Raw genomic sequence first — 251,949 nt, forward strand, 5'->3', positions numbered from 1 at the left:
AAAAAGGTAAAAGGAACTGGAGGCAACTGTGGAACAGCAAGGAGAGCTAGAGTGCAAGAGAAGCATCATAAATGACAACTAACCAACCAAACAAACAAACAACAAAAAATGTAGGCTTGCTAGTTTTGTCCCAGTGTAGGTTTGTTCATGTGTGTCTACGATAGGTTCCGCCATGCAGAACAAATCTATATGGAAATATAAAGTAAGTACCTCCTTCAGTACCCACAATGAGTATATTTTGGCCCTAGCTTTTGTGACTAAACAGATGATAAAATTTTAGAATCATAGAATTGCTTAGGTTGGAAAAGACCTTTAAGACCATCAAGGCTAACCACAACCTACCCATTCTACCCTAACTGTAACAAACCCTCCACAAAATTATGTCCCTGAGCACCACAACCAAATGGCTTTTAAACGCATCCAGGGATGGTGACTCAACCACCCCCCTGGGAAGCCCATTCCAGTGCTTTACTACCCTTTTTGTTATGACGTTTTTCCTGATATCCAGCCTAAACTTACCTGGTACAACTTGAAGCCATTTCCCCTCATCTTGTCACCAGTGAGAAGAGAACAGCCCCGCTCTCGCTGTAAGCACCTTTCAGATAATAGAAGGATGACTTCCCTAGTCCTGCTCACCACACCGTTCCTGATACAAGCCAGGATGCCACTGGCCTTCTTGGCCACCTGTGCACACTGCTGGCTCATATTCAGCTGACTGTCCATCAGCACACCAAGGTCCCTTTCCATCAGGCAGCTTTCCAGACACTCCTCCCCAAACCTGTAGGGTTGCCTGGGGTTGTTGTGACCGAAATGCAGGACCCAACACTTGGCCCTAAATGTCTAGTCAAGTATCTTTCATCAGCCAGGAGATATGTCTTCCAGGTCTTTCCCTGGATTGTCTAAAACACAGAAATGCTGAAAATAGGTGCAACGCTTCACTTCCATCTAACTGTGATCTTAATGACTGCTGAATTCTTTATATTCTTGTAAAATTGCTTCTGGTTTATGCAAAACAACTCTTAGAATTTCTTCTGGTATTTCCACAGCTTCAGAGAAAAGCACTGTGTATGTTATATGAGTTGCAAGTTCTGAAAAATTATTAACTGGAGCACTGCTTTTTGCCCCACTATTCTCAAAATGAACAGAAGAACCTGGAAGTGATACAAGAACAGAATAGAAACATACCTTCTCATACTTCCACAGCACTCCCAAGTCATTTCCTCCACAGTTTCAGAAAAACACCAAGGCATCACAACGAAACACTGAGAATTCAATTGTGACAATAAAATTAAAATAAGAACACAATAACAGTGAATACGAATGCACACATGCAAAATCTGATTATTTAATGAGAAACGTGCTTTCTCTCATGACTCATTCACCCATGTCTCCAAACACCATTACAGCTGATGAGCTGGTTTGCTCCCTGCCTTGTGCCACACCCCCAGCAGGACTCAGAACAGCTGCAAAGCTATTGTGATGGTAGGGAGATGAAGCTTGCACTTGCCCTAGCTCACTCCACCTGCAGATCTAGACATCTACTATCAGATGAAGAGGAGGCCAGCATTCTTTTTTTACTGGAAGAACAGACGGTCTTTGAAAATGTTGGAATCTGACTGTCCTGTCTGCCAGAGACTTCACCCCATCACTGGCAGCATTTAATTTCATGTGATGGGTACCAGGGTGACCTCTCAGAAAAGCTCAGCAGCTGACACCTCAGCTGGTGGGTCATGAGAACCATGCATCTTCATACACAAAGCAGGAAATCTCAAGAGTTTGATTTTATTTGTCTGTAATCCGTCACATTCATTGCAGGTCAAGTATGTGGCAGGCATTCCATATTTTATCACATTCAAAGTAGTGCAGCAGGTTATTAAATTTCTCTTCACGACTTCCGATAGTTATTTACTTTTCTTATCTCCTCCTTTTTCTCTGGATTCCCTGAGAGAGTAGTCAGGACTGTCCCAGAATGAAACAAATGACTCTTAATTCTTGTTGTTATGTTTTGCTTTCCTATCTTTTCAAATAAATTAAAATAATGAGATTTCTTTCTACTTGCCAATCCCCTGAAACAAATCCCACAGCTGGTGAACAAATCAGCTGCTGCTTCCTCACTCATAGCCTCTGAGGCTTAGAGATCCGTGCCATCCAGGCAGCCTGCTTTGTCTGTATTAAGTGGATCTAGGCTTCTAAGAAGCAATTCTCTAATCTGTACATGGTCTAGTTCATTCTCTGTCTTTGCATGTAAACTGATCTCTGACTTGAACTGATCTCCTCTGTGTTTCCCTGTAAAGGGAGATGCAAACTAAGTGTTCAACAGTGCTGCTGCTGTTACAGCATCTCCTGTTTATAAACTGTCCGGTGTCAGTTTGAAGTGGCTCAGTGGTTTCATTTAATCCTTTGATTAAATCTTTCTAGGATAACATTTCAAAAGGTAGCAAAGGACATGTCATGAATATGTGTACCGAAAACTAACCATGCTTACTTCAGCCCAAGACAGAAAGTGAGCAAATCCCTGTATGAATAGATGCATGCAAAATGTCTCTTTTCCACAGAAATGATGGGCTGCTCCTCTCCTGCATGTTGATTTTGCTGCTGTCAAAGTCTCAGAAAACATTCTGAAATATTTTAAGTATCCAAGGTTTGTGGTAGATAACCCTGCATGAACCTTCCTTTCTCCTTAAACATTATTTCCTGGGTTCTATCAAAGACTCTTTTTGAAAAGGAATATCAAATTCAAAGCCAAAATTTAAAAAAAGAAAAAAAAAAAAATAAAGAAAGAAAGAAAAAAAAAAGCAGTAACAGTACATTATGTACTTGCCACTCAGGCTGTCTCACATGGATAAGAAAGGCTGCACAGCGGCTCTGCTGACATGCAATCAGGCAGAGGAGGGGGGACAGACAGAACAATAGCATCATTAGTGACTTAGATAAGCCTGGTCCTGCTTGTTATTTGTGCCTGTTCAATTAATTATACAGGGAATAAAGAGAGCAGAGATTGAGAATGACACCTGTGTTCTTGAGAGGAATTTGTGTTGCTGCACTTGATCTCAGACATCTTGATTGTCCTACAAAGATAATCACAGTGATTGCAAGCAGAGCTTTGAAAGAATGCAGGAAAGAAACATCAGAATTCACTGTTCTACATCAGAATTGATACATTTTAAGAGATAATCACAAAAGTCAGAGCACTCTATTTTAATATTTGCATTACTTAAATGGGTGCGATTTTCTCTGTTTAAAAATACAAACACCAAGCTCTCTTCTCCAAAAAATACCTACATGGCATGCACAGGTGGACACACACTGAGAGAACTGGAAGTCAGAGTTGCCATAGACGTTGCATTTTCACTGAATCAGGTGCTTGTCAAAGGCTCATTTTCTTCATTCACTACCTTTAAAATGGGGCAGTGAACTGGATCAAATGTTTCCCTTCTCTTTTTAGAAGCTTCCTTTTGGCCTAAAGGGAGAACACATGAGTTTTCTATAGAAAACTGTCTGGTGGAAACTCACTGCGTCACTGAGTCTTCTCACTGAGCAAAGTCACGATTCTGAATCAAAACTAGCTCTCATTTAATTCCACTTAGTCACTAATTTGTTGCTCCGGTTTATAAGTCTTTTTCTTATGTTCTCAAAAGAACATGTTTTCTTTTCTCCTGTGACAGCCATTTTGTGCCTCTTTGGAGTTTGGTATCTTACAAGTTTCTGGAATTACTCTGACACTGAGAAGGAAAAGCTGGAATATTTGTGTTAGAAGGATTATTTTTTTTAAAGCTGAGTGACCTTGTCAAAGACATCATGTTAAAATCCTCGCTTGTCATCAGCTTTATGTCTGGAGTGGCTTCTGAGGAGTGTTTTTAATAATAACTTCCTATGTTAGAAAAGGCAAGTTAAAGTTCTGTGTTTTCACTGTTCTTACTATATTCTTCATGTATAATTGCAGATATATTTCAGACTTGCTTTCTACCTACTGTGAAGCTTAGGTATAATAACTATTTTTGCCTCATGTAACAAATTGCCCTGTAAATCTTGTGTCACGGTAAAGAAAGCATATGCACTATGGTTGAATAGAGTGGGCAATATTTAACACCGTGTTATGACTCACAGTGTGCCTTTACTGAGACAGCTCTTACTGACATCTTCAAATAACAGTTGCTCAGTTTTTCATCTCTGTGCAAAGTTTCTACAATGTGCGCTGTCCCCTCAAGGCTCTGCACCTGCTGATGACACTCGATATAAAAGATGGCAACAATTAGAGCAGTGTAAGAAAAACAGCTTTCAAGGATTCTCAACAGCCTTTTTCAAGTGATCTCCATCCTTACAAAGTATTCCAAAATGCTCTGTTTTAGGACAGGCAATTAGATATTTCAGAAAATGAAAACAAAACAAAATCTTTGTGAACTATTTGTCTGCAAATGAAGACTGACATCCAATGCAGTGCTCAGGCTGAGGGGACTCTGAAACTGCATGGAGTGTTCTGCTAGTGATTCATGAAGGAATTACTCAGATTAGTTTATGAAAGGTCAAGGAGATGTGGTTGCTTTTGACATCAGGCTTTTTAACACAACTTTAAATTAAGCAAAACTTGTTAAAGACAATGTGTAGAATAAACTACCAATCTATTTGGGGGGGGGGGGGGGGGGGGGGGGGGGGGATCAGATTAATATAAACTAACTGTGATTATGAGGAAAGAGGCTGAAGTAGATGAGCTTACATTCTTTAACAGCATATGGAAACTCTCATGAACCGCTAAACCACATTTATTCAGCAGATAATGACCAGGAACTGAAATTCTCTACTTAAATTACGATAGGTTAAATAAATGCTGCAGTATGATAAAGGTGTTTGTGGATTGGGTTTGTTTGGTCTTTTTTTTTTTTTTTCCAAGAAATAATCTACAGCTCCATCCTCTGGAATCTTAGCAGAGTAACTGAGTAACATAAATTAGAGATGAGCTTATAGAAAGGATTTCACGACTGACAATCTGACTCTAAAAAGTCATGTAGTATCTTTGCAGTTTCCACACACATCAGTGCAATGAGAAAACGGATGTGCTCTAGCAAATTTCTGCACCCTTAGCACCTGAAGAAAAAGCTGATTTATGGGCTGTAACTGCCAGCAACCACACTCTTCCTTTTTATTTTTTTTTCTTTTTTCTATTTTTTTTTTTCTTTTAAGTGTCTTTCCTCTGCTTTAACCCACATCAATGCAATCAGAGTGTCAGGGGACAAATTAATCTGGGCTCCGAGCAGTGCTAAAATGTCAGGCATAATTGCACCTCAGGCATTTATGGTCTCATATCATGTTTCAGCATTATAATAGGCTGAGTTTTGATACAGTTAATATATGCTATACAGACATCTTATATGAAATTACTGCTCCAGTCTCCAGTCATGTCTTCTTTCTCTTCATCCTAAATTGTAGCAATCCAGAATGCAAATAAGAACAGTGTAAAGCACTGGCAGGAAACGGGGCAATGTATTTCATTCATCTATATGAGGAATTAGGAATTACTGCATGTACTTACTGATAATTAATTAAACATCAGCATAATTAGCTGTTGCATGGTTGAGGCTTTTTTTTTTGTTTTTATTTATTTATTTATTTTCCAAGGTCAGATGGCTCATTTTGTAGCAAAAAGTAGTTGTTTGGGGGGAAATGCCTTAGTGCTTCCTTCCCTTGAACAAAAGAATGGGCAGCATTGGAGCTACAAACAGAAATAACCTGCAGACAAGGTAAGATCACATAGCATAGAAAATCTACAGTACACAGGCATTTGTAGATTCACCTTGCCTTCTAAGTGCTGGCATTTTCTCATTTTAGGCAACACATTCAGACAGAGATTTCTGTGTAAAGCCTGAAGAAGTTCTCTACTTTTCCCAACAGCCTTGCCAAAAGGTTCCTCTTTTTCATCTACAGAATGCATGGTTTGCATTTTGACATTTATTGAATTTTGACAGAAACTGACAAGTATCCTTTGGCAATGGCTATGCTACTTCTCTTTAAAAGTCTTCACTGAGAGCCTGTCTTCTTAAAAGAATTAAATGCAAGTATGCAAACAACTTCAAGAGAAAAGTTGTGAACACTGTAGAAACTCTAGAAGCTTGTTAGTTCATAATTCAGTATTTCTGGCAAAAAATATACATGTAGCACTAGTTACAGAAGTTGATAAGAACACTTTATATCCATAACATTAGTATGAGTGCGAACACTATTGTAACTGAATCTTGCCATTTCCTAACAGAGGCTGACTGGCCTTGATACACTGCATCACAACTAAATATGGCAGCTAATGTTCCAGAACATGCTGCCACCACACATACAGATCTGGACACTGACTGATGAGCATTAGGTAACACAAACTGGAAATGAGAGGCAACATTGTCAAAAACAATCCAGAGAACATTAATTCATATACACATACTTATTTCTACCTGCCATTGGCACCGTAGCAGTAAATCAACTGGAAAGAATTGACTTGCACAAACATCTACGTGAGATTAATTTCCTATGAAATAAATCTGGCCTTTAACAAAGGGGTGCACAGTGCCATCATGCTCTGCTCTTTTTACTAAGTGAAGCAATCCTACGAATCAAAATAGAATACATCTAGACAGACAACCTAATGTATGCTATGATTATCCCTAAAGATCCTTTGAAATGCCCTTGATATGTTTCAAGAGACTCTCTTCAGTTGTTGCTGAGAGATGAGAAAAACATTAGACTGTTACTTGGATCCTTGACAAATCCTGTAGGTTTCTGGAAACAGAACTACAGGAGACCGTGTGTGGAGGAATATATTTCTGATTTGGGAGTTGAAGAAAATGCTGATGCTCATTATCAAGCCAGCCATGTGGGGATTAAAGCAGTATTTCCTTAATTAAGCGGAAAAAAAATGAGTGTAGGTTATAAAACGGAAGACAGAGAAGATGGAAAGATGAGCTGGAAAACAGCTTCAGGAAACTAAACTTAGAATGGTTGCTTTAATTTAGTTTGAAAGGTTGGTAGAATTGTATGGGGAATAATATGGCCATCACTCTATGCAGTAATACGTTATTTTTAGGTCACTCAAGCTGTGAATAAAGCAAGAACCCCTAGGGAGACTTTTCTTTTTCTTCATAGACCTTGCCTCCTGCTAAAATATTTTTGTTCAGCTGTGGTGGCGTGGGCTTTATACAAGCCTCTGTACTGGTTCCACTTACTCCCTCTGAAAATAAATAAATAAATAAATAAAATAAATAAGAGAGAGATTTTAATTATGGATATGGTGATAGATGTTGTGCTTACAGCATCTTAGGAAAAGAGAAATTAGCTAAGGCCTGTGCAAAATACTGTCCAATAACTGACTAATTCAGAATAGTCTAGGAGAAAAGAAGAAAAGGAAAGGAAAGGAAAGGAAAGGAAAGGAAAAGGAAAAGGAAAAGGAAAAGGAAAAGGAAAAGGAAAAGGAAAAGGAAAAGGAAAAGGAAAAGGAAAAGGAAAAGGAAAAGGAAAAGGAAAAGGAAAAGGAAAAGGAAAAGGAAAAGGAAAAGGAAAAGGAAAAGGAAAAGGAAAAGGAAAAGGAAAAGGAAAAGGAAAAGGAAAAGGAAGGAAAGGAAAGGAAAGGAAAGGAAAGGAAAGGAAAGGAAAGGAAAGGAAAGGAAAGGAAAGGAAAGGAAAGGAAAGGAAAGGAAAGGAAAGGAAAGGAAAGGAAAGGAAAGGAAAGGAAAGGAAAGGAAAGGAAAGGAAAGGAAAGGAAAGGAAAGGAAAGGAAAGGAAAGGAAAGGAAAGGAAAGGAAAGGAAAGGAAAGGAAAGGAAAGGAAAGGAAAGGAAAGGAAAGAAAAGAAAAGAAAAGAAAAGAAAAGAAAAGAAAAGAAAAGAAAAGAAAAGAAAAGAAAAGAAAAGAAAAGAAAAGAAAAGAAAAGAAAAGAAAAGAAAAGAAAAATGGATTCGTCTCTGACCTTGCAGCAATTTAATTTTCATAAGATATCATACACATTGCATCTGTAACTAGCATAATGTCCAGCTGTGTTCTCCTCAAATCTTTTTCACCATAATATTTGTCGATCTAATTTATTCCAAGTGATGGAATTTTCCATTGACTTTGATTCTGCAAACATGACAAGGTTTTTCTTTTATTATTATTAAAATGGAGGGGGTAAATGTAAAGTTCATTTATCAGCTTCACCAAGAGCTGTAGTTATAAAGGATAAGTGAATCTGTTAGGTCAAGACAGAACAGAATACATGGCTAGAAATTGAAAATGCCAGAATCACCCGTCATGAAACAAGCAAAAATTAAGCCATGACAGCAACAGCAAGCACTGGCCCCAAGTCTAAGATACAGCTGTGAGACTTGAAGTTTATGAAGACTGTAAACACTAGCAATGCTACTAAGAGCTTCGTGAATTCAGGAAAGCTACTTGGCTCTTTATTTCCTTAGTTTTCAACCCCTTTTCCAATTAGAATAATAATAAAAAAAAAATCTCACTTTGGCTACAAAGGAATGAAGCTATAGAACAACCTCTTTAGCATGGTCTTGCCCACATTCAGTGCCGGTTCTCTTCTTCTGTCCCATCTCAGTAGGAAACACTTCTGTCCCAAGGTGCTAAAAGAGATTGTGAAAAGCTAAGAATGGTCAGTAGCACACAACTGCAAGTTGTCTGGGCAAAAATGCTTTGCTGGGAAGAACAGCCACACCAGCTGCTTGACCAAGAGGGAGATTTTTTTGTCAACTACAGGCACGTCAACCTATGTAAAATGATATAACAAAGTGATTGCACATTGACACAGTATTATATACACTATTGCTATACTTTGTTGGACAGCTAACAAGTTTTAGTGTTAACATTCTATGTATATATAGGACTATAATTCTCCCTCTGAGTGTACATTTTCTGTGGTCCATCTGGTTGATGTTCAATTGCAGATCATTAAGAGAAGCCCCAGCCCTGCAATGACTGACACAACTGCCCTTTTTTTTTTTTTTTTTTTAAGGGTTTGCTTTTTTTCTGCAGGTTACATTTATTAACACAAACACTCACAAGATATTTATTTACAATGAGATGGAGAGCTTCAAAATTCTTTTTTCTCTCTAACTTGAGAAATATTCTTTATCCCACAATATCGCCAATACCTCAAAATCATCCCATCCAGTATCTAAAATATGAACTAATCAGCCAGTGCAAAACACTTACACTTGGAGATACAGCACTGAAGGATACTCTTCTAGGACACCTAATGGTAATGGGTTGAGATGTGGGAGAAAAGAGAAGGAACGAAGTAAAAGCAGGAGCAAGTTTCCCCTGTTGCCTTGCTATTCCTTCCAGAAAGTTTGCCATCACCACCCCAGTCATGTGGTGGTATAGGGCCAGATAGGGCCAGACAGGGCCTGCTCCATGGTAGTGCAACTCTGTGCTGCTGCCTGGCCATTAATGGCCTAGCATGGATTGTGTGCAGGAGAGGAGACAAACAAAACAGTACCAGCCTCACAACCTGGAGAGTAAACTCATGACAAGTCTGCCTGCTGGCGCCACATTGCCCATGTCATTCCTATTGGATGAGCACTCCTACCTGTTTCCAACTCCTTTTATCAAAACCTCACTTCTTTTCTGTATTGCTATTCTTCATGTCCTTTACTTCCCCTCCTTTCTTCCCTTTTGAACGATCTGTGCTTTGTTCATAACAGCATGTGGTTAAGCCTGATCCCTGGAAGCAATGTACCAGCATGAGTCTCGCTGACAGTTTCTGAAAGGAAGAAAGATGCCTGACAGCTCAGTGGAGAAATATTTGCAATGCTCCTGAGGGCAGGTTTTCTCATTTTGGCCATGAGCCCTGGTTTGGTTGCCATCGTAGGCTAAGCCCCCCCACAAAAAGGCCTATCTGACTGATGATGCGAGCAACTAATTTGCTCTTCAGCTTCAGTCTGCACGGTGTCATTTCAATGACAAAGTTGAATTTAGTTCTTGGTCACCAAGACTACGAGAGTGTCAGAGATTTTTATGATGCGCAGTCACTTTTCACACACAGTGAGGATGTCAGTGATACAGCAGAAACATAATGACATCAGAAATGCTTGTTAGACAAGACACCTTCCCAGATTATTAAAGTTGTGTTCCCATTTCAAAAATCCTGAACAAATATGAAATTGAAACAATTAAAATTTTACATAACCACAAACCCCATGTAGCAAATGATGTAATTACTGAACTGCTGGCTAATCTGTTAAATGAACCAAAATCCTAAATGAGTAAATCTGCTGGGTATTTATATATTCCAAGGCAAATAACCTTGTGATTATGTCATAAGGTTTGGAAATACATTGCCCTTTAAATCAGTGCTAGTGGACTATTTGTTAAGTTCTGCTACTAATTTCCTAGGCATCAAGAATCACGTCACTATTCCTCTGTCAGTTTTAAACATGTCCTCATGTTCTTTTTTGCCTTGCATCAATGTGAAAGCCATGACATGCACCTTTCCAGTACAAACCAACAACAGGAATGCTCTTTCCAAGCTGCCATACTCTCTTGAGCTGGTAATTGTGTACTAAAAATACAGCCTGTAAGGTACATGTCTGGTAAAAACATCTATGGACATTAGCTTTTGATGTGAGGCACTAAAACTAACCAACTAAAATCTCAGAATTTCCCAAATATTTATTTCACTCTACTCTCTAAAGACAGTATGCATTTCATCATTAAAAAATTACAGAGAATCAATAAGGAAAATAAATATTTCCTGAGGTTGCATTTTCTTTTCATTAGCCTGCAAACACAGTTCATAGCACCAGAAAACAAAGGTTATGATTTTCAAAGGTTCAGAGAGATTCAATGAACTCAGACTACTTGTGACATGAAGTTATCTTATAAATCTTCAACATGCCCCACAGTATCAGCTTATAAATGAAGGATATTGATCTGTATTTAAGTATGACTTTCCGGCAGTACTATATGCATAATTTGCTCCTTAAGTGACGTGTCCTTTTTATTTCCACAGAAACTACAAAACCATAAGGAGGAGAATAACACTATTAGGTAGAACTAATTCTCACCTACAAAAAAGTACTTTTCAAAATAGCCACCACTATTAGCTGTGCATTTTCACCAGCAGTGAACAAGAACCTGGATGTTGTGTTTATAAATGGAACGTCTGGAATGCCATCTGGACTATGGCCTGCATTTAGCATCGCTGTTGCCACTGGGGAAACAAACCACCCGCTTTTCACTGTGCTCACCACCACTGTTCAGACTCCATAAATGTTCAGCAATTCATGAATGTCAGTGGGCACCACTTCTATATGGAGAAATTCAGTGATGCACCTTTGCTTGATATGTACTTCCTTGTCAGACACCATTCTGTCAGACTACCCCTCTGCTGCCATCTGTCACATGGCAACATAATGGAATGGGTTATCGGTGGGAAGGTTCAACCTCTACTGCCGTACCACCCACATTTGTCTCTGAGGTCGTTGGCCCACATCATAAAGTACGAGAAATTACTTTCAGAGCAGCCTCCATATTTCAATAAATATTGGAAATTCCAAGTTCAAATGGATCCTAAAGGAACGAAAATATGCTTCTAGTGGTTGCATAAGAAGGACGCTTCAATTTAATCTCTATGCTGTATCCCAACTACTTATGCTTGGATTAGGAGCGGGCACCCACTGTATCAGGCATCAGTGAAAAACACATAATCCTTGTCCTCTGGATCACTAGTGAGAAAATTCAGATGGCCTGCTTCAAGAAATATGGCATACCATTTTCAATGTCTGTTATCCAAGGTCAAAAATATTCAAAGAGCTGCCTTGCTATCTCATCTGCTTTCTTCTCTGAGTGAAAGAAATGCGAAGTATGTATCCAGTAGTGTATATAATATTCAGACTCTAACAGTGCAGACACAGTCAATTTAAATAATATAAATAGATTTATTTTAATATTGCCTGCTGATATGCTGTCAATCAAAAATGTCAGTAGAAACATAAGTATGCATTGAAATCACAATAGTTTTCAAAAAGGTGTTTTTGTTTTTTTTTCCCCCCATAATAATTTAATTTGAAGTAAGGTGACAATGGTCATTTTGATACTCGGCTATTTGCAAGACCTAGGTTAGAGAAGGTAAACATACACCTCTCTGAAAGAAATGTCTGAGTTCTCCCAATGGAAAAGCACTCAAGTACAATTGCTTTGTATTGAAAATCACTGAAGATCAAGAGTTGTTTTAGCACAGATATTCATCCACAAAGTCCCCACACAGAAGTTGCTTCTTGGCTAACAGATCTGTTTGTGTTGAACACCCATACACAACCTGTTTTGAAGTGAGAAGATCTACAGTCAGGAAGAATGAACATGCAGGCAGCCCTGATCAACACAGACAAATCCTGAGATGCACAATGAAGGTTTCCATTAAGAGAAAGCAGCTGTTCTGCACTCCTTGGGATGTGAATATTTATTCAAGGAATACTTAGTTATTTTGTGTTTGTTTGTTTTTATTTTGGTGGAAGGAAGCCAATATTATAAAATAAATATATATATAGCTTCATCTGTTTAGACCTCTGCCAAGTGGTAGCTCATCAAGTTTGTTGTTTGTGGGTTTTTTGTTGTTGTTTTTTATTTATGCAGCATAGGTCAAACCATGCCATGGTAGACTGTGACATACATCTACTAAGATCTGTGAAGCTACCTGCCAGTTTATGTCTGCTGAAGATCATCTTATGTCAGTGGTTCCCTGTATTAGTTGTAAATTGCCATGAAATTTGGAACATAAAAGCACAATGTTTGAACACTATTTATTTATGAAATTATATTGGCTGTAACCTGCAGAAGTACTTCCATGAAAAAGTATTCATTTTACATATAATGATCATGCCTTGAGACAGTGCAATGGAACAGGTGACTTTCTGGGCTCTCTTTTACTCCATGATTCTATGCAAATGAAGCTCTCACAAACAAGATATTAAATTTTACCTAGGAATTACTGTTTTTGTGAATATTTCTATTTTCTTTACTATTTTATGTAATATAGACTGTACTGACAGATGTCCACAGGATACATATAGTACCAGTACTCTATTCAGTATTTCACTTGCAAGTGCCAAAAATAAGGAGAGAATGTGTATTAAAAATGCATTTGGAACCTGATGGATTTACTTTTTGCTGATTGTCTTCACTCCATGAAATGTGGTATCAGAAGGATGCCTGTAGTAATCTGTCCAGGTAATTCCTGGGAAAATAAATAAATAAATAAACATTATTTAAATTCATTTCAGTGCAGAAGTAAACAAGTATAAATTCATATAGAATTCTGGAACCAAATTACCTAGAATGAGCTGTACCTGAATAGCAAAATCTGAATGAGTTTGGGCATACACATTTTAGACAGGTCTGCCAGTGTCTCTGACTCTGAATCTCCTTATTCCAGTGCACTTCACTGAGTGCAGCTGACTTTGTGGATAGATCACTAATGAAAGTCTTGAGCTTCTTCAAGGCTTTAGGAAGAACTGAATGTTTAACTTGGATATTCATTAGACTATCATAATATTATGTAATTTAATGAGTTTTCACATTAATGAAAAGACTTAAGGAACATGACATATTCCACTTCTCTTTAACAAGATAATGCTAACACTGTTCCAACAAACTTCTGAGACAGCCACACCATTGCAATGAGACACACATCTGACAATTCTGAATTTCATAAAACCAAATATCAACAACAACAAAAACCTGACAAAAATAAATAGACTGATACCTTCAGTAAATTCTAATACATTCTAAGAGGCAAAGACATGGAAGTGACTGGAAGGTCACCAGCAAAATTATGACTTTGTGTTTGCTTTCATAGCTGTTGAAAGCAACCATATTTTCACAAATTCTTTGTATATTTTAAAAGCCATTACCAGATAGAGCTTGTGGGAAGGAATAAGTGAGGATTCTTGTCAAGTCAGTTAAGTGCTTTCAGGGAGTGAGAGCAAGCTTCCTTGAATCTCTGCAATGTGTGGACAAAACTGTATTTCACCTCAAGTAGAATTAATTTTGGTAAAGCAGAAAATTCAGAAACCAGTACATCCAGGGACTACTTGAAAAGCCTTTAAATACATTCTCAGAACATTTTCAAAATGCACTAAAATAATTCAGTTGCTACAGTGTTGTCTTTCTTTGCATTTTTTGTTGCTCACTGCTTTTTGGAGCTGTTGGCAGTGGGGAGTGTTTGTGTTTTATTATTCTTATTTGAGAAACCAGTTAGTAATTTTCTTTAATAGAAACACTGGCTCCTGAAGTGAATATTTGCATTCTTATTCACTGAACTCTGCGCAGTGTATAGCACAGGCAACACCTCTCTTGAAATACTTTTTTATTTCCTACATGAAAGCCATACTATTACACATATTAATTCATACTTATGAATAAAATAACTTTCTGCATCGTATTTCCCACTGCCCTCTCCCCTACAGTTAAAATGAAGAGTTTAATGGTAGCTCGTCTGAATAATACAACCCCAACCCTGCTGTTAGAAGAGTTTAATGGAAATGTAGCCACTTTATTTTTTGAACTACAGTAGAAAGCTTACAAAGAGGCTGATTGTGTAAGTGTTTTGTCACTGTGCCATCTCAAACAACAGGTCTGCTATTAGAAAATGTAGTTTAACAGAGCCAATATTTTCTTTCCTAAAATCGTGTTTATATCTGTGGTATGAAAAAAGTTCAAGTGAGGGAAGGCTGGCTCAAAAGAACTTGTACAAACACAATATTTTATGCTTTTAGGACAAGATTAGGGGTAGCCTGTGGGCCCCATATAAAATGCAGGGAATGAGTCGTGTGACTTAAAAATAAATGTAGTGTAAAGGTAACATGAAAAAAATATATATATTCTGAAAAGGTAACCTGAAATATCTACATGCTAACTAGGAAATCCTCAAAATTTAAACTACAGAAAATAGAAGCAAAGGCTGAAAAAATTGCAGGCATCCTGAACATTTCTCTTATTCACAGTTTATATGTCTGAGTCAGAGTCGATGCAAAGGCAAATGAATTTTATATTAAAGGGTACAGAAACAAATATCCTCTCAAGAGCAGTATGTTTGTTTGTGGAACATGGCAAAACTTCCCATGCAAACTGACATGCTGAGGTCTACTGTATTCAGAGACAAAACCACTTCCCGTAAGACTCCTGGTTGGAGATACTGTTGCAGCTGTACATCACTTGGACACTTCAGCCACACTGTCCTGGGATCAGGAAGGAAACAATGGTGCTACTGAGGTATACTGAACTTCTGCTTAAATACAGTTTCCTGTAGGCTCTGGGCTTCCCGTCACAAGAAGGTGTCACCTTTCCCAAAGAGGGGTGGAGGTCCTTGGGGAAAAGCTGGCAGGACTCAAGCGCAGGGCTTTAAACTGGATTTAAGGGAGAGGAGAGTAATAGCTCATGTTTCAAAGAAAGGCTATATATAAAAGAAAAACAACAACAACAAAGATGTACATTTGCTCCGTTTTCCCTTTTGATATAATGTTTGAAAGTGCAGTTTAGGAGGAAGGTGGAGTAAAATGATAAAGTGTGGAACAGACAGACAAGCTGCTAGTAGGGGCCCTCAACATGCAGCCATGAGATGTGCTGGCAACACTGCAGAATACTTGAAATCTCATGACTATAAGCCAGGGACCACTGAGATAATAGGAGAAGGCAGCAGGGAAACTCAAAGGAAATACTTCAAAGGAATTAAGAAGTTATCCTCCAAGAATGTGGCAAGCCCGGCTGCCTAGCTGAAGTTCCTCCACAACAATGCACACTGCTTGGGAAACAAACAGAAGTAGGAAGCCAATGTGCTACTACAAAACCATGACATGATTACTATCACTGAAACCTGGTGGGATGATTCCCATAACTGGAGCGTGGCTATCGATGACTATTCAGAAGGAGCAGGTGTGAAAATGAGGGGAAGAAGTGTTGCACTCTACATCAAGAAAGGAATAGGGTATGAAGAGCTGTCCCAAAAGAATGGCCACAAGCAAGACAAAAGCTGATGGGTGAGAATTAGAAACCAAAACAACAAAGGAAACCTTGTGGCTAGTATCTACTACAGTCTACGTGATCAAGCAGAGTCTGTTGATGAAGCCTTCTTCCTCCAGCTACAGAAGGCATCATGATCACGGGCTTTCATCCTGATGGGGGATTTCAACCAACCTAACAGCTGCTGGAAAAGTAGCACTGTGAGCTGTAGGTAATCCAGGAGGCTCAATGCACTGAGACTAACTTCTAACTTCTTGACTTCTAACTTCTAACACTAACTTCTTGAGCCAAGTAACAGACAGCCCCACCAGGAAGGATGCAGTACTGGACCTGTTGCCCACCGATGCAAGTGAATTGATTGGTACCATCAGGATTGGAAGCTGCCTGGGCTGTGGTGACCATGCAATAGTGGATTTCATGCTTTTGAGGAATACTGGACTAGCAAAGAGTAAAATCATAAAGTTTAAACTTAGGACAGCCAAATTCCAGCTCTTCAGTGAGTTAAACAGTAAAACCACCTGGGAATCTGTACTGAAGGACAAGGGAGCAGAACAGAGCTCGCAGATCTTTAAGGAAGCTTTCATTAGGGCACAAGGGCTCTTCATCCTCCTGTGTAGAAAGTCAGAAGGTGAGTGACTGGCATGGCTGAACTAGGACCTATTGGTCAAACTAAAGAACAAGAAGAAAATGCATAGGCAGTGGAAGATGAGACAGGTAACCTGGGAGAAGCATAGGAATGCTGCTGGGCTGTGTACGGAATGAGTCAGGAAGGCCAAGACCCAGCAGATCAGTGCAGTCAAAATGTCTGAGAAATGAGATGCCATACAGATAGGCTCAAGCAGTGGGCCCAGGTGAACCTTATGAATCTTTCATGACAGGACAAGGGGAAATTGTTTCAAACTAAAAGAGGGGACATTTAGACTGGATATATGGAAAGACATTTCTTCACATTAAGGGTTTTAAAGCAACAGGAACAGGTGACCCAAAGAGGTAGTTGGATGCCCCATTCCTGGAGATTTTCAGCATTATGCTGCAGGGGCTCTGAGTAACATCGTCTAGCTGTGGATGACCCCGTTCATTGCAGAGGAGCTGGATTAGATGACCTTTAAAGGTCTCTTCCAACTCAATCCTATGGCTCTATGAATGTAAGACAAATAGCATACCAGCAGTTTTCTTTCATGCATGTTTTTCTCCACCCTGCTTGCTTTTATGAGATCCAAAAAAATCTATTAAAGCACACTTAGTTTTTCTCTTGTTCAGTATGTATGTTACTGTAAATTTGCACTTGATGCTCTTGGTCTTGCTCTGTTGCAATGTAAGTAAGGATTAATCTACCTTCTACCTCCATAGTGGTACAGAACCATGGCAGAACTACCACTTGGCAGCACACCTTCCAATACCTCCTCAGAAAAACTATGCAGTCTGCAAAAGAGGACAAACTTGGCTGGCTGTGGTGGAAGCATCTAGGCTTCTCCAAAAGGAGTACAAGATATGGAACAAATTTACTGCGACAGGAATTTCTCTCCTATCCTTGAAAAAAAGAAGACAAAGCTCAAAAAATGCTATTTCAGATCATTGTTCTAGTAGCTAAAGGCAGTCACAGATGGTCATCAACAGTCTAAATCTGTTTTTATAACTGCACTTGAACTTTACATTCATAAAAGCTAAATGACATGATGGAAGCCTTCAAATCTGTGCTGCCTTAGGTTGACTGAAGATGTGGGCTTTGGGGTTTTTTTGTTTGTTTTCTGTGGTTGTTGTTTTTTATTAATGGAAGTAAACACCATTTTGATACAGAAACAGAGGAATTGAGTAAAAGCATTTATACAAACATGTCTTCTGATAGCACACAGTATTTGCATACAAAAGCACTTCCACAGTTGCACTGTTCATTTACTTTAAGGAATTTGCACTAAATGCCAAAGGAAATTCAATAGGGATTGAAGCAATGTGGTATTTCAAATATCTGTTATGTTTGGATTGATATCCTCAGTTTTCGTTGTCTTGTGAATATTCTCATACACTACAGAAGATCTAGGTAATGACTGAATTGGATTTTAGAATTAGGGGTATAATTCCTTAATTTACGAACTATGAAGAAGATAGACTACTAGCAGATCTGGAAGGAAGGGAAGAAGGGAGGGAAGGGAAGGAGAAGAATCAGCATTAGCACTTACAAGAGGACTAGAAAAATCAGGAAAAAAAACACTGAAATCTGCATGATAAAGTCAGGTGTTTCACAAGGGATAAGTATCTTGATCTTATGTCTTTTTAAATAAAGATCTGCTTGTGATTCAAAAACTATTGTGTCCAGGTATTAAAAACACTAACTGCATTTTAGCCAATATTTACTCCAGCATTTCCCCATGGAAGCTTGCAGTTTAAAATTGGATTTAAGTTGAAGCTGGAATTATAATGGACTGTAAAATCAATCTACTCCTTTTAGTTTATATTTAGAGGACTCCAGCTACATTGTATGAATGGATATATGTCCCACAATGTAAGAAATGAAAACAAATGAAAAACAACTTAGTTGGCTCTAGCAATACTATTTGCAATTATTTCAGAAGAGCTATATAGCAAGATAAGAAAATTAGTCCTGTGTTGTTTTCAAGTCTGTTGCAGGATCAAGTGTTAAGATTCAGCTTCTGGAAATGTAGCTTCCCTAGCTTCAGATAAAAGCATGTCATGCAGGCTGGGGAAATCTCAGGTACATATCTTGCCACATATCTTGCCACATATCTTGCTCAGCCTTCTTCCTGTGAGGTAAGGAAATAATTGGTTTTGGTAGCAGGCTGTGGAGTCACATCCCCCACATAATTCCAAATTCACTCAGTTACTTGCTATCATTCTGTGTATGTGATCATGGTTCACTTGAAGGACAGTGTCTTCTGTAAAGAAATATCTAATTATTAACCCAAAGGCTATCTGCTGCAAATCAGCATTTGATCCTGCTGTTCTCTTAATATGGCTAGAGGTGCTTCCAGATTAATCTTCTGGCTAGCAAAGATCAGAGACAAGGGAAGGAAGCAAGAAAGAAACTGAATACTGAATACACTGCAAGAAGGGAAAAGATGAGTCCTTCTTTTTGGGATTAAATGAAATTCTAAGGATTTGTTTAAAGCAGTTGGAGTAAATCTGTCTCAGAAAAATGGCTATTTGTCTTCCTTTCCTTAGAGTCCTCAGACAGTGGCTGGTTCTTTGATCAGATGCCACTCAGAGTGAAAGTGGATATCTGAACTGGTGGCTCTCTTCTCAAGAACAGGTAATTTGGCCATCATACTCAAACACATCACACTGACGGGATCCTGCCTCCTCTCTAGGAAAGAGAGATAGTTCCAGACCTCTGCTTTCTGACATGATTGCTGGTGACTCTTTTGCTCTATATCTGTAGAACTGGGACAAAGAAATTCTGGAAGAAAGAGGAATAAGGAAAAGGAGTTAACTAAGCATTTTTTAATGATAGTTTAACAAAAGAGGAATACGTTTTTTTGGCAGGTTATCTAATTGGTCCAATATCCACAATTGAGTATCTTCATTTTCAGTCTTAAAGAACTAATAGTTGACCAGATTCTGTGGAACATGGAAGAAATGGAGGGAAATGCCTTATCTTCTTTACACTGCTGCTTCAAAGCTCAGTTATTTAGTATTTAAATACTCTATAATAAACCTAAAATACTAAATAAACATTACATTCATTTACTTCACTGTTTCTCTTACCAGTGTCATAACTGAATCCTTTTGCATGAATTTTGAACACAAGATTGATTTCACTGTGTGAAGCAAGGCAAGAGCGGGCAGCCATCCAGTGTCCCACTGCTTGTCATGGCACATACGCACTTGGCCATGATATATATCTATGGTTGAATGATGTCCCACAGTGTTCATCCTGAGGCTAAACCCCTGTTCAGAACATTAACTTCTGTGACATTTTGTATTGCCTATGTGTAATAATTAGCTCGTAGTGAACCTACCATCAGTTTTCCACAGTAAATGCATTTAGATCTATCTGGATTTTAAAATGGTGTGGATACGTGACTCAACCCATAGCAAAGTGTTTTAATTCCAGCCCAATACTGGTAAACTTACTCCCAGATAAATCATGGCTAAACATTGCCACTTTTTTTCAATTTTTTGTCTTTCAGTGTTTATTTCCCACACTTGAAAACACAAATCAGCTCATCCATACACATCTACCACAGTATGATTTGTTCTACCCTCAAGAGCTGCCTCTGTTCAAGTGCACTGGCTGCAGTTACCTTTAAAACGATGTTAGCATAGAACAAACTGCCTTAAACAATTGTTTGTTCAGTGGGCTTTGCTGACAGATTTTGTCTTGTTCTATGCAAAAATAAATAAATAAATAAATAAAAATTATAGATATATTCAATCACAAATGTATAAGCAAAGAACAACTTGGTATCACTACTATTCCTTTACTTTCATCTCCTCTGTCCATAACTATTCATCTTTCAAGGTTTCATAACAAAAAGCACCAGGCCTTCCCAATTACTTGCGTGCCTATGGCTAGCTTTGTGAAACCTGGCACTATTCTTGAACCTTATCTGCAAAATGAGTAATGGGAACCCTTTTTGAATCCTTATAACATAGGATTACGTTACAGGCACAACCTCCCAGCATGCATAAAGGACAACTGTGAGATTTGCTCAAAACACTTTTAAAGCTTGTGTTACTTCTCCTTCTGTAAGCAAGTAGTCTTGCTCTAGGAGGAGCAATTTTAGAATGATGTATCTCACTACAGACTCAGCCATCACATCAACCATCAGGTACGTGCGGCAGGAATTAGAGGTGTTCTGTGATCTATCATCAGTCATTGCTTAGAACAATCAAACAATGAATGTTGAACGACTGTTTTCCTACACCAAATCCTTAGGTGAAGTTTTAAAGTTGAAGTATAAGATCTGGTTCGCATATACTAAACATTTTGGCAAGACTCCCTCCAGTCTTATCATAGACATCTGTTAAGTTTTTTCCCAAGAGAAGGAAGGCCACTCAGAGTTTAAAAAAAATAAATAAATAAAAATCAGTGAGACTTACACAGAGGTCCCAGAGGCAAAGTGACAAGAGTAAGGGTATGTAAGGACAAATGAAGAGCCTCAGGAGATATATGGACAGTTTTCAAGAATGTTTATCTGAGTTGGCAGATTCTGATTAATGACAACTAATTGAATTACTTGCACCAGGGCACCACTAATCAACCATGTCAGATTTCTCATATGCTTCACTCTAAGATCCAGAGACCACTGTATATGTTAGCAATACTCCAAATAGATCCAATAGGTCCAACAATAAACATTTTCTGGTCTAAAACCATGTATTCACCCAAACTGTTCTTAGTTGTATGTAAGATGTGGCATCATTCTACAAAATAGTTATGATTAATTTGTTTTTACAGTATTGTTTGGATGTATTATTTTACCTCTTTGACGTATCATTTTTAAGTATTGGCCTTGCAGAGTTGAAGTTTAAAGCCCTCTGTTCACAGGAAAGGTGTTATTATATAAGCAGCAGCACCTCAAAAAGCTTACTTCATCTGCAAAGTTTTGCTGAAGGTGGTAGCTGCGGTAATTGGATTTGTGATATGCTTCCCTGTTTACTCGGACAAAACAAAACCTCCAGTGGGGAGGTATTTCTTTGAGGTATTTTTACATTATATTCAGTTATGAGAAAAGCATTGTGTAGAGCTGCATTGCATACCTATATAATAAATACCCAGCTCATTGGGGCTGTTTCTTAAATAACTGGAATTTATCTTGGTGTTTTAAAAAAAAGTCTTGGAAATAATGATAAGTAAGACTGCAGCCTGAAGGAGTTTATGGGCTGATTTCTATCCTCAAAAGAGCTCTTCAAAGACTTGCATCCTTTATGCTGCCAGCATGCTGTTCCATCTGCAAAGTAAAATCACCACAGAACTCTCCAGTGTATATGCTGTCTGTACTTTTATATATTCTAGAGAAAAAAGGGAAGGGTGACATTTTGTTTTGCCTACAAGGGAAGGGAAAAAGAAAATAAGCATCTGTGCAAAGGCAGAGGATATGATGCTCAAAGCAAAGAGTGAAAGAGATTACAGTCATTCAATCTACTACGTATTTATGTGTTTATTTATCTAAAATATTTCATTGAGATCTATGCTAGTGGCCTTTACAAATTAATATTTATTATAGCTGCTTGCTGGGGACAACATTACTGTGTTACAGAAGTGCACACAAGAGGACATCATGACTCAAAAGCTTTCAGGACAAAAGTTCAAACAATACTATGTCATATACCTACAACTGGCAGGTGGCAATTGCTTACATGGCTGAGGCACTCACAGTGAAACATTCTGAGATATGAACAAGTATATAATAAAAAGTTTTAGGACACAAAGTTTGGTCCACTCCTACTTAGAAGGAAGCCCAAGTGCATTCACATGAGACTGAAAGAAGAGCAAACAAATCTTGTTGTTTGACATAATTTTCACCTCAAATATTTGGATTTAGTTACTTAAGCATGTATCCACTTTCTGGAAGCTTAAAATACTTGCTAATTGGGCCTGATGCAGAACCTTGTAGAATTTGAGTAAAGATTTGCAAGTGAGAGAAAACCTCACACTGCTGTGTTTCCAACAAAAGCCTTGAAATAAACCATATTCTATGTAATTCATGCTGAGAGCTACAGCATAAGCTGCAAGAAAAAAAAAAAAAAAAGAGAGATTTTTCTATTTTTTCTACACTATGATGTGTCATATTAAAAGAAAAGGGCACTGAAGGTCTTGTCTCAGGCTTCAGAAGATGAGCAAAAGTTAAACACATTTCAGTGTATTCATTTCGTGGGTTTTGTGAATCAATACCAAATCACTTGGCAAAGAGACAAGTAATATAAGCAAAATTGAAGTTAAAAACAAAACAAAACACAAAAAAACACTCAGAGTAATGAAAACAATATAGGCAAATGGAAATAACGACAGTAGAATTATTTAGAGAGCCATTAAACATGAAGTTTAGGGTGGATTGCTTTACTTATGCTGCAATGAAAAATAAGACTTGGCGGCATCTTCTCAAATGAGGGAGTTTTGCAATACAAAAGTGTTCATTAAAAGCCGAGATCTTAATTTCTCTAATTTTGAAGATGAAACTTTATAAAAATCAGAAGCAACATCTTAAAGGAAACCCTGGTAGGAAATCCTCCTAATGTGGCATAGCAGAAGGTGGGGGCAGCCCCTGGGTGCATCAGCTGCCTCTCCAAGACACCACATAGCCCAGAGATCCCACAACAGGCCTCTACAGCTACACTGCCCAGCATCACAAAGACCTGTGCTAGTTGAGAGGCCCAGCACAGCATCAGGGACAGCCAAAGTGACACACGAAGTGTCGGTGTGACTGCAGCCGGGGCTGTGAGTCATCACTTCGTTTCGGAGGGCTCAGTACTTCTTGTTATCAGGGAATGAAAATGCCACTGGGACAAACTGATGAATGAATGACCCCAACGGGCCCACGCTTCCACCTTTTGAAGGATCAGGTGTTATAAACCAGGCTGAAAATCCAGTAACATGCCCTAATTTAGGAAAAGCGAACAGACTACAAGAGTTCTGTTCATCTGTATTTCACATGAACAGGTAAAGCCTTTACCAACGCACTGAACTTGGTCAGCGTGGAAGATTCAAACAGTAGTAGTTCTTATGCACTGAGGTACTATTTTAACTTGGAAGTGGCAGAATGACACCGGGCCAACTAGTTCTGTGTCCTAAACCGAAGAGCACGCTGCTTTGACTGCCAGACAGCTCGTACCGCACAAGTGCCACCGGCTCTGGGCACAGCCCAAGCCTGCTCACACAACGGCACCTGGAGCCGCGTCCGCGGTGCTGCCCTTCGAAGGAGCGGCACAGCCCGGAGCCCCACAGCCACCGCGCGACCTCAGCGCGCAGGTCGACGTGAGCGGCAACGCGTCCCCGCGCAGGGCGGGCAGAGGAGGGGCCAACGCGAGCGGGACGCGCCCCCGGGGCGGGGCGTTGGGGCGGCGGCAGGAAGGGGGTCGCGGCGGCGGCGGCGGCTCTTGTGTGTCGGCGGGGCTGCCGGCAGTACAGAAGCAGCGTGGCTGTCTGTGGTCGGCGGTTCTCGACTTGGTGAGTTCCGTGCTGCGCGCGGACGAGGAGCGGAGCGGGGCGGGGAGGAAAACAGCTTTGTCCCGGAGCTTCGCCCCGGATCCGCTGCGGGGCTGCTCCCGGTCCCGTCTCGCGGCGGGCGGTCCCATCCCTGGGGCGGCGGCCGCCCGGCTGCGCGGCTTGTCGGTCAGGCACGTGTGCCGTGCTGCTGCTCTTGGTCGGGCCGGGCCGAGCCGCCTTATGCGCGGCGCCTGCGGGCCGTCTTTGCTGTCCCACTGCGCTGCGGTGCTGTGGGGGCTGTGCCCGTGCCGCTGGGACCGAGGGCCGGGCCGGGCTGGGCGCTCCCCCCATCGGCGAAGTTTCCTCGAGCGTCCCCCGCACGGAGCGGGGCGGCTCCGGTGAAGCGGCGGCGGCGGGACGGGGCTGGGAGGTGGCGAGCGGGGCGCTGCTCGTGCCGCTGGGGCCCTGCCCGCCGCGGGTGGCACGGAGCGGTGCCCGCGGTGCTCCAGACTTGAGGCTATTTTGAACTGCGATGTTATGGCTCCCATCGCTCCTTGGGAGTGGCTTTCCTTTCTTTTTTTTTTTTTTTTTTTTTGTTTTCCTTTCTTTCTTTCTTGTTTTCTTTCTTTCTTTCTTTCTTTTTTTTTTTTCCCCTCCTGCTTTTTTTTTTTCATTTTTAACTCTTGCGTTATGTCCCGCGCGTCGCTTAGCGCAGTTTATTTGTTCCCCGGCCCAGCCTCGCTTTGCGCGAACACGCCGATAGCTGCGAACCGAGCCGGGGGGGGGGCGGCTGCGGGAGCCGCTCAGCGCTGGGCACTTCCGAGGGCGGATCGGGGAGCAAGTGGGTCCGATGCGAGGGAGGGAACGGGCTGTACGCGGTTGTTCCCGCTACTGCTCCGGGACTCCGTGTCCGGCACAGCGGTGCCACTCCAGCTGGCAGGAGGCAGGCGATGTCGCAGATCCTCCCCGTGAGATGTCAGCGGGGAGGGACAGGCCCTTCTGTTTTCTTTTGGGTTTGAGTGTTTCTTCTTTCACGTGTGTTGTAGTAGTGAAGGGGTTAGCGACGAATGTAGTTTTTGGAAGAGTAAGTCTCAAACCCAAAATCTTAACCGAATGGGGTTTTTTTTATGTTTGTTTGTTTGTTTTAGTTTATTGATATTCTAGAATGCTGTTTTAGCCTGTTCTTCACTGTGGCCCGGTTACCAGGAGTTAAATTTTAATGGAAACTGATGTTTTTCAGCTAGCATTTGTGGCTCAGGATTGGCCCTTAGAGCACCCCTGTTTGGGTGATGCTGCAGGTGGGTTGGCAGTGTGAGGGCTTGAGGGTCTGAGCCAGAACACAGGGTCATCTGCTGTGTTGGTTTACTTCTCAAGTCAGATAACTGCCAGTCTACTGGGAGCTGGATAGAACAGGATGCGAAGGAATCCAGGTTTTTAGATGTTGAATCTCTGCTTGCTGTTTATTTCACAAAATGTTCAGTTTGAAGTGGGCTTCGTTCTTGATTCCTTGCATATGAATCCTGTGGAGTGATGGTGAGAAATTCAAGCATGCTGAATGTGAGCCTGGTTTTGCTACTGTTCTTCTGTTTTATGCATGGACATTTCTCAAAGGGAGCCTGGAGTTGGAACTTCTGCAGCCCTCATGCAGGGCAGGGGATGGAAGACAGGCGTGGTGAAGTGAAGATTGCTTCTCAAAGTTGCCTTGCAGCTTGCCGGTTTTCCTTCTCACAACTTGGTCTGACCATCTCTGGTATTTGAGATGAAAAATGCAGCAAAGCTCCTGGGATGCTTGTGTGTGTGATTGTGTTATCCCAGCATTACAGTCAGTGGTGCAAAAAGAGGTCTGGAGGGTATCACTGGTTGAGCCAGGCAAGTAATTTCTGACAACAGAACGCTGCAGTTTGAAGGAAATGGAAACAATTGAAATACGTGTAGGTTATAACTCTCCTGAATGACAGCCTTTCTTCCCCTCTGCTTGATAGGGCTCTCTTTCTTTTTGCTTCTTATCTGTTTTCTTTAAGGCTATCGGTGAGAATATGTAGCACTGAAATACGTTGGGCTGCTGAAGGACTCTGAGACTTTACACCTTACTCCTTAATAATAGACTTAATAGACTTAATTTCTCTGATTGATGAAGTCTTAACTGTGCTCAGGTGGAAGGAAGCGAAAATGGTTGTTGTTGTTGGTTTTTATGAATAACATTTAATTTCCTTCCTACAGAAGGATACAGAGGTTTTAATATGAAAAGATATTCTGTGTCAGTATTTCTTAACTTTACTGATTATTTTGTAACTTGTGTTAAAGTGTGGTAACAGGCTTGAGGAGAGCTGCTTTGTATGCAAGATGATGACAAATTTCTGGTAGTATGAGATGAACTCACGCAGGATTGAGATGTAGATTGTGACCATGTGAGCAAAGAACAGGCACTGACAAAGGCCTAGGTAACATAGGTATAAACAGAAGTCAAAATTCATGATCAGTACTGGCTTTTGAAGCACTGCTGTTCTTTAGATGTAAATCTCTATTACACTTCTTTGTGTTTGTGTTTTTTTGTTGATTTTGTTGTTGTATTGAGAAACAAATTGCACAGGGGGCCCCTTTCCTATCTCCTTTGAGAATGTGAACAAAATGTAAAAGTAGGCTTCAGGGGATGTGCAGATTATACATGTAGGAATGCTGACAGCTTTTCTGGTGCAGTTAATAGAAGCAAGCTGACTGACCTCTGTCAGGTGGGGAAGCTTCATAGTCATCAGTTGGAAGAGCTCTGTCTTCACGGTACCATGTGTTGTGAGTGCCTAATTACACTGTGAGCACACATTGCGGGTTTTTGCAGTAAGAGGCTTTCTCACTTCCTCCGTTCTCTGAGTTATTTCATTATTTTTATGCCTTTTTTTTTTTTTCTTTTTTTTTTTTTTTTCCCCAGTTAGGGGAATACCTGTGATTTGCAGAAACTGAAAGACAGTAAGTGGTAACCCAGGCTGTTCAGGTTGCAGAACCGAACTTCTTACCTCTCATGCAGTGTACCTCCTTTTCCGGGAGTATAATATTTACCATACAAGTCCCTACAAAGGAAGGGACAGGGCTGCCCACAGAGACTGTGAATTCCCCATCCCTGGAGGTGTTCAAGTCCAGGTTGAATGGGGCCCTGGGCAGCCTGGTCTAGGATTAAATATGGAGGCTGGAAGCCTTGCCTGTGGTGGGTTGGAGCTTGATGTTCCTTGAAGTCCCTTCCAGCCCAAGCCATTCTATGTTTCAAAAGTTTGATTCAAAAGGAGTGCATTATGGATCTGAATGTTTGTTGTATCATCTGTGTGGTGATCCCCAGTGTGATGGGTTTGTCAGGGCTTAAATAATGTGAGAAAATATTTCTTCCAATGCTCCCATTGGAGGCTGAAAGTGACCTACTCACTTTCACAATCATCTGTGCCAGTGTGGTCCCTAGATCTTTCATGCTTAAGAATGCAAATGGATTAGTAAAAGTATTCACGTTGCACTTAAGTTTTGTGGAATCTTTTTATTAAGAATTGTGGTTGTTTTTCTTAAGAGCACAATACTTCATTAGCCCTGAATGACTACTATAAAACTGCATATGTTTACTTTGCTTTTATTCCCCAAGTATACACATGGATTTTTGTCACTAATTTTTGTGTTTGCTTTCTATTGTAGGCCTGTAAATCACATGTTCTAATCTTCATAACAAAACTCTTACTCATATTAGGATATAGAATCATAGAATGGCCTGGGTTGAAACGGGCCATAATGATCATCTCATTTTAAGGCCCCAGCTATGTGCAGGCTTCCCAGCCACCAGACCAGGCTGCCCAGAGCCACATCCAGCCTGGCCTTGGATGCCTCCAGGGCATCCACAGCCTCCTTGGGCAATCTGTTCCAGTGCATCGCCACCCTCTGTGTGAAAAACTTTCTAATACCTAAGCTAAACCTCTCCTGTCTCAGTTTGAGACCATTCCCCCTTGTTTTATCACTACCCACCCTTGTGAACAGCTGTTCCCCCTCCTGTTTACATAATCCCTTCAAGTACTGGAAGGCCACAGTGAGTTCTCCCTGCAGCCTTCTCTTCTCAAGCTAAACAAGCCCAGTTTCCTCAACCTTTCCTCATATGAGAGGTGCTTCAGCCCTCTGATCATTTTTAGTGCCCCCCCCCCTTCCCCAAAACTTGCTCTTAGAGCTCCATATTCTTCCTGGCCTGGATGCATTACTCCAGGTGGGGCCTCACAAGAGCTGAGTAAAGAGGAACAATCACCTCCCTTTGCCTGCTGGTCACCCCTTTTTTAATACAGCCCAGAACACAGTTGGCTTTCTGGGCTACAAGTGCACACTGCTGGCTCATGTCATCTTCTTGTCCACCAGGAACCCCGAGTCGTTTTCCACAGAGCTGCTCTCCAGAAGGAGATCTTCCCCCAGTTTGTATAAATACCTGGGATGATGCTCTGAGACATGCTGTAGATCATTTTTATTTTTTGTCACGTTTAAAAAATGTTTATCAAATTTTTAGACTAAAATATTTTTGTCTTCACGTACTCATTTGTTCTGGTTTAGCATGATGCAGTAGTTTAATTCTTACTTCTTTCCCTGTGATTTGTACAAGCTCTAGCTTTTTTATAAAGGATAATCATATTTTGTCTTAGACTTCCTATTGCCAGGTTGAGCAATCCAGGCTCTCGCTTATGATGTTGGTGGGTAAATTAAGAGCACATTGTGAACCTAGTAGTCCTTTACCCTTCTGGGTGCAGCTTGTACACATCCCTCTTGTGTATTGTGACTGTACGTGGTATTCCAGTTGAAGACAGTGACATTACTATAAGCACATCTGTGATGGAGTGAAATTGGAATAGATAAAATTACTTTTTATTATTATTTGTTGTTATGAATATGGAATGGTAGCTTTTATTATGTGGTTATCTGAAACATCATTTCAGCTGATAAAGTGGTAGATAAGAGTAAGAGAAGTGTGTAGTTGGCATAAGCATAAATTCAAGTGTTTGTTTTGATCCTTAGAATCTCCAGATTTTTTGTGATATTCTGAGCTCACTGAGAATCCTTCAGCCCTGCTTCAGCAGGTTCTATACACATACTTATATATTTACTTCTATATTTCATTCCAGTCTTCTCTATACAGTTATTAAAGATATATATTTTTTTTAATCAGTCCAAGTTGATTAAACTCTGTCACTGCATTATTGTTTGAATGCTGGATTAGTCATTAGAATATGTGGCTCCTTCTTGCTTAACTAGTAATTTTTTAAGTTGTATTGGGGCTGAAAATATATTCTGTTCCCCCTAGACTAGTGCTGCAGCATTTTTTTCATTTTTTATTTTTGGCTGGAGAGAAGTTCTTTTATTTGTTTATGAACAACTGTATCATCTGCCAAATATAACAAATAAATTCCTTACTTATTTCTTCAGGCAATCCACTTTTTTCTTTCTGTCTCTGTGTTTTCTTCACTTAATCTGTTCAATTTCCCCTTTTATTTGATTCTATTTCATTAAAGACACCTTAATCAAAAATGAAATTAACTTGCCTGTAGATATGTAGATGCCAAATAGTAGTATTTCCAAGGTGTATTTCCAAACTACAGGATGGTGGTCAACCAGAAAGAATAAAAGTTGTGTGGTACTTTCCACAGTATGTTTTGGAGGTAGCCTATAACATTGACTGACTTGGGGAATTGGTGGTGATCCCATCCATGCTAGGACTGAGATATTACTAAGACTGGAAGAGAATTTAAGGAGGAGTAGGTGAACCAAGGGGAGGAGGGAAAGCTGATATGAAGTTAAGTCCACTGCAGGAAGCCAGTGTGCAGAAAAATGTGGGGTTACTGGAACAGTGAAGATGAGGTTAATATGAAGTGAGGTTTTAACAACTGTTTAAAAGATACCCAGCTTCCATAATTGCAGATTACATCTATAATTGTTGGGTGTAAGTGGGTGCTTTGCTCTGTGAAATTTGTTAATAAGCCATCACAATCCAACGTTAGTGATCTGCTGTTATACTTCTTAACAGCATTGTTTCAGGAAGCCACAGTTTTCTGTTGAACACAGATTCCTTGTCCCCTCCTCAGCTGGATCAGTTAGTTGGGAAACTATATCTTTACAGACATCAAAATTGGTTGTGACCAAAGGTTAAATCTACAATAGTGCTTATCTTTTTGGAATTGTTTTTGGTTCTGGAAAGCCAGAGGTTATTGTGCTCGAGTAGAATTGTTTCTCCTTAGATCTGGTTTATGGATATTTAAGCTGAATATTTTAAGGAATGAACTGAAAAAGACTGCAGAGCTCATTAGATCACTTCATATGCATTCAGGAATTTGTTTCTAAGGAAAAGGTTGGGGCGGTGGGGGGGAAGAAGGAGAAGGGAAGCTACAGTTCACTTTAAACCACCACTACTCTGTTTCAGATTTCCATTAGGTACTCTTGGTTTTCTATGGATTGAGAGTAGTTGAATTTAGTTGATTTTAATTCTTTTCTATGTATGCTGTACCCCGAACTCAATTTAAGGAACTGGATTGCATGATACTAAGAGCCCTAATCTCACTGTGGGAGAGATTAGAATTTCTGTTGGATATTAGTGTATTTTTTTTTTATCCTGATTCAAAAACATAGGTTTTGCTTTTTAGTTGCTTACTGATGTTTTGGCTGGAACAGCGTTAATGTATTTTGATCATAAAATTACTAATTTTGGGTTGTTATTTTAGAGTAATACTTTCAGAAGACCTTGCAGTGATACTTAATTCTAGGAAATACAGTTAAAATGTGCCATGGCTTTTATTACTTGTGACAGTTGATGAGAATGTTAATTAAAGTGTTATCTCTTTCTTTTCATTTCTTTTTTGACAGCAAAAATATGCTTACTACTGTTTTTCTCTTTTACTTCACCCCTTGGAGGGATAATTTTCTCCCTGTGAAATTTATACAAAATCACAGAATGGAAAATATTGGAAAGAGCCTTTGGAGTTAATATAATGTATACAGCTCCATACCCCATGTAAACAAGGTCAGCTTAATCAGGTTGCCCTGGACTGCATCTGGTTGGATTTTGAATTCGTCCATGAATGTGGACTCTGCATTTTTCTCTGGGCAGTGTGCTCCCATGCTTTGCCAACCTTATAAGAAAGCATCTTGTATTTTGTTTTATGCCTCCAGATGGGCTTTGTGCTGCTAATCACAGCTGTTTGAGCCTGTCAGTTTAGTCATTTCACTAGACTGTTTTTCTGGGCTGTTTTTTATAACATTAACTATGAGGGCATTATAAGAGACTGCAGAATGCATGTAGCTGGATGTTTTAGCCTGAGTGCTTAAAAATAATGGTTCCCCAAAACAGTGTGTTGTCTAGCTGTTCTGGAAATTCACAGAGAAGGATAATGGAGGTTCTGAGTGCATCTTTTGTATCTTCCATAAGTCACAAGCTGCAATGGTAGTGGCATTGTGAAGCTAACCTTAACTCTTTTTTCATATAAACTAAGGGCAATTATGTTGATAATCATGATGAAGAGGAATCATTTTTCTGACTGTAAATGGTCAGTGATGCTTATCCATGTTTGCAAGCATCAAGGCTTGGGAATCTTAGCCACCCTCTTCCCCTGCCACTGTCTCCCCATTTCTTAGGTTCCTATTGCTGGCACCCTCAGCTTTTGATCAGCACAGACATCTACTTAAACATACATATTTTAGTTCCAGCCAGTGTATCCATTTTCCCCTAAAATATGCCGGACAGGTGGGACTTGGTACATCAGTGTGATCTACAGGCTGCCGACAGGTGTCGCTGTGGACTAGTGCAGCGCAGACGCCCCCCTGGGAGGGTACTGTATCCACTTTTTGCAAAACAGATTGAAATAGTATCTTTTTTTATGAAATAAGAAGAGCATATTAAAGAGTATCAGCTGGGCGTTCCAAGATTAGGAGCATTGCCTCTGGCCCTTGCACCAGCTTTTTGGCAGAGATTGGTTTGCTTGATGAAGACTTGTGTAAACAGGATTGTCTGTCCTCTGCCAAAGTAAACTCTTCCTTTTCAGATAGGAACACAGTAGGCATTTCTGTATGGTGTTGGCCTAACAATGGTTGGTAACTGATGGAACTTTGTGCTCCCACCCTGCTATTCAGACTTAGTACTGTTTGCTCCACTGTTGTTAACCCATTCTGTGTGGGGTGTGTAGGTAGAAGAACTCACAATTGTTCTTTTAGTTAAGTATTAATATGATCTACTAAACTAGCTCCATAAAAATAATGTGAGGTACGATAAATCCATGTTACCTGGTTTTCAGCTGTCTACTTCTGGATAGCTTGTCCTGTGAATCATTATCTGATTAAATATAAGATGAGAGTACCTCACCATTGCCTTAATGAGCATAGACCTTGTGATAGTGGCTGTGTGGGCAGCAGGTGCAGTAGGCAGTACAGCCAGGTGGTTGCTACTTACCAGCTGCTGCTTACCAACTGTAAACCCTGACTCTTTGGAAGAGTTCCAGTGTATGCCAGGTATGGCCAGGTGTTTTCCAAGTCTTGACCCCAGAGAGGGGGTTACTTTTTATTACCCAGTTATTTGCTTAACGTTGTTAGCCTACAGTGTAAGGCTATATACTGTCCAAGAGTCAGTATGAAGATTTCTCTAGTTGTCAGTTCTTCCAGTGCCAGAGCCAGAGTCACCAATTTGACATACTGGCTGTTTCTCCCATGCCTTCGTTAGGATCATAAGGCTTGCTGAGCCATTTTAAAGGTTGCTGCTTTCCATTGCTGTTTCTCTTTCACAATATCTTCCTGACTGATCATTGAACCATACATTCTGTGTCTGCTCTTGGGTTAATTGCTCATATGGCATTTATCCTGGGCCGAGGATGGCGACAGATCAGATTATGGATTGTCACTGTCATTACCCAGGCCAATTTGTGCTATTTTGTCTTGTAAGGAACTTAGTCTGTTTTGGCTGGAAGAGGCCATGCAGAAATGCACCACTTCCATTTCATAGTACTGGTCTGCTGTGCCTTTCCTATGGGCTGACTGCAATCAATTGGCAGTACTCACTGTAAAACTGGGAGCCCTGTTATTAGTTACCTTGGCTCTTTGAGTGACTCTTTGTTGCAGCTAGGACTGAATAAGCAGCCCAGATTTTTAGCTTTGCACTGATTGGATCAACCTCCAAGACCAAAAGTCCAGCTGTGTATTTAGCTTGTCCATTTTGTTATCATGGGCTCCAGTGAGCCTTATTTGATGCTACGACTTGAAGCTTGAAAGGCTTATTGGCTGGTTTGTGGCCCAGAGCTGCTTCATGGGAAACAGCTTTTTCTTTTTCTCCTGCCTTTTTTTTTTTTTTTTTCCTTGCTGTATAATAATCTTAGTATCTGGATCAAATGCAGTATATAGTGTTTCCCAAAAGGCTAATGAACTTCTGTATTTCCATTTTGGTCTGCATTTTTGCCGTATGGATTGTGATTTGTGTAGTTGACTCAGACATAATTCTGTGAAAATCCTGCTGAATTATCCCTCCAAATTTTGCTACTTTGTCAAATTTCTAAATGTTCTTGGGATGAATGACCCAGGCATGATTTTTGTGTAGTCTCAGCAGCATCACTCAGTGCTTCTCCCACTTCTTACTCTGTGGGGCCAGTAGTCCTTACGGTAATATGGGTAACATCATACAATGTCTTAGGCTGGAAGATCATCTAGTTCCAACCCTATGCTGTGGGCAGGGTTTCCACCTGCTGGAACAAGCTGCCCAGGGTCCCTTCCAACCTGGTGTTCAATGCCTCCCGGGGTGGGGCATTCACAGCTTCTCTGGGCAGCCTGTTCCAGTGCCTCACCACTCTGAGTGAAGAATTTCCTCTAACGTCTAATCTAAATCTTCCCTTTGAGTTTAAAATGATTTCCCCTTGTCCTGTTGCCATACTGGAACAGGTTGCTCAGGAAGGTTGTGGATGCCCCGTCTCTGGAGGCATTCCAGGCAAGGCTGGATGTGGCTCTGGGGCAGTCTGATCTAGTGTTTGGTGACACAGCACACAGCAGGGGTATTGAATCTAGGTGGTCATTATTTAACCCTGGCCATTCTATGATTCTATTACTGTCAGACTGTATAGAAAGTCAATCCTGATCTTTTTTTTTTTTTTTTTTCCTTCTTTCTTTCTGAAAGACTGCAGTGAGGTCTTCCTGGAGCCGCCTTTTCTCCTAGCTGAACAAGCCCTTACCTTTTCTTCAGTAGAGAGGTGCTCCAGCCTTCTGATTATCTTCGCAGCCCTGCTCTGGATCAGAAGCTCTGCATCCCTCCTGTACTTAGGGCCCTAGATCTGGACATAGCACTGCAGATGGGGTCTCATGAGGGCAGAGCAGAGGGTTGACAATCCTCTCCCTCTTCTTGTTGACCATTCCTCTTGATGCAGCCCAGGACACAGTTGGTAGGTTTGTTCCTACCTTTCTGTCTATGAGAATCCCCAAGTCCTTCTCTCTTTCATGATGTCTTCTCTCAGGCTGTACCTAAGATTACCCTGACTTACGTGCAACACCTTGCACTTGGCATTGTTGAACCTCATTAGGTTCATGTGGGCCCACTTCTGCAAACTTGCTGAAAGTGCACATGATTTTACTGTCCAGGCTGAAGATAAAGAACACCAGTCCCAAGATATACCCCTGTGTGGCATCATTCATCAAAGGCCTCTTCCTGGTGATAGAGCTACTGACCACAGCTCTCTGGCTGCAGCCATCCAGCCAATTTCTTTTCCATGAAATAGTTCACCGTTTAAGTCCCTGAAAGTGTCCTTTGGGACCATGGCAAAGGCCTTGAAGAAGTCAAAGTAAGTGATGTGCATCAGTCATCACTTCTCCATAAAGTTGAACAACTTATAATGCAGAAGTATTACAGTATTCCAAACATAGGCTGTCAGACCATGGCAAACCAGGGGGACGGTGCCTTGTACTGCTGGCCTTGCATGAGAATGCAGATTTCTCTTGCAGTTCCTCAGCAACTCTACTGCTGAGGATGAGCACTGGATTGTATCATGGCTTCAGATTCGACTGTCTTGAAAAGGCTGACAGTCAGGTCCTACAGTGATGAGGCAGCCTGATCTGGTGATCAGTAGCCAGCTGTCCTTGTCTGGTAGTTGTCAGATACTTTTCTTCATCAAGTGGGGCAGCTGAATGAAGAGCAGGATCCCAATATTATTTCTGCCTCAGATGGCTGCTTAGCTGTGTGGGTGATCTCTGTATCCTCTCTGCAGCCTATACCGTTTGGAAGAGAGCCCAAATCATCAGAAACTATACCTGCTTCCCCACAGTAGTGGCGTGAACAAACCACTAACAAAACCTCCTTGTCATGGAGGTTTCTGCCTGCCAGCAAGCCATGCTCTTTGTATATTCACCACAAAAGGCAGGTGAGAGCCAATTCTATTATCACGGATCCAACGAGTGACTTCTTTCATACCCTCTCCAAAAGGCATTAATTTTCATCAATATATTTTAAAGCTATTGGGGTAGGTCTCTGTGAAGTAATGTGCTCTCAGTCCCTCTGTCCTTTAGAGCCACTGCTGTTTGTCTGCTCTAGTGTCCAGTGGAACTCAAGGCTCATTAGCACTCTGTGTCACTCAGCTACCCAAATCCAGTCAATTGGTGTGGATTTTTAATGACTTGCAGTGCACCACAGTGACAAGATTGGGGTAGTAAGCTGGTACTAACATGCTAACCTTTACCCAGAGAAGGGAAAGAGTGAAATCAGTCTTCTCAGTTTTTGGGTTTTTTTGTGGGTTTTTTTTTTTTGTTTGTTTGTTTGTTTGTTTTGTCATCTGTTTTTTCCCCTTTTGCTTTTTTATACTTCTTACATAAAATAAGTTTCCTGTCTGTTTTGTCTTCTGGGACTTCAGATCTGGAGTAAAGCTGAAAACGTGTGCTTTTTGGCTAACACTTTTCAGGTTTATCTATACAGAGTTTATATATAATGATATGTCACCTGCTGACATGCTTGACTGTTATCTCTTTCATTGCATAAACCAGCACCCTGCATAGGCCACTGTGGGACACTTCAGCACAGTCCCATACACCAGCTGCCCATATTTACACATGGACTTCACAGACCTTAAGTTCAAGTTTCAGTAGAACAGCTGTGGCTTCAACAGTTCAAGTTCACCAGGTCCTCAAACAAAATGTCTGCCTTATAGGTACCAGTCCTACCCTGTGATATGGCAATTTTGTAATGATTAGGCTGAAAGTTAAAAAAAAAAAAAAAAGAGATAATGAATGAAAATTTTCAGAGCAGTGTGTGTATTTAATGTAACAGAATTCTTTTCTGACACATAGTCATGCAGCTTCTGAAAGCAGAAGTACCTGTAATGCGTATTTATACATTGATATTATATGGTAGCAAAACGTATGGTTGAGACTGTCTGTACCTGGCTTGAGACACCATCAGAAGTGACCAGATAACATGAAAAAGATTGTGCTGTAGTGAAACTTTGTCACCAATCCTTTGAGAAGATGGAACATGTGGTATCTTGTCTGCCTTTTTTCTTTTGTTCATTTTATGGTGCTGTTTTGATGTGGCAGGGGATTTGTGGGATGCTCGTTGTTTCATTTTTCACTGCTTTTCACTTAATTTCATCTTTGGAAATAATTGAACTGAGTGAACTGGATACCTATCAGTCCTTGCTTCTGTTTTTCTTGTGCAGAAAAACAAAATTAAGACAAACAATGAAAAAAGCCCCAGCCAATAATTTGGAGCTGCTTCTGGAGGCTGACTACTATTTTTATGCAGTGCATTACTTTGAAAGGCAGCCAGTATTGTTAGTCTTCTTAAAGTAGTCTAAATGCTTAGCATTTTTTTTCCCCCTAAGAGTTCATGAGAATAATATAGGTAGCTAATGCAATACTTCCTTATCTATGTTATTGTATCAGTTAATGTGCTATCATTGCAATCATGATGCACTTCAATGGAGATCTGGGGAACATATAGTAAATTAGTGATAAATTCAGTCTCTATGCATGCCTCGGTTAGCTTTGGCTTTTGAATCTATGATAGCTTTGTGAGTTTAGTTTGTATGCTGCAGGAATAATATTTGTTGATGCTGTGTTGCTCTTTGATATCCTTTAGCCTGTGAGAGCTTCCTATTTTTATCTGTAATAGCAAGAAAGTTATGTGTTCATTTAATTACTTGTGGTTATTTCTTGCAAGAGCTGCTGATTCAGCTAACACTAATTGCAAGTATATATTTGATATATGCTATCCCTATAGATAATTGAAATAAATTTATTTTGAAAAATGTTTTAAGGAGGTGTAGCTTTCCTCAAATGTCTCCGATTCTTATTAGACTGTGACTTGATCATGAAAGAGGATCTTTTATGGGTGGAAATGTGTGGAGTTTTGGTTTATCCTGTTCTGTTTGTTTGGGAGTAAATATTGGCTTCCAGCACCAGTTGTCTCACTTTATAAATAAGTACCAGAAGATTTAGGCAAGTACTAGAAACCTTGTTAGTATTCTCAGTGGGTTTATTATGGGAGTCTTTCTTTCTTAACATCATGTTTCTTACAACCTTGAACTTCAGTGAAACGCCTGAAAAAAATGAGCTTTTATTTGTTACTTCTTATAGAAATCTAAACAGAAAACTGTGTTCCAATGTAATGAGTCTTTGGTTTTACTGGAAATATCCTTGTACTTCATAAGTGAGTTTCTTTGCACTGTTTTTTGTATAAAACTTTCATCTATTCAGCAGTCACAGAAATGTGCATCTAATTGTAGTTGAGTTACTGTGTGCTGTAGGTAGAAGATTTAGTGGCTTATCTTGGAGGAAGTATGTATTCCTATGGCATGTTTTGAGAAAGCATGTACTCAAGACTGCATGAACTTTTCCTTAGCTAGGGTGGGATCTAAATGATTAACAAGGCTTTTAAAGAAGTATGTCTCATGAGAACTGTGTCATTTAGTCTGCAAGTTCTGTTTAAAATGTTTTTTAGTGCATAAATTAAACTAAATATTTATGCAGGTATTGGTTTTTTTGTTTGTTTGTTACTTTTTACACATTTCAGGTTAGTTGCTGCAGGTTAGTTATTAGTTAAATTGAGCTGTTCAATTCATTTTTGAAATTACCACCCTAGATCCAGAAAGTGTCATTAGATAAGAAATAAACCTAGTAGTTCTGTCTCACTCCTTGCCCTAGTTGGCTTCTGTGCAAGTGTCACTGTAGGGAAATCATCTTCCATTGCAGATGGCTCTTCATTGTCATCTCTTACATTTGAATTGTGTAAAATTAAAACTGAAAAATAATACAGTTATAAAACTGCTGGGACTGATATTTCAGAGAAAAAGAAAGTTAGAGCTTTAGGAGAGTGCAGAGATATTAGATATTCTCTTGGGTCTGTATTGGTGATGAGACATCTTAAAATATCTGTACCAAGGCTTAAAAAATTGCAGTTACAGGTTCCCAACTTAGAGGAAAAGGTTCAGTTTTAGTGTGAGGGATTGCGGATGAGGTTAGCTGTGCAGTATCTTGTGGCAGAGACTATTAGAGTGAATCAAAAGCACCTTGCCTTGATCAAGCATATTCCATTAATTGTGATAAATTTAGTAGACTTACTGCCTAGGGCTTCATAGCCTAGCACCTTACTTTTTCAGGATCCTATGTGACAGTAAAAGAATAAGGTGGTCTCAAGGAGATTTTAAAATGAATTTGCACTGGAAAACCAACTTCAGCAAAAGAGTGGAAAAATGCTTCACAGACTGCAAACTAAGGACTTCTTTTTTCTTGTGAATACAGAAGCAATGTCAAAATGTTGAATATAACTTGTATAAAATACTGCATGTACAGTACTTTCCTAACGTTAAGCTAAAGAGTTTTCTGAAAATGACTTGCAAATAGAAAGGATTAATGATTTAATTAATCTCAAACTCAATTCTCTTTATTTGCATAAGTGCAGTTTTCTGTCATCTTCAGGCAATTTGCAGATTTTTTTGCAGCTATAAAAAGTATTCTTGTTATTTAGCTGCTTTATTAGGCCACTTTTATTCAGATTGTGTTCTGACTATCCTTTTAGGGGACCTGTTTGTACTAAATATGCCTGCAAAGTAGACTATAAATAATTTTCTTGTTATACTTGAGTGATTCTTGTAGAATTCCTATTTGCTGTAGAATATAATACGAGAGTTTCTCATGGTTCAGTTCTTACAGTGTTGGCAGCTTCAACTGTAAGATGCTGCCTGTAGTTACAGAGGTCTTTTGGCACAAATTTAATAGACAAATGTGCACCAGAAAAGGGCTAACTGTGGCTTAAAACCACCTCTGTTGTTGAAGTTTTTGATGATGCCAAGGTCTTTCTGGAGGAAACTTAATGGAAACTTCTGTCTGTGGGCAGAGCTGCTTGCTTCTCCTGTCTTTTATTTCCTGGCCCTGTGACTAGGGATCTCCATCCTCCCTGCTGTTAGCCAGCCTGTCCGTTTTCTATGTTGCCCTGTCTTGATTTTTTTGTTTTATTTTTCTTCAGCTATTTTTTTTCCCTGAGAGTTGTTGTGCTGATTACTTATTCCCTTACAGTACCCAGACAGTTGTCCCGTTTGTTTTTGAATTGGGACATTTCTGTTATAATGACAAGGGATTTGCAAAACAAAACAAAAACAAACAAAAAAAAACACAAAATAAAAAAACAGTAGAATAGAAAATGAATTTTCTGTCTGTTAGTTGAGATACTGGGATCTGGAGCTAGACCCTGTTTCTTTGCAGTGTTGTTGGGCTGGTTTTCTGCAGTTTTTGTTTCATTTTTCTGTTCTGTTTATAGTTTGATATTTGCGCTGTTTCTTGCACTTGTTTTACTTCTGTCATGCAGTACTTTCATTTAATATGGAGTAGTTTTGTCGCTTTTCTTTAATCATCCAAGTTAGGGAAATCAGCACTGAGGTACTGCTTTATTGAAAGCTAGAAGTCCATTATTGTAGAATATATTCTCTCTTTATTTAGACTGACCTAGGGTCTTGTGTTTGTTTGTATTACATGTGTGCAGGAACAACTATTTTTGTTAAATGGAATATATTTTTGACTATAATGCAAGATTTGTTCTATCAGTCAGTGCTAACAATCTCTGTGTTCACAGTGGTGCCGTGATACCTTATGGTTATTCTGGTTTTTGGCTAGATCAAGTGAATTTTTCCATTTGAGGATGTTCAAATCATGAAGATCTCCATCTGTGTCTTATTTCATCTCTTTCATTCCTACTAAGATGACTTGACCTAGATACAACTGTGTCAGCTTGCTTAGGAAAAAAACTCAATGTATGTGTGTGAGTTTTTTCCATCGCCTGCTGACCTTGTTACACTCTTAAGACTGAGGTTAGACTTTAAGGTCTGTTGGCATACTTGCATCCAGAACTGGTTCTGCTTTGTTTTAGAGTTGCGTAGTATAGTCTGTAAACTGTTTTGCCAATCATTTAGAAATGGCATGGCCTGTTCTTGTTTTCTGTTTTTTGTTTTTAAATCTTGCTGTGCTAAGTGGCTACATGTCCTTGTCAAGCTGTTCTTTCATTCTGCCTACTGAGCAGGAGAGAAGGAATAAGTTGGAAAAGTGTGAGGGTCAAGGTAAAGAGAGTGGATGGCTTGCTAATTGCCATGACAAGCAAAAGGGGCTAGTCTTGGAAAACTTTGCACCCTCCATTCAAGTATCTGTAAGGCTCAAAAAGAACTACCCCTGAGACTTTTCTTCTCTGTGCTGAACAGTCCAAGCTATCCCATAGAACTGATGCTCCAGTCTTTCACCATCTTTTCTTACCTCTGATGGAGATGCTCTGGTACCCATGTCTCTTGTAAAGAAGAACTCAGAACAGGACTCAGTACTCCAGCTCTAGCCTCACCAGCCCTGAGAAGAAGAGAACAATCCCCTGCTATGATAAGCTGGTGATACACCTGCAGCCATAATCTTTTTTACACATCAGTGGTTCATATTCAACTTGCTGTCCATAAGGATGCCCCCATAGGTCCTTTTCTCACAAACTGTTTTCTTACCCATGTGCAAGACTTCCCTTTTCTTTTATCTGAACTTTGTAATGTTCCTGTCAGCCCATTTCCCCGGGTAAGTGATATATTTCCCCTTGTCTAGCATGCTTGACATTTCATTGTGGAGGCCTCTGAAGCTGATAAGTATAATTTCTTGGTGAATCCATGCTAACTCCTCATGATTATGCCCATAAATTGTTTCCAGAATTATCTGCTTCACCATATTCCCAGGGTCTGAATTGGGTACAACCAGCTTGTTGTTCCCTGGGTCTTTCCTCCTCCTGTTTTTGAAGGTGGGGATGCTATATTAGCTTTACCTCAGTGCCTTTCCCAGCCACATAGTGATATCTACCAGCTCCTTCAGTACTCCTGCATTTCATCAGGGCTCACTGGCTACAGTTTACTTAATCATTCCCTGATACAGTCATCTTCTACCATCTTAATTGCTTTTGACTTTCCACATAGGTGTCCATGCCTGGAAGGTAGTTACTTTTAATAGGACATTTCCTCATGTTTTCCTAATGCAGAAGGAGGCCAAGAGTTTGGCTAAAACAAAACATGCTTCTCTGTAGGCATGAAGTATTTTATGCTGTAATTGAGTGGGTTTTATTCTGATGGCGGTGACCTCTACTTTAGCGGTATCATTCCTGCTCTGTGTTAACATTATTCTAGTATGTGAAGGTGAAGATGTGGTCAGCTGTCTGTCTTGGAACACTCTCTTCTGCCTGCCCCTGTTGATTTGACAACAGAATAATATGCTTTTAAAGAGGTGTGATATTTAGGGCAGGGCACACATCCTAGGCAGGTGGTTGGGCAGTTATCTTGAGCCCAGTAGCTCTTGTCAATTGCGTTTTTTTCATAGAAAATGGACTTAAGTCTTGCCAACCCTTCAATTTCAAACTTAAATGTTGTTAATGCATGCTCAAAGAATGCTCCTTGAACCCAATAAAGCAAATATTATTACAGTCTGTATTTTTGTCTTTTATTTAATGTAGCTTTTGGAAAAGGGAGGGTAAGAGATTTTGTAATGTAGCAAATTGTTTCTCATCTTAAAACAATTCTAGCATCTTGCATATGTGAATTCTCTAAGGCTATTTCACTCGATATACATAATCTTTGCTTGTTTTTTCTTTTTCTTGTTCTTCAGATCTACTGCAGATATCTCAAAGCTTAAGTATATGCAGTTCTATTTTCCCATGAATTATACTCTAAGTTGTCTCATTTTTACCAATAAGGAGTAGGGAAAATCATCTTGTCACACGGCACCAAATAGGGTTAAACCTGGTATATCCAACTTCGTGGTTGTCACTTTTGACTCATTTGCAAGCCATAACTTCAGCAGTGGAGGTGTTCACAAATTTTTAAAAATAGCTTGTTTTTTGGTAGTATAATGAATGGTTATATTCATTATATGTTCATATATGCTACAGGTTCATTGCTGTACAGTTACATAAAACACGAAGCAGTTATGTCGCTTTGTTGCTTGGGATCATATGCCTGGGAGCATATGATTTACCTGGAGAGAATATGATTTACCTGGTTAGGTGCATTCTGATCTTTGACACATATCTTTCATTTGTATCAAATTATGTCAGTTTGTATTCAGTAACTCCTTATGAGTCATGTCAATTTTTGCTTTTTTTAGCATCTTTGTTGCTGAAGTTTGTGTGGTATTTCCTGGGATTCATTTTGCAAACTAAGCGTAGCATAGGTAACATACCTGTGTTTTTGGGCCTCCCTTAAGGAGCTATGTGTTGTCATGGCAGCATTAGCTCTGGAAAATAAACACTGAAACTTTCTGAGGATGAGGATTTGGGTGTTGGTGTTCTTATTGTTCAGAGATAAGAGCTGAAATGAGATTGTTCAGCAGTGTCACTACACGGTGCTGCCTGAGACAGCAGTACTCTTCCCTGAAACCAAACCAAAATATGATTTACTAGAATGGATATGCTGGCTGACATTGTGTGTTTAATAGTTAGCTGCTGTAGTAGCTGATTGTTTTATGTTCCAAGCAGTCTGATTCACAACAATTGAAGAGCAGTGGCATCATCCATATTGCTTATAGTTTTGTTAAAACCATTTGCTATTTCTTGGTGAAATTCAACTACAAAATACCCTCCTGTAACAATGAGTTTATTTAAATTGGCATTAGGGACAAGTATTGCATGCATAACTAGCAGAAATGGATTTAGATTCTCAGCTAAGTGAGTGTTGTTAATCTTCAAAGGAGAGCTAAGAAATCAGAGGGATCTTGCAATATCTCCATGTAGGTAGTAAGTCAAAAGGGGTTTGCTTAAAGGTCTGTTAAACTACTTTCCTTAGCATGCTATGTCTTTCCAGTTTAAGAAAATATTTATCCTAATGCTGTTTGTTTTCTGCACACTGCCAAAGTTCCACTTAAATTACTAATCCTCATCAGAAGCAATTTAAATTCTTTTTTTTAATGTTTTCACATGGAATTCTAAATTTGCATTCTTTTTGCCTACGTAGGTATAGTATGTGTGGGGCAACTAAACAAGTCAAAATAACACATGATCTGTTTCCTTATATCAATGTTTTTCTTCTTAATGTGTGAACCCTTCTTGGGGAGAATGTTAGAGCTGTGTATTCTGTTCTTGTGACAGTTTTGCATGGATTGCTGTAATTTAGTGCTTTTATTTTCCTATTTGTCGTACAAATTTTAAATTGACTAGTTCAAGTTTGTCTGTTGTCTTCTGATAATGTTGACTATTTCAAGTCATCTGTAAGGGAAAATAAACCTTTCAACATAATCTGTGTTTGCTCACCTGCAGGGCCTATATGGAAAAGCAAATGACAGTGTAGGGTGATGATTTCACTGTCAAGTCTCCACTGAGCTAATTTAGGGAGTGCCACCTTGCTAACCTTGCTTGCCAAATGTTCCATAAGGCATTCCCTTGTCCTGAGTAAATATTACCTTGGTCAAGACTTACCTTTTATATTTCTGTCTAAAAGTTGGATAGGAGCAAGTGAGCATCACAGATGCTGTGTGCTCCTACTGTAAAGTATCCAGTACTGAGATTTACAAGCTCCAAAGTACTGTGACATGGTAAATCACTTCAACATGAAAACAAAAGAATTCTCATCTACTGAGCTTGTCTCTTCCTCAGACTTTTCTTGGTTACAGGAAAACAATTGCAATTACAATTCTAAGTTTTCTCATGCGTTCCTTTCAGCTGGGATTTGCTTATCTGGAAAATTTAACCCGCTTAGTTCAGAACGTCTCATGTTTGTCAACAGTCTGACTGTTTGAGGCTGGGAATATCCATGGCAAAAAAATAACTCTTGCACTATAAACAGGTCATATGCTTACCCAATTTTCTGTAATAAAAGTTGGAGGCATCTTAAAAATGCTGTGAAAAAAAAACAGAATCATTCTTGTAGAGAAAAAATTCTTACTGAAGAAAAACAAAGTATGCACAAAGCATGAGAACTTTATGAGATTTAGAAACCTCATATACATAAACCTATTATGTCTCTTGGAGTAGAAATGTTAAAATTTTGTGGATAATGGTGGAGTGGATTAAGGAATAGATATTTTGTTCTTTCTAGTATATGGCTGGTTTTCAGTGTGCTTTAATTAGCTCTCACACTAGCAAAGCAGTGAAGAAATAGCATTTAGTGGCAGAAGGATAACCTTATTTTAGGGATAAGCAGCAATATTTTTGCTATGTGTGGATGAAAAGCTTTGCTGTCATTCCCATAGGCAGGACTGCAGAAGCTATCTTATAATTAAATGTGCACACGACGCAAAGGGAGTGGAAGGAGGTTAGTGTGCCTTTCTTTTTCTATATCTGTGAGGAGCAGTTGGACAGAGCAACGTCAGGGTATTCTTAGATGATGGAAAATTGTGATTTGTTTTGAAATTCTTGTCTGAAATGCAGAAAACTAAGAGGAACAGTGGAACTAGTGGTGGTAAATGCCTCATTATTTCGCTCTCAAGGTGTAGTGAACTGCTCCATGCTTAGATATAAAAGTAGATACTTGTGTGTGTTGATGTTCTCACATCTCTGATACATTTCTTCAAGGGGAAGTTTTGTTTTGTGCAGAAATACTGCAAATGTTCATCTTCAGAGGTAAGCTTGAGCTGTAGGAAGAATCTACTGAACCTATTTTGTACTACAGTCTATACTGTAGTACAGCATACTGAGTGCATGCTGTTTGTGTAAGTAGGTTGCAACATGACTATTTTAGAAATGTGTAGTCCTGTGTCTCTCTGATTCATTTTTTTTTTCCCACTTTTTTTAGCTAATCCCTGGCTATTGCTTAAAGCAAACTTGCCCAGGCAGGAGACATTCTGTTCAGAACCCTAATTAAGTGGTTCACAGATGGAGAAAAATAGAACGTGCTTCAGGTGCTTTGAAAACAGTTTTGTTTCCTTTTTTGTCTCTCCCTTTATTTTTTTTCTTTTCTTTTCTTTTGTCTTCATCTCTATGGCATATTGTGAGCCCTGGCTATTATTTTTGCTTATTGTCTAGCTGTCAGTGACTGCCTTGAAGAGATGGGCAGTGGTGGCAAAGGTCATTCTAAAAACTGTGCTTGGTGCTTTCTCCCACCGTTGCAATATCAGCAAAAGATGTGCGTTAGATACTGATAGATTGGTGAAAAAGATGGACGTAAAGAGCTTGGAAGGCCTTTTAAAACGAACAGAACTTAAGAATATGATGTTGTGATTGCAAAAGAATGCAAGCTAATCGGTTGTTTTCTTTTTCCCTACTCTTTCTATTGCTATTGAAATTAGATTTTGGTGATTATGGAGCATTACAAGCTTAAGAGTATGAAGAAATGATTGCATGGATCTGCAAAATTGAAATTAAGATTGCTATTGTATACACCAACTGTAATTTTCCAATACTTGACTTTTTAATCTAAAGAAGGAGTTTGTGTGCTGTTCTCTCATTGTAATTTGCAATCTCATTCTAGCATATGCCAGTGCCTTAACCTTGTGCCTGTCTATTCATGGCTGAAAGTACCATGATTGCTTACTCTTTTTCTTCTTGGAACTCACAGTTAGCTTAAATCAGACTGTAAGAAGTATGCAAAATGATCTGCTGGAATTTTGTTCTCTTTTTCTTGTTTCCTTTTTTTTTCTTTTCCCTTTGGGACCACCCAAAATTCAAACCCTTTGTCTGAGAGTGGTGTCCAAATGCTCCCTGAAATCCAGCAGCCCATGCCCACCACCCTCTGGTGCAGACCCCTTTCCCTGACCCCCAGCTGCCCCTCCCTGACACACCTCCATGCCATTCCTCAGGCCCTGTTACTGTCACTGGAGAGATAACTGAGAGAAGACTTCCATTATGGGTTTTGTAAATAAATATAAAATGTTCCTTTTCTCCAAAGAACAATCTACTGCCTATTCTTATTTTGTTTATAAATCAATGAAGTGAATTAGCTTGAGAACTTCAGGAAAGAGATTTTAGAATTTGCCCAGCAAAATACATCAATAGGAGATTTTAGCTGAAGAAACAAAGATAGTGCCTTTGTTAATAAATCAAGACATGCAGGTGATGGTTTTATTGGAATTATTTACTTTTACGTCCTCTGGGGGTATGGGCTTCATTTGTTAGTCATTGAAAATGCTGTTCTTCCTCTTCTCAAAACTGGATGAAATCTGTAGTAAATGTGTTGTAGGTGAATGTTTCTTTAAAGCCTGTGTGTGACTTGGCAATTGAAGATCATGGAGGTTTTCATTTTCATCCTTTGCAACTAACTACATTTTCAACTTTGCTATCAAGAGATTAACGCTTCAATTGCCGTTCAGTTGCTGTGGCCCTTCTGGTGTTTGAGCGCACTGACAGGCACTAAGTAGCTTGTTAAGTCAGTCTCTAAAGGGGCAGAAAGAGGCTGTGTGGGTTTCTGCTTATGTTTTGAGCTGCTGTTTGTTTCTGCATCTGCTCATCTGCTAAGATGATTGCTGTTCATGCTCTCTGTGGTCCTCATTCCATCCCAGCAGAGAATTAAAAATAACTGGTTGTGGCTCTCTTCATGGTTGCAGTTAGAGTGAATTAATACTTGAGAAATGTATGTAGAACTTTGTGATAATTCTCCAGCTCTTTTTTAATTTCTGTTGTATACATTAATTTACTTTTTTCTTGATGCTTGATGTGTACATAGCATTTCATGCATAAAGCAACAGGGACTGTGGTGGAGAGCAATACATTTCTTCATACCTTAGTTTGGTAGTTTAAAAGCCAGGCATGCATGCAGAAAGCTTGCTATGGCAAGTAGTCTATGTATTGTGAGTAGTCTCTGTGCCGTGTTTGAAAAAAGGGCACTAACACTTAAAAAAACAACAACAACAACAAAAAGCCACACTGAATGACAGCTAACACTTTACATTTTTGGAATATAAGGATTAAGATTCTTAATCTACCACATTGTGATTAGAGTTTTCAACCTTCCTGTGGGAAGCGACACTTCCTCCCAAGGGTTTGATTAATGTTAGAATTGAAACTGTGATGTACATTAAATAACAGCAGCTCTTCTTGACATCTCAAATCAGGGAGAATCCTAACTGATAAAGCATATCTGTGGTCTCTGCATATTGGTGCAAAGCTGACAGCAGCCTCTTGAATTGGAGGCAATTCTGATTTCAGTAAAAAGAAGTAAATGTTTCTGCATAGGCAGACTGCAATCTGGCAGAACCCTGTGCATTTTAACCAGCACCTTGTGCTCATTATTGGATAATAATGGTGTGTGTGGGTGCCAGATTGCCAGCCACAAGGTTCAGTATGGTGTGATGTGTTGTCTTCCCAGGTGTGAACCAGCCATCTCAGCTGTGGTATTAAAGAACTTGTATAATGAGTCATCCTATGAACTCTAGGCTTTAGATAAGAAAAACCTCCTGAAAGTGCAGTAGCGTTACTGTTGCAGAATTTCATTTATGCATTTATACATTGGAGATTACCCTTTTTCATTATCTGATGCTTGTGGGAAAGGGGAGGTGAGGACTAGGATGAAACAGAAGCTATTTAAGATTTCTCAATTGTAGCATTTTTTTTTTTTTTTAAGGAAAAGAATGAATTTGAAGAGTCTACCTTGCTGTTCTGAGCAATAGACAAAAATGACTGATTCTGTCTTTTCTGGGTAACTACCATAATCAGTTTAAAATTCGTAATTGATCATAGTGTTCAAGGAGAAGGTTACCCTGGGAGGAGATGACTAGGAGTGAGAAGCTGAGTTTGTTTGGAAATAAAAACTGAAGTGTCTTCGTAGATCTGTAATTTGTCTGTGTCTAATGAAGCCTGATTCCACAGTAGTACTATGATAGTTAATTCAAATGTATAAACTGTGATTAATTCACACCACCCCACCCCCCTAGCCAATCTGCTACTGTTCCCCGTGCCCTTATGAAACAAAAACCAAAACAAACTAGTTGGAATTAAAACCTAAAACCAATGTGAGTGGGTGGAGTTCTCCCCCATCTAAGGCTTGCATTTTGGCTTCATAATAATTCTGATCAAGTTGTTATTCATGTAGTTACTTTGTAGTTTCTAAAATTGGAATAAGCCCCAGCTGAGCTATTTGCATGCAAAATGAAGAGGAAGTACTGCAGTTTTCTTGAAAGTTTAGCCAAAACTTCACGCTCAGCTCTCTCTTGGCTATATCATCTCACAGCTGCTAATATTTACACGAGCTTTGTCCTTCCTAAGTGGTGCACTCACTGACATAACCATTGAAACTAAGACACTCAGATGAACGTGTGACTGCCTTAAAATTTTAGAGCATGTCAGTTTATATTGTACCTGAGCCTTAGTATTAGGATTCTGGGTTTTGTTTTGATTGATCTGTTGACCCTCAGTTACAGAAGGGCATCTGATACTTAAAACTGTACCATTACTTTGTGAAATAAACATCTCAGTGCAATGATATCAACGTGTGCAAATAGAGAAAACAAAATACAAATGCTTATAAAATTGCTACCTGACAGTATTATTTCTTGACCTGTGACTTCTGGCAGAGCTTGCAGATGTCAGAAAATGTCAGTAATGGATTCAGGCTGTGACACTTGTCACTTAAAAAGTCACATCACAATTAATAGATTCAGGATTCACTGAGCTTTTTCCTACATGGTGTCACACTCGTTGCATCTGTGACAGCCTTCATTTCCTACTTAGCAAATCGAAGCCTGGTAGCAAGAGCCTCAGGAAGTTGTTAAAGCAATTAAAGGCTTCTCTCTCACAGTACATTGCATGGTTACCATAGTATCCTCTGCCTCCAAGTCTTTACTGATGATGTCAGTATGCATACAGGGGCTATTCAGAGCATCTACATGAAGATGATTCAGCCTTTGCTAAAGATCGTAAGCGTCCCTCCATATGTTCTATTGTCTAGTATCATTTTAGAAATTCATGAGGCTGGAAGGTAAGTGGCTTTTTCTTCACATTATTATTTTTTAATATCCTTACACTGTAAGGCATTGCTTTTTTTTGTCCTCTGTTGCATTGTCCACAAAATGAACACTGTATTTTATTTGAACTAATTGCATAGGCTATGTAAATTAAACTTGGCAAAGTCCAGCTAATCTTCATCAATAAGAAGAAATGCAAACTAAAAAAATATTTAATGAAAAACTGCTTTACTGAGTAATTAGAGTGCTTTTTGGTGTTGTGTTTTTTTGTTTTGTTTTTTTTAATAAAATGAAATTACTTTAGCCCTTAATTTTAATGATCAGAAGAGCACACAAAATATGTAATGGTAGCATCATCAAAGAGAAACAAGTTAAACCTTTAATATGAAAAGGAAAACAACAATAAAAAAGGGGGGAGGGTGGATAGAAGAATAAAGAGTGAGAATAGGGCCACATGAGTAAAGGGATAATTATATGGGGTAAGTGTGGTTGAGCATAGCCTACATGCAGTTCTGCTTATGTAAAGTGTTTTTAAGTTCTTACTGAAATACAGTCATCCTTCAGCAAAGAAGAGGTTCTGGCTTTTTATACTGAATAGTGGAAAAGCTTAGTGAAACACTGGAAAAAACTGATGTTGAAAGGCTGAGTGGTCTCTTGCACATTTTGGCCTTGCAAGCTAAGTTTATTGGTAAGCCCACCATGAAAAGCCATTAACTGTTTGGTTTTAGAATTTGATTTTTTTTTTTTTTTCCCCCTTCTTTCAGTTGACTTTTTTTGACCATGATTACATTTGGCTATTATCAATATTAAATGTTTTTCTAACAAAAACCCCCACAGAACTAAATCCAAACAAACAAGCAAAAAATCACCAAAAAAGCCACCACCACCTAAAGCAAAGCACACACCGAAACAAACAAACCAAATCAAACCAAAAACAAAGTAGCAACACCAAACCCAAAAAACAACCCTGCAGGAACTAAGCTGTAGAATTATAACAAGCATTCATTGTGTTTGTTTGTTTTTAATGCTTTAACTTCATCTTGGTTTTATAGTCTTGAGTTCACTACACTGAAAATTCTGTGTTTTAGGTCTGCATGAAAATTATGCTTAATATTTACAATCAAAATAATTCTAGTAGTGGGAGTCAGGGATAAACTATTGGTGCAAAAGAAAATAAATTTGTAAAAAGTTGTTTGTTTTTTTTTGTAGCAGCAAAATATACATTAATGCAAATTAAAACAGTGGATTTTATGCAAGACACCAGTTTACTCCTTTTTTTTTTTCCTCTTGACAGCTTGCAAATATCTTTTTCTTTAGCTTACCTGTTTTATTTTGTGTGCTCTGACCACAGTGTCTGTTGCTTTGATTAGATAGTGAATTGTCTGGGAATGGCATCACTGTTTCTAAAGTGAAGTACTTAGTATGCTGTGCCTATTAAATAAGGCACTTAGGCAGTCTAATGCTATGTCCAAGATGGGGTCAGGAAGCGCTATTAATCATGGTAGAAGAGATGCATTAGAAGAGTTAGACTGTCTGGTGACAATCAAGTTTTATTCTTGGATATTTTTTTTTTCTCAGTCCAATTAGCTTAAGGATTTTTTCCTTTCTAACACAGAAATACTGTTTTTTCCCTCTACTACTGCATCATTACTTGATATTAGTATAAAGAACAACTTTAATTTTCACATTTGAATATTAATTTTGTATGGATTACAGTACATTACATTATTTAATGAATTTAGGTGTTCTGTATATTTTTACTTTAATCTGGAAGGTTAGCCAGCATGTAAGGAGAGAAAAAAATGATTGGGAATGAAATATTGACCTGTTAACTATATTTAACTATTACAGTTATTTTGAAATTGCTTTGCAACTTTCTGGAAAAATTCATAGCTTTTAACATATGATTAAATGTAAAAATATTTACATATTTAGGCACATTAAAGATCCATTCATAGTTTTACCTGGACTGTTAAAATGAGAATATCTAAGATCGTGCCAGTGAGTTCTAAATTGAGTTTATAATTTTATCCTATTTAACCTAGATACTAATTATTACTCTTGTGGTATACTTAACCTCTTGAATGAAATCATTAGTTTCAAATGCGGCTTTCTGTAGTATGGGCTAGCAACAGTTGATATAACCATTTTTATAATCTCTGGAAGTGTTTCTTGTCCCAGAAGATGTCATTTGTATTAATTACCTTTTTTTCATTGTATTTTCTCTTCAATGTATGCATTAGTTTTTAACTACAGTCCCAATTAAAGGCAAAATGCTTTTAAAGGTGTCTTAAAGGAGTTAAAATAGCAGTTAGCCATTGATTGATGCATTTTAGATTTGCTTTTAGACTGCTTTAATTGTTACTAGCTTCTGGATGCAAACAGTGTTACGTGATTGTCACTGAAATGTGGCAATTTAAGAAAAATAAAAGTTCCAGGGCAAAGTTTTGAGAAAAGAATGTATTTTTTCACCCACTCCAAATTGTTTAATGTTGCTTTTGAGAAACTGTTGTAAGAAAATATTTTCTTTGACACAGCTGTCCCAAATGTAATGCAAGGGAGATGTCTTTCTCCAATGCACAGTTTTTTCTCCAGTGTCTATTGTTGTCTCAGGATGTAAGCAGTAGTTCAGGGCTAGGGGCTTCTTTTTTCCTTGCTTTGTGCACTTCACTTTCCTTTTCTTTCATACCAGAGCTCTGGGCTGCAGGTACGGATTTCATTGGCAAATAATTCTTAATCAAAACGAGACTTCTCTTTGTTCTTCCACTGTAATCCTGTTAGGACGTTCACAGGGGTTCATGTTTGAGCGGACTCTGATTGTATTGTGAAATTACTTGGGATCCTCTTTTGGACTGGCGTCATTAATCACTGGCTTGTTTTCCCCCTTCTGAGTAGAAAATAAACAAGATGAAGTGGTGGCTAGGGGAAAGGGTATATACTTGCATGGCAACAGCCTTTCTCAGGTCTTTAAGCTATGTAATCATGAATTCTGTCATAGGTAAGAAGGTAGAAGTCAGAAGGGCGGACATACAGAGTATAGCATCTGAACACCGACCCTTTGTTGTGGTGCAGCTTTGTGGCTTTTGAAATCTTTGTCTTCAAGGCATTTGCTAAGTGGAAGAGCCCTTAGCTGGTAGGTGTGGTCATAGTTAATTGATTTAATTGGTTTAAGTAGAAAGTTCTTGCATATTTTTCCTACAACTTGAGTTATTGTTCAAATGAAAGAGAAATTTTTTGACCTTGTTTGAACAAAACAATTTATTTTAAGATTTGGCAGTAAGAATGTGCTGTTTTTAAATGATGACCAAAAGAAAAAAATAGCGAAAAACTTCTAGGCAAGGGCAGTGTAGAAGACTGCTGCAGCAGCATTAACTTTAATATTAATCTTGTCTGCCTGACAAAAGTCCATTAGGGTTATATGATGAAGCTAGTCTGCAGAGCAGTGAAGGAGCTGAGAGGCAATGGCAGGAGAGATGCAAGCAGCAGCTAGCCCTGCTGTGCCCAGCCTACTGCAGAAGCCATCAGATGCCAGTCTCCGAAATGCCAGATGAGCCCAAGGGCAGGAGGAGGTGGCAGGGTCATCCTGTAGTGAGGGCTGGGAAGGTGGACGTGCCTGGTCTGGTGCCCCCCCTAGAACTGTCAACTCAGTTCACTGACAGTCCACTGACAGTGGGCTATCAGTGCCTTTCAGAATGCAGGGAGACTGCCAGGGAGCAGGGGACACAGGATGCCATGGGAGTGCATGTTGTCGTCGTGTCAGACTGCTTATGAGATTAGTAGGGGCAGAATCAGAAGTTTGAAATGGTGTAGAATGAGGTGATCTAAGGATGAGTATAAGTGGGGGAAAAAATTGAATGATCAAGGGCTGGCTGCATGTAGGTGGCAAGCAAGTCTGTACCCTGATTGGGTACTTCCTGTGTGTTGTATCCTGTCATCTTCTCTCCTTCCCTTCCAGTCTGTTACATACTGAGGTATCTGATCTGTGTGCACAGGCCCAGGGCTGTGCTGACTCAGGGCATGACCACAGTGCCTGTCTGTGATGGGCCAGACCTCAGCAGGTGGATTGAAGAGCTGAAGACACAGAGTTTGTAATGTTTTCCTTAGTTTTGTCTTCAAAGAATGCAGCATCTGCCTTGCCCCTACCCCTATCTCCCTCCTCACCCCCCCCCCCCCCTCCCCACACACACACACATACACACAGAAATTAATCATAATGAAGGAAATGTGTAGTCTTTGAGAATTAATCTGTGATATTTCCTCAACTGCCTTCTGTCTGGTAAGACCTTATTTGTACACATATTAATGGAACATGGAGACAAAAGATTTGCAGCTTGCATATTGACATAAATCAGACAAATTGTGTCCTGTTCTGGCTAAGTCATGTTTGCTGGCAGGATGTGTGTAGTGTTTTAGTGTTATCAAAATAAATTTCGTAGAGATATGATTTAAGAGATGTGATTTAAGAAGTTTGGACCCTGTGGTCAGGAAGACTACAAAAGTAGAAAAATCCATATGCAACTCTTGTATGTCTTTTGTATCATTCCAGAAGTCTCCATGAGAACTTTTCTACTGTGTTCCTCATATGTGTCTTCATGTGTATAACACAGTGGTTATAAAAGAAGTGGAACTGGTAGCTTGAGCTTCTTTGAAATGGATTCCAAAAGTTTGGGGGGTTTTATGTATACTTCTAGTATATACTGACTGATAACCTGTTTTCATCCTACTGGTGTGTTTATCTCCAAAATTGCATACTCATGTTTTGAAACTGTACCTTTTGGTGTTGGCTTTGTTATCATATATTCCAAATATGATTACTTTGCAATGATGAGGAATTAAGGTGATCATTCTTTGAAATATAAAGATGAATATAAAACAAATGTAATAGCATACTGAGAAAACTGCTGTAGCCTTCTGTAGAGCTTGCAGCATCGTGTTTTGTGTCTACACTGTTGTAACTACAGCACCTAATTTTGAAGAACTTCTTAGGAAAGCAAAATAATCATTTGACACTGTTCGGCCTGTTCTACATGAGGGGGAAGTAGGAGTTTGGTGTTCCTTGTAGGGTTTCGTTTTGGATGCCCATGGGATTTGTTTATGGTACGATTTACTGGCCTTCTTCTCTTCCCAAGTTGCCTTATTGATGATTCTGTGATCTGAATGGGAGTTAGTGATGAAGCCATGCAATTATTTTGCTTTATTTTGCTCTAAGTCCTTTGGTTATTACCTCAGAACGTAAGTATTGCTGTACTTCTAACAGAAACATTAATTTATCATTCAGTTAGGTACCTCTGTTTCTGTAGTAGCATCATGTATTACCTCAAAGAGGTTGAAGGTGAGCCGTATGTTCTTAAAAAAAATCACTACCATTTTTTCCAATGCATTAAAATTTATATCAGAGGAAGGTAATTTCCACTGGGGGTGCTGTAAGCACCATACTTGCAAATAAATTATATTCACTTTAGTGAAATTTGCGTAGTTTAAACTGAAAATGAATTTGATATGCACTTCTTAGAATGTAATTCTGTAATTCCAAAAGTAAGCCAAACCTCCTAGATTTCTGTAGAAATGAAGCAGTTGTATACCTCTGCAAGACACCAGAGTTTCTCTTCTTTAATTATTGAGCAAGTACAGTAGTTAGTTTATCAATCTGGTGCTTCTTTTTATATTATAGTATGTAGGGAGTCTTTTACCATAAGTCCTTATGGACAACTGAAAGAAGCTTGAGTGCAGTGTTGAAAGTTAAGTCAATTGTTCTCTTTAAATGCTTCAGCTTCACAGAAATAATGCTATAAAGCTAGTGCAGAAGAGCAATCAGATTTCTATTGTTGTCATTGCTGAATTATTTCCAGTTACTTTTATTTTGGTTACTTTTCTAATTAAAAATTGAACATAACTCAAAGGCTTTGGAGGCTTTTGCTTTATCAGTAAGGCATCCATGAAAAGAGGGCTGTAGTCTGTTTTGTAGCGCTGAACAGAGTAAATTTTCCATAGGGAAGTGACATATAATTTCAGAGGGCAGGAAAGGAGCATGCCACCTTAATCATTAAAGTAGGGTAGACCTTCAGTATGGTGTGCTGACTCAGTGTTTAAATACAGCTTTATACTAAGAGAAAGAATACAACAATACAGAGTTTCCTTGCGGTTTCCCTGGAGTATCCTAACCTAGTTCTTGTGAACCGCTCAGTTCAGTGGTAAGCCATTCCTCCCTTTGCTGCCTGGGAGCAGGTTCCTGCTATAGCTTTCCTGAGAACAGTGGTGACAAAGTGACTCTTGAATCCCCTGGCTGGCAGCTTGCTGTTTTAGTCCTAATGGACATGAGCCCTTTTAACTGGCTCACAAAGGAGGGAGAAGGCTGATGCAGATCCTTCTTCAGTCTGAAGATCATCTACCATTCTCAAACCATTGTTTTAAGAATAGCAAGAGGGAGTCCAAAATGACTAAGTGTGCCCTTGATTTTAAAACAGGGCACGTGGTCAAATGATACACACCATCCCATGATTGCTGGAAATCTCAGGGAGAGTATGTCTGTTTTCACATTTGCTTACATCAATAGAAAAACTTGTATCCTGGGAGGTGAGAGGCATAAGGCCATTACACTTTTGTTGGAAAAAGGCATTAAACCTGCTTCTCTCCTCCTGAGGAGGCAACCACAAGCAATTCTGTACCTTTGTTGGGGAAAGTCTCAAGTTTGATATGTTGCAGAATTTATTTCTTTCATCAGCTTATAAAAAACTGAAATTTTGATGCCGTTCTTGGTCATGAGACTTAAAGAGCTTCCATGAGTCTATGCTCTTTCAAGGTATTAAGAACCCAGTGTGCTTTTTATATTACTTGTTAGGTATAGTAGGCCAACAGTAATAGGAGTTAGCAAATAAAAATCATGAACGATAAATATTGAATTTGTTCTTCAGTAATTAAAGTATGATACTGTAATAGGAAAATACATACCTGTCATTCTTAGCTCTAACATAAGCTTTCAGAAGTGTCCAGTCTAATTACGGTGCATTCTAGCTCTGTTGAATTTTATTGAGGACACTGTGACTTCACAAGAATCAGTTATGATGACGAGTTGTGAGTAGCAGTTTGGTGCATGTGGAACTGATTTTAGTTCTTGGCTTGGTCCCAGGATGTCTTACAAGAGACTCCTGCTTCAGTTCCTATTCTGTATAGTAAATTAGCTACTTGTTCATGTTACAGAAGCTCTTGGAATAGAATTTGGTAATGATTGCAAATTAGTCTCTTTAGGTAGAACTACTGCTGCTGAGATACCTGTCAGTGTACACAAGTACCCACTATTGTTACTGTTTGTATTTCATATTCTTCATCAGTGTTACTTAGGAATGATTTTGTAACTCACCAGTGTACACTTTTTTCTTAGCTTTATTCACTATTTCAGACTCCAAAATGCTCGTGTTTTACATTTCAAGTAGGATTTAATGTTTTTCTTCATTTTAGGATGATTATTGCTCTTTGTGTTAGAAGTAGGTTATTTCCTTTATGTGGTTTGTTTTTTGTTTTTTTTTTTGTCATGTCCGTGTGACATCAGACTATGAAATGTAATCTAAAAGCTTAATGTGGATTTTAGATAACACTTCAGAAATGAAACAGGCAATAAATATGGGGTTATTGTTTCCTAAACATAATATTATTTGCTGTTCTTCTGTGCAACATAGAAACCTGAAACCTGCTTTTGTATTTTGATGAGTTGAAGTGTTTTTAACAGATGCTTTATTATTGTTATTTTTTTTCCAGTAAGCTGTGAAATTTTGTTCATATTTCAATATTTATACTCACTCTCTGGTTACAGTGCATAGTAGCTAGTCCTGGGTAACCTCCTTTAGTTAACAGTTTATCTTTTAAAGTTACCAAATTGTGGAATCACTGCGGTTATGGGGGGGGGATGGTTTTGCTATAGTAATTAAGACACAGATGGAGTTCATTGTTCAAATATATTTGAGAGGCATATATTTAGTCAGTGTTACATGATGCTGAACATAGGCACCATCTGTCTTCAGCCTGCTTTAGAGTGTGGTCTTGGGAGAATATCTTCTGATTAACACGAGATAATTTTATTTTTACTACTTAGGAAGGTGTCTGTCTCCTGCCCAAATAAATTAAAAAGAAGAGAAAAAGGAATGTAAAGCTATACTGCCAAGTAAGGCAGAAAAAGTGACAATCATAGTGACATCATTGGGCAGTGAATTTTTTGAGCATTTGTGTCTGTTGTTGTATCTAATAAATTTATAGTACAAGAAAACCACAGTGAGAATGTTTCCAGTCTTGGGCAGTACTGTGGGCTAAACTTTTAAGAAACTTTGTGTCGTTTCTTAAGTTTATTTATTTAGGAGGTTGTAAAAAAAAAATCGTCTCCTTTAGGTTTTAAAGTAATTAAAATATAGATGTATGAAAAATTGATATAAATATTTACTTTTCCCAATAGGGGATATATTTATCTTTGGACTTACTCCTTGTCAGATTTTTTTTTTCTTCATCTCCCATCTAATCAAAACTCAGATTTTATTTAACTATGAAATATAAAATTCTTCTGTTCCTCATGTGCTTGCCTGGGCATCCTTAAATGTGATTTAAGTGGAAACAATGCAGGCACATCCATTGGAGCTGTCAGCCTGAAACAAAAGATTTAAGACAACTGTGAAGTATTCAAGCTTTTCATTTCAGGAAAATGCTGGAGTAAATCTAAATTACAATGCTTTAAATTTCAGAAGTAACCATTTCATTGCTTATCAAAGCAAACACAGATGCTGAAGGCAAAGGTTCAGATGGTTGAGCTGCAATGCCATTGAGTTCATGGCTTAGAGGCAGGAGTAGACTGTCTGGGCTGGAAAGCATGATCTGTTTTTTGAGGCATTTTGATTTTCTTCAGCTCGAAGTTTGTTTTGTTCATCATTATCACAGGCTTGTCTCTGCTGTGGAAATTAAAGCAGTTTCTGCTACTTGAATAATACAGCTTTCAAAATGAGCTGAATTTAAAATAATAGCATTCAGCTGAGAAAACACCTCCACTCTGTTATAAAAGTTAGATGACTTCTTGAAAATTGAATTGGTTTTTGCACTGTTTTAATTTGAGCTCATTGATTCTGCTCACGGGTATATTTCATTATTTAGATAATAATATCTATGTTTTGTTTCATTCTGTACTATTGTGAAGTTTACCTGTGTTTCTCTGCCAGTCCAGGAGACCTGCAGAAAGCAGGAAGGAACTTCAGTAAGTTTAAAACAAACTTCCTGAAAGCTAAACAAATCTTTTCAGTGAATTCAGCTTACTGTTACACAAAGACTTTTTAAAAATCATTATTATCTTGTAAGCACCATACATAAATCAGTGTTTCATTCATTATGATTATGGAAAAAATAAGTGATTTCTGGTTCTTAGATTTGATTCCAGGTATACCTGTTTAGTTTTGAAAGTAGTGTTGAGGTTGTTTTGAGCAACAATACAACCACAAATTTTTGATTACTTTTTAAAAGTGATCTTATTATTTGCAGAACAAGATTTGTTTTGTGAATAACCGACAGGTATATATTTTATAACTCATTTTCTTACTACAAACAGAAGACAAAAATGCTGTCCAAAAAAGGAATCAACATTCATATCTACTTCTGTATTTTAGTTTGTACAGCTTTAAGATTGACAAAACTGTAATTAGAGATATTGAGCACTGATCTGTATGATGCTGTGACTTTTTGTGACCAGTTGTCTTTGAAACAAACAAAAATTTCACATAACAGCAATCCTAATATACACTCGTGTTTTCAGAGCAGCATCTCAGGAAGGCACTTGTAGCTAATGCTTAACATTCTGGAATTGCATGCTGAGGAGGCACAAAGGTACTGCAGTGTAAACCAGCTGTCTACATCTTGTCAGCATTAGCTGTTGAAGCCCTCCAGAAAGCTGTCAGATTTTCTACTCAACACTGCCAATATCAGGGTAAAACAGAACAATATTGGCTTGTATTCGTTGAATGTTTGGTATAGCCTGAATTAGCACTAACAAGGAAACTTTTTCCAGAAGCACTACAATGATCATAAAATTATATCAAGCCTCTCTGTATAGCCTACTGAATAATATGAAAATATTTCTCTTTGCAACTTAATACTGAGTCTGATGATTCTCTTAAACCAAAGCAGAGCCTGAAACTGGTAAATAATGAGACTCTTGTCTGATGATTTAAGAAAAAAGAAAATTCAAACAAGGAAAGCAAGAAACAATACTGGAAACAATGGTACCTGTTTTTACTGAAGGATGACTGTAGGCCAGGTGTTTTTTGTCTTGCCCTTTAAAAATGTTTAGGTCAGTTTTTTTTTTTTTTTTGTTTTTTTTTTTTTGAGCAGGATTAAAATCTGCTCAAAACAATTTGGAAACAAATGGGAGATTTAGATGCTAGCAGTATGTTTTTGGAAAGTTCTTTCATGTGGCATGTGTGTGGTAAGGAAAAAGAGGGCTTTCCTTCTAGCAGTTGCAGAATCATAGAATTGCCAAGATTGGAAAAGGCTTCTAAGATCATCTAGTTCAACCATCCACCTGTTACCAATATTTCTCCACCAAACCATGTCCCTCAGCACAACATCTAAACATTTCTTCAACACTTTTGGGGTCTCTGACTCCACCACCTTCCTGGGCAGCCCATTCCAGTGTCTTACCACTCTTCTGGAGAATTATTATTTCCTAATGTCCAATTGGAATCTTCCCTGGGGCAACTTGAAGCCATTTCCTTTCATCCTATCATTAGTTACATGGGAGAAGAGGCTGTGGGATGAAAACAGCCATATCACGCCTTGTGTGATTCCATTGGTGTATTTTGTACAGTTACAGCACTGGTAAGTAAAGCTTTAATCTGAGTGTAATCCTATGTAGATCTCCCTCACCTGTGCAGCTCAGATGTTTTGCTGCCTACCACAGTTCACCTGATGATGAGCTTATGTGCATATTATGGTGGAGCTCCAAAGAAGTGGCCATCACCACTTTTTCTCAGGTAGCTTGCTCTGAGGAAGTGGCAACGAATGGATGCAAACCTAGGCTGGCAGTTAAACTTCTAGATAGGCTTTATTGGGTCTACTGAGGGCACAGAACTGTGGAAATGGAGAGTAGTGTAGTTACATTTCAATAGGTAACTTTAATTTCATGCGATATTTCTGGTGAATTCTGTAAGGAATTCTTCAGGTCTGAACTTAAAGGCAAATGTTGTTCTTTTAGGAGTTTTCTTTCGTGTAGCTGCCCTCACTGGAAAAGTAACATCACTTAGTGTTAGAAGTGATTGTTTCTGCTGTGTTGGAAAGGAAGATGGTTTTGGAACTGATAGTTCTCAGTGTACTATGCCCCCAGCTGTGGCAAGAAAGTTGCATGCATTGCCTTACTCTGAGCAAAGCATTGACCCAGCTCATGTTTACGTTCTGTTTTCTTGAAATTACAGAGTGGTTGTCTTGGAAGGTCTGTGTAAGACCTCACAGTTCCAACCTGCAGCCATGGACAGGGATGTCATCCTCCGGATCAGGTTGCCCAGGGCCTGGTCCAACCTGCCTTTGAGTGCCTTTGGGGATGGGGCACCCACAGGTGCTGTGCCAGGGCCTCACCACTGTCTGAGTAAAGAATTTATTTCTAACCTGACTATCCCCTATCCCCTCTTCTAGTTCAAAGCATTTCCACATTGTCCTGTCATTATCAGACCATGCAAAAAGTTGATCTCCATCTTTTTTCTTTTTTATTTTTAAATTATTATTATTATTATTATTAACCTCCCTTCATTTTCCTCAAACATCAAACAGATACAGCTTCAAAGGTATTTTAGTTCAGGTTTGGATACCTAATATTTCTGTGATCTGAGGTTTTTTTTTCCTTGTTGTAGTTTGCTTTTATTTAACATTTTTTAAACAGGCAATTCCAGTACCTAGGCCTTAGTAAAATCTTTTGCCTTTTTGTTTAGTAGTGACATGCAGTGGTTGCAGAATGCAGTATAGGTTTAAAGAGAATACTGTGTGAAAGTACAGTATAGGTTATTCATTAGGCAAGATGAGACATCCAGTTGTTATGTGTTGGAAAACTGAAAAATCTCTGTCAATTGCACCAGGTAACAACTGAACGAAGAATGTAACAAATTTCCTTATTGCCCATCTACACAACCCTCCTGGTTCCACAGTATCTCTCTGCGTTTCCTCATCTCTATGCAGCTCTATTTTTTATATACCCATACATATATGTATATAAATAGCTAATTCTGTTGACTGATAGCCTCCAGGCTTAGAGAAAGACGTGAGGAGGAGAAATTGTAAGGCTGGGGGGAGGTAAAAGGAACTTTACAAGGTCATGGCCATTTCCCTCTCAGTCTTTTAAATGTTTTGATCAACTAGTTTCACCTTGTTGATGTTATCTTAATACTTTCTTTATATGATATTATTGTAAACAACATATATAATGATTGTCTAAACTTCTGCTACACAAGTGCAAAAAATCTGCCATGTGATTTATTTATTTATTTATTTATTTATTTTTGTTAAGAAATGCCAGCCATTTGCTTGGTGTTAGTCACCTCTGCTTTCAAGTATTATGTGAATAAAATACCCTTAGCGTGATTTATGAAGTTCTGATAAAGTGCTGTGATTAATTTTATGTAAGTGGTAGATGTGAAGTCTTTGCTGGTACAAAACACAGATTTCCCTCTTGAAAGCTTTAGTTGGAAATGGCATTCACTTGCTGCACAGAAACAGCACTCTGTGATAATTCTGTATTCCTCGTGAACAATGGGACTCTATATAAACCATTAAACAGCCATAAGAGGATGATTGTAAAAATGTTTTACTAAAGGAAATTGCAAGTACTCAGTGGACTGGCATGAGTAGCTGCCACAGTAATCTAGTTTTGTGTAGAGAAAATTGGCATTGAGTTTTTAAGCCTAATTTTCAGAAAGATGTTTATATCTAAATTCAGCACTCCTTGTTTTTTTCGTTCACAAGCAGTCTACCATGCCCTAATCTCTGGGTACAAAGTGCAATTTAGACCATGAAGTGTCTTCAGGTTTCCTGTGTTCCTATTTCCAATTTCACATTTCTATCCATTTGTGAGGCTCATGGACCGTATGTTCTGTAGTATCTCTGGCACATGTTTCTGCTTTGTAATCCTGCAGCATTTTTCCACAATAACAGAATGTTTTGAGTTGGAAAGGACCTTTTGGGAAAGAATACGTAGAGTTTGTTTTGAACCAGGAAAGAAATGTTGGAGTTCTGCTTTCCTATTTCTAACATTGAAGGTGTCCTGAGGATTTCAGCTGAAGAAGCCCATGCTGATCTTGAAGTCTCAGGCTTGCTGTTTGTTTTCATTATTTTGTCACCTAACTTCCAGACTTGAATTGGAAGCTACTCTGCATCTTGTTGCAATAGATTTTGCAGTGCCTTGATTTCAAGCTTGAAGTGCCGGAAGGCAGTCCAAGTCGGGCAGATGTGGTAAATTTGTAACCTTGGAAATTACAAATCTTGTTTGAAGTGGTGAGTACAGGGAAGCAAGGCACACGGTGTTGGTTTTTCAGTGTTCTGTGCTCTTTTCCAGTCCATATCACTCCATGTGAACATCATAGTCTGGTAAGTGTAATGAATGTATGATGCTAAAATGCGTCTGTTCTGTCCATTGCCACTATTCAGGCTGCCCAGTTTCTGTGGACTGGGTATGATCAGATTTTTAGAAACATTTTTGGGGGTTACTCGCTAACCTTATTTCACACCTATTTACTTACTTATTTATTTTTAGTCAGTGAAATAACCTGCCTGGCAATAAATTAATAACTGTCAATTAATGTAACCCATTGGACAAAAGTGCTTCCTTCCTTAAAATAGTAGTAGCACTGTAATCATTAACAATTCCCAACAAGCCATCTAAGTAGTGACCTTCCTGCTGGTGGAGGATCTGCTTCTGTCACATACTGAGCAAATTTTTTGGTTAAAAAAAGATAGAGGTCGTACTTGATATCAAAGTATGTAACGAAGTATATGTTTTTTGTGTTTTTTTTTTTTATAAGTAGCTAAGAAGTACTTAAAGCAGGACAATGAAATGTTTGTGTAAACAGTTTTTAATGCTGACCTAAAAACTTCCATCTTAGAGAATGGAAAGCAAAACAGAAGTATTTCAATCTGAATGCCTTCAAGTATGATACTTGAGAAGTCTTTTGGGATTCAGTTTTGGGAATTCAGCTTAAATTATTTACTTCTAAATAAAAGTGAAAATAGAAATAATTTTTATACTTAAATCTACATAATGTTTTGCTTAGCACTTCAGAAGTAGTTGTAGGGAATAGTAGCTTAAAAATAGCTCAATATATAGTTCTTTATTATATATGTATGTATTTTTTAATTGTGAATTTTAGAAAACTCCATATAGAATTTAATTTATTTGCTTATTTTTCTTGTATAACTGAAAATTCTCACCACAGGAGAACATCATGCAGGAAAACAAATTTTTTTTAAATTTTTTTTATGTTGTATAGAGTACAAGACATGTTAAAGAAAAATGTTTGCTAGTTAGCTTTTTTATTTCTCACCTCTGTTTAAAAGAAATGTTATTTTTCAGTTTTTTCACAATTTTGAAGAAAAATAAGATCGGTAGAAGTTACTAGACATGTAGGTTTACAACTGGCTACATTGAATCTGATTTTGATTAATGACAGTGATAACTGAACTGGTCAGTAGGAAGAGTGAGCTCATCAGGGGGATGGAAATGAGACAAATGAAGATATGTATCATGTAATGTAGGACATAAGTGGTAGTGTTGTTTAGGCTATTCTTAATTCCTTTTCATAAAATTATGTTTCTCTGTAACTAGAATGAGAGTAGGGAGATAGTCATACTTTTCTTCAAAGTCTGAACTATCGTTAAATTTGAGAGGTTTTGAAAGGCTTGCTTCCTGTGATATTTACCTTTTGCCATTGTTTATCAAGCCATGATGCCAGTAGTTACTCTGATACCTTCTGGGATAGCAAGGTCTTCATGGATCACTTTCTTCTTCCATAGATCTATTAGTTAGCAAGCATCAGAATGGAGTTCTGGGCTAAATCAATTGTGGTGCTTAATAAAAGACGGTGTTTTGACAAGACAAGTCACTGATAAAACCCACCTGTTTTAATTTCTACTCCCTGAGCATCAAAATAGTTACTTGGGAAATAGGACGGAAGAGAGATTGTGTTCTGAAGAAAAAGACAAACTATATGTAATGCATACACAGATTGTCAGGTAGTCTTAATTAAAAGAATGAAGTTAAACTTTGTGTTTACCTACCAAACTGCTCCTTTTGCCAGTGATGTGTTGAGTGGGGGCAGGCAAGGGAAAATTCCTCATGACACTAATATAAGGTCCGCTAAGAATGACAATAAATGACGAGGCAAAGAACTGAATCTTCTCTTTAAAGCTGAAGAACTCTTTGTAGTTTTTTAATTAGAGGGGATCAATTTAATAACTAGAATAGTCTTCTGAGATTAGATGCTTACAGCACACATGCTAAAGCCCAGCCCTGAGGAACTGATGTGCAGTGGAGCTTCTTAGAACTTTGTTTCATTTTTTTTTTATTGGTATTATAAACTTGTATGTATGTGTATATAAATATACATATATATATACACACAAAGAGAGATAACATAAATTACTCTGGAACGTCATTGAGCAGAGTTGTGCAGTAAAGAAATCTTTCTTTCCCAGTCCTATGGAGGTTTAATTTCATCATTTTAATCCAGTTCTCCTACACCTATTTCCTTTTTTATTTATTTATTTGGTAGCCATTCCATTTATTTAGCAATTGAGCCAAAGAACAACATGTTTCAAAAAAACAGTATGCAGTGTAAATTTTTCTGCATCACCTTTCCAAATCCTTCTGTAGCTGAATAGCATTTGCCAGGTGGGAGTGCAGCACTCTGACTCACTCTATTGTGGAAGCGAACAAGCCTGAGTGAGTCTGAAGTTCTTTCCATACATATCCTCAAATCTCTCCTCACAGACCAGTATGAGGGAGGGAGCATGTCCTTGATGATTTATTTCCCCTGCTTAAGCTCTGGTCTGTTTTCTTTTCCTTTGAGGAAGCAAATACAGTAAAACTAGTATCAGTCAAACTTTACCACCATTTGTATTCTCCCTCAAGACAAATAGCAGTTAATTTCCTTTTCCTCCTATGAACATTTCATACAAAGACAACATAAATGTTATTGAGAGAACCTTTTATCAACATTACCCATTAAGTCGTCAAGCTGGCTGTCAGTTGGATTTGTGCCTGAAATTTGCCCAGACTTGGGGGCATGGGCTTCTTTTTTTTTTTTTTTTTTTTTGCATGTGTTTCCTTGCTCTCCCCCAATTGTAACTGCTTCACTGCTTGACATTTGTTTAGTTTTCCGTGCTATCATATGGTATTTGTAAGGGCTTTTCTTTCTTACACTACTGTTCGTGTTTAACTTGCCTGCACTGAAGTCAGGATATTATTTTATGAAATCTCAGTGCATATATATATATATGCCTAGAATTTTGTAGGCTGTTACATTTCTCTAAATTCCAATGTTGAATTCTTCAAAAACAGGCTGTGTTTACTGTTTTTAGTGTTTGAATTATTTTCAGGAGACTTCGTTTTTTAACAAACTAGTGTTTTCCATTGTTACTGTTGAAACATCAAGAGCGGTTTCAGAGATCATTCTTAACAAGGGATAGCCATTACAAAAACTTATTTTTCTGTGGAAGCTTTGACCTTTTCTGTGTATTAATTGGCTCTGTTAAATTTGATTGGGCTTTAACAGGAGATAATTATTTCATCTGACTTGTTCTTTGCTTGAAAAAAATAGATGTTGACTTTTTCCATGCAACAAAGCCTTGCATGCTCTCAGCATTTGTTTCTTACATTGGTTTTCCTTTCTGCATATTTTTCTTAATTCTTCACTTCTCTTTCTGCTTTTCTGCCTTTTCCTGTTATTTTCCCGTATTTAGCGGTGAGCTTTAGAAAAGAAATTTGGACTTCTTGGTTATTCATCTTTGTCCTGTATATTCTGTCTCTATGGACAGTTTACAGAAAGCCTGGTGCTTGTTTTTAACTTTTATTTTTACTTTTTAAAAATTCCTCTGAATGTTCTGCTGAAAAACTAGTCAGCTTCATTGCATTTGATTACATTACTATTAGCATTTTTGTATTTTGTGGTAGCAAAAATTCAACTAGAAAAAGGTTCGTCTTATAGAAATGGAACTGTAATAGTAGAAAATTCGGTTACCTGCTTTTTGTGAACTTAAATGATCCAGTTGTTAACTACTGCTGAATTGAATTAGGTACAATTATTTGCTTTTTCCTCTCTCCCTATTATCATTTATTTAAGGAGTGTCTGTTCCTTTTGGAACAAGGAAACACTGCAAGATTAGTTTTGTATTACACTCACAAACTTTTTATATATTAATGAATGAGAGTTACTTGTGTTACTTTCATGGAGCTAAAATGCTCAGAGTCTCAGTTTATCTACATCTCATGTGCTCCAACAGGTCCAGTCTATCTTAGATGGTGATCTATTAGCTCAGAGTGGAGAGTATCCTACTACAGCAGAAGGCAAAATTGTTTTGTTTTTTGTTTTTGTTTTCTGGGGAATAGTGGAGTGAGGGGGAAGTGGGGATGGGGTGTGGTATATCTACAACCCTATTTCTTATATTTCTCTTAAATATTCTACTAGGAGATGCTAGGCTAAGAACTAAATGGTAGTTACTGCCTCACTTTACTTCTTTAAAGGTGGTTCCCTCCATTGTCTCCATCTAAAGTGTCTCCCTGCTAAAAGATGCTTGTACAGGTGGATTTGCCTGGGTTGTGCATAGGGATGTGCAGTGTCCAGGCTGTGAGGGGGTGTTCCCAGGCACATAGGACACATGTAAATAACCTGGCTGTATGTATGGTGGTGCCAGAATGGGAGGATGTCACTAGCAATAATTGATGCTTTTCTCTCCTAGCGGCACACGCTTTCTTGTTTCCTTCATCTTCTTCCAGTGCTTGTGTTCATCTCTTGGTGTTGTGGGTCAGTTCAACTCAGCAGCCTAACAGGGTTAAGCGAAAGGAGAAGGGCATCCTATGGTGAGGGGCAGGGAGTACCTGCTGGAGATGCTGCCTGGGCCAGCATGGTATGTCACCTGTTGCCTACCGCCACATATCCAATTGCTTGTACTTCCTCTTGCTTTGTGCTTTGCTAGAACCAGCCAGTTCAAAACAGTCTAAATAGCTACATGAACTAACTCCTGCACTTTGTGACTGAAAAATGTTGCTTTTATTCTTGTTTGACTAGATGCACAAGGAAGCAGGATTTGAAGTTCTTTCTGGTGAAGGAATGTGCAATGAATTTAATTCATTGTTCGCACATAATGTGTAGTTTAACTTAAATGTTTTTAATGATCTCTCCTTTGATTTATCCTTGGAGGTTAATCCAAATTCTTGAAAGATTTTCCCCTTAGTAAATTCTTTTTTTCTCCACAAAAAAGGAAGATAAAGGGCACTTCAATGAACCTTTATCATTACTGCTCTGTGCTACTGATAATGATCTTGATACTAAAATGAAAGATGAAGGTTCTCATGTGCTTTCCCTTTTAAGCAAGTAATTAGTGCCATCCAACTTGTTCATTTCTTTTCAGAATATGAAATTAGCATTTAGTTAAGATGTCGTCTTTCAGTGAAAAGCGTTGATCTTCCTTGACAAGAGAATTTTACTTGTATGATGGTTGGACAAAGCAGAAGGATTACAAGGTGATTTATTGTGAATAAAATACATTTCAGATGTATTAAAAATGAAGCGAGGGCATTTAAAATGAGCTCTCTGTGGTCTTCAGGACTGTGAGGAGGTCTGACTTCAACAAGAAGGAAAGGACTTTCTCCATTTCACTCCTTCAGAGGGACTTACAGGTCCTGATGGACAAAAAGATGGATGTGAGCCAGCAATGCGTGCTTGCAACCCAGAAGGCCAACCATATCCTGGGCTGTGTCAGAAGAGGAGTGGTCAGCAGGGGATTGTTTTCCTCTACATTGTGAGGCCCCATCTGGAGTGCTGTGTCCAGGCTTGGGGTCCCTCATGCAGGAGGGATACAGAGCTGTTGGAGCAGGTTCAGAGCAGGTCCATGAAAATTATCAAAGAAGATGAGGGAGTTAGATTCGTTTTTCTTGGAGAAGACAACACTCTAAAAGCCCTCATTGTGAACTTCTGGTTACTTAAAAGGAAATAAACTTTTTTGACTGTAAATAATGATAAGACAAGACTTGAATGGTTTTAAACTAAATGATGGGAGAGAAAGAGTAAAAACCTTGAGAGGGTGGTGAGGTGCTGGAGGAGGCTCAGTTCTGGGCTCTCTTCAGTTCAAGAAAGGTAGGGAACTTCTAGAAAGACTCCAGAGGAGGGCAACTGAGATGATTAGGGACCTGAAACATCTCTCATTTGAGGAAAGGCTGGGACTTGGGACAGGAGAATAGAAGGAAAACTGAGAAGGGGATATTATCATTATAAACAGGTACTTGAGGGATGGGTTTCAAGTGGTTGTTGCCCAGTGCAAAACAGAAAGGAGCAACCAGTGAGAACTGAAATAGAGCAAGTTCCATTTGAATGTGAGGGAAGTCTTTAGTTTGAGGTTCACAGAGCACTGGAATGGGTTAACCGGAGAAGTTGAGAAGTCTCCTTTCTTGGAGACATTCAAAACCCATGTGGACACCTTCCTGTGCAATCTACTGTATGGAACTTAGTTTAGTTGGGGGTTGGACTTTATGATTTCCAGAGGTTCCTTTCAGTCCCTACAGTTCTGTGGAAATAATGCTCCATTCAATGAAGGGCTCATAAGAGATTAACAGATCAGCGAAATCACTCGGGATGAGTTTAAGTATTCAGGTGATCAGTTGTTTGTTTTTGTTTTTTTTTTTGTTCTTTAATACTACTTTGTATGAATTTTCATTTAATACTTATCACCAAATAAGTGAAAAAACATATTGTTCAAATTCCTATAATTTTGAAAACCTGCGAAATATAAATCCGTTTAGATATCATTTAGTTAAACTTCTGTAGTATACAGAAGGTTCAAGTTGTAGTTCTTTATTCAAATGCTGTACTTCTTCCGATGAAATCAACAGTAGTTTCTATTACCATGAGTGTTTATTTTAGAACTATTCACACTATTTAAGTTCAGCCAGTCAAACTGTAAAAAAAAACCACAAAACTGTTCATAAAAACAACAATAAGAGCAATCATATTTCTTTTTTTCCTTTGATGTCCGTATCTGAAAAGGTTTCATAGCAAAACATGAGAATTAGGAAAATGTCAATTAAACCAAGAGTCCAGTTATGTCTGACAACTTATGAAGATAATTCTTTTTAAAAATGAGGGTGATATTACGCACAGTTCAGTTGTTCCAGAAGAGGAGGATTCCTTGTCATCTGCATGTTTGCATCATTTCTTTTGTGACTGATATGTGGCAGCTACAAGCAGGTACACTGACCAGTTGATCTGATGGAGGATGAATATGTTGCTGGGGCTTGGGGGAAGGAGGACATCAGCTTGCTGAACCAGTGCAGTGCACGAAGAGAATGAAAATACAAGGCAGCGTGTTATTACAGTGGATGTGGTATATGGTGATGGAAGTTCATCATGTGTTAAATCAGAAGAATGATCCAATGAGGTATAATCAGAAGCAGCATTTTCTGTAGAAAGTTATGTTTTTTTTGGATGGTTCATAATTATGCTGGGTATGTTTTCCTGGAAAACTACTTGAGTTGCTTCAAGGAAAGTAAAAGGTTCTATGAAATACAACAATTAGTAGGACGCTGTTTTCTGTAATCCTGAGTTAATTATTTTCCAAAGAATTATAATATCTAAAACCAGCTTATCCAGGGAAGACTTTTCCGGTCTTCCTGTCGTTTTCTTACAGATTAATTCCCCTGCATGGACCATGGCATAGTAAAAGTAATGGAGACCTATGTGGAAAGAAAACATTCGCTATTTGTTGCCAAACTCCTTAGAAAAAAATTCTTGGTACCATCTATCCTTGGTGCCTTTTGTCTTCCTGGTGTTGTAAGGAATGCTTGAACTATTACAACTGTTACTGAGAAATCTTGAGCTTTGCTAACTATGAAGTGGAAGACATGCATGCTAGAAGAGGGCTAGCTTGTCTTTTCTGTGAGTGTGAGCATTTCCTCTGAGGATTTTTCTTTTTTTCTGAAGGACTGACTATGTGATGATGTGAGCAAAACATCATGAAAGAGAATAAAGGAATACTTCCCCCAGCCCCCAAAATGTAAGACTGTGCAATAGGTCGAATATGACACTGTATTGCCATATTTGTCTAACTTATTATTTTGCAAACATTAAATTTAATCTCACTTCTAACAGAGGTTGTGAAGGTTACCAGGTATTTTTAACTACGATCTAAACATGGCAAACTTGCCTTGCTTAAGCTTCATGTTTAGTGTGAGATGAAACATGGCCGCCCCTGCATTAGCTGAAAAATTGATTCTTGTGTGCTAGAGCTGGAGACTGAAATCAGGTTGTCCTGGCTCGATTCCATGATTTCAGTGCATGAGAATCATGAAACAAGATTCAGCTTTGAGAACTTACTGCCTTTGAACTTTTAGATCAATAATCTTTAGCTTTGACAGCCTTCTTTTTATTTTTCCTTTGAAGGCAGGGAATGTTGAAGATGAGGCTTCTCCTTGCGGCAAGTTGAATTTGTACTGTGTGTAAAATGACTAAAATGAAATGAAGAAATTATTGCAGTATGCTTTATAAACTTGTGGTTAATACAAGGCTTTCTTTATCAGAAGGTGTTGGGTGGGTGTGTTTTTTTGTTTTTGCTTTTTTATTTTATTATTATTATTATTATTATTATTATTATTATTATTATTATTATTATTATTATTATTATTATTATTATTATTATTATTATTATTTTGGAAATGGATCATATTCCGGAATTAGTATTTTTTGAGATTTGCAGTTTAATTTTCATGGACATAAATGAATAACTTCGAGATTTTGCTACTTAACTTTGCATGCTATTTTGAAATAGGTTTTGTGTTCCAGATTCTTCAGTGCCTGTTCATTTTTTAATTTATTTTCCTTCAGCTTGTTTGTTAAGATTTCTTCCTGCTAATTGCAGTTTTCTGTACTTGCGTGTTTTTTATGCCTTCTACTATGTTTGTGTTGGACATGGTGGATAAAATAACATGCTTATATTGATCAAGCAGATTTCCATCTCTCTTTTGTCTTCTTTCACTATTTTGTTGTTAATTACATCTTTTTTACTTCACTTTTTCTCTTCCCTTGGGAACTTTTACTCCAAATTGAAAGCAGAACTGAGGTATCAGGATGTCCGTGTAATGAACTGAAGAAACCATGTAATCTTACTGAATCTCTCATCCTGACTTTTTTCCCCTCCTTGTCTGTTATTCTTGATTGTGTCATCTCTCCAGGTGGGGTCAGAGTAGTTTCCTCCTCCTTATCCCTCAACCCCCAGTGTTAACCCAACATCACACTGTGAGGACAAGCAGGAGCCATATGCTACATGCCAGATGCATCAAACAAAGCATGAATATTACAGATGAGAGAGGACTGTAAATGCTCGTGTTTCTCCGTGTCTTCCTTTAATTAATCTGCATACTAGGTAGCTGCTTGTAGCAGACTTGTTACAAACAATCTGAGACTTTCCTAAAGCTGGAAAAAATATTCTTTTCATATTCTGAAGTATGAAAAAGCTTTTCATATTCCAGAAAATTAAGTTAGAGTGTTGTTAGCAATATGTACATTAAAATCCAGTGTATTCATTCTGCCTGTTTTCTTTAGAAGTTTTGCTTGTCTAATTAATTGATAGTTTGTATTAAGAATGAAGACATAATTTCTTGGGTAATATGATTTAAAAGAATAAGTCCCAGCACTTCCTACTTTGTTACTGTTTAGCATATTTGTTAAATAGCATTTGAAATCTTATGGTTTTGTTGTTTTTTTTTTTTCCTTCAGCAATTCAACAATCAAACAACAATCTAAATAGCTAATAAGTTGCTTAATGTGTCTGGGGACTCACTCAGTATTTTTCCAACCATTTTATGCTCCCTATTACTATAGACGGAAAGAATATAAAATATATTGATGGAAATCTATACAGAGAGAATTGCCACAAAGGAAAAAATGAATCAAAGCATAATGGTTGTGGTGCATCAATACTTATTTTTAACTTGCTGGGTGGAAAAAAAAATGCAGCCAATTCAGTCAGTATTGTGCAAACAACTCTCATTTTTCTTTTTTGGAGTGATTTGATTTTAGACCTAATTGTTAGGAAGATGAATGCAACACAGTTTTCAGTTCTTATGAGAAGTAATTGATTTTTTAATTTAATTTAATTTTTTTGTTTTTTATGTCTGTCTACAAAAATCTCATCAGTGTATATTTGTTTTTCTGTCTGAGATAACTAGTTTTCCTTTCTTATATGGAAATATGCTTAAGCTATGCTAGAATTTTCAGGTGGCCTACAAAGATGCTACTCTGTTACTATTGCATAAACGTATCTTCATGTGAAAAGTAATGAAGCTATCTGTATTTATAGAGGTCTTTACATTTCGTTCAGCATTTATTAAATAGTACATATATTGAAAGAGAGAGACTTCATTTTCTGTCATAGTGCAGTCCTTGACGTGTTTTACAGTTTCCATAGCTCAGTACTTAAGAAGATGAAGATGGTAGAACAGAAGGCTTAAGAATTTGCATAAAGAAAAATAATTAGTGTTGTATCACTACTTCTCATGAATGATTTTGGGAAAGTTTGGCGTGTTTTTAGCAACTTTAGATCTAAGAGTCTATTTTTAGTTGGTGTGACTGGATCTTTAGTCATCTTTCAAAGAAGAAAATATGCTGGTTTTAGAATGGCTAATTAAATCAGATTCTAAAATTTGTGCTTCTTGCACATTGCTCAGTCCAAATCTAGTGTGGCTGCTACACATGCAATTTATTGGATTTGTGGATTTTAGTTATATTTTGTTTAATGTAATTAGTAAGCAACAGATTTGAAGGGTTGATTTTCTTTATGACTTTGAGATCTTTCTTTTTATGTAGCTGTAAATGCTGAAAAGCAAACCCAAACGTTACCGTGTATTTTTAGTAATGCACACTTCTATTTTCTAACATGCTTCAAAAAACCCTTGTGAACTTGTGAAATTGAAGCATGTAATCAGCCAGTATGGCAAGGTAAGGGCAGTTAAGGTTAAAGTTAAGGAAAAGCAGCTTGAATGGTAATGTCTTAAGTTGAAATTGCATTAATAGAAGAATACAGAAACAGTACACAAATAGCATAAAGCAGTCTTGTTTTAGTATTTCTGAAAACAGTTTGTTAGGGTCAGTTATGCAATGCAGTGCATAAGTAGCAGGTGCATTAATGACAGAGTGGTGTAATATTGTATTTTTGTTTTAGAAAATATAGTATCCCAGTCTGCTACAAATGCAGAAACTTTTAGTGATAGTTCTTAAAATTTGTAGAGCTTGCTTTTTGCTGTACCAGCGTCTGGTTCTTCTAGCTGCTTGTAGAATACATTATACTGTACTGTTGTATATTTGAGTTACATAGTTTTGCCTTTTGCATATTAACATTTTTATTTTATTTATCTATTTATTTATTTATTTATTTTTCCTTTGTGCCATTTAAAATGAATTCCCAAGTGACTTTTGTATGTCAATATTGAGTGCATCAATTTCTGCCTCTGGATGAATGGGAGGGGACTAAAATGATTATTCTTCCCTGGCTTGGGCTGTACCTTTTAAGAATACTTACTAACGTTTCAAAAACTCTGAGCAGGGATTTGCTGATAACTAATGGTGTAACCTGTTAGTCATCCTTTATCCGCTTCTGTTTTTACAGGTTCTAAAAGATGACTGATGCTGGTTTCTGTGATGCCACTGGGTGTCTCTGGCACCATGGACTGATACGGAACACACAGATCTAACTGCGCAACCTGCAGAGGAAGCATCAGTAGAGCTACTTCATTTCAGCTCCTTAAGTGGACAAAGGCACAGTCTCATCTATCTCCAAGGGAAAACTCTTGAACAGATTTTTACAGCTAGTAATAAAGACTACATAGCATCATCTACCTTCCCGATTTACAGTGCATCACCTTCCAAGACAGATGGTCTGTCAGAAGCTGGAGGATGCCTGCAGAGCACGTAATAATGAAGTAATGAATTGATGCTGCTGCTGCCTAATAGTCAGGATCACAGCTGATAGAGCTGCGCTGCCCTTTTTCTGCTCCCTTAATCGGGCCAGGAACTGTAGGGTGGACATGGCTGGCCTCATTAACAACCTGCTAATACTGATTCTTGTTCTTCAAAACATCTGCTTGGGTTTCAGAAGCCCACTTTCTGTCTTCAAAAGGTGGGTTATGCAGAAAAACCTTACATTTTGAGTGCTTGCTTTCTAGGGCTGCCATCACTTTTATATGGAAATACAATAAATACATGAAAAAGCATGTCCTAGATAAAAATGTGCATGTTGTTTGTTTGGTTTTGCTCACTTGTTCTGTGCTCTGCTTGTAAAATTTGGAAGCCTCACTCTCACTATAGTGAGGTCAAACTCTTTTTTTCACAAATAGCTCTGTAAAGTAGAAGTTAATGATGGCTGTCATTTGGATGATAAAAACAATAATGAAACACTGATACAGTGAATTCATTTTTCTATTTATTTATTTATTGTAGTTTGCCCTCAATATAGACCTTGATATTTATGTGAAGTTCTAAAACTTCCTGTTTTGCTTCTCTGCTGGCAGTGGGAATTGCTATAAATGTCATAGTGTTGGAAGTTAAATAAAAAGTCTCTTTTATTGAATTATATGGCAGTTACGTAGTCCTAAACAAAACAACAGTCTGTCTTGCATGATTAATAGTACTTGACATATTCTAGTGAAGTGGTTCTTTATCTGCACATCTGTGTACCTAAGGCAGTTATTTAGATGAGATTAACACATCTGATTTTTGCACAGGAATTGCTTTAGTAATTGCTGATGGTGGAGATGTTTTTGTGACCTAATGAAGGAGTGAAATTTCCAAATTGTTCCTGGAGTCCATTCTGTGTTGTCAGACTTCTTTACTATTTCTAAGGCAGATCTTTTTCAAATGTATTAAAAACATGTTCATATTCCCTCCTTGTTTCTAAGGTATAAAGATGCTACTAGATCTCTTTCCAGTGAATGCTTTGGGAGCGCTAGGCCAGTGATTTCATTTCGACTATCAGATTTCACATTGGACATTCGTATGCCTGGAGTGACACCCAAGCAGGTGAGAGAAGTGTAGTCTTTCATTTTGCCAGTTATCATATTTTCTTTTTCAAGGGGCTAGAGAAACAAAGTCTTGCCTGAAATGTCACTAGTGTCAAATGAATGAAGAAAATGGTAACTATAATAGACATGTACATGTCCAATGAGGAATAGAAATCTGAATAATAGTTTCAAAGGATAGAAAAATATTTTCACCTGACCAATTTTATTTCTAATGTGTTAATTTCTTACAATCAATTGCTAGAGCGTATTGAAACAAGAAGTATGAGTTTACTAAAATGAAACTTCCGCAGTTGTACTCATAAGAGAGAAGATTAAAATTGCAGTTTACACCAAATCGCAAATGGCTTCCCAGTTCAATTTTAGTTGCAGTAAATTGAACATTACTGCAACTTTGGCAAGCTGAGAGACAATGCTAGAAAGCATTTTAACAAGAATAATACTTTTGTTCTAACATTCTAAAATGTTAACAATATTCCAGTAAGTAGCATTGGTGTGCTTTTTGTGGTTTGAAGTAGCTTATCTTCTACTGAACCAAGGCAGCAAAAACGAAAAATTAATTTTTAACATCAGCATTTTTCAGATTCACATTAAAAGCCTAAAATTCTGCTGTGACTTTCAGATGTGGCTTCATGTGGCGAGACAAACAATGTTTAATTTATATTTTCTGTGGTGAGGCAATGCAGGGAATTATATATGTCATTAAAAGATACGTCTCTTTAAAAGGGCTGTCCATGCTTCAAAAGAGCAGGATGTTGTGCTGCAGAGAGGGATGACTCATTGTTGCAGATAGCACTTTTAAAAAATAGTGAAGGGAAAAAGAGGCTTTCAGTTTTTTGGGGAGCAGCCCCCTGGAACATAAAATTCAGAGTAAGTGGCATCACTCCAGTAAGTACAAACAGTGATAAGAGTTTCTGTTGTACTTTATTTATCTGCAACAAAACACTAAGCATCCCTTTTAGAGAGAGGGGTGAACATTTCTAATTGTGTAAGTTCTAGTGATGACACCTGAGGAATTATTAGTTGAAATGTTGGGAATCATGCATGAAGGGGTCAGTCTCTTCCTTGTCCTATTCAAGAAGATAGAAGGCATCACCATCAATGGTGGGATAATTGTTAGATGGGAAATATGCATGAATATGTATATCCAGCAGGGCTTATGGTGGACAAACTTAAATGTTATTCTAGTGTAGATTTGTGAGAGAGATTGGGAAGGCAGACAGCAACAGAAAGCAACTTGCCACACTAATTGTTAAGAAGATAAGCAAAAATAACTCCTAACCTCATATGCTCTCTGTATCACCTCTTTTTTTTCTTTTCCCTTTCTCCTTTCCATCCCTTCCTTCTTCCGCACTGACCCACTCTAACAGCAGGGAACTTGGTTCCTATTTATACAAGTTAAGCACAATGTGTGTAGTGAGAAGAAATGCAGGAAAGGCAGTCTTTCTTTTCTTCAAATTCACAGAAGGAGATGACCAAAAGCATTTTAGTGCCATTAGTTCACTATTGTGGTGTAAGTGGAATGGAGGTGAATTATCCTCTTTAGAGAGGAGATTGTTCTGTAGTGGCCTCTTACTATCTCAGTCTTCTTCATGGATCTCTTAGCCCTCCAGATGTTCATGTGCAGTTTCAAGGCCTATTTGTGAGTCTGTATCTAATCAAGAAAGATGCCAAAGTGAAGCAGTGAGCAAGGAAAAAAGTGCAGTTTTTAAAATGCAGTGGCAAGGGATTTCTGGAGATGTGCTTGCTATATTGGTTATGATTGCATTTATTTCTTGAGTTCCGAATGAAAGCAACTTATGTGGGAAATGATGATGAAATTACTAGAGAAGATGTAGGTTAGTTTAATTGTGGAGACAAAACTAATATATTTAGAGTAACACACGTGTTCTGTGCTGTCTGTTCCTTATCATGCATTTTTCTATGAAAAGAAAACCTTATGCTTCAAATGAATCATTATGCTGTGATGTAGTGCAAGAAACCTTTATTCAGATCAGCAGCTAACTGACCTAAGAAATCGAATGGTATATTCTTTTGTGATGTATTTTTTATGTAATGTTCTTCACAAGTGATGTGAATTTGGTAGTGCTTGTGGAAAGGCTTTGAAGGGAACAGTTGAGCAGCCCCAGTGACGTGCTGCTCAAGTAGCTTCTTTAAAGCATCTCTGTTGGAGCAGCGTTGCTGCTGTTGGCTTGAGAAGATTAAGTTTCTAAATGAAATTCTTATTCCAAGCTAAATACAAAATAAACTATTTCCTTTTCAGTTTCTGAATCGCTTTTGTATGTTCTGTAAACACTTATACCTGGAGTTCACGAAGGCATTCAAATCGTTTATATCAGCTGACCTGTGCTTATTCTTTCCATCTTCACACAAACCACCCATGCAAGTTTCTTATCTCTGGTAATCGCTGCTTCGTGCAATTGCATACTGTTATCACCCTTGTAATTGTCATTCCTTCTCAGCTGCATTTAATTGTTTAAGCCTATTTGCAGTGTTTTGGTGTTGTTTTTTTTCCCATTAACCTAAAGTGTTTTGTAGCAGGAGTTTTGTTTTTATCTGTTTTGCTAAATAATAGTGAAAGAGGACCATCCTATTGGTCTTGGAGTTCATGGTTGTAGTGAAGTACCACCTGTATAAGATCTTTTTTAAACAACCTTAAAGCTTAAAAATAATGTTTAAATTACATAATAGCATAGCTGTCAACCTACAGCCATATCCCTGACCTTATAGTGTAATCTCTATTACATCTAAATAAAACATGGAAAGGAATTAATTCATTACAGCAATGTTGACATCCTACATAATCTTTGGACAAATAATCTCTATAAAGCTACTAGTGTTTTTTTTCTGCATGGTGCTATTGTAGGGAACTGACCTCCACCTGGCAGATGAGATAAAGCTGATTTCATTTTTAGATTTCCATAGTTCATATGCATGTAAGATGAATAATTTTGTGCTGTACCAATGATTCACTGTTTTGCTGATGAGCTATGAAAGAGCTTTTCTTTCCATAGAGTTGCCCGGTTTTGTTTTCAGGGGCATTATTTTATGTTCCAAAGTAGATTTCAAACCTGGGTATTATCTGTGGCCATTGCTCCGAGTATACGGTTTTTGTGTTTTAATTGATTTTTCTGTTTTAATCCAAGAATAATTCCAAAAATGACACGTTGAGTGCTTTAAACTCAAAGTGTTTTAGGTTACTAAGGCATCTGTAACATCTTGCAGAGGTCATTCTTGATAGGTTTTCTGCATGGACTGCCCATTATTCAGTATCTCATCTGTACTGTTCATCCAATTGCTCCAGGAAATTGCTAGTCCTTTACAATGTTTAAGCAAGAAAATTGCAAATTGATTTTATTATTATTTTTTTTAGTTAATTATGTTCTTTGTTTAAAGGGCCATGTGATGTTTGTTGTAATGTCCAGGGAAAAATATTTTTATTGATTATCGTATAATTAGATGCATGAATCACAAATATATTTATTCCTATGATTGCTGTTACAATGGCACTGTATTTTTACCCTTTGGTGTCCAGTTATATGCATCTTCAATTAAGGGGACAGTGGTAGAAAAATCTTTAGCTCTGAGATACTCTTTATTCTTAGAATATAGGAACTTTGTAAGTACTGAAAGAATGCAACTTGTAAATACAAAAGGCTTGTAAATACTGAAAGGATACAGAAGCTTAGTAATTCTTATCATTTTTATGTATCACACATTCATTTATGCAGCATGTTTGGATATCATCGGTACTGTTACACTTCCAATTTTTGCTAGGCAGAGTGTGGTGTTTGTTAGCCATTGGAAATAATTTCAAGGCCAAGACTTACAAGTGTATAATTTATTAATTCTTTTTTCTTTTTTTTTTTGTATTTTAGTTTTCCCCCCATTCATCCTCTGAAAAAGTTTTCCTACTTTGTTTCTTTTCATTGCAAGAATGCCCTATTTTAAGGGAATTTCTGTTCTTTTGTCTTTGAGCAGTCTGATACCTACCTCTGCATGTCAGTACCCCTGCCAGTGGATGATGAAGCCTATGTAGGTGAGTGCTGGTTAAATGGAAAAGCTTAACCAAGACATTTTAAAGATGTTCATGGTTTTGTTTTGTTTTAAATTTGACTTCTGTTGACTTAATCTTTGCCTGTCATAGTTTCTAAAATGCATTTGTCATGGCTAACACAGAAACTAACTAGAGAGAGCTACTTAGAGTCAAGATAACAAACTGTATCTGGAGAGATTCATGAGTAATCGTAGTTAAGGAGCTGCATGCAAATGCCTCTGGCAGTCAATATCAAACAGTACCATTTGTGAAGTATTGGCTTTCTGTCCTCTGGACGGATGCTTAATTCTGCTCCACTGAGCAGGCTGTTTATTTACCTGCTGGTATAGGCTGTAAATCCTTTGCACTTACAGCCAGCTTTGGCTGCAGTAAGATTTTATTTATCTAAGAGGGGGGAAAACAAAGCAAGCAAAAGGTAAAATAATAAAAATAAAGTAAAACCAACCAAAATTCTTCCATCCTTTTTCGCTTCTGTAAAATGTAGCCTTATGAATAAGGTGACAAATTAACACTAGGAAATAGTACCAAAATGTATATGCAAAACATCAGATCTGTAAAGAGAGTCTTCACAGTACTTTTGATGCTGTTTTTCTTGCCTGTGAACCAACAGTTGTTCAGGTAAGGAGAAAAGGGGATGATTTTTCTGACGAAAGTTTCATTAACAGAATGCTCTTTAAACTGAAATCTGTTTTTTCTTCCCTGTTGCCTTTTAAGATATGTTCCATCATATTATCATATGATGGAAATTCTATGGAGCTTTTGTTGTAGGGTATTGTGAAACTATTGTTCCACATTAATTCTTGTGTGGAAATCCTTTGTAAACAGCCTATCATTTCCAGATTTGCTTGTTACTTTATGTTAACTGAAAAGAAAAAAAAAAAAAGATTTTTTCAATGCTTTATCTGTATATTCATTTAGTACAGAAGTTGTCTTCTAACCACAAAATTACACTTTGTCTGTTTGACCCCTGAGGAATAAAATTTAAACAAAACCAACAAAAAAACCACAAGAGTACAAAATGGATTTGATATTCATGTTAATTTTCTAATAAACTATATTTACTATGCAGTATGTGCAGCTGACACTTTTGCTTTCAAGTAATTCATAGAAGGGCATACTGCTAACCTGTTGCTTATGCAATTTAGATTTAGTGCTTCATTGAATTGCAAAATTGCATAGCTCAAATCTTTATTAGATTGCTGCACATTTACATCTGTCATTTGGTGCTAACCTGCATTAAGTCCATAAAAAATACTTACTGTGTTATATGCATCTAGAAGGACTGACTAAAACAATTTTAATAAAAGTCCAGTTTTCTGCAAAATCTTAATGTGATTCATGACAGGCAACTTTTTTTTTTATCTGAAAAGTGAACATCTATTCTTTAGTTATGTTGTTTTTATTAGCTTTTTACCAGCTTTCCAGTGATCCATGCTTTAGTTAAATATAATGCAAAACAGTAAAAAACTGAAAAATAAATGAGAAAATCCTATTCTGAGAGCATAAAGGTTTCCCACAAGAGTGCTGCACAAAACCTTTTATATCTGAATGTCTTGAAAATAATGTAGAATTGCAGAATTGCTTTTTTCTTCTTTAGTCACTTCTACCAAAATAGATCAGAATATGGTCAGTCTTAAGCGTGTGATCAGTTCCGTCTGTCTTCAGTGAAGTCAATGAGAAGTTATTTGAGCTGAATGGATTTCTAATGTTAGAGTCTTCAGAAGCAACAGAAGTCATCTGTTCATCAAAAGAACTAGATTGGAACATATCTAACTGAAGAATGTAGAGTGTGCAAACTGACCTGCCTTAAGAAATACTCTAATAACAAATTACAACTTCTCAGGAAAGATTTTTTTTTTAATTTTTTTTTTTTTATTATGGGCATTATTATTCAAGAAACATGACAACTGGTGGTGCTTTGTATAATGATTTGTTAAAGTTATGAAACTTGGTATTTAATTACTTGCATGGATTTATTTTTTGTTGCATAAATAAGCACAAAATTGACACACATCTGAATACTTATTTTTGAAAGGATCTTGTCTACACTTTTAAATGGTTTAAGCAGAACCTTTATTCATTGGATTGGCAATAGATCGTGTAACTAACATTCATTTCTGTGACAGTATTTGACAACTAACAGATGTACTGTTGCCCTAGTTTGCCATTTAGCAAGGTATAGAAAAGGTAATGTGTGTTCTGTGGAACTTCAAAATACTTATAGGTGTGAATGATAAATAGAATGGAAACAGTAAACTGAGTTTCTGACATAGCTCAGTGGAAAATCTGAGACCAGAACCTATGTTTCTGCCTCCAGTTCCATTTATTTACATAATACTGCCAAGTGACTTTTCTTATTTCTGTTTTTGTTTTTTTCCTTTATTTTCTTGTTTGCCTCAATCTGTTTTCCAGCAGAGCCTGGAAGAACAAGTTTTGACTGTGCAGCAGAACGTGCAGCAAGGCAGTTTTGTTGAAATATGACTTATTTTGTTTTTTAGCATTGCATGTAGGTTGTACTGCATGCATTAGTGAGTAGAAAATATTGTCCATGACTTTCCAGTTGTATTTGAGGACTTTGAATTCTGACTTCAGCTTTGTTTCCTGAAGATTTGAAACTACCAGAGGAGCAAGGGGTATAACTTCATACTGCAAGGGAGGGTGCTGTACCAGAGTGCACCATTTAGTTCAGGGTCCATTCTCAGGCAGTATCAAAAGAAGAAACTGAGCAAACTTAAGGAGTGTTAACAAATTATAAAGACATATAGAGCAAGTTTTGCTCTAGAGGTCTTTTGTAGGGGTATATCTGTATTTCTCCAGGCGCTGTTATCATCCATTGCAAGGGTCCTACTGTCAAGGTGGAGAATCCCTTTTTGAATCAGTCTGTCCCCAAAAGGGCTGAAACTGCTGTTAAACAAGTGTAGGAAGTAATGTTTATTTAGGTTGATGTTAGGAAAACACTTTTTGCTGCTGTTAAATGAAATGGCTATGAGATTAGTATGCAATTGATATTAATAAATAAGATTAGTTTGTAATTCTTAAAGAAGATATGATTCCACTTGCAGTTGTAAAGTGTATCACAGTTCTGTGCTTCTACATCTTGTTTGATTCATGTTTAAAAATAAGACGAAGTAGGTAGTAGATCGAGTCTTTAATGATACAGACACTGATCAGTACTGGCTTTTGACTACTGAGCTGTAGTGAGAGCTAAAGGGGATTCTAATACACTTAAGAAATGAATCTGACAGCAAGTCACTCAAGAAATGTGGTGTCTTCCTTACCTTTACTCATGTGGGTAACCAGTATGTTTCTCTGAGGATTCCATAAGTTCCTATCTGTGAGAAGGTGCTGTAGAAATGAGACAGAGTCTATTACAATCAGCCACACAAACAAAGGGATAATGTCTGTGGTGTGTTGAAGACCTCTAATGTCTACTCTACCAAACTGGGAACGCTGATGTGTTGATACTCCTGTGTATGAATTAAATTATACTGAAAAAAACTATTTTTTTAAGGATAACAACACTTACTGAGTTTTCACTGTTAAAGATGAACACCCGAGAAATTAATTTTTTAAAGATACGCCTTTACTAAGTAAAGTTTTAATTACTGTCCTGTTTGTCCATTTCTGTTCCTTCTAGAGTTCGTCGCTCTAAGTAGTACTTGCAGATTCAAACTGAATTCACCTTTTGTTTATGTAACAGAAGTGTTATTTTGGTAATCATTCTGTAGAGCTTATCAATGCATTAGAAATAATAAATAAATAAATAAATTTAAAAAAAAAAAAACACACAAAAAAAAAAACAAAAGTAAAAGTTCCAGTTCATATAACAGCTACACCTAAAAGAAACTAAATTGGAAGTGGTACTGGGGTTTTCCTTTTAAAACTATACCCTTGTGGGTTTTTTTCAAACTAGGTATTTTGTATTATTTAGAATAATATTAACAGATGAAATACATGTAACCAATTTGTTAAAAACAGCAACAAACCATATTTTTTTTAGAACTTCTTTTATTAAGAAATAATGAGCACCTATTTCGAGTGCTTTTGTAAGAAAAGTCTTGATTTTGAGTGAGTTTGCAACAGTGAGAGAACTCCAGTCACATATTAGAATGTGCACATACCACTTGCGGTATACATACATACTAACTTGTCTGTTAGTTTTCTAATTTGGGATGGTAAATCATTGGGGTTTATTTTTTGTCAATCCGGTGTGTAAAACAGACAAGTCAGGTGCTGGTATTTAATTAGGCTGAAACAGTCGCAGTCATTTAAAGATTGAATTCTGTTATGCTTCTTATGTTAAAATGTGGTGTCTGTCAACTAGGAGAATAACTAGAAGCTTTTGTCTGATATTTTTAAGACTTTGTTAGTAACAGGCACTGTTTGGCTTTAATCTCATGGTGGTTTGCATGACTTTTACAGTTTATCTTTAACTTGCTTTTTGTTTTAACTCTTGTTTTTGAAAGCTGATAGTGTTTGTGATATTGTTTGCTTGTCAGTGTTGCTAAGAGGATACCTACATAGGAAAGGGTAACTGAGTGTACAGAACTTTCTTTAGCTCACAAGCAAACTGTGGTGCCTTTGAGCTCTTTCTTCCAGAAGCAGTGAAGGGATATGAGCTAAACTAGTGTGTGCATGTGGTTCAGAGATGTGATTTTGCTTTGCTAATTATATTCTTTTTTTACTAGCAGTACTTGTTAGGCTATTTGTAGTACATATTGTAACAGGTCTTAAAGGTCCTTGCTGTGCACTGGAATGTCATTGCAGTCACTGTGCAGAAAATAAAAGATGTCTGGACTCACGTTACAGTAATTAAAAGAAGAAAGCGTGGCATGGAATTAAAAAGAAACAAGAAGACTGTATTGGCTGCAAATATTTGCAGATGAGAGGCTCTGTGTTTGAATTTGCCTTTATTGAAGGCTGTCTTTTTAAGTGTTACCTACAGAACATTTTGTACAGATACTGAGTTCTGCAAGAAAAATCATTATAGCGGCTTATGAACTGTTTAGAAATGCCCTCTCACTTACATTGGCAACAGCAGCATAAATGCTTGAAAATTTAGTCTGCTTAACATGACACATTATCCATTCCATGCGTGAGTTAATCATAGTTTCACTTTGTTAATGATGAAAATAACAAAACAAAAAGTCTTTCTGTAATGCAGATCAGTTTTATGGCTGAGGACTGAGTAAAATTTGCTAGTAAAAAGATGGCTGCATGCAATCTTTGAACTCTAATTTTTCAAGCAACTGGAACGATTCTGCACTTACATTCTTAAGAATATGTCAAACTCTGCTTCCTCTCTTCCCAGAGCACATGGAGGCACCCCTTATTTCTCAAACCAGACCCTCAACTCCATTGTGATTGTTTCTTTACAACTGAGCGTGGCTTCACGGCTTGTATTCAAGCTAGCTAGCTTTTCAAGCTAGCTGTGCCTTCTGGCAGTATTACTTCTTTGCTTTTCACTATGAAGCTGAGCTCCAAAAAGTAGGGTTGAAAGCTATCTCTTTGAATTTTTGTTTTTTTTCCCTTGGTAGAACTGGGACAATAATCCATACCAGAAGATCTACATCAGCTGTTGTTAACATACTGATAAACTTGCCAATTTGTGAAGCAGACATGGTTTATGTGATCTACAGCATCGTTGTTTGACCATACTAAGACCCTTGAAAAACTAAAAAGCACTCAGAGGTTCCTAAATGTCAATGTCTGATGTCAAGAGTGACTCATTTTTATTTTTATTTTTGGCAGTTCTGCTGTTGAATAAGGTTGAAAATCCTCCAGCCCTTTTCTCTGTCACATATTGAGCAAAATTCCTTCATATTGCTTGCATCTGGCGCAGCATTTCAGTAATAACAGAGGAAGTTACACAATGTAGCTTGTTTTATTTTTAGAAATGCTGTCATCGTGCATTTATGATCAGTATTACTACTCTGTGATGTTGGTAACATCTTTTCAGTATTGAACAGGATCTTCAATATTTGAGGAATGAAAAGTATGGCTTTCTGGTACTTAACAACAAACAGGCATTTGAATAATGCATGGAGATCATCCAATTTTCTAACAATGGGAAGTATTTGGGCAAAAGGATTTTGTTGTCTTATAGGGAATTTTATTCTTCATACCAGAGGGTTTGTCACGTTAATGTGAATAAATCATAGTTCTTGGAACTAAAGTCCCAAGAAAGATGCAGCAGAAGAGTAAATCAATTGAAATGCTGAGAAAAGATAAGATTTCAAATAATTATGTATCTTGCACGGATAATAGTTGCTCTTAACTGTAAGTTATGTTTTTATTCTGATGAAAAAGATAGAAAGAACTTTTTTAAAAAGTTCAGTTAAATCACAAGTGTGGGTTTTGAAACTAAATTTACATGTGAATGGTTACTACAAAAACTTTCATTTGGGACATATTGATGTGTCTACTGTTTTATTTACCGATTGGGGAAAATAGAGAGGCATTGTGTGGAAACTTGGAATTTTTTATTTCATTGAATAAATGAGAGACAGTTATAGCTTGGTTGAGAGGCTGTTCAATGAACTGAATGGAACGCTTGTAAGTTGAATGCAAAATACAGATAAATGGCTGGAAGAATACATACTTTGTTTCTAGTATTACAGAGAAATATCAATACAAAATGTTCTTCTCTGTGTAAACTGTGGTGAGATGAAGGGTAACTTACTTGTTTTATCATCTATTTTTTCAGTTGACTTTAAACCTCATGCCAGCATGGACACTGTCCATCACATGTTGCTATTTGGATGTAATGAACCCTCTTCTAATGAAAATTACTGGTAAGAATTGGAAGCTGGCTTTCGTTATTGTATCCAGCTGTTCTTGTGTTGCTTGTCTCCGCATTTACTGTTTCTTTTAGAAGTTGGAAAAAATCAGAGGAAGAAAGAAACATATAATGTTACAGGCTTTCTGCACTGATGTTTTTTGGTATTTTTTTTCTTAATTGAATCATTTCTAAAGTGCAAGAAAAAATTTTTGCTGTTTCCAGGAAGAAGGCCAGAGCTACAATGTGCAGGATGCCAATGGATACCAAGACATCTAGGATTCTAATTAGAAGGGTTTAGTCTTTTTTGTGTTTAAAAGAGTAACCTGCTTTTCAAAACAAGGACAGAATCACATTTGGAGCTACAGATAATGAAGTTATCCATGGGAATCATTAAGCAGGCTGTAGCTTCTTATTCAAAAGATTTATGTGTTGCCAGTTTGATTATGAGAATAAAAATGTTAAGCTTTTTTTTTGTTGTTGTTGTTCTTTCTTTGTTCTAAATCTAGTTCCCACTAGTCCATAGCATAGCTATAGCAGCTCTGATTACTATATGTATATGCACATATAGTTACGTGTATTTGAATATATAAACCTTAGAGTATACAATTAATATAATTCATATATATCTTTGCATAGACATAACTTCATATATGTGTATTTGTTCAGAGCTTCTTTTCTGAGAGAAAAGTATAAACGACTTCCAAAAGCAAGGAAAATTCAAGGAAAAGAAATACTGCTACATGCAAAATTAGTATACATAATGCAGTTTTCTGTCAAAATCTTGGCCAGCATTTACTTTCATTTCTGTTCTGACTGACATACCAGTTACAGTATTTAGATGAAGTGCCTGCAAGTCATTAGTAAATCATCTGAATTTAACAGGTACTGTTTTATGGGTTTGGAGAGGATTCTGTCTCTCATTTCTTTCAAGTTTTCTGGCAAGACCACCTAAGATAATAATAATAAAAAAATAACGCTTCTAATAATCTCTTCATGGTTGCTGGAGGTGATTTAATGAAAATTTGAAGAAACAGTAAACTTTCATCAAAAGTTTTATTTACCTTTTTCCTCTCAGCTAATGGTTCTGATATTGATAATAAATGTTACAATCTTTTCTCATAAGAAAAGCAGCTATTTTTAAAGTTAAGGGGGAGGAAAAAAAAACACTATGAAAGCACTGTTCATTTATGTTCCCAGCAAACAGGTTTTCTGTGTTCTTTGTATTGTCTTGTGTTATATATTATAGTTTTAAAGAGTTTGGACTCTTTAAAAGGTTACACTTGTGACCTTTTAAAACCTATTCAAGTCTCGTGTGCTATTCAGAACTATGTAGATTGTGCTTGTAGTGTGATTTAACATATCTGGAAACAATTCTATCAAGATGAAAACATGAGGTGATGCCTGAGTCATGTCTAGCTGATGTTCTGAAGATCTAGCTGAAAATGTTAAACTTCTTCATGGTGTGGGTGACAGAGCACTTGGAGTGGGCTGCCCAGAGAGGCTGTGGGATCTCCTTCTCTGGAGGCATTCAAAACCGACATTCCTGTTTGACTTAATCTAGATGTTCCTGCTCTAAGAGGGGCAGTGGACTAGATGATCTCTTGAGATCTCTTCCAGTTCCTAACATATTGTGATTCTGTCGTGTTTGGTTCCTGATCTTTCAAATGCAGATGAATCAAAAGCTGGAAAAAGCTTTTCAAAGCTGAATTTAGACTCAGATCAGGCATATGATTAGAGTTTAGGTATTGTTTGCACCCTGACTATATCATCACTTTCCTTAGAAGAAAATGATTGCCAGCAGAGAGGTCCCACCAGTGGCATTGTGTGCAGTGTGGCATTCATTTTTGACTGGTATACCTAATACCTGCCTGTCAAATGATGACACGTAATTAGTGTTGTATTTAAAGCCAGTATTTCTGATTATTTTTTTTAATATACCCACATTTTGGTTAAATATTACTATTTTTTCCAGTATGTAGTTTCTGAGGTGTAGTATTTGTTTTACATTCTGAAAATTTCCTCATTCATTATCTCATCTTATGATGCTGCAACAGATTGCACCATTTCATTTTGCATTGCCTGTCAGTCAGATGACTGTAAGGCTAAAAACATCATCACATCTGTTCTACATAAATGTAGAAAACTAGAGCTAGTTTTTTTTGCCTTTTTTTGTATGCAAGTAATGTAGTATGTATGTGTATAGCCATGTATATATAGATCTATAAATGTTATATAATGTTTCCTTACTTGAATATTCAAAAGTAGAGAATCTGTTGCACGTTTTTGTAAGTCACTGTAGAGAGTAGTTGCTACATAAGTGAGCATACTACTAATGTAAATTTGCTGGCTTAATTTGTTTTCCAGCCACAAGAAACAATTTTGTTGAATGAACTATGGTGACTGTGCTTACTGTGCTGTTAGTTTTCCATGGAAAAAAAAGTTCTTAAGTCTTCTGCTCCTTGATAATTGGCACTAAAAGTAGATGAGTTTTATCAGAGCTGTTAATCGAAGTAGTATGCTTGAGCCGATTCACCAAAAGGTGTGATTCTCCATAGGTTGTTATTCAGAATTTCAGAGCTTCTTGGCAGGACAAGGTCTCATTTAGTCTCAAACCCTGTGCTGAAATGAGCTCCCATTTCAGATGATTCATAGACATAAACTTTAATGAGATTAAGCATAGCAACTATATATAGCTGTCCAGTCAAAACAAATGTGTAAATTCAAGCCATAGGTCACCATGCAGTAATTCTTCAATTAGACTAGCTGCTTCTGTTGGCAGTAGACGATGATTCTGGAAGCTTATTACTGGAAGAACTGCGTCTTTAGCTCCAAGATGCAGAATATGTTAAGACTGCATCTGTAAGATAAGTATTTTACTGCTTTTGGGAGAGGGGCAATTGTACAAATGTTTATATATCCAAGTGTAGTTTCATAGTACCATCACTTCTGTGATGTGGATGTTCTGTGCCATACCTCAGCTCAGCAACTAAAAATCATCAGTTTTCTTACTCAGACACCTCAAATATCTTTTATTTTTTGACAAGTCTTGGATAGAATCAAACAAGTAGAACATAATAGAGGGGAAAAAACAAAAAAGAAGTTTTGGTTTTGTTTTTTATAAACAGTGTGAATGTCCTAAGAGGACAGCAAAATACTGGTGTTGATGATGTAGTAAAATGTTTTGCTTTCAGTCCAGGTAGTCAGTCAAAAATGTAATGTCATCAAATACTTACTTCTTATTTTGAATCTACTTTGAATTTGGTTTTATTATCTGAATTTACAAGATCAGCACTGTTGCCTAAATGGAACTTGACAGTTGCTAAAGCATAACAAAAGAACAGGGTATTTCTTCTTTTTTTCTTCCTGATGCCCAAGAGGAGTTTAGAACAGCATATCTTTTCTTTGGTCGGTTGATTTTTGCCTAGCTGATGTGATAGAATATCCTTATGTAATAGACTCTAGCAAGTTCTGTGGTTTAATGAAGGTAAGCTGACCCAGACAGTGGCTGCAGAATTGTGTCTGTGCTTGCTTGTGGTTTCTGTTCTTGTTCCTCCCAGCACTTTAATATATTCTGACCTGTGCAGCGCAATAGCTGATTAGATCCCTGCAGTCTTTTGTTGTATTAACTTGCACCAGTTGAAAGCTGTGCTGATTTTTACCTGCAGCTGTATGGCTTTTTTTTTTTTTTTTTTTTTCTTTTCCACTTAAATAAGTTTCTCTTCTCCAGAAATGAAGTTTCTCTTTGGGATGTTAGGTTAGGATGAGGGGCCATGAAGAATTGGAAGAACTGGGAGATCAAATTAGTTGTTGTGAAGGTCTAGGAATATGCATTGTGAGCAAAACTAGCAAGGGGGAATAAATGACATCTTCCCTTTATTGTAGGTAAGTTAATGATCATAGCAGTGCTTTCTGTCAGAAGAAAACAGTAATGCTTTGCTGAATTAAGGCTTTTGGAAATCATAGGAACTCATAATGTCCAGCTTTTTCTTTGCAGTTAGAACTAGTTATCTCTGGAGGAGAGCCGACCAGGATGAGCACTAACGAATAGTCGCAGGCATCCTCAGCAAAATGGTCACAGAGCCTGCAGCTGCTTAAAAGCCCTTGTCTTTTACATTTTTATTCTTTTTGCACTGTGAAACTGTTTTTCCCAGTTTTCTTTTTACCGGCAGTGTTAAAACAGAGAAAGCTGTATCTTCCACATGCACATGCAAAATAGAGATGACTAGTGGCAGCCAATATGACTAAGAGTGAATTGTGCCTGGTGAATTTGGTGTTTGTAGTGAATTTGGTGATTGTAGTGAATGTTACAGCATCAGTTGTTACGGGAAGAACAGCTAATGTTATCCACCTGGACTTAGCAGAAGATGAATTCTAAATATTTTTTTATGTAAAATGTTCATGTCTATGTTTGCCCAATGTTATCTTAAAACAGAGGGAAGAGTGAAAAGTGTGTGAGGTCTAATTATAGCTGGGAAAATAATCTGCATTAAAAGAAAGGTGTTTAATCAAAATACATCCAAAAACATCTTCCTACATCCTAGGACTGTGAGGCCCTGGCACAGCTGCCCAGAGAAGCTGTGCTGCCCCGTGCCTGGAGGCACTCAAGGGCAGGTTGGATGGGCCAAGGTGTGGTTGGAACTGGGTGGACTTCAAGGTCCCTTCCAACCTAAACCTTCCTGTTTGTTCTATGAGTTTAAAATTTATAATTTTCCATATAGTTTAGCTGTTGATTTCAGATTTCAAAATCTAAAAACATTTCCTTTTGTCTTTCTTCCTCATAATTTTAGGGACTGTGATGAAGGAATCTGCAAAGACAAATCAAATATTTTGTATGCTTGGGCAAGGAATGCTCCACCTACTAGGCTACCGAAAGGTATTGTACCATTTAATGTGAAGTACTTGTGTGCAGGGGCAGAGGGGAGGATGTTAACTAACATTAATCTCACGTTTCCTACTGTATCCTTTTGGAAGTGTACTACTTATATATTTTCTCAGTGACACAGTTAATACAATCTCTCTTAAATATAATTGAAATATTTTTGTGTTTAGAAAAGTATAGACAACTTGAATCTAAATAATTGAACTTTTTTCTGTGTCAGTTATACTGGATCATTTTGTTTGGTTTTATTTTCTTGATATTTTCATGAAGTTGAATGTATGTGCTCTTTTGGATTATGCATTGTATGAGTCCATTTTGCTCATTTAAAATCAAAATTTTCTAGGCTACTTAATAAGACAAGTAGAAGTTGTATCTGTCTATATAAATATAACCTTGACATTGACATTTTTTTTTACTGTATTTTTTTTTTTAATTAACCATGAACAATACATACATACTATCATCAAGTGGTTTATTTGAAATACAGTTTTCATGCTTATGACCATAAATGTTAGTTGATTTGGTTATCAGAATGTCAATTAGAAGAAGCTGCTGCTTAGAGGATTCTGTGAATGACTGGTATTTGCTCTGATGTTAAACCTCAGTTTGTGTTAATTTTTCTGCATTTAAGCTCCCCATAAATACAAGGTATTCTGTTTTTGTTTTCTATCATAATGATATCATACTTCTCAACAGGGAAACTGCAGTTCCCTTTATAAATCAGCTCCTGCCACGAGCAGTTTTAGTCTACTGGGATTCAATGTCTGTAGAAATCGAAATTGCTTTTGGTGACTCTTTCCTGGAGCATTCATTGTATAACCAGTTTAGAGAATTCCCTTTGGTGATGGAGATCTTTTGCAATTTCATTATTACAAATTATTTCAGATTCCTCTATTTTCTTCTCTGCCCATTTTTGTTTCTCTTAGCAAGTAAAATAGCTTCATAACTTTCACAAGACATTTTCAGCACACAATGTTAATTTTTGTCTTAAAGTATTTTACTGCTGATATTTTTAAATTACTATTTCTTATCTTAATTTACAGTGTGTTTTCAGTTATACCGTGTTATTTGGTTTGTATTCTTCACAGGAAGTAAAGAGACCGGGATTTGAGACAAGAGTTACACCAAATTCTACAGGGATTACAAAAATCTGATATTTCTATTTAAATTATTGTTTTTTTAATTAAATTGTGTGTGTAATGTGTAATGTATACCTCAAATCTGTGACTGGAATTTTGTGTTGAGAGAATTCTTTGCTTGAAGGTAGATGTGTGATCATTAATAACTAAATTTTGTTCTTAGATTCTTAGTCTGGGAAAGTGTGCTGAGAGAGTAGTTTTCCTGGGTTTTAGGGTAGCGCTTTGTTCACTGTTATCTCAGTAAAATTATATACCCTTTCTCTCTAAGCAGTTTCAGTGATCTGTATTTGATAGATTTGTATTTGTATTAGATATGTTCAGCCGTGGTGAACTAAATTACATTTTATTGCTTCTGAAGGCCTTGTGTTTTCATACCCTTAGGTGTTGGATTCAGAGTTGGAGGAGAAACAGGGAGCAAATTTTTTGTACTGCAGGTACACTATGGTGACATCAGTGCATTTAGAGGTATGTATTTCAGAACGTTGTTTTGTAAGTTATGTTAGTTATAGAAATTCAGATCTTTAAGAATATTTACATTAACTGCACAAAGGAATTTCTCTGCTAGCACCACTCTTGCACCTAAAGATCTGCAGTAATATTAGTAATAAAGTCCATGTATTGATTTTACTTCTTTTAGAAACGTCTTTTCTCTCTGGTAAACAGATCTATTTTTTTCAAAGGTTACAGAGCAAATGTCTTAAATTAATAAAGTAGATAAATAAATCTACATTTAGGGAGAAAGTTATTTACCCCTATGTAATTTACAATTGTATTTTAGAAGGTTGGAACAAATACACATGACTATGCTTGACTTTAATTGAACAGTTGGTGCAGAAGATGACCTGTATTTGCAGATCAATTGCAATGTCTGTGTTTGGAATTGTAGAGTTGCAAAGAGTGGAAACAGTGTTCTTCATATTTCAATTAAGGTGAAAATAATTTCAAGCATGGTAATGTGCTTATTGTCATGAGTGTTTGGATTGCATTAATGTACACTGAAATATTTATGTAGTCACAGAATGGTTTGGTTTGCGGGGGATTTTAAATATCATCCATTTTCTTACCCTGCTGTGAGCTCTGGGTCCCACCCAACATGGTCCTGAATACTTTCAGGAATGGGACATCCATTACTTCCCTGTGCAACCTGTTCCATTTCTTCATATCTAATCTTAGTTCACCTTCTTGCTGTTTAAAGCTTCTATTCCATGCTCCCGTTCCTCATACCACCCCTGGTGTGAGGAATCCCTCCACATCTTTTCTGTAGTCCACCTAAAATTGTGAAAGGCCACAATGAGGTCTCCTGGAGCTTTCTCCAGTCTGAACAAGCCCAGCTCTTACAATCTTTCTTCATAGAAAAGGTGCTGCAGCCCCCTGATATCATCTTAATGGACTCCTTAGGACATGATCCAGCTGCTCAATATCATTCTTGTGTAAAGGCTCCAGGCCTGGACATGATGGAATAATAGAATTGCTCAAGTTGGAAAAGACATTCATCAAGTCCAACAGGAACCTAACCAGGCTACCCTAACAATCCTCTACTAAATCATGTCCCTGAGCACCACATCCGAACAGTTCTTAAACACATTCAGTGATGGTGACTCAACCACTGCCCTGGCACTCCATCTTGGACCTCACAAGGACAGAGCAGTGGGTGACAGTCCCTTCCCTCTCCCTGATGCCACACCTCTTTTGATGCAGGTCAGGATGCAGTTGGACTTCAAGGTTGCAAGTGCATGCTGCTGGTGCATGCCCAGCTTTTTGTCTACCATAGTCCTGCAGTCCTTCTTATCAGGGCCTCTCTGTCGGTTTTCACTGTTACTGTAGCAAAGACTGCCCTTAGCTTCACATTCCTCAGAAGCCCCTTCTTGACTCTGAGAATGAGATCCAACATTGTTTCTCTCTTCATTGGTTCCTCTATCACTTGAACAAGGAAATCCAGGCATTCCAGGGACCACCTGGACTTCCTACGCCCTGCTGTGTTTGCCCTTCAGTAGATAGTGGGATAGTTAGGTCTCACATAATGATTAGGGCTTATGAAAATAGGGGTGCTCCTATTTGAGCTTCTTGAAATAAGATTATTTAAAATTTGTAGAATTCCATGCTCTGATATGTTCCTTAAGCTTGAACTGGGATATTTTGACATCTTTAGGAAGCATAAATTCTTGCATTTGCTGTGTCAAATCTTTATGTTAAGCCTTCTGTTGTGTTAAGGAACAAAGAAACCTGTGGATCTCCATGCTCTTGAAGAAATTATGTCATACCTTACAGTGTAGAATTTAAACAAGTATGTGGAGCTTGTTATGATCTAAGAGATAAAAATAGTTGGACAATAAAGGGGAAGTTAATAATAACAAAAGATAAGGTAAATTTATGGCGTTTTGAAGATGTGCATAGCAGGAAGTATATTTTTAAAACTCTTTAATAGTTACGGCGTCGTTACCAGTGAGTCTGATTTCCTTGTAATGGTGGGAGAAAGTAGAATTTGTTGCTTTAGAGGAGCCAGAAGCTCTGTTCATAAATTAAAGCTGTAGAGGACATAAAAAAACAGGGAGGAGTATACATTGCACTTTTAGTTCCCGAGCTATGCCTATGGCTATGAATCTTTTGTGATAATGTGGTACATAATCCGCTGATCATACCTACTTTACAATGGAGGAGCAATGATGTAGCTCACAGTTCAGTGCAGCCTCCCATGTATACCTCTTTGCTGCCACGTTTGAGTGGTACTCATCTAGTGTCCTGCTCAGCAGTGTCCTAATGTCTTTATAACTTTTCTGAGGTTGATGGTACAGTTTCTTCTGTGACATGAAGACATAATGTGGCATAATGGCAATACTGCTAATGTGGGAGGACAAGTAGGATGAATGAGCCGAGTATGCTGGAACTGTTTAAGTGGAAGATGCATGTAAATGTGCATGACAGAAATTGAAAGAATTGATTTTCATGGACAAGTACAGTGTGTGATTCCTCGTCTGCTAAAATCATGCATAATTAAAGTTACAAACCTCTAAAGAAAACTTGTTAGTAGAGAGCCCGGTCTTCATTATTGCTTGGGGACAGTGATAGTTCTCAGTGTTCATTTTCTCTTTTAAGTATGATTTATGTGTATATAGATATGGGAAAAAAAAAAAAAAAATGGAGATTAGTAACTCCAATTGCACATTATTTGAGGATGTGTTAAGAATTTTTTTTAGGAAATTGACTTGGTTGTCAAATCTTGTACTAAAAAAAAAATCCCTTTTCTCAAAGAAAGAAGTGAAAGAAATTAGCCTGAAATAAAAACCAGAATCTTAGTATGACATAATTCCTTATTACTTGTGTGTCTGTGCAGGACTCCATATAATCAATGTCACACAAACCTCTAGAAATATAGAATTTTTCAAAGTAGAAACTGACAATGATGTAACTTAGGAGGCAGTCCTAGTATCATGTACTGTTTCAGTAGTTGAGTTTGTCTGGATATGCTCTACTTTCTTTTCAGTTTCAGAGTTTTCACTTTTTTTCTGTAGTAACTTGAATATTTGTTCTTAGGTTTACTGTTATTGTGAGTGGGAAATATTTGATTCAATTCATTAAAGAGTGTAATTTAAATCCCACAGCTTAAGTGTCCCAAACTTTGGTGTTTTTTTGTGTGTGTTCAAAGATACCCAGTGGAGAACCCTCGACTACTTCTAGAGATACTTCCACACTTAAGGACTTACCTAAAGGAAGCTTTTTTAGTGTGGAATGAGATGTCTGTTGATAAATGTAGCTTTTCTAAATGTAAGAATATTACACTTCATATATTCATTGTGTGGTTACTGCAGTTCAGAATAGAGGACAAATGATGAAATATACTCAGTTAATTTATACTTTCAGTAACATATCAAGAATTCAGAAGTGCTGTTCAGAGTTTAATATTTTGACATGTAGGAAATTGCAAGTATAAAATATTTAACTTCAAATAGTAATTATTCAGGAATTAGCACAGAATTCTACTTCCAACAGTTTTTTGGGCAAAGGGAGAATATCATGTCATAGCTAACATTTATCAACTGTTATCCCTCTTACATACAGTTGCAGATGTTTCTTCATTTCTTTATCCAGTAATTAAACTAATTGTGCTTTCCTTCTGTCCTTGGAGATAATCCGTATTTAAATATTTGTGTTTAAGAATGCATTTTATGCTCTGCCATCAAAATAAAACGTTATGTATCTTCTCTGTAATGCACCTTATTAAAAAATAAAGTGGCAACCAAAAATGGATTCAGTGAAAGTAATGGAGAGAGAGGGTGGCAGGATGGGGGTTGTGTAAAAAACCATTAAAAAAAATAGTAATTGCTCATTTTGTTTTTTTTCTGTTTTGTTTTTTTTTCTTTTTCTGAAAACTGTAACTATGTAAGCCATTCTGACTTCTTATTGACAGCAGATAATTAGAAGTGAAAAGTAAGTCAGGTGTTTGTTGCTTTAATTACTTCCTACGTGTTTAGCTTTCAGATTCAAACAAAAGTAAATCTAGCCATCCTGAGATCTGGTACCAAACTTTAGATATCCATTGCGGAGATACGCAGTGCAGCTGTTAAACAGCTTATTATTTATTTTTCTGTGTAAATGACTTCAAATTTAATAAATAAATAAATAATTTTTTTTAGAAAAATTTACATAAAATTTCAAGGTATAGAATTTCTTCTATCCTGTACTTCTTGTACCAAAGTCTAATGTGGTACTTAACCTGTCCTATGATTACCTTTGCATTTCCCAGCACATAAGAATATAGACATATTCTCTAGAATCAAAGTAGAAGTGTCAATAATAATCTGTTTTAACTTGATAGGAAGGAAAGGTAATAATATTCTATCAGTCAGTTTCCCTTTTTGTAACCTGTTGCATTGTTTGAGCCCAGTAGTGACTGTATATTAATTCTTGTCATTTGCTGTAATCTGCTGTTTCCTGGTCTTCTGTTTGGTCCTTTCCCCTTTATTTCTACAGCTTTGTCATTTTCTCTACTTCCTTCTCTGCCTCCAGGCAGATGGCTTGCTGTGTAGTGAATGTGTTTACAGAAAGACTTCTCTGTTTTAAAAAGTAGATTGAAACATTTGAGGACTCTATCTTAAATTGTGTTTATTTTGGAGTGTAGATTGCTTTATCAGTGTATAGTGTTTTTCTTTATAAACTTGCATGTTAGCACAAGAATGATATAGGTGTAAGTATATCTTATTTTGTTGGAAGACTCTTTCTGAGTGTTGGGGATTTTATAAAAACAGCTAAAATATGGGCAATGACTGGCTTGGCTGTGTGTGTGATTGTGGGTGAATGTATGCATTTGTCAGTGCTCTACCAAACCCATGTTGATCCCTTACACAGAACAAAAGTACATGAGTCGTACAGCCTATCTGAGACAATATTATGTGTGGCTTAAGAAAGACACCCGAATTCCACCTGCTTTGAATCAATTCTTTTTCTGCACTACTACTTGAATTTTCAGCAGCTCTCCATCTGTTTCATTGTGATTATTCTCAAAAAGTTCTCATTAGATATTCTTACCAAGCATTCAGTGGAACTACACCCAGGTGTACTCTGGGTGAGAGAGCTTCTATTCAGGTGAAATGGTAGAAAGGTGAAAGCCTTTTGTTGTTGCTGTTAAGTAATGATTCAGATTTTTAGGTATAGAAGTGTTTATTATCGTTTCATAATGAAATGCTGTGACTAATGTTTTGGGTTTTTTTTAAATTACTGATTCATTTTATTCTGCATAGTCCCACTATAATCGTTATCCTTTTTTTCTGTTCAAATGCTTTTTCAGTTCTGAATCTTACCTACTTATTGACAGGAAGAAAATGTGTCTGAAGTTGCTACATTTCAGCAGATACATAGCAACTCTGTTCTCTTTCATTTCTGAACTTACAGGGTAAAAGGATATGTTTCCTTGCTTTAGAGTTATATCCCTCGTCTCACTATAGCAATTTTTTCCAGACATAACGTCACTTTTTTGCAGAACAAAAATTAAAGTCTCAGGACTGCTTTCTTTCCTTAATTTTTGACAAAATAAAGTTTTTCTAATACACAATTTTTCTAGCTATTGCAAAAATAGCGTGGCTTCATCTCATCAAAATGAGTTCTTAAAGATCCGCTATTTCTAGTGACAAGAACTGCAGTTAGCAAAGTTCCAGAGGATGCAGATGTTACAGATTTTGCTATAAATGGAGTTCTGTGATATGAAGGTTTGTTCAGATTTACGTAATATTTCTGCAGGAATGATTTGCTGAAAATAGAATGTTTAGAACTTATTTGTTACTTTTTTATTCCACGGAATAATATGGTTGTTTTCTTCATACTTTTGTACGTACTTTTACATACTTTTATTTGGCAATGATTAAACTGTTTCATTATTTGTACAGATAAACACAAGGACTGCTCTGGTGTAACTTTGCATCTGACTCATCAAAAGTAAGTCTAATTAAAAATACTGAATGTATTACAGTGTTCTTTTTTTATCAAATATAAGACATAGAAAGCACTTAGGTGTGTGAAGTAAGCGCTTTTGAGGTGTGTGAAGTAAAAATATGACTAACTTAAAACATTAAGAATTCTGAAGCATCATCTGCTGGCAAAAGCTTTTATTCAATTTGTGAGATATGGTGATTTGTTTCTGTCAGTTTAGAATTAATCCAGGTTAAGAGGTTCACATTGAGAAATTCAGGATAAGAATAACAATGCGGGCAATCATATTGTGTTATTTCACCTGCTTTGTAGAAGATGCTTTAAAAACTGTATTTCCATATGTAAGATAGGAAGGAAGAGGAGGTGTTGTGCTGCAGGCTCTGTAGCACAGTTTCACAAGTAATTGAACACTTAAAAATTAGTGATGCTAAGCAGTATTGCACATCGTGTCACTCCTTGTCTGGTTTTACAAAAGGCTTGTTTAAAAAAGCTTGGGTTTTGAATTGCAGGCAGCCTTTGATTGCTGGAATGTATCTAATGATGTCTGTGAACACTGTAATACCACCTGGCGAGAAAGGTAAGTTGTAGCTTTGCAAGGGGAAGTGTAATGTCAGTATCTGATTATTATTATTTTTTCTGCTGATCATGGAAGAAGATGTATCAGAGGAATACTGGAGTAAGAATTGATTGTTGTATAGTGAAATGAATCGTCACATTTCCTACATTTGCAAAGGAAATCAGTCAGTGTTGTAGATATGTGTTGTACAAAACAGCGGTGATCTGTGCGGCATTAGAGGTCTTGAGCTTCTTAGAAGTATTTCTTTTATTTGTTGTCCGTCTAAGCAGTATTTTGCTGATACAGTCCAGCCTGTTTTCTCCCTTTTCCCACAAATCCATAAAATTTGGGTACTTCTTCATCTACATTTGTATTTATGTAATATATTTGTGATTTAGATAAAAGGTCAATTTCAATAAAGGAATTTCTGTAACGAGATGCTCTTTTAAACTTTCATTACTGTGTTTCTCATCAGTTAAGAAGTTAAAACATAAAAAATCTATTGTAAAAACAAATTTCTGAACATTTTCTAATCAGTCATATTCAGTAGATTTTATCTGAAACTTAGATTGAAAAATCCCAGTGAGTTAAATTAAAATTGAAAGTACTTCTACACTAAATGAAGTGTAGTAGTATAGCCTTTCTCTGTTCAACAATGAATGATTTTGTTTATTACCATATTTTAACAGAGGTTGATGCAGATATTGCTTGCCATTACAAAAGATTTCCAATGCACCTTTTTGCCTACAGAGTTCATACGCACAGACTAGGTAAGTGTTTTATTGCAATATTAAATATACCAATCATTTAATGGCATGATACTGAACCTGCAGCATCATTTTTAGAAGTAAACAATGTTCATATACATATTTGTGTGTTCCAGGTAAAGTAGTGAGTGGATACAGAGTGAGAAATGGTCAGTGGACATTAATTGGTAGACAGAGTCCACAGGTACCACAGGTTGGTTATTGGATTTTTTTGTTTTATTTACTATAGCTTTCAATTCTAATTGTATTTATTTAAAACTAAAAATTTTAACTGATAATACGTGCCTTAGATTTGCGTCATGTTTCTGCTTGTGCGCATTATTGTGCCACTAGACGTAAATACTGGCAAACATTACTGTGATAACTTAGATGCAAAAACGTTTATGAAATTACTTTTTGGATGTGTAGTACTGTTTCTGTGTGTGTATACTGACGTCAGTGTAATACAGGACGCTTTTACTAATTAGGGTGACTCATTCTCTCTTCCAGGCATTCTATCCAGTGGAACATCCTGTTGATGTTAGCTATGATGATATTCTAGCGGCTAGATGTGTGTTCAGTGGTGAAGGCAGAACTACAGAGACACATATAGGGTAAACTTGTTCTCCTTTACCTTTCTAAACATTTTTTTATCCATAATATTCATTATGTGCTTTTGTGTTATTTTTCTAAGGTATTTTTATCAAACTTAAATTCTCCTGGAGTAATCTGTTTTGCCATCTATTTTGCGAGACTTTTATTTCTATTGCTCAATATTTAGGGCCTTTATTTTGTGAATAATCACATTTCTGAAGTATTCAGAACACTCTTCAGGTGAGGCTATTCTACCAGACTCTTTGCTCAGGTGTCTCGCTTTTCTACTCTTAGACTAATGTTAGAACATCAATTTTAACAAATCTGTTTTGAGTTACTAACCATTTAAAATAAAATATTAAAACTTTGTCATTTCTATTTTGGAAAGAAAATTTCTGTAAGCTTTTAAGATAGTGATAAATATTGAACCATCATAAAATCTAACCTTAAACAGTTGCTTTATTTGTCAAAATGAAAACATAAGATTTTATATAAAAAACAAACTATAAATGAATATTGATAGCGAGTAGGAAAATCTGGACTGTATTTTGTCAGTCTTGCTATTTACCTGAGAAGACAGAGTGCTATAAGAACAAGCTGACAGAAGTGCTGTATTAATATTCTCTTAACTGGCCCTGGATCTTTAAACTAATGTATTAGACATGTAGAAAAAATGTCTGAAAATGCCCTACTAAAGTGTCAGCTTTCTGGAAGTAGGTGTAGGAGTGCCTGAAGGGATGACTCATACTGTGCTCCCCACAACCTAAGATTGCATCACAGTAGAAGGCTGAGTGTTCAACACGAATTTAACACCTTTCCATGATGTTCCATGGTTAACATACAGAACAAGAACAAACTGAGGTTTTTTAATACTAACAAAGATATATCCAAAACCTTTGTTTAATAAAGCTTGTAAGTTTCAAAATTCTCTACTGTGTTTCTGTAACATTCTCTGAAGTTGTTCTTGTAGTTCTCCTAGGACTGTTTCTTAAAACTCTGTTACTGAACAAACATCTTTTCTTTCAATGTGCTATTAAACTTTCTGTGCAGAAGCGGTAAAGTCTTGCATTGCATGATTTCTGCGGTCTGTTTTGAGGAAAAATGCAAGCATTTGAAGGAAGGTCTTAAACTGTTACACAAAAATCAAAATGTTGTGGAAGCTTAAATCATCAGGAAGTGTGGGGAAGAAACTATCATCATAATAAAATGTGAATGAATGAAAAGTGATGTATTCACAATACTGGGCATATGAAAAGATAATATACAGCTAAAATATGATATATGAAAATTGCTTAAATCTCAGAAAATGTTTTTCCTATATTGCAAGTGTCTTAGCTTTCTATTCAGAATGATTCATCCATGCGAGAAATGTTGAATTCCAAATATAAACCCTGAAAAAACAGGAAATGCGAGCACAAAAGGAAAACTGTGAAAAATAATATATATATATATATATTAGATTGTCTATATGTTCGGTTTCACAGTGTCTGTTTTTCTGCTTGTATTTTTTATTTTTCTCAAACTAGATGAAAAAATATCCTAAATGCCATTTGTGATGTATCTTTAATATATCTAGAAATTAGGGTTCAGAGGAACTTGAATTTACTTAGTTCATTCCCCTTTTCAAAGCTGATCAATTAAAGCATAACAGTTTCTAATACAGGCTTCAAGACCGTAGTTAAAACATGATGTTCTCTGTGTTACAGTTTCTTAACTTCACAGTAATTTCTGTGATAGCAGTCAAGGCCATTACATGTTACTAAACTGTTTATTTTGTTTGACATCGTTTATTTACTGCAGGTGTTACTTTTCATATGTTCTAAACCTCTCAATGGAGTTAGCAGCTTTTCACAATATTCTCTGCTTTACTCAATTAAGACTACATTCATTATAGCTTTTGCATAGTACTTTCTCTTACTGCCTTTCTAAATGACTATTTTGCAATGCAGTTACAGTTTTAGTCATTTTTTTACACTAACTTCCAGATGCTCTCTTATTTAAAGTATTGATTGCCTTTTTTTTTTTTATGACATAGTGCTTACTTCAGTTAGTTCATTTCTCTATATTTTTACTGAAGTAAGATGCAAATTGCCATTTTTCATGTCTGTCACTAAATATGTTATTTGAGGAGTAAATATTCTTGTTTTGTTTTTAAACTGCTTATACCTTTGGTTTTTTACACATTACATTTTTATTATTGTTTTCACTTAGATACACTAGTTCATTTTCATTATCTTGCTCTATTATTTTATGACCTCGATGGTTCACATTAACCTTTTTCAGCCTGCTGTTTCTAGTTTGACAAATGAAATTTGACATCTAGACATTCTTCTATATACTTAGGTCAGTCTGAAAGTAACGCCTCTTATTTTTATCCATGGAGATTACAACAGATACAAAGAGCACTGTAATGCTCTTTGGTAAATAAAATTCTCAGCTATGAAATATTATTTTTCTGAATGGTCACCACGTTTAGCTGTGTATTTTCACCAGCAATGAACAAGAGCCAGTATGCAACACTTATAAATATCTGCGTGATTGTCCAGAATGTGCTTGTCTTTCACATCACTGTGGCCACATGGAGGAATTCAGTGACTCATCTCTGCCCTGTACACAGTTCCATGGTAGAAACCATTTTATTAGATCGCCTCTGTCTCTGCCATAATCACACAGCAACAGAATATAACAGAATATTGGTGTGAAGATTCAACCTCATGTACTACCAACATGTGCCTGTGAATTCAAGGGCCAACACAATAAAATAGGCAGCATTACTTTCAGAGCAGCCCTTGTATATAGGATTTGGCAGACAAGGGTTCAGAAATGAAACCACTAAATAAAATACTCCATGCACGCACCAAAGTTTTATAACAGATAAGCTGATGTTTTAGAGCAAACGCAAGTTGATTCAGTGCCAAGCATAATATTGCTACTAGTCTAAGGGACTTGCAAGGTCTGGAGCCCAGTCACTGTAAAGATAGTGTCTTTGTTAAAGAAGGTGCCACTATGCCAAATCATAGATAGAATCATGGAATGGTTTGGGTTGGAAGACACTTTCAAAATCATCCAGTTCCAACTCCCAGCTATAGGCTTGGATACTTCCCTCTACACCAGGTTGCTCTAAGCCCCATCTAGCCTGTCCATGAATGCTTCCAGGGAGGGAGCATCCACAACCTCATTGGGGAACCTGTTCCAATGTCTCACCATTCTCACAGTAAATAATTTCTTCCTAATATCTAGTCTAAATCTACCCTCACTCAGCTTAATGCCATTTCCCCTCATCCTGTTGCTATCTACCTTTATAAGAAGTCCTTTCCAGTACCCATCTTGTACTGGCAGGGTCTCCTTGGGAACTTCTCCAGGATGATTAGCCCCAGCTCTCAGCCTGTCCTCATAGGGGAGGTGCTCCAGCCCTCTGGTCATCCTCTGTTCTGTTACACTTCATTGTGTATGGATCATATACTACAGTCTGTACTTGGAGGTACTTGTGAATGTGGTTTACAAGATTATTTTTGTTTAGAATAACTCATCAGCATTTCTACGCATTAGAGTCATTCACAGAACTGCAGATTTCTCAGTTGTTCAGGTATCTAATGGTAGGATTCTGAACTGTTGTTAACGGTATTTTTCTCTGTTCTATAGTATACTACAGTATTTTTTCTATTCTCAGTAAATATAAAATAATTAACCTGGCAGTATTTAGCTCAGTAATGTGTTTGGTGAACTAGTGTTGATGCAAGTTCTACATCCTCTGTTTTTGCTGGAGGCAATTATGGTGATAGATACTAAAGTCCAGCGGTGAAGTGAATGCTTGCTAAAAGCTTAAGCAGAGCTTGCCAAGTCGGAATCTGATTTTTGTGGTCTCCAAGGGACTGTAAATTTTCAGTGCATGGAAAAATACCAATTCCCCTCCTGAAAAAGGCTCTTCTCCCATGTTCCCTCTGTCCCCCCTCTGGCTGGTGTCATCATTGTTGCTATGGTGAATAAATGAATGCTTCAGGATGCTGCTTGAAAAGTCAGCATTGACGTCTTTTGCAAACAGCTAATAGGCCACCCCCATGTCATTTTATGAGAATAAATCAGTGGTTAATTGTGAGAGCTGATTAAAAAATTTTAACATGAAACCCTTTGTTTATTTGGTGAACTTTCATTTGTAAGAAATGGCTTATTCTATTGTCAGGATTGTAGCAGTGATTAGGAGATATGGCATAAATAAACAGAAACAGATCAGAGTTGCAAAAGAGCTTCTGTGTTGTCTGCCTCATAAAGTAATGTTTTTTCTGAAAAATTATTTTACCAGCTGTTCTTTCTATTGAAAGCAGGATTATGTAGCTGTACAGAAGAGCCTCTTCTGTTTCAAGTACATGCCTGACAAAGAATTGTATTTCGCCTAGTGTGTAATCATTCCTCTTGTACACATTTTGTTCCTACAAAAGCTTGTGATCAATTCATTCAGAAGATGGCAATGCCATCTTAACTTTAGGAGTTATTTATCATGTTTTAGGTTTTACTGTGTTAGAAACACTGTGGAAGATGGCCAGCAAATGGATGTACTTGAACATGGAAGGACTTAAGTGATAGCTCCTGAAATTACACACAGAAATTATTTGCAAATATTTTAGGTTGATTTGCCCCAGGTTGTCAGAATTGTATGGATTATGACAACATTAATGGTACAGTTTTTCCTCTTTTCATCAGAACATATATGTAGTTGATGATATATTGGGGAATGCAAAGACAATACTGGAGAAAAGAGGAGAGGAAAGAGCAGTTTAAATCATGGATGCAGTTTTCTGTAAAATCAAAGCATAATTCTTAGAAATTCCTGAGATATCTGAGGAGCTTGTGCAAGGTGTTATTCTCTGTTATAAGAAGACAGAGAATATATAATGAAAGAAACTTCAAGCAGTGAAGCTGTGAAAAGTTTTAGTGAGTAAAGGACTTATAAGCACTTCATTGCAACTTTTTAAACATTCTGTTAATTTAGCTGGATTGGATAACAGCTGTATTCAGCTCATTTTTCTCTTCTAACTGCTGCATGTTTTCTTTGTTCTGTAGTGGAACAGCCAATGATGAAATGTGCAATTTTTACATTATGTACTATATGGAAGCCAAGCATGCTGTCTCATATATAACATGCACACAGAATGCAAACCCTGAGATGTTCAGAAACATACCACAGGAAGCAAATATTCCTATTCCAGTCAAGCCTGATATGCTGAAGATGGCGCATGGACATCATGAAGGTAAGAAAAAAAACTTGAAATCCATTTTGTGTAAGATTTTATGTTTACTGATGTCTTTGTTTTACTTTAATATGATACATTTTCATGGAAAGGAAATGCAATTTTGAATAAAATACAAATTGTTAATTAGACCTCCTGCTCTTAATTTTGATCAAAATGTCGTTCTTGGTCTTTTGTCTGTTTTTTCCCCTATACTCACTTTCAATTTCCAACCCAGTTTTATAGCTATGTGAAATAAGTAGACAAAAGAACTGACCTTGCTGTTATGGTACATAGATATCAGTACTTTAAATAATTTCTTAATATTTACTTTAGCTTCTGTCTATTTCCTGTAAAGTTAAAGTTTTCTAGAGCCTTGTTACTGGAGGAATCAAATGTTTCAATTAGATGCTGGTATGTGCGTGTGGTACTGTGGTAGCAGTATTCAGTAATAATTTTGTTGATATTGCCTTCATTGTAAAGTATAGTTTTACACAGGGCAGCAGATATAAAGCAGTATATTTCATCAGATGCTTAGAAAACTAATAATTATTTATGGCAAAATGCTGCCTGGACAGAACTAGATTTGTTTCTCATGCTGGAGCTGATTAATATTGGAGTCATTTGTTGCACTGTTGTTGGGCAGTCTTGCGTTATATAAACACTTGAACTCATAAAAGCTGGGGTATATTTGATACCAGCTTTTAATTAATTTTAGGACTAGCTGAAATGATCTGTAATACTTTTTTTCACTGACATCAGTGAGGCTGCCATTTTAACTGGGCTTCAGGTTTATGCTACCCTTTTGTAAAGGTCCATAAGAGAAAATTCTTGGCAGTTACGTATGTTTTACTTCAACTGTGGAATATGTCCATCTGTGTGGATGGGTAGGGAAGTAGGTGATGCAGAGGTCTAAATTTCTGCCTAAACCTCACCCACTGTCCTGTTACAAGTGCAAATAAATTTTTTCATTCCAGTTCTTTTACTGCAGTGTTGTTTGGTACACGTGCTATTGATAGAGGGTTAAAAAAAATACTGACTTCAGAAAGGCTTTTTTATCTAGCACATGATGTTCATTTCCATTCACACACAGAAGTTAACAGCTTATTCTAAATCCCCTCTTTTAGAAACCAAGGATACTGATAAAAGTTCTTTGCAGCTGTCAAAAGGAGAAGAGGAAGAGATTTTGGATCAGAGTATGTATTTGTTTATTTCATCTTCAAATAAGGAATTCATTAATGTTAAATACTGCTAAATAAAATTCTGATTAATAAAGATAAATAACATTTTAAATCTTTTTTCCTTTAGCTGATGCAGTTTATAATGTTGTATTTCAGTTAATACAACTGAAACTTATATACAGCCTTGTAGGTAAAAAAATTTTAGAATAAGGATGAAGAAATTGTGGCAGCCTAAAAAAGCAGGAGAATATATTAATTATTCTTTTATGTGATGATTCATGTAATCTACTACATTGTCTACTCCTGTTCCTAAATTTGTTTTACTGTGCATATATTCTATAAATAGTGTTTTATTACTCTTCACTGTCAGTAGTGAATGCGGTGGGTAGGGTGCTGTTAGTGCGTAACACTAAATTTTCACAACTTGCACAGATCTGCATACGTGCATCACAACCCATGCATGGATTTGTACAGTGCTTATAGGAAAAAGAAATCCGTGACTGTTGTAACATCTAGAAATATGCTGATGTGCTTAGATTTCAGGGAAATTTAATATGTCTGTACTATACAGTGCTTCTGAATGGTGCCATATGTTACTACTAAGTAGACATTTGTTTAGTATCTAGAGTTTTTTTTCACAAGGAGAAAATCTTGTCAACTGGAGCTCCATTTTGTTTTAATTGAATGTTACTGAGGCTATGTAACTTCGTGGTTCAGGTAGTACAAAGTATAAGGTTAGTAGGGTGACTGATATGAAGCTGGATTGCCAAAGTATGAATTCATAACAAATGTGTCAAAGGCAGTATTTTTAAAAGCCATGCTCCTGTGGTACTAGTTAAATAATAGATTTTCTTTCACTTGTAACATCTCCCAAATGTTTGGCCTAACATTTCCAAGAGGATGTAGGCTTTCTTTATACACTTCTGTTTTGAAGTCAACTCAAATAATTAAGTCAGTTACATAACAACTAGCTTATAGAGCCTGAGGGACTCCACATGGTCCTGAAAGTACCACAAACTGCTAAAGACAACCTTTACAATTCTATATTTGAAACTTACCCGACTTAATTTTAAGTCTTGGAAATAGATATAATTCTAAAAATATTTTATTTTTAAGCCCCTTCCAGATCAGAATGAACTAACTGCTTACAAACATAGAGATTTATATTGACAAGCTACTTCAAGTGAGTACATGATCATTAGGTTGAAGATTGTTATCAGTGTATTTTACTGAATTCATTAATGTTTGAAATAAGATCCTGTCTCCAAAATACTTTTAATTTGTCTTTGAAATGTGTTTCACAGGCACATTTCAGCAATCCAGTTTTGTTTCCTTTGACCACTAGTTGGTATACATTCTCATTTAACATGTTTCTATGGAAACAGACTTCATCGTGTTGTCCATTTGAAGTTAGTTGGTTTCCTGATGTGAAATATCAAAATACAGAAGCTGCAGTGAGAGAATCTTGATTCATCTTCTTAGCTATTAGCTTAAGATAAATTCTCTTATCATTTACAGGAACCTGGCTTAAATTTTATGTTGGTGTCCTGAAGTTTTAGTGTAAAGCAAAGGAAAAAAGAGATCAAGTTTGGTTTTATTCTCTCCATAGAGAGAGAACTTCATGGCTCTTTTAGAAATACTTTTTGGCCCTTAGAAGTGCAGACTTCAGTTATCTCAATAAGAATAAGCTGTGCTTCATCCACATTGTCTTCTAGCCCTATAGAGATACACTAAAGGTCACACTGTCTCATCTCAGACAAAACCAAACAAATAATATGGTTTATCTTGCTGGTGTTCCTTTCCCACTGAGTATTTTCGGACAGGCAACATCCTTCAGGTGTTCTGGCTAGTACAGAACAGCTGTGAAATAACATTAGTTCTTCTTCTGACATTTACTGGATGTTTCTTGCTGAGATCCAACTGTTAATCAGAGACAAGAAGTCTACTCTTCGCAAGTTACCTGTAGTGAATTCTGAGTGACTTCTTAAAATGATGCTTCTGTCTTATTGATTGGTGTTTGCGTGTGGTTTATAAAGACAAGAAAGTCTGGTTCCAGATCATACAGGGCCTCGATGCAAATATGAGTTTCAGAGAGGAGCCAGTTATACTTGGTAACCAGGAATGAGTTACCCTGATGAGAGTTCCCACTCATATCTGCTCACGTCCTTTCTTCTTAATAAATATTGTGAGTAGTGTAAGATATCAACAAATAGGCAAGACTTCAGACCTGCAGTTGATGCTGAGCATATGGAACTGTTGATCATGTCTGTAGGATTCGCTTTTGTTCATCCCTAGGCATGGGGATTTCTTACTTATTTTGTCAAAGAAATGCACTTAAGCTGAAGATTGTGGTTTTTAAGCAGATTCACTTCACGCTGCTTTCACTCTCTGAGGCACTCACTTTTAAAAAAAAAAACAAACATTCAGACAGTTCCTAAATACTTTTCAGTGTGTTGGTTACAGTACCCCTTCTGAGCACTAGTAGGACTCAGTCTGGAAAATATCTGTAGCCACTGACAGTGACCTTCTGAAACCCCCTTACTCATTACTCTACTGTTGAAATGTTGTTAATGTCTCTTACAATTAGTGCTGGGAGTTTTTCAAGTATTGCATGTTGGAGTTGGAATGCAGTGTCTGTGGCAAAAGCTGGAAGCTGGCAGACTTGTTTGAAAACTATGAGTGTGTGAGTTAGTAATCTGAAGCCTTTTAACTAACTGTAACGTGTGTTGTTGCAACCAAAATCTACAGACAAATTAATCAACTGAACTAATTGTTGATATGGGACACTAACATTGCTTAAAAAGTTCTAGAGAAGAACCAGACTTGCTGGTTTGGGGAAGTTGTTCACAACTGTACCAACTTGTTAAGAATGCTCGTTTTGCCATTCTGTCCTCTCCATTAGGAATGATTGCATAAAAGAAGTCAGCAGACATTTTTGATTCTACAGGTCTCCTTGCACCCCGAAGTAAAATCAAAATGTTTGTACTTAGGAACTTGGTTTAATTTGTGAAATGGTGAAATGTGTTGTTAAGGCTAATGAAAACCACATTAATACCAAATTGTTCTACATAAAGGATGTTCCAGATGTGTTCCTGTATCATCATCAATTTCTGGATGCTTTCAGAGTATACTGAACCTGATTAAAATAATTATAGAAGTTTCTTAAAGTGAATACGGTATTCGTTCAAAATTTCCAGTATATCATACTACTTGAGTATCTGGATTTGTTCTTAGTAGTTGAACTAGCTGAATGACATTATTAGGGCTAAAATGCATTCAGACTCCTAGTTGTATTTGGAGCAAATAATTCATATTTTTTAAATAACTGTTGTTTCTCTTATCTAATTTGCTTTGTTCATTTAATTTCTTTGAGATTGGCCCTGTTACTTCAGTAATTGTTTTCTGACAGGAGTTTTCACCTGGGATAATCCATTTGCAAGGACGCTGAGTAGAGTGCTACTCAAAATCATTGAAGTAGGAATGTTTATAAATATGACAGGTCCTCTTAAGGATGTTTTCAAAAGACATAATTTCCAGGGTGCAAGTGGTGCTTTCTGATTGTGATTTCTCTGTGAAAGCTATAATAGTGATGTTTTTTCTTATCTAGATACATATATTTTTTTACCTTATGATGTGTATGAAATAATGCAGATTTTTAATCGAGTTATTTTTTCTTACAGTGAAATAGAAGTATACTTGTTTGAATCAAATCTGTATGCGTACAGAATGTTCTTTCTAGTCAAATCATGTAGCTGCTGTTGTTCATAACAGAATTGATCATAGTTTCTGGTAGCCAAGGTACTTGTTTACCCAGTAAAATCAAACAAGTTGGTTACCTCCTGTTTAGTAGGATATACATTTGTCATCATTCTTATCAAATCCCTTGGACTTCTCCAAACCAGTTGGGTTTGGCTTGAATATTTTGAGAAGATTGTTTTAGTGGACTTTGCATACTGAATTTTGGGCTGCTGTTCTGGAATTTCCTGGAATACTTGTCTAAGACAGTTGTAGCAATGGCTGTAAATGGGAAAATACTGTTCCCTGCATTATTAGCTGAATCTTTGTCCAAGGACTGTTATTATTTGCAGAGAGGGGGAAGGGCAAGACCCAGACTGAATTAGCTCAGTAATATTTAATAGACCACTCCGTGTTTCAGTTATGAGTCTTCTTTCTGCTGTGTGCTATGTTGAATGTGTTTGCAGTTGTGAAGCTTTATTCTCTTTCAGACTAAGCTCCTTATGTGGTGACAGATTTCAGAGGAATGTATTTTGGCATGTATTGTGACTATGTATTATTATCTTTACAAGTGCATAACTATAGAGTTTTTACACCTCTGTGATATAAAATGTCAGTCATCAGTAACCTGCAAATCCAGGTAATTGCTCAAATCTAGATAAATAATCTTTTAATTATATACATCCCTCTTCTTTTCCCCAAGGACATACGTACACGAGTAATGAGTTTTGGATGCCAAAATGTCAGGTATAAGTAGATTTCTATGTGTAAATGAAAGATTATAATGAATTGGCATCAATTTTTCAGACTGCAGGATTGGTTCATTGAATTTCTGAGACACAATTCCCTCTAATGCTACTACTGACAATGTTTGTTTGAATAACTATGGTACATGTGCTTTGCTGAAATTTTCTAAAACTGATCTGTTTAATTGTTGTTTTGGGTTTGTTTTTTTTTTCCTCCTCTCCTCTTTTCTCTTTTCTGTACAGGTGATTTCTATTCACTGCTTTCCAAGCTGCTAGGAGAAAGGGAAGATGTTGTTCACGTGCATAAGCAAAACCCTACAGAAAAGGCAGAATCAGATCTTGTAGCTGAGATTGCTAATGTAGTCCAAAAGAAGGACCTTGCCAGAGAGATCACAAATCATGAGAGGGACAGTACTGTTCTTGTCAGAGACAGAATTCACAAATTTCACAGACTAGAGTCTACCTTGAGGCCACCAGAAAACAAACAGTTTCCTTTACAACAGCCTAAGCATGGTGAGGGAAGCTGGGAAAAAGAAAATACAGGAGGTGGGTTAGGGGTTAATTTTATACAGTGAAATGCAATGTAAGAGCTGTGATCCACATTAGCAAATCTGAAGGGAATATCAGTTGATACTTGAAAGTGTTTTATATAACAGCTTTCCCAATTGTGGGAATGTTCTGCCTTTTTTTTTTTTAAGAGGGGTTTCATTGCTTTATTCCCCTTCCATATGTGAAAAACTGTACCAGATCATAGAGGTTTTTTTCCACTTTTAAGACTTAAAGATTTTATATCAGTAATGCTGGAACAGGCTAAAACTAAAAGTACATGCTAATCACCGGGACTGAGGAATTTTCTTAATATGGTTAATTACTGGGAATTAGTCACAGAGATAACCTCTGTACTCTGATTTTTTTTAAGATTTACTTTGGTTTGTCAAGATTTTGAGATTCATTGCTGTAATTCTATCAGCTGTTTTTCTCTCATTCTGAAAGATCTGTAGTAAATGATGAAAAAAGTCTTTAGAATTGAAATATTCATTACAAATTGGCTTTGGCTATCCTAATATTCCTGGACAGGCCATTTCATTATACTAGGATTATAATTCATTCCCTTCAGGTTTCTATGACAGCAGAAACCTTGAAAGTGTTGTGTTTGTTTTACTTGCATTTTTGACTGTGTGATTGTGCTTACTTTTGCTAATGTGGAAAGCCAAATAATGCAGCATGTGAATCAGTATCTTATAAAAGAAACTGATATGTATGCATGGAAGTCATCTGTATGCGTCAGTTGCAGCAGCACATGCTTGCTTTTATGTTGCAATCAACAAGCTTGATGTTTTGAAGTACTGTTGTATACAATTATACATCATTCGTTTCTTTATTTCTATTCAAAATGTAGTGTTATGTGAGCTTTTGTTACAGTATTCAAATTCAGCACACTTATAGGTATGTATTAAATGGAAAGCCAAAGCTAGGGAATTTCTAGTGTTCGCTTATTTCACTTGGTTAAATGAAAACCTGTCAAATTATTAACATAGAGGCAAAAAAAAAAAAACCCAAAAAACCAGTTGGGATATTGTCATACGCCTAATAAGTGTTAAACATAAGTGATTCCATAAGCAACAGTAGAATTAAATGATTGGGAGGATAATGTATATTTCTGCAAAACCATTTTGATAACTTCAGAATGGTCATATGTGGTGTGTAGAAGGAAAAAGGCCTGGAAAATGCTTTGTTTTAACTGATTCAGATGAAAGAGTGTCAGCAAACTGAGTACACGTCTTATTCACAACACCATATGGCATTAATTCTGACTGTAGAAAGTGTCTCTGATAGTTTCTCTTTAGTTGCTCTATATTTATCAGAGGGGAATGTGTTGGTGGAGCACTAACAAATGAACTTCTAAATGGTGCAGTTCTGAGATAAAGCAAAACTGAAATGATGTTAGCATTCGTTTCCAGTGTTTCTCATACTGCTAATTACAGAAATTCTGAACAGCAGAAGCTGTCAGCGCCATCTTTTGGTAATTTTTTTAGTGCAATAAAGCCTTTAATCACATCTACGTTTTGTTTTGCATCTACACATACTAGAGAACAGAACCTTGCTGCTCTGACGTTTTTTTTTCTCTAATAGAGAAAGGAGATTTAAGATTTTAAATTGTGATGATTTAATGAGAAGAAACATTGCACCCTTCATAAAATTGTTATTTTGAATTAAAAAATTCTGCACGTTTGGAGAAGTCAGGCTTCTGCTAAATTATAACTTTTATTTCCCTTAACTGCTTAACAATTACCAGAATTCTAAAAGTTTAATATTTTTAGTCTTGCCAAATGTTCTGTTTCTTTTTTTTTTTTTTTTTTTTTTGACTGATGTGAAATTTCTAGTGACCAGGTAAGTAAGGTTGTTGTACATATTATGTCATATATATTAATAATATAAAAAATAATATAATAATAATAAATAAATAAATAATAGACAGATAAGTAATAAATAATAAAATATAATAAAATGATATAAATAATATCATATACATATTAAACTTATGCTACTGCTTCTCCAGCACTGTTAATCTAATTAGCCTGTGACTGTTCATTGGTCAGTCATGTTGTTCCATATCAGTGCAACAGCACAACTGCATCTTCTGATTCTAATTAACAGTATGATTTTTCAAATTTTAAAAACTCCATTTAGGTTTCTTGTTTACATTTGCCAACAATTGTAAATAACGACAATTATGGTGGCAGGGAGTAAATGAATGAAGGAGTAAATGAATGTTAAGTGAATGAATAAAATTGGTAATGTTAAGGGGTTTACAGAGAGTTTTACCTATGAATTGAGGTTTTATCCTTTCAATTCTAGGAAGGATAGAAGCTGATTTGCATTTTGGAAGCTTATTTAATTCTTAATAAAAGAATTGCCATGCAGAGCACATTTACAACAAAATCACTGAGAGTCATATAGATGTATTTTTAAGTTATTTTAATGGGTATAAGTCATTGTTTGGTTTCATGTGTAACTGGTCTGTGGGCTGCTTTTGTAGGGAGTTAATAATAGTCTCAGATGTATAAGGTACGAATTCAGCATGCAAGCTTTTATAAGAAAAGCAAGTTCTCTTTTTGGATGCACCTTTTTATGAGGGCTTCCTGCCAGAAACTTGCAAAGGGAAAAAAAAAAAAAACATAATAAATGAATTCTGAAAACCTGGAAGAAAATGCAGATTTTTTTTATGATTAAGACTATTTCACTTTAAGGTTCATTTTCAACCTAAATGATTCTATTATTTTACTGTTTCTACCCATCAGAAATCTTTCAGTCTTTTTAAAAAGAGACAATAAAATGTTGTGTCTTGTAGATCATCACTTTTGAGAAACTGAATTTTACAAAGACCAAAATGTATATTTCTGTGTTTAGACTTTCAGATGTTGTAGATTTTATTTTATTTTATTTTATTTTATTTTATTTTATTTTATTTTATTTTATTTTATTTTATTTTATTTTATTTTATTTATTTTGAGAAGTCTTAGAGATCAAGAAACATCAAAACATTAAATATGTATAAGTATGGATTGACCAAGTGACACTGGATTTGCAGGCGAGTGTACCTGGTACTGTGCTTGCTGTCAATGATCTGTACTGTACAGATTTTTGATGATCCCCATGTACTGTGGGATTTTTGAATATGTTTTTTTTCTTAACAGTTCTTCTTTTAGCTTCAAGATTTTGGGGTTTTTTTGGGTTTTTTTTTGTTTGTTTGCTGTTTTTTTTTTAAGGCTAAAACTACTACAGATTAGGACATAATTTGTTCAAAATTTTGCAGTTGTTTGATTGTATTCACAGCAGATGACGGTTGTCTTAGATTTGCCTTGGTTTCTCTGTAACCTACTCTGTTACGTAAAACTACAGAGGTAAAATATATCTTAGTCTCAGCCAGGTTTCAGCACTGTTTTTCTCTTTTCCTGCAGTAGATTGTAGAAGGTTGTTTTCTGTCCCACACATCTGTTACTCCTCAGACTGCATCTCTTCCCATTCTCTTCCCCCAGGAAGTGGGGCATATGGTTATCGGGTTGTAGAGCTTGTGGCCTGAAGATTTCGGGGATTGTCTCCCATCTCAGTTTTTCTTTCATAATGCAGCCACAATGCAAACCAACCTCTTTCTGATTTCATGTTAAGCACTTTATATTTGAGAAATTCTCTTAGTCAAACTCTACAATTTTTCTAAAATTTTTACTTTGTTTCTGTCTTTAATCAGTCAAATTTTACATACAACAGAGGTTGAAATAAACTGCTTTCTACATTTCCAATTTTAATTTTAAAGTTACAGCTATGTTTTTCTTCCTTCATTGAGTTTTACAATTTAAGACAAATGCAGGAAGTATCCAACCTATTAGCAGTGGTTCACTTGCCTAAATCCTGTACTTTTGATTTAGTGTTAGGTCAGATTTGTGTTACTCAAAAACCACCCAGCATTTGTTCTTAAATAGCGTCCTCATTCATAAACAGTGATAGATATTATGCCCTTCATTTCTTGCAACAGACTTAGACATCTGTTTCTGTAATATTATGTAAGTATATATTGTATGCATATGACACTATATATAATTATATGTGTACTATTATATATATATATATAAAATTTTATATAATATATATATGTTTAACAGTTGTATGTTTCTGTAATTGATCAGTGTTAGTATTTACAGAGCTCTTCAGACATCTGAAAGCCATGTACCTATATGCTTATAAGGCACAGAGGAATGAAGACAGTAGCAGTTTTGAAATTTCTGTGTTCCTGCATATAGCAGGATACCAGTGTTAGTGCATGCTTTACTGCAATAAGATTATGCTTGGAATTGAATTGCAGTGCTTTCAAGAAAATTATGCATGTGAGGTACAATATCAAACACTCCTGTTTATGGATTTTACGGGCTTTTTTTGTATATATATAAATACACAGTGTTAATGTTTTTTCTTTGTTTCTTTAATCAGATTTCCACATAGAAGAGGCTATGGAGTGGCCAGGGTTAGACCTCAAACTAGGCCAAGTTTCTGGTTTGGCTCTGGACCGTGAGAATAACCTAGTTATCTTCCACAGAGGTGATCATGTTTGGGATGAAAAGTAAGTAGATTCTTTGCAGAATTACATGTTAAAAGATCAAATTGGTGTATACTGTTTGAGTATCTTCTTGAAGAAACAGTAGATTGCAGATCCTTTTCTATTTAAAATTCAGTTATTTGTGCAGATCCTCTGCTGTTCAAAATTCAGCTCTTTGGCTGAAAGTGCCTTGAGGAGGAGACTCAGAGCTTGTGACTGACAACCTATGGGGTTGCTAGATCTGTAGACAGTAAGAACATGTCATTTTACATTAGGTTCCAAAACTGCATACCCAAGTTATTGTGAGCTTGAATTATGCCTGCTTCTCCATTTTGTTGTCTGGATTAACTAGTCTGGGAGAGTGGTATTTTAGTAAAATTTACTGCTATTAATGCCTGTGTTTAAGGCATGCAAAGCTAGCTTTGTTTCTTCTGAATTGAACGCATCTGTCTTTAGATCCACTGGGGGGGGAAAAAAAAAAAGAGATTGTTCAAGAGAACATGCTTTTTTCATTACTGTTTTCATTGCTGACTTAATTAAAAACTAGTGTCATCTCAAAAAGAGAAGAAAAGCCATTCTTCTAGTGTTTAATACATACAAAAATATATAATATAAGGACAGAACATTCTAAATAGTGTATGGTGTCCCCGTTTATGTAATGCTGTCTTTTACTTTCAAACAGCATATCTAACTGTAGGTACAAAATCTGATTCAGATTGTACCAGAACACTGTAGGTAATATGTAATAGCTTTTAACAGAATGCTGGTAGTAAATTTGCTTTTCTGATTTTTGTAAGCCTCCCTTTTCCATGTATGTAACTTAAAGGCTAAAGATTAGGGTGGTTGTTGTTTTTTCAGTTCCTTTGTTTTAAGGTATCTTTCAAAAATCAGAGTAGCGGCTTTCTCAGCCTTATACTAAAATGATGCTTCAAGTACTAATTTATGGGTGAGAGGTAAATAAGATAATGGAGAAGATCAGGCAATGATTTATGTCCTTGTGCATTGTACCTGTGATCTCGCCATCTCAAGTGTATATAAATATAGACAAATTTGAAAGAGTGACGCATGCTGCAACTTCAAGCAACCCTCTTCAAGTGAAAGCTGGTTTGTTTTTTTTCCTCGTCATCCTACAGATTAACTCAGATTTTGCTCTTTGTGTCACTGAAGAAAGTACTGAAAATTTAAAACTAGTGTCTCAGTGTCCAAATGGAAACCAGCAATGAATGATATTCCTCAAATATCCATGCTGAGACCAATACTATTTAATGTCTAAATGATTGACATTGATACTGGCATTGACTGCACCCTCATCAGGTTTGCAGATGACACCAAGCTGCATAGAGGCAGTCTGGCCCTTTACTCCACCCTCATGAAACCCCACTTGGAGTACTACATCCAGCTCTGGGGCTAATCACAGGACGGACATGGACTTGCTGCAGCAAGTGGAGCCTGATCAGGGGGCTGGGGCACCTCTCAATGTATACATTGAGGAGCAGTTCAGCCTAGAAAAAAGAATGCTCTGGTGAGACCTTACGTGATAAACAGTTCATAAGAAAGGTGGAGAAAGACTTCTAAGGATTTCAGTAATAGAACAAGAGGCTATAGTTTTAAACTAACAGAGAGTAGTTTTAGATCACAAAGGAGGAAGAAATTGGTGTTTTTTTCAGAAAGTGGTGAGGCACTGGCATAGGTCTGAAATCTACTGACGTATCTAATGACTACACTGTGTTCAAAAAGGATTCTCCTAACTCAGTCCAGTCCTAGACTGCAGCCATTGCACATATTCTGAATCTTTTGTTATGGGGACCATCCAGAAACAATGATTTATGTTCTGTAGCTATAGGGAGTTACCCCCCTACCAACAAGTGCACCAGCTTATTTATAGTTAAGGAATCCCTGTGAAATGTTTGCACTGTCATCATTGAATTTTAGAGTTTGACTGTTGCACACTGTGTGGAAAAAGTCAGTTTCAAAAAAGTATTGTATGTGCTGCCTGAACACTTCATTCAATATTGTTTAGTTTCCTTTTGTAAATGAAGTGCATTCATTTCTAGTTCATCTTCTTACAACTTATTTCTGCTGCTGCTTTATTGACTCCATCAGTTACTTCATTTCCAAGTTCAGAGGCTTAATGTAATTGATACTCCTTTCTATCAAAATAATTGTCATTCCTGTTGCTTTTACGTGCATAGGGATAAAAACTTGGAAGTTAATGGTTATCATTATAGCGGGAAATACAGAAGTATTGAGCATATTCTTTCTTAGCAAATCTTAAACATGATGAATTGAGCCTGAATGCTCTGAATTTTTCTATTTTAGTGCTTCACCAGCATAGTACAGAAACAAATTTAAAAAAAAAATAATTAAAAAAAAAAAGAAAAGAAGAATCTGTGCTATTAGAAACTACACAAATGTTTTCAATGCATTATTAATATATGCCATAAAAGCTGGTTCCTTACTCGACTAAATATAGCTGAATGAATGGTCTGTGCTGTGTTATAAGGCACCTTTAGTCTGCTTTTGGAGCACAGAAAGAGTTACACAATGACAAGCCCTGTAATACAGTAGCAGCTTTTCAGTGGCTCTTAGTTCTTTGTAGGCATAGTTGAAAAAATAAAATAATAATAATCTGCTTAAATTATTCATGTTCTCTTACCACATACTGTTTTCAGTTTTGTCTTTCACGCTGTATGTGCAGTGTGCAATTCAAAAAGAAGATGGAACTTTTCACCTGGTTGAGCAATTAATCACTGGAAAGTTTTTTGGATTTTGTCATGAAAAAAGATTCACTGTGTGAGCAAATTATAGAAAACATAATAAAGAATATAAAATCTTTCTTGAACATCTTTGTTGCATTCCTGACAAGATTGGTAGGTTTAATTTAGTCTCAATATTGACTAAGAATAGAGCTGTAGGTTGTACTTTCAAAGGTTATGAGGTCAGGCGATCTAAGCTTAATACATAGTATACCAGAAAGACTCTAAACATGGTACTAAATTGTTTATATTAGTATGGACCGTCCAGCTGAGAAGCAGAAAAATAGCTGTGAAATTATATTGGAGTTTGAAGTTGGAAGTTGTGACATTCAATGTATTTTAGTTGTCCTTTGATTTTAAACTGTGTAACATATTAGAAAACCATGATGGGAGGAGAGTAATATGATGTTTAACAATAAGGTGTTCAATTCTTCCTTTTTTTTTTTTTTTTTTTTTTTTTTTTTTTTTTTTTAACTAGCAATATTTTTTATTATTATTTATCAAATAAAAAAGAAATGCTGAATACCTTGTAAAATGGTCTTAAGCCCTGGAAAGAGTAGCTCCGTAGCATACTAGTCTAACTCCTCAAAGAATATTTAACAGGATGAAGGTGCACGAAATTCCATCCCATACCCTCATTTCAGTGTTCACTAATCTTCCTTTGCTGAAAATACTGTACAGTCTCGTTTATGCTGAAAGCACTCATTTCACAGAAGAGCTGAGCATCTGGCAGGTGAAGCTTAGAATTCTGGGCAGGGCTGTTACTGGGATCCAGAATAATAATAAGGGAAGTTGATCAGTTGTTTTGTTTTGGTTTGTTTTTTTTTTAAGCAATCTAACTAGTCAGTCAGAGATAGAATCTTGTTTTCTTGTTGTTGTTGTTGTGGACTGCGTGCCCTCACTAAGATTCTCTTCTGTGTTTATTAATACTAAAACCTCCACAGAGCTTGAACTTCAGCTGTTTTCACTTGTATCCATTAACTAACTGGGGTTAACTAACACATTTTAGCAAAGATAAATAGGTAGCAAACAAGCATCTCATCGTAGCATCTTGGCAGTGTCCAGGAAGGGCTCTGCAGAGAGTTTCACTAACATTTTGTTTATGATCATTTCCAGTGAAAACGATATACTGATTTTAGATAAAGACTGTATCTAAACACTATTTTTAAATTGTAATATATGCATAAACTTGAGTGCATTATTTTACAAATGAAGCCAGTATTGCCTTTCCACAATGAAAAAATTCTAGACGTATGAATATTTGGAGAGACTAGGCTGTTAGGACTATGGAATTCAAAGCCTTAATAACTCTATTCTTTGCCTTGTCTGTGACTACAATATGTGCTCTTGTTTACCAAGTTGCATCATGTCATGTCTGGGTTTCTCTTAGGAAGATTAAAGATGGTCTTTAAAATATAAGGCAGGAGGGAAGAGCATGTCATTTATTAACATTTTTTTGTCCACAATCAACATTTCTAACATTTATAGCTGAATTTTGTTGATAGCGTCTTAATGAAGGTTAACATGGCATCTGAAGGCGGAATGCATTCAATAAGTTGAAAGAACAGCCAGCTTCTCTGTAAGGTTACAAGTAGCTGATTATTTTTTCCTTTACTCAATGTTTTATGTCTGGAACATTAATCAGTTCTGGTTTTTAATGTCACAAATACATAGTAATGTTGTAATTGTTTAAATATTTCTTTTTTTTTTACTAATGAACACAGTTTACTTTGAAAATTGTGTGTGGACATTTACATGTAAGAGAAATATATATATTTATTTATTTATATAAAGTCCTGGTGATTAACTGTGTTTGTACTTAGACTATGTTGTTATTTGCCATAGCAAAATAATAATTAAAAATAAATAAATAAAACTTAGAATTTTTTTGTTTGTTTGTTTGCCAGCTTGCTTTAGAATTATCTTTAATTGTTGCTGAGTTGGTTTTGTTTTCTTTGAGTGAAGATGTCATAACCTTAGTAGGAAATGCAGACATCCCAATAGTAGAACTTTTATGGTCATATAATAATAAAATAAGACAACAACAACACAATAATAGACTAAAAAAGTCGTGTCACCCGCACTGAATTTAAAATATGAAACTTATCTTTAAGTTTCATGTGTACTGGTCACCATTCTAATACTGGCTTTGTATTCCAATGTTTTTGTGTAGTTCTTTTGACAGCAAATTTGTTTATCAACAAAGAGGACTTGGACCAATTGAACAAAACACGATTCTTGTTCTGAATCCAAGTAATGCAGAGCTGCTGCATTCCACAGGCAGAAATCTGTAAGTTTTGTGGTTTGTGTGGATTTTGTTGCCTTTACTAATAGAACTGTTAACATTTCCATGTATTTGAATCCCTGAAATCTCCAACCCATTTTCACATGCCTGTTTTGTATTGCATTGTGTGATTGTAACCTCTGGAGTTTTTTAAAAAACAGAAAAATCAGCAAATAATCAAATTATTTACCTAATTTATTATATCTGCTTTCTACCAATTTATATTGTTTAACCTACCAGTCAGATTAGCAGAAATGCGAAGTATTGTTTTTTTCTTTCAAGTCACCTAATGCTAGCTTGACTGAGAATGCAGAAATAAAGTGAATTCCAAATTTGAGATAGTCTTGTAAAGAAAATTCTGTACTGTTACATAAATCTTATTTTTTGTGAAATGCCAACAGGTTATTAGTTTGTAGAGCTGTACTTTATTAAATATATATATGTATATATACATATGTATATATATGTGCGTATTGCTATTTCATGGTTAAAAAATAAAATCTTCAAATCTACTTTATATCATTACTCTCGGAATAAGTTTTTAACTTGATTCTTCCTTAATTATGATTGCAGATTTTATTTACCACATGGTTTGAGTATAGATAAAGATGGTAACTACTGGGTCACTGATGTAGCTCTCCATCAGGTATGTTTGTGAAGTTGTAATAACTGAACATTAGTATTTTGCCATTATTATTTGTTTGCTTTCTTTGAGATTTATGTTAGCTATTTATATAGGTCTGTTAAGATCAACATTAACAATATGACCACAGAAATTGTTCCCCGTGGCCTTCAAGTAATACAGATACAAGTGGTAATTTGAGCATAGTATTCAGAAGTAAATATACCTGTTTGAAAACAGTGATTCTTTTATTAAAAAGTAGTTTTCTTGTTTACTCTAACTCAGGACGTGCAACTGTTTTGTTTGCTGTAATCATGGGAAATTTACATGTTAGGAAATTTATTAGAATCAAAACTGCTGTAAAGCTGATAGTAGATGACATAATCAAAATGTTGTTTAGGTTTTTACATATACTTTGTATTGGCAGTCATCCCTCTTCTTATTTCACCGTTCATAACTGAAGCCTCTTCTCTTTTCCCTTTGACTAAAAAGGTTTTCAAACTGGGAGTGGATACAAATGAACCATTGCTGATCCTTGGAGTAGCTCTGCAGCCAGGCAGTGACCACAGTCATTTCTGTCAACCAACCGATGTGGCTGTGGATCCAGTCACTGGCAGCATTTACGTATCTGATGGCTACTGCAACAGCCGGATCATCCAGTTCTCTCCAAATGGATTATACATCAAGCAGTGGGGAGAAGGTTAGAATTCTTGGTGCTTTGCTGCTGTCATCAATTCATGTTATCATTAACTGTGAAATTGCTGACACTATTGCTCTTATTTAAAAAAGAAAAAAGAAATAATTGTAAAATTCTGTTACTGTCATACCTTCAAGGCCTCAGTTGAATTTCTTCCTTTAGAACAGAATAATGTTTATTCTTTTCCAGGTGCTTTCTTGCGTTATGTGAAATATTGATATTTTGAAGTAGAACTGACAGCTTCAGTGCGTACTTCAACAGATATTGTGGATATTTTGTCTTGCAGAGACTTCCTCAGGCAAAGCCGGACCTGCACAGTTTCGTATCCCCCACAGCTTAGCTCTGATCCCTGAGTTAAGTCAGCTCTGTGTTGCAGACAGGGAAAATGGTCGAATTCAGTGCTTCAGATTAGAAACTGCGGAGTTTGTAAGAGAGATAAAGCACAAATCATTTGGAAGAGAGTTGTTTGCTGTCTCATATGCTCCAGGTAATTCTTTTTCCTGTTCTTGAGATTTCAAGTGGTTGTATGATGCCAATATGTCACGGTATACATAAAGCAATATTTTATAGAGAGTTCCATTATGTATCTTCAGCCAGATATTTATTGTCTTTCACGGTGGTGTTGATGTAATGGAAAATTTGAGCTGTTTTTCCAATTTGCAGGAAGGGAAGCTTGCATAAATCTCTGCTGCTGAGAAATGACTGATTAGGCTCCCTAAATGTGATGTCAAGTAGATTATATTGTTTGCTTCCTAGTGACTGCACAGTCAATAATTCGTTAGAAATTATGTTTTAAAATATTCATTTCAAGCTCCATTAAGAAGAGCAAACTGAAGAGCTTCCAAGCCATCAGGAAAAGTGTTGAGTTTCTTAAAATAAAAAGATGTGAAAGCAAATAGTTCTAATTTAGAAGTTGTAGAATTTACTGTTAAAATTTGATGATTAATACAATTACTGTATTTAGGTTTTTAGTCAGATTTTTAATACCAGCACCAAAGGGGATAGAAATGTTAAGAACTGAAGTAGGAATTTTGGAATGTCTGACCCTGACTCTGTAGTTGATACTGGTTTTAATACTGAGTTTATCTCTGTTTCATTTTCCAAGAATTTAAGAAATTCTGTACAAGTTGAGATACTTGCTCTGTAAAGTCCACTGCTGTCTCTGGCAGTGGCAGCAGGAGATGCATTCTAGGGAAGGAGTGCAAGTAGACCGCAAAATGCAGTCCCTCTCTAGAATACATTTCCTGCTGCCACTGTCAGAGACAGCATTTTGTAGTCTACTCTTCTTTTTCTCCCCACACACCCAAAACTACTTTGTCGTAGATGTGGTAGGTGATAACTTTTGTCATTGTATTCATAGCATCTCCCTATAAACCTGTTGCTTATGAGTTTTTCTACTACTTTCTTGAGCAAACAGTTAACCCTCTCTCAGTATTCAACATGTAGGCATGATAGGTTCTTGCCTAGTGGCAAACTTGTGTCCTCATTTATTAATGTTCTTCCTGATGTTGCTCAACATTCTTTTGAAATTCTAACTGCCACTGTGCATACAGCCAAAGATTTCAGAGGCCTTTTGTTGTTGGCCCTTTGATCTTGAACTGTCACTGTGAGTTCCAGTATAAGCATCACATATATAAGATCTAGATTTCTATTTTTTTTCTCACAGCTGTGACACCCTGCTGTTGTCTTTGAAGCTCCTCTGCCATCTGTTTGACAATTCAATTACCCTTAACAAAAAGTCTTTCCAGATGCTCTTGATGTCAAGACACATAACTATTCCACGGAATTCAGTATCTTCCCCAGTCTGGGAGATGATGTCACTGCTCACCCCTACTCTTTACATCTCTGCTGGAGACCGTTTAATGAAATGTTTCTGCCTGTGATCCTTGAAGGAGGGATCCCACTACTTAGACTTTCCTGTCCTGAAAAATGACATTTAAGCTATGGCCTTTGCTTTGTGGATCTTTCACCCAATAACAACCCTGTTTTTTTAGTAACTTCTGATATACAACCTTGTCAAAAAAATTCTGAAAATCTCAGGTATGTCTACAGTCTCCTTTACTTGTGTGATTTTCCTTCTCAATCAGGAGATGCTGAATTTTTCCCTTTGAGAAACCACACTAACTTGTTTCCAACAGGCCTTGCTTACCTGTACGCTTACCAGTCTTGTTCTACCCTCTTATTGGGAATGAAGGAAATATATGTACATCTTTATTTCCGAGGCACTTTTTTTGACCTCTTTTTTGTAAATGGGAAATATTCGGGCACTCTTTCAGTCTCTTGGAAGTATGGCTGTTAGCAGTGCTAGATGACTCAGTTTGGCTTGAGTCACTTAATTTCACATTTTACTTCCTTCTGAACTTCAGTAGGTGTCATCCATGCCTGGAGTCTTACTAACCTCCAAATTTTCTAAAGCTTTTTGTGTGTCTCCTTGAAGTTGAACTGGCTTCTGTGACATCTTTGCTACAAAAAAAAAAATAAAAATAATTGTGTGTCAGAATCTCCCCAGCATACTCAACAGTGAGAAGTAACCAGTATTGAGCTTCTATTCTCACATCCTTGTGGTCCCACTGATTGCCTACTTGATTCTTCATTTTAAATTCATTTTAAGAACTTTCTATTGCCAAAGTAAACGTCCATAGCAAAGCATCATTTTGATTTTTTTCAATGGTTTTATGTTCTTGTTTTCCTTAGCCCAACCAACCTGTAAAATACTGCCTTCTTCATTCTCATCATTTGTACAACATTTCCAGCTCTCAAATGACAAACTTTGGACTTTGACACCTTGCTTAACTTCCCTATCGTTATTTAGTTTCCTGTTGAGTTACCTCTGTCTCTGCCAGTCTGTCTGGCAGGTTTTTACGAATACTATCCATTATCATTGATCTGTACTGTAGATTACAATGTTTGAGTTGTTACAGAAAATCTAATGTTGTTGCAGGTGGTCTGCTCTTTGCAGTTAATGGGATGCCTTATCCTGGAGAGTCAGAGCCAGTGCAAGGATTTGTTATGAACTTCTCTACTGGAGAGATAATTGATACTTTCATTCCGCTTAGAAAGGTAGAGTATTGTACTGAGTTCCTGTTGTGTATACTTATGTTTAGGAGTTGTTGACAACATTCTGCTACTGCAACTTATGTAAGATCATTATATTATTGTAGAAAATGAGGTGTTTTTACATGTGTAATTGTCAAAGGAGTTTTTTGTAATAAGCTTAATAAGGGAGCTAAATTATCAGGTCACACTCAAAAATTATACTACTGTCAATGTGATCTCTTTGGTTAATTCCATCAGTTAAGTTTCCTTTATAGTTGGCAGAAAGTTATCAAAAATGAATATAGAAGAAAAATTAAGGTCCAGAAATATTCATACAGTTGCGTGATAGTAATATATCAGAAAGAAAATGGTGTCCCTAAGCAGAAGTGAAATTGAACTTCATGGTTACATCCTCTCTTTGCAGAAGATTAGTGTAAAGTCTAAATGGCATTTATACAGTATTATGAAAAAGTACAATTGTTGATTGTAGATTGACTTACACTAAAGAATGAATGTCAAGATTCCCGTTTCTAGTTAGCATGTACACTATGTGATTTGCAGTCCAGTTTCAATTGATTCTAGAGAGAGGTATTTATTCCTAAGTATAGCAAATTACTGTGCTGCCTGCAGACTGACAAAAGCTAAATGTGTGCACTTGTAACTGGGATTCTTTATTTCTATATGAACACGCATAGGAAATTTTGCCTTAACATTAGCACATCCACAGTCCTTCTGAGGGCTTTTTGACCTAATGGTTTTCAACAATGGGTTCATTTATAATTGCGAAAGTATTTTCATTATTATCCTGAGAATCAGTGTGTTAGTTTAGTTTAGATAGTTCCAAGAATTTGTGTAGTTAAATATCCTTGGAAAGAATTACTGCGTACTTCAGTTTTGTCTCCAGACAATAGAACAGGTATACTTCTTTCATAATTTGATCTAAGATCAAGTTAACCTAGGAATATCTTGGGTGAAATAAATGAAAACACTTTAAATTCAGCCATGAAATACTTTTGAATTGTTTTTATGCTTTTGTAAAATTTTACATGCTCGAGTAAAATGGACGCACTTTATCTAGGAAAGATTTCACTAAAGAAGTTTATGAAAAACAATATTAAAGTAATGGGAATCTCATTCAGTAATGTTCTGTAAGGATGACTGCACTGAAATTTTTAGTATTTATTAGTGGTATTCCTAACTACTTCCATTGCATTTGGCTTATGAGAAACCTTACACATGAAGAAACACAACTTAGGATTAGAGTGATGATTTTGATTTTTTTTTTTTCCTGGTTTCATATGTTTTTGGTGGTGGTTGGTTTGGTGTTTGCTGGGTTGTTTTTTGAGAATGAGTTTCTTCCTTCAGTACACAGTTCTTTGTGTTAGCAGCTTGTAAAGGGTGTAGTTTTCAGTCTTGAGACCTAAAACAGAATACTTAAGAGAATTCGACCTGATAAATAAGTTCACTGTATTCAGTTTTCGAGGCTACTCACTGGAAGAAAATATTCTTACTATATCAGTCTTACTGAGTCAAGGCCTGCTGCTGCAAGTTTGAGTATCCCTAAGTCCCCTGTGAAAGAAAGGACTCATTAAGAATCTTGTGTTAGGGAGGAATCTGTAACTCCCCGTGTCCAGGCAAATGTAGTAGATGTTCAGGAAAGGCATTTAGGAAGGAACAGCATGTGCATCTACAAAGACACTGACTTATCCCAGTTTTTATTCCAGGTTCTTTGGTTTTTCAGGGCTAGGAAAATGAACTACCATTTACTCCTTAAACATTTTACTCTGGGGAACAGTAATAATAGCTGGGAAGAGACATACATTAAAAATAGCGGCAGATAATTTTTAGTTCTTCTCTGGTATATAAATTATAAGTTGTAGACAGAGTAGGTGTTGCTTTGGAATGTGCTCAGCGCTGTGGCTGCTTATTTCTTCTCCTTGAAGTTCTTTAATTAGTCTGCAGAAACCAAGGACAATGATTCAGGTCAATAAGTTAATTTGAAGTCTAAAGCCATGTGGAAAAAAGCCCATTCTGGAAAGACTTAATATTTCTGGCACTGTTTGTTTACCCACCTCTTACGTTTATCTTCTCAAACAGATCAGCACTTGTCTCACACTTGTCTGCACATCTTATGGTTGTGATTGAGAGACTGTTCATATTTTAAGATAATATAACATATGATAACAAGCAATGTCACCCTTTAATTGTCATTCTAAACAGTAATTCAAATATTTTATGTATTTTGATATGTCTCCTGATCTGTCATATATATAATATGTGTGTGTCTGTAGATAGATAGATAGATAGATAGATAGATAGATAGATAGATAGATAGATAGATAGATAGATAGATAGATAGATAGATAGATAGATAGGGTTCCCATTAAAATCATATATATTTTCTGGTAAATTATGGTTTTTCATTCATCACACTCTTAACTTGGAAAATGGGATCCTATGTTCAGCTGTTACTAACATTAAGTCTGTAAGCAATGACACAGTGGCACAGCATGCCAACACGCTTCCTTGAAAAAGGACCCACACTGGGTTTCTTGGAGACTGAATGATCAACACCTAAAGGAGCTATGCTAACGGAATAGTACATGCTGATATGTTCTATTTGGAGAATCTGTACTTAAAAATATTACAGTCTCTTTCTTAAAAAATAAATGCAAGTTTACACTGTGGGTAGCCACATAATGCTATCCAAAATGTCCACATTTAGTAAGCTACATTGCAATACCACTATCATTCATAGCTATATATGCAGTATGTATCCCATATTTCACTGGATAAAATCGAATGCTAGAATAGAAATATGAATTGTTAAGCATTTATTTATCTGATAATCTCCATGATGTTATCCCTGGAGAAGACAAGCAAACCATAGAGATGTAATTCCTCTCCTTTCACTTGCATTAGATGTGCTATGTTTTCCAGTCTTAAGAACTAGATAGGACCATTCTCAGCCTTTGGAGTGAAAAAGGCCTTATGAATGTGTATGCACTGAAGAGTAATCTGTTGCTGCTTTTCTTCACAGAGCTTTGAGATGCCACATGATATTGTTGCTTCAGAAGATAAAACAGTATTTGTTGGAGATGTTCATGCCAGAACAGTGTGGAAGTTTGCATCCTCAGAAAGTATGTTCTTTTTGTTCTTAATGTCACATCCTGACACTTGTGTTTTCAGATACGTACCACTTGTCTGTTACTGGTTTAATCACAGTGATTTCAGTGCACAAAATGCTCTACTTGCAGAAGTTCTTTTAGAAGAACATTCATCAGCATTACTGTATGCTCTGTCAAAGGGGAATCCTGTATATGTGAGGAGGTATCAAAATGCATTTGCCTCGTGATAGATCTGCCCCTCATTACATCAATGCGTGCTTAAACAAAAGTATAACTTTTTAGCATTTTGTTTGTTTTTGTGTCACGTGCTGACAAGTCCACTGCTTCCTTTGAAAACTTTCTGGGGCTGAAATGAAATCAGCTTTAAACTTCTTTTCATTTGTTTGGGAGAATGTATCACTGGAAAATGAATGTAGCGTCCTTTGAAGTTCTATTCCTATTAAGTAGAATATATTTCCCAGTTTTAATCTAGTAACCCTCAAACCCAATAGCCTGATGTCAGGGAGAGAAGCCTTATTAGTCAAATATCAGTTTAGTGGGATTCAGAGAAGAGAATAAATGGAATGAAGATATTTAAGAATAATGAATAAACTTCAAGGGAATAAAAGTATAATACACCATTACATAACCTGGGATTTAAAAAAAATATATGAGCGAAAGTCTTGGGCTCTGGTGTGTTACACAACCAGCAACAGTCTGACTAAACCACTTACTCCACATTTGTCTGTTTATAATTCACGCATTTTCCTATGGGGCACTTGGTATCAGCTGCTGTTAGTAAAAGGAAATGGGACCGGATAAATTTTAAGTCTGAATGGATGTGCCTTTTTTTCTGCATCCAGTAACCTGAACAAAAACACTTCTAGGCTTTTATTCAAAGAAATCTGAGAATAAGAACAAATTGATTTCTTCATCACTTTCATGTTCAGAGAGGAAAGTCCTTATTTTCTTTTTGGCTGAAGATGCAGTATAACACTGCAGTAGCTAAGGAGTCCCAGTTCAACCAGTCTTTAATCCGTCATGGTTTATGTTGTAATTGGCAGTGTTAGTTTTTGTAGGACTCCCTGGAAGCCTTGCACATATCCATAAAGCATAAGAATTAATTATTGCAAGTGCCTTCTATGAATCAAGGTCTCTTCTTTTTTAAGGCCTCGTGTACTATTGAATAGTTTTACATGGCTCTACTTTCTGAAGTTCAGATGCTAATGGGATTGTTTACTACAGGCTGTACTGTACATTTGAGAAAGCTAGCAGGAAAATGTCACTGAGTATCCTTCTGAAATGTCAGTTGTCCTGAAGAATGATTTTGTTTTACAGAAATGGAACATCGGTCAGTTAAAAAGGCTGGTATTGAGGTGCAGGAAATAAAAGGTTAGTCTGATTCTGAATGGAAATGGAGGAACAATTTTCATATAGACTGTGTCCATTTCTGCTAAACTGGAGTTAAAAAAAAATGTTAACTAGTTTGATTGTTTTTTCACCACCATTTCATACATATATTCATTGATAAAATGAGAAGTTAAGAGAAAGCAGCTTATAGGCATGTTACTTAGTAGGTAGTAACTCACCACCAGTCAGCACTTTGTATTCAGTAAAGACATCTGCTTCACAAGCATGAAGATGAAAATTATTTAACAAGAGGTTTAATTTCACATCACTGTCTGCTTTGTACTAGATTGGCATCTGTAGGTGCAGAAATAGCTCTGAAACATAACGGTGATAGTTGTTCCCCAGCAGCCTTCTTATTCTACCATCCTCAGCCAACAAAGAAGGGTTTTTGGGGACAGCAATTGATTCATCTTTCTGCATAATCTTTCAGCATGCAGTCTCCTTGGTTACACCATATATAAAATAACTCAAGTCACTGTAGTCTTATCTATTTCTTTCTAGACTTACTGCTTTCATTTTATCTGAATAAGAACAGGAGATAAAAAAGGAAAACGTAGAAATTTAATATTGAGGGGATTAGGGAATGTATATAGATAAACCAAACTAGTTGTTCATGAAGACGAAAAGTAGTTTTAATCTTTTATCTTCTGTCCAATAGACTTTTATGCTGGAGAGGAAAAGTTTTTATTTTTGTTCAGCATAAATGTGCCTGGCAGCTGAGAGAGCTTTATAAAATGTTCAGCTGTTCTTATTCAGTTTCCTTTGTTGGATTCAGTACTTTTTTGCTGTACTTTACACATGTATTTGTGGACAGAGAAATGTTCTAAAAGATCTCAACTGCCAGCTTCCCTCTCATCCTATTGCTAGTTATGCCAGAGATGATACTGACACCAACCGTGCAACAGCTTCATTTCAAGCAGTTGTAGGCAGCTATAAGGTCTCCTCTGAGCCTCCTCTTCTCTAGATGAAACAATCTCAGTTCCCTCAGCTGTTCCTCATAAAATTTGTGCTCCATACTCCTCACCAGCTTTACTGCCCTGCCCTCAACACTTTCCAGGGCCTCAGTGTCTTGTAGAAAGAAGCCCAAAATTTATCACAGTACTTGAATTGCTGCCTCACCAGGGCTGAGTACAGGGGGATGATCACCTCCCTGTTCCTGCTGGCTGCACTGTTTCTTATGCACGCTAGGCTGCCACTGAGCTTCTTGGCCACCTGGGTGCACTGCTGGCTCATGTTCAGCTGAGTGTCAACCAACACCCCAGGTCAGTTTCTTCCACACAGTCTTCCAGCCACTCTGCCCCAGTCCTTTAGCAATGCCTGGGGTTGTTGTGGTCAAGATACGGGACCCAGCATTTGGTCTTGAACCTCACACAGTTGGCCACAGACCAATCATCCAGGATGTCCTGATCCCCTGAAGGGTCTTCCTCCCTATATGTAGATTTAAGTCCTTTCTGCACTATTATCTGGGCCCAGCCATCCATTTATTTACACAGCCAAGAGTGTACCTGTCCGAGCCATGGGCTGCCAGCTTCTGCAGGAGAATACTATGGGAGACAGTGTCAGAGGCTTTGATGAAATCAAGGTAGACTACATCAACAGCCTTCCCTCATCTATCAGGTGGATCACTAGATCGTAGAAGACTTGGTTGGTTAAGCAGGACATGCCCTTTGTGAGGGCTGGACTTTGATCAACTGATTGTCCAGCACGTGCTGTGTGTTCTCACTCTTTTTTGGAGAACTGCAGCATTGCTCAGAGGTTGGCAAAAATGCAGATAGGAGTTCATGGCTATTTGAACAGAGAGCAGATTATCTCTGTAATAATGTTAGTTGAAATTTGAAGTGTCTACTATTCATTCAGATCACTTCAATTGCATACAGAATAGCATCACAGTTTCAATCTTTGTGATGTAGCCACCTTTTTAGACATTAAAATAACATAGCTAGACAGTTTTAGTCGGGAAAAAATAGCATGAAGTACATGGTCTTTCATACATTTGAAACATTATGCAAAGGATTTTATTCAAACTGTTTTTCTCACTGTAAGTGGATAGGAAATAGCTGGGAATGACTGTATGAAGTTTTCAAAAGCTCTTTACAGAGTCAGATTTCTTGCATGAGATACTGAAGTTCTGAATATGTAACCTGCAGTCACAAGTTTATGGAAAATAACATGAAATGCTATCTTTTTTGTCTGTGATAGTACAACCTATTTGAGATTTCTGTATTCCTTATAAAGAAGTTACTTGCAAAAGGAGATATGCTTATTTGCAAAACAGATTTTTTCTTTCTTTTTCTTCTTCTTTTTTTTTTTTTTCTCAGGATCTCTGTGAATTTAATTAATTAGTTAATTAAAGGCAAAGCTCTGCCAGGCACCACTCTATCCTGAGAAAAGGAAAAGGCATTCTTGCTGGAGAGTGGTATCATTCATTATCTCTACCTTACATTGTTCTTCTCTCAGGTTAGAAGTAAACATTGGGAGGGAAAACTTTTGGGAGCCTGGCAGGAATGGAGAATGCAATCGCTCTTTAGTGAGGTCAAATTATGTCTCTATTTGCCTTTAATTTCCTTGTCACTCAGCGCTTCAGGCATTCTAGTTGTTGTTTTAATTCCTCGTTCTGGTGCTTGATGGCTATGAATTACTTACTGAAATTGTCTTCCTTTTAAAGCATCAGAAACAGTTGTAGAAGCCAGATTGAAGAACAACCCAGAACCAACAGACACACTAAAGAAGCAGGAAAAACAGCATTTGGTTCGACGAGCAAGCACTGGAGTTTCCTTTGTTCTTATTACAACTCTTCTAATTATCCCTATTGTCATCCTGCTGGCGATTTTAGTATTTATTCGTTGGAGGAAGACAGCAGTCTATGGAGGTAACCATAAGCAACTGTACAAAACAAGCATGTCTCTGAATATAGAGGGACATGGGTGTGAGGAGAAGTGTACTGTCTCCCTGTACCCTTGTCTGCAGGTTCAGTGATGTTGCATGCAAACTAAGCATCAGCACACACATAGCAGCAACACCCAAATTTGTTCTTGCACCTCAATCCACCATCCTTTCAGCATGTGTATCCATCGCTTACCTTTAATTGGTCTCAAGAACATTTGATAATTGCACTTTTTTTTTTGCATGGCATAAACAACTTTGTGAAGATGTTCTCAGTAAGCAAAGAAAATGCACATGGAACAGCCAAGTGATAGTTCTGCTGTTGGCTCAGACATAGTATGAAAGAATGGGCCGTTCAGCAGTCTGATTTTACTGTGCTGCTGAATTGGATATAACATTTGATGTGTCAAAATCTCCTTCTGACTGTTTTCAGTGTTCAGGCATGCATGGCACACCAAGCATGCTCTCACTGGAATACTGCACCACTGTTCTCTGTGATTGCATTGCACAGCAGCATCTTCACGTTCCGTAATGATTCAAGTAGTGAAATAGCTTAATGTAGATACACCAGTTAAAGTAAACTCCCTGGGCAGATTTATGGAATATAAGTATTACAGAGAGAAATGTTGGTTATGGCTTTTTTGGAAGATTTACCAGTTCTTTGTTGGGAGAGGGATTTGTTCCAGCACACCCAAAGGAATTAACAGATCACTGTCTTACAGAAAGCATTCATCTCTGAAGACGGACTCTGCTGCCTGCAAATGTCAAGCCATATTTTGTCCTGTGCCAGAGTGTAGTTGTTGGTTTTGCATGTTATAAACCATGGGGTTCTTGTCCTTTCTGTAAGCTCTTGGCGGTAACAGAAGTGAACACTTGAAGGAATGAAGTTCTGAGAAATAATTTATGTGGGAATCTTCTCAGTGATTGAAGAACCATACACTGAGTGTTTGTGCTGTGATTGTTCTGCTAGGGATTATCACTCTTCACCTTAACCAAGAAGTTGAAAATTCAGTGTCCGTAACACTCCCAGTCAATGTGTTCAGTGTCTGTGCTCTGTATTAAAAAACAGCAATAATTACTGAGTCATAGAATATAATCTTTAAGGTCACTTTTGAAATGTCTGTTGTCTTTCAGCTGATGGGGAGCACAAACTTGACTCAAATTCAGGCCGAATTTTAGGCAGACTTAGAGGTAAGTAACATCTGAGATCTGTTAAGCACGCAGTAGATGTAGATAACTTCTAGTGGAACCTTCTCAGAGAAGGCTATGGGAAAATGTCTTCTCTAACTCCCTTCACCCAGCAGTATCTGCCCACTAAAAAGGAAGTGGAAGACCAGAGTCTGTTAATGAAGCATCTGGTGAATGGAATGAAGTGCTTTGAGACCGTGGGCCCGTCTATAGCAGAGATGCAGATAGAAGTTTTTAAGCAGGCTAATGAAACAGTGTTTGCTGAAAATAAACATTTGAAACTTCAAAGATGAGTTTCCTTTCTGTTCTGTCATCTGTATAATTAGCTCTTGTGCAGATCTTTAAGAACACTTTCTAGAAGGACTCTGAAAAGAAGTATTTGACTGTGTAGGTGGATTTTTTTCCCCCTCACACTTAAGCAATTTTTTGACGACTATTTCCTTCCCACAGGGAAAGCTGGTGGTGGCCTCAACCTTGGGAACTTCTTTGCAAGTCACAAGGGCTACAGCCGAAAAGGCTTTGACCGACTCAGCACTGAAGGAAGCGATCAAGAAAAAGATGAAGATGATGGCTCAGACTCAGAAGAAGAATACTCAGCACCTCCACCTCCACAAGCACTTTCTTCCTCCTGAAAACAGCCTTTGAGTTCTCCATTATATGATTCAACCCAGAATGTCAGATTCCTTTTCCCTTAAGCACGTTTAAGATTTAATTGTATTTAATTGTAAACTGTACTAGTCTGTGTGGGGCTGTACACTGGTTTCTTTAATTTTTGTTTGGTTTTGGTTCTCTTTTTAAGTGGAGGAGTGTATGGAAGTTCCATATCAGTGCAGTTGTGTTTTTTTATGTGACCATCTTAATAAAGCATACAATCTTCTTCTGATTGCAGCACTGATTTAAAGCGGTAGTATTTTCTCATAACAAATTGGGGATCTTTTCTGTATTTGTAAATAAATTGTATTACCTGCTTCGAGAAAGTATTTTTCCTATAAATATTCGGTTGCCAATTTCTTTTTTGTGCCTTTCCTCTTCCATGTCCTTAACCTGTTGCAGTACAGAGAAAATACAGTGCCACAAGAAAATGAAGCTGCTAAATCTTCTTCTATTTTTTTAAGATCACTAACATTATATTGCATTGAAGGAAAAACAAAACAAAAAAAACAACAAAAAAAAAAAGTATCTATTTAATTGTTTTCTCTTCTTGATGTGTTTCCGGGATGTCTTATTTTTAGATGGTATCACTGTTAGAACACTATTTTCAGGAACTGAATGTAATTTGTGTAATAAAGTGTTCGCAGAGCATTAGCTGGCTGAGTGTACTCTGGAATTTTTTGCGTGCTTTTAAGTTTATTTTAAGTGTATGATTTCTGTAAAAGTTACACAGACCACTGAAATACAGGTTAAAAAAAAAACAAAAACATAATAATTAATGTCTTCTACCAGCAGAGGAAAAGTGCTGTTTTGTGTGAAAGATGGAAGATATTTTGCTGCGTCACAATGTTTGGTTTCTTTGTTTTGGGGCTTTTTGTTTTGGTTTTTGTTTTGTTTTTTAAGACTCGTGATTTACATTACACGTACAAAGTGAAGCTTAACCATTTAAAGAGTTGTACTATAAAACGGCAGGGTAATTTAATAAAACATGGTCACCACTAAGAGGAAGCTCACGTTTAACGTTGCACACTCAGATCAGTCAGGGTAGACATCTAGCACAACCTGATGGACAGTTCTGGTTGTCGTGTTCCTTCTCATTTGGTTTTCCATCCATGCAGCGGTAGGCCTCATTCTTAATGTGCTGCCTCTTGGAACCGGGTACATAATTGTCCTCCTGCCTGAGTCATCAACGTGTGAATCACTGTGTGACGCTGTCACGATTTATCAGTCTAGTTTGAGGATCACAGTGTGATTAATCTCCTTTTAAAACCTGAGTTATGAGCAGAGTGTACACAGCTGTAAATGCCACAGGGTTTTATGAAACAGCTTTCGTGATCGTCATTGTGGGTGTTGTAGAGCACTGCTGCTGGTGATGCAGAGAGCTCAAAAAATAGGCTCTGGGTTCCTTGTGGCTGTGGGTTTTCTGAGGCAATAAAGGTAATTGCACTGCAGCAAAAGATAGGATTCTTCACCCAGCCTGAGGGGTTTTATATGCTTCTTCCTTATGAAAAAAATACTTGGAATCCTCGATGGACCTTTGAGTCAGCAGTGGGAAGCACATTGAGTAAAATTTTCTAATTAAGCTGTGTGCTGTAGTAGTTAATGAATTACAGATCGATAGAGTAAATGGCAACTGCTTCTGGTTCGTGAAAGCTGGATTTATATCTGTCCTGCCAAAACTCTTAGGTCAGCAATGTGTGCCATGTTACTCAGTGGTGTGGGTCGTGGTACAGAGAACCACACGCAAATACCACACAGAAGTCCTTGTCACAATTAAAATAAAAAGCATCTGACTGGCTTTGTTAGGCAAGCACAGGGAGAGCTTCATGGGAGCCAAGGTGCAAGGCATCAGATCCTTCTAAATGCCAAGTTGCTCACTTCAGCTCCTTTCTGGTACTATTTCCATTGGTTATTACCATGTGAAGCATGACATAATGCTAGGAAACCTCTGGTTGATTTCATCATACAAAATAGTAAAAAAAAAAAAAAAAAAAAAAAAGTAATAATAAACCACCATTAAATATGGAGACATTTGTGACATCACCTGCTGGCAAGGTGAGGAACGTATCAACTCCACCAAATGCAAAACTGATGTTAAGGCTATGGGTATATTTGAAATAAATGTATTAAAGCAGAATTCAGTTAGCACATTAAAAATGGTGTGTATCTATGAACTGAGTACCAAAGTGCTGTTCAAGTGCAGCCTTTGTTGAGAATGTATTTTGAGGAGGAAAGGCCTTCCTGGAAAAACAAACTGCTGGATAGTAGCTTCACGAGCTGTCTTACCTTGTTAATGCCCCTTTGTCTGTTGGTGCTGGGAGCAGGGCCGGATGGAGCCTATGGCCATGCCAGCAGCACCAGCTGGGTCTGGCATCTGAGTAGGTACTCCACACACTGACAGACAGACAGACAGCACAAGTAATCAAACTAAGTTTGCTGAAACCTTTCCTGTTTCTTCAGGATGAGGTCCCGCTCTCCTTTTTCTGGGTCTTTAATCTGCAGAAGTGATGGATGATGCCTCTGACTGGACAAACAGTGTCAAGTTTATTCCTCTGATGAGGAACACCATGTATTATTTACCACATAACGCTGAAATTCTGCACAGAATACAGACCTCATTTTCCCATGGCCTTATTTCTGTGGGTCTCCCATTGCTGTGCCTGCCAGCTTTGTGAAGAGTAATGAGCACTTCTTTCAGTATGCCTGGGAACTGACACGGTGATATGCACTTTGTACAGGAGGCAGCAGTGAGGCATAGAGAGATTTAAGGCATAAACTGACAAAAAATTTCAACTACTTTGAAACGCAGAGTCTATGTAATCTGATTTATTCCCTTTCAACCCACTTGGATATCATTTTATACATGCAAGGCTCTCAGCTGAAGCTCTGAGTACTCCCCTTCTGCAGATCAAAGCTTGGTGATTCCTACTGAGCACCCAGAAAAGGCTCACCTGAATAACAGCTGGTAAATTATGGAAAGCTTTATCCACATGATTTCAGGGCCATCGCGTTGGCAACCCACAGTGGGGCAGCACAGTCTGCAGCTGGGAATGCCGTCCTACCTACAGCCTGCTCTCAGCCCACCTATTTTCTGCTACCAAGGCAGCATGGCTCCTGCAGGCCCCTTCCCCACCATCAGGGCTGTATCCAGACAGAAGGACTTCCAGACCCATTCTTGGAAGCTGCAGTAACACCTTCTCCAGCAGGACAAACCAGTGCCCTCAACTGGAGCATGGCCTTCTGTGTGCTAACACTTGTAAATGCAGTATTGGACTGTGTAGAAGCAGATGGGAGGAAAGGGGAACTCGCTGGGGAACACAGCTCTCAGGCAGTTCCTGAGTAAGAGGTTTTAAAATAGTTTCTGCCTGGTTTGCTGTTACTTCTTTCCAAAGAGGCTCCCATGCCAAATTAAAGCTTACTGTGCACTGTTCTTCATCATGACAGGCTGAGAGAGCTGGGGCTCTCTCAGGGAAGGCTCCAGGGAGACCTTGAAGTGACCTCCCAGTACCTGAAGGACGCCTGCTGGGAGGGACTTCTTATAAGGGCAGGTAGAGACAGGAGGAGGGGAGATGATGGTTTTTAACTGGATGAGGGCAGGTTAAAACCAGATATTGGGAAGAAATTCTTTACTGTGAGGGTGGTGAGACACTGGAACAGGTTGCCCAGTGGGGCTGCGAATACCCTTTCCCTGGGTGTGTTGAAGGCCAGGCTGGATGGGGCTGTGAGCAGCCTGGTCTAGAGGGAGGTGTCCCTGCCCATAGCAGGGGGTTGGAACTGGATGATCTTAAAGGTGCCTCCCAACCCAAGCCTTTCTGTGATTCTATGATCATAAATGTCTACACACCAAGATTTCCATAGTAGGCCCGTAGGTTATCTACTAGGTGTAAAAAGAAGTAATATTAGCCATCATCTCCTGAAAATGCTGCTAATAATTCCCATTTACTTATTCAACCTTCTAATTGTCTGGTATTACTGACTTCTTTTGGATTCACATGCAAACAGCATCCTCTGTGCAGAGTTTCTGCTCCCTGGTGAGAGTGCAGTGCTTGTGTGTTTCAGCTCTAGTTAGCCCAATGAGTTAGCTGAAAACATCCATTTAAGAGCCATAATGAAAAAGAATATATATCCTATTATTATTTATTTCCTGGTTTGAAAATATCAAAGAGGCAACTGTGCAAACAGATTCTGATGCTGTGTCATTAGAGTAATGATGTCTGCCACAAAAGGTCATGGATACGGATGTTGCACTGCAGTGAGCAAAGGAAATTCATCTATTTCTCAAAAATGGCCTTTCCAGAAGATTTGTCAGCGGCTTGCTGTGAAAAGCAGCTCATGACTCATTGCTGTCCTTCAACAGGGAACATTCAGTTCTTGGGAGAAGGAGGGAAAAACTTCAAAATGTCAAGTATTGTCTAAAGCTGGAACACAGGAGCACAGAATGAGCAAATGCTACACAAGAGTTCAGGAAGCATTCAAATATGAGATATGGTTTATCATTCAATACTAAAACACTTTGAGTGTTCATATAGAGGCTTTTCACCAGCAAACTGATTTTCTTCTTCTTTTTTTTTTTTTTCTTTTTTCCTTGACGTGTTTTTCATCTAACTAATTGCTAGCTGATAATTGGTGCCAGAAGCAAACCAGAAGGAAAAACATGCTGGGAGGTATAAGCAAACTGGCTATTATTTCATGCTGCGCTCTCCTATTTATTCCTTCTTCCTGCACAACTTGCCACGAGGGGGCACAAACTCTATTAAAAAAACGGAATTTCTAAGAATACTTCAGTAGTCTTTTGCTACTGTCCCACCATAAAACAGGCCCTCATGCCTGGTTGAAGATGGGCACTTGTGCAATTATAGAGCAAGTTTCTGCTCACCATGCTGACAACTGTGCGCTGTGCACCATTTACCCAGGCAGGGTGAGGGTGGAGGCTTCCTCTGGTTTCCTAGAGCACTGTGTGCTTTTTGCCACGTCTCAGGTTTCCTGGTGGTCTCTTTTGCACAGTTTCCAGTGATTGTTTTTTTCGAATCATTACCTTGAAAACCCTCTCTGTTTCTCAATAAACCTCCTGTGTGCATAGAAGTCTTCATTTCAGGGCACCTAAGAGGCACTAATGCTCGCCTGTTAATGCAGTAGACCACTATTACCAGGAAACTTGAATGATCATCATTTCACAGACTGTTAAATGGTTACTGTTTTTCCTATTCCACTGTCAGTTCAGCACTTTATTTCTCCCCAGTGTAGCTACAAGGAGCACACAGCATGTGTTACACCAGAGCTCCCCCATGCACCCACCACAGAAAAGAGCTCCATGGAACTGCATGAACAACAAACGGAGCTCTGCCAGCATACCCTGTGAGCCTAGCACCTGCCTCCTGAAACAGTCTCAACAGGGAAAACATATGCAGGGAAAAGAAAGCATTTCTAGATGGATTTTAAGATCAGATCCTGGAATACTGTTACTGTGCTCAGCTGTTCTTTCACATAGCTCTGAACCATGCTGCCACAGGTGTGCCATGTAACAGGTATGAGTTTCTACATGAGTTAGGTATCTAATCAGTCTTTTCACCTAAGTGAAAGCCCTTAATAAGTAAATACTTTCTTCTTCCAGGTTTTGTCTAAGACTACCATTATAACTAGCCCTTTAATCTAAAAGCCAACTGCATTAAATGCCACATGATATCCAGCAGCAGAGATGGTAAGGAATGCAGGTGTTCAGAGAGCAGGAAAAGCAAGTCTTCTGCAGTACCAAATGGATGCTGCTGCATTTATAAATTCAGCCCCCTGCTAGCATTCTTCCTCTTCCTGTCACTCCCCTATAAAAGCAGCAGCTTGCACTCATCAGTTTTCCACATGAAAGTTTTTGCTCAGCTGACTTTAGCAACAGACACATTTTAATCTTACCATGAAATACAGTCTTCTTGGCAGGAAGTCCAGGCGTGCAACAACTTATTCAATGAATTCAGAGAATAAATAACACCACTCTTCACCTTTCCTTAGGTACTGTCAGCAGAAATCTCCCAATCTATGCTAGCTCTGGGAAGATAGATCACTCAGAAAAACCAGATGTTTGTGAAGAAAGAACAAGTGAATGCTGACTGCTCTTATGATTTTCACGTGCGTGAGGAACTAAAACTGCTCTCCTAGCAGAGTTTTGATGAGCTGGGAGCAGCTGAAGGCCTCACTGTTCCATATGCAAAACATTACCTGTACTTTTGGCAGCTTTATTCTTTTGTGACAGCTTTGAGCTGCAGACTAGAGCATAAATTTAAAGCTGTAAAAAGCAGAGCTTGCAACTTCTCATGAAAAACGAAAACCAGTTTTAAAACAGGAAGACATCAGCTTCTTTGCCTTTCTACAGGGAAGCCAGAATTTCTATTGTTCAGATTATCTTCTTCCAACAACACTTCTGCCTGTTAGGAATGAGTCATATGAGAACTAACGAAAAGGTCATTACAGTGAAATGTGTTGTATTCTGAGAGCTGGGCCCTATAATCATTTTACTAATAGAAACTGAACTACAACAGCTTGATGAGAACATGTGCTTTTACCAGGTTGTGACAGTAGTGGTCACTGAATGCTTACTTCTCCGTGCCTGCTTAAATTAAATGAAATTAACAGGACATCTACTTGTTTTTAAGTACATACAGTAGAGCACGTGTTTTTACCAGGTTGCACCTACAATTTGTTAACAGAGTGATTGCTTTTTAATGCCCATGTAAACTAATAACTGGATACCTTCAGTGTTGTTAAATTCATACAGCAAAGTGGATTTGGCTGAGAAACTTAGAGCTATTTGAACTTTGTCAGCCTGCCAGGTATGCTCCATACTGTCTGTCAATGAAATGCCATGAGACTGTTTAAGTATCTTCCATCTTGGTCTGAAGCGTCCAGCAAGGTGAAGGCCACTGTTCTGGCTTTGCACTGTTTGGTTCAACACAATAATGATCCTCTGTCAGCTCACACTGATGTCCGCCATCGGCTGATTCTCGGTCTTTGGAGGCTGAAGGTGGCATTGGCACAGCAGATGTGACACCTCTCACATAAGCATTTATGTCCTCTCCAGCAGCAGGGTCCTGCTGGCCTGTATTATGTGATCTCTCAGATAAGCCAATGTAGTCATGGTCAACAACTATTGCACCTTGTAAGAAGTAGTGGTCATCTGCAAAACAGAAAGTACCCATTAATGCAGATCCTTCTAGGTCACTGAAAGCCATACTGAAGATGACCGTGAGGTTTAGATTACTGAAGTGACAGAAGTCTGATTATGTGGCTTTCCTAATTTTACTAAACAGTAAATGTCTGGTTGTATCTCATGCATCCATGAAATAATGCTTGTAATGCTCATGTTTAGAAGGGTTGGGTGTTGTTTGTTTTTTTTTTTTGCTGTGTTATAGACTAGCTTGAAGACTGCCATAGTTGCTTGCTGAGCTGGTAACTTAAATGAATGGACACACACATTCTTCTGCTTTGTGCACCAACATACAGAGAAATGTGGCATCTACAAATTCTTGCTGGGAAATTGCAATGCAGCACAATACCTTTTTTTGTGTTGTTTTTTTTTTTTGGGGGGGGGGGGGAGGAATAAAAGGGGATTAAAACAGTTTCATAGAATTTTATGACATCCGCATTGATTAGTACTGTATAGCTCTACTGAACTTTTCTATACATTTACTGTGTTTAATTTTTCCAAGGGAGTTAAAATAAAATGAAAATAGTTTGATCAGCCCAATTAAATGCATATCAGCATGAGATTCATACTTCTGTCCTGGAATATGGCATTAGGCACTATATTCTTGCTCAGATGAGGACCCTACTGGGAAAAGAAGTTTTCTAGGGGCTACAAACTCATTCACGAGTTATAATTCTCAACAGATGTGTCCTCAATCTGTCTATGTACATTCTTGAATCACTTGAGCATTGGAACTACATGGACTCTTGAGTTTAGTATTTAAACTAAACCACATTCATGCATGAAAATATATTGCTTCAGACACATGAATGCATGTGTACACAGGGTGCCCTGCAACCTCTGCCAGGCCATTCAAATGCCCAGTAGCAAGCAACCCAGGTTTGCATAGACTTCTAATTCATTACGCTTCTGCCAAGTCTATATACCAGTGCACTGACTCAGGATTTATCTTTAGAGCAAGGGTGTTACAAAAGGCTAGAAAAATGCCTTGCTTCTACTTGCCCTTCCTTAACTGCAGTCAACTTTAAAATCATGTAAGAAATACGCACTCAATTTTCATCCTTTGTCTTTCCTGCTTAAAAAGCTCAAATCCACACTTCCGGTGCAATACACAGAAGAAAGCCTGCTTGAAAAATCTGAAGTGTAAGCAAAATCTTTAGCAGCACTAACAGATCACAGACACCTCACCTAAGATGCACTTTCCCACATTCATTTCAGATAGACAGCTGCAAATACTGTGTCCCCACTCAAGGTTATGTAAAGGGACAGCTATCAGTCTGCTACATCAGAGCCAGAAAAATAGTAAGTTAGTTGCTAACAAAGAACAGTTCTTTGTTATAAAAAGATACATTGTATATAAGGATGAAAAGCTGTAATTCACTGCCAGGTTTTACTACCCTTATTCTAATGAAGTAAAGCTTCCTTTCCCGACTTTCATTAGGCCATTTGGTAAAGGCTGTCTATTATTTTGGGCAAAACTACTTTATTCCTCTCTGCAGAGTAAATATGTATGAATAGAAAAACATAGTTTTAGAATTCATACATATTCATAACCCATTGATTTCCTCCCTCCTTCTCCTCCCCATCCTGTGTCAGACAACAAATTTTCAGTCACTCCCTGGGAAAGGAAAGAAAAAACCTCCCTTTACTTTCCATTTCTGCAGTGTTTGTTGGTGAACCTGTCAGACTAATCCTACAAGGAGGGCTGCACTTCACTTTCCAGCCTGGGATACAATTTACCCAAGCTGCTGCATCAGCTGCACAGGACCCGCATGTGACTTTGGCTCTCAGCTCAGCAGTTCAGCCAAGAGCTGGAAGCCACTGAATGATGGTCCCACAGCAACAGCAGCATCCGAGAGAAGCTCTGTGACACTGCAGTCCTGGTGACACAAGCTGCAGCAGCGGCTGACTAATGGCCTTGATACCAGCTCCTCCTGTGAAAATCCAGAACGACTTCCAGCTTTGTAAACCCTCAGTTTTATGTGATGGAAGACATGGCTGTCTCAAAATAATTGATGTGCTTTAAAGAACTAGCGTTCAACCACATGTGCTGAAGAGGTGGAAATCCCTCCACTTTTCTTTTCAAGAATCTCGCACAACAGTTCTGTGACAGAAGTCTTCCCAACGCTGGGAATTACTTTTCCTACAGATGCCTGAAGTGACCCACAGAGAACATCAGCAGAACATAAATGACTGCTGTTGTTTAATACAGAATCATTGTAAAAGGGCACATAGAATGTGCAAGAGAAACAGTAGCTTAGGAATTTCCTTCTTCATGACTGCAGTTTAAAACAATCTCTCCACAAGTCAGGCTTTTGATGTAGTTTTTGTAGTTCAAGGTTTTAGAGGACAGTCTTTTTGTCTAAACACGTGCCATCTGCACCAGAGTAAGCACAAACAAACAAACAGACAAACATTTCCACTGCATAAAATAAAAGTGGATCCTGTCTGTATCAAAACAAGTACACAGTCAGAAGATGCTCTATGAATACAGTTCAGCCTAATTATACCTCTAGAATACTTCTATCAGCCAGCATGAAGAGGGTCAAACCACATATTAGAAGCAATTTCAGTGGATTTTTTTATTTTTTAGAAGAATTCAAACATGATTCATTAACTTTGTTCTGTGCTCTACATAGATTGGAAGCCATTAACACATGCTGTTCTCATTAATAACAACTGCAATGATTTCTCCACTAGCTAGTATTGGTTCTATTCACCCTGGTCACTGAATGATATTCTTTCATTGCAATAACTTCACCTAACAACCACACATGGCAGGAAAAGTTAACAATATATACACATACATAGAAAAAATATACACACACACCTTTTTCATTGGACCCTCTTATGTATGGCTTGAGGTGAGACATCTTGATGGGCCTTTTCAATCTGGATCCTGTGGCATCTCTTAATATTGCACAGCCATTTTCTGTGATGTAATCTATAATACAAGGACCAACCCATTCTGACTGGAAACGACCATCTTTCCACCAATTTTTTCTTTGTCTGAGGACTTCATGACCAACTTTAAGTCGAAGGGTATTTAATTGCTTTGGTTTCCTTTTGACATTGACTTTATTTCTAGGTTTCTGTTCATCCAAAGTGGTTTTCTCCATCTGCAATAGACATTTACATGGATTACATTTTCTTTATCCAGAAATAATCAAGTATTTTCATAACATTGGTTAATAAAGCAGAAGTTTAACATTAAATGTCTTTGGATGTCATAATGTGTAGAATTGGAGTGTTCTGAGGAAATGTACTTTATGTCCTAGGAAATGTTTTTCAGTTTCCTTGAGTATGCAGCCCTGTAAGTCAAAGCACGAATTTCCTGGAAACATATCTCTTTTTCTTACACATAAGCATACATACACTGAAACCTGGGGGTTGCAAGCTGAAGGAAAAAAGAAAAATATGCATTGCTCTAAAGGTTGGTTATACTTCAAACTTAAATCTCTCCATCTTCTGTTTCTTGTCTCATCAGTCTCCTTCCTAGGAAAGTCTGAAATTATAACACATGTACCTGGCCATCCGAGGTTTTCTCTTCTTCAAGTGCTTGACTGGCTCCTCTAGTTGCTTCAAATATTTTCGCAAACATACTATCTTCTCCTTCCACACTTGTGTTCATTGGATCAACAACATACGGGTTACGATTAAACATCTGGAAATAAGGGGTGTTTTGATCTGTCTCCTGTTTATTCGGGAGGTATAACACAAGCCAATTTAGAATGCAGTTTTTGTATATATTTTGTGGGACTTCAGTCGAAAGATGAAGAACCTGTACTTACCAAATTAGTCAAATTGAAAGCATAGGCTATAGCAGACAAATGTTCATCCCAATCGTTTGGATGATCTGTGCAGTATTTGTTAAGGAAAGCTTTGACTGTCTTGCATGCTCTTTCAATTACTTCATCGGCTTGAGGATAAGACAATACTATTTGTTTCATTCCAAATAGTGCAAATAGCTCTTTGTTTATCTTAGAAAGAAAAATAAGACGATTATTGAAAATTTCCATTTATTGTATCATGTTGTTAATGTAAACATACTCAGTGATCGGAGTATTTTGTTGGTGAGGTGGTGACTGAGCAAAACTCCTCTATATAAACTTTGCTCCGAACGTAATGCCTCCTATTTCACTACATTGTCCCACAATGGCTGTCGGTGATACAGCAGCAGATGTTTTGCCTTCTTACCAATACTCCACTATATTTTGTTGATGTTTTACAGACTGCAGCAGAGGGGCAGTCTGATAAAACGATGTCTGACATGGAAATGAGTGTATATGGAAACAAATTGTCACTGAATTCCATGAGGTAGGAAAAAGAAATGGCACTCACTGATATTCATCAACACTCAATGAATGTTTACAGTGACCAGACAGTGGATATGAGCAGACTGAAATGGTATGTTTCTCTTCTACTGGCTCAGATTTTGATGAGCACAGCATGTAGGTTCTTGTTCTTAGGAGGCAAAAATGCATAGTTAGTTGTGCTATGTTGAAAAGGAGAGTTTTGTAGTTGAAAAGTTTTTCTACCAAATAAGAGCTCTATCAGAGAGACTTCCAGCTCACTGTACTGCTGTCATTCCCTTGGAAATAAATATGAGGTGTTACTTTTGCAGTAACCTACTCCTACATAACAGTCCAGACCTAGGAGTGATAGCTAAAGGAATCAGTATGGTTTAGGATATAGCAATCAATGTATTTCTGCCACTAGCCCCATTTATTATTTTCTCCACATCAAAGCCTCATCATTTAATCATTTCTGAGAATATCTGGACAAAGCTCTCCATGATCGTTAGATCTAAGGGTATTCTGACATTGGTCTCTCTGCTACACTGGGCAACATGAAATACTAGATAGATGAAGTATTGTGGAATGTTGGTGTATAAAATATTGTGGCAGTCCAACTAAATAACAAAATATGCAGTATGACTATTAAGAAGTCATTTTGCTTTATTCATTACCCAAGGAAACAGCTCTGGAAGAAGTTGCATACTGCTACAATTGCAAATAATTAATTTGTCATTTTCTGTTTTTCAACCTCTTTATTAATTAAAAAAAAATACAAGTAAACATTCAAGATTTACTCCCCCCCCCCCGCTTTGTAATGGCCTAAAATGCAAATTTACTAAGGAGAAAAATGTATTTTTCTTGAAAAAACAGAACATCTATGTGAAGACTTACCTGATGAACAAGCTCCTTCCCTTGGTCAATTGGCATTTTTTGAGGGGGTCCATATAGGAAAAACACACTGATGATTGCCTTAGCGATTTCTGCTGCTGAGGTATCATGCAGAGGCAAGATGACAGTCCATTTTGTGAACAAATCTATCATGATTATGACATACTTGTGGCTTCTTTTGGTAGCAATAAATGGTCCCATTAAGGCTACAGTGACTGCTGTCCAGGGGTCTTCTGCTTTGATAGGATACGGTTTGATTGTGGTGGTGGTTGTACTCTTTGCTACTTGGCACTGCTGACATGCATACACCTAGTGAAGAAACAAGGGAAGATCCTGTCAGTGAAGGTTGGTGATGGTTAACAACAACAAAATATCATAAATCTCTACTATTCCTCTGTAAATCAGGTCAGATCAAGTCACATCAAATTCATTTTATCATCTTTCTTATGATTTGTTATCCTTAGATTTTTCAGCCCTAGGATAAAATAAATAAATAAATAAATAAAACCAAACCAAACCATAGCAAAGACCAGGGGAAGGTGTGGGCAGCAGTTCAGGGCTGAACTGCCCTCATCCCAAAAGCACCGTGCTAGTTCAGGTGCATAATATCAAATTCAAATTCACTATCATCACTAAAGGAAGCATGAAGCACCCATGCTTGAAATAAATAAAAATTCAATCATATCCCTTTTGCTTCTGTTGCAAATGCTGCAGCAAATAGACAATGACAGTGAGCAAATCCCCCACATACAACAAAGATCAGCTTTATCTTCAGGACAGAACTCATTTTCCAGGTCTGAGTGAAAGCGAAGATTCATTCTCGGTTCATGTTACAGTTGCACAAAGTACTCAGGTGATGCAGGAAGCTGATAGCAGCAACAGTTTGGCCACAAGGAAAGACATTTACATACAGCTTGCTCAAGAATCAGCTTCTACCTAGGGATTATCTCAATGTGTCTTTGGGTGAAGGAGGAGAAGGAATGTACCAAAGCAGTGATTTGTTTAACTGCTTCCCCAACACATTTAGTTGGAAGGCAGAGGCCCGTTCTCATCTGCCAGCAGTCATTCTGGCCAGTTGTACACACAGGATGGTATGCTGCAGCCTAAAAAAGATATGTAGGAAAGCTTGCCAGAGAAGTGCCTCTCAAAGACCACAGGTGCATAGCATACTGAAAGAAACTATGGTTCCCAGAAAGAAATTATGGCTCCATACCAGTAACTAACATATGGCTGTATGCAAGCTTCACAGTCAAGATGAAAAATAAAAAGGCAGCGCTACACTTTGGCATAAAGGCTACTTAAAGTTTGATTGTAAGCTTCTGTTACCTCATCATTAAGCAATGACTGCTGTAACAAAGTCATATCATTACAAAACATTTGTAACAAAGATTATATTTTAAAAAAGTATCCTGTAGCTATGTGACCATACCCACTGTTTGACATCATTTGTTACAGAGGTCCAGTAGTAATTAGATTCCACTAAAGTCAGTGTCCTTGATATGCCATGATGAGTGCCTGCAGCATTTTCATGGCACTTCTGAAGCACCTTCTTCTTTTCTTCATCTGAAACAATTACAAGGCGCATTTGTTTTCTGTCTTTTCCAACATAGAACAGTTTATTTTCTGAAAAGAGAAAAATACCATCAAGTTACAAGCAAGAACATTGCCTTCTGTAGTTGGTCAGTATACGGAACTACTGGGAATGGTTCAGTACAGAACATATTAAATCAACTTCATTTTACCTTTGAAAGTAGAATGTGGGTGGTGTTCCTTTTTATTTTTATTTCTTTTTTTTTTTCTGGTTTGTTTTATTTAAAAAATGACTTTTGTTATTGTATCCTAAGAAAATATTCACCAACATTTATCAATCTGGACACGAGGTGTTAAAAGGGCAGGTCAGAATGCAAACTGTTCCCACAGAACTCCAACATTAACACAAGCTAGTGCTGGGGGTGTGAAAGGGATACAGGCTGTACCATGAGGTGTACTGAGTGCTTGCCAAGCAACCACACATTGTGATCTGAGGCTTTAACTCCTTCCTGTCTTCTCTCTACAATGGCTGGGTGGATTTGATGTGACTGAGAGCGCAAAGCAGATGCAAAGGTTCACAACTTCAAGTTGTCTTCTCAGGGATATGACAAAGCTAGGGTGGGTCAGGAGGCTGTAAGATGACAGAGCAAAGTCCTTCTGCCCAGTCACACACAAAGGGCTCCAACCAACCCAATCCTTCCTTGTAAGCAGCCACAGAGCAGGACTTCTACTGTTGTCCTATGAACGTGGGGTTGCAAGAAACAGAAAGTTTCCCAGTACCTAAAATGATGTTTGGCTTTCAGACAGATACATAAAACTTCTGAGCAAAGAATCTGAGTTTCTGTAAACATTCTGTTACATATTAACAAGGGATAGGTAGGCTGTTTATTCTCAAAGGATGTATGTTAAAATCATAGTATGCTGCAGAGCAGGATGCCACTCTCAGTGTTTGTATCAGTAAACCTTCACCTAAAAAATCATTTTCTTAGACTAGTTTGAAAGAACGTGTTTACCTTTGAAAATAAATTTTTTGGCTGCTCTTCTGATTCCACTTCTTTCACTTGATAATGTTGTGGGGTGGTACTCCCCTGTTCTTTTGTAGTACGCAATCTGTTTCAGGTGGAGTCCACCATTTTTTCCACTACGGACCATTGCTAACCTGTTCAAAATGAACAGCATTTGTTAGATGGAGCAACTGTCAAAACAGCACAACTTTGCTGGTTTAACTCATAAAAGTTAGTTTAGACAGAGGTGTCCCAGTGAAGTACCAAATTCACTTATCTAATTGAGCTTTTCCTCCCAAAAGCAGCTGTATTTCAATCCCGCAAATTGCTTCAAGTGCTGTTAAGCTTCGTGCACTTGAGGGCCTTTTATACCATTCACTGCATCTTATCATAGAATCCTTAGAGTTGGAAGGGACCTCTGAGGGCCATCTTGTCCAACTTCCCTGCAATGAACAGGACACCACAACTAGATCAGGTTGCCCAGGGTCTGATCCCCTTGAAAGTCTCCAGGGACTGGGCATCCACCACAACACTGGGCAACCTGTGCCATTGCCTCATGACCTCACCATGAAGGATTTTTTCCTCATATCTAGCCTAAATCTACCCCCTCCGAGCTTGAAGTCATTTCCCCTTTTTCTTCTGTCACAGACCCCGCTAAAGAGTCTATTCCCTTCTTGCCTGTAGCTGCCCTTTAGACACTGAAAGGCTGCTATAAGATCACTTTGCAGCCTTCTCTTCTCCAGGCTGAACAGCCCTCACCTCTCTCAGCCTGCCCTCAGAGGAGAGATGTTCCATTCCACCATCAACACGGGCAATCACAAACACCACTTGACACACCATTTTGTCATACACAACATTGGTTTTGTCAACATATACTTTATAATTTCCGAACAATGGCATCTTCCTTTGCATGTGCTAGAGAATGACAAGTGAAATTAAAAAATGAGAAAAATGGGTTGTGTTATTGTTAAACGTTTGGATGGCTCTCACATGGAAGCGTGCTGTGGACTAGATGTGTCCAAACAGTCACCCTGACCTGAAAAAAAAGACACAGACAAATGGGGAAAAAAAAACAATTTCCCAGACAGAGACTGACACATTTATTTTCTTCATTAATTCATTTGACAACCGGATTCTGAAGCCCCAGACGAGACAGTCTGCAAGTTAATAATTAATTCTCTGACATGGGCTGACTTTTCTGATCACATTAATAAACTAAAATGTCATTAGTAAAATGCGTCACTGGTGCAGGAAAAGCTTAGGTGTACCATGAATAGCCTAAAAATAATTACCAATTAATGACAAGCAGAAATATTCACGCAGGCCCGACAGACTCACGATTTCTTTTTTTTTTCAGATCTGCTCCTGCAGTAATGAATATGTAGATGGAACAGCTCTTTGATCCTACTCTAATTGACTTGTACAAGAGCATGATCGGGTTTAGAGCCTGCCACGTTGTATTTTTTTAATGAATGCCTGTTACCCACAGCATTAAACCAAACTTCTTCCTCATCTTTCCAGTGACACAAGACTAGACAATGTGACAACATGCAGCCTGCTAAAAGGAATAATCAGGTTGTCTGCCAGATCCGCTAAGTGGCACATAATCATTAAAAAAAATGACAGTATCTAGCCACTCCAGAATCCTCTGCCTCATTACATGCTGATGTTATTTGAAAGCACAATGTATAAGCTAGGATATTTAGCTTCCAACGTCTAAATTCTCTCCTGCCTTTACTATATTAAGGGTGGGAAAGAGGTAAAGAGCTCCACTGTGATTATACCTGTTTCTAATCACTGTTTCCATGAGAAAGTGAAACGCTGTATGTTATTTATAGAATATCATATTCTCTGTAAGTAACTTGCTTGTGTTATCAGTCAAATGCATGTCAGGAACTTCTCATTCAACCAGTGACAAGACCTTTGACCCACTGAATATTTGAGTTTGCATAACCGAGATCTCGCTTGCACAAAAAGCCTAGTCCATCATCCTTCAACATTACAATAACAAAGCAAAATTCTCATAATTGAGAGAATTTCCACAAATAAACAACTATTCTTGTCAGAAAAGAGAGTACTTCATAAAAGCAAGGAGTAAACCCAGAAGACAGTACAGATTCTAGCTATCTTGGCTGACATTCCTTTTCTTGGAAATTTACAACTGATAGTACAAGCCAAAGCAGCTGAGTTGGTAAACTGGATAACAGCAGGAAGTAAGGTGAGGCTACCATGATAATATATTGTTTCCGCTTTGTTAATGCAGTCAATTAACTAACACACCTGATAGGAAAAGATTATCAGTAAAGAGCAGTTAAAATATTCCATCTGATAGGCACATGCATTCAATATGCCTTCACTTAGGACTTCTCTTGAAGGCCAACCTGAAGTCACAAGAGCATGCCTGGAAGTGACAAGTGGCTGGGTGTGATTTCTCATGTAACCACAGGGATGATGGTCCATTTTGGACTGACACAGATTTTCATATGCTGCATGAAAAGATGTTCCAGAACAATCTTTATTCTTTCAGCAGCTTCTGCTCATCACACACATCTTGCTTGAGACAAAGTTCCCTGTTTAACATATGGATATAGGTCCTAGAAAAATAAAGTTGTGCAGCAGTAAGATCAATCTGAAAAGCAGTGCAGCTTATACTTCAGCTGAACAGAAGTTCTGACTTTATTCCTGCATTGTCAGTTTCTGTTATAGAAGTTTGGCAGAGTGCAAATATCTGATGAAGAAAGAACACATTAAGTATCTTGCATAGCATCAACAAGCATTTAGAGTATTGTGTAGAAACCTGAATCAGCAAATTTAAGTGTTTCAGCCTGAAAGGAAAGCACTGAGTTTCCTTCCAGCATATTTAGCTTACTATGTCCCCATGTACTGTTTCAGTTATTTTAGAATAAACCATTACCACAGATAATTTACTCAGTACCTCTTTCAGTGTTCATACCATAGCTAGTACTTTTTGCAAATAAACTAATTATATAATGAGTAGGTCAGCAACTTTGCCAAACATCTTTGCCAAAATGGCCATTAATACTTCACTATTTCACCTTTTAATGCCCATCTTCCATCCCCACACAAACTGCAACAGGATTCTGAGATCCTGTAAATGGAATGTTTTGTAGGAACGTTTTTGTTTCTTTTCCTCCTTTACAAAGAATCTCAGGATTGTTGGGGGCTGGAAGGAAGCTCTGGTCATCACCTCATCCTAAAGCAGGGTTCCTCCAGTTGGCTGTACAAAACATCCAGGCAGATTCTGAATATCTTCAGAGAAGGAGACTGCATGACCTCCCTGGGCAGCTGGTTCCATGGCTCTGAACCCTCACAGTAAAGTTCTTCCTTGTATCTGTATGGAACTTCCTGTGCTGTGGTTTGTTTTTGTTGCTCCTTGTCCTGTCCCTGTACACCACTGAAAAGAGCCCAGCCCTCCATTCCTTTGACTTCAACACTCAGATATTTATAAGTACTGATAAGATCCTCCCTCAGTTTTATCCAGACTGCAGAGCCCCCAGTCTCTCAGTCCTCCCTCTGAAGGGAGATGCTCCTGGCCCCTCATCATCTGGACTCTGCTGGAAGTTTTGGAAAGCAGGAGCCCAGAACTGGACACTGTTGCACAAACGTAGCCAGGCAGAGCAGAGGAGAAGGATCACAGAATCACAGAATGACCCGGGTTGGAAGGGACCTCAAGGATCATGTAGTTCCAACCCCCCTGCCTGGCAGGGCCACCAAACATACACCTTTACTAGATCAGGTTGCCCAGGGCCCCGTCCAACCTGGTCTTTAACACCTCCAAGGACGGGGCATCCACAACCTCCCTGGGCAGCCTGTTCCAGGGCCTAACCACTCTCCTAGTGAAGAACTTCCCCCTAACATCCAACCTAAATCTTCCCTCTTTTAACTTAAAACCATTTCCCCATGTCCTGCTATTATCAGCCCTTTCGAAGAGTTTACTCCCCTCCTGGGAGTAAGTTCCCTTCAGGTACTGAAAGGCTGCAATGAGGTCACCCCACAACCTTCTCTTCTCCAGGCTGAACAAGCCCAACTCCCTCAGCCTGCCCTCATAGGGGAGGTGCTCCAGCCCCCTGATCATCAAATGCTCACCTCCCTTGACCTCCAGGCCATGCATTCTGTGATACAACCCACGATACCACAGGTCTTCTTGGCCACCACCCCCCCTCGTTAGAACTACATCCCCCATGATGCACAGCGCCGCTCTCCGGAAGTCAAACGGCAGCACGCACAGCACGCCGGGAACCTCCAGCAGCCGCTATCCGCCTAGCGGCTCCACCTGGCCATGCCCGCGCATGCGCGAAGCGGCACCGACGCGCTGTTTTTCCTCCCCCCGCCCCGCTGTTCGCTACAGCCCCTCACCGCCGCTCCTCGCGTCCCGCAGGATGCCGGGCTGCCCGCAGCGCTCAGCGCCAGGCGGCGGGTACGCACCTGTCCGCGCAGGATGGCGGCCCGCCCGCAGCCTCCCCCGCTCTCTCAGGACTTATGTGGCGCCCCCGGAAGTGCGGCGGGCAGGGTGGGGGCGGGGTTAGGCCGCTCGGGGAGGCGGGGCGGCCCTTCAATGGAGCGCAGGGCGCGGGCAGGTGAGGAGCTGGCGGTTGGTGGCAGCGCTGTGGAAGCCGCGCTGGGAGTTTAATAGTTTAGCGGCTGTCGGCGGGACCTGGCGGGGCTGTGGTTGTGGATAAGGAGGTGAGTGTGTCAGGAGGGATCGGGCCCCGCTGTGTGTGGCGGGCGCGGCTGTGTGCGGCTGTGTGGAGCGCCGTGAGGCCGTGCTGGAGGCGGGCGGGGCTGCGAGCACAAAGGAGCTGTGTGTGCGGGGCGCTGTGTGTGTGCGGGGCGCTGTGTGTGTGCGGGGCGCTGTGTGCTACAGAGCTTGAGCGGGGCGTTATGCGGTGCTGTGACACCTGGAGGCTGGCGTTTTCCACCACCCATGGGCTGCGATGAGCAGCGGCCATCCCGCAGCACGCTGCCTTTATGCACATATGCTGCTAGTGCTGTGTGAGGCTGCTCTTGTCAGAGGATCCTCCTCGTTGTCAGAGGGGATTGATGCAACCTCCTCATGTGAAATGTGCAGATGCTGTTTGTGGGGAAGCTCCATGCTCCAGGTCGCTGTGCTTAGAGCAGAGCCCCCAGGAGTTGCGCCTGCTGCAGGCTTGGTGCTGAACTTCTTCCTCTTTGCAAGCAATTGTCTAAACGAAGTAATGTGCTCTTTTCGCTGTGAGGGCGTGGGGAAGCTGTTAGGACAGAATTCAGTGGGATCTGTAAAGAAAGTCTGTCCTTGGGATGTCCAAAGCTGGCATGAGCATAAAGGGGTTCTTGTGATGTGTTTGACAAGATTTGACTTGGAAATGAACTTGGAAGTCAAATGACACAAAGGTTGTCTGTTCTGTGGCTGTACAGGAGACAACAGGCATCATGTGCCTGCTATGATTTTGTTTACCTGCTTAAAAAATACTAGTCCTCTATCCTGAAGGGATGACAGTGATATTTACCAGAAAGCTTTTTTTTTTTTTTTTTTTTTCCCCTTTTTTAAAACCTTTTAAGGCACTTCAGACACTTGTTTTGAAGGATTGTAATAGCTCACTTTATAGTTTACACTCTCCCTGCTGAAGGGCTGGAGGCTGCCCTGCTCTAAGTGCAGTCTGTGGAATGGCTCAGCTTAAAACTTGCAGTGAGTTTTAGCAGGCTCGTTGCAGGTGCAGAAAAGTCTCGCTTTCAGTGGATGAGATGTTAGGAAAACATAATTTTTCCCAGCAATGAAAGTTGTAAGGGGAAAATATTTGCTTTGAAAAGGTATTTCATGTTGTTTAGTGATTCTGGATGTCTGGAAATTCTTTGCCTAGAAAACTGCAGTTACTAGGGAGAAGAGCAAACACTGGGAGGTCAGCCAAAAGGTTACTGCCTGCAAACTGCAGCAATTGTGCTTTAGGACCAGAAATCTAATTCGCCAACAACTTCAAAGGCATGTTTGTTTCTCATCTGTAAGTTGGCTTTATGACAGTGTCCTGGTTCTTATGACCCTGTGCAACTGTCAGTTTTCAGTACATGATAAGAAGATTTATGCAACTGCTGTTATTTGGCTGGCCTGCCTGCAAAGCACTTCCAGAAATGTCAGTGCTCCTCTAAGTAGCCCTGTTCAGAGCTGGTTCCCACTAGGAAATGCTGGCAAGATGTGTGTTCGTGGACTGCTGTATGCATCTCACTGGGGAGATACTTCACAGCAGATACCTCCTGCTTGAAATCTGAAGCAGTGAGCCCTCAACCTTAGCTTCAAAAGAAACTGCTGGTGAAGTTGTGTTATGGCAGCCTAGTGGTCAGATCATTTGGATGAAACAGGTCAAAGCACTATTTATGTTCCCTCCTGTCTTGGTGGTTTTGAGTCCCAGTTTTCTCTTTACTGGAAGAATGTCTTTACCTTTTCCCTTCCAGCCTCCATTCTTCTGTAACTACTGAGCTGGAAAAAATAAAGTGAGTAAAAGCACCTGTGCCCTTCAGAGCTGAAAATGGACTGCAGGTAACAGTACAGTAGTTAATTGTCCAGGGAGAACCTTCGGAGCACTTGGCTGGCTTCTGGTTCCTCTTTATTCAAGTGTTCCTTTCTGGTCTCAGTAGAACTTGGTGGAGCGAAACTGAAAGATTGGTCAGTTTCAGTTGTGCAGTGGGAGCTGTTACAATTTATCTGGTGGTGTAATGCATGAACTACTATGTAAGAATGCTTTTGGAACACTGCTCAAAATACTTGTGGTGTTCCTGTGAGCAAGTACTTTGCCATGTTCACAGCTGTCCATAATGTTGATTATGGCTTTTAACCTCACAGAGAGCTCTGCTAGGCTTTTGGGTACAACCAAGTGGCTTATTAAATGCAACAGAAAAGCTGAAGAACTGTCTTTTTTTTATATATAATTTTCACTGTGTCATTATTTTATGGCAGATTTTGAAGTGCTTCGGTGCTTACTCCTGAAGATCCCATACTTGCTGCTGTCAGCTCACAGAATGCAGACTACTACCAGTTTGTTCTCCTTTCCATCTCATTTCTGTACTTCCTACACCACCAGTAACCCAATATGCCAACTGCCTTTTGTGGTTTGTTGTGCCTTAAGTTGGGTTACAGAATTGAAATTCTGAACAGAGAAATGCATTTCAGCTACACTAAGGCAAACGTTTTTGCTGTTGCTAGTGCCATTAATGAAAATCATAGTTGCAGCAGCTGTAACAGGAAGAAGTCTTTTGATACCTTACTGAGACAACCTGGAAAATTGCTATTAAAACTGTTCAGGTTTTCTCTGCTTAATTTGAGTTGGATGAAACCTAATGGACTCCTGGTGGTTTGGTCATCCTTGAGGTCCCTTCCATCCTAGCCATTCATTAGTATTCACAACATAGCTGTTAACACTGAGCCTCTTCTACATGTCTGTTCAGACCACTGCTGCTGTGTTGAGCGGATTTGATGCTGGCTTTTCCTGGAATGCTAATCTTCACGGTCTCAGTAAATTTGGGAAATACCAAGGCTGGATTCCTGAGCTCTTGAAGCACGTAGAGTGCGGACAGGAAAACCGTTTAGGTGAATACCTATTAATATTTTGTGAGGACTGTCTTTTTTCTTAGTATTTCTCTGCTAGAATATGTGTTCTGCATGTATATATTCTGCTAGAATATATGTTCTGCAAGGAAAAAAGTATGTAGTGTGCCACTGGATTGAGCACTGTGCTTTTTGCTCATCAGGCTGTCAAAATGTGCGATGCAAGTACTGCTCTATTTGTCCATTGATGCCAAATTTGTGTGCACAGTTTTAACTCATTAGGATTTAAATGTCATCACTAAATGTCCATAATATTAGCAAAAGTTAAGGAACTTACGCATCTTCTTTGCAGTGCATTACTTTAGTGCCATCTGTCTTGTTAGGTAAAAGCTCAAATACGTTTATTTTAAGTTAACTAATTTTCTCCAAGCATTTGTGGGGATTTTGTTTTGTTTTGTTCTTGGCCAGGAGGTACCATGTTGTCATGAGCAGGAAGTTTTAGGGTGGGTGGAATGAACAGGATGTGCATTTGATTGAAAGTCCTTTCTGAAACAACACGCAGTTAAATGGAGGCTTTTGAAAATAGATTATTAATTTGTAAAACAGAACCCATGTGTAACAACTGAGATTAGAAGGGAACGTAGACTAATTAATTTTACCTGGATGTAGATTGTATGGGAGAAGATTGTTGCCTGCATTTTATTTTTATTTTTTTGATGTTATCTCTCTGCAGATGGGTCAGTGTATACTCCAACAGGAAGCTTTGCATGTTGTCTTGTTTAAATTGTAATCTGCTCTGTTTGAGGTGTGCATGTAATCTTCATTGTGTGAAACGAATGCTCATGCACCAGGCACAAGAGAATCTTGGATGGAGAATGTCTGCCCTAACACCGCTGCTTCTGCTGCTCACTTCTGCTGGTTTAACCTGGCAGGCCGTTCACATGCAGCCAGTTGCCTTCCCTGGGTAGGGTGGGGAGAGAATTGGGAGTACAAAAGTGTTGCAGATTGTGGGTTGGATAATGATGCTTTACCAGGTAAATCAAAACAGCACAGGGAAGCAAATTTAAACAAGGTATGCGTTCTCTGCTTTCCACTGGCAAGCAAGTGTTAGGCCACACCCAGGGCAGCGGAGCCTATCAGGGCTTAACAGTTTCTTTGTAGACAGATGCCGTCACTCCCAACGTCCCTTCTTCCTCCTTTACCCCAGTTTTTATTGCTGGTCATGACACCACATGGTATGGGACGTCCCTTTGGCCAGCATGGGCCAGTCGTCTGGGTTCTGTTCCCCCCAGCCCCTTGCTGACATGGCTGCATGAGGAGCAAAGTCCTTGGCTCCCTGTGACCACTAAAGCACTGCTGTGTTACCAACATTATTCTCATTCTAAATCCAAAACACAGCACCATGCCAGCTACACCATGCCAGCTACTGGGAAGAAAATAAATTCAACCCTGGTCAAAACCAAGGTACTTGTTAATACAAAAAAATGGTTGCTGGAAAGACTCTTTATTTCTGGTACTTTCTCCAAACATCAGTGAGAAGCACCTCTCTGGCAGACTTTCTGAGGTAGTTGGGACATTGTCAGAAGAGAGCTCCATCCTTTTGCTCTGCCATTATTGTTTCTACTAGGTATGCAACTGGAGAAACAGCATTTGTCAAATTGCTACACAGTGGTTTCCACTTTTTTCTTTTTTTTCTTTTTCCCATCTCAGATAACTATAGAGGTGTTGAAAGGCTTCTGTAAGTTATTCACTGTATTCACAGTTAGTTACTCTCAGATTTCTCTTTCCATGTTACTTTCCTTGGGCTCTTGTTTCTTCACACACAATGGGTATGGGGCGGAATCCTGTATTTTTTACTATAGCCAAAGCATTTGCAGAGGAAAGAGTTCTAGTTCTGGTTTTATAAGTGTTTATTCTGGACATAAATTATTTATATCCTGACTCAATTTTATGCTGATGAGAGTGGCCTGCAGCATCTGCTGTCTGTAAGATAATCTGCTGTCCATCAGAAGTCAGGATGCCAATTTATATGCAGTTCAGTGAGTCTGTGCAGTAATTTACAAGAGCATCAATAGTTTTTCTTATTCCTTTGTCTTTGGCCCTATTTTTACGACCTCTCTGGAAGCTCTGGGGTCCAGTGGCAATAGTAGGAGATGGCAGTTAAGTAACTCACAACCTGGATAACTATTTATGCGAGAAATTGATTCCAAGATTTCTTTTGCTTCATCTGCAGACCTTTCACTTATGTACCCTCTCCTTAGGATTGCAAGTTGTCCTTCACAGAATCATAGGATGGCCTGGGTTGAAAAGGGCAATAATGATAATCTAGTTTCACCCTCCCTGCTATGTACCAAGCTGCCAGCCACTAGACCAGGCTGCCCAGAACCACATCACGTTCATCCTCTTATCTTTTCAGTTACGAAGTGATCTGTATTTACGTAGCTGTGCCTAAATACTTCTGAACATTTTATCTCTCCTTCCCTGAAGAGAACACCAAAACAGCAGTTGAAGCTCTGCCAGTTTTTGTGGCATTTTATATTTTGCCAAGTTGCACATTCTGTGTATCTGGGATAGGAAGACATCTGTATTCCTAAGAAAAAACACATGAACTGTTCCTTCAAAGTTATCATTGTCTCCTTCCCTCTAGACTCACAGCCTTTCTGCAGTAACGCTGAATATAAACTTTTCCACGGGAGTTGGGGGAACTTGTGCAGTTGAAAACCATATGATGAAAGAAAGCTCACCTTTCTGATGACCATCTGATTATCTGCTTCAAGTGAATGTTTTTTCTTCTTTAATAACTTTTTTTGAACGTAAGCTGTTCCCATGAGACATTTCTTTCAAAACTACAACATCTGGCTGGGAAGAGGGAAGCAGACTAAACATCTCCAAGGGGAACTTTTAAACTTATTTTTCAGACTCTACCAGGTTGAGATGTTTTGTTTTGTCTATCTTTTTTTTTTAGCTGTTCCAGAACTTGTATTATTTGCCAGTATCTGTTGGCAATGACCTTCGCCTTTCTGAAGCTTGCTGGAATTAAGATTAGGAAAGCTTGTTTTGTCCACCTTTTTGTAAATGAGGTTGATTTCTCGAAGCTTAACTTCTAACTCTCACGGGAGCAAGGTGATGCCAGGTGTTTGAAGTTCTGTTTTGTTCTTGTTGCTTGAAGTACCGATAGGTGCAATTTAACAGGATAAGAGAAAACAGTCTTTTATTAATGATATTGAAAGAGCTAATATGTAAAACATGTTTAGGAAAGGAATATATTTAATTACCTTTTGTCAGTCTAGATCCTTATGTGCATGTTGTTCAGACATCAGCTTCAGAGTCTGAAACAACTGTGTTGTTTGCCTGTGCTTAACCTATTGCTCCCTGACAGGTCCTTTCTCGGTAACTTTTGCTCTGTTTACCACCCTCTTTCTGAGGAAGCTGAATGGCTGACCACTGTTGGAATTTACTATTGCTTCACTCACCTGGTTCAAGGAACAGTCATTTTGACAGACATTTAAAGACAAATTCAGTTCTGCTGAGGCATCATTATTGAATGGCACTTATGTAATGATCTGAGTAACGGACAGCCTAAAGCATCAGATCAGCTTCTGAACAACTGCTTTATTAACATTCTAAATAACTGTAGTAGATTATAATTAATGATATAAAGCAGTGCACAGCTTGCAGCAAGAAGAATTACCAATTAATATGTCAGATGGCTCAGTGCTGGGTCGTTGATTCTGTAGCCAACTTACTTGGCCAAGAATGTATTTTCATGTGACTGGTTGGAAGGTTACAGGGTGCTCTCTTCACTGTTACAGTACTGCTCCAAAGTGCTTCTGGAAGAAGGCAGTGATAGTGCATGCCTCTGTAAATATTGGCTTTCAGTGTGAAAATGAAACAGTGTTTTGCTGGAAGTAAATATGCTTGTAACATCAAGGTAGTACGTTCATTCTGCTTTCAATCTGGAGATCTGCTTTCTACTTTAGAATGGTTTGAAAGGCAGCCTTACTCTTTTTAGTTTGCTGTCTGTTTCATTTGATCAGAAACTTTGGGGGAAAACAGCTGGTTGAGAGTTAGAAAGGTTAAATATTTTTGTTCTTTTATCTTAGTATGTGGTCTCAACTTCACTCTTCTGAAGTTAGGAAAAAATGCAATTGACAGTTTTACTTTCCTCAGTTATATTGTCTGCTCTTAAAATGTGAGTCAGTAGTTTAAAAATCTTTGGAAAGTATTCCTTCTTCTCTAAAGACGTGTAAAAGCGTATCCTGTACTTTGTAGCATTTTCTTTCTGATATTTTCCTCAGCGGCATATAAACATCCAGATGCTTTTTTTTAATGAGGGCTTTATTCTTGTGTATCTTTATCAAGTGTGTGAGTTTGTTTATTTATTTGGATTTTCTTTTTCTTTTTCTTTTTTTTTTTTTTGGTAGGTTCAAAAGCAGTACCATCTCAGGGAAGCAGTAGCCTGTTGTGGGTCTCTTGGAGCAATATTAAGCCAATAATGAGCAGATGATACCGGGTGAATGGTAGTCACGTCACCACTGTGACGTCACCACTGTGGCAACTCTGCTCAAGCAGCATCAACAAGCCAGGGACTACTGTGCTCCCAAGTCAGTAGGAAACATGCCCAGTATCACAGCTGCCAAAGTGACTGCAGTCTCAACATAAATATCTGTAGATTTCGCAGCCATGTCTGTTAGTGCAGCAGAGAGTGATCCTCCTAGATTCTTCGTTGGTGGAGAAGATGGAGAAGAACTGTTGGATTCAGCCAGATCTACAGATTATGAACATTTCTATGACCATGGGGAAGAAGAGGAGGAAGAATATGACTCGGTACGTACTGTAGGGGCATATGTGTTATTGTATGTTCTCTAGCATTATTTTAAGTTGATGTTAGATTACAAAAGTGTAATACTGAAGTGATGTTCTAAATGGGGAAATAATGTTAATACTCAGCCGATGATCTTGTTGCTGATGTTTGAAAATGTGGCACCCTTGAGAAGTAAATGTACCTTGAATTTGGAAGTAGATACACCTTACCTTCGTTATTGCTGTTTCAGATCAGCTACACTCTTCAGGCCTGATTAAGCTTCTGTTATTGAGCTTCATTTCCAAAACTTTCATTGTATGTATTTGTACAATTAGTCGCAAAAAAAAAAAAAAAAAAAAAAAAAAGGGATAGTTTTGTGTATGTTGTCAACTCATGCGATTTCCTTTGATTTTCAGCTTAAACAGACTCTTCATGTCTCTTTCTTCATTGTACTGCTGCTTTCATGAAGACCAGACATGTCTTTATTATTGTTCCTTGTCTTGGTACATATTGTTAAGGCTAATCTTATGTTATGGCTTAGTACTCTCTGCAAGTATAATAAACTGAATTGTACTACCAGGTCCTTGTCCAGTTCTATATCGTGTGTGATTTGTTATGTTACAGGATTTTTAGCAGATTTTTTTTTTTTACTGTATAACATTCCACTTTAGGGAAATGTGATACTAAATTTTCACTGACTTGAAGCGTGTCTAAAAATTTGAAATTTGAAAGCAAAGAAATGCTAACAAAATACTTGACTGTGATTTATTTAACTGGGGAATGCCATGAAGTACTGCTAGGTTCGTAGCTCAGACTTTTCAATGCAGTCAGTGTATTTTAGCAAGGAAAGGTAATTGTCTACCTTTTAAAGAACGTTCATTTGAAATAAAAGGTTTTTGTACTTATAGTGAAAACTGACTTAGCAGTGGTAAGTTAATTTTATCAGAAAATGCTTTCTCTAAATCTGTGCTGTTTTAACACAGTAATATTCTGAGAAAACCTTTTTTTTTTTTTTTTTTCCCTCCTCTTCAGCCACCAGAAAGACAAATTGCAGTTGGGATTTGTTCAATGGCCAAGAAATCAAAGTCCAAACCAATGAAAGAAATTCTTGAACGCCTCTCCATGTTTAAGTACATTACAGTTGTAATATTTGAGGAGGATGTTATTTTGAATGAGCCAGTAGAAAACTGGCCATTATGTGACTGTCTCATTTCTTTCCATTCTAGAGGTAAATCTTTTAATAATACCATAAAAATTTTTGGCATCTAAATACTTTGTTTCCCAACTGTTGTTTCTTTTTTGTTGTTTGTTTTTGCCTGTCAATATCAGTGGGTTATCCTAGTAGGTGATTACTTCTGTCTTCTTAAACATCAGTTATATTACATTTAAGAGTCCAAGCTTGCTAATTGATACTATATTAATTCTTTGAGGAAGTCCTGTCTGATGTGGTATTTTAAAGTAGCTATTCCTTTTGTGAAACCAATGGAAATGGTAACCAGTGTGACACTAATGCTTACTTTGTCCATTAATTCTGAATGTGTGCTCCTCTCTCTGTGGAGTGTTGGCTCTCTTGACACATGTTAATCTGTCTGTGTTAATATTTAGCTTTTTTTCCGGGTTTGTGCAGTGAGCCTAAGATGACCAAACTAAAGTTAAAAATGTTTTTTTAATTAGGCCAAAGTAATAGAAGCCTTAGTTCTGGCTCTAAGAAAATAGAGGGAGTGTGGAGAAGTCAAGACCTCTGCTTTTGCCAGTCTACACTGAAATCAAGCTACAGTTTTATGATCATCTTAAGGAAATGTTAGTATTATCTGTAGCTGAGGGAGGAACCATACCCCCCTCTTACGTCATAAGATTTTCTAACAAAAGCTTGAAAAAAATGTTCCAAACTACTTGCTGGTGTTGTGTCTTGTAGTTTTAATTTATTTCTTAATAATGTTTTAGGATTTCCACTGGACAAAGCAGTTGCCTATGCAAAACTCAGGAATCCATTCATAATCAATGACTTGGATATGCAGTATCATATACAAGACAGGTAAGCCGTGATTACCTCTAAGAGTAAATTTCTTCTATGACATAACAGGATCTGTTGGCAGTGCATAACTCTGCTTCTTATGTATTGTAGGGTAGAACAGATAAAAGCACAGTGAATTTTGTTTTCCTTACATGTTAATAGTTTTCAGTGATATGTGTTTAGGTGTTCCTTTAATACTTTTATTTTGATACTCTGAAGGTTATTGAGCTTGTAATCGAGTAATGCATTAGTTTAATGTCCAGCAAATGCAAAACTTAAGCTTTGGAAGAGCTAAGTTAGCATAGGTAATGATAGCAATCATACAACCTTCCATATGTAGCTTACTTAAGGGATTTTTTTTATGTTCTGCAAGAACTGGGATTTGTTAATATTAAGAGAACGTGTGGTCATTCAAAGTCAGTTTTCTTCTTTGATCATGCACAGCAAATACTAGCAAAATAATAGCAATCAAAATACATTTAACACAGAAGCCTTTGGGCAGTGTGTGGAATTGCTATTTTAGATGCCTTTATTTGCTATCATAAGCATTGCATGAACGTTTTCAGTCTCTGGTAGTGTCTTTAACAAGAAAACTATTAAAACTGTTTCTCTTACCAGTGTGGAAAGGACAAGACTGGCACAGCAAATGGCATTTTCACTGGTATTGATGTGGTCGCTGCAAAGGAACCATTGTGTCAGTGACCTTTAAAGTATTATATGCAGAAGTACAGTACATATGTATTAAATATGTAATAGTAATATATGTACCCTATGTAGTGTTTTTTTTTTTTTTTTTTTCAGAAAACAGCTGTTTGTATTTTCCTCCTCCCTTTCTCATGTTCTATAAAAGTACAAATACTGTCAGGTTTTGCTGTCATGCTTTGGAATCTTTTTCTTCTAGGAGAAAAGTGTATGGTATTCTTAAAGCTGAAGGGATTTTACTTCCTCGTTATGCAGTTCTGAACCGTGATCCAAACAATCCACAAGGTAAAAACTGATTACAAAACTATTAACTAATGGCATCTCTGTGTTTCCACTGGCGAATATTGGATACATAGCAGGAAGCTGGATTTCGTTTTGTGGAGGGTTAATTCAATGCCTTGGAAGTTTCTTACGCATTACTTAAGAGTTAACCCACAAACTTACTTTTTTGCTGCTTGTTGCCAGGGAAGTGTAAGTAACAGAGAAGGCACTGACACTGTGTAAGCCATATTCAGTCATATTTCAAACATGCATGTGTTCACAATACTTTGATCACAGACCCAAAGTGGAGCATTGTATGACCTCCTGTGAAGTTCATTATCTCCATCCCCACCAAAACCAATACAGGTATGCATCTGAAAAGTTGTGGTTCTGAATTCTGGGTTTACAATATGCTTGTAGCCTCTGTAGACCAGCTAGAACATGAAGGCCTTCCAGCTTGCACTGGTACACAGATACGACACTAAAGACAGCGGTGTTCATGAACTTAACGTTACCCACAATAATCAGTAATTTCAGTTAGGAACAGGCAGAAACTATTCCATCTACCGAATGCTTTCCTTTGCAGAACTGAACAGATTAGTTTGGTTAGAAAGGATCTACAAAGATCTTCAGGTCCAATTGCATGACCTCTTCAGAGCTAACTGAAAGTTAAAACCAAAATTATCCAAATGTCTCTTGAACATGACAAGCATGGAGCACAACACCTCACTAGAAGGCTTGCTGGACAACCCTCATGGTAAAAATTTTGTCCATATGTCCACTCTGAGCCTCACCTGTTGCAACTTTGTGCCATTTGTATATGTCCTGTTATCAATTACTACAAAGGAGGGACTGGCACTTTCCTTTCTGCTTCCCTTCCACAGGGAGCTGCAAAGAGCAATGAGACTGTATCTTGGCCATCTTTTTTACAAACTGGACAACCCAAGTGCCCTCCGCCTCCCTTCACAGGACATGCCTTCTAGCCTTTTTACTAGCTTTGTTGTCTTCCTCTGCATTAACCTTAATGTTTGCTTTATGGAGTCTGGAATTGTGTGCAGTATTCAAGGTGTGGCAGCACCAGTGCTAAATATAGCGGAAGAATCATCTCTTTCAACTGACTGACTGTGTTGTATTCAGTGCATTCCAAAATGCACTTTGCCTTCTTGGCTGTAAAAGCACACTGCTGGCTTATGTTGAGCTGCTGTCAGCATTACTCCCAGGTTGCTTTCTGCTGAGCTGTTTTCCAGCCACTTGTCTTCCAGTCTGTACCCATGTCTGGCATTACCTCATCCAAGCTGAAGAACTGGACATTTTCCTTTGTTGAATTTCATTCCATCGCTGATTGCCCAGTGTTCCAATCTGTGTAAATCCCTCTGTAAGACCTCTTGTTCATCCAGGGAGTCAACAGCATCTTTTTATTATCACTTGCAAACTTACTGGGGACACATTCTACTCCTGCATCCATATCATTGATAAAACTGTTGAACAGGGCTGGCCCTAAAATTGAGCCCTGGGGAACACTGCTGCAGTCCAGCCATTGGACACATGTAGTTACTACAACAGTTTGAACTGTACCATTGAGCCAGGTCATTGCCCAGTGTAGTGTCCACCTTTCTTCACAGCTGGACTGTGAAGGATGTTTATGGAAGGATGCTGTGAGGGGTGATGTTGAAGGTGTTATTGGAAAAAAGGAAAAAAAGCACATCTGCCCCCTTCCTTGTCATACAACCTTATCATAGGAGGAGATCAAATTGTTAAAGCAAGACTTTCTCTTCATGAGCAAGCAAATAGATGTATAAGGGGAAAGTCATATCTGCAGATAGTCTGCTCTGAATATCAATTGCAATTATTTTCTTTTCTGTATTTGAAAGACATTTAAAAGCTTTTTCTCCTAAAATGAAATTTGAGTAACAGTAGGAGGAGATTGCAATGACAGGTCAAGACAGCATGAGATAGACAATTAGTAAAATGGAAGCATTTCCATAGTTAGTAACTTTTAAGGGACAGATAATTTTATTTAACAGTTCCTGCCCACTCCCAGGGAAAAAGACTCATTTATTCTACAGAAATTAAGCCTGCTGCATGCAACCAGCCAGTAGTGTAGAGATCCATTAACTCAAATTTCAAAGACCCTAACAATCTGTGAAAGATCCATCAATTGTATGTTAGAAGTAGTTTTGAGCCTCTTGAAAATATTGCATCTGGCACCGCATGATATTTGCTGTTTGGCTGTCATATCTCTAATATGAGCTCTAAAGGAAAAACAAACACTGGGGGTGGTTTCAGACTGATGGGCTACTCTGCTCCACTGTGCTGCTCTCTCATCCTTCCTCTTCAGCAGGAGTGGGGAGAAAATATGATGAAAATAAAAATGGTCGTGGGATGAGATAAGGGCAGAGAGATTACTCGCTGTATACAAGCATGTGCAAAGCAGATGCAGCTCAGATAGATTGATTTATTGCCTGTTGCTAGCAGAGTAGAGCTGTGAGATCAGAATGCTTATTAAAAGCATTATCTAATTCTCCTGCCTCAACCTGTCCCTGGGCAATGCAGGGCACTGGGGGGCTGTGGTCAGTCAGTCCATAACGCTCCATCTCTGACATTCCTCCACAGTCGCTCTTTTCCCTTGCTTCACTTAGATTCCTCCCACGGCATACTGTCCTTCTCTGTTTGATTCTGTGTGGGCTTCCCACTGCCTGCAGGTCTCCTGGCACTGCTCTGACACAGCTCTGTACCTTGGGGCCCACCCTTTCAGGCAGCAGGGGGACTCTGCTAGAGCAGGTGGAGCACTACTTCTCTGACACAGGGCACTGCTTGGCTCTGTGAGCACAGGCTCCCCTCCAGCCCACTCTCCACACCTATTACCAAACCTTGCTACATTGTCCTAGTGTTGTATCTTAAAAACAGTTCTAAAAAATTCTATGCATGCAAGATCTGTAGGGGAAATTTCCTGTGTGATGCCACAAGAATCTACAGAAAGCATAATAACGTAACACAGTTGAAATGTGCTACAGCAGGTGTTCAGAAAATGTTAAGTCTTAGTGCATCAATAACAGATCAGTAAACCAAAGAGTCACAACAGTCTTTTTATTTCAACCTCCAAGATTACTCCAAATCCCTAATAATTTTGTTCCATGAAAATATTATTACATCTGTTGTTTGCATTGTTTCTTCAGAATGCAACTTGATTGAAGGAGAAGATCATGTGGAAGTGAATGGGGAAATTTTCCAAAAGCCTTTTGTAGAAAAGCCAGTTAGTGCTGAGGACCACAATGTTTACATTTATTACCCAGCATCTGCTGGGGGTGGAAGCCAGAGGCTTTTTCGAAAGGTGAGGATAGCACGCTAAAAGTATGGAAATTCCATCATGTGAAGTGACTATATTCTTGGATACGTTTTAATGACTGTAAAAAAAGGTGAAATTAATTGATGTTGAATTTGAAAGCTACTCCAACTTCCCTCCCCTACCCCCCTCTTTTTTTCTCTTTTTTTTTGTTTTGTTTTATTTCTTTTCTTTTTTAAGTTGTAGATGTCCAGCAGAATTACTGAGCATGACCTGCCAGTGTAGGGGTAGCAGCAGGTCAGATAAATGCACTTCAAGAAGACTTCTAGAATGATTGGAGACCCCTGTTCTTTTCAGTAGACATTCAGCAGATACTTATTCTTACAGGTCGAAGAAGCATACACTATCAGTACATTTGGGTATGGTCAAAACCTACTTGTTATGTTTGGTACAGGAAATGTTTTCCAAATATAGGTTTGTTATTTTAAGGAGTTTTACAATTTCTCAGTAGCCTTTGAGTTTATTAATAGAAAAATATTTGTTTCAGATTGGCAGCAGAAGCAGTGTTTATTCCCCTGAAAGCAGTGTGAGAAAAACAGGCTCCTATATTTATGAGGAATTTATGCCTACGGATGGCACAGATGTGAAGGTATGATAACTGCACTTTCTGACTTATATTTAGAGCAATCAAGTACTCCATGAATTACCCAGTTTTAAAGATAAGTAAATCATTGTGTGGAGGATTAATTTTAATTAAGTTTTGGAAGGGTTCATAAGAAAAGAATGACAGTTTTATCTAGCTCAACACTGTACTTATAATACAGAGTTGGCTTACGTCATTGGAATCTGGTGCAGGAGGCTTATGTAATGCAGAAGCACCAGCACTTCTTTAGTGGAAGTGGCTGGAATGTACAGTGTCTGCCTGGGAGTTTCCCCCAGCAGATACTGGTGGCAGCAGACCTGCAGTATGACCACTCCACCTCTTAGCGCCATGGCCAGCCATACTGCTAGAGGCAGTTTACTTGTGTTCCCAAGCTAACACAAGTCTCTTCTTGTGGGTTGGTCTGCTGTTCAGGCCATGATCTATTTTTCCATACAGCTTATTACATAACACGTTTTTTTTGTGTTAGCATTAATATTGTATGTACTTTTTCTATCTAGACATTTTGTCTAAATGTTAAAAAAAAAAAAATCTAGCTGAGGTACTTTTTACCAAATAAGGTATTCTTCTAATTAATAATCAAAAGTTATTTAGTGTTATGAAGTTGGAAAAGTAATAGGTTGTGCATATCTGTAATTATTTTTACTCTTCTGTTTATTTTCGTAGCAGATATAAAGATTAAGCATCATGAAAGAGTGATAGAGGAGAGCATTAACAGCACAGGTGCTACCTATGGAGATTGCCTGCTTTGTGTTAGTTCTGGCAATTTAAAGCCCAGCACTGAACAAGTGTAATGAGTGTTTTACCATGTACATGAAAGATCACCATATTTAGACAAAGAGTGGAAGTTAGAGTGTATGATCTAATCCAGTCATATGCCAAATAAGCCTTTGAGAAATTGCAGTCAACTTCTTCCACCTGGGGATACACATGAGGGTAATGCTAATTTTGTGTTCACAGGCATATTCCCCCCTTCCTAAAGATGTTCTGCATACTATTCACGTGACTTTAGTGTGGAACACTTTATGCTAGGTTAATCTGAGTCTGTGTAAGAACTTTACAGTCTGTTTCCAAGGAGAAAAGTTTATAGCAGCTTGAAGAGATGCATATGACTTGAGGGTGCCTCCTGTTTTTACTGCTGTTAAATGGTAGACATCAAACAGCATCTGCAGACTTGAACACCCCATGTAAATAATGGATTTTTATTTTTTTTTTTAGTTAGAAGACCATCAGCTTTACACTACACAGTTTTATCCAGATCACTGTAGGCATCTGTTGTCCATCTTTTAATCTCAGCTTGCTAGCAGCCAAAGTACTGCATTTGTCATTCAAACAGGATATTCTGATTCAGGTCTTCAAGGATATTGATAATATGCCATGCCTTAAAATCACTGTCTAAGACACGTTTGTTACCATCTCTTTTTCAGATGTCATCTTGCAGGACTTTGCATCTGACAGCTGTCTAAGGAAGCGTAGCTGCCTAGTGCTACTCCCTTAAATTGAACAAGAAACCCACTAGAGACTAGCTATATTTAGTATACTCTCAGTATCACTTCATAATCTCATGTTGTTGAAGGCATTACATGGAAGGAATGTTGTCAGCTTAGACTTCCAAACTTCATGCAGAAAGATGTACCAACAACTAGTTCGGTTTCTTCATCTAAACCAGGCCATTATTCTACTTCATAAAAACTAAGAAGTTATTAAAAGAATATGGCAGTTTTCATGACAGCTTTCTTCAGTTTTGTTTCAAAATAATCATTTAGTTCTGCGGCCAGGTTTCTGTAATCAGCAGAGCTCAAATTATTCTCGTATTAATCTGCTTTCCAAGTACTGCAGATATTTTGAAGAGAAAAACATTACTCTTTACCTCTACAATGTCATAATTAAGGAATTAATTTTTTGTTCATCAAGTGTTATGTTTTATTTTCTTTGCATGTGCTTCAAATTCATCCTCAGTGGCCACTAAATAATGGGTATTCTCTGAATGCTATGCCATTGATAAGGGGTACTTCAGAGCAGAATTATCAATGATAACAACTGCTAGTATCTTACAAGAATCATAGAATGTTTAAGGTTGCACGGGGCCTCTAAAGGTCATCTGGTCCAAACCCCATGTGCAAACAGGGACATCTAGAACAAACTGACGAGTGATTGCAGTGATTATCACATTTCAGATATATTCAGGAGAATGTATGGATAAGTGTGATGTAACTTAATTACACTGAATTAAGAGTTCTTTCTTTTTCGATAAAGGTGTACACAGTAGGTCCTGACTATGCTCATGCTGAAGCCCGAAAGTCCCCAGCTCTTGATGGCAAGGTAGAACGAGATAGTGAAGGAAAAGAAGTGAGATATCCAGTCATCCTGAATGCAAGAGAGAAGTTAATTGCTTGGAAAGTATGCCTTGCCTTTAAGGTAAGCTGATTACTTTCCTATCTGATCAGACATTTAATGCTAATTAATTGTTTACTACCAGAAACTTCTGTAGAGATTAAATTTACAGAGCTAGCAGTGATATTGTAGGCTCTGTGTCCCTGAAAGGGCATACTGTAGGCTTTGAGCAGAAGATGAAAAGTTGCACTTTCACGCTGATGTTTTTTTAATACAAAAAAAGATCTTAAGATTTTTAAATGCAGCGAGAAGTTTTGGATGTGTTGCTTATGTTGTGTGAGTTTCCTATATGTTTCCTTATATATTACTCTTCTGCTTTGCTATTCCACAGTGTATCTGTTTTACGCATAACCATGTTAGTGATTTCTAATAAGGGAAATGCATCTTCCGTCATCAAGTTTTTACAGCTCTTGTTACATGATGTTTACATTGGGCCTCAATAAACATAAATAACATATTGACATGGCTTGCTTTTCTTTACTCAAAGTGTTTGATAGATTCTGTTTTTGCGTAGTTCTAAGTTTCCCGTATTAAAACTTCATTCAGTGTTTTCTGTCCTTTTCAGACTTATTATTGAAAAGCTGTCTTTCAGTCTGTCTCATAAAGTGTGTGCAACCATGGTAGTCTGCTAGAGAGTGTGGCCAGTTACCTAGCAAAGGGGACTTCAAAATTGTATTTAATATCTTTTATTAACAGTATTAATACTAAGTCTATATCAAAACTGTCCTATAAAATTTAAATTTGGACAAAAGTGTCCTTATTTGTGTTTTATCATTTCTTTATCATTTATCATATATCTTTTATCATTGCTTACCCCTCTTAAAAGCAGTGTTTGAGGGGAAACTCTGCTGTCCAAATGGGAACTTGTATGTCTATAGTTGCCCAAGCTATATATTCTGAAGACTAAACTTGTGTGCATGTGAACTTGATGCAAAATATTGATTCTGCTGGGGTTTAGTTCAAGTTGGGGGTACAAAATTGATAGGTTAGAAGATGTTTACAAGACGAGCGAGCCTCACATTGTATTGAAAAAAAGTTTTAAGTATGAAATAGGAAAACTTAAGGGAAGTGATCGATGACTTGAACTTTTATTCCTCAAAACAGCAAACGGTTTGTGGATTTGATTTGCTGCGTGCTAATGGACAGTCATATGTCTGCGATGTGAATGGCTTCAGTTTTGTGAAAAACTCCATGAAATACTATGATGATTGTGCTAAGATACTGGGGTAAGAGTTTATTGATTTACTTCAGTTCATTGTGTTGCATGTACCTATAGACTATATACTACTTACTACTTATTCATAAGTAATTATTTAAAATTAATTAATGAAATAAGTAAGACTCCAGATAAAGAATTACTAGAGATCTGTACTAAGATCTGTAAATCTATACAAAAATCATAAATTAATTTCTTATTCCGAAAGTCATCTAAAATGTCTGAGTGTTCTGCAAGTGCTGGAAGGTAACTAAGTACCATGCAGGGATTAATTTTTTTAAAGGTAGTTGAGATTTTTTTGAAGTAGAGAAGTACCACTGGATGATTATGCATGCTGCTATTTAGTACCTGCCCAAATTGATGTATTTTGTCCTTGATCTGAAGCTGGCATGCACGTGAGTATTTCATACCCTTATATTCAAACAGATGTAGTATCAAGATATCTTCTAGCATAGTATGTTTCTTCTGTTGTACTGGGAGCAAAAGGAGTCAGAAGAGTGATCATGCAGAATTGTACTGAACTTTATACCAGTGAAATGCTACCCTCAGATAGGACTGATCCCATTTTGGCCAGCTAAATTGCTTTCACAGTAAGATTGCACTGATAAGAAGGAGCATGACCTTTCTCATTATCAGATGGTCTGATATCGTATCTCAGTTGAGAAAAAGAGAAAGTAAAATCATAGTTAATGATTGTAGCCCTCTTGTTTTAGGCCATTTTTTGAGTTAAGAGTAAGAATTCTATTTTGAGTTCTCAGTTATTTAAGTTGCTGTAGGTGTTGAATTCTCTGAAAAAAAAGTTTTCTTACTGTTTTTTCCTCATACTGTCATCATATATATATGTTGTACAAAACAGATTTCATTTTTCTGCCTTTTTATAAATGAAAGCTTGAGTAGTGCTAATTCAAGATGCACATTTTTTTTCTTGATGCTACTGCTTTTTAATGTAGATATTAATTTGAATTCAGTGTGTTTTGATTAAAAAATACTTGGAAATAGAATATTAGCAAGATATAATAAACTTTTATATGTGAAAGCAAAGTTATAATTTTGTAGTTAGGTAACTCACATTTTTTCCAGTTTTACCAACAAACTTTTTGAGAAATGAAACTACTGCTAAAGCTACTAGTTACACTTTGATTAGTATGGCTTGCTGATTTTCAGGGACTTGCAGTTTGATAATGTCAGTCAGATATCTTAATAAACTAGAACAAACTTATCTTAATCTAACTAGAACAAACTTATCTTAATAAACTAGAACAAATTATTTCCATGGAACAATTTTAGGAACTGGAATTCAAAGACTGAAGTTCCTTAAGTATCCTGTGCTGTTAAGCTAGTATCGTCTCTGTTGCAGTTGCAGCAGCTTTAAATTATTCTATAAGTACATTTTCATGTCTGTACAGTTAGAAGAAAAATACTTATTTTTCTCTCTAGGAGAGACATACTGTCATACGTACTCTAAAACTACATAGATAAAAGTGCATGTGTATAAATATGTTTGTTTTGGAGTGCATTTGTGTTTTATAAGATCTGCTCTAAGATTTTTTTATTTTTTTCTTCTTAATTTTTCTCTAGGAATATCATAATGAGAGAACTTGCTCCCCAGTTTCAGATACCATGGTCAATTCCCTTGGAAGCTGAAGACATCCCTATTGTGCCAACCACCTCTGGGACAATGTAAGAGAATAGTAGCAGCACCTGAATTGTGGAAAATCCTAACATAACTTTTGTGTGCATTGTTTTTTCTCTTCACAAGGTGTACCCATTTGGGCCTATGAACGCTTGTTTTGTGTGATGAAAACAAGGAAGGAATCACAATTGCTATGCCAGCAATCAGAATTTCTGATCCTTAGTCAAGCTGAGTATAGAACAGCAGATTTTCAAGTGTAGCATCTTCTGTGCATAGCTTCCTTCACTGCTAATCATTTTTCCAGCACGAGCTTAATATGCACTTCTAATAAACATGCTCTTTCATGTAATGAACTTCAAAATCATTTTAAAATATTACCCAAGTAGTTACTCAAGTCTTAAAATCAATGTGTATATTTTATACTTCACATCACTTTCAGTTAACCTTATATTCTTGCATATTCTTCTTTCACTTTTGTAGTTATGTCAGATAATGACAACTTTGTCAGTTGTTCTGATTCATAGTGGTTTTAATAATAAATACAAATTTCATTTATAAAATTGTGAAACATTTCAGGATGGAGCTTAGATGTGTTATAGCTGTAATACGTCATGGAGACAGAACACCCAAACAAAAAATGAAAATGGAAGTAAAACATCAAAAGTAAGTAGAACTTTGATAAAAGCTCGTTTCTTGGGGATGTGCAAGCAATAAATTAAGCAGAAAGTCCATCATATAACATATTATTTGTTCTGTTTTTGGGTTTTTTTTTCTGTCTTTTAAATGTAGCTGTTATCTTTCCACCTAGTTAGCAAGCATGCATTCCTTTCTAAGAGGACTACCAGATTAGTTTTTCAGACTTCATTCCATGATGCGCTTTATAAAGAGTCCTATTTGATTTTAATGAAAATACATTTGTTTCTATATGTTTCTTTATGAATAATCAGTAGAGAATACTTCTGTTTCACCATTTGCCTGGAATTAGGTGCAGTTTCAGTATCTCGTGTATTCACATGTAACTGCTTTAAATATACATATGAATATATATTTGGTGTTTCTAGTCCGTACTTCTGCTGAGGATTGTTCTTGAATGCTGAGGTGAATCGCTGGTGTATATTCTTTCTTTTTTGTACTTAACACTTAGCAAGTCAGTAAGATAATGTTGTTTTTTTGTACTCAAATTTCTCTAACATACTGAAGACTTTCTTGAAAAATGAGATTTGAATAAATGTTCACTTGAGCTCTGAAGTTCAGATTTTAATATGCTTTTCAAGTAATGTACAGTTACTTTCAAGCTGTTTTAGGTTTAAAAGCTATGTTTTTGACTAATATGTTAGCTTACTAAATGTATATGTGTATTCTTTCTCCTAAAGATTTTTTGATCTCTTCGAAAAATGTGATGGATATAAATCTGGAAAACTAAAACTGAAAAAACCAAAACAGCTGCAGGCAAGTTTGTCTCTGTTTTCTTGCTTGAGTGTTTTACAACAAATAGAAAATAATCTATCTTAAGCTAGACCTGTGTTTGCTTTCTTTAGGAGGTGCTTGACATAGCAAGGCAACTCCTTGTGGAACTTGGGCAGAACAACGATTCTGAAATTGAAGAAAGTAAAGCAAAACTTGAACAGCTAAAGACTGTGTTAGAAATGTAAGTGTCTATTTACAGTCTTCATAGCAACAAAGACATACCTGTTATTTTAACCTGATTTACCAGTTACTGCTCAGCTGCAATGACTGTCAACCATGCAGTGATATATTAATTCACAGAATCACAGAATTGTAGGGGTTGGAAGGGACCTCTACAGATCATCAAGTCCAACCCCCCTGCCAAAGCAACTTCCCTACACCAATTGAAACAGATAGGTCTTCCTCAAAGAACAAGAAAGAATGTCCTGCTTGACACTGTGAAGACTGTACCCTTTCTATTTTCTCATTATGTTTTTAATGAATTTTACTGTTCAATCTATCTAGTGTGCTTCCTACTTTGAAAGAATTTAGGTTTTGTATTTTCTTTGTTTTGTTTCATTTTGTTTCTTTGAATGCTTAAGTACTGGAGTGTCAGGTTAGCTATGCATGGCATAATGATGTTTCTTGGAGCCTGTAGGAACTTTCACTGTGTTCAGCAAACTAAAAACTGAGGATTCCAAAGAAATGAGGCTTTGCATATGAAACTTGAGGTATTTAATACAAGGGAAAGAAAAGAAAAAAAAAAAGGAAGGCTTCAAGAGTTGTTAATATTCTAGGGTCTCAAGACTTGACATGGTGGACGATAACTTCAATTTTTAGAAATTGGGGTAAATCCAATTATTCTTGACATTTATGAAGATTACTTAAAATACTGAGTTTTTCTTGACAGCTTCTCTGGCTGGCAAAACTGTGACCATCTACGTACGCTTCCAGATGAGATTCTGCTTACTTATGGCTCATGTAGTTGTGAACTGCTCATGCAGTCTGTAAATGCATATGCAGTTTTTTTGTTCATTTGTTTTTCACTTTTATGCTTGGTGTGCTGAAAATAAGTAGTGTATAATAACAGTTGGAAATGTTTCATCACAGAAAGTTTCTTAGGTATGTAGCTTTATGTGCTTCATGAATAAGGCTTGATTTAAGACGGCAGTGCTAACTGGTGGTTAAATGCTCAAATGAATGACCAATGTAGTTTTATTATATTCAGTTTCAAGAGCACAGTAGCTTTGAGATTGTACAGGGAGACATTGTTTTTTTTCTCTTTTCTCACCTCACTCTGTTCTTCCTTCAGGTATGGGCATTTTTCAGGCATAAATCGCAAAGTTCAGTTAACGTATCTTCCTCATGGCTGCCCAAAGACTTCCAGTGAAGAGGAAGGTGTAGTATTACTTTAGTGTATATTCGCTTAAGAACATATGTATTTACATATACTAGTGATGTAACATGTCTTAATATCAAGAAGATGCAACATGTTGATTTGAATAAATGTTTGTGTTGACAGCAAATACTCAGAAGTCTCTAAGCCTATTGAATCAAGCACCTAAAATTATGTAGTAAATTTACATTACAACACTGTTTTTTCCTAATGGAAAACAGGGGCAAGAAGCTTCAGTGATTCACCAGAAATGGGGTATTGGGAGAAAGATGAGAAAATCCTGTGTATCATTTACTGCTGGCTTAAAAATGTTTTTAAGCTCTTTCTGATCTTTGTTCCATGGTCGTTAACTGAAATATCCTGGGTATTTAAAATCCCTTATTTTTTTCACCTAAGTTTTTGACTCAGTGTTTGTTTTAGATTTCTTGCTCAGTAATTTTCACTTATTTTTTTCTACATAACATGATTATTTCAGGTTTCTCTGATAAGTGCTATTATAGTTCTCTGGTTTAGTATTTTCTTAATGTTAGAAACCCATTAGGGATTCCTAGTATTAAAGAGGCTCTTTACTGGCCTTCATAGTACCAGTATTTTTGTTCATGTGCAAAAAAAAAATACAAAAATTCACAATATACTTCTCTACTAGACTCCTTTCTCTGTATGTATTAGATAACAGAAGAAATGAACCATCCCTCCTACTGGTTCTAAAATGGGGAGGAGAACTGACCCCTGCAGGCAAGGTTCAAGCAGAGGAGCTTGGAAGAGCATTCAGGTGTATGTATCCAGGTGGACAAGGTAAAAAATAAATTAATAAATAAAAAATGTGCTGGGTGCAATAAATCCATTTTGAAGGTAGTAACATGCAAAATGAGTGTCTGAGCAAAATGTTTGTTTGGTAGGAGATTATGCTGGATTTCCTGGCTGCGGCTTACTTAGATTACATAGCACTTACCGACACGATCTCAAAATCTATGCTTCTGATGAGGGACGAGTTCAGATGACTGCAGCAGCTTTTGCAAAGGTACTGTTTCAAACTGTATTTTCAGTTATTAAATTCTGAAAATTTATAGCTTATCTTTTCTAAAAATTTGTGGAAATTTATTGTTTATTATACACGCAGAGGCTGTGGGTTGTTGGTTTGTTTGTTTTTTAAAGAAGGTATTCTGAAGGGTTATTTAGTGATATGCAGGAATTAATAAACAATAAACTAATTTGAAAATCTTTAAGTGAGAAATTGTTAAAAAAATAAAGATTAATTTGGTTTGGGTTTTGTTATTGGTTGTTTTTGTATGTGTGTGTTTCTTTTCTACCAGTTGAAACAATTTCTGTAAAAGTTAAAAGGATACATTTTAATCTTTGACCAGGGTTCAGAAGTTCCTACATCTCCAGTGTTTGCCAAAGTGTGCCTTTGCCTCTATTCATGCTAGGCAAATTCTTCTTTTGGTCCTCTTCCGAAGTAGCCTTTCTCATGTGTAATCCTTCCACTGCTAATAATTTTATTCACTTCCTTCTTGCAGTGATACAGATCTTGAATTGTTTGAGAGAACTCAGAGCAAGTGCTACATAAAGACTTCTTTAGGTGAATGGTTTTCATAAATACAGAGCAATAAGAGTGAGTTAGGTGAAAGGGAGACTCTGTAGGCAATGTAGTTCAGCTTCAGACAGCACAAGGTTAGTTGCCTACAACTGTATCCAGTCAAGTTCTGAGCATCTACAGGAATGAAGATTCCACAGCCTAAGTTTTTAATTCCACCCTTTCATTCTCAGGTAGTTTCTCTGATTCTTCTAGGTAGCCCATCCCTGCCTTTACCTTCCCTGTGTTCCTTTTTAATCCATGCTGACTTTCTACACGACTTTCCTCATGTCAGGTTGGACTGCTTTTGTATTTTGATGATTTTGTCCTTAGGGACAGCTGTTCTATGCACCTTTGCCCTTTGGGACACTCTTCCCTGGGAATTGCATGAAAAGTTGAAGTATCATCATTTGCAGGGGCTCTGATGCAATTATTTGTCCTCTTCTCTAAGAATTTGTCACAATTTCATGATTTCTATTGCCAAGGCTGCCACTGACCTTCACTTTCCTGACTTTCTGAGAAACAGCTCCAGGAAAATGTCTCAGCTAGATAATTAATCAGTATCCTTTGCCATGGAATTGTCCTGGATGTTCTTCAGCAATCTGAGACTCTTGACACACGCGGTATTGCTCATGCATTACGTATCCAGAATTAAGTATTGAAAAAGGTATGAAATCATGAGACATTCTTAGTTTAAGAAGGCTTCATCTATTTCCTCTTTTAGTTGGGTGGTCTGTAGCAGAGGCCTGCCTTGATATGATCATTTATCTATCTTTTCATCCTTACATGTAATGTCTCAAGTGACTTGTAACTGGTTTGAAAGCAAAGGTACCAATAGTCAAGTCACTCCTTTATACAGAATCCAGTTCTTCCTCCATGCCTTCCTCTGTACTGTAGCAAAGCAGCTCCATTCATTTGAGCTATCCCGCCTATCTCTGTAATCTCCGTAAATTAAACCTTTGCAGAATTTCTGTTTCCCTTGTTTGTTTCCATGCTGCATGTGTTGGTGCACAGGTATTCCATGTGGACAGCCATCAGTCCTGCTTTCTCCTAAGTCAGTAGACTTGAGGGGAATGCCATTCAATTTCCATACTTACCTCAATGCCCTTCTGTTGCCAGAAGAGTCACAAAAGTTTCTAGCCTTCTTCATTTTGAAAGTCTCCATCTGCCTTTTGTTCAACTGTAGAATTTAATTGTCCTTCTATGCCACACAGCGTTTGGGCCCTGTAGGATCTCTGCCAAGGCATTGTGTGTCCTCTATGTCTTCCCAGATCCTACTCAGTCTCTTTCCATAGCTCCTTCATCTGGTTCTCTGGACCAGGGCATGTCCCCCATGAGTCAGTTGCTGTTGCACCATGCACTCCCTCTTACCTGAGACCTGGACAGCTATGACCTCCCAGGGGCATTCTTGGCACCTGCAACATGCTGGGGTCTCACAGTGGAGCTGTGGGGATCATGCTCTAAGGGCATGTAACCATCACTGTTGCACCAACTGTAGCAATCCTACACACCAAGGCAGTGCTTTCACAGAATGATAGAATGGAATCACAGAATGTCTTGGGTTGGAAGGGGCCTTAAGGATCATCAGGCTCCAATGCTTCTACCTTGCCAACTGCTAGATCAAGCAGTAGATCAGATTGCCCAGAGCCCCATCCAGTGTGGCCCTAAACACCTTCAGGGATGGGGCATCCAGAACTTCTCTGAGCAACCTGTTTCAACACCTCACCAAACTCTCAATAAAGATATTCCCCTGACATCTAATCTAAATCAACCTTCTTTAGTTTAAAGACATTCCCTCCTGTTCTAACTAACCATTCACCCCTGTCCTAATGGCTAAGTCCCTGTATATCTAAGCTACAGGCAACAAATATAATCTTGAGTTTAAATTAGGATTTTAAGTTGTTTTTTTGTTTATTTTTTAAGATGCTTTTGTTATCTCATGTTTGCTTGATTCATTATATTATTTGCTCCAGGGACTACTGGCCTTAGAGGGCGAGCTGACCCCTATTCTTGTCCAGATGGTAAAAAGTGCTAATATGAATGGTCTACTGGACAGTGACAGTGATTCTTTAAGCAGCTGTCAGCATCGTGTTAAAGCAAGGCTCCATGAAATTCTCCAGAGAGACAGAGAATTTACTGCTGATGACTACGATAAGGTTAGAACATAAGTAGTTTTCAGTGAAGTGAAATGACAAGTAAATACCTACATTAAAATAATGAGCAGTTGTTTTATGTATGTCCTTTGAAAAATCATGTATGTGTTTGCAAGTAGTTTGATCTAAGAAGGAAGCTGTAGCAATTAGATATGTTAAGCTATTGAAATTTGAGTAACAAACTTCAAAGTAGAAATATAATTGATGGTAGGGACCACATTAGTAAATCTTTGTCAATGTTGGTTTTTTGTTTGTTTGTTTGTTTTTAATTATTCAAGAGATAAAACTATATTTTTATACTTTTTTTTCTAGTCGTCACTGTGACCTTTTTAATAAGTTTGTGATACTGTATCCTACAAGGTGCTGGTATCCTACAAGGCTTTTTTTCTGACTATAACAGTAATAAGAGGCAGAAAATCAGTAGAATAGTTCCTTACCAGTGAAAGGAAATGTCTCATTATCATAATAATCTACTGCATAATAAAATAGTTAAAATAGTTAATGCTGACATAGTATGATCTGCATGATTGTTTCTGGTTCAAATGAAATACCTCAGATGTGGTCTCTGTAAGTTTTAGCTGATATTTTCTAAAAGGTCCTGGGATCAAATTATTGAAAAATAATTGTACTAGCTGCATGTATGCTCTTTGTGGACTTATTTAGGTATGTAGATTAAAAGTCAAACCACTACCAGCAGTGGATTTTGCATGTGGAAAAAATGAGAAGGTACAGGGTTTCAAATACTTATTTTATTTTCCTGTTTTTGGCTTTGCATAGATATAGTGGAATGTAAAAGAGGACTGAAACCGTAGTGCATTCTTTTTTAAGATAGTTGCTGAGAGTGACTAAAATTTGACATTATAAAGTGATAATACATTTTCTGTGTTTTTCTTTTTTTCTTTCTTTATTTTTAACATACTTGCATTTAGGTAAGTTAACAATTTACTTTTGCTTTTGTTTTGTTATATTTTTCTTTCTCCATGCCAGAGTTTGTGCTTAAAAGGGTTTATTTTTATCTATGTTTATGGGACCAGAAAGCTAAGACAGGAAGAGTCAGGTTTTTTTCCATGTGTCTCATTCTTCCTTCTAGTTACGCTAGTAAAGGTACTGTATAGAACAACATGGGTTTTACTGAGATACATAGGCTAACTGTAATTTCTTGTAGATCTTTTACAAAGATTTTTAATACAATCGTTAGTTGAACAAAAGCTACAGAAAGTTGCTAAGTATATAAAGAATCATAAGAATCCTCAGAATTTTCATGTAATTTCTATGTCTTAGAACAAAGAAAAATTTTCGGAACTCTTGAAGCTGCTCTTGTTTACTGCATGAGATTATTCTTAATTTCTTGACATCTTTGATTTTCTCATACTTAGTACCTTTCAATGTGTTTTTGATTCTTAGTTTTTCTAAGGGAGTAGATGATTGAGAAATGGTTTCAAAAACTAACAACCTACATCAGTGCCTTCAATCTGATACTTAGAATCTTTAGTATTTTCCATCTTACTTCCATAGTTGTTTTTGTTGTGGTTTCTTTTTGTTTGTTTTTGTTTACTTGCTTGCTTTGTTTTTTAATCTAATCAGTTTGTGTTTATCTCAAATTACAGCTTACACCATCTGGAAGCATTTCATTGATAAAGTCAATGCAGGTTATTAAAAATCCTGTTAAGACATGTGACAAAGTCTACTCCTTGATCCAGAGCTTGACTTCTCAGATTAGGCAAAAAATGGAAGAACCAAAGTCTGCAGGTATTTGAACAGTTTTTTGTAGCTGTGTGTAGCTTGTCTTGTTTACATTTGAGGGAGAACTACAGTATAACCCTTCTGTGGTACAATGGCTTTTAGCAGAACTTTTCAGAGATGGCATAAGGATTTTCACAATCTATTTCAATATAAATAATTTTACAGTCAAAAGCAAGAGGAACACTTGGTCATATTGCAGGTAAGAGCTCTTTGTGGTATTCAGAAGTTCAGGCTAGTTGTCACATTTTTACAGAAATTCTTAATATAGAAATTTGTAACTCAGCAGTCCACAGAAGAAATAGGCAAAGCAGGTGGTAACAAAGCTAAGTTATAAAGGTGTGCTTTTATGTTTAAATATCTTTGCTGAGGATGTGTTATTGCCTGCTGATAATGCACGTAAGAACTGCATAGACTTATGTTCTATTTTAATGATATTGAAATAGTGAAAAAGGAAAACTGAAGCTGGGAGCAGCCACATTGCATTTTCTGTATAAGCTAAATATTTGAATATTTGTTATCTGGTATTCTTTACTGCGCATTGAATATAAACAGCTACTGTTCTGAGGTTGATCCATGCAGGTATCACCTGTAAAGAGTATAATTTTTTTTTGTCTGTTTGATCCAGTCTTTTATCCTGCAAATGGGTATAGTCCATCCTTTCTTCCAGTCTTTTACTGTTGACATTTGGAAAAGAGCAGCAAATTAGATTTACATTCTGTTCTGAAACAGATGTTGTCTTCTTCCTCTTCCTCCCTCCTGGAATTTTCTAATAGTGGGCATTTAGTTTACACTTTTGTAATTATTCTGTGTTCTGTAGGACACTTTATTCTTTGTATTGTAGCTTTGTTTAAAGGGCTAGTAGTACAGTACTACAGGGAACCCTCTGCTGTCTTGATGAAACTAGATAATTTCAACAGTAAAAGTAACCATATGTACATCTGTTCTCTCAGATAGTGTAGTTATTTCCTGTTACCCCTTTAAACATACTTCACAATTGTTTTCAACTATTTTTATCATATAATTAACTTTTTTTTCCCTGTTATTTGGGTGCTCCTGATTACTTACTGTTTATCCAGATATTCAGCTGTACCACAGTGAAACGCTGGAACTGATGCTGCGCAGGTGGGCCAAGCTGGAAAAAGACTTTAAAACAAAGAATGGAAGATATGACATTAGCAAAATTCCTGATATTTACGACTGTATAAAATACGATGTGCAGCACAATGTCTCCTTAAAATTAGAAAACACAATGGAATTATATAGGCTTTCAAAAGCTTTAGCTGACATTGTGATTCCTCAGGTAAATATTTTCAGTTATGAAATAGAATACTTCATCATCTTTTTATAGACTATATGTGAGATGTTTACTCTGACTTTTATATTAAAAGCCACTTTAGCTTCACCTCTTATTTTCTGATCACAATAAGATTATTTTGTATAAGAAAAATTTTGATTCATAATTCACTGAATTGTGGTCAGAGTGATTTTTTTTCTGGCAGTTTAAGTTGGGAACATGCCTGCCTCCTCTGCTGCAGTGTATTAAAGTGATGTGGTTCATCTCAAACATTATTTGTGGAAGTAAGCGGAGCCCATGTGGGCAACTTTGTTCTTAAATCACATTTAATTAAATTAATTTTATTTTCAGGCTTTCTGCAATTGACATTGAATCCTAATCTAACTAATTTTAATTTGCTTAAGCAAATTACATTTAGAAAGACCTTTCTGCTACTTCAAAATACTACCACTCCCTGATAAAAAAATATGCTTTAAGTTTCGTAGAATTTAAGGACAGATGTACTAGTTAAACTTCTCTGTACTGCAGTCTGTTAAATTCAGATTAGTGCTAAATGCTGTTGACTACAGGAAATGAAACTGTATTGTAGTGTAGGACAGAATGTGCAAAAGCTGTCCAGGAGTGTCCTTGAAATTATATACCGCTGTAACTGGGAGGTGTTACTCATTTTCTGCAGCAAGTGAGGGGACTTCTTCTCATGCCCATTTCTCAAACTGCCTGACAGTAATGAGGATGAAAAGAGCAATAATTTTAAGTGTACTGTGTGTATTATGTGCTTCTGCTGAGTTTAATTTTGAATAGTGTATTAGGGGACAGTAACTAAAAATAAAAGGAAGGAAGAAAATAAACGGAAGCTTGTGAAACATGCATAATCCATATGGAAAAGCACTTATTCTGCTTTCTGGTGAAAATGATCCAGGAAAATGATACAAGCACTTTCATACCAGATGTGGCACAGACTGAGGGGCTTCTGAAATATGATGTTTTTTACTGTTGTAAAATACTGTTTTACTATTTTACTATTGTAAATACCATAACAGATACAGTATCTACCAGTTGTATTTAACTGCCATTTTAGTGCTATTTGAAGTGAATAGGAGATGATCTGTGGGGTGTTTTAACTCAGACTAAAGCAGACATCAAACAAGTGATGTACCTGTCTTCATTCACTGGGGAAAAAAAATAGGTAATTGAAATTAAATCCACCATACATGTCTAAATCTGTATGGGAGAAAGAATAATTCATCTTTTTCTGACCATACCAGGCAGGAAATCCACTTCTGTGGATGAAGAATTGCTTCTCCCTGTCATCTCAAATAGGAAAAAGGAAAGCCTCTTCTAACTTAAAAGTGGGTCAGATGTAATAAAGACATTAAACAGAATTGTTTAACTGTTTGCAGTCAGAACAATAGCAGGTAGCTAACTGAATAACTGTGTACAGGTTAGGGGCTGACCTGCTAGGAAGGAGACATGTAGAGAAGCACATAAGTATGCTGCTGGACGGCAGGCTGTCCATGAGCCAGCAGTGTGCCTTTGTGGCCAAGAAGACCAATGGTATCCTGGGGTGCATTAAAAAAAGCGTGGCCAGCAGCTTGAGGGAGGTGATCCTCACCCTCTGATCTGCCTTTGTGAGGCCATATCTGGAGTACTGCATCCAGTTCTGGGCTCCTCAGTCCAAGCAAGAAGGGAACTTCAAAAAAAATAATAGTAATTAAAAAAAAAAAAAAAATTGGCCAGTGAAGGATTGCAAAGATGATTAAGGGTCTGGAGCATCTCCCTTCTGAAAACAGGCTGAGAGGGCTGGGGCTCTTCAACCTGGAGAAGACTGAAAGGGAATCTCTTAACTCTTTATAAATATCTAAAGTGCAGGTGTTTAGTGGATGGAGCTAGGCTCTTTTCAGTGGTGCCCAATGACAGGACAAGGTGTAATGGACACAAAACTGATATTCCATCTGAAAATGAGGAAAAACCTCTTTATTGTGAGGGTGACAGAGCACTGGAACAGGCTCTCCATAGAGGTTGTGGAGTCTTCCTCTGGAGATAATCAGCACTCATGGGATGCTTCACTGTGCAAGGGAATCTGCTTTTAGCAGGGGGCTAGAGTAGATGATTTGCAGAGATCCCACCCAATCCCTTAATTCAGTAATTCTGTGAATTTATTACACAAGCCCTGTATTAGAAGGTATGTTCTTCTTCAACTGAATTTTAAGACTTTTTTTTTTCTTATATAGGAATATGGTATTTCAAAGGCTGAGAAACTAGAGATTGCCAAAGGTTACTGCACTCCTCTAGTTAGAAAAATACGTTCTGACCTTCAGAGGACTCAAGATGATGATACTGTAAATAAGCTTCACCCTCTGTAAGTCTTGTAATATTTTTATATGATCATGTTAATTCTTGTAAGACTTACTGGAGATACTCTGTAGCTTCCATGTCTGAAATATCTTAATAGTTCAGAGTAATTTTAAAGACATGATTCATTTATTAGTTGATGTCTAATTCTAAAATAGAGCCATATGTCATTATGGTCTAATTAGATTTTTTTCCTTTTAAGTTACTCCAGGGGTGTTATGTCCCCTGAACGCCATGTTCGCACGCGACTGTATTTCACCAGCGAAAGTCATGTTCATTCCCTGTTATCCACTCTTCGTTATGGTGCCTTATGTGATGTAAGTTGAACTCTTTTACTGTGAACCCTGAAATATTTAAAAAAAAAAAAAAAACAAATAATTTTTACTAAAACTGTATTAAGTGAAAGCTTATTTTTCCCAAGTGTCTTTGAAAGTTATTACACTTTTTGAAACAAAGGATTTCTTAGTATATGTGCAGGGCCATATCTCAGACTCCAAATGTGATAATTTATTGGAGAAGAGCATCTACTTTTAAATTAGTGCTGAGTTGCATTGGTATGTTCACTTATGCAGCTGATACTGTGGTCTCAAAAGGGTTTGCAAAGGGCAGATAACCCATTTCTTTGTCTTCTGTTGTTACCCTTCCAAGTCCTTTTTTTTTTTTTTTTTTTTTTCCCTTCATATTGCAGTTCAGAAGTCTCTGAATTTACTTTTGGATAGGCTTATTTTTGTAACTGTCATATTGTCAAGACCTTTCTGCCTGGCACTATTGTGTAATACTTCAAAGGTTATGCTTTATTGTCTGTCTGATTGGCTTGGAAACCAAAGACTTAAAAAGACCAACTTTCAGATTCACTGGTTGCCCAGATAAGCTCATGGAGAGGACAAATGTAGTACCGCAGGGCCTATACAGCTGATTCTAAGCTTTATGTAAATCTAAATCTGCTCTTTGAAGCGGCTGTATTGGCATTCTTTCTTCAGGTTACAGATAAATAAACTCATTGATTAAACTCATAAACCTCTGTGGCAAGCTGTAGCTTTTAGGCTTATAAACTCATTAGTTTCCTTTAATAATTTAATGAATTACTAAGTATAGCAGTTATTCATTATTCATGGACATTGTTTTAGAGCACAGAAAAGGTGAATATTCATATGAAGGTATTCAGAATGAGATTATTATTTTTCTCTGTATCTTGGAAGCCTTCTCCATCTGCTTAACTGCTAGATATCTAGAAATGTTTCCCACAATATACCCATACTATTTGAAGCGGATTTTATTGCAAAATCAAAAATTCCAACCAGAAAAATGTTAATGGTGCTTCTGTTTACACAGCATGCAACGTTATTAACAAAATAACCTGAAAGATACTGTGAGATAAATTCACTCCCTATTCATTTTATGTGTATTTTTACTTTACTTTTTCAAGATATATCTGTAGTTTTTCATTAGTTGTAATAGAGCTTCATACTTCTGCTGTTAATATGAAAACCATCTAAATGGTTGAAAATGGAAATGATCAGCCTTTCTAAAGAAAATTGCTGGCTTTTATTTGTCAAGATTCTAATATTTTTTTCTGTTCACAAGGAAGCAAAAGATGAACAATGGAAACGAGCTATGGATTACTTAAACGTTGTCAATGAACTCAATTACATGACACAGATTGTTATTATGCTCTATGAGGATCCAAATAAGGTATTTGAAATCTATGAATGCCTTCCGAAACGAGTAGTGCTAAGTTACGTATTGAAGTGTAAACCTATTTATCATTTTCTTCAGGAACTTTCTTCAGAAGAACGTTTTCATGTAGAGCTGCACTTCAGTCCAGGAGCTAAAGGCTGTGAGGAAGATAAAAATTTACCATCTGGATATGGATACAGACCTGCCTCCCGAGAGGTAATAATCAGGCCTTTGTTTCAAGCAAAATTTAGTTTTTCTGGATGCAGAAATAACTAAAATAAACAGTGGGAAATGTTTAGGTTAAAAATATAAGTGTGACACACAGACAGTTTGAGCCTTCTACCACTTTGCCAGACTGAACTAGGAGTACAAAGTACCTTTGTAAGAAAGGTGGTAGCAATGCTAGTGTCACATCAATGATATTCTGGCAACTGATGGAAATATTTAAGAAAATAAGGTAGTTTAGCATGCTTGTAAATGTAGATTGTTGGGGACTGCTTAATATCTTCAGTGTTGTACGTATAGGTGTGTGGAGTTAACACATGATTTCTGAGAAATGAATAAAAGCAAAGTTGGGAATTCATCTATTGACTTACAGAGCTAGAATTTTACTACCATGTAAGCAGAAAATTGAAATAGGATATGTTGGCTGAATGGTTTGACTAATTAGAAACACACTGTACAGGCAGTGGTTAATTAGGAGCAAATACACATGGATTATTAAAGTCTACAGCAATATGTATCTTATAACTAGTTGTAAAAAAAAAAAAATCACATATATTAAATATCTTTAAAATCAGCTTGTTTTGTGTTTTTTTCTAGAAGGTTAATTTAGTAACCACTTCTGTCTGCATGATACAAGGTGTGCAGCTAAACTGAAAAAGAATTATTTATTGTTTATAGAATGAAGGCTCAAAGAAAACCTCACATAGAAATGATAGTGATGAGGAGGCACATGCATCTAAAAGGGATGAAACAGATCGGTCAGTAGTGATGTTCAAGCCAATGGTATCAGACCCAATTCATATCCACAGAAAGTCACCCCTTCCGAGATCCAGGAAGATTGGTTCTGTTGAAGTAAGTGTTTATGTTTTGGAAGTTAATTTCTGTTTGAATTAACAGTAACAAAGTAATTCTGTTTTCAGTTACACATAGTCTTAAATACGGTGTTCCTCCATGGCAGTAATTTGCCTGAAGGATTTTGTCTATAAGAATGATTATTTTTCCGTCAAAGACTTATTTACTTTTTTCTTTTTAAGCCATATTAGAAAAAGTCCATATTTGAAGATGTGTATTTAGATTGAAAGAGTCTTCATCTTCAAACTATCTTGTATTGCTTCTGTATTCATCCTTACAAGACATTTGGAATTGGGCACTGAGAAAACCTTCAGGGTGATCGTGCAGAGCGGGAACAGAAACAGAGGGATTAGTGGGGGTTATGGGAGGGGGGTAGAAGAGGAAAGACAAATGTTTTCAGCTGTATTTGTTTTCATGTGGAGTAGAAGTGACTCCACTTGTCACTTGTTCAGCATTTGCATTTGAAGGTAAGAGAATAAATTGTGAGGTTTTTTTTTGGGAGGGGGGGGGGGGACTGGGTGGGTGGGAGGGTTTCACTTTTTTTTTTTTTTTAATGGATGGGGTTTGCATTTCATGAATTCTTTAGATAACAGCTTGAACAGTCTAGTCTCCTGCCTTGAAGGCCATGACATCTAGGTGTGCTTCACGGATATGGCTTTAATGTCACAGAGGTGGGGAATGCATAGCATTGTCACTGATAACCATTTGCGCAATTGAGTGGCAAAGCTTCAATTGGTGCATAGTGGCACTTCTGCGACTTTAATGCTAGAAGCAGACTAACAGCTTCTTATTGCCTCATTTTTAGTTGCTTAAAGCCATCAGAACTTAAGATTCACACCAAAACCTTTTCCTTTCATGTTTGTGTTGGGAATGGACTGGTTTGTATGCAATGCAAGTGTTAGAGAAGTAAGATTTGCAAGTTATTTGGTTATTAGTAGCACAGAGAGAAAAAGGTGCATGGTTTCCTCCTGTAAGGATATCTGTATAACTTCATGTGACTTTCATAAATTAACAAAGGTAATAAATGTGAATGTCTTACATTTTCTATCTCCAAGTTTTATCATAAACAAATGCTCACAACATCAATATTTTGGATTTTTAAATGCTGTTTTCAGTATGATCATGCAAGCTCCCCTCCTAGTTATGAGTTCATATACACAAAAGTTTTTTAGATGACTTATTTCAACCCTTTAACCTTCTTCATTTTCATGAATCATATGGAAGTTACTTTCAAAAGGTAACAATACTGTGAATTGCTAAATTTTGACTGTGTGAGTAACAAACGTCTAGACAGAATGTGTTCCAGCTTTCAGTGATTTGTCTATTTGCTGGAGTATTCAAAGAAGGTTGGTTTTTTTCATGGGTGTTTTTTTGTTTGTTTGTTTGTTTATTTTGTTTTTTTTTCTGAAGGGAAAGTGAAAGTTTCATCTGGCCCACTGAAATCTGCAAAACCAGTATTTGGAATATTTATACCAAATGGTATTTTTCAAGTGTTTTTAAAAAGTGATTTTATTGAAACTTAAACTGCAACTGCCTTGAACCTTTTTTGTTTGTTTTTTTGTTTGTTTGTTTGTTTTTATCTTTAAGGCAATTCTCTTTTCCTTTATGTCCATTAATTTGAAGGGACACTGTCAGGTGTTAGATGGAAGTTTAAATCTGGGATATAGTCAGTAATATTCCTAATTACATTTCGCCTGTGATTGAGTATTGAAAGAAGAGTTGTAGGTCTGAAGTTAGAAAGTAAGGCTCATCAGTGTTTGAAATCAAAATCTCAATTGCAAAAAATGTTTGCTATTGATACATGGCAATTTAGGGCTTGTGGGACTCTTAGCCTGATGCTGTCTTCTCTTAAAGTCTTACAGCTGTCTAGCTTCAGATAATGTTTAGAGGGTATTTAGAACTGGAAATCTGCTCAAGGGTAGTTATAAAATTACTCTGTTAGATAAGGCTATATGTAAACTAGAAATAAAAAAAACCTTAATTAATTAGGAAAGCTTGATGTATTTAGGTGGGACAGTTAAACAGTATGTCAAGGTTACCAATTACTGGTGCCCACATGTATTTTCTCTCATGCCATTTAATAAGTAAGCTATCAGAAATATGATGAAAGTGTTGTATTAGAACATAATTGAGTGGAACTGATAACTTCCTAGTATTCTAATAATATTTTTCCCTACTCACTGTTTAATAGTTTTAGAAGTAGTATACAAAAAGGTGCAAGCAGACTTTTTTTTTTGTTTTGTTTTGTTTGTTTGTTTGTTTTGTTTTTTCTTTTCTGTTCATTTGGCTTTGTTGAATCTAACTTTGCATGCTTTGCTGTTTTTTGCCCCCTTTCTCACTTCCAGGAAGAGAGCCCCCTGAGTGTGTCTAGCCCAGAGTGTATTGGTACCTGGCTGCATTACACCAGTGGTGTGGGTACTGGGCGTCGAAGACGCAGATCAGGGGAACAAATCACTTCTTCCCCTGTCTCCCCTAAATCATTGGCTTTCACATCCAGTATTTTTGGCTCATGGCAACAGGTTTTTAAACTTTACTTCATTAAACATTATTATGCATTCCAAGCAACAACCAACTGTCTTTAAGGACATCTAATCCCTTGTTATGGATTACATTTGAAACAAATTCTTCCACTTTTTAAAATGACTTCCCGAGAATGTCTGGGGGAAAAAGAGCAAGTGCATGTTTTTCCACTGAATGTGTTACACACTTTCCTGAAAAATTGGTTTCTTTTTAGGAATTGCAAATGTTACCACAGTAGAAAAGACATGGTCTACTGCCTAATAAAACAGACTTCTGCTTTGGTTTAGTTGTCCTTTAAGACTTTAAAAATGGCATTGCTTAATTTGGTGGTAGGTAAATTGAAATTTAATTTTTAGTTTTTCTTTTTTTTTTTCTTTTTTTTTTCTTTTTTTAAAATAATTGCAACCAATACCATTTAAAATAATTTATTTGGAACCTCATACCGCTATTCAAAACTTGTTTTGCATTTATCATGTTTTCAGTGGCCTGATATTAACTATTGCAGGGAACAAATTCTAGCACTAATAATTCTTGCGTTCTGTATCTGGAGGTATCTAAAACTCCCAACGCAGTACATCATCCATTGTCCTGTACAATATTTTGAAGATTTTTTTCTTAAATATGTGGGGGAGGAAGCAGGACAAAAATAACCATTTTTAAAAATACCAGTGAAGATCTAAGATCCTTTGTATTTCAAGATATTGTTTACCTGTATGACAGTGGATGGTGTTCTGTTAATCATATGCTTTTTCTTTGAAAATTTTTGTAATTTCCCTTTTGTGGAAGATTATGAAACTATGTGCATAGGAAAAGTTTATATCAGTAAAGGCTGTGAGCATCTGAAGATAACACTGATTGAGCCCGTGCATGGATCAGTGATTGTATGGTGTCCTCAATAGCCTGTCTGTCTTTCCTTCCCTCCCCTCCTTTTTTCAATACAGGCGCAGTTTAGGAGAGTGAATTTGGTAAAATAAAATAAAATGTCTCAAATGTCTGTTCTCATATCTGTCTTGGTCTGTGTCCCTTCTCATTCTGAATGCTTGCTTTGCATCACTCCATTGCAAGGAACTCATATGTGAAATGGACTCCCTTCAGAAGGGGATATTGCATGATCTTTCATGTTTCTTTTACATATTTTTACTAACACTTATCATACAGCTTATTAACACTTGTCTGTATGAAACAGGCTGCTGTATCAAGTTAAATGGACATTTCATGCTACTGTTCTACCTTCCCTTATTTTTCTGTTGTTTTGTTTTTTTTATATTCAGGTCCTATCAGAAAGCAATGCTAACTTACGAACACCAAGAACTATTCTGGAACAAAAGCAGAGTGGTCTAGGTATGTGCATACAATTGAAGTTTTCTTTCATGTTAGCAGCTTTTCCTCTGCCTGTTGTTCTGCACAGTTGTATATTAAAACTTCTGTGTGAATAGGACCTGGTATTGTTTTGCTATCAATAACGCGTTGAGTGTCTGCCTATTGAATTGGACAGTTTTCTGCAACAGTAGCTTCTAAGTAAATCACTACTGAAAAAGAACAAATAGTTTGCACTATTGACAGCACTGACTGAAAGAAGTAACAGGATCATTTTTAACATAAAGCAGATTTTTTATGTGTAATTTGTGACTGAAGTTGACACTGAGGTTTTTGCAAGAATCTTTTGAATAGAAATGACCTACAGTGGAAACTGTGAAAACACATTTCTTGAGGATGCTTTACCAAGAGGAGGAGGAAAGGGGAACTAACATCAAGTATTGTGATATATTAGGGTTTTTACACGCATTCCTTCTCCTAAAATCAATTTCTTCTTTTCAGCATTAGAGCGAATCATGCTATAATTCAATCAGTTGTTTCAAATTCTTTCAGTTCACATGGTGTGTTTCTGTTGTTTCTTGGGACCTGGAGTTCATATGGCTGAAATATAAAACTATGAAATCTTACAGTAATATAAATCAATTCTATATATACTATTTTTTTCTGCAAATGTGTCCTTTCATGGAAAAAATAAATTGTACAAAGTGCATAAATTATATATCCATAACTGAAAGTAGCTTTTTAATTCTTTGTAAAGATCTGGGGTTTTTTTTTGTTTGTTTGTTTTTTGTCTTTTTGCATGTCTAATTATTCTGTGATATTTTTCTTCCTACTATATTTTTTCATTAGTGAAATGCATACATCAGGTGCTCTTGTTTATTGAAGTCATTTTTTTTATTGTGTGCTTGCTAAAGTTAAGTAACTGTCTTTTGCCAATGACACAATATGGCTTGTGGAAGTTGATTTATTTCTGTGCTTAGGTCAAGATATTACATTTGATGTTGAAGGCTGTTGCCACAGACCAGGCACCAATTTATTTTGGCTGTGATTAGTCACATGTGCTAGTAATGTTTCCTTTTTGGGTTGTCAAAAGCAATAAAAGGAAGTAGTATTGGATAGGTAGTTGGTCTCCTGTAGCAGCGTATCTAAAATGCAAACACTAAGTCCTGAGTGAAAGCACTTCCTTTCAACTGGTAGTGAAGAGCCGAGTGAAAAATGAAGCTTTTTTCCGTTTCAGTCATTGTCCAATGTAAATTCCAGATACTGTGAATTATGAGTTATTTTTCTCTATGTGGCTTTCAGTGATTTGTCAAAACTTCCATTCCAGTGGCAGGATTGTACGAGTTGTAACAAAGGACTGTTACTTGCATGGAGTTGTACAAATGTCTTCGCTGGAAAGGAAGTCAAGCTAAACACTGTGAAACATTTTCAGTTTCTAACATTGTCAGTGATGGTGGCTGGACTATGAATAGAGCATTTCGGATTTGATTTATGTTTTGTAGGGGCAAAGAGGGAAATATTTCCATGTCTGTGGAAATGCATGCATACTTCATTGCAGCCTGTCATCTCAAAAGCTGACTCGGATGAAAGCAATGAACAGTATTTTCCCAGTTCATATTTGTTTCAGAACTGCAGGTTTTAAAGTGCACAAGATTCACATCATCTTGCTTTTGTTTTGTTGTTTTGGTTATGTTTACATTAATGCTAACTAGTAACTTTTCTTTACCAAGTGTGAAAACAGGATAAGAAGTCACTATGTTAAACTCAGTCCTCTCTTTGCACATATGGCAGAGAGTGCTGTCTCATGAGTAGAACCACAATAAGTTATGGTAGTTTCAGCCTACAAGTACCTCTCTGACATTACAAGCATATTGTGAACCTGTCCAAGGCACTGCCAAAAGCTGCCTTTTGTGTGGTAAGAGCCATGTGCTTGCATGCTGCATGCATCCCCAATGTGAATGGACGAACACCTGGTTGTTGTATGTATTTTCTCTAACTCCCATCAGGGTCTCACTGTGCGGGCCTGTTTAGCACCTCAGTGCTCGGGGGTTCTTCAAGTGCACCTAACCTACAGGATTATGCTCGTACTCATCGTAAAAAGCTGACTTCTTCTGGCTTCGTAGATGGTATGTGCACACTCTCGCACATGCACGCACAAACCCATGTGCCACATTAAACTTCTAAAGATAAATCTTTTTTTAATGGAATCCTAGAATCCTTTGCCTTAGTATTAGTTATGAGGGGTTCTGTTCTTTCATAATTGCCCATGGCTTGCTTATGTGTAACAGCATATTTAATTCTCATTTCTGTCTTGAATTGAACATTAGCTCATAGAATTGTCATACGTGTCAGGAGACTTCAACAAATGCTTTTTGTTTGTTTGTTTGTTTTTTAAGAAAACCAAGATTTTAGTTTTGAATTTCTTTTATCATTTTAAATGTCAGGTTTTATCATCAATTATTGATCTTGAAGTAAGTAACTTGGAGCATATGCAAGAAATGAAAGAATTGACAAAGTGATAACTTAAATACTGATGGTGAAAATTTTAGGATTCCTGACTTGTTTTTCAGTGGGGTTTGGATTACAAACAGAGCAGGAGGTTTTCTGTTTTTAATAATCTGGGTTAGAGAAGAAAGTTTTTCACTAGATTTCAGAACATAAAAGTGCCAAAGGACACCTTTATAGCTCTGAGGTGAGACGGTATTCATGCTGTTTCCCCCTCACCGTTCACTACTCAGTGTTCAACTCAAACTTGATATAACGTTGTATGCCAGAATCACCAGCTCATTCTGCTTGTTTTCATACACTTCATTACACATCTTGTAGTTAGCAGCAATCCAAATTTTCTTCTTTTTAACCTCTATTTAGATTTTAGCCCTTTTCCTCGGTCCCTTCTGCATGCCACTCAGTTCTAATTCCTTCTCATCTTTTCTTTCTCATTCCTCTTCTTTTCCTTTTTTAAAATGTCCCTCTTTTGGTAGCTGTTACAAATTTCAGGTACCTGTTTTTCTCTTTCTTAGACACCACACGCGGTTCTGCTGTTAAAAGGTTTTCTATCTCATTTGCTCGACACCCAACCAATGGTACGTTTTGCTTTTATTTTAAAAACAAAAACAAAAGGTTCCTTGCTTCATCCCTTTTATTTTTATTTCAAATATGGGGTGTACAGTATCATCCAGCCGTCTGTCATTCCTAACTTCAAGCACAATTCCAAATATATTTGTAATCATTAGATATCCTAATCCCCTTCTCTGCCATTCGTTTGTTAAAATATAACATCAAAATTCATTCCTCAGAAAAATTCTTAAAATAATTGAAGTACTACTGTTAATCATGATCTCTGTGACAAATTATTCTCCCAAATTTCTCATATAATCAAGACTGTATGGAGCAAGATAAAAGCAGAAATAAATCTGATCTTTATTGGGCACACACTTCTTGATAGCTGCTGCTGCTTCTTCTTCATCCTGCGGAGCTGTTTCCCTGATACAGAGTCAGCCTCTTGATTCTAAAATAAACCACTGAAATGACAACTCGAGTTTATGACTGTCTTCTTGAACTAGTGCTAAATTAAAAAAAAATAAAACAGACACGTTATTTCCATTCCTGCTTATTTGCTACATTTATCATCAGACAAAAGTTTATTTTAACTTTTCATATGTCTTATCGGATGTGCAAATTACTTACATGTTGCACTAAAAAAAAAAAAAAAATCACAGCAAGGGAATTGCTTCTTGCTTTCATTGACCTTTTGAGCTGCAACAGTGAGAGTTAGACTATCTTCACACTAACAAAAAAGCTCTCATTTACCGCACAGAGGTACATCTTTCTCTTTCTCAGCAAAATATTTCCTAGCTTTACACACAATTAAAAAGGACCAAAACATATCCTGTTCATGAAAACCAAACTCAGTCTTCAGTATCCACCTGATCTTAATGTAACATTTCCGGATTTCTTAAGTGTAGTTTTAAAATACATGTGGCCACTGGCTGAGCTCAGTGATGAAGGCAGCATTGAAACTGCAGTAGAAATCATCAGCATTTTTGTGTTAGCTTCAAAATTGTTTATAAACAAGGTTAAAGAAATAGTATGATTTTGTTTTGCTTTGCTGAGAAGCAAGGTTGGTCTTTCACAATATTCACTTGGAGTATACAGGGAATTTTTTTGCACTTCAGTGCTTATTGAAGGGAAAACTGGTATGCTAGGAAAAATAGGAACCCATTATTTATCTTTAGAATCAAATCAAGTAGTATTTCCAAAACATACAAGGTCAGAAAGAGCTGCATTTGAATATCAATTTAATAATTGGTTCCATTTAGCACTTCTTTTTTTTTGTTACTGCATTCTTTAAAAATAGATCTAAATTGCTTTTAATGAATGCACTGATTGTTCTGATTCATTTCATACAGATGTTTTACCACACATCTTTTATGAGACGAATGCATGCTCCATGAGCTCTTGTAGTACCTGAATACGTTGCAGGTTCTGAGTTCTCTACTAACATAAGGACATGTTAGTGTTGTCTGTCCCATGGACTGTTATTTTGGTTCTCTTTGTCCCTTTCGCTCTGTTTCTTTTCTGACTTTTATGTTGTTATCACACCCTTTAACTCACATCAGACTCCTCCCTCTCCCACCATCTTTAGTTCAAGGAACATGGTGAAACAAGTGTCTTCTGACAGTGCTTTACCTTATTTTCTGGGCCTCTGTGCAGAACACCCACACCTCTTTAGGTGCTGGTCCATTTCCTCTGTGGAATTTCTAGGCTCCAGTGGTATGTCTCTATAGCTTTTAAATGTAAGGCAGCAGGGTGGCTTTTTGAGATGCCGCGTAACCCTTTCATTGTCTTGCATTTCAATGGGGATGATGTTTTATCAGTCAAAGTAGACAAAACTCAAAAAGTTGTTAGTTTACAGGATATTGCTTTTCTGAAGGGATACTGTCAGGCTTTTTCATCTTTAAAATCCGAATTTATTTGTCCTAAAATTATATTTAAAAAAAAAAAAAAAGTTTCATACTTTATAGAGTATTCAAATAAAACACTGCGGACTGATTTACAAGGTATCTTTTAAGTTGTATCAGCTGTGAAGATACTGCAGCAACATGCTGGTATATGGCTAGCAACAAAAAAAAAAATAAAATAAAATAAAAATTGTCAGAACTGAATAAAAAGCTGTGAAGGGGCAAATTCCTGAAAGAAAAATGTTGAATTTTTTGTTTGTTTGTTTTTTTCCCCCTCTTTGTGAAGACTGTGAGTGCACTTGAAATTCATTTATGGTTTTCTGTAAAACAGCACTGTCACAGCAATAGTTTTTAAAAAAGTAACCTGACATTGTCCCACTACTTTCATTGGAAAATGATAAAAAAACAAACTCATTCAAATGATTGAGTGACTGTGATTTTTCTGTCAGTGTAAAGAGAGAAGTCTTAACCTTTACTGTAAGCAAAGAAAGGGTTTGCGCTTCGCATGCATGCATAGTTACTTAAGATATTAACATGTATGCCAATCATATTCTACTGCTTACACTGAAACTTAAGTCATTGTGTTTACATGAAAATAGAAACAAAATATGTGGCGGTGTTCCTTTTGTATATGAGAACAAAGTTTCCATGAAATGCATAATTTTATTTGTAGTATATATGAAGCCGACACAAGTGCACTTTGGTTGACTGTATATTTGGAGTGACTGTCCCTCCAGCTTAATGGCCAAGGTGGATCCAAATATAAAAATAGGCATTTTCAGCATGAAATTTTTCTTCTTTGTGCAAAGCACTGAATGAGTGAATGAGAAACACTGGATAACAGAGGAATATTGATGCTTATTTGTCTGGGGGGAGGGAAGAGTTCATAGTCATAATGCTATCGCTAATAAATGTACCTTGAACTGAAACTCTAAACATTACTTCATTCACTATTGTTTCTTCATTTTAATATACCTTTTTAAAATGTAGCAACTGTAAATTCACAGTTTTTAATTTCAAAGTTGTAACGTTACAGCTGTATGTTGAAAATACTAATGGGTGTATTTTCTGCTTTTGAAATGCAATTGGATGAAGAGCTGCTCATTGAGTCACCAAATGTGCACCAGTTTACAGGATTGTAGGGTGCTTCGTTTTGTTTTTGTTTTTGTTTTTTTCCAAGATATGTTTAAATACTTGTCCTTGCCTTAGTATTAGGAATATGCATGTTTGCCTTATACTAATACAGGAAAGCAAAGTCTAAAGCATTTTTAGATTTTGGTTTAGAAATATGTACCTGGTCTAATGTATGAAACTTCTAGTATTTTAAGTAAGGTTTTAAAATGCCTGAAGGTAGGTGTAAAACAAAGTTAAAACTCATTTACAAAAGGTAGGCAAGTGCAAATAGTGATTTTCCTTTGATACACAAGCCTACAGTTCGTTTTCAGAGAATAATGAAGGTGATAGGATTTGAATTCGTGAAATCTATTTCTTCCTGAAAGTGGTAGCGTTTTTAGTTCTTATCCTGGCTAACTGTTTGCAACACAGCTGTCTTACTGCACTTACACAAATAAGTCACCTATGTGTTGTTCCGCGAAGAATGAGAATGAATAGGAGGAATACTGCCGTACCTGACTTTTTTTTTTTTTTTTTTTTGTTCTTTTTTTTTAAACTATGTTTGTCATAGAGGAAAATTATCTTTCATTAACTGATTTGGTAGTAGGGTACAACTGTAAAGTTTGTAGGCCACACATGGGATTTATATCCCATGATATGCTGTAGGGTACCTCAAGTTTTGTGTATCCTGGAAACTGGAACGTCTCGTTCCAACTCCTGTAATATTTCATATGATTTCAGCAGTGCTATGTCTGCATGTGCTCTTTGTTGTGGATTAATTCTTGCTGATGCAATAGCTTAAATCCTGTCCTAAGTCTGGAAATCTCTTTTTTTTTTTATTATATTTTCTTACAGGTTTTGAACTATATTCCATGGTGCCTTCTATTTGCCCTTTGGAAACTCTTCACAATTCCCTGTCTCTGAAGCAGGTGGATGAATTTCTTGCCTCTGTTGCTGCTCCATCAAAGGAAAACCTACAGGAGACATGTACTGGTTTTAATTTGTAATTGTGCTCACTTTAAATTGTTAGATGATGTCTAGTATGCTACAGCCAATAAGCAAAATAAGAATACTGCTTAAAAAGGGGAAAAGAAATAACATTGATGACACTGTGAAAAAATTACAGTGTATCTCACTGTATAGACTCTGTCGTTATCCAACAACGTACGGCTTCTGTTGCCTGGTATAGTAGGCTAGGGAGTTTGCAAAATCATAATTAATTTATTTCTTCACATTAAGATCTTGTCTGAGCTGTCCACATTGATAGTTGAATGATAAGGAATCCTTTCTAGTGAGCACGCAGTATTTCTGGCTTTGTAGTACTGTTGTACTAGAGCAACCTCAGGAGATGAGTTGCCTTTCGTTTCTTTAAGCTATTTCTCTATTTATTTCAGTATTACTTAGTGTTTAACCTGTAGAATGCTTTGCCATTACTCCATGGTTTTATTTTTAGTAGTTTGTGCAGTGTGTTTAATGTTTCAGTGGTTGTGAAGGTAAATGAAAACTGAGTTTTGTATGTGTGTGATTGTGTCTGGGAAGGTGGTTTCTCATCGCAAGACTACTGCTGTTTCTTCAAAAGCAGTTTCAGCTGGGTCCCGTTCAGCACTTGCTAGGGCAGTTATAATTTGTATGTCAGGTGAGAAGAGAAATAAATTAAGAAAACTGATTTTACTGGAAAAGATCTCAGTAAGTCATAAGCATGTCAAAGTTCTCAGCGATTTAAAATGCCAACGCTGGTTGGGAAGACCAGCGTTACTTCTTCAGTAGCAGTTCAAGACTTCCCAGTACACCAGGCATGACAGTATTTTTAAAGTATTCCTGTGGTGGTCTGGTTATCACCAGATGGAAACCTGACCTGACAGAGTTGAGGGCATAGGTGCTTTGTTCCCCCTCTGCTTTCTCACAGTGCATGCAGTTGTCTGGAGAGTAATGCATTGTACGCACATTTCATTCACATTTTGTATTAAATATACATTCTAGTGCAATCTTTGTAACCTGTGGGGAAGCAGCATTAATGCCGTTGCCAGTTTTCTGTCAAGGTAGTTATTCCTGAAACTTGGGTTAGTGACGGCACAAAGTTATATCACTTTCCAAAGTAAATTTCTAAAAATTTTTTACTGTCAATGCAGGAGTCAAAAATGTGTAGCTGAGTTGCTTGTTGTATAACAGTGGCTTTTATAGAACATGACAGATAGCAGGTAATATCAGACAGAGAACAGTTTTGTAGCTACAATTATTAGCATTTTGTGAAGCTGAGAGTTTTTACTGTTAATGTTTTCTATTTTGCTCTTCAGCTTCTCCAACTTACATGAGTCCGTTGTCGGGAAGAAAAATTCCATTGAATACATACACCCCTGCAAAAATTCAACCCACACCACTTGAAACTTTGCCTGAAAAGCCAGCAATAGAGAAACCAACCTCATGTAAGTAATTTCTGTCAGGGGTAGAATTGTGAAATTTCATTTAATTATTTTCAGCAGTATTTTCGTTTGGTTGTTGGCTTTTCTTGCATATTGCATTGTTTCTGAGTGCAGCTATTCCTTAACATTCTTTGGCTGTGTAGTTGGATCACTCTGTGGGTCAATTTGAACTCAGTCCTGTTGCACAAATAGTTTTAGTGATAAAACTGAACTAGTCGTTATTTTCTCTTTTTTCTCTGAGATGTTAGAAAGGATTTCTGTAGTGTCAGAATTGATAGTTGTTCATTTTGAAGTATGACAACAATATCTGGCTATCCCCAGGTGAGACAAGCAGAGGTAAATTACTTAAATGCTAGAATTTCTACCATGTAGTGTAGCAATGATCCAGAAAAAGAAGTTGACTGTTTCTCATCAAAAATCTCCTCTTGACAAATCTGAAGAAGGAAGAAAAACATCCTGGATAATTCAGATGCTGCTGCTGCATGCATGAATTTTGATCACTTAAAGAAAAGCTTCCACACAAAGCTTGTCGATGCAGAAATTTTATATACTTTTAAAGGAGATCAAAGGAAAATAATGTTTTTAATGCTTTTTAAAATAACATCATCTTCCTGCACACAGAATATTCTTCCCTTAGCAAGAAAAATCACACACGTGAACAGGGTAAAAAGCTTCCTTTTTTTAGATGTTGGGATTTTTCTTTGTTTTGTTTTGTTTTTTGAGTCCAGCTGCTCATTGGCAATACAGACCAGAAGCTGCATCCATACTTGCAAAAATAAGAAAAAAAATACATTTTTACCCCTTTTTGACCTAAGCTGAAAGCATTACCGTGATGGATTTTTCCCTGAGTTATGCAATCTGTGGATGCAGGTTTTTTTGCAGTATTCCAGGCTTTGTATAATAGCTGGGGTCTAAAGGCCCTTTATCTGAAAAATGGTTTTAGAGTCAAAGTCATTCCGTGTACTTTACAAGTACGTTTTGCGATATAGATTTTATACTGAAAATATGTTCTTATATATTTTTTGCTTAAGGTTAGTCCATTTAATTTATGGTAACAGGTCTTCAAAATTGAAAGTTACAATATAAAAGCAGTTTATTTAAACGAGTGGGAGGTAGTACATAAAAGATTTTTTGAAAGACGCATTTACGCCTTTTCAGACAGCATCACCTAATACTTTCTAGGCCTTTGTGAGGAAGTTCACCTTCCTGTGGTGGTACATGATGCGAGAATGTTTTATTGGAAATGTGAGGTGCTGAGATCAACAGCAGTTCCTTTGGTTCTTTTTGTATCTCGGCGTCAAGGCAGTATGCTGTCTCTTATGAAACAACACTTTCCTCGCAGGTTTCTTGCTTCTGATGTTTTAGCGTGGTTATTCTTAAGGATAAAATCTAATAATTTATTTTCTTTATCTGTACAGCTTCCAGTGAAACTTCTCTCTGTGTACCTGATGTTAAGCTGTCTGTTGAAGCCTCGCTAGATGCAGAACGTAGTAGTGACACTCTTTCTGAGAATAAGTGAATTTGATCAGGAACGAAAAACTGGAAAGAACTTCTTAAACAACTTTTTAGTCAGCGTTCAAATAAATAATAGATCATGCAAAAGCCATTCATGTCTGCAATTCATAGTGCATTTAAGAACCTTCTGTTAAAACAAGGTTAATTAATGTGCATTGTACATAGGTTTGTCAAATGTCTTTTCTCACTTTCTAAAAATTTCAGGAAGTGCATCTGTTTATCAGTTTGAACTGCACACCTCTAGAGAAAAAGCTGCACAAGAACCTTTTCAGTGTCTTCAGATATTGACTGTAAACTTGTACAAAAGTGGGATGTGTTACAGAGGCTCTGCTGATGTCACTGTAATGAAACGTTGTCTGTTGTCAGTATGAACTTCTATTTTCAGGAGTTTATAATTCGCCTGCGAATTTCTTTTGTGGGCTGAAATGTAACACACGTCTTGGCTAAAAGCTTTTTTCCTTTTTTTTTTCTTTTTCTTTTTTTTTTTTCTTTTTTTTTTTCTTAACTACATTTCCAAAGAGTTCTCTTTTGCCATTTATTTTTAAATAAGCAGGTGATTTCTGCATCTGAACAATTTTATATCATATATGCTGCAATAATTAGGCATGATGGAGTGAGTCCATGTACTTCTACTTTTGAGTCTCCTTATTTTTATCCTGTGTTTACGGCAGATGTATGACATTCAAAGTACCTTCTCTTCTGTTGTTTAGTATACATGCTTGTATACGGGTACCTGTATATCATCCGGCAGATAAAACTGTCTTTTATATGTTTTTTATCAAAAAAACAAAAAAAAAAAAGTCTTTTGTTTACTAAGAGGACAGCTTTATTTGCTTTGCCATATGTTTCTACAGAAATATGACGTTACAAAGCAGGGTTTATAAAAAGAGAAAAGGTTACAGCTAGTCTGCTAGTAAGTTTATCCTAAAAATTGTAAATATTCTGTCTATACTTTATTTCCATCCCTTCAGAGTAAAGAGAGTGTGAACTGCCAGGACTCAGTTGCTGATGTTGCAAAATACTCAGGCTTGAGCATGGCATGGGGATTTCCATAAACTTGTCCTTCCAATCTAGGGGATAGACAGTAGCTCTCATTAAAGGACATTAATGATTTTGTAAGATCTGTGAGAAGCATTACCGTGTCAGTGGAACCTCGAGTTCCTGGATTATATACTCATCCAGTCTCAGCAGTTGTGTCATTTTCTGTGGCATGACGAACCGTTGATGATTACACTTATTCCAAATGTATGAAAATAGTGTCCACTTTTCCATTTGTGTGGCAGATAATTATTACGGACTTAATAAGCTACGAGTTAAAGTTTCATGTTTAAGTTGCATAGCTTCTGATTAATATTTTTTCAGTAGGGCTCTTTCTCATCTCCAGAGCCAGTGCGATTGTAACTTTATTCACCTTGCCACAGGGTCTGTGTCTTTACCACGTGTGAAATAGCTTCAGCTCAATGATTATAAAAACTGCTGGTTAAATACCAAAAATATGAAGGGTTTCACAGCTATGTAATTAAAACATTTCATTTTTGTAGTGTAACTGTTATTGACAGTGTTTGTCTTGCACACAACTGAATGTACACATTGTTTACCATTCAAAGAAATACTGTTAAAAGTATGCGTACCATTCCAGTCAACCAAAGCTGTGGCATAACTTTTTTTAATGTGCTCCTAAATAAAAGCAAGGCCATTGGCAACTTGTGTCCGCTTTCTATCTTTGAAGCGTCGTAAAGTGTCGTGACTCGATCTTAATCGATCTTAATGGGGAAAAAAAAAAACAACAATGCAGATATGCCACTAATGTACAGAGGAGCCAGATTTACTCCTGGTGGTTGAAGACATAATGCATTTACTATTTGATGCTGAGAGCACTCCTCACAAAGGCACAAAGTCAAGTGGTCGCACTTTCTACTGTGCATCCTGATGTTCCAGGGATAACATTAAGTGCACAATCACTGTGGGTGCTTTTCTGTTTATGCATGCTGCTCTGGCAGAATAAGGATTGTACCACACAGACTCACTGTGCATGCATTCTCCCCTTCAGAACCTATTTCATTATGTAATTCAACTTTCTCCCATTACGTATTCCTTTGAATGTAGATATGACAGAGGTCTCAAGGATTATATTCACTGAAAGTCGGTGCTTAAATTTGATAACTCCTGAAATGCTACCCCACAGATAATGTAGTTTAAGTAGGCATTTGGTGTTTCCTCCAGGAAAGCAAAACCCAAAATATTTGCTGAAACTTGTGCAATTTCTTAAATCTTTTTTTTTTTTAAATGTCATTTGTTTGTTATAATAAAGACACAACTTCAAGTTCTTTGTTAAACAGAGAAATCAAATGTGCTTTCATAGTTCAGTTTTGTAGGAATCCACATTAACAGGCCTTAGGAGTAAGCAGAAAGGCAAACAAAACGTACAGATCAGGTGATCTGATCAGTAGCATCAAAACCAACGGAGTTCAAAGGTAAGACCCTTCTGAAAATCCTGTTCTGGAAAAACTGAGAGCTGGTGTAAGAAGCAAAGGCTGATTTGCTGGGTATTTATCTTTCTTTTATTATTCAAATAATGGCTTTCATTTGGCTTGTTGACACGTTTCACTTCTGAAATCACTTGACAGGTTTCACTATTTTCAAATACAAATTAGTCACCTCCCACACTTATCCCCACAAAATTCAGATGAGTTGTCTGCTCCAAAATAAAAACTAACGTAATGACAAAACAATCCAGTTTGTATTTCTGCGGAAAAGAGGTGTCTAATTTAAAAATAAAACTTAATTAAATTACATCAAAATAAATTTTAAATAAAGAAATACACCCCAGAACACTCTGGGGTTTATTACTCTGGACCATATGCTGTAATATCTCCATTAGCTCTGTGACTCATCATTTTTAAATCGAACTGTGCTGTGGTCTAATGGAATAGAGTTCCATTCAGGGTAGCAAAGAGTTGGTATTCCAGCACTGACGTTCCCTACAAAGTAGCCTGCATAAAGTCTAGCTCAGTGCTCAAATGATGTGCAGGTCTGTCTCTGATGAGTCATTCTTCCTTCAATGAACAAGCTGAAGAATTACGGAATATGAGAGCCTTGCAAATGACCTCAGAGAGGTCAGTGTGTTATGTATGTGTGCTGCAGCTTGTTTGACGCTTGGACTACTATCCCCTACCGCTCTTGAACAGCACGAACAGTGCTGGAAGCCAGGACATGGGCGGAATCAAAGATGATCATAAAACCCTGGGAGCACAAGTGAAGGATAGTTGCGTCCAAGTTATCTTCTCCTCAATTTTCCACCTGGAAAAAAGAGGGAAGCCATAAATAGATGCATAATGCATATCAGTTCCTGGCTATGTGGACAGTGCCCATGCAAGGGTTTTGGTTTTATGACAGCAGGACTTTCAGTGAAGATCGTAACCTGTTAGAAAAGTTTGGGATCCAGCTGCCTAGAAGAGGCAGGGCAATCTTTGGCATCAGGCTTTTCTTCTCTAAAGTGCCTGTATACCAGTGTGAGCAGCATGGGAAATTAATTAAGAGTTAGTGAACTGTGTGCAGTTGTAAGGCCATGATCTCACTGTAATCATAGAGACATGGTGGGATATATGACCTTAATGCTGTCATGGGGATACTCTGAATCAGAGTGAGTAGTGACTGAACATCTGCAAAACATATAAAGCTCCAAAACCACATCCTATTTCAGGTACTTTCCAGTGCTTACCTCCTCCATCTGGACATGAAGAAATAAACTTAGCCATGAATAAGTAGCCAAGATTCCTATTGAAGTCAGCTTAATTGTGCAAAAAAAAAAGGAAATTGGCCTCAGAAAGCAAATTAAAGAATACTTTTCATGCTCTCTGAAATTCTTTTTTAACTTGGTATATAGGAAAAAAGGGTGGGATTAATCAGTTATGTCCATAAGACACTTTAAGTTCTAAATAAATTGTTCCTGTAGCTACATTTAACTTAGCCAAATATCCTTTCAAGATCTGTCAAAAAAAGATGGAGTTTAGGTTTTGTAAGGCAAATTTTGCTACGTTATATTACAATTACTCATCACAGAATTACAGAAGATATATTTTTAACTTCTATTATAAAAATATTCAAAATTTTAATGTTTGGTGTTTTTTTTTTTCTTCTTCATAAGCTTAACCCCACTATTTCAACCATACCCTCTCAGGACTGTTTTTCTCTCTTCCTTCTTTCCCCAGAATAAAAATGTTTTGTATTTTAACTTGGATGTCCTTATGGGTTACCACCAAAATCCAGAGTTTCATAACAATGGCAACAATCCCCAGTAAGGAGAAAGAAAGTGAACGTATAATAGAAACTGCTTGCTCTATTAAGCACTGGAATTCATGTGCACAAAAACAAGTACGCAAAGTTTTGTTGTTTTTTTTTTATTTAAAACATATATATATTCTTTTAATTGACTGTCTTTCCATTCTTGTGGTGCAGTGCCTTCATCAGAGCTCAGATCACCGTAACAGTTTCCAGCGTGCGAGCCCAAAACAACACAAAAACAGAGAGAAAAAAGCATTTTGATAAAATTCCTCTAAGGATAATAAATATGGAAGAAGTTTCAGATAATAATGAGTGTTTCCTCTGCGTGTTTCACTTTTAACAATGTCATTTTTTATTTTTTTTTAACCAACTTATTCTGTTGGTCTAATTCACTGTCATCAGTGCAGGAACCCACTGGTGAGCAAAGCCATTAGAGGATTTATGTATTTAATGATTTAGTCAGAGTACCGAGGTACAGCAAATGGTCTGTCTTTAAAAGTTTTAAGTAGTTTCTAAGTAGAGAAAATGAATACCAAGAACATCAGAGTGCCTTTTTTCAGCATATAAAACCTTGAGTGATTTTGAGAGCACTGCAAAAATACAGTGAAAAACAGTTGTCAGTCTTGGGAAAATCTGAGCTTGCTTTGCTGTATGGAAAAGGATTAGAAGGACTATAAATGAAATTCCTTATGAAAGTGTTGTTCTTTCTGCCTGTGTTGAGTAGTTCCAGCTAAAACTTCCAAGAAGCAAACATCAGATGCATCTCAGTGCATCCTGCTTAGCAAGGCAGGTACATGTCTTGTGTTTGCTCCTTCCTCAGCCATGCACGGCCATGCAAGGCCACAGCAACAGAGATGGTTGCAGCTTGACCACAGGGATCAGAAGACAGGAGCATGGCCTTTCAGCAGAGGATCTCTGTGCACTGCCAAAAAGGGTAACAGACTGTGTCACTGTGTACTGAAGAGCATGTCTTTGGAGAGGTTTAAAGAACAAAAGCTGGCCAGGCTCCAGCCCAGTGCAATCCCAGTACCAGCTCCCAACAACAAAGAAATAATCATGATGAAGTTAATGTTTTCCGCTCCCTTTGCTTTTTCTTACTTGAAGAATTCAAGTTAGGCAATAACTATGATGTTAGGCGCAGTAACTACATTTTAGCCTGGTCCTGTACGTACCAAACAAAGCAGGGAAATGATGAAACTGGTTGTTGGCAGTACCACTGACAGAAGTATCTACTCAGCATCTAGATTTTATGGATGTGGAAATACAGCAGTGGTTTGTAGGCTGAGATGAGCAATGCTCCAGACCCCTGGAAGTTGCTAGGAGGTGATTTCTTGACTCCTTTTTATGGCTCTGTACACAGTGAAAAGATACAGAATCACAGAATTATCAAGGTTGGAAAAGACCTAGAAGATCATCTAGTCCAACCATTACCAATACTTCCCAGCTAAATCATATTCATCAACACAACATCCAAACGTTTCTTGAACACTCCCATGGTCACTACCTGTAGTAAACAAAGCTCCTTGAGAGAACCTGCATGACCAATGCCTGATTCTATGGCTTTATTAGTCTGCAGAAGAGAAGGCTCAGGGGAGGCCTCATTGCTCTCTACAACTCCCTGAGAGGAGGCCGTGGGGAGTGTGGGGGTCGAGCTCTTCTCCCGTGAAACTAGTGATGAGAGGGAACGGCCTCACGTCGTGCCAGGGGAGGTTCAGGTTGGAGAACAGGACAAAAACATTCCCTAAAGATCACAGAATCACAGAATGACCCGGGTTGGAAGGGACCTCAAGGATCATGTAGTTCCAACCCCCCTGCCTGGCAGGGCCACCAAACATACACATTTACTAGATCAGGTTGCCCAGGGCCCCGTCCAACCTGGTCTTGAACACCTCCAAGGACGGGGCATCCACAACCTCCCTGGGCAGCCTGTTCCAGGACCTAACCTAAACAAGATCTCACCCCCAGAGGCCCCGTGCCCTAAGGAGCAGCGCGGCAGGCGGCGAGGCGGGACGGGCTGCGGCCGCTAGATGGCGGCCGGCCAACCGACAGCACGCCCCGCCCCTGAGGAGCCGAGCGGGGCGGGGCCGATCCGGGACGAGCAAGGGAAGCGCCCGGCCGCTCCCTCCGCCATCCGCCGCGTTCCCCGCCGCCGCCCTGCGCCGAGCCCGCCGCCCTGGAGCGCAGGTAGGAGGCGGGATGGGCTCGGCGGCTGCGCCTCCCGCGGCGGAGTCCCGGCGGGAGACACGGAGGGGCGGCGGGGGTCCGTTTGAGGTGGCCTGGGCCCGGTCGTGCTGGGCTGTGTGCCGCCGGGAGGGCTTCCCTTAGCCCTCGCGTGGGATGCGGGCTCGGCCCCGCGGCTTTCGGCTCCGTGCGGAAGGCGAGGGCTGTCTCTCGTGGCGTGGAGCGGGAGCCGGGCCGTGCCCGCGGGGATCGGCCGCGTGCGGGAGCGGGAGGGCAGCGGGCTCTGTGCCCGTGTTCGCCGTGAGCTCTGCAGCCCGGTCCCGCGCTGTGCCTGTGCGTGACCGACCGTAGTCCTTCCCGCTGCCCCTTGTGGCTGCCGGCGGTCCCCGCGCTGCTGTGTGAGCCTTCGGCAGGTGGTACCTCGCCACCGGCAGATGCCCCGCGCGGTCCCGAGCGCTCTGCAGGACTGTAGGAGTACACTTTTCTAGTGCAGTTATTACGGTGCTCTTTTATATAGGGGGTTTAGCCTGTGTAAAAGGGATTGTGTGTGTGTATAGCAATTGCACAGAAAGCAGCCAGCGATATGCAAGGGGATGCTTTCTGCGAGCGTGTCCTTGCTCGCCTCTGTGTCTGTTCACCGAGCCCTGCGTGCCCTCCGTGCATGGGTGCTGCCCTTGGGAGCGGGTGGTGCAGCGGCTCGGTGGGAGCGGTGAACCCCATCGAACCCCGAGGGCCGCCCCGGGGCACAGGCTGTGGTGTGCCATCCCCTTCCAGCCTTCCCTCCCATCCCCGTCCTCAAAGTCTCTTCCCGCTGCCCTGCTGCTGTTTGTGCGTTTTGAAACGCGTTCTCCTATGTAGTGCACTTTTATTTTCTTTTTTCCCCTTCCTCGAAGAAGAGCTCTTATTAGAATAATGAAGATGGAGGAGGGAGTTTATCCCACGGACTTTGAAATGGAGGGAAGGGAGGCAGGGGCGGTGTGGCCCTTGAAGTGAAGTTCTTGCATAACAGTACCTACATCGTAGCCATTAATAATTCCCCCATTTGACCAGCCTTACTACGAAGGGCTGGCCACCAGCATTGCGTAATCATACGATTATATGCAAGTACATGTGTAAGGGTAAAGTCAAACAAACCCAGAGTTCCTGGTCAGAGTTTTCACTTGGCACTTGTAGTAAAAAGAAATGCACTGTGCTTGGGTATGCCATTGGATGTTTAATAATATTCACCACTATTTGTATTACACTTGCAAGAACATGTGTTTAGCCAACATTAACTATCGGAAGGAGCATTTGAGAAGGAAGGAGAAAACTTTAAAGCCATTGCATTATTTTGCTTAGGAAGCTTAGGAACTAGCCTTTTTCTAGTATGGATGGTGTAAGCGAATGAGACGTACCTTTTCAGCAAAAACCTAAATATCTGGTGCAGATTACATCACCTTGAGAGGGAGAGCTGCTCATCTGGAGTGCTCCAGTTAAGTGAGAAATCCAGCAAAGCAAATCACATGAGTTAAATATAGTATCTTCCCCAATAGCTTCGAGAGCGCATCTTGTTTTTGGCTGGTGTCTTTGTATCGCTGTTCCTAATCAAAGCTGAATGCAGAGCTGTTCTTATCTGGGCTGGTGTTTTCAACATGTTATCTCCAGAGCTGTGTTTTCAGGTGTGGAAACAGCACGCTGCTTAACACCTGTTTCACCTCAGAGGATGCCCTCATTGCTGTTCATGCTTTCTTTCTTTAAAGGTAAAGATCAGTACTTAATCAATGAAGTCTGTGATATCTTCCAAATTATCCCATCTTTTTCCCTTCTGTATTAAAAAGGGATTCTTGTGTCTTTAGACAAGTTGTAGTACGTGGTAGTTTTTTTTGTTTTTATTTTTTTTTCCTGAAGTCAGCTAACCTAAAGCTTGTGAGAAGGCAACTTTTGAAAATTACTTATTTTCATTATTAAGATGGAAAGCAAAGATGTGAAAACATAAAATGCAATTGTAAAGCACGCATCTTAGTTTTTGGCCGTTACTAACCAAAGAACTCAATGTTTTGTGTCAGGAACATTCTGTGTCGTACCACTCACCCTTTTGATACGCAGTAATAGCAAACAGCTGCTTTGTGTTGGCTGGGAACATCAGCTAATGGTGGAATGAAGAGGGGCACTCCAACCTGAAAGAAAGGGGTATTGCTTATTTAAAGAGCTGAACACATTCCAGAAAAGGTACCCTCTTAAATGCTTCTCTTTCTTCTTCTTTGGCAAAGAGATACTAAATGGCCGCCTTTCCTACCATTTTCTTTTACTCTTCCTGCTTACTAAGCCTCCTTATACAAAATTCATCAGCCTGGTCCGGCTTTTGAAATTCCTTCTGTCTCTGCTGGGTCTAACAGCACACTGTAGTGCTGGCCTGCTCTGCGGCCGGCCCATCAGCGAGGAGAGCTCGTGTGGTTCCTCAGCACTTGTGTCCCTCTCTGTTCTGATGAATCATTTCTAGATCAGGTTTGCTTTCTTTTTAAAGCCAAATGAGTAGCAAGGGTTAACAAATTAGTTGACTGCTTCTTGCAGTAAGAATGTAACTGGAAATTTGGTGTGTGCATTTTCTATTTTTTCTTTTAACCAGTTAGCAATTTGTCGTTCTGCGCGAACTGTGTGGTACAAGTGCTGTGTCGTTTCCCCATACTTGGGGTTGCTGGAGGTCTTAATCCTTCACCTGCTCTTGGTCACAGTATCTCTGCCACAGAAATGATTTGTGGAATGGAACACTTCTCTTACAAGGACAGACTGAGAGAAGAGAAGGCTGCAAGGTGACCTGATAGCTTTTCAGCATCTGAAGAGGAGCTGCAGGATAGAAGGGGACAGACTCTAGCAAGATCTGTGTTGGTAAAAAAGGAGAAATGGCTTCAAGCTCAGGAACCATAGCTTTAGGTTAGACATAAGGAAAAAATCTTCTACACTGAGGTGGTGAGATGTCATGGTGGATGCCCCGTCCCTGGAGATTTTCAAGGGGAGGCTGCATCAGGCCCTGGGCAGCCTAATCTAGTTGTTGTGTCCCTGCTCATTGCAGGGGAGTTGGACAAGATGGCCTTCAGAGGTCCCCTCCATCTCTATGGGTTCAGTGATTCTATGATTCTGTAGTTGTCATTTTAACTTATTACTCAGAGCTTTTATTTTTTTTTTTACATTCTGAAATGCCAGAGATTAATATTTTTCTTTGGCTTGGACTACCTTAGCCTTTGTCTTAGCAAACAGAAAGTGTTTAGGAATGTTTACAGTTCATCAGTACCTGTCTTGAGCTTGTTCTTTGCTGCTTCTTTTATGTTTTCCTGTCTCTATAAACACAATGTTGGTCTGTAAGACACAATGTTTTCACTAAATACTTAATGTTTTAATCGCAGATTGGAAATAATTGTTTCCAGAAACCTTTGCTCTACAAGTATGTAATTCCATCAGCTTGTCCACCAGTGACAGTAGAACAAGATGATATTTCAGGGTATACATATTGCATATGCATTTGAGATTTTTTTTCAGACTGCTAGGGTAAAGATGTAGACCTTGTTTTTTCCCCTTCACATCAGAAACTGATGTGGGAAACATCAGAACTGGTACTGCTTGAGTTGGTGTCTCTGCCTGATGTGTTTGATGCTTGTACTCGACTGGGACATGCTGCATCTGTTACCACTTTCCCTTCTTCCATCTACAGTTTAAGAGTATTTTCTCAGTGAGAGAGATCTAGGTGATTTTTAACAAATGGTATCTCCAGCAGGTATCTTATCTGAAGAAAAAGAACACCCAAGCAACAGTGTTCAGATGGGCAGGAATCTAATGCTCATCTAAATAAACGGCAGCAAATAAATTGCAGCTGCCGGGCATGTTCTCAAATTGCTCCACCTTCTAGTAGATAGATAGTAGAACAACAGTGGGGATGTGCCAATTTACAGAGAATCAGTTTGTTTTCTGAGAGCATCTTTCTTTGGTGGTTTTGAAGCAACACAGGTTGTATATAAAGCTTAGGACTGTCAGGAGAAACCCTGCTGCATCTTTGTTTGTCTTTAGATAGTGAATAATTAAAGGTGATTTATTTTTAAGACTCCTTTCCCCTCTCTTTGAGGAGGAGACAAATGTAAGTAACACATTTAGCAGAAAAATAGTAATGATTAGGAGGAAAAAAAGGCAAAAAATACAATTTGTTGCAGCAAGAGCACATGACTAGAGGTCATTTCAGGGCTCTAATCCAAGACAACAAACAATTTAGTGTGTGTATGTTAGTGTGCTGTTAATGCATAATACCTTTCTTTTTTTTTTATTTGCAACACATCAGTCCTTGAGTGGCATTTGATAACTTTTGTAAATGTTCAGAAATCAGACAGGTGTATGTGTAAAAAGCTGAGGCTTCTTATTTTGTTGTTTTTTGCCCTCAAATTTCTGTCCCAAGAGTACTAATGCATTTATTGAGGCAATAAAATTATTTGTACTAGTTAACCTTTCATTTCTATACATAATTTTCTTTCTTTGTGGTTTAGCCAGCCTTGTCAGTATTTAGCTGGATTTGGCCAGATTTCCTTATATGCAAAGCTTGCTCTGTAATTTAAAGATAATTGTTATAATCTTGAAAAAATCTCATTTAAGGGAAGTGCATCTTGGAACCACTTTTAGTGCGTATTGATCGAGTGAGTCCTCTAGTTTGCTGTTACCTTCAGTGATTTCCTGCACTTCTCAAAGCAGCAAAGTGAAGCAGCAGCAAAGAAAAGTAAATGCCATCTTGTTTATCTTCTCCTTGTATCGATTCTATAGTAAATCTTTAATTATAAATTATCTTGAATTGGCAAGCCCTGTGAAGCGAGAAGATGGGGGACCTGTGATGAGAAGAATTAATCTTTTTGAACTAAAGTGTTGTTTTTCTTCAGTGCTATAGTTGATGCTGATAATTACTGACAAGGTTACACTATTACTCAGCAGCAAACCTAGTAGTAGTCACCTGATGTAGAGAACTGTGGAGATAGCTTAAAAATTCAGTCTGGAAGTGTTAAATGTATTTGTAGGTACTGTTATCTATATTCACAGATACTGTGAAGCTATCAGATGATTATTTTTTTTTATAGAAGTCTTAAGTAATGCTACTCCATCTTTTTTTACCAGATAAGGAAACAAAGCATATTGAAGCCATATGGCAGCTTGAGTCAGTCACATTAAATCTTGGGAGAGAACAGCTGAACACATATACGCTGAGTTTTGGACCTCTGCCTGCGGAGCTGGCCAGTCATTCCTCGCACCAACGAGCCGTGCTATTCCCTTAAGCTTCTGATGTTTATGGCACCAAATCCTGCAATTTGGCTTCTGATGCTACTGTTGTGTTCAAATGTCTGTCGGATTTCTGCTTCATGCACCACAGTGCAGACATGGAAGTTCTGCAGCTTCAGACTAACTACTAGGCTGGAGCTTGCTCACTTTAAGGCCTTTTTACTCCTCTCATTTTCCCTTTGTACTGTTTTTGGACAGTTGAAAGGTCGTTACTCTTTCTTCTTTCCTGCTTCAGGCTGTTCTTTGAAGTTGATTGCTTTCTGTTAGCAGACACACACCTGTATTTCAGGTTGAAGTAAATTAATTTTAAAAGCTGTACTTAGAAGAGAGATTTCCAGTTCTCAAGGCTTTTTTTGTTTGTTTGTTTTTAACTCAGTAACTGCACAGAGACACCTTTTCTTCACTTAAAGCATAGATTATTGATTTATTTGATTGCTGTTGTTTACACCTGTCTACAGAATGATTCATTTTTAAACCTGCTGTGTGATAATTCTATTTATACATCTGAGATTAAGCTGCACTTTTTCTAGCATTGTTTATATTTCTAAACAGAACACGTTGAATCTTTCCATAAGGCTATAAACATGGTTTCTAAACTGCAGGGTAAAAATCAGAAATTAAAAGAGCAGGAACAGCTGAGTTTGTTTCTTGGCTAAAGCATATGATAAGCAAAAGTTTTAGTGCAAGGTTTGTCTATGCTATGCTTGCAGTAATCTTAGAGCTTTCCTGAATGTAGCTCCCTGGCTGAAAATCTTACCATGTTAATGTGTTTCTGGCAGGTGCTGTGCTACAGAGGCACAACAGTCTCCCTATAGTAGAAGTTTGTCAGTGGCAAAACAAAATCCTCTTTAGCAAAACTATGGTGATTTGTTTGCTTGCACATTTCTTAGAACAGGACAGGAGGAGCAATGTTGATTTGAGATTAAGTGAAGAGGTAGAAGTTGGAGCATTGCCTAGTCTGTTCCCTTCCAGTTCTTGAATGGATACAAGGCAGGCTTAGATTTTTCTTATGGATGGATATTTTGATTTTTTGCAAGCTAAATCTGCACACTTCTTTCTCCCATATGTTAAGATTGGGAATCATCTTGAATGGAATTTTTGTAGGGTGTCTGATTACACAAGGTTCATTGTTCCATTCTTACCTATGATTAGACTGGCTGCAAGTAGCAGCTATAACGTGCTATTACCAACTGGTAAATTTGTTTTTAAAATAAATAAATACATAAAAGTGGCTCATTACGTAAATATTCTTGAACTGCTACTGAAGCGGGGAATTTTTTTCTGCTTGCATGCTGAAGCTTTGGTGTGGCAGTCACTAGTTACTATCAAGAGCGAAGGTGGGGCTAATAGTGGGGGAGCACAGACGAGGAGGAGGAAAAATTGACCTTTCTGTTTTCTGACGTAGCTGTGGTGTGGGGATTGTAAATGATACTGAAAAGAATTGATTTCTCTGTGCCTGGGCATCCACTGGCATATACTTGTTGTGATATCGACTTTATCTTTTTATGTTAGAGGTGACACTGACTTGTAGAAGGAGGTTGTTGTGTATGAAAAATACACCAATCTGTGTTTTAGGAATAGCTGTGGAGGAGGGTAGAGGGCAAAATTTTTATTTCCAAAACAAGTAGGAAAAAAAAATGTAGCACAGAAATCAGAATGTAGGTTATTTGTGAGATGCTTTGTCTTTTGCTTTTTAGTGATCTCTAGAATACTATTTCTACTGTTAAAAATGGGTTAGATTAAATAATGTAATTGTGTTGGATTAACTGTGAATAAGGTGATGGTTTTTGGGAGGGGGAGACTTCCTGAGAGCCCACAAAGATGCTGTTGAACAGTCAAGATATTGCTCTTTCAGTGTAAAATGAACTGTTCCCACAGCTGCATTGCCTGCTCCGTGGTGATGCCCTAGGTAGTAGCTATTAGACAGAAGTTTTCTAAAACTGTGTTTTCTGACATTATTGTTAATGGTGAAAAGCTGAATGTGGGAGAAACTATTATGGATGTTGTAATGGTTGACCTGAGAAGAGGGAATGTAAGGGGTCAAATGGACTAAAATGAGAAATGGAATGGGAAGATGCTTGTTTTTTGTACAGTAATAATCACAAGTGTTTTGAACACAGTATCAGGAATATATTTCCCATACCTGTTCTTAAAAACTACTGGAAACAATTTTAGAAGGCAGATGTCAGTAATTGCTTTGTTAGGAGTCCCCACAGCTCATAAGGCAGCTGAACAGGGAAGTATTGGTGCTGACTTCTGGCTGATAAAAAAAAAGTCTTATTTCTGCAATCCTCTCTCAGCCTGTCCTGTTGTGTAAAGGCTCTGTTTCTGAACAAGCTTTGTTTTATTTTAGGAGAATAGCATTGTGTCTAAAATGGAAGTTGACATCAACGGAGAGTCCAGAAGTGCCATATCCACACTCCCGGTGCCCCTCGCAGAGGTGAGTGCTGCAGGCCGAACAGAAGCTGAGAAGCCACGTTGCTCCAGTACCCCCTGCTCACCCATGCGACGGACGGTTTCGGGATATCAGATCCTCCACATGGATTCTAACTACCTGGTTGGCTTCGCGACTGGAGAGGAACTGCTAAAACTCGCCCAGAAATGTACAGGAAATGAAGAGAGTAAAGGGGAAACTGGGCCTAACTTGCGCTCCAAACAGCTTGATTCAGGACTTGCACGTTCCTCCCGTTTGTACAAAGCTAGAAGTAGGTATTATCAGCCATATGAGATTCCAGCAGTAAATGGAAGGAGGAGGAGACGAATGCCCAGCTCAGGGGATAAATGCACTAAGGCTTTACCGTATGAACCCTACAAGGCACTTCACGGTCCCCTGCCTCTTTGCCTTTTAAAAGGTAAAAGGGCTCACTCAAAATCTCTGGACTACCTCAATTTAGACAAAATGAGCATTAAGGAACCTGCTGACACAGAAGTGCTACAATACCAGCTCCAACACCTTACCCTTAGAGGGGACCGTATGTTTGCAAGAAATAACACATGAGCTATCTTCTCAGATGTAAAACCAATTTCTGATTGTTTATCTGTTGCTGCAAAAATCCACTATTGTTCTGTGTACATGACTGTCCACATTGTAGGTGGTTGTATCAGCTAAATGTTATCAGAAATTTTATTTGAAAGAAATCTAGACAATGCAATGTGTTAGAAATACTTGGAAGGATAAATCTTTCCTGAAAAAGCAGCTTCTAATGCAAACTTGACTGCAACTAGGGGATATTTCTTTGGATACCTTTTAACAACAAAAGTTCCTAAATGTTAAAAGTGCTTTTGGGTTGGTTTCTTTTTTTGGGGGGTTTGGGATTCTTTTTTTAATTTTTTTTTTTTTGTACAGTTAGGTCTAGCATCTACAGTAATTTAACACTGAAAAATCAGTGATGTCTGCTTGGTTGTTGCTAATTTTGGCTTGATGTTAGAAACTGCTCTTGGATAAGTACTCAAATTCGGGGGTCTTTTGTCTTTAGTTTTTGTTCCTGTATTCTACAGTAGAGAAATTGGTTGAGTTTTTGTTGTTGGGTTGTTTTTTTTTTTCCACATCATTGAAGGAAATGTGAGCTTGGCTGAACTTGGTTGTTTGATATTTAAACAGTCTAGAAATTGGTCTTGCACTGCTTATGAGGGGCAAATTCACTCATAAATGCAGGGGTAAATGCGGGGGTTGGAACTGAAAGGTCTTTGGATTCCTTCTTCCCTGAGCCCTTTTATGGATTTAAACTTAGTTCATTTGGTACTTTAATCACACTAAATTTTTTTTGACTCTGCATGGAGTGAACTGCTTTGCCTCCTCTGTTCTACAGAATTTTTCAGGATGCATATTCAAATACTATAAAAATCTTTTGGGGAATGAAGGGGTTTTTTTTAATAGGATTTTTTTTTTTTTAACATTGTTTCAGCACCTAAGCAAGGATTCACTTTAGATTACAGGAAATACACTAGAATGTCTGCATCAGTATGTCAGTGTTCTAATTCATTATGTCAGTAACATATATATTAGTAGGAGATGTCAAATAACTTTGTTGTTGCTTTGGGAATTTAGTTGATTTGAAGAACTGAACTCTTCTACAGGGATTTGTAAGATGGATATTTTTTCTGATGGAGTGCAAGTGAAGTATTCGTATGTTAGCCTTGAAGAGATGATCCTGGATTAATTGAGGGTAGATTGAATACACTGGCTTACTTGGTTGCTCAAGAAATTTTTATCCAAATGTGACATCAAAAGCAATTTTGACAGCTGTATTCTTAGGTGTATTTAAAATGCTTTAGTAACTTATGTTGGAAAATGAAAAATAGTTATTAGACTTTTTTTTAGGTGCAATCTCTTACTGAATCGGTGTGTGACTTGGTTTTGGTTGATTACTACTGTAGAAGTTAGGATAACATTGTTTTGAAACATAACTTATTTGATCAGTTGTTTCTGGTACAATGCAATTTTTTCTTTCTTTTTTTACTTTAATTTTTGTTTGTTCAGAGAGAATAAGAAGCACTGGTTGGCTCACATGCCGTGGAAGATGGAGAGTTCATATCAATCCAGTAGTTACTCCTCAGCTGTAAATGAAGGCAGCCTGGCTGTCTGCCTTTTACTGGCCTGGGTTTTCTTTTCTAGGTTTGTTAACTGATGTGTATGTTGAAGTTAACTACACCTCTGTAAATCTAATGTATTGAACAATGATCTGAAAAGTAAAATCTTCCTATATAGTCTTTAGTTTGAAAAACAATATGGTCAGATGCCAAAGAAGATGGGGATATTGCTTAAGGAATAAACACCACTATTTATTGAACTACCATATGAAACTGTATTTCTGTCTGGAAAAAAAAAATAAAAAGGATACTGAATATCTCTTGTTGTGGAGTGTTTTGCTATGAAGAAGAGTGAGGACATTGAGAAAAAGTACAGCTTTGGCCAAGAAATCATTTGAAGACATAACTCTAAAGCAGGAATCCTGGATTTATGTGACATTAATGCTTAGGACTATGTTATTTCAGAAAATTGGACCTGCAATTATAAAAGTTGCATGTATGTTTCTTAATACGCACCTGGGCTGTAAGTGTATAGCTGCGTTCATAGAGGGGCTGGAGGCTGGTCTTTTTTGCCAAGTTCAAACATGAAAAATGTGCTAGGGGTTTATCTGTTCTGTGTCGTACTTGCTAGAGTGCTTGCACAAAATAATATCATTAGCAGATGTCGCATGGTATTACCACTTAAGATCCTGAAGCTTTGATTTGTTATGTTCTCCATCAGAACTGCAAAATCCTTAAGGAGTGCCTGTTTTCTGTATTTTAAGGAGGGACAGCCTGCCAAGTGAAGGGTTTTGATTTTATTCTTGCTGTTTATATTACCTGCCATTAGTTTATTAAAATCTAAGATGTGATGAGTTTTCTGGCTGTTAATATGAACAATATAAATAACTTTTCAAAGTGAGATCTGTCTATTCTCACTATTTTTAAATTAAAGTGGGTTGTTGTTGGTATAAAGTAGATCCAGAGGATCAGATGTCTGAAGGTAAAAACTGTACAAGATAATAACAGAAAGCTTCTGTAGATCATCAGCTCCAAATTCGGCTTGGTATCAAGTGCATGTGTTCAAGATGGGGTATTGAGGCAGATCTTAGAGCAGGGCACATAGTTGTTTTTACTTTTTTAATATACTGAGAAATGGATTAGTTTTCCAGTGCTTTCTCTCTTTACATGTATATATTTGTAGATAATGCTCTCATGCTTTGTTATGGTTCATAGTTACAACTGTACAAATACTCAGAGGCACAGCATTAATTTACTTTATCCATCCAGTGCACTCTGACCTATAAGTCAAATTTTCTGGGAGATTATCTCCTTTTGGAGCACATTTGCTGCAGTGGGATTTGTTAGCTGCAGGTGAGGGCTGCCGAACAATATCACAAAACAAGTACCTGGCTTTTAGAGCTTTGTAAATCTGCTCTCCTGGAGAGAGCATTTCTTCTTGGGAGAACATAGAAGATTTTATACCTCTCAAAATGCAGATGTTGGCATCTGGATGAGACATAGCTGATGAGCTTGTGTTAATTAATTAATCAAATATATATTTGGAGTAGGACAGGAGGTATGACCTACAACTTTGACTAATCAAAGAATTATTAATGCATATTGTCATTAATGTTTTCCAGTGAGTCAGAGAATCCAAGATGGAATTTGTTCAACATAATGAAATGCTGACAGCCTGAATGGTTGGGAGACTGATAACTGATGTTTACCTAGAAAAAGAATAGCAGAAATGATCTCTGATGAGCATATAAGGAAAAAAAACCTAACAAACAGAGACATTTCCTTAGGAGGAAGACTGTTCTTAAGTGTCACTACAGTGCAGAAATGTAGGTAGGTAGTAAAATTCAGCTGTAGTAAAAATGCAGAACTAAAATTGAAAGAAATATGAAGTTATTAACCATGCTAATAACTTAAAAGACACACTGAATATTTACCAACAGTAAGAGTACCAAAAGTCAATTATTTTGCTTGCCCTTCCCATTTCCCCTCTCCCTGACCCCATTCTGCACTGAGGGAAGATCCAGCTGTCTTCATGACTAAAATATGGAAACCTTTGTTTTTAGGAAGGAATAGGGAAAGCACTAGTTGTCTTCAGTACCTGTTTCTAATCAGGATTTGTTTCTAATCTCATTTAGGTATATCATACTTGAGTGTAGGAATTTTTATGTAAGCTACTTTTGTAGGTGTCTGACTCTAATCATGGGAGTAACATGAGGGAGCACAGGTTGAGTTATGAGATGTAACTTATTTACAAAGCATAACAGGTTCATTTTAAGAAAAACAAAAACAAACAAAAGGAACCACCACACACCTGTCTTGTGTTTCAGGATTCATTACCAGGCAATTCTTTGCAACAGAGTGATAACTTCTGTCAATCAGTGGCCACCTCATCCAGAGTTTAAGGATCGGTTGAGTCAGTCTTAATAAAGCCGTTCCCTCTGAAGTTGCATTTGGTTGTCAGATCTGTCTGCTTCAGAATGGAACTAATTAAGATGTAGTGCTTCTGCTCCAATACCGAAAGCACTAAACCTAATTCTGGGCATTTTTGTGGCATGGCTCAAGGGTGGAACTAGCGTTTCAAAGAACAGTCAGTTTGCCTTATGTTCTCCTTAACTTGGTAGCTTGCTGCTTAGGCTGTAGTGGTTTGGTGGTAGCGAGTGGTGTCAGTGGATGGACTATCTATCTAGATCACATTAGAGCATATTGTAAAGGGCAACTGGACAAAAATCCAGAAGCACCAAAAATGGAAGGAAAGGTAATGGGTATTGACTGATTCCTACCCAGGCTTTCTAAGGAGACAGCTGTCTAAATTTATGAATGCTTTGCCTTATTGAAACTAGTCTGTGCTGAAAAGGTGGAGGAAAAAGGAAGAGTGCTTTGTGCTGTGGTTATATTTCTTTAAAACGTAGAAGGGCAGAAAGAATTCAACAAAACTTAGGAGGAGTAGGACCGAAGAATTAAAACATTCAAAACCCTTTGGGGCAGTTCTGCAAGAAGAGCAGAGAGAAATTGTATGGCTTCAGCGTCAAAACAAGCAGAGGGGAGGGGGGGGAAGCTGGATTGTGCTGATCTCAAATATGTCCAGAAGGCATTTTTGGTTATCTCAGGAGGACTGAGGAGGTGCAGGACATTGTAGCAAAATGCTCTTGACTGGAGCTGTGCTGCTGCAGAGATTGAAAGAAGGAGCTTGAGGCTATGCGTGCAAATGTTCATACTCATAAGCTTAGGTGAAATTTAGAAGAACGTTCTAGGGGAATAAAATTATAAGCTAAATAATTTACACCATTCAAATATGATCTGAATTCAGATCCCACAGTGCAGCTGTACGCTGTGACAGCAGGCAGTTGGTGCAACTTACAGTGCTCTTTGACAAAGAAGCAAGAACAAAACCTTTTATCTGTAAATTTTCTTTATTGTTATGTTGAAAAGAAGAAAGAAATATATTAAAAAAAAAAAAAAAAAAAAAAAAAGAAAGAAAAAAAATAAAAAAGGTAAGAAAGCTTCAAGCTTCTTTTTGTATGCCAGTATAAACACCAGTGATAATGTCTGGTGAGATTGTTACCCCATTTTATTTTTGCTAGACTTGTGCCTGCTTGAGCTCCCAATGACCTGTTATTTCTGTGAAGGAGACCTCAGTGCTAAAATATGCAAGAACTTTCAGAACAGCATTAAGAGCTCTGGAAAACTTGAGCAAGGCTTGATTCTCTGTAGTGCTTTACATTAACCTATTTTTCAGAAACTGGAAGGAAAAAAAAAATGTTGAAGAAAAGTGTTAAGTACTGAGATACTTTTAGAATTCTATTTCAGGCCAGAAACACTGCAGTGTGGAGATTTGCTCTGTGAAACAAGCTTCAAATGAATAAACAGAAGGAGAGAAAATGTCATAGTGCACTGGAATATTTAGTGGCACAGCACAAAGTTTCTAAAACAGATGACTGTTCTGAGAGATACAGACAAGTTTTACAGTTGATCTAGTGCTTCATTAAACGAAATTTTCACATTCCAGAAGGGTTTTAGAAGTCTGGATTACTCACTTCTCATCAACTAGATCAGTTTCCACATACTCGCATCTCATGGTAGCATGGTATTTCAGCAACCTCTGGTTCCTGGGGCATCTTGGTAGCTTTAAGTCTGAATTCAAAATAGTCCTCTTTAAGACATCTTCAAAGGCTAAATGGCTGGCTATGGCAGTAAAGGAGCATAAAAAGTGAGGAATCTTCATGGTTTTTTATAGGATTTACAATAACTGCTCAGAGGCATGAATTTTAGAATGCTTTATCTGGGAGAAAAGCTTTGCAGAATCAAACGTAGTAAGATGAAAAACAAATACAGATGTCCAAATTTCTTCCTTCTTATGCTAATTTTATAACTTTAACCATATCCTCATGTTTCAGCCCTGAGCTTCTGGCAAATGCCTGAGTAAGTCTTGTGGGGAGTAGTGTTGATAGTGAAGTGAGCAGCTGGTAGCAGTAAGATCAGTTACACCCATGAATGGCGATGCTGGGACCTGAAGTGCAAGCTGAAGGAAAGCTGAGTTCTCTGATGTTGATACTGCATCTTTCAAGATGACATTTGTATTTAAGTTTGAAACTGAGCAAAGATCAGTTTCAATTTTAAAAGAATTTATTCTCAATATTTGAATATTTTTACCTTCCTTCCTGCTTTAGAAATACAGTCTTCGTGCTTTTCTTTGTCATCTTACATCTAGGTATTCTTTTAGATAAAAGAAGTCTTCTGTTTCTATTCTTGAAATATAACATGCACCTTATAATGTACCAGCTGTGGAATAACACAAGGTTTTAAATAGAATTATGAGATTTGACATTTAGCTGTTTCAGCTTATATTCTTTCTGATGTTACTGTCTGATATTCATTTTTGTTTGCTACCACCTGTATTGCTGTTTATACAGCAGCAGACCTTTTTTTTTTTAAAAAAAAAAGTGATTATTAACATATTGATAGTTTAAGTTAGTCTTCAATCCAGGATGTTAATCAGAATGAAAACTACAGTTGCAGTCATCAGTAGCATTTTGTCTGGCCTTGAAGTGAGAAATTCCTTTAAAAAGCATTCATATGATGTCAGATTCCCTGCTCGTATGATTTAGCTTTACTTACTTCCAAGTCAATTGGAAAATGACCATTGAAGTTACGTATGCAGGATCTAGACTTAGAAAGCCAAAGTTGTGATGCTGTGTCAAACCTTCAAGCAGCCTGCTTCTTCATTTCTTATTCTGTGGAGGTTTCATTAATTAATTCAGGAGAATATCAGCCAGAAGGCAAGACATTTTTGGAATGAAGAGATGTTCTCACAAGTCAGCAATTTTGCTGAAACTTGCCTACATCAGGAAAAATTGTTCTCTGGGAGCTGATGGCTTTTCATTTTTATTTGACTGTGAGCTGTGGGAAGATGGCAGAAACCTTAGTGTGACTATTATTACTTAATAGTAATTTAGAAAATAGTCCTACCAGAAAAAAAAAGTCGTTAAGTGTGTGCCATTACCCATAGGAGGCAATGACTTCAGATAGCACCTGGATCCACAGGACGTACCCGGTGTAGCTTTTGAAGACTAAGGAAAACAAGTCTAAAGTGGTAAGTATTGGCAGTATTTTAGAACACGCTTCTTGTAGAAATGGGAAGTTCTCTTGGTTAGCCCTACGATGGTCAGGCAATTAGACTTTATAGGTCCTTCTAAATGATCTAATCTGTTTTGGTTTTGTTTTGTTTTGTTGTTTTTTTTTTCTTCTGTCTTTGGCTTGGAAAGTCCATATTTAATTCTGATCTTGGGTGAAATGGCAGTAATTCTGACTGGTCAATTCACAGAAACTTCAATTTCCTGCAGAAGGAAGGTCAGCAAGACGGTTCACTGGGGCAATTTCAACACAGCAAGTAATCATTCTGATTAAAGCTCCTGTTGAGACTGAATGTTTTGTCTGATTGGAAGACTAAAGCTGACCTTAATCACCCAGATAAGATGACATCACCAGGATGGTATAAACTGTCTAAAAGATTAATGCCCACTATCAAATGCAAACCTAATCCAGAAGTTGGAAAAACAAAAGTCTACATGTTTTAATTCTATGATCACTGCAAGCTAACATTGACTATACCTGAAAACCACAGCTTAGGAAAAAAAAAATCTGTATTAGAATGTATGTTAAAAATAGTGAGGTTTTTTTTAGACTTAGTACATGACTGCTCTTTGGAAGAACTCTTCCTGAGCAATTTAAGGGTAGATGCTCTTTTGCACTTCTTCTTTGAGTTGTGTTACTTTAAGGCATCATAGTAACCATCAGAAATGTAATTAGATTGACAGTCACATTAAGAGAGAGATGATGAGACAAATAAAGGGTGCAGAACCTATCCAGATAAATCCACCATGTATTTCCTTATGTAAAAATAAGGCATTCAGAAAGCAAGAACAAAAATAACAACTGGAGATCACTAAGATCACTACTGGCCAACATGAAGTGTGCTACATTTCAAAAAGAAAAAGTGATCTAATAAAAACACGGTTCAGTAAAACTCATTGGAAGACTCCAGGTGGCTATTCTAGGGGACAGGCTGATTTTCAAGAAATGAAAACGTTAAAGACAGGAACAAGGCTGCTAATATATGACAAACTGGTCAAATGAAAACAGGAGTCCAAGAGTTTAGAATTTCTTTGTCAAAGAAACTAAAGCTGGTAGTGAAACGTTCTGTAAATATGTACATCAAAATTAGAACGTTGTTTATAAGTCAGTGAGACCGTGTGAGAAAAAAGGGTGCTGGGGGCACTTGAGTAATGAGACCCTTGACAGAGGACCTCAATGAACTCTTTGTATCTTTTCCTACAGCTGGGAAGATTTCTCACACACACAACAAATCCTTTTGTCCTTTGAAGGGCAACAAAAAGGTTATCAAAACATAGTAAACAATAATCACAAATAATTGAGACTCTGGGTATTCAGGTTCTCAAATTTAGTAATGCGAGGAAAGAACTGCATGAAAGCTAAGCCCAAGGAAATTCAATTGAAAATCTGGCTTTTATTTTTAAACTTTCTGAATTAATCAAACCCAGATCACCGTGAGAGTCATCCCATTTTAAGATGAGAGTAGAACCCCTTTTGAGAAAGCGTTCTGGCTGCTGACAAGTTGCTGTGCTCAGAACCAGCTATTTTGCATGGGTGGCTGCCCACAATGGCTGAGGTAATGCCAGGCTACATTTATTTGCAGAGCGCCCTTGGCTTGATGAAGAATTTAAGACAGGTCAGACAGCAGCATTTAATACACTGTTAGGTGATGCACAAATATCTGCCTTGACTGTGAACCTGAAGGTTAAATCTATGCTACACACTGATTCTGTCATTTGACTACAATATCCCCACTTCTGACATCTTCCCAACACTGGGGAGGTTGGAGGAGCCAGCTTGATTGGAAGGGAGCCTATTCAAATGGTGAAACATACAGAAACACAACACAAATATGCCTCCAGATCTGGGCGGCATTCACTTGTGAGACCTAAGTGCACATGTAAGTGTGGTCTGTTGGGGCAACGTGTGCTCTCTCAAGCCTCATCCTTTTTAACAAAATGGTGAGTGTGCACTAGGTGGGAAAACATGCAGATAAAGGAGTCTACTCGACTTTATGATACATGTGCAGGTGAGATTATTAAAGCAAGTACATCACCACAGGGCTGGATGGTCATAGTACAGGATGCAGAAACAGAGCTTGGAAAGCAAAGGAGGTTTCGAAAGTCTGTCGGGTTTTGGGGACAGTACTCAAGATGAAGTCATCCTTCATAGTGAAAGGTGAAGGAAATACCAGATTGTACAAAGTTCTTTTAATAATGAAAGTAAACTCAGGCATGAAGTACTTTTAAGTAACTGGTGGCACAGAGGAGATCTTTTTTGGCATCTTTCCCATACCAGCCTCATGCATGTCTGTGATAGCTGATTTATGAGAAAGAGAAAATCATTAACATCAGGTGCAATATCTTTTGGAAGTTACGATGGAAAATAGTGAATAAAATTCCTTGCTCTGTACCTTTTGCCTTGTATCCAATATAGCAGACCTTACTCAGACCTTCTGCCCCCATAGCAACTCAAATTATTTTTAACAGTCTAAGGTTTTATTTGCACTTAACCACCTCAACTCTGAAAATTAATGAAGGTACAGGAAATATTTTTGAGTGAGTAATTGGAAGTTGCTATTACACACTCTGGATCAAATTAAGCAATTCAAGCAGCCCTGATGAAAGTATATGTATGATTTATAATCTCTTGTAATATTCTTGCCAGTCTTAAAGATGCATCTGGAGGCCAAACTGTGTTTTTAATTGGCTTGAACATTAAGTTGGTTCTTTTAGTGAAGACTGAATCGCTGTATTCTTTCCATCTTAAATTTCTTTCTTGCTTTCCCAACTAGATTGTTTCTTTCTTTGTATGATCAAAGTGTATACAGATGCTGTATAGAATTCAGAGAAGTTAGGCTAGTGAGATCATCACATTGGAAAAGATAAGCAGAGATAAATGAAATGTGCTCATTGGTGTTGAAAGCCCCACAGGAAACTCTACAAGGAGCAATCTCAAAAAGAGATCCGCCTCAGTGGCAGCCAGTCCTTAAATGGGGTCTAGGAGAGGTGCAACCAGGCTCCACCCCTTCTGGTCACTCAGCTGAATTGCCTTCACCTGTGCTTGTACAGAGGACTCATTGCTTGTCTTGGTAGTCAATCAGAGGTTCAGGCCGTGATTCAGCAGTTCCCGTGCACTCCGCCCCTTCACAGCATAAACCAATGATTGAGTTAACTAAAGGGTGAGTCTTTCCTACTACAGAAATCTACAGAAATCTGACACATCACTCCACTTATACAATGTCCTGTCACAATTTAAGGCGGGTGATGATTGGTTCATGTTCTTCCATGGACCAGGGCTTGATGATGCTACTGGAGGCATGTAGTTGTGAGATGCCAAGTCCACCGTATATTTCATCAGTCTCATGTAGATCATCATGTGTTTCACATGATCCAATGCTAGAACACTTTGATGGCATTTTGTTCCTTCCTGTGATTCTGGAAGCTCAAAGACTCACAGGGAGTAATACAGATATTTTGAAGGTACCAGGAGGGGAAGGTCTGCCCTCCAGGGATAGATACAGTCCATATTTCTATTCTAGGTCAACTCTTCAGCTTGTACTGGGGCATGCCCTGGCTGTCTGTACCACACCTGCTGGCCAGATGACTGCAGCTGAATAACTATATCAGGCACCACAGTGGGTGTCCTGATCTGCCATAGGGACATAACGGGGATCTCTTTAGCAACGAAGATTGGAGTGTTAACCACAACATCCATAGGTCATGTAACTATTACTGAAGGGACTACCGAGCCTCCTGCCTCCAGTAATCTCCCCCAAGATGCAAGTAAGTCACACCACTTAGGTCCTACCTGCACCTTCCAAGGCCATTTTATCCTATGGGTACCTGGATCTACATCCTCAGGGGCATGGAGCAGAAGATTATTTCCATTGCCAATCTGAGGTCTCACCTGATTATCAGTGCCCTGTCTTAGGAAGGTGGATCAGATCTTTTACCTGTCTTTTACCCACATCTTAATTGGCAGAGTGGTCTTAACTATAACTTCAGCTGTTTCAGTTATCGGCTCTGCTGCCTGTAATGTGGAATAGGCAGCCAGTAACTGATTTTCAATCATACTATATCTTCTGCTCTGTGCCAGATCTGAGACCAGAATCCAGTGGGGGTTCAATTATTATTGGCCCCAGCTGAGGATTTTGTACAACTGACTCTTTAGTTTTATTTTCTGGGAGTACTGCTTCTTCTAAAGCTCAAATACTGTGCCTGGTCCCCCAGACACAGAGATCCATCCCCAGTGGCAGTCAGCTCTTAAATGGGGTCTAGGAGAGGTGCAGCCAGGCTCCACACTTTCTGGTCACACAGCTGAATTGCCTTCACCTGTGCTTCCCCAGCTGACTCAGTGCTTGCCTCAGGAGGTCAATCAGAGGTTCAGGCTGTGATTCAACAGTTCCTATGTATTCTTGATTTGCATTTCATTCTGTTTTGTTAGCAGTCTGAGAGTAACTAGGATTGAACTGAATTTTATGACTATTAGGAGTACTTGTAAGAAACAAATCTCTTTTTTCTGTAGTTGTCCTTGAAATCATTAAGTGACTTGGATGTGATGTATAAACATAGGCTTCTTCCAGATTTCACTGAAAACAAAGTTATAGTTAGATTTTGGAAAGTTAATATAGTGATTTTTATATTTTTTATTTTTTTTTTTTGTTTGGTTGGTTATTGGTTAATTCCAGTGTAATAAAGAATAGGCAAAACATAGAAATCAGTTGGATGATCTTAAAAAGAAGGCTTTTACAAAGACATGAGAAATGATTGAAATCCATTTTACAGTGCCACTGCTCTGAGCACATCTATGTGCTCACTAAACACTACTATGGTGTTTAGCCTAATCTTCATACATTATCCAACGATATCTGTACCAAACCCATCCGTTCTTATTAAACTGTATTTCCAGCTGAACTACATCCATAGCTTTTGTGCTCCTGTGCCTTCTTATTTCATTCCCCGCTCATTAGCTGAATTAAAACATAATTCTGAAGGTTTAATCTTAATTTTATCTTATTGGAACCACTGTTTTTATTGATTAAAGTGGGAACATTATTTTTGTAATCAAAAATGTAAAACACACAGTTGCCATGGCTTTGTTGTACTGAACTGAGGGCTAAATGCAGTCTGTTGTACTCAAATAGCTTTGAATTGTGCTGATGCTCATATAGAGCAAGGTGTAGCCAAGAGTTTATCACATGGTAGAGCAGCCTACTGGCTAAATGGCTAGAAGAAACATGCTTCTCTCTCATATGTGCATGAAGCTCCATTCTTGTTTATAAATACTGCACCAATGGCATAGAGCTATGGATAAATCTGAGGCCTCGTTTTGTCTGTTCTGTCTGGTTCTCATGTAGTAACATCCAAACTTACCTTCTGCCTGCTCTGGGGAAGTAGATTTATTTTAAAAAGTATTTAATGTGTGAGATACTCATGGTGTATTCTGTGCTAACTTACATTTGAACTGAATACCTGCAAGTGAATGCCAGCACCTGATTTTGTATTTGAAAAAGTGTTTTGTTTGTTTGTTTGTTTGTTTGTTTTTAATTATTAACTGGCATATACTTTTTGTTGTTTTTGTTAGAACTCATGAAATGTGGTGTTTTGCTAAATATTGTGGGTCAGTATGTCACATGAATTTAAGCTTTAGCTCTCTGCTCCTTCTGTCTTTGCTCATGAGTTGCCACCACTCACTTTGTGTTAGTTGTCACTCTGCTTCATTGCCTGAGAGCTGCTTCATCTTGCTTGAATGACATACAATAGATCCACTGGGAAAAATAGTACATATTCTGCTGTTTCAGTGGTTTAAAGCACTTAACTGTAGCATCCAGCTGGAGCCATAATTAATGAGAACACTGGGAGGTCATTGGGAGCTAGGAAAAGAAAAGCAGAGGCTTCTGACAGGAGCAAGATACCAAGTTTGCTCTGCTGCTCAAATCACTGTAGCAGCAGCATTTTTTGGGAACCCTTGTTCTGGAAGGGCTGAACAGGCTGCAGCTTTGGGCTGCTGTATTGCCCAGCTGCAGTTCTTGTGCCTCATTCATCATCCAGCTCTTAGCATTGACATCTTGAGAAACCTCCTCTTTAATGTATGATATTTTGTTTAACCTTGCTGTGTGTGACTGTCAGGAAGAAGGAATTTGTTTATTTTCACCCTATGTTGCTATTCTGTTTGCTCTGTGAGTGTCCCCTTAGGCTGTCTAAAAGCCTCTCAGAGTGCTAACCCCTTACAGCAACTCACAGCATTGGTATGGGGCACTCTGACACAATTTAAAGAAGCAAATATTTTACTCTAGAACTGAAAAATTGGAATTATCTGTTTGTTTACTATGAGAAAAAGGAACTGATTGTGTTGAGAGGGAACTTTATGCTCTCTGGAGGAATGTGTACATAAAATATGTCCACATGTTTTTAGAGAGAGAAATCATTGTAGGATAAAGCAGCTCATTTTTTGCCAGGTGGTCTTTTTTTCTGCTTTAATACTGTTCTCAGTTTGATATTTAATCAATGAAGTATTTGCAAACCGTTTATGAGGCAAGGTCAGAAAAACTCCTTGTGTCTGTAACCACGTTGCCAGTGAATTTTGGCTAGTATTTGACTGCTAGTAAATGTAAGCTAATACAGGTAAATGTATTTTTAATAAATTGTTGATTATTTACGTTAAGATTTATGATGGCTGCTCTGAAAGTAATGCTTCTTATTTTATTATGTTTGCCCACAGTGTCAGAGGTGGATGTTGATGGTATGGCAGTAGATGCTGAACCTTCCCTCTAAGATCCCATTACATTTTTGTTGCCATGGCAGATGGCAGAAGAGGGGCAGTCCAACAGAATGGCATCTGACATGGAAGTGCAGCTGCAGCAAAGGTGTGTTATTGAATTCCTCCATGTGGAAAACAGTGGCATCCACTGGCACCTGCTGAATGTTTCTGGTGATCAAACAGTGGATGTGAGCACAATGAGGCAGTGGGTGGTACATTTCAGCAGTGGTGATGCTGCATACAGGCTCATGTTCATGTTTGGCAAAAATATATAGCTAATGGTGGGGTCTGTGTTGAAAAATATGTCTTATTGCTCAGAATTTGCTCTTTAAAACAGTGTTGCTGTGTTGTTTGTAACTATCTTAGTTTCCATGAAAATAAATAGGAGGCATTACTTTCGGAGCCAGCATAGTAGCTTGTTTCATACATTTAGTACAAGGAATTTCAGTTGAGCTAGTTACTGTTCCTTAAGTTTTGGTGTAGATTCTGGATGTGCCACATCCCTCACAAAGCTGCAAGCAGATTTTATAAATGTTTTGATTCTATTGAAAACTGTAAGTTAATTTTGCAGATTCTTTTATAGATCTTCTTTTGGCTCCATTAGCTTTTGCAAATTATATTTAGATGAAGGGAGAGGCTGATACTTCGTCCTGCTGCAGAACATACACAGCTGGTAAGATGCTGTGGAGTGGATCTGGAGAACATGAGGTGTAAGTTACTTTTGCAGAGTAATTTCAGTATATCTGCAGCAAATGAAAACCGAGAGAAATGGGAAGTGAGGAACTGCATGAAGGGAAATTACTCAGAGCAGGTTTTTCAAAGCTGTCTTGTTTCATGTAGATAAGTACCTTTAAAATGTTGCTCTATTGGGTAAAGGAAGAGATAGCCATAAAGTTATGTGTATCTCGTCATAGCTGTTGCTATGTGGATAAGTGAAGGATCCTGTTCAGTGAAGTTTAGTAACAGTCACATCATAAATTAATGGGAGTGGCTTTTAAAAGTTAATGAAAAACCTGTCATTGACTTTTTACCATAAAAACTTTATTGCACACAGTAATTAAGTGGAACTACTAGGAAGAGAAAAGATTCATAGATAAATTACTTTAGACCAAGTAGCACACTCCTGTAACTCCTCTGAACTACGTCTGCACATGTTATTCCCATGGCAAATTTGGTTTTCTTCTTCCCATTACTTCCATGGTCTCAGTGCTGTTTCTGTTTTACTCTGTGCCAGCGTTACACCAATTTCATCTCAGATTCAGAGCTAATGGATTACGCAGTTGGCTCTGAAACAGGGCTTCAGAACTGGGCAGGAATACAGGAAAGCACTCAGGGCGTTGGCTGGAAATGTAAGTGTGCTCCATGCATCGGTGTTCATCTGGCTGTGTGCCTGCACTGCTGAGCATGAGACACTGCTCCAGATCAGAGTGAGAGAGTTTCCGTGACAGTGGTGGGCCTGGAGGCGGAAGGAGTCCCATGTGATGCAGCCGTTGCCACAGTAACAGCTTTATTCCTCGTGCTGAGTATTAAGGTTTCTGTTTATTCAGTCAGAGGGCTTTTCTTTTTGTCTTTCTTTCTTCTCTCTCTCTCTCTCTTTTTTTTTTCTTCCTGTACAACATGGAGCCCCATTTCCGCCCTAGTTTTTGGGGTGACTCATGACGGGTGCTTGACCCCTACCTTAACAAAAGAGGGAGATGGAGGTGCCTTCCCTGCTGTGGTCTCATTTACATGCAAGTTGCATTGAATTTTAGAAGAGCTTATTTGACTTTTCTGTGCTTTTCTGTGGCAGTAAATTTTACTCCTGCTGACAGCAGGAATGCCTTAAGCAGAATAAAATTAACTGGAAAATGTTGAGCTCTGTCATCTTGTTTCTTATTATAATTCACAGTGTGGTTTCATAGGAATTCAAGGGTAACAGAAAAGCCTTTGCATGAGAAGAGAATTAAACACAACCATTCATATAGATTTTTATATTAGCAGCTATGGAAAAAAAAATAGAATATTTCACATATTCTTTGCAGAAAAGTAAGAGAGGACTACAGTCAATGCATTAAGTTTGCTTTTAACCTTCTTCTACCAAAAACTGGTTACTACCAATTTTAAAACACATTTGCAAGACTTCTGCTTAAAAATGGTAATCCATTTCTGATCCGTTTTGTAAAAATTCTCACTACAGATATTTTCTGTAGAAAAAAAAGCAAAACAAAACTGAATTTTTACAGTCAAATTGGTATAATTGTAGCATTTGATACAATTTTGTAAATGAAGCAGCATTCTGTTGCCATTTGATGAAAACACATTGGTAAGGAACTTGTAAAAGCCTGCTATTTTCAGCGCAGCCTTAGCAACCAACCTACTTGGTTTCTGAAGACATTGCAGTTTGTTCTGCTTATGTGAAATGTAGATGTCACAACAGTTTCTTTATATAATTAGTGAAATGACTACTCTCCACCTTTTGTGGTGGAATTTGATTCTCAGCTCATATTTCAGAGGTTTTTGTAATCCTATAGAATAAATAAATTGAATAACTCTTGCCATACTTAACGCAGCACCCAGCAGAAATGAATCTTAATTAACATTAAAAAGCATCTTAGGATTTTTGTGTTAAAGAGCTGATGGGAAGTCACAGCGTTAATATAATGTTTTGTGATTGTGTGTTCTGTTGTCCTAGAAAATATGTACAGTAAATTGGTATTATGAGCATGTAATGCCTAGGCGTAACTACTATTAACACATACCAAAATAAGCAAAATTTCAGTTTATTGGAATTCTTCTGGATAATTTTCATTCTCTGGCAATACAGAACCCCACATCTGCCAGATGCTGTCATCCCTCTCTGTAGTTTGCAGAAATAGACACGAAACCATAACTTATGGTGAAAGTTCCTTTTGTTTTGTCACTGTACTTAACAACTTTGTTAGGCTCATTGAAAAAGGGAAAAAAATGTATTGCAATTAAGTGACATTTTTTTTCTGCATATCCTGTCACAAAGAAGCAGCTCAGCGATGGGATACTTTTTAAAATGATGTGTGTGGAGAGGTTAATTGCTAGTACAGCAGGTAAGTAAATTCACAATAAAGAAAGGCAACCCCAACTTTTTTGTTTTCCCAAAAATGTGGCCTCAACTTGAATGCAGCTGTTTGAATCTCTAGAGCTCACCAGCAATGGTATGACAACCACTCTGCAGAGGAGCATTCTTTTCTACCTATGCCTTGTCTCCTGTGTCTTGTAGAACCCATATTGCTTCTTTGCAGAAGAGTGAGGAGCTGAAGATATTTGCAGAGCTGATGCATGATGGAGAGAATGCTGCAATATCTATACCAAATATGTGGGCAACAAAATAATACGTCCTGCTAAGATAACAAGTTAACATAGCTTATCTATTTTTGCTGAGTGGGTTCATGGGTAATTATTTTTTAGGAACCTAGTCCATTCAAGGGTAGCTTCAAGCACTTCATGCCAGGCCACAAAAGTGATCAGGGGGCTTCAGGACCTCCCCTATGAAGGCACACTGAGGGATTTGTTCCTCTTCATCCAGGAGAAGAGAAGGCTCTGGGGAGACCTCATTGCAGCCTCCCAGTATTAAAGGGAGCTTATAAGCAGGAGAGGGGGTGCTTTTTACATGGTCTGATAATGATAGGACAAGGGTGAACCATTTTAAACTAAAAGAGGGGAGACTGAGGTTATATGTTAGGAGGAAATTATTTACTCAGAGTGCTGAGGCACTGGCACAGCTGCTCAGAGAAGCTGTGGGTGCTCCAACCGTGACAGCATTGAAGACCAGGTTGGAAAATGCTTGCAGCAGCCTGATCTGGAAAGTAGACACTCTGTCCAGGACAGGGGTTTGGAACTGGATGATCGTTAAGGTCCTTTCCAACCCAAGCCATTCTATGATTTAGGCACTACACAAACAGTGAAGCAGCATAAAGTACACCTTTTCACATCTGCACTTGCTGAAGGAAGGGGACTTTGATTTGTGCGTTCAGACTCTAAAAATCCAACATTAACAACAGTGGTGGCAGAATAAAAGCTAATGGCTGGGTTCTATTTTTAAAACTGCTCAGGAATATCTACTCCAGTGATGCTCAGAATCACAGAATGGCTGAGATTGGAGGGGACTTCTGGAAGCTATTTAACCCAGTCTCTTGCTTTTAGAGCTGTTTGCCTGGGTCTGTGTCTCTACAGCCTCTTAGGGGCAACAAATGCCAGTGCTCTGTTACTCACGACTTTTTTTCTTGACAGGAAAAAAAAAAAAAAAAAGAAAAAAAGTAGTTATTTCCCTACTATTTAGTTAAAACCATCTGATACAATCATGAAAATCAAACAATTTTTGACCTATTGTGTCATCAAGTTTGTTTGGGACACTGAATTACAATTAAAAGTTTAATAAAAATGTATAGAAAACAAAATTTCTTACGCAAGTAAGAAAAATTTCTTATGTTTATCTGACCTTAAGAATGACTGGAGAGTAACAGTTCAGTCTTGATGCATTACTACTGCTTCAAAGTGCTACGGTAATATCAACAATAATGTGTAAGAAAATCTGGTACTGAGTTTTTGCTGACATTAAAGCTAACAGTGGGTCCTATGACTTATGCAATCAAGGCATTATAGTGCAAACTGTAAGTAATATCGAGGTAATGAGTATTGTGTCATTCTTTTGACACTTTAATGTAATGAAATAAGCTGATATAGATGTCATTTGCCTTATCAAAACAAGCACGATGGTTGTATAAGTATGTTGACAAAGAATGAGTCTGTAGGTTAGGTAAGTTAATGTCACCTGTGAGTTAGCATTATGTTTATGCTAGTTGTTGTTGTTGCTCCCACTAAAACTGAAATCAAGCAAGGGGAAAGGAACTGATACCCATTCATTTTTAATGACCAGACATCTCTTTTCTACTGCTGGCCAGTGTTTTCCTGTGTATATCACATTTGTTTTAAGGCTGGTGAGAATTTTTTTTTAAAAAAAACTAACTGGAATAAAGAGAAATGGTAAGAGACCAGCCTTTCTATCCCCGGATACTAACTTTTATCTGTGTTCAGGACCAGGAATGTGCTTCCACAGAGGAGAAGGAACCTGAGATGAAATGAGCGCAGATACCACAGTCTGACACTCTATCCTCATGGTGAGGAGGTGTTCTGCAGCAGGAAACTCTTCTCGTGTTGACTTGGCTGTGCAAATTATCTGTGTATACCCACAGCTGAATGTCTCGGTGCCTCTCATCATTTGCGGCTGAATCGCCTCATGTTTCCTTTGCCTTGTGAGGCCTCAAGGTAATTCAGGTGAATGCAGGAGCATATTAATACCGGAGTGAACAGAATGTCTTATGAACCTCAGCAAACTGAAATCCCAACCTGTTTTATTTAAACTAGTCTGAAACACATCTTTTTTTTTCTTTTAAATCCTGTGAACACTGCTGAAAACCTGCTTGATGAAGGCCTGCTTACTGGAATGTAGATGTCCTTAGTTACTTGAAGATTTATCATCCAAAATATTTGTTTTTCAACTTTGTAAAGATTTTTGTATTTTGATTTTGATATAAATGAAGGCTGGTGTAAGTTGAATGTTAAAGTAGTCTTCTTACGCACATCACTCCAGCACTAAGCTCATGATAAATGCAGGTTTTCCTCTTTAAACACTTATGTAAGTCAAGTTTGAGGATATTTACAAGTATATTGATGGTGATTTGAGAGTATCTAAAATAAAGTGAAACTTTGGTTAGGAGTTGGGAAGAAGATGTGCAGTGATTGTCAGACAGGCTGCTAGTCATTGTTTAAATGATTTTGTAGGACCTGGGGGCTGGAGACAAAACATTTGCTGTTTAGAACTCCAGACACGGGTACTTTTTTTTGTCCTTTGAACCGCAGAGCTCTGAGGAGGCTGGAAGCTGCAGCCCAGCTGGGCAGTGGGAGATGGACTCTGCAGTTCACAGATCAAAAATGGATGCTCACCTTTCTCTTCCATCTGTTTAATCTAAAAATCAGTAGCGTTAGGTGAACGTGCAAGTGTTACAATAGTGAGATCAAGCTTATTTCAGTTGATTATATGCAAACAAATGATACCTCTCCAAAAAGAAATTTTTTGAATTTTTTGATATTTGAAGAAATATCAGTAAGGAGAAATTTTGTTTGCAAGGATTTCCTAGTAATGGTTTTTTTCATTTCTGTCATTGCACTTCGCTTTTATGCCTTTTTAAAGTAATTAAGGAAATATATAATGACAAATTAAAATCCTTACTGCAGTAAAAATTATGTGAGTTAAGATAAAAAGACTTAAAAGGAATGACTCCATCCTGTAATGGATGTCAGTCTTTTTTCCACGGCACTGTCAGCTTTTAGGTGTCTCACTGACCTGTTTAAGGCTGTTGTGAAATTATTCACTCGCAGTGCTATAGCAGCTTTATGGTACTTTTTGTGGTACACTCAACTTTACTTCTTCAATATCATCTGGAGGTCTACAATTAATTTGGCTGCTTCAGTTTAGCATTTCTTCCAGCTAAAATATCGCAATTATTTTTAGGGCAATTATGCCTCCAAAGATGTAATTATTAGACTTCTCTGTGTAATTATAACTTGAGTTTCCTGTTAACTTGTTATTAATTGCATTTTTCATGGGTAATAAACACCTCAGGACTCAGACTCTAACATTTTTATTTTTTTTTTAGCTCAGGATATAATTGTTGCTGATAAACAGGAAACAGTTCACTTTGAAAAAGTTATTTATCCAGGCCACATTCATACAGAGGAAGCACCTTATTATTATTCAGTTAAGAGATCTAAATTAGTTCCTCCGCTAGCAGAGAAAATGAGATATTTGCTGCAACGTTCTGCTTTGTGGTCAGGGACTGAGAACTGACAATGTACTCTAATAATCTTTTGGCTGTTTGTGTGTGTGCTTTGTGGTAGCAAACTGTATGATCCTGACAGTTTTGGCAGGAATCCGAAGCTGGAGAGAAGCACCATGCCTGGTTTCCCCTCCTTCTCCTTATCCTGTTTGACTTCTGCTTCTCAGAAGAATGTTGACACCACAGTGCAGTGTTGGTACTGCCATGGGTTTTGCTGTCTTCACCCAAGTAGAAAGATAAGGTATTAAATGGGATGTGGGAAATCTATCATAGCAAAAGTGGCATGTTCCACAGCATGCCTGGGGGATTCTCAGTGAGGCAAGAGCCAAACAGGTGGCAACAGTTAGAAGAAAGTCAAGGGAGGAAATGATACCTTTGACATGAGGCCAAATCTATGATGCAAGAACACAGAGAACTTCCTCATGAGTTAAATTTAGAACATTTATTAAAAGACGGGCTAATATAGTCCTGTGAATGGGAGAAAAAGGAGGCAGGGCAGGAATAAGTTATGTTTAAAGGGAAGAGGAACTATACTGGAGTGGACATCAGGTGGGGAACCAAGGTTTTGGGAGGGCAAAGTTAGATTTGGGGCAGAAAGTGGGATAAGAAAGCACCTCAAACTAAGACTCTGAAACTCAACACAAAGCCAGTTACATAGGGAAATTGAGATTTCCAAAAAGAGAAGAACATGCCTGGAGAATCTAGGAGAAAGGAGAAAAATGGAAAATCAAAGAGGAGATATGAACTGACCTGAGCTTTCAGAGGACACGGAGTGCTCAGGTCCCTCATTCACATCCATGATGGAGGAATGAGACCTGCAAGTGGGGTCAGTTGGCAGAACTGCAGCAAATAAGTAATTTTATATGTTTATGATTGAAGCAAGACATGCAATGGCCTTACAGGGGAAGTTGGGTGCTGCTTAAAATTGTACCTGTAGAAAGTTTACCTGTTTGTTTTTTAAACAACAACAACAAATCCCAAACATTTCTTATTATTCAGTGATAGATGTTAAATTAGTAGAGAGGTTTTCATAATGCACTTTTTCCTACTTGTAAATGTTTAGAGAGAAACTTCCATTTCCATTAAGAAACCTGGAATGGAGAATTTTCTATTTGAGTTACATCAATGACAAGTGAAGAAATGAATGAGATTATGAATAAATGAATGAGATCACCTGAAGAATGATCTTAAGAGCATATTCAAGAATTTTAACAAACAGAAAGCTGAGCATGAGGTTCACGGATCATCATCCGTGATGGAGTAGTCTGGATATAGATCACATCTTCTAACATCAACTTATAGGGCTGTGTCTTGTTTAATTTACCATTCACAGGCTAGGCTAAAGTAAGTCTTGGCTGAATGAAATATTCTCCTCAGACTATTTTGATTTAAAAATGTGAATGATATTTAGTATTTTAGAAAGTTAGAATTTTTAATGATGAAAGACCTTTAAATCTGAAAAAATGTCCTGTTTTCTGATTTTTAGTATCAATTTTGAATGAAAACAACAGAAATCCACATGAATTTTCAAAGTATTTTTGCCAGTCATGTCCACATACTTTGGAAAAAAGAAGTTTCATTGAAGAGTTGTTTCCAGTTCAACTGGAGGGAAAAAAAAAAAAAGACAATGGAACTCTCTTAGTAATCTGTTTATAAACTAACTTGGGATCATACAATTTGCCTGTGTTCAGATTAGCACTGTTTCCCGTCTTATTACTTTTATGCATACTAAAAATAGCAATAATAAAGGAAAAGAAATTGAAAAGCCAAGATATTCAACTAAATGTATTTGCTTTTGACTTAAATACATTTGTTTTTCCTGGTGATGTAGTTATGTGCTCACAGTGCCACTGGCCATGTTAAAATGACTGGAATACGTCACTGTTAATAGCTTAGGAGAGAACATAAAAGAATGATTATTATTTCCATCTTTTTATTATTCTTGTGTATGTGCAGTGTGATGCAGAGCTCGGGGTTTTGTCTTTTGCTCAGCAACTGATCCATCTTGAATGGGTGTGAAATTTATTTTATATTGCCAAATGGAGATGTGATGCCTTCCTGGCCTGATGATATGGATCAGTCCTGAGGCAATTTATTATCACGCATCTAGTCACCTGCTCCAGGGCACAGGGTTTGGAGCATGCCAATATTAATATCAGTGGATGTAGGTCTGGTGTGAAAACAAACCTATCTTGTTGGCTGAGGTACAAGAATTCAGTCATGATTTCATGTGTTCATATAGGAGTGCATATCTTATATATATATATATATATAAGGAAAAAAAAAAACCAACAACATATATATATGTTGTTTTTTTTTGTTTTGTTTTTTTTTTTCAGTGGATGGCTGGTCTTATGAGGACTGGAGACAACAGCTGATGTAAAATATATTATGAAAACATACAGTGTAGATATAAAGTTTTAAATGGGGCTTACAGAATAAAGTAAAGTTCACCAATTGTTAAATTAACTCTTAAACTCATCATTTCAATGAATATGTAGGAGATTTTCACTGATGGAGTTTGTATCTGTTATGAGATAACAAGGAGAAATGTCTGGCTAGTGTCTACACTTAGTGTCAACAGAGTTACTATAAAAATAACATATTTTAAATTAAGATAGTAAATGTAAAGGAATAAACATCTTGAAATGGAGTAGACTTTATTACTTAGAATCATTCTACATGGAAAAGACTATCATGAAGACATTATCTGCGGTATAATTACCACAATGTTTTTCCATAACTTACATCTACATGGGAACATCTTGTAAAACTGAACAGATTTAAGATATTAACAGTAGCTTATTTGTTAATACATAAAGAACAAAGACTTTTGCAGTTGGCTGTATAACAGAAGATGTTTGTTTTTAAAGCATGCTAGAAAATTAATAGTTTCAGAACCATCTAAAAATGTATTTTACTCACCATATTAATAGGTTTGGTTTTGGTTTAGTATTAAATTGGTTAAATTTCATTTCAATTATCATCACAATAACAACATGCAAAAGAAAAAAAATCATGCTTCTTTCTTTCTCTCTGTCAGACAAATAAAATACACTTATATGTTGTGTATATTAACATGTAAATTCACAGAATCAAAGAATCGTAGAGGTTGGAAGTGTCCTCCAGAGATCATCAAGTCCAATATCCCTGCCAAAGCAGGTTCCCTACACCAGGTCCCACAGGTTTCCAGGTGGGTCTTGAATATCTCCATATCTCCAGAAGGAGATTCAACAACCCCCCTGGGCAGCCACTTCCAGTGCTCCGTCACCCTCACCGTAAACAAGTTCTTGCACATATTTGTGTGGAACTTCCTATGCTCCACTTTCTGGCCATTTCCCCTTGTCCTGTCTCCAGACATTGCTGAAAAGAGTCTGGTCTCACCATTTTGCCCCCCACACCTCAGATATTTATAGACCTGGATCGGGTCCCCTCTCAGCCTTCTTTTCTCAAGGCTAAACAAACATGGTTCACTTAGCCTTTTGACTTGTGGAATCAAACTCCATAACCACAAAGCAGTTATAAAGCAGGTATGTTTAATGAGTGATGCACATACACCCTGGTGCAAGGGGGATAGCTCCCCCTCACTGGCACACTGTCAGGAGAAAGCATGCAACAGATATAGGCTGAACTAATACATAATCAATAGTTTGAAGGAATTTGGATACATATTCATTACATTCCTGAGACTCCATTAGCATGCAGTCCCTCCCCCCTTGTGCGTGCATAGTGAGTTGTGGGGGTGGTCATGGGATGAAGGCTCATCATCTTCCTCACCAGGGCTCATTGTCTTCCTTACTGTAAACTTTCGACCCTTTGGGCACCCTCTCACTAAGCTCCAGGGTCTGGGATTCCCGAGATTGAGCTTTTTTAAATTCATTAAATTATCACATTGATACAGAAGACTAAAAATACTGACTATGATGAAAGGAATAAGATACACATAACTTTAGAATGGCATCTACACATTTGTGAGGGATGTCTTAAAGTGGTTTTAAAATTACTTTTTCAAATTATATTTGCCTTTATTTGACTTTTCACTGAGGCATGATTTAATGAGCCATTGTCTGGCAGCTGATTTCTGCCTTTAGTCTGAGATGTGCTACCTCATTGTCAGCAGCCTGCTACTTGGTGCTACTAATTAAAGTGATTCTATTAGGTAAAATATCAGAAAAAGTAAAGGAGGTGGATAGATGATAGGCATTAGTCCTCCCATGCTATATTTGTGTACAGAGATAGATATACTGCAGTTATAAACTTTTATCATTGGGCTTGGAATGATTGTCTTTCAGTATTTATGCAGGCTGTGTACATTAAACCACTCTCCAGCATGTCTGAAAAGGCTGTCTGGTGAAGTTCCAATTGATCAGAAGAAGGGAAGCATTACTCCAACTTTAAAGAAAGGAAACTACAGGCCAGTGAACCTCAAGTTTGTTCTTGGAAAGATTGTGAAGTAGATACTCCTGGAAGATATGTTAAGGCACACGTAACATCAGGAGGTGTGCCACTTCATCAAGGGTAGATCATACCTGACCAATCTAGTGGTATTTAATTTGCTTCTGGAATGGGCCAGCCATATAAAACCACTTCTTCTGTATTTAAGAAAAACACCACTGCATCTCAAAACTCCTTATTCTATAGAGGCTAGTTCTTTAGGAATAGAATTATTCAGTGTGCCTTTTCACACATTGTTCCAGGAGCATTTTCAAGAGCAGCCACGATGGAAAAGGAGAAGAACATCTGTGTGAAAGACTGATCTCACTTCACTTTGATCTCAGAAGAGCTAGCAATAATGAAGGCTTTGGCAAAAGTCACAGTCTATCTGGGTCAAGTACACAACAGCAGCTATATGGAGAGGATGTATACAATCTGGACAGCCTTCTAAGTTGAATGCTTTTATGAATTATTTGAGCACTGAATGTGAATGTATTATGAATGATGGATTTTAAATGAATTCCACAAATAATAGCTGAGAAGCCTAAAGATTCATATCTATATGAAGCCCTAATTTCCTCAGAACATAATCCCTTCCCCCTAACACTCAGAATTTAATTCCTATATATTCTGATAGTACTTGTGAATTCTGCCTACAGCTATTCAAGTAATTAATTAGATGCATTTCACATAAACATATGCTCTTGTATATTCTAGCATTTTTCCTCCTTTAATTGTAACAATAAACAGAAACGGAAGGACAAAATATACCTCCTACAGATAGGAACTGAAGAGCTTATCTGACCTGCAATTCAGAACCCAGATAAAAAAACATGTGACATACTGTTCACTGCAAAATGGTGGTCTTCATAACTGTGGACTCTTCTCTGTCGGACAAAAATGGAAAGAAGATTGAACATCTTGTTCTACCTTCAGTCATTTGGCTTAGTTTCTGCTGCTTGTTGTCTGCACAGGCAGCTTATTATCATCTAATGCACTAAGGGCTGGCAGTGTTTATGAAAACTCATATTGCATTTTAATGTCTATGATTCCTCAGTCATGAGTGTGACAACATTTGATTGAATCTGTTCATGCCATTTTTACTGATATCTCCCCATATAGAGGGACATTTCACAACTTTAAGCGCTCTGACAAATAGATTATATTGATTAATAACAGTGTATCAGTCACGACGCAGAATTTCTACCTACAGGCAATAGTGCTGTATTCTGAAAGCAGTCAATTTAACTTTGATCAGAGTATCATTATCAGGCTCAGTATCAGTTTCCTATATTCTCTGGGACTAAATAATGTTTTGAATATGTGATAATTATGCTTTCCACATGGCACATTTATACTCTAGGAAAAAATGCTAGCATTCATTTTTCTTTTTCAGGTGTTTATATATATTCATTCAACAGGTATGTAAATATAATGTGTGTATGTATGTTCGCGTTGCATTACATTGCAGTGCTTTAGCTTGTGAAGAAAAAAAGCCCCCAAAACATTATGCCAAGATAGAAAACAATGTGTAATGATAAAAGGTCAGTGACAATGTGGGCAGAAATTGTGACATACTTTAGGTAGTAACAGTGGAACACTGAGAAAGTCTAGTGAAATTTATAGCTCTGCTTTTTAAAGGCCAAGTACCTGCAGCTCCTGCTGATTCCTGCCTGCTGGGGTGGGTGTTCAGCACTCCTGAAAACCTGGCTGTGTCTGTCATAGATATCTTTTAAAATAGCTGCTCCTGGTTTTTCAAGAACGTGAATGAGAAAGGCACTGGCCCTCAGCTGAGCAGCTCCCAGTAAAAAGCATCCTCTCATGTTTTCACCTCCTAGGATTCTACCGGAACTGTTAATGAATAAACACTGTTCTCTCTAAGCCTCTGCTGATATCGCTGATAATTCTGTTGCAAAAATGTGTTTTCATATGATAAGGAGCTATGTAAATTACAGATTTGTGCTTTATTTATTTATTTTTTTAAGCCAGAGGTGTTTAATTTCTCTCACTCCCAATTTTGTTTCCTTTCATGCTGCTTATCTTACCCACCTAGAAAAAAATATTTAACATGAAAAATGAAGATGATAAACGTATTTAAATCGTATGTACATCAAATGGAAATTTGTAAAGAAATTTTGCCAGAAATTTTAAATCAAAATGTGTTAACATAATGTTAGTGTAAGTATCTATTATGTCTGATGTGAAGACGGGTTAAAGCTATGATGTATTTCTGGGCCATATATACAAGTTATACTTACCTGAACTGCATTCTATATTCCTTTGCTTCAGTGGAAAGTAAATGTTTGTATTTGCTATTGTAAAACAATGTTTTACAATAATAAATAAGTTTCTTAGAGTTTCTTAGAGTCTCATATCTCTACTAGTAGCTATTAATCCCAAATTGAAAGTGAGACCATTCAGCCAAGCTAGTTTTAACCCATCAAACTGGGGAATTTACAAAGGAAGCACCTTTAAAAAAGGCATGAAATACAGGGATGACTTCAGTGTACCATAGAAGAAGCCTGCTGCCATGTATATACAGTATGTAATTGGGATATTTTTTCAGAGTTTATTGGTGTTCTCTATGGTGGCTGCCAGGCACATGTACAAGATGTGCACTTAAACTTCCTGCTGCAAAGGACAGCATAGTACATAAATCAGTTTCAGTGATTATGAAGATACAGAAACTTTTGCAGTAGCTTGGGAATGCAGTCTGCAATTTCAATTGTACATATATGGTAGGTAGACTTACTTGTATTATTGGTCTAGTTATACTTTCCCCTTCTTTTGTTCCTGACATTGTCCCTGCAGGACTCCCATCAAAGTCTCTGCCCTTTCATGTTTAGGATCTTATCTCTGACTCCCTTTGAAGAAGGTTGAGGAAGGAGTCTCGCCCGATCTCAATCTAGTTTTTCTGGTTACAGAATTGAAAGTGAAATATTATCTACCAGTACAGCACATAGCATGGTATGCTTGTGGAGTTCAGCCAGTTTGATTTTGGCCACAGAAGTTCAGGTATCTGTTATAACAACTGCATTGGTTCTTTGCCAAAAAGCATTTAGTGTAAAATTCCACAGGAGGCATGAAAAGCTTTCCTTTGGCATCAAATATGTAGAAATTATTTAACATTTCTCACCTCTTTTTCATTGTTTTTTAAAGAAGATTAATCCTGTGTTTAATGTTCAAGGACAGAGCTGCAGTGCCTCCCAGCACACTTTCTTTGTTTACAGAGAGGCCATGAGGGAATGATGTAATGCCGGAGATGATCTGTAGATCTGAGTTAAAGTGTTTCCTGATGATCACTAATGGCAGTAAAGGCAAATGAAGAGTGCACACAGACATGATTGGAAGCTACAAATGATTAGGAATAATGCTGCTCTGTAGAGCAGGTCATCTGTTTTTGCAGACTTGTTCATAAGCAGCTCACTACATCAAACAGTGCACTCTGCTGCCTGTAGTCTGCTGTCATCTACACATATTCACGCTGACACACCAAGGTCATCTTGAAGCTGAAATAGGAATTCAAGTATTTATTCCATGAGACACTATTTAAGCAAGCTAACCTACTTAAGTTAAATAGGTTACACATCTAATGGCTATTTTTCAGGCAGTGCTGCGCAGAGGGAGGTTTGAGGGGATTTTCTAGGTTATCAGTTTCTTCAGGTTGCAGTGGCAGCCACCATTATACAAAGATGATAATATGTCTCAGATGAGGAGAATATGCCAAAACAGAATGTTTATCTCCCCCATTTCTATCTGAAATACTTAGTCTCTCTTCTGCATGTAGTAATTACCATAAGTTGCTTGCTTGCTACATACTTCTATCAACATTGCTGTCTCTGCCCACATGAAGCAGGTGGCTTTTCTAGAGGAGTTAAGAGGAAAATCCCACCACTTCTTTGGACATCTCCTTTGCCTCCTTGGGCTTTCTTTGCACTGTGTTTCTCCATTCTTCCAACTTCTTTTACACGTGGTTTTCTTCTCCCTGTTCTGTTTCTGCTCCTGAAGCTCCTTTTATTTTTGCTGCTCCTCTTTGCCTGCTCCAGTCAGCACTTCGAGATTTAATTCTGACAGTTGCCTGCTCAGCCAGTTGGCCAGCATAGCGGCTGCCACGCGGATATTTACAGCACTGTCACCAGTGGCTATTTGAGTAAGAAGAGGTCAGAGAAGAGTACACTGGTCTACACTTGGCTCTGACCAACTTGTTCCATAAAATCCACTAGCCATTGCTTTTTTTTTTTTTTTCCTATCTATCTATCTGTCTGTCTGCCCGTCTATCTATCTATTGCTGTTCCTGTGCTGGGATGCCGTAGCTGTGGGTTGGTGCTGGGGATAGGATGCCAGAAAACCTGTAGCTGACTTCTTTAATTGTTTCTTAACACATCCATAAGACACTCTTGCTTCTATGCCAACACCCTAGCAAGTCTTTCAGGCTCTCTGAAACTGACATACAATAGCTTGCCTTAATGGTGAGAATGCCTGCATTTAGTTTTCACCCTTGAAGCTGAGATCGTATGTATGCAGAGTTTATTTTTGATCAACAAATGATCCATTTTAGACTGGCACCTGTGAACTGTTTAATTTACTGAACTGTTCAATTTACAGAAACCATCATGGCTTTTTTTTTTTTTTTTTTTTTTTTCTCCTTTAAATAAAACACACAAACACGTATTTGAGTTTAGCTGTACCAAGTTGTTTGCTCCTGTTCCACAGTCTGAATGTGTTTAGATTACTAATGCATAAACATTTCCATGAACTGCGTGCTCTGTCTGGCATTCCTTGTACGTGCCCCACATTTGACTTCAAAGATTCTAATGTGAGTTGTTTCCCTGCATGCTTAAGTGAAATATGTTAAATTGCTGCTGGTTAGAAAATTCTGTACAGATTCTCACGAGTGCTTTAATTTGCATAGGAATAAATTATTTTAAGGTGCAATTTAGTGCTTAGCATTTCCTAACTTTCCCTCGTAGTTGTGATCACTTTGCATACTAGAGGGGAGATAAAATGATGGAAAGAAAATCCCAAATCACATGGAGCAGAAAGATCCAGCAAAAGTAGCAGGTTTATGTGCGTGGTTAAACAACAGCAGCAGCAGCAACAACAAAAGCTAACTCCAGATGCTAATAGAGTCAAAAAGTGTGATTTCAGTGTTATGATATCAGATATTCATGACTACTGTTTTGGGTAGTGACCCTGGAAAAAGATCTCTGCTGTCACAGGTTGTCACTAAGGTGTTTTCATAACTAGTAAGTAAAATCATATTATGTGCTCCCAATCTAAATTTGTTTAGCACAAAAGATTTTTGAAAGCTTTCAAATCTTGAGTAAAAGCTTTAATGATTATAAATTCTATTCATCATGATATCAAGAGAATACTCACCCAGCCAGCATAAAACTGCAGTTCAAGAGTCCCTCTAATGAATTAAGAAAGCTTTTATGATTTGGCGAGGTGAATGCTAGTACGTGAAAAAAGTTGCAGTGTCTCTACCAGGTTGTTCTTGATGTAAAATGCTTTCAAATGTTCTTTTCTCTGATCTTTGCTAATTACATCACTTGTCACAGCTGAATAGTCCTTCAGTGACCATACTCCAATACCTTCCTTATTTTACATTGCAATCTTATCTCCTACAATGCAAGAGCTTTATTTTTTCATTGCAGTGCCATTTACAAGATGTCAAGGGCAAGCAGCTGCGCGGTGGGTATGTGTAGATATTTCTGGTGAGCTGTTGTTCTTCCCCCAATACAGCAATTAGACAGAGGCTGCAAAAGGACGGGAGAAGAAAAGCTCTCCCTCTTCAATTCCCTCTATCAAGCTGTGCATCCCTGAACTGAAATTTCTGCATTTGCTGCTCTTGTAAAAATGCTAGTTTGGCACTCTAAGCAAACAAATGAGCAAATAAACGAAACCAAGCAAATTCACACTTTCAATTAAAAGAGGTCTGGTGTTCTATTATTACACATTCTTATCCTCTCAGCAGAGATCTCCAAGCTGTTCCCTTGGGGGTTTCTTGGTAGAGAGTTTCCATTCTGTCGAAAGGCTGTTTCTGGGCAGCCATCTCCAGAGAAAATCATGTCTGAGCTACCAGACAGTAAACAACAGTGCAGTCCCACAGGGTCTTGGCTGACCTGAATAAGGTTCAAGCTAAAGGTAGTGACAGCAGTACAATCCTTGCAGAATGTCTGTGCACACGTGCATGTGTAATTTAGACCATGAATATTTTAAATAGCCTTGATCAAACCTCAAGCGAAACAACCTGCAAGACAATGAAATGGAAGACGTTTGGTTTTGGTAACAGTTTATTTTTGTCTGCAGAAAATAATAAGTGCAGTTACAAGTGTGTCAGAGTATGTCCTTATCACTCATTCTAAGCTTTTATATCATCTATTCTCTTCACCTTTTCTCTCACTGTATGCAGACACTTACATAAACCGTATTTTCAGCTAACCCATTTCTCTCAGAGGAAGGTAGAGATGATCAGTTCTCTCCACAGCACTGCTGTGATGAATATGATGAGATAGCTTTATGTACCTGGTATTAAATTCTACATTTACTTACATTGTTTCCTGTTGCTGTATGTATCTCCTTCCTCCTGTGAGCCAGATGACAGGAGTGTTTAGCCTGTACTGTATGAATTTACAGATAAAGCAACTTTCCTCTTGCTTTTGCAAGAGTGGCCTTGTGCTATTGGGCCTCTTGATTGCTGAACAATTTGTTTTTACTATCAAATTCTCATTTTACTGTCTGTCAGTTGTCTGTATCTCTCCATAATAGGCTTACTACCCCTGCTGTGTCCAATTTTTCTTTTGAAAGAATCTCATTTTTTCCATTTCCAAATGCAGCATCTCAGTTTTTCTTTCTTTTTTTTTTCTTTTTTTTTTATTATTATTTTAAAGGACGCCACATCATTTTTGTTAACAAATTTTTGCTTTTATCTATTTATTTATTTATTTTTGCAAAATTTCATTTTATGTTAACACTTTTCTCCTGGTTTTCCCTCAGTCTTTTAATGTTCAGCTGTGTGTTCTTATCTGAATGTCAGAACATGTATTTAAACATCTTCAAGAGAAGCCATTCATGCTCATTGCTTCTGCTGACTAATCATCCCCTGAACAAAACAGATCTTGGAGCATTTTCCATCTTTTTTCTTAAAGTACAGGTCATTTAGACTATCAAAGTGTGAAAACTTTCTTCTTTCAATAAATGTCTTCAGGAACAAGTAATATTTACTCTTCCTCATCTTCCAGATCACTGACAATAAGGCATTTTTGATCCTTGGATGGTGCTGGTACAGGGGTATTTTAGTTAATTCACAGGATTTATATATATACATAAATCTTCACAAGTTGCCAAGAAAATAAGAATATATATACATATATATATATATACATTATATATTGTGGAGATAAACTCCATGATATTTATTACTATCTCTTTTCCTTCCTCTTATCATATGTATTTATGTTGTGGTAACACCATCTTTCATACTAGATTCTCTGTGTATGAATAACAAGTAGATTCAGTGCTCCAAATAGTAAAGAATACAAGCAGGTCAGACTCACAAGATGTTTTGGACTGACATGCTTTGTGCCCTGCTACTGCAGTCTTTCTAGTGCCCCTCCTAGTGCATTCTCCATGCTCCACATGAGCATACTCCCAGTTGCTCTTTCAGATTTTACTAGTAAATGCTTCACCTTTCTTGCTGCAAGCAGGATTCAGTATCCTGCTAGGAAGCACAGTTGCCATGAGATGTATGCTCTTAATATGGCAGGGGAATTTCTTCTCCTTTATATAAATTGTTGCCTTTAGTACGACTCTTCATTTGTTGGTACTTGGAAATACATGTTACGGATTTTGACTTTTTAAATTTTTACGTGGTTGACTATGGAGTTTTTTCCTGCCTTTTTGGAAATTTGTTGGCTTGACTTTCATAGCTTTTGTAAACTGCACTTGCAAAACTCTATCTCATTTTGAACAATGGAGAACACATGGGATCTATACAACTGCTACTATCAGTGAATACTCTCCCAGGTTCTCCATGAGCTGTGCATACTGTTCTTTTTCACAATGTTTCCTAATGGCTGCCTGTGCACTTTCTTTTCACTGATAATGATAATTAGGTCCTTCAGTCCTAAGAACTTAACTGGCAGCCTCTTGACCTATGCCTTGCCACTATATTCATCATGACTTTTTTGCCAAAGGCTGCATGCTCTGTCTGTGTTCTACCACTAGGATTTGTCATAACTGTGCTTCTAAGAGCAAGTCTAACTTGGAAACTTTCTGTAAGATTTTATTGTGCAATGACTTGCTTGGAGATCTGACATATATATTAATTTACTGTGAAGAGGAGGTAAAGGTCTCCATTACTGAGTCTTGTTTCCTCTTTATAACTATATCCTTGATCTGAATCCTTTTTCTGCTTGACGAAGATGTCTACTCCCTCTTCTCCACATGGTGTGTTCTGTGAGATTACCTTGCTTGTTCTGCCACGGGTGGAACTCCTACATGTTCACCCATTGTCATCAGCTGAAAGCCTTAGGGTTTCCTTTCACTTCTCTGTCTTATTTACA

General features: G+C 37.7%; 4 protein-coding genes and 1 long non-coding RNA gene across 57 annotated transcripts; 4 read left to right on the forward strand and 1 right to left on the reverse strand.

Annotated features, from left to right (window-relative positions):
* Positions 1-23,985: 23,985 nt before the first annotated feature.
* PAM (peptidylglycine alpha-amidating monooxygenase) lies at positions 23,986-136,133 on the forward strand. Of its 18 annotated transcripts, none has more exons than XM_015849427.3 (26): positions 23,986-24,105; positions 74,287-74,796; positions 75,575-75,695; positions 79,676-79,733; positions 86,458-86,545; positions 91,320-91,405; positions 92,932-93,015; positions 98,928-98,976; positions 99,480-99,547; positions 100,216-100,296; positions 100,410-100,486; positions 100,783-100,886; positions 105,925-106,112; positions 107,219-107,287; positions 111,997-112,299; positions 116,740-116,869; positions 121,775-121,891; positions 122,459-122,531; positions 123,000-123,207; positions 123,491-123,691; positions 126,146-126,264; positions 129,281-129,380; positions 130,686-130,739; positions 133,423-133,626; positions 134,775-134,831; positions 135,279-136,133. In XM_015849427.3, the coding sequence occupies exons 2-26, from the start codon at positions 74,705-74,707 to the stop codon at positions 135,458-135,460; spliced, it is 2,913 nt and encodes a 970-aa protein (XP_015704913.2). In that variant the 5' UTR covers positions 23,986-24,105; positions 74,287-74,704; the 3' UTR covers positions 135,461-136,133. The 18 variants fall into 18 exon arrangements, with proteins under 18 accessions (XP_015704913.2, XP_085384188.1, XP_015704915.2 ...); XM_085528062.1 differs by lacking the exon at positions 135,279-136,133 and adding an exon at positions 134,942-135,116; XM_085528058.1 differs by lacking the exon at positions 23,986-24,105 and adding an exon at positions 24,312-24,482.
* Positions 136,134-139,588: 3,455 nt separating this feature from the next.
* On the reverse strand, positions 139,589-154,910 carry GIN1 (gypsy retrotransposon integrase 1). 8 transcript variants are annotated; one of them, XM_015849433.3, is made up of 9 exons: positions 154,838-154,910; positions 151,151-151,306; positions 150,401-150,546; positions 149,287-149,480; positions 147,861-148,166; positions 146,463-146,651; positions 146,198-146,365; positions 145,502-145,790; positions 139,589-142,641 (listed from the first exon to the last, which is right to left on the reverse strand). In XM_015849433.3, exons 3-9 carry the CDS (start codon positions 150,537-150,539, stop codon positions 142,340-142,342), a joined length of 1,587 nt encoding a protein of 528 aa, XP_015704919.2. In that variant the 5' UTR covers positions 150,540-150,546; positions 151,151-151,306; positions 154,838-154,910; the 3' UTR covers positions 139,589-142,339. The 8 variants fall into 8 exon arrangements, with proteins under 8 accessions (XP_015704919.2, XP_085384199.1, XP_085384198.1 ...); XM_085528073.1 differs by lacking the exon at positions 151,151-151,306 and having other exon boundaries at positions 149,291-149,480; XM_085528072.1 differs by lacking the exon at positions 151,151-151,306 and having other exon boundaries at positions 146,198-146,335.
* Positions 154,911-154,947: 37 nt separating this feature from the next.
* PPIP5K2 (diphosphoinositol pentakisphosphate kinase 2) lies at positions 154,948-205,153 on the forward strand. Of its 29 annotated transcripts, none has more exons than XM_085528029.1 (33): positions 154,948-155,095; positions 156,836-156,920; positions 157,338-157,967; positions 162,350-162,752; positions 163,762-163,957; positions 164,674-164,764; positions 165,645-165,730; positions 168,883-169,037; positions 169,537-169,638; positions 171,907-172,068; positions 173,149-173,270; positions 174,839-174,940; positions 175,470-175,556; positions 176,267-176,342; positions 176,432-176,541; positions 177,652-177,737; positions 178,405-178,530; positions 178,635-178,756; positions 181,282-181,464; positions 183,069-183,210; positions 184,281-184,504; positions 186,730-186,857; positions 187,053-187,167; positions 188,435-188,542; positions 188,627-188,743; positions 189,431-189,604; positions 191,950-192,123; positions 193,396-193,465; positions 195,448-195,567; positions 196,462-196,524; positions 200,371-200,502; positions 201,810-201,938; positions 203,354-205,153. In XM_085528029.1, the coding sequence occupies exons 4-33, from the start codon at positions 162,609-162,611 to the stop codon at positions 203,452-203,454; spliced, it is 3,747 nt and encodes a 1,248-aa protein (XP_085384155.1). In that variant the 5' UTR covers positions 154,948-155,095; positions 156,836-156,920; positions 157,338-157,967; positions 162,350-162,608; the 3' UTR covers positions 203,455-205,153. The 29 variants fall into 29 exon arrangements, 28 of the variants coding, with proteins under 28 accessions (XP_085384155.1, XP_085384151.1, XP_085384158.1 ...); XM_085528025.1 differs by having other exon boundaries at positions 157,826-157,967; XM_085528032.1 differs by having other exon boundaries at positions 156,836-156,874.
* Positions 162,929-163,308, forward strand: LOC146753822 (uncharacterized). The gene is made up of 2 exons (XR_014939116.1): positions 162,929-163,044; positions 163,146-163,308. It is a non-coding gene; the product is annotated as an uncharacterized LOC146753822 (long non-coding RNA).
* Positions 205,154-209,814: 4,661 nt separating the features above from the next.
* Positions 209,815-220,045, forward strand: MACIR (macrophage immunometabolism regulator). Its single transcript, XM_015849436.3, has 2 exons — positions 209,815-209,918; positions 217,552-220,045. The coding sequence occupies exon 2, from the start codon at positions 217,573-217,575 to the stop codon at positions 218,194-218,196; it is 624 nt and encodes a 207-aa protein (XP_015704922.2). The 5' UTR covers positions 209,815-209,918; positions 217,552-217,572; the 3' UTR covers positions 218,197-220,045.
* The last annotated feature ends 31,904 nt before the right edge of the window (positions 220,046-251,949 follow it).

Source organism: Coturnix japonica, chromosome Z (genome assembly GCF_054131305.1).
Source record: "Coturnix japonica strain WE chromosome Z, WE-NBRP24, whole genome shotgun sequence".
Taxonomy (NCBI): Eukaryota; Metazoa; Chordata; class Aves; order Galliformes; family Phasianidae; genus Coturnix; species Coturnix japonica.

Coding starts and splice junctions, on each gene's coding strand:
- PAM (XM_015849427.3), top strand. CDS start 74,705: ATGGCTGGCCTCATTAACAACCTGCTAATACTGATTCTTGTTCTTCAA. Junction 93,016..98,927: donor TGACATCAGTGCATTTAGAG/GTATGTATTTCA, acceptor TTATTTGTACAG/ATAAACACAAGGACTGCTCT. Junction 98,977..99,479: donor TTGCATCTGACTCATCAAAA/GTAAGTCTAATT, acceptor TTTGAATTGCAG/GCAGCCTTTGATTGCTGGAA.
- GIN1 (XM_085528070.1), bottom strand. CDS start 153,829: ATGGAGGGCTGGGCTCTTTTCAGTGGTGTACAGGGACAGGACAAGGAG. Junction 150,547..153,599: donor GAACCCTGCTTTAGGATGAG/GTGATGACCAGA, acceptor CATTTTGAACAG/GTTAGCAATGGTCCGTAGTG. Junction 142,642..145,501: donor AAGAGGGTCCAATGAAAAAG/GTGTGTGTGTAT, acceptor TCTGTTTTGCAG/ATGACCACTACTTCTTACAA.
- PPIP5K2 (XM_085528029.1), top strand. CDS start 162,609: ATGTCTGTTAGTGCAGCAGAGAGTGATCCTCCTAGATTCTTCGTTGGT. Junction 162,753..163,761: donor AGGAGGAAGAATATGACTCG/GTACGTACTGTA, acceptor CCTCCTCTTCAG/CCACCAGAAAGACAAATTGC. Junction 201,939..203,353: donor AATAGAGAAACCAACCTCAT/GTAAGTAATTTC, acceptor TTATCTGTACAG/CTTCCAGTGAAACTTCTCTC.
- MACIR (XM_015849436.3), top strand. CDS start 217,573: ATGGAAGTTGACATCAACGGAGAGTCCAGAAGTGCCATATCCACACTC.